The sequence below is a fragment of the Xyrauchen texanus genome, chromosome 22, assembly GCF_025860055.1.
Source record: "Xyrauchen texanus isolate HMW12.3.18 chromosome 22, RBS_HiC_50CHRs, whole genome shotgun sequence".
NCBI classification, from domain to species: domain Eukaryota; kingdom Metazoa; phylum Chordata; class Actinopteri; order Cypriniformes; family Catostomidae; genus Xyrauchen; species Xyrauchen texanus.
The window spans coordinates 39,540,655-39,787,014 of NC_068297.1; the positions used below are offsets into that span (position 1 = coordinate 39,540,655).

Genomic DNA, 246,360 nt, shown 5'->3' on the forward strand with positions numbered 1-246,360 from the left:
CTGTTCACACTCTTCTGGCCTTCAAAATGTTGCTGGTGTAATTTGCTCTGCCGGCCTCGTGAAGGCAGCTGTATTCCTCATTGCAGCATCTCTCCCTCATGAGATGATTGTTGGCCACTGCTGCAAGAGAGAATGTACGCAAACGCTTTGTAGTTTAAAATAATTATTCACTTCTTAGGCTGATTTACCAATTAGCAGTCTTTTGCCATCTTTCTCTCCCTCTCACAGTTTCTCCCTCTCCTCCAAGTTTGTCTAGAGGAAAAACCCTTTCATCCTTTATCATCACAAATCACTTCAAAGAGTGTGCATTATTAATTTATTAGCCTATATTGTAAAATATTGTTCAAGTTTGGCCACAGCACATTCAGGATAAATTTCATTTTAAATTAAGAGTAGGCTATACCTAGCCTATATATTATTCCCAACACTATTATTTCCAACACTTCACTATGTAATTCATAGTTTAATTTTTAAAAGAATGTCATAGCAGCATTTGAAGGGGAATGTTTCCTAAAAGTTGCATGAAACAGAGTTCTCAACCCATTTTACGTCTGTAATCTGACATATTTCTGAATGAGACACGATCTTGAATGAGACAAAAAGTAGGGACATTTAACAAAAGTAATGTCATTTGTAATTACATTATCGCTAAAGCTCAACAGGTATGAAATATCATTATGCCGTTAATAAGAACACCAGGAGTGGACTGCTGCAGGATAAATATATATATTTTTGTACATATATATATATACCAGTGGTTATGCCAAAGGAGAGGGGAAAAAGAGGCCTCAGAACAAAACCAGCAAACTGGCAAATAAATGAGCACAAGCAGGCACCAAAGTAAAACAAATACCTATAAACTTGAAGCTCAGTTCCATGTCCAGTATTTCAGTGTAAACTATTCTGTGTCCAGACTCCAAAAGAACTTACTGGCTTCAGTAGTAGACAGCAAACATTTTTCTCACCATTTGAAAGTGTAATGCACAGTCTGGCTGGGAAGAGAAGAGCAGGCTTGAATCCTCATTTTTAAAGTTCTGCCATAGCGTCTTTGAACTCGGCATGCAGCTTCAGAATTTTGGGGCAGTAATCCTCGAAGATCTGGATCTTGTGTCCATGATAAGACAAATCACCTTTTTTGCGAGACTTGCGAAGGACCATATACTTCACTTGGAAGCGATGAAATCGCAAAAGGACAGATCATGGTCTTTGCCCCGAGGCGGGTTTGGGTGCGAGGCTTCGGTGAGCTCTGTCCAACTCGGCAGGCGAAGATAAAACCTGAGGGCCGAAAACCTCAACAAGGAGCTGGGAGAAGAAGGTCACTGGATGTGGACCATCGAAAATATGAACATTCTGCCGTCGGCTATGATCCTCAAGCAGCATTTAAATTAAATTATCTCTAAAGCTCAACAGGTATAAAATATCATTATGCCGTTAATAAGAACACCAGGAGTGGACTGCTGCCGGATAAATATATATTTTTTGAATTATTCAGGTATTAAAACCACCTGCCTAATAATGTGTAAGTCCCCCATATGCCACCAAAACAGCGCCAACCCGCATCTCAGAATAGCATTCAGAGATGATATTCTTCTCACCACAATTGTACAGAGTGGTTATCTGAGTTACTGTAGACTTTGTCAGTTTGAACCAGTCTGGATATTCTCTGTTGACCTCTCTTATTACAAAGGCATTTCCATCTACAGTACTGTCGGTCACTGGATATTTTTTGTTTTTGGCACCATTCTGAGTAAATACTAGAGACTGTTGTGCATGAAAATCCCAGGAGATCAGCAGTTACAGAAATACTCAAACCAGCCCATCTGGCACCAACAATCATGCCACGGTCCAAATCACTGATATCACATTTTTACCCATTCTGATGGTTGATGTGAACACATGATTGGCTGATTTGATAATCACATGAATGATTGTTGGTGCCAGTTGGGTTGGTTTGAGTAAATTCTAGAATTTACTCCAAATGGTGTCAAAAACAAAAATTTCCAGTGAGGGGCAGTTTTGCACGACGAGGCATGAGAGGGACCTACACAATATTAGGCAGGTGGATTTAATGTTGTGGATGATTGGTATATATATATATATATATATATATATATATATATATAGAGAGAGAGAGAGAGAGAGAGAGAGAGAGAGAGAGAGAGAGAGGAAAATTTCAGCAAATATTTTTTTTTATATCAGTCATGTTAATGTCAAAAAACTATAAATAATCTGCTTACCCATGATTAAATATCTGCATGTACAGTAGGTGGGCTGAATATGGCAGGGTCTAATGCCCATTGATCTAATGATAAAGGACAGCCTGTTGCCCATACTAAAGATGGGCAACAGGCCCCCCCATGCAGCTCTGATCAACTTGAATAGAAAAAGACCAAAATCGTCAAAATAGCTGGGCAAGATTACAATCAAAGACCAAATTTCAATGGTAGGGATGTTTGGGGGTGGTGTTTCGCCCCTGAATGTTTCGGGATTTGGAAGACCCCCACTAATGCTGATGCCCTATACAATTAGCCTACTGCACACTTACATATTATGCAATGCGTAAAAGATTAACCCATTTGTAACGCAGTTCAATGGAAAGGAGGAGGCGATAGTATAAATAATAGTTTAATATAAAACTGAAACAAAATACAAACACGACCCGGCCCCGCCCTCCGACTGTCATGATCCCTTGTTGTCTGTCCCGTGTTCGTAACAGAAAGACCGACCCCAATATGGATCTAGCAGCGGTTTTCACCGAACTGGCCCAGGCTGATCTGACCGTCCGCGAGTACTCACGTCTCTTCTCCACGGTCGCCATCTACACCGTCCAAGAGCCAGCGCCAGCAGCCATGACAGTCCAAGGGCCAGCGCCAGTAGCCAAGACCGTCAAAGAGCCAGCGCACCTCGAGCCTTCTAGGGCTCCACCTCCCGAGCCTCCCAGGGCTCTGCCTCCCAAGTCTCTCGAGTCTTCCAGGGCTCCTCCTCCCGAGCCTCCCAGGGCTCCACCTCCCAAGTCTCTCGAGTCTTCCGGGGCTCCTCCTCCCGAGCCTCCCAGGGCTCCGCCTCCCAAGTCTCTCGAGTCTTCCAGGGCTCCTCCTCCCGAGCCTCCCAGGGCTCCGCCTCCCAAGTCTCTCGAGTCTTCCAGGGCTCCTCCTCCCGAGCCTCCCAGGGCTCCGCCTCTCAAGCCTCCCAGGGCTCCGCCTCCCAAGTCTCTCGAGTCTTCCAGGGCTCCGCCTCTCGAGCCTTCCAGGGCCCCACCTCTCGAGCCTCCTACGGCTCTGCCTCCCGAGCCTCCTATGGCTCCACCTCCAGAGCATCCTACAGCTCCACCTCCCGAGCCTCCTACGGCCCTGCTCCCAGAGACTCCAGAGCTTTCTACGGCTCAGCCTCTCGAGCATCCTACGGCTCCACCCCTCGAGCCTCCTATGGCTCCGCCTCCCGAGCCTCCTACGGCTCTGCTCCCAGAGACTCCCGAGCCTCCTACGGCTCCGCTTTCCGAGCCTCCTACGGCTCCGCCCCCAGAGACTCCTGAGCCTCCCTCGGCTACGCCTCCAGAGCCTTCCATGTCTCCGCCCCTAAATCCTCCTACGGCGCCCCTTTCCTCGGCTCCACCTCCTGAGCCTTCCTCGGTTCCGCCTCCTGAGCCTTCCTCAGCTCCGTCTCCTGAGCCTCCCTCGGCTCCACCTCCAGAGCCTTCCAGGTCTCCGCCCCTAAAGCCTCCTACGGCGCCCCCTTCCTCAGCTCCGCCTCCTAGGCCTTCCTCGGCTCCGCCTCCTGAGCATCCAGAGCCTCCCTCAGCTCCACCTCCTGAGCCTCCAGAGCCTCCCTCAGTTTCGTCTCCAGAGCCCCTCTCAGCTCTGCCCCCGGGACCTGTCCCTGTCCTGGGGCGGCCTCCTGGACCTGTCCCTGTCCGGTGGCCGCCTCCCAGGCCTCCTAGACCCGTCCCTGTCTTGTGGCCGCCTCCCAGGCCTTACAGGTCCTGTAATAAGTGCACTGTAAGTCGCTTTGGATAAAAGCGTCTGCCAAATGCATAAATGTGAAAAATGTGAATAAATGTCCCTGTCCGGTGGCCGTCTCCCAGGCCTCCTAGACCTGTCCCTGTCTTGTGGCCGCCTCCCAGGCCTCCTGAACCTGTCCCTGTCCTGTGGCCACCTCCCAGGCCTCCTGGACCTGTCCCTGCCCCTTGGACTGCCCTCTTGCCCTCTGTACCCCCCGGACTTCCTGTCTGCCCTGTGTGCTCCCCTTGGACTGCCTCCTTGCCCTTGTACCTCCTTGGTTTGTCTCTGTGTCCCTTGTGCCTCCTTAGTCTGTCTTTGTGTCCCTTGTGCCCCCTTTGGTCTGTCTGTTTGCCCCTTGTGCTCCCTTGGTCTGTCTGTTTGCCCCTTATGTACCTTCTTTGTCTGCTAGGACCCCCTTCACTTCTTGAATGATTTTGTTTGTTTTCTTTTGGCTCATCTAGAATCCGATCCTTTTGAAGGGGGGTTATGTCATGATCCCTTGTTGTCTGTCCCGTGTTCGTAACACTGACCTGCCACACCATTTAATCCTAAAACCTGTGTGGGCACACATATGCCTTCTAAGCTGTATGCCTTTTCAAAATTCCTTTAAACAAATATATATATATAGATAGATAGATTTCTTCTGTATCACAGTTGTAACCTGAGGAAAACTTACAAAAGTGACATCATTTTTAGTTTTTTTGTTTTAACTAACAAGCAATTGTGGTGAAAAAGAATCTGATAAACCAATAATAATTGTATATTTCTTTTTTGTTTTACTTTATTTAATTTATTGTAACAATACTTAGAAATCAATTAGTCAATTAGTTGCCTATTCAAAATTGAGGCTCACACTTGTCACAATTGTGATATGTTTACATGTTCAAACTGAGGAATGCTGAGCTTAAGTCAATGAACAGCATAATTATAAATGCCCTAGTTGTCTAGAAGAAGTGAAAAACCAAATGGACAGCAGTACACAAAATATCCATAGTGGAGCAGCTCTACTGGTAGGCAAACTGCAGGGAGTCCAGTATGGGTGGAAGGTCTTGACGTGATTTATGAATTATGACCAACCGCTCAAAGCATTTCATGTTGACATGCGCATCCAGTGGGTTTGGTACTCATTAAAGTTTATTACTGGTGACATCTTTGGCACAGGGCACCCTTTTCTAATAATCTTGAAGTTTGAGAAACCAACATGATCACAAGGAAAATCAATGTGTTGCTTCATAATGTTCATGTACCCTGAAATCGACCCCATTCTCCTGAATTAACATCCCTTTTCAGACATTTGCATCATTATAAGCAAGTTCACTGTGGTGCTTCTGATATCGCACTATGCAAGCAATCACTGAGACTTGGGTTCTGGATTGCAACTGACTAGTCAATTGTGAGGAAACACTGGTCAATTTCAATAACAGGACAAAAGGCTGACAGTAGGGAGAAAATCTGCACAAAAGACAGACTTAATGATAGACTTTAAAGATAGACTTTGTATTTCCTCAGTTAACTTTTGGCAACAATGAACAGTTCTTTGGCAGAACTGTGGCATCATTGAAGAGCATGCAGCAAAGGTCATTTGCATGTGAAAATAACGAATGGCAAGACATAGCAGTGACCGCTGAGGTAGTTGATGGAACGTTAACCACCTCTATATGAGCTGTAGCAGACTCTGACCCCTCCAGGTGAGCTGCAATGAACTTGAACCCCTCCTGGTTGTCAGCTGTGGGCTCGGCCGCCTCTTGGCTGTCTACGACTGGCTCGGCTGCCTCCTACTGGCCAACTGAGGACTTGGCTGCCTCCAAGGGAGATGGAGCAGACAAAATGGGACCCCCTGAGACCACTTTGCCTCCAACAGGATGACTGAAGACAGCCCTGATGCCTTCAGTGAGCAGCAATGATTCTGCAATGCTTTAAATCAACGTCTTGCCCGCCCGGTCAAAAAAAGGGAGATGTAAGTGAGCCTTTAAAGTTCGGGCAGGGGCAGGAAAGACAGCTCTTTAAAATGTCAGTCAAACTGGGCCAAATACACATCATAGGTGTCTGGATCCACATAAAACAGTTCTGGGGATGATGGACCCTGAGCCCGCTCTATACAACCAGGCTGTATAGATGTTGGGGAATGGCATGGTTTCAGGTTGGGGAAGGTGGTCAAAAAGATGACCATATTCTGCTGAGTCCAGAATGGCCAGTTCCTACTGTCAGGGTTCAGGGAGGAATATGACTCAATTGCAGATGGGAACAGGTCAAAATAAGGCTTATTACAAAAATAAAGTCCAAACAGGTCAATAATCAGAAAATATAAAAATCCAAACCGAAATGCTGGCCGCTGGAATCACTGGCAGTCCAGGGGAAAATTCAAAACAGGCAAAGGCAAGGGCAGGTACAAGAACAGACTGCAGGGATAATCAACAAAAAGACAAACAAGGGGGCGTGGTCCAGAATCGAGACAGAGCATATAGTGTTAAGAAAAAAACAAAAGCCATGTGCTAGACAGGGAAACCAAAGCACAAAAACAAGTGTCAGGAACCTGACAGTCAGAGCTCCTTGGTCAAAACACACAGAAACACTTCAAAATAAAAGCTCCATCAAAATTATAAAAAGTATGACAGAAATATACCACTACAGTAATGTTATGTAATACAGTATTTACTGCAATACTACTACAACAACTACTACTACAAATAATAATCAGTAGTAATTGTATTATTCTTAAACAGTATCTAACATCTGTGATGCTCTGTTATGCAGCACTTTATATGTCAAAATATAACTCCAATGCTGTATTTTGGATTGTGGCGTATAACACCACTTCATTTGATAACATTTTATGAAAATTTTAATTAAACACCATTTTGATTATATAATTGAAATTAACTGTTGATATGGAGTTTAGAAAAAAAAGCAGTTACCAAAAATGAAGTATTGTTACTGGTTACTGGTACTTGAAGTCCAAAGCTCTGAGAATGGCAAGAGCTTCATCCAAATCATCTGTTCTCATTCTGCCAGATCTGTCTGCTGCATTTGAAACTGAAAACCACCAGCTTCTCCTGTCAACCCTCATGGCAAATGGCATTAAAGGAAATGTGCTCTACTGGTTTGAGTCTTATCTCACAGGTAGGTCCTTCGCCTGTGCCTTGGAGGGGATTGGGGTCCATGTCTCACCAACTAGCTACTGGGGTACCCCAGGGTTCAGTACTTGATCCCCTCCTCTTCTCCATATTCATGTCATCTCTGGGATTGTCATTCAGGCACATGGCTTTTCCTACAATTGCTACGCTGATGACACACAACTCTACCTCTCATTCCAGCATTACGATCCTATGGTAGCTGCCAAGATCTCAGCCTGCTTGGTAGACATCACCTCCAACTCAACCTCGCTAAAACCAAGCTTCTTGTTATTCCAGTGAGCCCATCAGTTTAGCACAATTTAATTATTTAGTTAGACTCTTTAACAATCACACCATCCAAGACAGCCAGAATTCTTGGAGTTGTGTTTGGCGATCAGTTAAATTTAATGGATCACATCGCAAGGACTGCCCAATCGTTCATATTTTTTCTGTTCAACATCAAGAAGATCAGGCCCTTCCTATCTGAACATGCCACACAACTCCTTGTCCAGGCGCTTTTGCTAACCAGGCTGCACTACTACAATGGTCTTCTGGCAGGCCTTCCTGGATGTACAGTAAAACCTCTGCAATTGATCCAGAATGCAGCAGCACGATTGGTCTTCAACAAGCCCAAAAGAGCTAAACTACATTGGCTGCCAATTGTTGCTTGCATTAAGTTCAAGGCATTGATGTTTGCTTACAGAACAACCACCGACTCTGCACCCCTTTATCTACACTCACTACTTCAGGTCTACCTGTCCTGCAGAAGTGTGCGTTCTGTGGGTGAATGGCGCGTTGTAGTTATAGTTCTTCGCTGGTGGAATGACCTGTATGCCACCTGAGCAGCTGGTTCTCTAACATCATTCGTAAAGCATCTAAAGACACAGCTCTTCCATGAGCACTTGACCCAATCTCGTTAGTTCACTGTATTCTTATTTTTTTTTTTATTACAAAAAATAAATAACTCTCGTCCTCCTTGCTAGGAATACTTCTGTAAACAATTTTGAAACTTGTATTACAGCACTTGTATTACTACTGCCTCCTTAGGGTGATTAGCTTCTATTGTTCTCCTCATTTGTAATTCGCTTTGGATATAAGCATCTGCTAAATGAATAAATGTAAATGTAAAATCAATAGCTTGTAAAACAATATTCAATAGTGATTTGTGTCATTGATTTTCAAATCATAATCTTGAAGCATTACCTGCAGATCTGTTCAAAAAGTCAAGAAAAAGTAAAAATATTATAGCTATGTTTTAAGTGAAGTGTTTTAAGATTTGAATGCATATAAACAGCCATTACATGCTTACTACAATGTAATAACATAATAAGAATGAAAGTTAATTTTAAACAACTGCCATATCAACATCATTTATATGAAAAACTGTAGCATTATACATGATATATAAGGTCTGTACATAGATGACACTGACTCACGGCTGTGGAGTTTGTGAGCCACTTGGAATTGGATTCATCTCTTCAGTTTGATTATCAATAGGCTGATCACTGCTGTTGTATGTGTATTTTTTTTTTTACTTGTTAATCACTGAGATTAACATAAGCAATAGAGTCTTGAGTCAATTATCACTTCATAAAAAAAAATATTTTGTCATCATTAATTTTATTTTCATCTTAATTATGCTAATGATGATTACAGTATGTTGTAGAGGATTATCACCATCATCATCATCATCATTCACAGTCATAGTAATTATAGTAAAAAAGAAGCCAAAAATATGAAGACATTTCAACATTTTAAAACAAATTTCAGTTTTTCTCAGTTTTATATTTCAAGAAAGTTGATATATCTAGCAAACTTCGACAACAGACTGAATTTTGGTAGTTGACAGGTCAATTAGTGACATGTAGGGTAACATGTTATCCCATCTAAAACCATTATAAACAACATTCATCTGTTTTTTGTATAATTATTACACACACACACACACACACTCATGTTGGTCTACCTATCATTATGAGGACTTTCCATAGACATAATGACTTTTATACTGTATAAACTATAGATTCTATCCTCTAAACCTAACACAACCCCTAAACCTAACCCTCACAGAAAACCTTCTGCATTTTTACATTTTCAATAAAACATTGTTTAGTATGATTTTTAAGCGATTTGAATTATGGGGACACTAGAAATGTCCTCATAAATCACATTTATACCATAATACCCTTGTAATTACTAATTTGTAACTTACAAAATTGTCCTCGTAAACCACAAAAACACACACAGACACACACACACACACACACACACACACACACACACACACACACACACACACACACACACACACACACACACACACACACACACACACACACACAGGCAGCCAAAAGTTTGGAATAATGTACAGATTTTGCTGTTTCAGAAGGAAATTGGTACTTTAATTCACCAAAGTGGCATTCAATAGATCACAAACTATAGTCAGGACATTACTGATGTAAAACAAGGCATCATCACTATTTGAAAAAAGTTATTTTTGATCAAATCTAGACAGCAGCATCAATCCAACACCTTATCCTTTAGTTATCATGCTAAACTGATAATTTGGTACAAAAAAAATCACTTGACATTATATCAAACACAGTTGAAAGCTATTTGGTTCATTAAATGAAGCTTAACATTGTCTTTGTGTTTGTTTTTAAGTTGCCACAGTATGCGATAGACTGGCATGGCCAATATTAGGTAAAAATTGCAAAAAAGAAACAGTTTTCTCTAGAAACTCATCAGTCAATCATTGTTTTGAGGAATGAAGGCTATCTAAATGTTTGAAATTGCAAAAAAACTGAAGATTTCATATAAAGGTGTACACTACAGTCTTCAAAGACAAAGGACAACTGTCTCTAACAAGGACAGGAAGAGATGTGGAAGACCAGATGTACAACTAAACAAGAGGATAAGTACATCAGAGTCTCTAGTTTGAGAAATAGACAACTCACATGTCCTCAGCTGACAGCTTCATTGAATTCTACCCGCTCAACACCAGTTTCATTTACAACAGTAAAGAGAAGACTCAGGGGTGCAGGACTTATGGGAAGAATTGCAAAGAATAAGCCACTTTTGAAACAGAAAAACAAAAATAAAAGGTTAGAGTGGGCAAAGAAACACAGACACTGAAAAACAGATAATTGGAAAAGAGTGTTATGGATGTTATCCCCATTGAGTTTTGTGGGATCAGCTAGACTGTAAAATGTGCCCAACAAGACATTTATGGCAAGTGCTACAGGAAGTGTAGGGTGAAATGTCAACAGGGTATCTGGACAAACTGACAGCTAGAATGCCAAGGATCTGCAAAGCTTTCATTGCTGCACGTGGAGGAAATTTGATGAGACCCCTTTGAAGTGGTTTTTGAAGGGGGGGGTAAGTGCAGCACGAGTGCAGAGGGTAAGGTCAAAATAGTGGGGTTGGTAAGCACCTTATAATCTTGCCACTCCACATAACAACTTTTAGTTGTTGGTCTGGTAGCTTTGTCCTTGTATGTAATGCTGGCTAGCTTTCTTGGTGTAAGCACTGATTATCATTCCCTTTTTGTTTTGTCCTCACTCCTCCAATGGTGTTCCTATACTCACAGCTCATTTATACATTGGCAAAGCCCTGAGAAGACAACCCATGGTTGGCAAATTAATACTGAAGAGGTCTCACCTCAGGTCTTTGGGCATCTTCTCAGGAGTTTTTTCCTTTCCTCCACTTTCTCCTTTTGGATTTCATCCTTTTGTTGTGTTCTTGAAAATATGTGAATGTGATCGTGTGCAGTTTATCAGTTTGACGTATCACACACCTCTTAACGAAGTTCCTCAAGTCCGTCCACATTCTTGGCTAGAACAGTACCTCCTTTTGTCGGTTGTAGGTCTGGTAGACTCCTACATGTCCACACATGGTGTTGGCATGATAGCTTTTAAGGACTCTTGGAATGAGGTCGCTGGAAATGTGGATGTGTTGTTCTCAAAAGCACAGGAGTCTGTCACAAATTCACAATCTAATAGTTTCAGCTATTCAACCATTTTCACTAAAACACATCAATAGTTCAGGTGTCAAACACAAAATTCAAAGGTTTAAATTGTTATGGTTCAAATTATCATGGTCCCTGTTTGAGTGCCACTTCTGTAATGGTGGTGGCCCCCAAAATAAATGTAAACAACTTATTTTGTCACAGACAGGATTTGCCTTTCAAAATACACATTTGACCTAGTATAGCTCTTTAAAAGCCACCAGTCACAGCAATAATAGACCTTTTTTTTTTTAGAAAGAAAGAAATATGGTATATTGTTCATAAACCAGAAAAGTGTTGTGATTCAACACTTTAGTGCATTTATTTTAAACAAAAAGTGAGAGAATGGCCAGACTGGTCCAAGCTGACAGGAAGATGACAGTAACCCAAATAAACCCGCGTTACAACAGTGCTCTACAGAAAAGTATTTCTGAACGTACAACCTGTCGAACATTGAGGCGGATGGGCTACAGCAGCAGTAGACCCTCCGGGTACCACTACTGTCAGCTTAGAACAGGAAACTGAGGCTGCAGTGGGCACAGGTTCACCAGAACAGTATATGATTGAAAAAACATTGCCTTGTCTGACAAATCTGGATTTCTGCTGAGGTACACAAATCGTAGGCCCACTGCAGCCTTGGTTTTCTGTTCTTGGCTGACAGAAGTGGAACCTAACATCTTCTACTGTTGTAGGCCATCCGCCTCAAGGTTCGACGTGTTGTGCATTCTGAGGTGCTATTCTACTCACTACAATTGTACAGAGCGGTTATTTGAGTTACCATAGCCTTTCTGTCAGCTTGAACCAATCTGGCAATTCTCTGTTGACCTCTCTCATCAACAAGGTGTTTCCTTCTGCAGAACTACTGCTCATTGGATGTTTTTTGTTTTGGCACGATTCTAAGTAAACTCTAGAGAGTGTTGTGCATGAAAATCCCATGATCACATTTATTCTCCATTCTGATGTGAACATTAACTGAACCTCCTGACCCATATCTGCATGATTTTATACATTACACTTGTCACGATTCCCTGTTGTCTGCCCTGTGTTTCTCTCTTGTCATCTGTCCTGTACTACACTTCCAGCTCGTTGGCGTGGCAGGCATGGAATGTTCAGATGATGAACCCGGGATTGAGAGAGGTGGTTCCTCTGCAGTGAATTTCTCCAACACAAGCTCGAAATACTCCTTCCAGGTGTAAGCACCGGTCTCCGGTAAATCTCCCCATCGGCGTGTTGGTACACCGATCCGATACAAAGCCCTGAAGGACATATATCGGATCAGTGTACCAACACGCCGATGGGGAGATTTACCAGAGACCGGTGCTGCGGCCAACGAGCCAACGCCACACCTGCCATGACCAACGGGCTGGAAGTGTAGTCCGGGACAGATGACAAAGGAGAAACACAGGGCAGACAACAGGGCATAAATACACAAAGGATAATGATAAAATGACACACAGGTGATAACAATGAAGTGCTGTTGGCAGTGATGAGGGCAGGGAATTATGGGAAGTGTAGTCCGGGACAGATGACAAGGGAGAAACACAGGGCAGACAACAGCGAATCGTGACAACGCTGCTGCCACACAATTGGCTGATTAGATAATCGTATGAATAAATAGGTGTAGAGGTGTACCTAATAAAGTAGAAAGAATATATATATATATCCATACAACCCCAGTTCCGAAAAGGTTGGGACAGAATGAAAAATGCAAATAAAAAGGAATTGTAAAGATAGGAGTGATTTGTAAATTATATGTGACCCGTCACGGAAACCAGTGACACAAGTCGGCAGCACAACTTGTGAGCAAAATGAGAAACAAGTGTTTTTTTCCAAAATTGGTGATTTCCGCTTTTTTGCAGAATCTGTTAGTTGAGATCATGAAGAAGCCTCTCCATGTTTGAGATAACAGTATTGGTATATTTAAAAGCGTACATTTTGAGGTTGAAATCGGCTTGTTTTTCGGAGATTCTAGCATGCAGTAGGGGCGTATCATTGTCTGTGTGTATTTCCGTACTGAATAGCCGCGCGCTTTTGCCCCCGCCCCAACAGCGTGGCTACTTATTATGCAGCGCTCTAGCCGGCTCTATCTGATATCAAAATTCAATGAAGATGGACGCCGCAAAGAATGTCGCGAGACGAGCTGAACCGTGGCGTTACAACGAAAATGTTTTGAAGTACTTCTTCGACAAGCCGGATGCTTATGAACAAGCGTTCACTGATTCTGAAGACGATCTGAGCGACGATGAAAGTGGAATGTCACTTTATCAACCAACCACCTGAATTTAGTTTTACATTCTTGTATGAAAAGCACTCAGTGTACATAAGAGTTGCCTATACAGTTTTATCGGTAGATGCTAAGAGACATTTATTTATTACCTGTTTGCAAACTTTTTTTTTCTTTGATGGCACATTTTCCTGACCTTTTTGCTCCCCCTGTGCTTTACAGGGGAGCTTCACAGGGGTATGGCTTATCTAAATGAGATGTAAATGAGCCCTATTGTCACTCCCAGCAGCAGAGAGAGGTGAGAACTGCACAATCTTTTGAGGCCGTTTTCTACCCTTTTAGCTTTTTTGAGTGCCCACCTTCAAATGGCCACAACTTCTCCAAATATTGTCAGATTTCCATGTGTTACAAATCGTTGGAAAGCTTGGAGACTACACTTTCAGAATATGTGAATAACTCAAAATGCCCCAAAACCGACTTGTGTCCCTACTTTCCGTGATCGGTCACATATTCACCCTTTGCTATATTTAAAACACCAAAACTAAACATTATATGATGTGTTACCTTGTGAATTTCATAGTTTTTTAATGTACAGTCATTTGAAATCAGATGATTGCAACATGCTCCAAAAAAGTTGAGACGGGGGCAATTAACAAATAACAAATTTGACGAGTTGAAATAACAAAGCGATGTGAAATGGGAGATGTTTAACAGGTGAGACAATTGTGTTATAGGATATAACAAGCCTCCAAAAACAGCCTAGTCCTTCAAGAGCAAGGATCGTTCAAGACTTGTCAATTTTCCAACAGATGCTTCAGCAAATAATCCAGCACTTTTGAGAACAATGTTCCCCAAAGACAAATTGGAAGGATTTGGGGCATTTCACCCTCAACAGTGCACAATATAGTTAAATGATTCCAGGAATCTGGTAAAATCTCAAGATTCTGGTAAAGGGCAAGATGAAAACCACTTCTGAATGCGCACAATCTCCGATCCCTCAGACAGCACTGTCAGCATTCATCTGTAATGGATCTCATGAACATGGGCTTGGGTATCTTTAGTAAACCTTTGTTGTCAACACCACTTGCCGCTGCATCCACAGATGCAAGTTAAGACTTTACTATGCAAGCGCTGCCGACTTTTCTGGTCTCTGTCTCATCTTTGATAGAAAGTAGAACAGTGGAACTGTGTTTTGTTGTCCGACGAGTCCATATTTTAATAGTTTTTGAAAAACACAGCAGTTGTGTTCCAGGTCAAAGAGGAACAGGACAATCCAAGCTGTTATCAGCATCAGGTCCAAAAGCCAGTGTCTGTATGGGCCAGGGGTGTGTCAGTGCCCATGGCATGGGTAACTCGCACATCTGTGAGGGCACCATGAATGCAGACAGACATGTACAAATTTTGGAGCAGCACATATGGCCATCTAGCACCATCTTTTCAAGGGACATCACAGAATTTTCAGCAGGACCACATACTGCCCGAATAAGCAGAGAGTGTGGGTGCTAGATTGGCCTGCTTGCAGTCCTGACCATCTCCAACTGAGAATGTGTGGTGCATTATGAAGCGCACAATATGACAACAAAGACTTCGTTCAATTGTGCAGCTGAAGACCTGCATAATGGATGAATGGGGGAAAAATCCACTTTTTAAACTTAACAATCTTCAGTGCCTAAATGCTTAATAAGTGTTACACTCAACTGTCCCAACTTTTTTGGAGCGTGTTGCAATCATCTGATTTCAAATGACTGTACATTAAAAAAAGACAATGAAATTCACAAGGCAAAACATCATATAATGTTTAGTTGTAGTTCCTTCAATATAGTAAAGGGTGAATACAAATCTGTCCTTTTTCCATATATATATATATCCAGTTGAAGTCAGAAGTTTACATACACTTAGGTTGTACATTCCATTGTTTACAGACTAATTGTTTCACTTTTAATAGACTATATCACAATTCCAGAGTGTCAGAAGTTAACTGCACATTTAAGCAGCTTGGAAAATTCCAGAACATAATGTTAAGCCTTTAGACAATTGGCCAATTAGCTTCTAATAAGAGGTTTACTGAATTGGAGGTGTACCTGTGGATGTATTTTCAGGACTACCTTCAAACTCAGTTACACCAGTTCAGTCTGGAGGAATGGGCCAAAAATCAAAGTTTTTGTGTGAAGCTATTGGAAGGCTATATATATATACACACACACGCACACTACCGGTCAAAAGTTTTGAAACACAGTCTTAACGATCTTTTGATCTGAAGGCATATGCTTAAATATTTGAAATTAGTTTTGTACACAAAAAAATTATTGTGCCAACATATTAATTTATTTTATTATAACATAAAAAGTGTTGATTTGGACCGAATAATAAAGAAAAGCAGACAATAAGTGTCCAACATAGATGGGAACTCCTTCAATATGTTTAAAAAGCATCTCAGGGTGATTCATCAAGAAGTTGCTTGAGAAAATGTTCAAGAGTTCATGTCTGCAAATTCTAGATGCTAAAATATAACACCGTTTTGATTTATTTTGGATTTTAGTCACAACATAATTCCCATATTTCCATTTCTATTATTCCATAGTTTTGATGACTTTACTATTATTCTAAAGTGGTGGTGGCGTAGTGGCTAAAGCACAGGGCTGTTAATCAGAAGGTCATTGGTTCGAACCCCACGGCCACCACCATTGTGTCCTTGAGTAAGGCACTTAACTCCAGGTTGCTCCGGGGGGATTGTCACTTTAATAATTGCACTGCAAGTCGCTTTGGATAAAAGCATCTGCCAAATGCATAAATGTAAATATATATATATATATATAGATTTCAGAACAGAATTGTTTCAAAGTTTTTTTCCCTTTGAAATAATAATAAAAGAATAAATTGTACTTACAACTTTTAATGAAATATTTATTTATTTATACAGTATACTTACTGTCTCCGGATGGTGGCACCACCCAGAAAAAAAATCAAAAAATGACTTTGACATGAAATTGAAAACTTGTTCACAGGAATGGTGTTTTCAGTTAATTGTTTATGTGAACTGCATTTTTAAGTATTGTTGAATAATCTAATGCATCCAGACAAAAACATTTATGTCGTATTATTGACCCACATACAGTTTAATGGCCTCTTAATAAAGGGATAGTTCAGAGGCCTTGGTAGATCAGCGAATATTGATGCTAACTACCCCTGGAGTCTTGAGTTCGAATCCAGGGTGTGCTGAGTGACTCCAGCCAGGTCTCCTAAGCAACCAAATTGGCCCGGTTGCTAGGGAGGGTAGAGTCACGTGGGGTAACCTCCTCGTGGTCAGGATTAGTGGTTCTCGATCTCAATGGGGCATGTGGTAATTTGTGTGTGGATCGCGGAGAGCAGAATGAGCCTCCACATGCGGAGTCATACGATTATTCTGACTGTCTGTTCTTTTCGGAGCTTCAAAGGTTGGCTCTCTATCCACTTGCATTTTATGGACCTACTGAGCTAAGATATTTTCTATTTTTCTTCAAATATGTTCCATTAAAGAAAGAAATTCATACACATCTGGGATGGCATGAGGCTGAGTAAATTATGAATTGTGAACTATCCCTTTAAATATGTAACAAAATGAATGGCAAAAGTATTTTCACAAATTATATTTGGTAAGTAAAATCAGTTTATTTCAAACGAACAGGATAATAAAGTGGCTGGAATAGCTCTGCAGCATGTCAGCAACAGAACAGGGAATGCACCAATGTTTCCAGTGTAGACAGCATCATTGGTAATAATGGGAGTGATTTGATTTTGATGCGATGCCCAACTTGCCTCTGCTGTAGACAGGGTGTTATGGACAAACAAGAGTAAAGAACCAATAAATTAATAATACGTCTAAAAAGATCTAACACTAATCAACAAGACAGGATACATGATCAAGAGAGAAAACTACAAACTAAAAGACACATGAAGAGAACCCATAAAACTTTTTACAAATACTGTACAAACCTTCTCTTAAAATTCATATTAATTTGAACCTTAAGTCTTCTTTTAAAAAAGTGGATGTCCTTTTGTTTGCAGCCAAACCTTTGACTTATTTTTCCTGTCAAGTTTGTCCGCACGACTTGAACCCTCTCGGCAGTGAGGAGGTGTTTGTTTAGAGGGCCAGTCCCCCTAACTGCCAGCAAATGAGGAGCCATGAACGGGAACTGACCTACATTTGACTGCCCTTGTGAGTGCTGTTGTGGAGCTGTGGGTTCATTAGAAGCCTGCCTTCAGCAGATGCTGCAACCTACTGTGAGGCAGGGGTCACTGAGGCGTGCCACACATCCCAGAGCTGCGGCCATACTAAGGACAAGCTGGGGGGTTCTGGAGAGTCTGTTTTTGAGTGAGAACATCAGCCCAGAGAGCATTTGAGAGATGGTAGTATAGAAGGGCTAATTATTTTTCCCCCAACTGAATGTGGGCACAGGGCACAGTACAGCCCATCATGACATGAAAGAATCTCACAGCACTGTGTACATGGACAAGCCAGGCTGTTACACCCCTCAACTGTAACCATCCATTTTCCTGTTCTGGCTGATGAAACGCTTTAATTGGACGATGCTGAGAGTCTGCGAAATGCTGTTTGTTTACTCGGCTGCATCAGAGCAAACAAACAAACACAGGGCAACCATAGAAACTAAAATGAACTGATTTATTTTGCGATGGGGCTGCAGAATCTTCTTATACACACTATATTATACAATTTCTGTAATATAGCAAGTACAGAATGAATTCACAGATTTATTAATGCTTTTGATAATGATTATCATTGATTATGATTGTCAACATTTGTTTTACAAATGCATCCGTGTCATTTTGCAAAATCAGTTCCTTTTCCATTTCAAATAGGTGTCTTTTAATGTATATTTCTGTAAGATTTTTAAAATTCTATCAGACAAAGAATGTTTTTAGGAGTTAATAAATTGCACCTTAACATCACAAGTTAAATGTCATGTTCTTGTGTCGATTTAACGTGTTAATTCAGTACGATTTATTATAGTAAAAAATAATGAGTTAAAAAAATTACAACAATTATTCATTCCCCCTGACCTTTACTAGACACCAAATTGTGGGGAACAGAACTATTTTAGGGCCACCTAAATAATTTGGGTTTGTGGTAGGGGTTATATGTAAATGGTTTTAGATGGACATTTAACTGTGCTAACTCACATTTTTTTCAAACATTATTTGACAAAAAAAAAAAAAAAAAATGCATACAAAATATTTTTATTATATTTACATTTATTATTTACAAGTTCTTGCATTGGCAAAATCACCATAAGATCAATGAAATGAGAGGGGTGCCAGGTTGTTCAGGCTTTTCTGCGCTAGCAAATCATTACTTGCTAACTGATATTTACATAGGGTCCAAAATAAACTTGAAATATTATTAAACTAATTATAATATTTAGAATTGATTTATAATCAAATTAATTATAAAAACAAATTCTTACAAGTCATGCAACTGAATTATGCATAATTTTTAATTTAAATGTATTATTTTTGTCACTTTGACAGAATATGGAATTATTTGGCTGAATTTTTCCTTGCAAATCAGTGACAAACAACATGGGTTATTAATTCAGTCCGGAAAGTGAAACTGACCCTCACCGAAAAATATTTGTAACATCTGTAAAACTGCAGCAAAATATAGAGAGCGGCACATAAAAGTCAATTTGCAAAAATGTAGTTATAGTAACGTTCATTCTATGAAACTAGGTTGGACAAGCACAATTCGGAGGTCCTGTTTTTCCTCTAACATGACATTTTTAATGTTTTTTTTCTCCCTTTTTCTCCCAATTTGGAATGCCCAATTCTTAATGTGCTTTTTAAGTCCTTGTGGTTGCGTAGTGATTTGCCTCAATCCGGGTGGCGGAGGACGAATCCCAGTTGCCTCCGTGCCTGAGGCCGTCAACCCGCGCATCTTATCACGTGGCTTGTTGAGCGCGTTGCCACGGAGACATAGCTAGACATAGACAAGGCTTCACGCCATCCACCGCAGCATCCGCGCTCAACTCACCACGCGCTCCACCAAGAACTAACCACATTATAGCAACCATGAAGAGGTTATCCAATGTGACTCTACCCTCCCTAGCAACTGGGCCAATTTGGTTGCTTAAGAGACCTGGCTGGAGTCACTCAGCACACACTGGATTCAAACTAGCGAGCCCCAGGAGTAGCCAGTGTCTTTTACCAATGAGCTACCCAGGCCCCATATTTTTTTATTTTTTTAACAACTTTCTTTTGACGCCCCTTTGTGGACATTTTACCAAGAAACTGGAGCTCACATGTGCCTACCCTCTTAAAAACACTTCTCGCTTCGGCCAAGTTAAGCTCATGAAATGTCAACCTACTGTTTCCGAATTTACAGCGAGAACAGTCTGTGAACACGGCACGAGTTTCAGATCACTGCTCAGAGGAGGCTAGCTCCCCTTTTACACCAGAGTTCTTCGCTCTGCCTGGTCAGACAGTCAATAACGATGCCTCCTATTATCAAGACCAACCATATTTCTTTCCTCCAGGGTAAATGTCCTTCACACCGCACTACTCATGTCTAGACATTATTCTTTCCATTAAAAACGCATTAACTAATTTCTTTATTGTCAGTTTTTAATAGCATTAAGATGTAGATGTCATAAGTGCTGTGCTATGTCTTTGGCTTAGGTGGATGGAATGGTTAAGTAGATTATGTTTGTGCAGTTATTCAGTGCATTTTAAAGATTGCAGGCAGGTGTGAGGCCCAGCTGTAGGAGAGTGTTCAAAATTCCTCACCTTTAGCTGCTTAGCCTTGGGGCAGACAAGATGGATTCACATGCTTTTTTGGGAAGGTCACATCAGGAGATGTGGGCAGACCAATACTGGTTTCAGGAGCTGTGAAAATAAGCAGAGCCCAATTGGAAAGAGACAACTGGACTGTGAAAAAGTGTCATCAGCGTTCAATATGACAGTGGAGGAAATTATATTCACAACCTGACTTTCTCATAACTATTTTCATTGCAATTAAAATGTAAAAGTTTTTGTAATGTTGAAAACATTTTATGGATATGCCTTTTATAGTGTCAACTTACCAAATCTTGAAATAGGCTATAGAAATTAGAATGAATAAAACTTTATCTTTTCCCCCATGAAATGAGTCATGCCTGTTATAAAACCAGAATAATAACAATAAAAAAAAATTAAAAGTCGTTTGAACAAAAAATTAAAGGGACTAGATAAAACAATCAAACACTACAGGAGTCACATCAAACACCTATGTTGGACTGAGACAAAAGACATTTATTGTTCATAGTATGTCATAGTAGACATTTATTGTTCATCAAAACTGAAGATATTTCTACAAAAAATAGACAGAAGCTCAAATATAAATACAAAGATTCATTAAAAAAAATCTGTGACATTTGTGTCCCTCATTAACATTTGAGTAAACAATGACTTTACTTATTACACGGCTCCCTAGAATACTTGATTCTGATTGGTCAATGGTGCCATCCAGTGGTCAGATATTGCTCTGTAACAACCGTACCTCTGGGAAATAAGACGTATCAGACCACTCATCCAAGTTCCGTGAGCCGTCTTTTCTGATTAACAGATCGTTGTGCGAATATTTCAAATCAATATTTTACGTGCATTTATTTATATATTTGGTAAGTAGTCTTGTAAAAGGCTGAATAATGAGGAGTAAGATGTCATTTTTACAAAATAAACATCAATAGAACGCAAACTGGAGGTGGATTCCAGCTGTTCAGTAGGGGATGATTGTGAATTGTCATCCCTATTAGCATGATTTTACACAGAAAACAACAGATAATTTAACACCTTTTGACCTTGAGCATAAATCCATAAATGGCTGATGAGCTTTAAAACTGTCAAATTTTAAATTTAATTAATAACATCATATGCCAATTCATTAATTGGATTAATCACACATATCAATATTTGCAGATAAAAGCCCCCAACTGACTGAGACTCGTAAAAAGGCAAAGGTGGTCCCTCAAGCTTGAATTGTTCGGAGCCTCTTATGCCACCCATTCACTATTTGACTTTAAACGTCGTCGGATTGCTGTTCATTTCACACTACACAACTGTCTGTCTATAATGGGGTATTTTGAAGTTGCTGTGGTTTGCACATAACTCGGGGGGGTCAGCAACAGGGGGTCACATATTACAAAACATTTCACTTGGAAGAATCACTGACAACTCTGGTCTCCAAACTGTGTTTCACAACAAAAAAGAAGTGAAACAGGAAATGAAGTTACATCACGTCTGAGACAGGAGTTCTCGCACAAGACCGGAGTTCTTCCCTCTAAAAATGGTTGTCCGCAAGAAGCTTATGATCCAAGTTATTTGTGCGCTGATTTGCTGCAAATAAAAAAAAAGAAAAAGAAAAGAATATGGCGGAGAGAATGGTTGGGGATTGTCTGTTCTGGAGAGAGAGTTGGAGGTAAACAAATTATTATACAATGAACGCAGGTAGCTTTCTGCTGGTGTTGTGGCTCGACAAGAACATGTTTGTGCTTTGTTTTTGTTTCAAATTATTGAAAGCTTATGAGTATGCAAATTTATTCTGATAGAAACTCTATTAAAGCCAATTTATCCTGATAGAATCTATAATATTGTGATCACCATACAAATAGATGCATAATAAGACTGGAGCTGCTGCGGATGACATCAAAACACATTTCACACCACAGACAGGTCTGGATATTTAACCTGCTAAATATCCCTCAGGCATCTGTGACGCATCAGCGCATCTCTCAGATCACGTTTTTGAAAATTCACACATGAGGGAGCACCAATTTGCCTCTGATTTTGGGCTTTTGTCTGCAATCTCTACACCACCACCACTCCATTAGAGGACATTATCGCCCTCGCAATAGTTTGCGTTCCCCCTGCACTAAGTTCAGCATGGTTTAACTGCATTAACCATATTTCAACCATTATATTCATAGTGAAACCATATGAATAATACAGGAATACGAAAACAATTAAAAATAATACATTTGCACACAGTGTGGGAAAGTCTGTTGTTCTTACACTTCTGTTACAACATGGAGAAGACCTGTGGCCTATCTACAGTGTTGGAACTATACTCTGCAGGGAGGTGGCTCTCAAGATGCAGAAATGAATGACACTGATGTTGACAATGCATCCAATGACCCAGGTATTTTCTCTGGCCACTGCTGGTTTGTGGCTTTTGGCTCATCTTGGGTACTGTACCCTGGTGCTTTCCTGCTTCTGCAAAAGCAAGCAAGTAAAAGACACAGTCCCCAGTGCAAAATTCAGATGTTTTGACTCAATGATTCACCAGTTTTGGAAATGATTCATCCTCCAGAAATTCCATGCACTTAAATCACAGATCCTATAATTTCCCTGTTTGTTCAAAAGAACATCATCCACCCCCAGTCAGGTATGCATTTTAAAAATAGATGGAGAGATCTTTTAGTTTATTATGAATAATGCTGTGGGTGAATGTTTTCACATCAGATTGACAAGTGGGGCATTGCTGTATGTGGTTTGCTCTAAATTTGCACAGATTATGAGGTCAGTTTTTACACATTGCTAAGCTACTAAGGTTATGTTCGAACAAGCAGAGAACATCTATTTGTTTGTTTGTTTGGCCTATCTAACTCATCCATTTATGCTATTGTTGGCTGAACAGGACAAAAACACAAAAACGATTTTTGCAAGCCTGATCAAAACTATATTTGTAGGTGGTTTGGAATCCAATTAAAATTAGATTTTTCTTAATGCATCTCATTTTGAACAGTCAGAGTGGATTTCAAGTGTTTTTTCCGTCATTCGTAGTGCACAACGGGTTGTTTCGTCAGGTGTCGTGACGAGAAGACAGATATTGTGTTCTAAACAGCATAAATGATGCCTTCACAGGGCACTTAGAAGGGAAAACCATAATGATGGCCACACTATATGATCGTCACAAGAGAATTTTCAATAAAAAATTACTTGAGTTAAGAACTACCATTTTATTACATCTTTCAGCTTTCTGACAATGGGTGATAAAGTCTGTGAGGGGAATAGGTGTAACCCGCACAAGAAGAGACAGTCACAATGTAAGTCAAAAACTGCTTTTATTAAAACAATAAAAGCAGGCAACAGTACAAACGGGCAAATCCAGTGAAGAGTCGTCGAGGGAAGCGTAGGGTCAAAAGCCGGGGAATCAAAGAGAGTAAAGGGGGGCCAAATCCGGGAGAGTAGTCGAGGGGAGCGAGGGTCAAAGCCGGGGTAAACAGGATGTATATAAGAGGGGACTAGAGGGAGCAAAAGGCAGGGGAACAAGAGGAATAGGGGGCTGGCAAGCTAAGAGAAGGGTCAAAACTAGACGAGACTAGCGGGGGGGGGCAAAACTAGACGAGACTAGCGGGGCAACGATACGGGGAACTAAATACATACAATAACCAACACCCGTGAAACGGAAGTGCTGGGTATTTATAGGGGAAGGTGCAGGTGTGAACAATGAAGGTGACGAGACGAGTGCAGGTGAATCTAATGTGTGGGGATAGGAAGCGCGTGAGTGCAAGTGGTCATAATGTTCAGGCTGGTGCGCGTGAGAAGCGAGCATGAGTCAGAGGGGGGAGAGAGTTTACGAGCGAGAGCTCGTAATAGCAAAAGGAGCGTGAGTGCTCGAGGGAGGAAAAAGAGCGTACGCGCTCAAGGGGGCGGAGCGAGGGAGCGGGAAGCGAGCATGCTCGCGGAGTGTATGGGTGCGTGCTCGAGGAAGCGGAGATGGGGCAGAGGAAAGGGGTTCGTGACAGTACTCCCCCCTCTGAATAGGACGGCTCCTGACGGCCGCGCTCGGCTGCGAGGAGCGCAAGGGGACAGAACGAGCGTGGGATCTCGCGGGGAACAGAACGAGAGTGTGATCTCGCGGGGAACAGAACGAGCGTGTGAGCTCGCGGGGAACAGAACGAGCGTGTGAGCTCGCGGGGAACAGAACGAGCGTGTGAGCTCGCGGGGGGGCAGAAGGCACAAAAGGGAAATGAAACAGTCCATGGGGGTCAATGGGCAGTTCAAGACAAGGTCAGGGGGAACATAGTGGACAGGCGGGTGGTCGGGAGGTCTAGGGGGCAGCCATAGGGCAGAGACTGGGTCAGGAGGTCTGTAAGGCAACTGGAGGACAGGAATAGGGTCCGGAGGCCAGGGAAGAGGCCACAGGACAGGTAGAGGGTCAGGAAGTCCGGGCTGAGCCGTGAAAGGCGGAGCCGTCAGAGGCGGCACCGTAGTTGGCTCCGGAGGTGGGGTCCTGGAAGGCTCCGGAGGTGGAGCCGACGGAGGCTTTAGGGGCGAAGGCCTGGAAGGCTCTGGAGGTGGAGCCGAAGGAGGCTTTAGGGGCGAAGGCCTGGAAGGCTCTGGAGGCAGAGCCGAGGGAGGTGACGCCGTGGGAGGTGGCGCCGTAGAAGGCTCCAGGAGTGAAGCCCTGGTAGGCACTGGAGGCAGAGCCAGGGGAGGTGGCTCAGAGGAGGCTTGGGAGGCGGAGCCGCAGCAGGCTCGGGAGGCTAAGCTCTAGAATGCTCTGGAGTCTTAGGGAGCAGAGCTGTAGGAGGCTCGGGTGGTGGAGCCGTGGAAGGCTCAAGAGGCGGAGCCCTAGGAAGCTCTGGAGTCTTTGGGAGCAGAGCCATGAGAGGCTCGGGAGGTGGAGCCGTGAGGAGGCTCTGGAGGGGAGCCGTAGGAGGCTCGGGAGGCAGAGCCATAGGAGCCTCTAGTGGCCGAGCCCTGGGAGGCTCGGGAGGTGGAGCCGTAGGGAGGCCTCGGGAGGCAGAGCCATAGGAGCCTCTAGTGGCCGAGCCCTGGGAGGCTCGAGAGGCTTGAGGGGGAGCCTTGAAAGACTCGAGAGGGGAGCCCTGAGAGGCTTGAGAGGAGGAGGAGCCCTGAAAGACTCGGAGAGGGGGAGCCCTGAGAGGCTTGAGAGGGGAGGAGCCCTGAGAGACTCGGGAGGGGCGGAGCCCTGAGAGGCTGGAGGAGCCCTGAGAGACTCGGAGAGGCTGAGCCGTGAGAGGCTTGAGGGGTGGAGCCATGAAAGACTCGAGGGACGGAGCCCTGAGAGACTCGAGAGGCTGGCCGTGAGAGGCTTGAGGGGTGGAGCCATGAAAGACTCGAGGGATGGAGCCTTGAGAGACTCGAGAGGCGGCCGTGAGAGGCTTGAGGGGTGGAGCCATGAAAGACTCGAGGGATGGAGCCCTGAGAGACTCGGAGAGGCGAGCCGTGAGAGGCTTGAGGGGTGGAGCCATGAAAGACTCGAGGGATGGAGCCCTGAGAGACTCGGAGAGGCTGAGCCGTGAGAGGCTTGAAGGGTGGAGCCCTGAGGGACTTGAGGGGTAGAGCTCTGGGAGGCTCGTGAGGAGGAGCCCTAGGAGGCTCGTGAGGGGCCCTTGGAGACTCGTGAGGCGGAGCCCGGGAGGGCTCAGAGGGGCGAGCAGAACCCGACAGAGCCGTGGGAGACTCTGAGGGCGGAGCAGAGGTCTGCAGAGCCGTGGGAGACTCAGAGGGCGGAGCAGAGGTCTGCAGAGCCGTGGGAGACTCCGAGGGCGGAGCAGAGGTCTGCAGAGCCGTGGGAGACTCCGAGGGCGGAGCAGAGGTCTGCAGAGCCGTGGGAGACTCCGAGGGCGGAGCAGAGGTCTGCAGAGCCGTGGGAGACTCCGAGGGCGGAGCAGAGGTCTGCAGAGCCGTGGGAGACCCTGAGGGCGGAGCAGAGGTCTGCAGAGCCGTGGGAGACTCTGCGGGACCCTCTGCGGTCTTGAGCACAAGACGAGACTGGGGAGAAGGGGCCCTCTTCCTTCTCTTACGTCTTCGGCCAACAGGGGACGTGGCCATGGGGACGGTCGAGGCTACAGGCCCTGGCTCGCTGACCGTGGCGGGCATGGGCGCTGGCTCGTTGGCCGTGGCGGGCATGGGCGCTGGCTTGTTGGCCGTGGCGGGCATGGGCGCTGGCTCGTTGGCCGTGGCGGGCATGGGCGCTGGCTCGTTGGCCGTGGCGGGCATGGGCGCTGGCTCGTTGGCCGTGGCGGGCATGGGCGCTGGCTCGCTGGCCGTGACAGGCCTCGTGACTGGGGCCGTGCCAGGCTTCGAGGCTGGGGCCGTGACAGGCCTCGTGACTGGGGCCGTGACAGGCTTAGGGACTGGGGCCGTGACAGGCTTAGGGACTGGGGCCGTGACAGGCTTAGGGACTGGGGCCGTGACAGGCTTAGGGACTGGGGCCGTGTAAGGCTTCAAGACGGGGGCCGTGTAAGGCTTCGAGACGGGGGCCTTGGTGTGGAGCGCTGGTTCAGTGTCTGCCTCCCCCACAGTGAACGAGGAACCAGCGTACAGTAGGGCGAGGTCAATATACTGAGCCAGGTTGAGGGAGCAGCGACCACCAGGCATTAATGATGAGGTTGGCTCATTCAGTCCACATTGAAAAATAGTCTTCAGAGCCACCTCATTAAAATTCACCTGGTTGGCCAGGGCACAAAAATCCACAACATAATCCTCCAAGGGTTGACTCCCCTGGCGCAAACACACGAGTCGAGCCGCTGGCTCCACAATGTTAATGGTGGGGCTATGGGTTACATAACCGCTGCCTCGCAAAAAAACCCTTGGTCAGCGTCCGAAGAGCCGTCAAACCTCTCAGGGGTTGAAGGCTCACGGCGCCAGAAATGCGCTGGGAGCATAAACAGGCTCAGGGACAGACACAGGTAGAACAGGGTGACAAAAGTCAAACAAAGTGCTTACCTGCTGTCCCTGGGCCGTGAGTGCGTGGTAATCTCTCCCAGCCGCAAATCACGCTCAGAACACGCCACAAAAATCCGCTCTAGAGAGCTGCGCGAATCCAGTGGCGTACATTGTGACTGTCTACGGTGTGGTTGGTTATTCTGTAACCCGCACAAGAAGAGACAGTCACAATGTAAATCAAAAACTGCTTTTATTAAAACAATAAAAGCAGGCAACAGTACAAACGGGCAAATCCAGTGAAGAGTCGTCGAGGGAAGCGTAGGGTCAAAAGCCGGGGAATCAAAGAGAGTAAAGGGGGCCAAATCCGGGAGAGTAGTCGAGGGAGCGAGGGTCAAAGCCGGGTAAACAGGATGTATATAAGAGGGGACTAGAGGGAGCAAAAGGCAGGGGAACAAGAGGAATAGGGGCTGGCAAGCTAAGAGAAGGGTCAAAACTAGACGAGACTAGCGGGGGCAAAACTAGACGAGACTAGCGGGGCAACGATACGGGAACTAAATACATACAATAACCAACACCGCGTGAAACGGAAGTGCTGGGTATTTATAGGGGAAGGTGCAGGTGTGAACAATGAAGGTGACGAGACGAGTGCAGGTGAATCTAATGTGTGGGGATAGGAAGCGCGTGAGTGCAAGTGGTCATAATGTTCAGGCTGGTGCGCGTGAGAAGCGAGCATGAGTCAGAGGGGGGAGAGAGTTTACGAGCGAGAGCTCGTAATAGCAAAAGGAGCGTGAGTGCTCGAGGGAGGAAAAAGAGCGTACGCGCTCAAGGGGGCGGAGCGAGGGAGCGGGAAGCGAGCATGCTCGCGGAGTGTATGGGTGCGTGCTCGAGGAAGCGGAGATGGGGCAGAGGAAAGGGGTTCGTGACAATAGGGCATAGGGATGATCACTTCTGAACAGAATGCACCCATATGTCATGTATATGATAAAGGACAGCCAAAGCAGTGCAAACCTCTTTTAAAATAATACCTTAGTTTTACCTAGCCAAAGAGAGGTGCTAAGGTGCAGTAACACCGGCTGCGAGCCACCACAACACAATAAGGTATCGAATGTCTCATGTGGGACGCTTGAGCATTTTGAGCACTTCAATACAGGACGGGGGTGCTTTTCAAGAGTCCCATTATCCATGTTGGATTGGAAAGAGAATTCGGCCCGCGATTTTACATAACAACTGGCCCAAAAGTTGTTGAGCGGGGGTTGGGTCTTATCTTATTTTAGCTTAATGCGGCCTGTTTCGCGGCCAACCCACCGGCTTGCATGGTTTCCTGATGGCCAGTCTGCCCCTCATGCGTCAGCCCACCGGGAAAATACTCATTATGCCAGATTACCAGTCCAGCCACAAAGCCTTCAATATGGGACGTTACACTGCCCGCTAAAATACAAGACAATAGGTATTCCAAATGTGACATTTCAACCGCAAACAGGGGCTCAGACAAGACCATACATTCCACAACACTTCCAGCTTTGACCACTGGGGGCAGTGATTTGAATTTCAGTAAGCACAGACTGATTTCAGCTGAATAACTTTAGACCTTTTGTTGCCGAATTCATAGTGAGGTCAGACTGGCCAGAGGCGTTGTGCCACATATGGTTGACATTTGATAATAAAAGAGATCAACAAAAAGAAACTGCTTGAAAAGAAGCCGCAAAAATGAAAGAGGACAGCAGGTTTTGCAGTTTAGACCAATTTCACTGGTCTTACCTGTATATCTCTGTATGATGGTCTCATACATTTGTATTTATACTGAATATAAATGTCATACAGACATATAAACCTGTAAGCACGTTCCAGTATATGGTCTCTCTCTCATCTTTGCTGGCAGAGGCATCGAAATGCAGTGCGTTATGGGAATTTATCCTTCTCTTTATTCTTCCCTCAACTGAAGAGTAAATGCATTATTTACAGGAGCGGTTAGATAAGGACACAAAATCCTTCAGAGAAGCCCATTTGATGTGGTAGAGAGGGGATTGGGGTGGTGTGTTCAGACACACACACACAGATATTGCACGCTCTGTAATTTGCCAGCAGTCGCAGGTCACCCATTATTGTATGTAATATAATTGTTGGCTTTGGGAAGCATAGAAATAAAGAGAGAGGATAGAGACACCACTGTCTCACAGAAGATTTAGGGCACTTTGTAGACTGTGCTATTGCAGAGGAACAGTATACATGTATGCAGTTCTGGGAAAACTATAACTGTAGTATCTCAAGCTACAAGGTACTCATAACTTAAAGGTGCTACACACACACACACACTACAATTGTTATTTAGCTAAGGAATTAGCTTTAATAAGTGAATTATGATAAATTCACTTATTGGAGTGATATTATTCTCATGGCAGAAGTTACTTTTCAGAGACACATGGTCAACTGGGCTGTCTTTTCCGACAGTTGATTTATGGTCCTTTGTTTCAGATTTGTACAAATCTCAGACTCAAAAATAGTGCATATTTAATAATGAACCTTTATATCTTGAGAATGGTACAAGAGACATGATATTCGTTGTCATCAGCTTCCTCCATGTAATACCAAATTTGACATTCTTTCATTAATATTTGTACATGTAGGTAACAAAACATGAAAATCCCTGGTTAAAATCATACTGGTTAATTCCTTGGTTATACAACATGGATAAAACATTACACACATTTTAAAGAGATACATCAGGCTATAATCATTCATTTGTGAGTTATACAAGTTACCACAGTTCAAAGCAATTGTCAGAATTACCTAGCAAGCCTAGGTAACGTGGATTTAAATGCATTCTGTACATTTTAGAAGGTTTGTTACGGCCAACTCGTGGCCGCAACAACATAGGAAAACCCAAAACCAAAAGATCAATATAACCAATGCAGTTTATTGGTAAATCTAGGGGATTCACAAGGTGCAATAATTAATGTTATGGGAGATCTTCCAAAGTGCGGACCGACGTCGGATCCCACTATCAGGCGAACAAGAGGCGAGCCACGGATGACGTCATTTCCCTGCACCTCCCCTCCATGCACGAAACCGAAACCTATATCTCCACCTCCTAATTTGAACCAGGTGTTCCTCATCTCCACTACGACCTACAAAACAAGAGATAAAAGAAAAAACAAAACACACACCCCTAACACCTCCCCTCTTAAAAGAGAGGTTCCTTGCAAAGGACCTCTAAAGCAAAGAACCAAGTTGTTAATTCTCAATCAACAAAAATAAATACTACCACTTAACTCAAAATCATTATAACAAACCCTACATGTGGCTTTCTTAGTCTGGTTCCCCCTTTGCAACTTGAATACAGCAACTCCTAGCACCTAGGAAAAAAACAGTCACAGATGAGAGAAAACAGAAGAAGAAAGAACATCAATTAAATCAGTCGCAAGAACGGTCACACAGGGCACGAGATAAGGCATCAGCCAGCACATTTTCCACACCCCTTATGTGTCTAATCTCCAATGGATAGGGTTGCAAAAAGAGAGACCACCGAATAAGACGCTGGTTTGGGCTCTGCAAAGAGTGCAAAAAGGTGAGTGGATTGTGATCTGAAAATACCACAATTGGAAAAATGCCACTTGTTACATAGACCTCAAAAAACTGCAAAGCCCAAATTAACGCTAATGCCTCCTTTTCAATAGTGGAATAATGCAACTGCTGAGACTTAAACTTTCTAGAAAAATAAGAGACTGGTCTTTCTATACTCTGTTCATCAGTTTGTAAAGTACAGCTCCAGCCCCAACTTGACTGGCGTCAACCTGGATCTGAAAAGGCTGTCCAATGCGTGGGGCAGCCAGCACAGGGGCAGTGCTAAGCAACAGTTTCACATTCTCAAAAGCTTGTTTACACCGCAGGTCCACTCAAACGTTACGTTTTTCTTCAACAAATCAGTTAAAGGAGCTACCACTGAAGAAAAATTTGAGCGAAAATTCCTGTAATAGCCCACCATACCCAGAAACCGCATAAGCTCTCGTTTCGTGTTAGGTGGAGGAAAATTATCAATGGCCAAGACCTTAGCGCGCACGGGGCGCACTTGACCCTGCCCAACTACCTTCCCCAAATAGGTCACAGTCGCCTTGGCAAACTCACACTTTGCCAAGTTGACCGTGAGCCTAGCTTCTGCCAAACGCTCAAAAAGTGCTTGGATACGTAAAAGATGATGCTCCCACGTATCACTGTATACAACCACATCATCTAAGTAAACAGCACAACCATTCAACCCATAGGTTACACGGTTCATCAAATGTTGGAAAGTAGCGGGCGCATTTCTAAGGCCAAAACTCATTACCGAATAAGAGTATAGCCCAGAAGGGGTAATGAATGAGGCAATCTCCTGTGCATGAGTGGTTAAAGGCACTTGCCAATAACCTTTCAATAAATCAAATTTACTGACATACTTTGCAGAACCGACAGAATCTACACAATCTTCCATTCGGGGCAATGGGAAAGAATCGGGTTTTGTTATGTTATTTACCTTCCTGTAATCAGTACAGAAACGGTATGACCCATCTGACTTTCCCACCAGCAGACAAGGTGATGCCCAGCTTGCAAAGGAAGGTTTAGCGATGTTATTCTCCACCATAAATTTAATCTCAGAATCAAGATGACGTTGTTTATCCAAAGAAACACGATAGAAACGCTGGCGTATTGGTTTTGCGTCACCGACATCTATATCGTGCTCTAACAAATGAGTGCGTGAAGGAGAATCTGAAAATAGCATAGGAAATCTGAGATCAAAGCTAACAATTCAGTTCTCTGATGAAGAGGCAAATGTTGTACAAAATCCTCCAAGTTGTTAAGCGTTTCAGAGTTGTTAAGACGGGGTTGGAGCATGCCATCTTCAGGTGCTTTAACATCCTCAGCAATTTCCATCACAGATGAAGCAACAGCAACTGCCACAGGAGCCTCCTTTGTCACCAAAGGACGAGAATAAAAGGGTTTCAACAAGTTAACATGGCACAACTGTGTGCATCTTTTCCGCTCAGGCGTTGAAATCAAGTAATTCTGGTCTGAAACTTGACGTACCACTGTATACGGACCTGAGAACTTTGCACAGAACGGAGAAGCTGGAAGAGGCAACAAAGCCAACACCTGATCACCAGGGCAAAACACACGAAACTCTGTGTTTCGGTCAAACAACCGCTTCATCTTTTTTTGTTTATTTAACAAATTGTCCTTAGCCATTTGACCAGCTAAGAATAAACGACGTCTAAAACCATCAACATATTGTAGCAAACTCTGAGGTGGATCAGGCCCCCCCTTTAATCCGTCATGGAGTACAGCAAAGGGTCCACGCACTCTATGACCAAAGACCAACTCGTTTGGACTAAACCCAAGGCTGTCCTGAACCACTTCACGAGCCGCCAACAATAACCAGGGCAAACCTTCCTCCCAGTCACGCTTTAACTCCACACAATAGGCCCGCAGCAACGACTTCAATGTCTGGTGGAAGCGTTCCAAAGGCCCCTGGCTTTGTGGATGTAAGCACTGGAGAGATTTTGTTTCACACCAAGCTGCTGCAAGACTTCCTGAAACATATGAGAAGTAAAATTTGATCCCTGGTCGCTTTGAACAACCCTAGGAATCCCAAACACAGAAATAAATTGTGTCAAAGCTTTAACAACAGAGCGAGTAGTAATTGAGCGAAGAGGATAGGCAGCCGGATATCTTGTACTCTGACACATTACTGTAAGAATATAGGCATTTCCTGATTTAGAAGGGGGTAACGGACCCACACAGTCTACAATCAGATGCTGAAAAGGTGAATCAATCGCTGGTATTGGATATAGCGGTGCAGGTTTTAAACCCTGGTTCGGCATTCCTGTGAGCTGGCAGGTTGTACAGGTTTTAATATACTCTCTTACATCTTTTTTTATGCAAGGCCAATAAAAATAATGCAACAGATGATTATAAGTCTTATTGACCCCAAAATGACCCACAATGTCTCCATGTGCAGTACATAAAACAGTATCTCGAAGAGACATTGACACAACCACCTGTATACAGGCCTCACCCAAGGGTACATCACTACCAGACAGCCATTTCCTTAGCAGGATCCCATCCTCAATAAAACAGCCAGTTGCTGCACTCTCCACCTCTTCAGTGGACAGTGTGGCAGAAAACATTTCCTTCAGGGTAGAATCCTCCTGTTGCGCCACCACCAACTCCTGGTGAGAAACAGAGGGGAAAGATACGAAAGACCAGGAATCTTTTTCTTTTTTCCACAACCAGAATTAAGCTCTATGCTCTCAATATCAGACACTTTTTTGCTCATTTCACGAGTAACAGCACAAGTCACAAACACATCAGGAAACTGTTTACCAACATCAGTTTGTTCTGTTAAAGAAGGCGAATCTGTTACAATGGGAGGGGGTGACACATCCCTCCAAACACGCCCTCCAGCCAAATTATTACCCAGAATAACAGAGATACCCTCCACTGGCAGAGAAGGTCTCACCCCTACAGTGACCTGACCAGTGACCAAATCTGATTCAAGTACAACATTGTGTAATGGAACAGGCAGAACTTGTAACCCAATTCCTTTTATTAACATCTCCCTTCCTGTACTGGAACTTTCAGAAAAACTTAGAACGGACTCTAAAATAAAGGTCTCTGAAGCTCCAGTATCTCTGAGAATTTTAACTGGGACTTTCACATCACTTCCGACCAGAGACACAAAGCCGTCGGTAATGAAAGGAGCATAGCTCAATTTATCTACCTTACCTAGCACCTCACTTCCCTGAACAGAGTTTACATCAACACCAGGTACAGCAGACACTTCAATAACGGAAGACGCAGCAAGAGCAGATTTTGGTTCAAATTTAGAACGGTTCATTTTTGCTTCAAGAGCTGGACAATCTTTTTTCCAGTGTCCTTTATTCAAACAATAAGCACACTGGTCACTTATATCAACCGGACTTCTTGGCTTTTTCTCTAACTTCATATTACCAGGCAAAGAAAAACGAGTCTCCATAGGAGCACTTTCCACAGAGCTACTAAAACGGCGCCAATTATTTTTTCTTTAAGTTGTTCATCCAAGTATGGAGATGGGTCACCCCGTAGAGTCCTCCCTGATTCCGGTAAGGATCAGGGGGGGTATTTACCAAGCTTTGCTGGATACCGGCTGCAATCAGACCACCATCCACCAATGCTTGGTTCAACCCGGGGCTTTGGGTTTAGCTAAACTGGTGAGGGTGAGGTGTGTGCATGGGGATGTTCACAAGTATCCCATGGTGACTTTGGTGATTAAATTCAGGGGAAAAAAACATAGTTTGGAGGCAGCGTTAGTCCCGCCTCACCCATCCGCTAATCTTGGGTACCGATTGGCGAATTTTAAAGATATTTTAGAGGGTATTTGTGCGGATGGGTCCTGCATAAAGAGGTGTGCGGTGTGCGATGCTTTGGCAGGGAGGCGGAGCCGGGCCGTCCTCGGCTGCTCGGAATGACGAGGGAAGGGGCAGGTGGCGCCTCTCCTCTCAGGGAATTCCCTGAGGGGACTTCCCTCTAGAGCAGTCGCGGGATCGAAACCCTTAAACATGCTCTTGACCAAGTGAGAGTAATTGATGGTCAACAGCTCCGGCCGGGCATCGCCATTTCATACCCATATTTTGCCATGATTAAAGATCGGTTATATAGAGTGACGCAGGACGCTCAAACAAAGGAGGAAGTAACGCAATTATTGATTCCACAGAGCCGCCGGAAATGGTTTTCCAGGCGGCTCACTATAATCCTATGGCCGGTCACCTAGGGGAACGGAAAACACTTCTCCGTCTAATAGCCCGCTTCTATTGGCCGGGCATTGGCGGTGACGCCCACAGGTGGTGTGCGGCGTGCCGTGAATGTCAGCTGGTAAACCCACCGGCCACCCCAAAAGCGCCATTGCGCTCTCTACCATTAATCGAGGTCCCCTTCGAAAGAATTGGGATGGACCTCGTCGGGCCATTAGAACGGTCAGCACGCGGACATCGCCGTGTTAGTCCTAGTGGATTACGCGACGCGATATCCGGAAGCAGTGCCTCTGAGCAACATCTCCGCACGTAGTGTTGCGGGGCACTCTTCAAGATAATCTCCCGGTGGGGATTCCGAAAGAAATCCTCACCGATCAAGGCACGACTTTTATGTCACGTAACACTCGCCAAACTTTACGAGCTCTTGGGCATTAAATCGATTCAAGACTAGCGCTTACCATCCGCAGACTGATGGCCTAGTGGAACGATTTAATAAAACGCCAAGAACATGATTCGTAAATTCGCATACACGATGACGCTAGAAATTGGGATAAGTGGCTAGACCCCTGTTGTTTGCAGTACGAGAGGTCCCACAAGCCTCCACAGGGTTCTCCCCGTTTGAGCTGCTGTACGGGCGACGCCCCGTGGTGTCCTTGACGTCATCCGCGGCGTGGGAGGAGGGACCTTCTAATAGCAAAAATGAAATTCAGTTCGTTCTCGATCTTAGAGCAAAACTCCACACACTGGGGCGATTAACACAGGAGAATTTGCTCCAAGCTCAAGAACGGCAACGCCGGCTGTATGACAGGGGTGCTCGGCTACGGAATTCGCACCGGAGATAAGGTACTCAGTATTACTCCCAACATCGAAGCTCTAAATTACTCGCCAAGTGGCAAGGACCCTTTGAGGTCACCACGATCGAGTAGGGGATCTCGATTATGAAGTTAAACGTACCGATAGAGGGGCGACATCAAATTTATCACCTCAACCTCCTGAAATTATGGAGGGAGGAGGCGGCCTCTGTGACGCTGGCCACGGTAGTTCTGGAGGGGCGGAGCTCGGACCGGAGGTAAACAAAAACTACAATCTTAACACTCGGTTACTTGTGGAGACCAACTCTCACCGCGCAACTCACAGAGGTTTCCGAATTACAAAAGGAATTTGCGGATGTGTTTTCCCTCTACCGGGCCATACAAACATCATACAACACCACATCGAGACCGAGCCGGGCGCGGTGGTGCGTTGTCGCCTCTATCGCTATCCGAACATAAAAAGAAAATAGTACGGGAGGAATTAGATGCGATGCTTGATATGGGCGTAATAGAGGAATCCCACAGTGATTGGTCCAGCCCGGTTGTTCTTGTTCCCAAGAGTGATGGGTCTGTTCGATTCTGTGTGGATTACAGAAAAGTCAACGCGGTGTCTAAATTTGACGCGTACCCAATGCCCCGTGTTGATGAACTGCTCGATCGGGTTAGGTACTGCTCGATTTTATTCGACCTTGGATTTAACAAAGGGTTATTGGCAGATCCCTTGACACCAATGTCCCGTGAGAAAACAGCCTTCACTACGCCGTTTGGATTACACCAATTTGTGACGCTTCCTTTCGGTTTGTTTGGGGCTCCGCCACGCTTCAGCTGACTCATGGATCGGATCCTCAGACCTCACACCGCGTACGCCGCTGCCTATTTAGATGATATTATCATTTATAGCAATGATTGGCAGCGGCACATGCAACATCTGAGGGCCGCCCTGAGATCGCTGCGGCGGCGGGCTCACAGCAAACCCTAAGAAGTGCGTGATTGGGCGGTGGAGGTACGGTATCTGGGGTTCCACTTGGGTCATGGCCAGGTGCGTCCCCAAATTGATAAGACCGCTGGCGATTGCGACTTGCCCTAGACCTAAGACCAAAAAGGGGGTGAGGCAGTTCCTGGGGCTGGCTGGCTATTATAGAAGGTTTGTGCCTAATTATTCGGACGTCACCAGCCCGCTGACTGACCTCACTAAAAAGGGGCTCCAGATCCGGTCCAATGGTCAGAGCAGTGCCAACAGGCGTTTATGCAGATTAAAGCCGCGACTTTGTGGGGGCCGCTTCTTCATGCACCTGATTTCTCTCTCCTTTTATTTTGCAGACGGACGCTTCAGACAGAGGGCTGGGGGCCGTACTCGCAGGTGGTGGAGGGGAGGAGCCCAGTGCTGTACATTAGCTGGAAGCTCTCTTTGAGGGAGACTAAGTACAGCACCGTGGAGAAGGAGTGTTTGGCCATCAAGTGGGCGGTCCTCACCCTCCGGTATTACCTGCTGGGGCGGGCCTTCACCCTCTGCTCGGATCACGCCCCACTCCAGTGGCTCCACCGCATGAAAGATACTAACGCCCGGATCACCCGTTGGTATCTGGCTCTCCAGCCCTTTAAATTCAAGGTGGTCCACAGACCGGGGGTGCAGATGGCTGTCGCCGACTTTCTCTCCAGAAATGGGGGGGGAGTGGTAGGCAGGCCGGATGGTGCCCCGGGCCTGAGTCGGGCAGTGGGGTTATGTGGCAGCGGGGGCGTGGTCAAGCGCCCGTCCGGGAGAGGAAAGCGGTAAGGGCGCTTACACCTAAGCTAAATTATGCCTAACACCTGTCTCTAATTCCAGTGAGCACGAGGAGAGCGGCATAAAAGCAGACACAGAGCCTCCAGTCAAAGAAGACGACAAGCCAACTCAGTGCGCTTGTATTACATTGTGGGTTGTAAAGAAAGAGAATAAAAGCTTACCTTGCGCTGAACACCTGTTCCCTGTCCTCCTTCCTGTGGGAAGCGTTACAGCTCTGTTATGAAAACAGCCACATTTTCAGGTAAGGTGTTTTTAAATTGTTCCAACAGTAACAACTCATAGAGAGAATCAAAATCACCCGCTTGTGAAGCAGAGCACCAACGATCAAACAGAATCCTTAGCTCTCTTGCGAATTCAGTAAACGACTGCTGCATACCTTTTCGTAAAGTCCGAAACCGTTGCCTGTAAGCTTCCGGAACTAACTCATATGCCTTCAGCACCACGTCTTTTACCTTACTGCAAACTTGACTGTCGTGGACACTTAGAGTAGAATAAGCTTTTTGAGCTTTTCCATAAAGCACACACTGCAAAAGTAGAGTCTGCTCACAATCTTCCCACCCCATAAGATCTGCCAACCGCTCAAACAAAGTAAAGAAGGTATCCAAATCATCCTCATCAAATTTTGGAATAAGGTTAAGAGAACAAGCAACATCAAAAACTTTTGGAGCTGGACTATCTACTTGGGCCTGCAACCCCTCAGAGTGGTATCCCAGCTTACCTTCTCTAATTAGAGCAAACCTTTGAGCTTCAATGTCCAACTTTCGCATCTCAACTTCTCGATTTATTCGACTCTTCTCCATTTCCAAGAGCAACAACTCCTTCTGCTCTTCAAACGACAGGGATAAAGGAATACGATTAGGAACATCACTTTCTCCAGTAACACTTAAAGGTCTCTCCGATTCAGATACAAAAATACCCAAATCAATAAGAGCAGCTTTAACAACAAATCCCACCCCCTCCTTTAAACTCTTTTCTTTAGTGGTAAGGCTGATTTCATATTTTTCTGCTACTTCCAATAACTGTTTTTTAGAAAGCTTATTAAAGCTCTCCTCAGTAGGATACTCAAAAAACTCATCTAACAAAGTAGACATCTTATATTTATTTATTTATTTATTTTTTTCCTTTGTCAAAACCTCATATTTAGTGACCTTCCCCACTACCTACACACAACACTACCTCAACCCTAGACTTCATGCTTCCACCAAGGGCTAAGTGACTTTAAGCACTCTAATACCGACAGTACAGAACCCTCTCGGACAAACCAGAGAGGGACTACACAGCGGCAGTGCCCTCAACCCAGCGTCAGCACAAATAAAACAAACTAAAATAATAAAGAGTCAATGTAAACGTTGCTTCAGCCTAACAAGGGAAACGTCACCAATATGAGAAGTCAAACATCAATTTGACCTCGCTATAATCTCACGCAAAATTAACGGAGACTAACAAACAACATAGGCTACATACCACGCCAAAAAAAAAGGTAAACAACCTTTACATATACGTCGTGAATGCCAGATCTCAACTGTTCTTATAAGTCCACTAAACAAATGCCAAACAAGAGTAAAACATACATCTACCTTATTAGCATTTTTATATCACTTTCCAAATGTAGGTCAATTTAAAGTAACTCACCTACCTCACTTTCCTCTCATGGACAAGTGACGACATTTGTGATCAACTACTGACAAAAAAAAAACAAAAAACAGTGACTGTCCAACTTACACGTCGATCTGTCAGCACATTCACTTGCAAACACCTAAGCTGCTGAAAACACCAACAGGCGTTTCTAATTACCGACGCGTCTTACAACGATTACAAAATCAAACAAACGCATAGGACGAGCCCTCATTTTGTTACGGCCAACTCGTGGCCGCAACAACATAGGAAAACCCAAAACCAAAAGATCAATATAACCAATGCAGTTTATTGGTAAATCTAGGGGATTCACAAGGTGCAATAATTAATGTTATGCGAGATCTTCCAAAGTGCGGACCGACGTCGGATCCCACTATCAGGCGAACAAGAGGCGAGCCACGGATGACGTCATTTCCCTGCACCTCCCCTCCATGCACGAAACCGAAACCTATATCTCCACCTCCTAATTTGAACCAGGTGTTCCTCATCTCCACTACGACCTACAAAACAAGAGATAAAAGAAAAAACAAAACACACACCCCTAACAAGGTTAAATTGGTAAAGTACTGCAACTTTGTGTAGAATGTTCCTGGATTAAGATGAAATGTGTTAGTATTCGAGCTGTGCAAATCTGATGTTCTTTTGGAAACCTTTTGGAAGAAGGCTCACAGAAGTCTTTTGGAAGTTTTCTTTAACTCTATGTAGAGGTTTAGGAGGTTGTGCTGAGGGGCCTTTCTGAGCAATGTTGATGCCTGGGTTATGACGATGAAGAATTCCAGGATTGCAAATTTTGGGTTTTTCTTAGATTCAAATCATGTTGTTTCAATTCTTCTGCATGTATAATACAACAGTTACTACAGTATTTATGAGGATCATGAAAATGTACTTTGAATTCACCAATATTATTCTAATTTAAAAGGGTTTTGAACTAGTTGTTTAAAAAACAACATACAGTACAAAACATATATTTGCGCAATTGGACATTTGACTCCAAATAACTCTTATAAATTCTTTGGCTGCCACCTGCAATTTTTCACTCCCAAATTTAAAAGCTCACCTTACAGTACACACAAAGAGTGGAGTAATGATCTAATTTCACAGAAAGTGGGGAAAAACATTAGTGAAGTTTTGCCCATTGTACAAACGTGCCTGGGTTTGTTCCTGACAGGTAGCAGATGCCCTAACCCCACCCCCACCCTAAACCTAACCATATATGCGTCCTTTGGCGGAGAAAACATTTCTCCCATCGCTTTAAACCAAAAATTTTTTAATTTTTTTATGTTGTCCTACATTTTTAAGCATGTAATTCTGTTTCTGTTTGTTGTATCTCCCTGCAAAATGTCTTATTTCATTCCAATAGTTGTATCTTTTTTCTGGAGTGTCTATTTGCACCCCAATAGTCTGGTACAGTGGCTCCCTGCCCTGCTCCTGGTGACCCCCCAACACTGCACATTGTGTATAACACCATTTTCTGACACATCCAATTCAGGTGGATGGTGGTCAAGTCTCCACTAACGAGCTGACGAGTTGAATCAGGTGCATTTGATTAGGGGGATATCCAAAATGTGCCGTGTTGGGGGACCTCCAGGAACAGGGCTTGGAGCTACTGGTCTAGTGGAACCACAGAAATATACAACCCAATAGATGTCGCTGCAGTGGCATGGGGTGTAAAGACGGAATATTTCGTCCCTCTCTTTTTCCCATCCGATTTCCTGTTACACTCTTAAAATCTTCTTTAATACTACTTAAGGCTGGGCGATATGGACCAAAAATCATATCTCTGTTTTTTTGGACTGAATGGCAATACAAGATATACAGTATGTTTTCTACGAAGTGGACTAAATATTCAGTTGTAAGTTAAAGCCATATGTGAGATGGTAAATTAAGTTTGCAACGTGCTTTGTTTCGGGGGAGAAGACTTTTTGGGCTGCAAAGACTTCACGGCCTGGGTTGCAGCAGCAGCACGAAGTTTAACACATACTGCAGTTTATGGCATTCTCTACAGCTGACATGCAGGGCTCGACATTAAGCATTGCGTTGTGCTTGTCTTTCGGACAAGTAAATTGATCGTTCACTTGTCCGAGTTAAAAAGGTACTTGTCCTGAGAGAAAAAGGACATGTATTGGTTACATATTCAAGTAACATGTCAGAGTCTCTGTTGTATGTTTTCTAAAATTACGACATGGCCAACCTAATAGTATTATACCTATGCAATCAACTAGATTCTCTGGGACAGAAATGCAAACTGCTCTGGGTTGGGGAGGTTATTTTATGTCACATGTACGCACAGTCGTCAAATAGAGGAAATCATCCATCACCATCATCTACAGCAGGGGTGCTCACACTTCTATGGAATAAGACCTACTTTTCCAAACACCATAGAAAAAAATACAAATTAAGAAAACAGTGCTTTTTAACAGCTTTAAAAAAATCAATAAATAACAGTAACAAGCATTCAATTAAACATTCAGAATGAATTTGACATAAAACTAAACTGGTCTTCCCTGAATGAATAACACTTTAATGTTTTATACTAGAGTTATACAAGTAAAGTTATCCAGTCAAGAGCAGTGAGTGATTTTGTCATTATTGTAGTTTGATTAATATTAAGGATACACTAGACAGCAGCAGGTCTATTAGAATCCTTTATTTTTTTTTGGTCACACATTATACACACAGTTTTTTGCATATATACAGTGAAATTTATTAGTTTTCACATATCCCAGCTAAGCTGGGGTCAGAGTGCAGGGTCAGCCATGATAAAACCATTGTTTTCAATTTACTAACCAGGGTGTTTCCCAAAAGCACCACAAGCTTAAGTTGATCGTAGAGACCATTGGCGCCATTGGCTTCTACGATGTACTTAGGCTTGCGATCCTTTTGGGAAACGCAGCCCAGGTCTTCTTCGGCAGTGTGAACCGGTGCTGTGTCTCTCTCCATGTTACAGGAGAACTTGTGAGCGAGTGGGGCCAGGTTTGTGGGCAGATGCAGAAGGAGATTGGGGGTGGGCTTGCATGGAGTGTGAGAGACGAGAGATGCAAACACTGGCATGGCTTTAAGGCCGAAACATACTTCAAACAATACGTTCGTTTGAATGGACTGGGGACAATAATTTGTATATATTAAAAAAAAGATTCATCTCAAATTGCTGCCTGAGACCGCCATGACAGATGTTGATTGAAAGAAGAAAATCCGCTCCTTCTGGCACAGCTGAGAATGCAGTGCGTACTTGCATTGTGTTATGAATTGAGCACTGACACGTTTCACAATGCTACGACTAGTGAAATCGAGCAAGGTGCGTCTGCGTTCATGTACTTGCGTAGAGTATGTTTGGGCCCTTACTGAAGAAACAGGTTATGTAACGCAACATCGAACTATAACGATATAAACGGTATTGTCTCATCCTGTATTTCGTTTGAAAATATATCGTTATACCTTAAAAAGTCGATATACCGCCCAGCCCTAATACAAATTAAAATAACAGATAATATGAGTATAAATGTTGATTTCATCACAGTGATTTGACTACGGTGAATGTCGGGGGAGTGCAGAGAAGGGCTTGATCCAGAGGCGGGGTCTGTCGGTCGCACTCGTTCATGTGGCTCGGCATCACTTGTGTGTAGATTGCATCACTGGCAGAAAGCATAGTTTTAATGCAATTTACCATGTACAATAATAGGTGGTAATATAGTAACAATAGTTATTTTTGTAGTTACTGTAAATTTACAAAAAATACCATGGTGAAACTATGATTACTGTTGTAAAACCAAGGTTATTTTTTCTAAGGTATGGTTAAGGTTAGGTTTAGTTTAGGTAGGGGTTAATGTAGGGTGTCTGTGGGACTCTAAATAAAAACCATAAACACACTGCAGTGATGCCCATACTGTATCTTAGTATTTAAATATGTGTGGACTTAGTATCTACCTTTATTTTCACCAGAGTTGGGGTGCAAATAATATCTGCCACTATTTGCTTTGGGGTGTGAATATAATTAGCCTTTTTTTCTCTAACACCTTCCATTAGAAATTACAGATCTGAAATGTAGGTAGGTGGTGCTGTAATGCAGCTGAGCACTCAGATCATAGCTATCCAGTCAATTTTAGATGGCATGCATGTTCACCATGTTCGTCACATATATCGGCATCTGAATGGACTAGAAGCTTAATCTATGGGTTATTGGAAAACAATTATTCTTTGATAACTTATTTTGATTGATTATTGATAAATAAATTTTATTCTGCTCATATGAGATGTACCATTGGATTATTTAACCACACTAGCTCACAGAAGTAAAAAATGGCTCATTTTGAAGAAAACAGCAGAAGGTAAGAGCTGATATGGAGTTTGGTTACTTGGGGCTTACAGAAGCAGTGATTAAAGCAGACATGAGATGTTTGTCTTTATTGTCTTACAGAGATCATATTTCACTTTGTAATTCTTTTGATAATCATTAGAACTGTTCTGTTAGGGCAACAAAATAAACTATTCAGTCACTTTCCTGAGAATGAGAGCTATTATTTGATATATAACTTTTAAGTATTTTGTGAAATACGTTTATATTCATACTTATATTTCTATGACTTTCTACGTTCTTGCGAGGCCAAGTTTGTAAGGCTTTATTTTGTTATTTTAGGTTATATACATGCAACAGTGATGGCATCCTATGGAAAGATCTGATTCTAAGCATTCAAATGGTTCCACATATGAGTGACTTATTTATCCAGGAACATTTACAATTTAAGCGTAAACATATTGCATTCTTTTAGCAGCCTGGGAACTTGCAGGTAGTGTGTATACACACCTGCAACATCAGATTGGAGCTTAGTGTTTTGAGAAACAAATTAATAATATATCAAGATTTGCTTAGTTTGTACCCCCAAATAAAGATAATCTAATATAAATAATACATAATTATATATATATATATATATATATATATATATATATATATATATATATATATCAGTGGGGATTTCTTTAAGACTGCAAGGGAAGCTCAGCTTCCCTATAATGTCAAAAAAATAATGGTCAAATATGTACTATTGTGTAAACAATTTATTGACTAAAAATGCGTTAGAACACGTTCATCTCGAAGACGAGTTCGTTCAGAATCAGCTACATTACATATAGCAGGTCGGCTGACTCGATTTACTTCTCATACATTCCCGTAGCGTCAGTGCATTTCCCTGTTGAAGCCGAGCGTCCATTGACTTCAATGGGGCTGCTCTGAACAGTTTTTTTCAGTGCTCCGAAAATAGACGGTCATTGGATAAATGCTGCGATTATGTCCCGCCCACGGACGCTCAGCGTCTCTGGGGGTGAATGAGGAGTGGGCTGGCCCGGACTCCGGGCTTCCGCGTGATGATTGGAGGATCTGTCGAAAGACTGCATCTCCTTTTGATTGACAGCGAATCTGTAATATAAGAAGTCACTGAAGCTATTTTGCGCTCAGTCCCATCGCGGATTTCTCAAGTGTAGTCGAAACTGCAACCTATTTCTTTATATTTGTTTGGCGAAATTGCTAGTCAATTTGCATAATACATTTCACACAATTATACACCACATTCCTTGTTTCAGTTTTACCAAGTTTAATATATTTTGTTTTAGAGCGTTCGTTCGTTCGTTCGTTCGTTCATTCATAGGGCAGAATTTACTTTTAAATAAGTTTATAATGTAGGCCGAAAATGAGCTTCCCCTCTTTGAAAGACCAGCAGCAGCCACTGATATATATATATATATATATATATATATATATATATATATATATATATATATATATATATATATAGTGTAATAGTGCATACTATATATATACAGTATCAATACAGGTCAATCTTTACTGTTGCAATTGCAATTTTTTTTCTTTTGTCGCTTTATGTACATGTGTGTCAGATGGATGCCTTCAGAGCATCTCACTGTTTTTCAAGGTAAAAGTATTTGAAACTTTTAAAATGGCGTCTTGAGATGCCTGCATTCTGTTGTGTTTTGTCCAGCTGTCAAGAACGCGTTCTGTATCACCAGCTCTCATTCTATGGCTGCACTGCTGTGGGATTTTTATGGCGCGTTGACTGCCTCCTGCTGCCATTGAGTTACATTTGCTTCAAGCTTGAAGTTAAGAAAGTTCATACTTTATTATGGAATTTATGTACGGGTCAAGAGGCATGATTGATTGTGTTTTTGATTGTGTAGAACGATGTTCTAATATAATTAATCACACTAAATGAATGCATTAAATGACATACCCAGTAAAAACTGACATAAACTGAAAATTTTAAATAGCACAGAAGAATCGCAGGAATATGCTGGTGGAGATCAAATGTGTATAAAATGCATCTGACAGTGCACCAGACAGTCTGTGGGTGGTCCATCTGAGACTGAGACTACACTGTCCCTGACTGTCTGTCCTCTTCCTTCTTTTTCACTTCCTTCAATTTGCATATTGCTTTCAACCCCAATCAGAGTTTTCCTGCACCGAATCCTTTTGACCCCTGCAGTTTGTATAAAAAAAAAATTCTCTCTGTCTTTTTAAAGCATTTGTCACTCCTGGCAGCCTCATGCTTTTTCCCTCTCTTGATATAAAAAGAACAATTTCCCTCCTTTTCCATTTAACAGTTTATTATTGTCCTATCCACTAATTTCCATTGAGTCTCACTCTGGCTTTAATGGTTAAGTGGAGGCTTTACAGTGGTTGGCACTTAGTTAACATGATGCTGGATCTCCACCAGCACAGCAGACTGGCAGACTCACGCTTCACTCCATCAGCATTACAGCTGACTCATCTCACAGGAAGTACTCTCAGTAACTGGACACAGCAGGAAACACTTGAGCAGGTAGGGGGCAGTAGGGTCCTGTTTATTAAATCAGTCCTGTTTTCAATTCTGAGAGAAAGAACGAGGCACAGAAGAATGAACGAGGGTGAAAAACTTTTGCTTCTTTTCAACACTTTTCCATAATTGTTCAACATCTGTAATCATCTGTCCACACCAAAATGTATTCAGCACTCACACATTTCACAGATACTGTATATGATTGCTTTTAAGTAAGCATGACATTTATAATTGACCTGGTTTGGTTTTTTAATGTGGCCTGTACCATAAAGCCGGTTTCGGTGGCTAGCCAGGAAAGTTTTAGTTTAGTTTGCCTCAACCCCAGGTTTTAGGTAGCATGAAAGTATGCTGTCTTTTAGCAGTGCTCATCAACATTCTGTAACAACTTATGCTTCATGGCTATTATTCATTTCAGAATCTAAATTTAGAGTGTTGTATTTCATTTCAAATGTAATTGCTTTTCATTTACCCTATTTAGCCTTGGCAAAAAATATATTTGAAAATAGAAGCATAATCTATAAGGCTATCTATAAAACAGCCAGTAAAATGGATTAATATGATACCTGCAAAAAATGATAGTTTTTAAAATAATAAAAGCTCACGATTGCTCGAGATGAACATACAGTATTTTACTTGAAGTTATAGTACTATAAGCAATATAAGCAGTACACAAAGTACATCTTTTATAACAATACCAAATATGTCTTGTTATTGCGTACCAATTTTTTACATACAGTATTCCAAGTGCTCACTTTTAATTCATCAATAGAAGCCTTTTTTATGCTTTTTATTTTTGCATTTTTGTTTCTAAAGACAATGTACAAATGGTAAATCATAATAAAAACATGAAAAAAACACAATGTTATTTAGAATGACCATATTAAATAACCATTCACCACTTATTCTATAAATAACATGTGTAATTCATTCATTTACATATTTTAATATAAGTTAGTTAAGGCATCATCTTAAAATATTAAATTAAATTGTACATCGTACCTCATATTTTAACAAAATTTAATTCAAGAATCTGAATGAAACAATCTATCTAAACTAATTTATAATACTTTTAAGCAAATCCCATTTATGTTCACATGCCAAACTTTTATTATTAATTTGAAATGTTACTTTCTCCATTTGGTGTATTACTTTATATATGTGTTACTTTCGCTCCATCTTTGAGATTTTGGGGGTATAGTTAAAGACAATTTTTGTCATCTGTTTTAAAGCTGTTATTCTGATTACCCTAAATATATTTTGTTCAGTTTTATTTCTTAAGGACAATGGCATTTTATCTAAAATAAGGTTTTCTGGATGTGTTTCTATTGTGCAAGTAAATATTAAGTTAAACTGTCTAATCACTTCATTCCAGTTTACAGTTGTCAGTTTAGAGTTCCCTTATAGAATTTGACTGCAATGAGTCTTACAATCCCCTTTTACCATGCAATTGTATTTACTTTGTATAACAGATGTTATAAAGATCTCACTGGTATCTTCCAAGCATATCCCCTCCAAACTCTGGATTGAGTAGTGTGGAATGAATTATATGATATTTCTTGCTGATACATTTTTATTTTTAATTCATCCTCCCACCCACATATAATTTATTCTGTATATCTCTTTCAAGTGCACTCTTTAAAATTCCTAATATTTTTATTGGATTAGTTGTATTATAATTAAAAATTGTGAATTTGGAAGCTCATACTTTTTGCTGTTTGAAAAGTTATCCATTCCTTTATCAGTGAACAGTTGGTGATATCTTTTCAGACCTCTATCTGCCCAAATGTATTATCTAATCTATTTGGCATGAAATCAGGATCTTTAGCAATGTTTTTATAAATTTACTATATCTTTCTTAATTTTACTATTTTTATTTTTTCTAACCAAATTGTAAAAGTTCTATTAATACAAATATGATGTATTGATTTAAATGTGTTGCTTCGTTTGGGTATGAACAGGGATATACTAATAGATTCCTCCATTTGATACATTTCCATCTTCCTCCATTTCACTTTAGATTATTCATTCATCCAAATCAATATCTGTTGAATTTGTGCAGCTTTATAATAATTTATTGCATTTGGGAATTCTAGTCCTCCAAGCCTTTTTGACAACTTAAGAATTTTAAGACTAATTCTAGGTTTCCTGTTATCCCACATATATTTACAAAGTACTTTATTACAGTGTCTAAAAACACGTTTTGACATACTAACTGGTAGATTTTGAAAATGAACTAGGGAGAATATTATTCTTTATAGTCTCTATTCATTTTGTAATCAAGAGTAGCCTATATTTATTTGTAATAGTTTGGAATTATATATAAAGCTTTCAATTCAAATAAATAAAAAAGCTTTTACACTGTACATAATTTAAGCTTTTAAAATGAATATCCTTGTTGTGGGCCTTTATGAATTCACGTACACATTGATATACCAGCTGGTTTATATATTTTTTTCACATTGAGAATTTGTTTACAGCAGGGCCGTAACTGTAATATACAGTGAGGGGGAAAAGTCCCCCCCAATTATCAGAAATGGCCCGATTTCCCCCAATATTTGATATCCTTGTTGCTGTTCTGCTGCAGTTCATTATGTGCTGCTGTTTAATTGTCATGAAGTTGTTGCAGAAATAACATAATGGTTTAAAAAAAGTTTCACAGTTGCACAGTAGTCCAACACAGCTAGTCAGTGTCATTTGACATAGCCAATCAAATCGATGAAGGCGGGATTCGTCGGAATCAAGTTTCAGAAGTTGAGCGGGAACCTCGTGGTTTGTTCTAGCATCACGCATCACTGTCAGCAGTTCAGGTTAAGAGTGTTAGTGTCATGTGAGATGAAAGTATTTAACTAAACGTGTCCTATTTGACCACTGTTTTATGACTAAAATGTTGTACCAACCAAAATTAATTTCCAAGGGTGCAAACTATTCACCATTTTGTGAAATTCACCGTTTTGAATTTAAAATAGTAATTACAGTACATGATTCATATGTCATTCATAATTGTGAATGTGAAAACATTAACGGAGCCGTTTTCAGCATGTCAGGCTCAAGACAAAGTGTGAATATTGTAAAGGAATTGAATGAATGTGGTAATCTGGCAGGTTTTTAAAGGAGCTGTTTGGAAAATTCACTTGATATTGTCTTATCACCCAGATCAGAACTAGAAAATGGCAAGAACTCTGACTTGTGACTTCTATTGAGTTTTTAGGTTGAGACAAGGACAGACATTAACAATCAATTGAAGATTTTGTAAAAAATGTATTTGTGTCTAATTAATTCTGAATTTTGTACAGCATCTCTTAAGAATCTACTTTTATAAGAGACCAAAAATTCTAACATTTTGGTTGCATTTAAAAAATGTAAATGTATTTTAAGCCTTTTATTCAGAAAATTATAATTTTATCGCCTTTACTATTATAAAGCACAAAAGAGAACCATTATATTTGTCACCTGAACACCCGCAACCCCCCCACCCGAAAACTGTTCGGCCCCCCCAATGTTCAAGACATGGTTATGGCCTTGGCTTGCAGCAGTCCTCTTGAGCTCTCGTAGCAGCCGCTGTTTCTTCTTGTTGTGTAAATGTCTTTAATTGCTTCATAATTTTACAGTTATCCCATGTATTGTATAAATCATGTGTTTTAAGTCTTCATGATTTCATGCTGAACTCTTGAGTAGTGTAAATGCATTTGTTTTATAAATATATTTTTAAAACAATGTCTTGTGCACCGTTTAAATGAATTTCATAATCATCAGCTTTCAGCAGAGAGGTAAATTCTGCTGAGTTTCTCACGAGAAGTGAATCGCATTCTCTCACATGATCGCTTGTGCACTGCAAACGTCACTCATTCATGTGCATGAGCACGCAATCTAATCTTAAAGTCAGGATCGAAGCCTGAGTTGACAGAGAAAGTTCATGAGTTGCATCATGGTACCAATTAAGCATGATTGGATTGGTTTGAATTTGTCAACCTGAAACCAATCCAGAGTTCATTCAGCGACCTTCATGGTACAGGCCACTGGTCTTATTGTGCACAATTTATTGGTACAAGTTATTTCAACGAAGAAAAATGTCTTTGTAGCTTGTAGTCAAAATGTTTCATTTGCTCTTCTTCTGGAACAACTTTCCTTCTCGGCTAATATCACCCAGGCCACGCAGCCTATTGGATAATGTAAATCAATAGCCAAAAATCTATTGTTTTAGCAAACTTGTATTCAGGTCTGGCTCCATTCTGGTATATTAAGGGGACATTCATGCTAGAAAACTGAGAAACTGAGCACGGTTCGCATGGAAATAGATAATGTGAAAGTTGTTTTGCAGACCGTAGAGCATACTATAATTACTATTAAATATACTCTCAATGACCACTTTATTAGGTACACCTGTTCATATTCTTATTCATGTAATCTAATCAGCCAATCATGTGACAGCAGTGTAATGTATCTGAGTGTATACTATATACTACAGTTGAAGCCAGAAGTTACGTACACTGGTTGAAGTCATTTATACTCATTTTTTAAACACTACACATATTTAAAATTGACAAACTATAGTTTTGGCAAGTCATTTAAGACATCTACTTTGTGCATGACATGAGTAATTTTTCCAACAATTGTTACAGACAGATTGTTTCACGTTTAATTGACTATATCACAATTCCAGTGGGTCAGAAATGTACATACACTAAGTTTACTGTGCCTTTAAGCAGCTTGGAAAATTCCAGAAAATGATGTCAAGCCATTAGACAATTAGCCAATTAGCTTCTGACAGGAGGTTTACTGAACTGGAGGTGTACCTGTGGGTGTATTTTATGGCCTACCTTCAAACTCAGTACCTCTTTGCTTGACATCATGTGAAAAACTAAAGAAATCAGCCAAGACCTCAGAAAAAAAATTGTGACCTCCACAAGTCTAGTTCATCATTGGGAGCAATTTCCATACACCTGAAAGTACCACATTCACATATACAAACAATAGTACACAAGTATAAACACCATGGGACCACACAGCCATCATCCCGCTCAGAAAGGAGATTAATTCTGTTTCCTTGAGATGAACATAGTTTGGTTTGAAAAGTGAAAATCAATCCCAGAACAACATCAAAGGACCTTGTGAAGAAAGTATCTATATCCATAGTAAAACGAGTCCTATATCAACATAACCTGAAAGGCTGCTCAGCAAGGAAGAAGCCACTGCTCCAAAACACCATAAAAGCCAGACTACAGTTTGCAAGTGCACATGTGGACAAAGATCTTAATGGCCATCATTATGTTTGGAGGGAAAAGGGTAAGGCTTGCAAGCCGAAGAACACTATCTCAAACGTGAAGCATGGGGGTGGCAGCATCATGTTGTGGGGGTGCTTTGCTGCATGAGGGACTGGTGCACTTCACAAAATAGATGGCATCATGAGGAAGGAAAATTATGTGGATATATTTGAATCAACACCTCAAGACATCAGCAGGAAGTTAAAGCTCGTCGCAAATGGGTCTTCCAAATGGACAATGACCCCAAGCATACCTCCAAAATTGGGGCAAAATGTCATAAGGACAAAGTCAAGGTATTGGAGTGGAATGGCCAATGGGCCAAAATTCCAGTAGCTTATTGTGAGAAGCTTGTGGAAAGCTACCCAAAACGTCTGACCCAAGTTAAACAATTGAAATGCAATGCTACCAAATACTAACAATGCATAAGTAAACTTCTGACCCAATAGGTATGTGATGAAAGAAGTATAAGCTGAAATAAATAATTCTCGCTACTATTATTCTGACATTCCTAAAATAAAGTAGTAATCCTAACTGACCTAAGACAGAGAATGTTTTCTATGATTAAAATGTCAGGAATTGTGAAAAACTGAGTTTAAATGTATTTGGCTAAGGTGTGTGTAAACTTCTGACTTCAACTGTACATAGTAGGGTAAAAATTCAGCACATACACAATTAACTTTATTTACAAGAGAAGAATCAAAAGTGGCTGTGGTAAACTTCTTCTGAGGTCTTCCCAGGTTAATTTTGGAGACAGACTTTGATTTGTGGTACTGACAACCTTATACTGCACCATGCTTGTTATTGATATTACTCTGGGCTCCGTTGCCATGACCACCGCACAAGAGACATTTAATTTTCTCTCCTCCATCATCATTATCTATGAGACCATCTGTTGTGTAAAATGAATTCAGCCTCATTTGCATGACTGATAAGCACATTCTTTATCTATTTAACAGAAGGTCATATGCCGTGGGTTTAGAGGCAGCAAAGGAGACAGACAGAGGTGTGTGTGAGAGAGTTTTTTTAGGGGGCTGGACAATCAGGAGTGTGAAACACTACCAGCACAGATGTTTAGTCGAGGGATTTCATGTCGCATACCTAACACCATTTACATGTCTCTGTGCATGCTGCATTGTACCGTTAGGTATCTCACTGCATTTAGCAAGAATTACCACCATTGCATTTCACTGCACTGACGTGCACAGAATGGGGGCAGAAGGTGTGCAAGCCCCTGCCCCTTTCGTTCACAAATCTGAAGGTGCCCTTTCGGTCGTCCAGAAAAAGGGGAGAAATTTAAATAATTAAATTCAAATCTCACAATAACAGTAATAATGTGTTATAAGATTTCTTTGTAAATTGCGGGTGTATTAAACAAAATTAAGGGGAGGTGTCTTTAAGAGTGCGTGATCGGGGCAGATTCCAATCGCAAGTGACCCTCCCTATGCCCTATACTAACTCCAAACTGCAGAGTTCTTGAAGTGGGTACTCTGAAGGAAACATAGCATTACTGTATGAATGTATCCTTCACTAACAGTCTTGTGGAAGGGCCCTTTGAGAAAAGATTAATGTTCTCTCTTTCGATTAGAATGAGCTTTCGAGTGGCATCCCCTCTCGCAGCAGTGCCCTTTTGAATTTTCCCCGGAACATTGAAGTGCTGTTACCTCAGACGAGTATCAGGTCAGATAAAAAGTCCACTCCATGTATTGTGTTGTAAGTTCATCAAAAGAATAATACTCGATTGCTACCGCATTTCTGACATCGCATTCTACGAGTGTAGACAGATATATTAATTGTAATGGGACTGATCTCATCGCTTTCAGTGATGTAAATTAAATTAGTCTTTTATAGAATATTGACATAAACTGAAGGAGCTGCCAGGTTCAGCCCAAGCCAGTTTGGTTTTGTTGAAACTAATAGGCCATTAGACTTATCACTTTCAAAAAAAAATCATTAGGTGTCCACAGTACCGCCGCTCCTTATACGTGGATTATGCAGTCTGCATATGGCACCAACTCCATGGCGGGGCACTGTTATACCCTAGGGGGGCACCAGAAACTCCACCGACAGCCCTTACTCGCATGTTATCCGTTATTCGAAGACCCTGTAGCATTCGCGGAACACAGTCAATTCTTCGAGTCTTCGCGCTAGCGCTTTCTCATCACACCACGTTACCAGGGTAATGCCATGGTATTCAATGACTGAGCATGTTCATATTTCATAATATTCATACGAGCAGACAGAGAAGTACGTTTGAAGTAAGTTTGGAGCAGAAGAAATAGAAATAAACCTTGTGTAAATTGTCAGCTTTACGCTAAGCTAAAATGCTATTTCTAGCCATTTTACACGTACATGTTACAAGACACGATCATATTTTTTAACAAGAAAATGTATGTTAGATCACAATTTCTTTTTTTCTAGTAAGACCTTTGATATTAGGGCAAAAATCTTATTCTTGATAATAATTTTTGTATTGTTTTCCTGTAAAAAAATATAAAAAATCCTTAAAACAAAATCAGTTTGATTGATCTTGTTTTAGAAACAACACTGCATAAGATATTTCAGTTTTCAGAAAATGTATTTTTAACATGTGTATTTTGTCTTACTGTACTGGAAGAGTTTTTATAGTTAAAACAAGTGAAAAAAATCTACCAGTGCTGAAAAAGTAATCCAAAATTACTGAGGTTGAGTAATCTAATGGAATAAGTTACAAATTACATTTTACAGCATGTATTCTGTAATCTGTAGTGGAATATATTTCAAAAGTAACCCTCCCAACTCTGTACATATCAAATCAGCCATGCTTGCTCAAAAAGCGTATATTAATTTTAACACATTTGCATAATTCATTCAAACCCAAAATAGAATGGAGAAGCAAACGCACGTTCGCCCTCTTGCTGTGCAAAAACATTGAAAAAGGAGAATAATTCAGGTTTCCTGATTGTATTTCAGTATGTTGAATTCAGACGCTCCCCAGATACTGTGAGCATGAAATCACATAATCGTCTTTGCTATGGTACATTTCCGTTCCGAATCTAGTTCAATTCACTATTCTTTGGCGGTGGCGTTGGATTTCAGCTGTAAGCACTGCACATTTCATATCAACTAAATATCTATTTTTGATCACTGTCTGTTGTGTGGTAGGCTATAAAACCTGACCTAGTTCCTAAAATATTCATGTCCTGTAGCCGTACAACACCCATCAGATCAAAGCGAGTATGCCCCATGCCTTCATAACAGACCTTTTTACAGTTATCACCCATATTTCTCTAACACCCTCCAACTTTCAGCTGTATTTCAGCTAATTGTCAATTTAATATCGGTCATCAGGGCTGCTTCTGTCACTGTCTTGCTAAACACTCCTCTATTTGTATTACTGCTATGGGGTTTTACTTTCAGCACCTGGAGCTGTCCACACCATAAATATCTGCCAAGCCAAGGAATTGCTTTCAATGAGAAACATTTGGCATCGATCTACCATTGCTAAATGATACTAGGAGATTAGGGAAAGAGGGGTGGTGTAATGGGGTCACTGAATAGCACATAACATGCAAGGAGGGGCAGCCAGTAGACTTTTTGGTGCCTACCCTAAGGTAAGATGGTGCCTCCCTAGGGGTTCTGTTCCAAAACTTTGTGAGCTGCCTAGGGGTCTCATGCCTATGTTGGTAGCTGTCTTCTATGGCAGCATCCTAACTGAAATGGTACCTCATAAGAGACTGATTTGGAACCTTCTACATACAGAAGGCGGCAACTCCACGTGTCATTTAAATAGCACTCCTCATGTGCAGCACACGGGAGACTCGACTGGCAACTGATTTCAATAGAGGTGACATGAGACAAATTCATGGTAAACAACTACATTACCCATGGTAAAGCAGAGAATCCTTTATCAATCAGCAAAATTTGCCTCTGAGCCACCACCCACTCGAGTCTCCCTTCACCCTTTAACAGCTTATCTATTTGTGCATATCAGAATATTTTGCAAAAAAAAATAAAAAGTTTAATATATTGTTTCTATACTTATGATCAACAACCTAAAATCAATAGTTTTATATCTTCACTTAATTTTTTATTCAATTACATAATTTGTAATGCTTCATGGGATTGTAGTTTGTGCCCTCATGAAAGGTACACAGCCTTGTACCTTTGTCTTATTTTCAAACACTTTTTTGCCTCAAAACAAAGTTTGTAATGTTATGATTCTCTGCCGAGCTGGTTGTGTGGTTCATTGCTAACAACTCCTTTATTGAGGATTTTATGAAAAGTCTATAGAAATTATTTATGGGAAAAATACTTATACCAGGAAGACTCGCAGACTTGAGTAAAATTTAAGATGACATGTTTGATGAATATAAAAAACAGTAATGTATTGTCTCTCTTTGGCGTAAGCCCCATTTGGTGGTCCAAAGAAGCTGTAATCAGAATCGTCATCTAAGGAGACTACCCCGGTGCAGGATGGTACTCAACTGGTGGAGGTGGGGTGGTGGAGGTTGCCATGTTGGCACACTGAAACAGCAATGTGAAAGACTGTGAGCAGGCTAATATAGTGATGGCTGATGCATGATTGGCTAGGAGTAACCTAGCTAATGGTGCAATAATATACAGCTGTGAGTCTTCCCACTAGAACTACGCTGCGCTTACATTTACGGAACGCTGAATAAATGGGCAGGGCACTGTTGTGCTCTATTTAGTTTGATGTTAGCATGTTGCTAAGCTAATTATGTGATACTCTAGTAACCCTTAAATATACAAAGTACAAACAAATATTGGGTATAACAGTGCAGTAGTTAAATGTTAAACTAAAAATGTGTCCTGTGGTACAGTCAAAATTAACTGGTTGGATAAATCTCAGTAATATTATTTAACATCACTGATCACCCGGATGAGCTTAATACATTTTATGCTCATTTCAAGGACAATAACACCGCCCTTGCGGAGACAGCACTCGCGGCTGACGCTACAGATAATGGTTCAGTCTCCATCTCTGTTGCGGATGTAACCCGATCCTTCCAACGGGTGAACATCCGTAAAGCCGCGGGTCCAGACATCATTCAGGCCCGCGTCATGAGAGCGTGCGTGAACCAACTGGCTGGTGTTTTTCGGACATTTTCAACCTGTCCCTCTCCCTGTCTCTAGTCCCCACATGCTTCAAAACATCAACCATTGTGCCTGTACTGAAGCAAGCTATAATCACTTGCCTAAATGACTGGCGTCCTGTTGCTCTGACCCCCTTCATCAGCAAATGCTTTGAGAGGCTAATCAGAGATCACATCTGCTCTGTGCTGCCCACCTCTCTGGACCCATTGCAGTTTGCCTACCACAACAACCGATCCACTGATGATGCCATTGAATCTTCAATACACACTGCTCTCTCCCACCTGGAAAAAAGGAACACATATGTGAGAATGCTGTTTGTAGACTACAGCTCAGCATTCAACACCATAGTGCCCTCCAAGCTTGATGAGAAACTCCGGGCTCTGGGCTTAAACAGCTCGCTGTGCAGCTGGATCCTGGACTTCCTGTCAGGCAGACGTCAGGTGGTTAGAATGGGCAGCATCATCACTGACCCTCAACACTGGAGCCCCACAGGGCTGTGTTCTCAGCCTACTCCTATATTCCCTGTACACACATGACTGTGTGACAACACATAACTCCAATGCCATCATTAAGTTTGCTGACGATACAACGGTGGTAGGTCTGATCACTGACAATGATGAAACGGCCTACAGAGAGGAGGTGCACACTCTGACACGCTGGTGTCAGGAGCACAAACTCTCCCTCAACATCAGTAAAACCAAGGAGATTGTTGTGGACTTCAGGAAGAAATACAGAGAACACAGCCCCATCACCATCAATGGAGCACCGGTAGAGAGAGTCAGCAGTTTCAAGTTCCTCGGTGTCCACATCACTGAGGAACTCGCATGGTCCGTCCACACTGAGGCCGTTGTGAAGAAGGCTCACCAGCGCCTCTTCTTCCTGAGACGGCTGAGGAAGTTTGGAGTGAACCACCACATCCTCACACGGTTCTACACCAGCACTGTAAAGAGCATCCTGACTGGCTGCATCACCGCCTGGTACGGCAATAGCACCACCCACAACCGCAAAGACCTGCAAAGGGTGGTGCGAAATGCCAGACTCATCATCGGAGGTGAGCTTTCCTCCCTCCAGGACATATATACCAGGCGGTGTGTGAAAAAAGCTTGGAGGATCATCAGAGACTCCAGCCACCCGAGTCATGGTCTGTTCTCACTGCTACCATCAGGCAGGCGGTATCGCAGCATCAGGACCCGCACCAGCCGACTACATGACAGCTTCTTCCCCCAAACAGTCAGACTGTTGAACACTTGATCTATCAGGATCAATAATCAGCACTGCACTTTATTAATCTTATGTCTCACACTGGACTGTCATAATTATATTCTCCTCAATACATCTACTGTATATATATTTTTTATTTTTATTGTATGTGTATTCTATATTGTGTGTATTGTTTACTGTACATTGTATATTATTATTTTGTTGTGTAAGTATGTGTACATTTGATATGTAAATTGTGTTGTGTAAATATGTTGTTTATAGTCATTGGTATATGTCTCGTCACTGTCATGACTGCTATGTTGCTCGGAACTGCACACAAGACTTTCACCTACTGTTGCACTTGTGTACATGGTTGAGTGACAATACAGTGATTTGATTGATTTGATTTGATTGAATCAACCTGAATACATTAGGCTACACCAGAAAAACTCAATTTAATGGTTGGACCAGGTTGAAATAGATCCTAAAAGTAACATTTGCAGGTAACCACTTTTTACAGTATATCTTGTAATAAAGCAGCATAACAAGGATACATTAATAAAAAAATCTGAATTTTGTGTTGAAATACATTTTAACAGCCAAAGCTTGACATTGAAGCTGTTCTAAATGTTTTCTTATCCAGTAGGGTAGAACAGCATCTTTTTCTTTGCCCTCCCTATATGCTACTTTCAAACATTTGAATCACACACAATTGCCCTAAAAATAAAATAGCAACATACTGTATCCCTGACTGGCCCAACACATGGACTCTAATCTGCTGTGTGTTACGCAGTGAATGTGTGTGTGGGGGAATAGTGTTGGCTTTGTCTGGGAGGAGACACATATATCTGCTCTAGCAGGGGATGTTGGCTGGTGTGAATTGGCTGCTTTTTAAGCCAGTTATCTTGCCACTCCACTCCACGGTGCTGGTGCTTTGCCAGAACTCACAGCCCTAAGAGAGAGAGAGGACATTAATGAGTCGTGTAGGTTTGAGACCGGCTGCTCTACTCCGGCTTCGGCATTAAGGGCTGCGTGCAGGTTTTTGAGCTGCAACTGTGCGTCTGAGCAGCAAATCTGAGTCTTTGCTCTATGCTGCATGCAAATGATGTGTGTATGTTTTAGTTTCCTAATACTACTTCAAATACAGCAAATAATATGCACACATGTACACACACTGAGCAAAATGTCCACCGTGTGGCGCTAGAAGCGAGTTAAATGTTCTCCCAAACAGACACTGTTTTTATGGTTAATTCTCTATCGAGTTATAAAATAACATAACCGATGTCCCTACCCTAACCTTAAACCTAAACATAACCGATAGTGTCATAAAAAGCAAAAGTGAGATGCACTGTTTTTGTGATGGAAACGTATCTACTCTTTAGTGTGTAGCAAAAAGGGTGCAAGTCTATCATGTCACTAAATCGCATATTTAAACAAAAGACCCTTCAGTATCATTGTTACGTGTGTCCTGTCACCGTACATCAACCTGTCAATCATCCTGTTCCTCATTTCATTTTTGCTATCATTAATTCATTATTCTTAATGACATATGCTTTCTACCATATTGGAGAATAAACAGCACGTCGTTGAATATCTGTCGGGGGTGTTTCCTGTGGAGAGCCGCTAATGTTTTGAAATATTCATGCATGTATTTAATGCAAACCAAACTCATCTCTTTTCCTATCAATATCTTTAGTCAATGTGTGATGTTCACAATGTGTTGCAGATGAAATATATCAAGGATAACAGTTATATTTAAATTTAAAGATGTGGTCTTATGGTTCATCATCAACTAAAGGAAAGATCTTGTATTAAATACTTATCTTCAATATTAAACCAAGCCGGAAAGACAACACATGAATGACATTGTGCTGAATCGTTTAATTATTGCTTTTTTCCTTTAACAGCGTCTTATACTGTTTACATCATTACAACAGTCTAACGAAAGGCCTATACCATATTTCAGTGATACAAATGACAAAAATAAAATGAGAACAGTCATCAATAAGCAGTACAAATACAGTAGATGGGCATCAGAGAATGCATGATGAGAAGATGAGGATTTCTGATTATTCATGCCCTTTTCTGGCACTATAAATGTAGGGTGACCATATTGTGGTTGTCCAAAAAGAGGACACTGTGGAGGGTATATTGTATATTTTTATACATTTGAAAAGTGTAAATCTTGTTGATGCTTGTTTCACCCCTCACATTGACCGATCTGTTTTTGTATTTTCTGAATTTTTAAGCATTTAAGTACCAGCTTTACAGGTCAAGTACAGAGGAAAGCGTTGTAAAACGCAACTTATTACGTTATTTATGATTCTGGTTGAGAGCCCAGAGCATGTCTGGTGACATTACACACATACAGCGTGTGGCTCCACGTGCAGAAAGCAATCGGGTGGGCAAGAGAGAGAGAGAGGATTTTTTTTTTAAAGACTGCACACTTAGGGTGCCTCTCAAACGGAAGGCTGCAGTCTAGTAAGGCTGTGTCCTTCATAGACCAGTCCTTCTGAGGCTGTAGACTAGACTCCTCCTCAGCATTCAATGCTAGAATGAGACCGTCTATGTGTGCACGGTGAACCATAAGCTTAGAACCATGTGATATTTTACTTTGTTTATTGTAGAAACATTTTTTATTCACAAAGCTAGAGTCACTCAAAAAAACCTTTATATAATACATTTTGCAACACTGATCTTAGAATTCATATTTAATCCCTTTCAAATATGAAAACAAACAACAACAACGGAACCCTAGACTTGTAAAAACTATAACACTTTTAACGTTTTTCAAATTCATGTAATTGCACTTTTATTAATTTTATTTTCTTTGTATCTTCTAATTTGTTGTATTGTCTAAACTACTTGCATTTTTTTAATTTTCAGTTTTTTGACATGTGCAAAGGATTTTGGGTGATTGACGGCCAAAAAGGATACACCTGATGCATCCTTCAAAATATGGCAAAGAAGGCTGCGAAACGAGGCTGCCTTCCAAGTGTCCACACAATTGAGACTGCCTTAATGGTGCTTGATGTCATGGCAGCCGAGATATCCAGCCTAACAAAGCTGCAGCCAAGCACCCTTAGTCTGCCGCTCTCTGCCAGAATAATCACAAATGAGGAAATGTGAACAAGAAAACTGATGCAGAGTATCAAATACACAGAATGTATGACAGTCCTAACTCTTCGTCAATATGAAGAAAGCCAAATCCCGGACATTATAGCCAATTTTGAAAGGTCCAGGTCCAAAAAAGAGGACATGTCTGGGAAAAAGAGGATGAATGATCACGCTATAGAGCCTCTTGGTCATTCACAATTTAATGAGCCGATTGGCATCTTCGTCCAACAACGAGAACAAAGTAGTTCAAACAAACTTACGTAATGTTTAATAATGTTTTATTTGTAAAAACACATTGAAATGTAGATGCACCTTTGGTCTCATGACCACATTTGTAGTTTTTCATGTGAGACAATTGTAGTTCTGAAGCGAATGGTCAAACTCCTCTACCATCGAGCAGGGGAATTGTGGGAAATATTAGCCGAAAAAGTGTTCATGGATCCACACGTTGGAAATCTACCAGAAATAGTTGACCATCCTGGCAACTTTAGGACACCCTAATTCTTGAGGTCTCATTAGGGCAGAGAAGGTCCAGATTGGGATGCAGGGGTTATTTTATTGTGTATGTAAAGCTGAACCGACAAGAATGAATCTCAATTTGGTGTACAAATGTTGCTTCTTGTTGCTGTTCATTAATTTTATTATATTTTTAATTACTTTTAATTATCATTGGCATTAAATTTGAATGGAAGTGAAGCTTTCGTCAAAACACATCAAAATAAAAGCTTGTTTCAAAATAAAAGCTAGATGCATGGAATTGAAGAAAATGCAAGAGAAATATATTGCAATTGTAAAGTAAAATATAATATTCACTGTAGAAGTAGTAATAATAATATATAATGATGAAATTGTATTATTTTAGCTCTAATCCATTTTTAGGCTGGTCCAGCTAATGCGCATGCACGTTTTTGAGTACTCTGACAGGCGATGTCTTAATTAAAAATCTTCTTTTTCTACACCCGCCATATTGGGGGTTCCAATTTCTCTCATTTCAATAAAATTGGTCCGTCTCAGGCTAAACATTCTCTGACAGACTTTGGGTGGTCTGTGGGCATTCACGTGCTCTCTGAGGCTGAGACTAAATTACTACAGACTAACCCAAACCCTAACACTAATTGAAAAACTTTTGCATTTTTGAATACTAATAAACAACAACAACAACAATGCATTATTTCATTTATGAATCATTTTCCCAAATGAGGATGTCACAAAAGTTAATTTTGATCAGATTTAACTGACATCTGGAACAATTTTGTCTCAAACTACAGACATAGCTTGACTCTACAGACCCAAGGGCCTATGGGAGGCAGTGATGCTGCGAGACAACACATGTGAACACACCACACACAAAGCGAGAGAGAGAAAATGTAGTCAAGGATACACAAAAAGGGAAAAGCATTCATATCCTACCTCACGAAACACTCATTCGCCCAACCTACAAACTCTCTCTCTCTCACACACACACACACACACACACACACACACACACACACACACACACACACACACACACACACATATCCTATGGTACCAGGAGGCTTGATACTCTTCATTGTGTGGTTTCTTTATTGTTTCCAAGCATGCTTGGGTGGAGGACTGCGCGCTAAGCTAAAGATGCGAGCATCAGACTAGGGTAAGCACAGCTACGTGTCTCGAATAGCTCCTTTTTTTCTTTCTCCTTCTATCGCTGCTGCTGCTGTCATCTTCAGTATGGCGCCCACATCCTCGCATCCCTGCATCCCTTTGCTCCGCCTCATTGGTGCTACCCCCCATTTCATTTCTTCTTTTTTCACCCTCCTCTCTCTCTCTCTCTCTCTCTCTCTCTCTCTCTTTCTCTCTCAGCTCCAGGCCCATTGGTTGCCTGCCTCAAACCATTATCTGCTCTTATGCTTCTCCAACTGTCTCTATGTTTTTCTCGGCGTCTCCTTTTCCTCTGTCCTCGCACGTCTTTCTTCCTTCAACTCATGAAGAATGATTAGCATAAATGAGACGATAACTTTCCAGCAGGAGTGATCAAGAGTGAGAGTGTGAAAACGGAACAGCATAAAAAGAGGAAAGAAACATCAAGGGAGATCAAAAAGTTTGAGTAAAGAGAGCTTTTCCAGACTGGTGGGTCACTTATTTTCATTCTTGCTGGGTTGCTTTGCATGGCTGCATGGTTCTGATATAACAGTGTTGAGCTTGTTTATACTGTGTTTTTTATTCAGATTTTACCCATTTTTAAAGATTTAAAATAAGTAATACTTTACATTAATGCTCCCTTTATTAAGGGTTCATAAAGGTTTATTAAGGGTTTATTAATTACTAATAAGTTGTTTACAAATGCATAGGAAATCATTGATATGCAGTTATAACAACATGAATAAAAGGCAACTTTTATGCAATACTTGCCAAATTGTGAGCATTTTTAACTTACATGTTATAAATGCTTAATAAATACATTTATTCATACTTATATTAATCAAAAACATAAAATGTCCTGATTCATGTTTGATGTCATAAAACAGCATAAATAGATTAGTAGAGTGAGAGTAAAAAGAGGAATTATGTCATTTTACTAGTCTGCATTATGTTTCTATTAATTACTGTAATGTCTCGCCTCACTTGTGCTGTCACTTTCCATGTCAAGCTGATGTCAAAAGAATGATGCTACTACCGAATTACCTAGTCCGGTTACCTAAAGTCCTCTGCAAACACTTTTCTGAATCTGATCTTCATGCTTATTCACAGAATATATCATATAATAAAGCCTGATTACCATTGAATCACTGCACTTCATAGGATTGTAATATTGGTAACTTCATTAATAAATGCTCCATGTGTGTCCACTTTACATTAAAGTACATATTAATTGGTTACTAATGTTGAATGAGTGTTAAGTGCTTATAACATGAGGTAAAATGGCACACTATATGGCAGGTTTTGCATGAAAGTTACATTTTTTATGCATGCTGTAATAAATGCATATCAATGATTTATTATGCATTTGTAAATTAATAATTTGTCATTGACAGATCTATTTTTATATCCTTAACAAAGGGAACATTATTGTAAAGTGTTAGCAAAATGTTATACGCTGTAAAATTGACTTCTGCTGGTGTAACTCAACAAAGTGAAGTTGATTTAGCCATTAAATCATATTTTAGACACAAATAAAACCAGTTCATTTTTATGTTCAGCACATTTTTTGTTACTTGATAAAACATTTTTACAGTGTAAGATATCAGGAGGGAATGCTAAATGAGTAAGGTGAAAGAGTAAATTATGTTGTTCAGAAATGGAAGAGTATGTGTACAGAGATTCCTGAATCTATAGTTTGTTGTTTTGGGATCCGACAGCAGAACTTTTACTGAATGCAACTGATGAAAAGTGTTTTGTTCTGTATAATTGCATTATTGTTCAGTAGAAGGTAACCATACTTTGTGTTTGACGTCTTTCGAAGCATACTCTTATAAACTTTTAAACAGTTGTTTGTGTAAATGTTGATGTTGTGAGGGGTGAACATGTCTCTCAGGTCACAAGCTCGTAGGCTTTGTCTCTAGAAGCTTCTGTGGGCTTGGTGTGTTTTGTTCAATGGCACAGATACTTTGGTTCTATGTTTGACTTGCTGTACCAAGGCTGAAATATCTTAAACAGTTTTGTGAGTAAATGAGATGTCTGAACACTACTGGGAAACTTTTGTTTACTCGAGGTGACTTGAACCAGGTTGTTTTCTTGTAGAACAGATCATTTATGCATAAATTCTGATTTAATATATAGTCACCATCAGGGCTGGACTGGCAATCTGGCATACCAGGCATTTTCACCATGTTTGTATAGGTGTTTGCCAAACAATATTCTTTTACTGAATACCAGAGTACTGTATAGTGTTAGTTTGGTTTGACACAATATCCAGTTTGCCACATATATTATATTATATTATATTACATTAAATTACATTACATGATATTATATTATTTTATATTAAATTACATTACATTATATTATAATATATTACATTATATTACATTATATTATAATATATTATATTACATTACATTATATTATAATATATTATATTACATTACATTACATGATATTATATTATATTTTATTATGTTATATTATATTATATTATATTATACAAAATTACATTACATTATATTATATTACATTACATGACATTACATGATATTATATTATATTAAATTACATTACATTACATTACATTATTTTATATTACATTCAATTACATTACATTACATTACATGACATTATATTATATTATATTATATTATATTATATTACATTAAATTACATTACATTACATGACATTACATGACATTATATTATATTATATTACATTCAATTACATTACATTACATGACATTATATTATATTATATTACATTCAATTACATTACATTACATGACATTATATTATATTATATTATATTACATTAAATTACATTACATTACATGATATTATATTATATTATATTAAATTACATTACATTATATTACATTACATTATTTTATATTCAATTACATTACATTACATGACATTATTTTATATTCAATTACATGGAATTACATTATAATATAATATATTATATTAAATTACATTACATTACATTATATTTTATTATGTTATATTATATTATATTACATTATATTACATTACATTATGTGACATTAAATTACATTAAATTACATTACATTATATTACATTATATTATAATATATTATATTAAATAACATTACATTACATGACATTATTTTAAATTACATTACATGACATTACATTATTTTAAATTACGTTACATTACATGACATTATTTTAAATTACATTACATTACATTAAATTACATTACATGACATTACATTAAATTATATTATATTAAATTACATCCCATTATATTATATTATATTATAGTAACACTGTACATTAATGTTTCTTTTATTTATAAAGAGTTTACAAAGGGGTTCATAAATGATCGTATAAAAATGTATTATAAACCATTGCTAAACTTTTATAACATCATGCGTAAACGTGTCTTTTTCATGCAATTCTTGCCAAATAATGAGCTATTTCACCTCACATGTTATAAAATTCATATTGGTAAATATGAAGAATGAATAAGTGTATTTATTTGGCATAATAACATGGAGTTTAAAATGCTTACTGTTTGGCACGTAACCCTTTTTTTATTCATGTTGTTATAACTGCATATCATTACATTGTATTGCATTTGTAAATGATTAATTAGTCATTTATGAACCCCTTTATAACTCCTTAACAAAGGAAACATTGTAATGTAAAGTGCCATTTTCACATATCATATTAAACACCTTTAAAACACAATCAAACACACAGTAGATATTTGGCTTTTTCACTGTGAGTTCTTTATTCTGACGTTTAATAGTTTTAATTCTTAATCGATTGACAATATGATTTGATGGAACACAAGAACACATTCTTTTAATTCGCTTCGTGATGATAACGATGACATTTATTTATCTTTGACTTGCAGTACCAAACAACTGTAATATTGCAACAGTGGCTTCGTTCCTCAAGCTATTAATAAATTATAAAAAAAAGAAGAAAAAAGCAGGCCAAAATGTTGTCGTTAAATAAGTGTCAGAATAAATACTTTTCAAATGTTTTTTGTTTATTTGGGGGCGCGGTTCAGTGGTTCTTCACACCATGCCCTCGTTTGGTAATGTGAAGCAAACACTTTTAAGTTGCATTTAACAAGCTCGAGAGACAGATGGGCTCTCTTGGATAAGAGCTCTTCATACTTTATTTGTTTTAGTGTTGTAATTTAATCCAGAGTATTTGTAACAGACCACTGGAGTCTGGACTTGAGACAAAGTGCACTTTGATGTGTACTAATCATCTATCCTAAGAGCCACATACATTGTATGCTGTGAGATAAAGGACAGACATATGCACATACTGTACTATGTGCTGGGTATGAAGGAGGTGGTCTACAAAGATGAATATGATAAAACATTCATTTATGAATGCTAATATACAATGCATTTGTATAGAATTAATGTGAACCAACATTTTGCTTTTATACAGAACACAAACAGACACATATATACTGTATGTGATGTACATATAAAAAAATGAAAAAATGCAACATTTTTCAATGAGAATTTCAATCTTCCTACATATAATTTCTTGTGTGGAAGAGCAATATGGAATAGCGTGCGTGTTTACGTTTATGTATCCTTTTTTGTGATATGCATGCTGTATATGCCCAATCACTTGTATTATATTGTTTTTCATGGTTATTTTTTAAATGATATGATATTTTGGTTGACAACAAACTTGATAGACCGATACCTTCATGGTTTTAGATGTGGCTGCTCAAAGCAGTGGTTTTATAATTTCTCTATCATTTCAGATAATTGTGATTTTTAGTTTGCGCTCCCAAAACAATTCCGATAACTGAATGATATGTTCCAAATGACCTGTTATGATAAATAATCTCTAATGTGTTTCTCTGATCACTGTAAAATTGTTTAATCAGTATTTACAGCCATGCTAAATGACAACGCTCATCTGATTTACAGAGAATTATTACATAATCTATTGCAGAGATGCTGTGAGTATGTGTTTAAATAAAAGAGTCATATGATCTGCATACAAGGTAATCAAGTCTTTGTATATTATATATTATTTATTTATATACTGTACAATGCATTATATTATATAAAGTAGTTTGTAACATCTTGGGTTTACTGTCACATCACAGGAACTGGTTGTGCATGCCAAAGAGGAAGTCACAGCCGTGTTCTTGGTATTACTCAGAGTGTCAAACTGTGATTGAATTCTGGAAAGACGGCGGTCACTCACTCACTGTGATCTAAGCTACAGGAAACCCCTGCTATAGCAGACAGCACATCAAGAGCTAGCACGCTATATAGATCGACAGACAGACAGAGAGAGAGACAGATCTATCAGACAGATACAGTAGATAACTCAGTCAAAAACTGTAATCATTGACCTTGGTTACATGCACTTAAGAAAATGGTTTATTTCAGGTTTTTTGCAGAAAGTAAAAACTGTAAACATGAATACCGTTTTCTTTACATTGTTTAAGGGAATCAGAGAAAGTGATTTAACACACACATATGTTTCTCGCAGAGAACAAGACTTACGTATGTGGCCAGGCAAATGCACAAGCACCGTTCTTACCGGTTTTTGTTGAGCGCATATTCATGGCAAAGACCGGATAACTAAACTGAAGTCATATAATGTTGCGCCAAGACAACATGGTGTGAATTACAAATTACAAATTTATGGGGAGTACAGTGGGAAAATTGCACACACGTACACACACACACACAATCAAATAGAGTGCACAATTTCAACTATCGATTACTATCCATCACGTCTGTAAAAGCGCTCAAGTGTGCAGAGGGAATCCCAGAGTATTACGTAAGAGGGGAACCCCACTATCGCAGCACTATGCAGCAGCAGGCGTGATGGAAAGTTAAGGAAATAAACACAGCAGCAACTGCTTTTCCAAAGATCTGGAAATAAAGCAACGGCGACCAAAAAAGCAGTAAAGTCTTTTTCGGATGCCATGATCATTATTTACAGTGTGGCTTGTTGTACGCATTGCAGCAGTTTCCTGGTCAAATAAACACTAGAAGCCCTACAACAACAACAACTTTTATTCTCTTTCACACAAACCATGAGTAAAACCGCAGATTATAAATTAGTTATAAAAACGAAACATTTTCACCCTGTTCCTCACACAATGCTATCTTGACGTCTAACACTTTAACTATAGAGCATAACTAGTAACACAATATATTTGAAAGTTTAGACTGATAGAGCGTTGCCCTTGCGCTGCAAAGTATCGAAATTATAAGCCGAAAGTGCCATAGAAACACCACAAAATTATGTGGTTGCTTCAGGAATTGTGTTTTTCATCTCACATTTGTTTTCAGTTATATTAAGGTGTAGGGTAGGGATGTAGGTTTTGTTTATTTAAAGTTTGATAGAACTTTCAACCCATAAAAACCTAATTTCTTTGAGAGACATGCTTTTAGCGCCACACAATGGATATTTCACTTTGGAACTGCCGCCATACGTCATGCATCACACGTAGACAGCCTGCTCTCGTGAACATTACATTAATGTGGTGACATTTTTTGCAAAATAATTTTGCAAAAAATGTCACCACATTAATGCCATTTGGTTGTCACTCACTACCTGAATATATTTTAAGAGTGAATTCAGTTGTAGAATGCGGATATCACTTCCATACTCCCATAGACAGCCTAGCATACCAGCTAAGGTAAGTAAACAACCATATGCTGTTGTTACCCAGCAGGGGTAATAAATGTTTGTATAGTAAGGAACTATTTTGGAGATTCAATTTAATCAAATCGGAGAATTCCACAAGTAACATATTCAAACATTGGTGAATACTCATAGCCTCTGCACAGCTCTGTGTCAGTTTTGGTGTTTATGGGATGCTCATATGTGATGCTCAAACTTCTCCATTTATTCGCACATCCCCATAATTCAGAGTAAAGAAAGCTTGATGTATATCTGAGAAGCACGGCCAATTAAAAATCAATCTTGACTTTGGTGCAGGGCTGTAATTGAGAGTGTGGAGTAGAGAGTAGACAGGTGATTAATACCAGCACTCACCTACTGCCACAACACGCACCCGCTAGCATTCATCTCGCCGCACCCGCTCACCTACACCGCGCGCTGATAGTGTGACAGTCACGGCATGTCAAAAACACAGGGATTTGCATGAGTTATATGCTCTGCAGGCATGTGATAGAACAGCGGTTAGGGGTGAGCCATACTGCATGCCTGCACACAGCAAGAATAAAGCCACGGTGGGTTAGTCATCCGAGTTTGGCATTCAGTGCACTGGGAAGGGAAGGAGGATTACCACAGCATTTCTTTTAGGGCTCAAGCTTCTTTTCACCAGGCTTAATGGTGCACTGTTTGTGTTAGACAAGATGTGGTGCATGTTGATTTTGCCCATGGTTTTAGTTCAGTGGTTCTCACCTGGTTAAGGACCCACATTTACACTGGACATCAAGTGGTGACCCAGCACAGTATTCAAAAATACAGAATTCAATACAAATACAATCATACAGAAGTAAATAAAAATGTCCTTGAAATCAAACATTAAGATGTATTAATATTGCCAGCACTGCAAAGGCCCAACAACACACAAAATTGAATATGACTTTGGCGTAATACGGTTTTGAAATATCTTACAATTTTTTGACAATTTTTTCTGCAGGGTTAAAAGAGTTAAAATCTTAAATATCTATAAAATGGTAAAACTATATGTAACGATTGTTACTGGCATTGGCAATGATGAAGACGATGATGTGAAGAACCCAAGTGCAAATTTATTTATAAACGTGAATCTAAACCATAACAAACATAAACATGACCTTGACTAGACTATGACATAAACATGAACTTGACTTGACTAAACATGGCATTACTAGACTATGAACCAACATTACATCAACAATACCTGACAGTGGATCATGGAAAACATGAGGGTTCAATACAGGACATGGGAGAACATAAACCAGTGAACAAACAGAACTCAAAACAAGATCATTAAAACAATGAACCAATGAAAACAAGACATGTGAACATGGAGGGAAAACAGAACATCACATGACTAGGGAACACATGACATGAAACAGGAACTAGAATTACAAAATAAAAGACATGATTTACATGAACACACACATTAAACATTACACTATACACATATATTTTCATTAAAAGTATTTGTAAATATTGTACATTCCTAAAGCTTTACAGACATAAACATTTTCACATTTTAGATGCTGTTAATACATCCATATTGTACGTTTAAGCGTCTATCTAAACATACAGACATTTTTAGACAGACGCTGAAAAATGATACATTCAAATGTCCACGTATAATAATGAGATCAGGCTGCAGGTCCATGAGTTGGTCGCTGGTGATCTGTTTCACTAAGAGTCTGAACTTCTTATTCAGTGGGATTTTATTGACGTTATTGGCTTTATTGTGTTGCCACCTGCACTATATTTGCAATAGAATTTCACCATACCTTTATATAGTTTTAGCAGTATGAATACTGTGGTCAGCATGTAATATTTCTGAAAACAAGGACAATTCCTGGATGCATTTCTATGCCTAAATGTGCAGTGCATGGTATAATGTACTGTAGCATACTACACTGCATACTGTTTCAAACATTTATCGTTGGATATTTGATACTGTTTAGCCAAAAAATGTATACAAAAATAGCAGTATTGCGTATATAGGATTAGGGTTAGGAATTCAACTTTTCAGTCATTTTTGGCACCCCCTGCTGGAGATTTCACTGGGAAACTGCTGCGAAACATGTAATAAGGCACATCATTTCATTTTGCAATATGTTTCCTCGATCACCTAATATTCAATAACCCATTAATACATCTAACCAACCAACCAGCAGCCAATGCCCTTCTGTGTAAAAGTAGACAGCATTGGAAAATCACAATCATGAAACATCACAGTAATGCTAATTCAAATGTTCCAGCTCAGTGTTTAACCTCTGTGTTTGAATCTTAATGACATTTGTTGTGCATATCGGCCAATGAAGAGACGAAGGGGACAGTCTACTTGGAAATGTTATGGAGGCAAAAATGGCCTTCCCCACACAGGGCTAAGAAAAGAAAAAAGATATTGAAAAATGATTACAAAACATCTATCCATAATTCACTGGGCATATTGGTGAGGGGGCAGGGCTCTTATTCTGTCTGCTCTTTAAATCAGATTTGTCGGTTATGATCACTGTAAATTCTTCAAGTCACACAACTCCAATATTGGCCAAATATTACTCTGTGTAATGGATAATTGATTATGACAAGTGATACCAGTGGGAATGAATGTAATAGCTGAGGGTAAGAGTACAATGGTGATGGTTGGTGCAGAACAGATTTTCACATTAGGCTTTTGTCCAAATGTTTGATTGGATGATAAAATAAAAAGGCAAACTGTAAACTAAAGGACATCTATTTTCCATGATATCTTAAAAAAGGTTTTAGCTCTCAGACAGCAGTAGACACTTTTGTGTTGGTGGACGAAGAGTAATTAGTTATTGCATGAGATCTGTAGACTTATTCAATTATTAATTTTATTTCATGTACATTTAAAATGTTACGCTTATTTTTCTAGAGGTCTATTTATCTAGACATTTTTAAATTTTAAAACAGAACGGCCATTGACAATGCAATGTCTCCGCGATGGTTTACAGTCAGTAAAACGACTTTTTGTTTTTTTCCGATCATGTCGCTGCGTTGCAACTCTTCTCTCGTTAAAGTGTGGGAGAGAGCACGCTTGTAGGAATCAGGTTTGGAGGTAGAGACATTTTTATTCACTTTAAAACAAATAACAACTACAACGGCTGATTATGACTTTAGATATTTTGCTTCAGAAAATTTGCTTTTTATTTTGCATTTTGTTTTTGGTTTAGGTTAGGAAAATAATTTTTACTCATCAAAACCTCCATCTAATTATCACCTTAAAATATTGTCTTATTACAATACCATTTCACTTGCTTTTGGCACCCTCCACTGGACATTTCACAGGGAGACTGCAGCCAAACATGTAATAATGCACGTTATTTAAAACGTTTTTCCCACGTTCACTTAACGTTAATGAGATCAGGCTGAGCACCGATAAGTAAACTTTAAGAGATCCACATGTGATGAATGTAGTAATCATGGTGAAAGTGTGATGGACGGTTATAGTGATCAATGGGCAAATGCAATAATAGTGTACTACAAAGGGTGCATACAAATTTAGAAAAATTAGTTTGCATTTCATGTCATGATGAGGAGTTTTAAAAAAATATTGAGCTTTTTGAAAATGTGAAGGTGTCAAAAAACTCAATGACAGAACAATAAAATGAATATTACTGTTGGAAGTAAATCTGTTGACAGCAGAGAAAAACTGTGATGCAATTCTGACTATTTAGGAGAATGAAAAAGCTAAAATAGTGAGATCTGTCAGCCTGTCAGCCAGGACTGAAGCTCATTTATTGTTGATTGCACCTCTTTTCTTTGTGTCAAAACTTTGTTTTGTTGTGCTGAAATTACTCGTCTTGCTACAAGTGCAATTACTTTTAGCTATTGATTTCTTTTGCCTGTGCACTTTCGGGTTTCAGAACATCTTGATATCTGATTTTGACACTTGGAAAATGGAGTCATTGACTGTCTGCAAGGCTTACCATAATCATACAGTCTGAGGTTGAATAGACATCAACTTGGAAGACACTGAACATGAAACACATGCATCAGAAATGTGCATTATAATAGCAGGAAATATGACTTCATGTCACACAGAACATATGGTATGAAGAACACTTTATGATCTGAGACGCAAGCTAGTGCTATTCCCGACTACGACTGGCAGTATTTGACTCGTAAGAGAAAACTAACAATAGAAAAAGACCTTTAATACCCACTATAGTGCCCCTTGTGGCAACAATGAAAATGCAATGAAAACATTGTGTCATGGATGCAACGACACATGAAATCAAAGTTGTGCAGCATTAAGTGTGTTAATGCAAGCACTAAATTTGAACAGTAACATAAGCTATGTCATAATATGGAAAAAACACTCAAAACCAAGAACCTTTTGGTTTTCCATTGCATGCATGAAACAAGATCCTACATATCACAAATACCTAGGCAAAACGACAACCTGGTCTCATAGAGTCTTGTTACTATACCTAACCAAAATGATTTTATACTGTGGCAGTTTCCTGGTGAAATGAACACTGGAGGTGCTATAACAGCAATTACTTTTATTTCACGTATAAACCATCAGATATAAGTTCATAAACACTTACTTTTTTAACCCAATGCTATCTTATGACACTTTTAATAAAGTGCATGACTTGTATGCAAACTAGATTTACAAGATTGTTCGATTGTGATAAAATTACATAGGTAGCTCAACTGATAGCTGATAGCACTAGTGATGCAAAGGACCGGGGTAAGAGTCCTGAATTGAACTCGATTTAACACAAGTAGCACCACAATATGATGGGGTTGCTTTAGCAATCTTACAAATGTGTTTTTAATCTCACATTTGCTTTTTTGACACTGTTGGTTAGGTTTAGGTTTAAGGTTTAGGGTAGGGAGGTCGGTTTTGTTGATTTAAAACTCTATAGAGCATTAACATCTGTTTGGGAGAAGATTTCAATTAAAAGTAGCACTACTTAATGGACATTTCACCCCAGAACTGTCGTGATATGTGTAAATGTCCATAGCGTAAGAACACACTTCATGTTTTTGCATGTCATGTTTTAATGTTTTATCGTCATTTTGAAAAAATTTCACCACAATCACGTCATTTTCATGAGATCAGGCCGCAAGATTGTAGTTGACAGACTAAGAGAGAGAGTTGGGGGAAATTATAGGCAAAAGTAGGATCCAGGGTTCCTTTGTCAGCAGTTTTGGGAAGAAGCGGATGAGACCCCAGGTGCATGCTGGAAATGCCCTAATTCCAAGAGCTGCCTCAGCCCTGCATTTCTGTCCTTTTGCAGACAACACTATCTTTCCCTCTCCTACAAATCTGCCTTTTATTTATCCTGGATGTACTAAGCATTGAGCAAACAGCATTTACAACCCAGAGAAAAATATATTGCAATTTCAAAGATCAGTAGACTTAACAGTGTCTGTAGAATTGTTTCATTGAAGTATCAACATAGTGTCTGATTCTTTTCCTCATTAAAACAGACACATTTGATGACAATTGATGACATAGAGTAAGAGTATAGAGCTATACAATTAATGTGGATTATACAATTCAGATCATTTTGTTTTAGGAGAATATGATGAGAAAAAAGTGACTTCCCTTACAAAAAAATCGAATTTACCTCAATTTTGACACTTATTTTTTTCACGTACAAATCAGCATGTGATTCGCAGCAAATTGTTTGCCAGAAGTTTGCAGATCTTCGGCGGTGTTGGTGAACCTGCGGCAAACAGCGGACAATTTGCAACAATTTTGCTGCATATTTGCCATGAACTCTCGATTTTTGTAAGGGTTGAGTCTCTTTGCAAATATGACCACAGTTTGAGACATTGTTGAGATTCTAGAGGAGACATGTGAGATTACTGGGGTCATTTTTCTCAGGAGACAAATCACAAATCTCCATTTGTTCTCCATTTGATCTCATTTTTGTCTAGGAGAATATCCTGTGGGATACCAGTTAATATTTCATACTTACTTTTTTTCTGTTTGTCTACAATGGTACTGTTACTGTTGACAATGTAGCTACTGCTTCTATATCAAAATTTTGTGAAGAATTGTTGTCTTTGTTCAAATAAAAACATGGATGAGGCACATTAGATAATACAATCCTCGTCTGGTTTAGTCTGAGTGGTGTGTTTGAAAACATGGCAAGGTGCTGCCCGCGTTTTGCTCTGACCTATTTTACGCAGCCCTGCCCGGCTCTCGCTGTGAGTTGAGTTCCGAAATAGCTCAGTAAGGAAAGTGGTGCAAGTTCATTTTCATCTTGCATAACAGGCAGATCATTCTCCTAGCTAGCCTAGGCACTGAAAAATAATACAGAATACAATGTGCCAGGGTGTTTGCAGATTACTAAAGTGCATTTTAGCAAAGGGCTGTGAGTTTGGAAGGGGTTTAGTTAAACCCCCTTATTGGATGGTTTGACATTCTAAAAGCTGATTTATACTTCTGCGTCAAACCTGCGGCATAGGATTGGCATAGCTATGGTGTTTAAGGCATAGCCTCCACTGTAGCCTGACATGCATCTCTCCAAAAAATGTAACCATGGAGACCATGACTGCTATATTTGGCCCACTTTGTAACCAGAGAGACTCCCACAGAATAAGTAAAAAGAAATCTGAGGTAACTTTGCATTTTCTCCAAGATTACATCAAGATCTATGCATCATGTTACATTGCATTTGGGCTCGATTTAATCGGGAGCATCTGCTGATTTACATTCTGTTTTCAGTGAAAACTTAACAGAAAGCAACAATTTCATATGTAACTCTGTGCTATTCTGGCTTTAACTCTAAATATACTTGGTCTGTAAGTGAAGCAATATGTTTGTCATGGGGATGTCCCGATACTGGTATTGGAATCAGGTCCGATACTGCGCTCAAGTACTTATACTTGTGCTTGTAAAAACTTATGACTTATGACTGTCATTATGGAAACATTCAGTACACAAATTAAAATCATGTTATGTCCTAGAGTGATTATTAAACAGTAAAGGCTTCGATTTAATGAGATAAATACGTAGTTTGCATGTGCTGCACACTTTAAATGTGAGAATGTGTGGAGCCGGTGTTGTGCTGACGCTGGCTGCTCATATCTTTTTTAGGTTTTCTTGTTCCGTGACTGCTATTGTTATTGTAAAATTGTACTTGCTTTTAGTGCCACACAGTGGACATTTCACCAATGAACGGCTGCGATATTGTAAAACTGCCACCACAAGATTTATTTATCTTCTGTGTAGGCTCATTTAAAACTTACAGCCACAATGCTAGGGTGTTGTGGGTGGTTGCTAGGGCGTTGCTATGCAGTTGCAAAGATATTCAGGATGGTTGCTATTAATATATTAGTATCATTGAAATTTGGAAATGTAGTTGTTTTTGGAATCAGAATTTTCAGATGATTTGCTTCATGTACAGGGTATATGCATGCATCATGATTTGTATAGTGTGTAGGCATGTTGTGCATTCTCTCTGGACCAATACATTAGCATGGCTGGCTGCACCGTTGTGACAGGGTGATGGTTGTTGTGGCCCCGCCCCCAGTGCTGCTGGTGTTGGCTGGTTCTAGCCGTCAGTCAGACGGTGGGCTGGTGTGGGGGTGTGGTTGTGTGACTGCTGGGCAACACCTGTCACACAGAGTGTTCCTGTCTGGGAGGGATGCAAACTGACAGCTCATGGTCTCTCTTTCTCTCTCTTGCTCTCTATTTGAAAGATATTTTGTCCACGGCACTCTATTGTTGTGGAATCAGGGATTTCAGATTAATCTGCCCCTAAATGGCACAGAAGAACAAAAACTGCATTTGGTGGCTTTACATATCGATCAGACGGTCGCTTTCAATTTAAATCTGCAGTTCTTGGCCAGAATAATTTGCAGACTGGACCAGACTTTATGCTTATAGTCAAATGTCTGGCTACATGAGCTAGCACATAAAATAATTGCTGAGAAGATCAACCCTTTACAATTAAGTCTGTTATTAGTGCGTATGTTGAGAAACTCAGTTTAGTCACTGAGGACAGGGCACACATATGTTTCAGTCTCCCAAGTCCCTAACAACCTCACACATGTGAATATGCAGCCAGAACCACATCACATGAGAGGTGTTATTAGTGTTATTCTGGGCTCTAATGATCATGCAAAGAAACCATGCTTTAAAAAGCATAGAATTATAAAGATAATATTACATTTGTTCCAAAACCTAGTTAGCTGCTTACCTAGCTAAAAGTTTAAGGCAAGTAGGCAACATAGGCATGCTCTCAATGCAAAGACTGTTCCAAGGATTCGGTAGTAACATTAGCTGCCTTATAATTTTGGTCAGCAGTTGAGATATGTTGTTTATTCAGTACAAAAAAAAAGTACTGACAAAATGGTTCAATCTTATTATAAATGTATTATTTTATAAAAAAAATATGTGTACTCTATACTCTAATAAGCGTATCTTGTCATTATCATAGCAACATGCTAACACCAATCTCCATTGAAATCAATTGTGAGTCGAGTCTCTCGTGTACCTCACTGATGAGCGCTTTTTTACTATTTGATTTGTATAATTTTGAGTGTTCCATTTCAGTTTGGACGCTGACTTATTGTGCATTTACGTAATATCAGAATCACTGTATTTACCAGATTCTGACTTGACGTTCATATGTCTTTGTTGTATACTGTTGTAAACGTAGTCATAAAATATTTTTTCAATGACATACAGAGGTAAAGTTTTCTGTTTTGAATTTTGCCACAGTAACAAATCATTTCTCAATCCGAGGTCATGAACGATTGCAAGTAGAATCTCAGAGCTGTCATCTCGTAATTACGATAAGATGTGAACTTACCAGTAGGCCACACCCACACTAATCAGTTTTTGTTTGAAAATCTCTTTTCAGTTTCCTAACATCATCTATTCACTTACAAACAATCTAAAGTTATGAGAAACAAATTTGCTAAAAAGTTTCCAGTCATATTTTTCAACTGCAAATTAGCATGCGATTCGGCACAAATGTTTGCCAGACGTTTTCAGTTCTTTACCAGTAGTGGTGAACTTTCAGCAAACCTTCAGTGACAATGAAGAGTTTGCTGCAAAGCTCATTTGCATGTGAATATAATGAGAGAACTCTCAAACGTAGTGGAATCTATGTGTTTTCAGTGGACATGGCCTTAGTAGGTTGGTGCCTATGTTGGCCACATTCACAGTAATCCGTTTTCATTTATAATCTTTGGGTTCCAATTGTCATCATCTTCAAAAGCATGCGGTAATGGAGGGCGTTTTGAAGTGCTCTGTTTTCCGGTGGAGGAAAACGAAGCTCTGATGTGGATGAGAGGTGTGATCACAGCGAAGTGTGTTTAAAAGAAAATGTAGAGTTGACATGTCCTTCGAAGATTCCTGCCCATATAGGCCACATCTACACAAATCCGTTGTCGTTTAAAAACTCAATATTTAGTTTCCTAACATCACATCTTCCAAATATTGCGGTCATGGTTTCCAGTGTTAGAAAACGAAGCTCTGGTGTGGATGAGAGGTGTGAACATAACGAAATGTATGTGTTTTAATTGAAAACATATTAGAGTGGACGTGGCCTATGTATGTTGTCATGGAAGGCGTTTTTGAAATGCTCCATTATCGGTGTGGATGAGAGGTGTAAATGTAGCGAATATAATGTGTTTTAAACAAAAAAGGCAGCTATTTTCTAAAATATGTTGCTTGCTTAGTAGTAGTCAGAGCTACAAATGTCTTGTCAGCTCATTCTGTCCAATTCAGGACCCTGGACAGTACCTCACTGAATCTGATAACAAAGGCTACATTTCAGTGCCTTGAATAAGAGCCAAATGGATCATACTGCATTAGTTTTAGCACTAATCATCATCACCTTCAGGGAGCTCTTAAAGGCATATCAGTGTTATTACTCAAACATTACCAGTCAGGTTGTTTTGTTCCCTCTAAATGGGGGTGTCTATACCCAGACTGATGATGTGTAAGACTCCCATGTGTATTCTTTGTCTCCGATGATGGGGCTGATGGCAATCTCCTTTCAATGTCACCCTGTTTACTCTCGGCTGGCACCAGCTCAAAAAGTATCCACTGATTTCCCTTCTCTGCTATTCCTTTCTGTAAGAGCTCCATAATTAGTAGTTGCCAGCACAAAGTGGACCGAAAATAAAGCGCAAGACAGATGTGTATATGTGATATTTAACTCCTTCTCAACTAATGAGTGATTAGGCTGTAAGGCATGATAGATTACCCCACCACCCTCCTAACACCCCCTCCATCCCCACGGATCTGCCAGAGCTGGGAATCTAACTGTGGCCAGCAGCAGCAAGCCCATGTTACGTATAGAGTCGTCACACTTTTGATGAGTAGACAGTCTTCCAACTACACCCTTAGACAATACCAAAGGAGGGAACAAAAGGGAGGCAAACAAACAAAGAGCGACCCATATTGCATTTTTGATGGCAAAAGCAGGGGAGGGTTTCCACTGTAAACAAGCAAGACCTCAAGATGAGCTTAATGAATGGGCAGTATTTCTCTGAAGGGATTACAGAGGAAGACACTGAAGCTGGGATGTTTCCCAACTTTTTGTTGGAGGAGAGTATATGCGATTGCACCGTCAGAGTTTTTGTCCTCTTTGTTCATTGGGTGACTGTCCTCAGTATTGTTAGCATGATACATTAGCTGATTACTATGAATGGTATCTCTTAACAAGGGGCAACCTATCTGCATCTGCATTTAAATTTGGCCTTTGAACACAATAGTGATCTGAGTTCTTTTGCAGGCATCATACTTTTCTTTTAATGCTGATCATCAGACATATTCTTCTTTTTTAATCCATTGTGCAGTATTATTGAGTTACACACAAGACAGTAACTTCAGATCCAAGACTGTAGGTTTGGTTTTAAAGGGATGTTTCACCCAAAAATGAAAAGTATTTAATGATTTACTCACCTTAATGCCATCCCAGATTTGTATGACTTTCTTTCTTCTGCTGAACACAAACAAAGATTTTTAGAGGAATATTTCAGCTCTGTAGGTCCTTAAAATGCAAGTGAATGGTGACCAGACCTTTGTAGCTCCAAAAACCACATAAAGGAAACATAGAAGCAGTCCATTAGACTCCAGTGGTTAAATCCATACCATCAGAAGCGATAGTGATAACTTTCAATGATAATTAACATGGAGATTTAGAGTATAATAGGACTTAAATATTTATCTGTTTCTCCCTCACACCTATTATATTCAGGCCTGGATTGGTAATCTGGCATGCTGGGCACTTTGGGGCTGATCAGGGTCAGACTGGCCATTGGGAGAACCATGCCAGCCGCGAAACGGGCCGAATGGGCTGCGATAAGCTGAAATGAGCTGCCGCGTTATGCAGAACGGGCCACAAAACAGAGCCACGATATGCCTAAGGGCAGCGACCCTTTTGGGCCAGTTTCTATGTAAAATCCCAGGCCAACTTCTCTTCCCAGTCCACCCCTGATTATATTGCTTCTGAAGATATGGATTAAACACTGGAGTCCTATAGATTACCTTTGTTTGCTAGATTTTTGGAGCTACAAAGGTTTGATCACCATTCATTTGTATTGTATGGATCTACAGAGCTGAGATATTTTTCTAAAAATCTTTGTTTGTGTTGTGATGAAGAAAGAAAGTCAAACATATCTGGGATGGCATGGAGGAGAGTAAATTATGAGAGAATTTTCATTTTTGTATGATAAATTGAAGAATAGTTCCTTCATCTGAAATTGTTCTGTTCTTACTGAAATCCGAAACACTGCCCCCAGTGGCCAAAGCAGTATGTGTTGTTGGGCGTATAGACATGTGTGAGCTCCATTTTGTGAATGAAATGTCCACTGAGGGGTGCCAAAAGCAAATTGCTTAGCAAGTTGTTTTCAGCTGTACAGGATGTAATACAGTGAAGATGAATGTATATTTTATAAACTGAACCCCAACCCAAACCCCAGTCCTAAACCTAACCATCATTGACTATGTGAACTCAAATACTTCCTGGTTTAATTCTTTTATGTTTTTAACTCACATTAAAGGAATATTTCAGAGTTCAATACAAGTTATGCTCAAACATGCCTCATTTATGAAAAAAATACATAAATCATATTACAGTGCGGCTCTTAAAATGGAAGTGAAAGGATCAATTCCATAAATGTTAAAATACACACAGTTTCAAAAATATAGCCACAAGATGTAAATATTATACATGCTTGCATGCTTTTAGTGTGATCAAATTGCATCGTAGACAGTAACTTTCCATTTAATTTGTAAAAGGAAATAAAATTGTTTCATTTTATAAATTAAATCATGACACAGAAATATACAATATTTCAGTTACATTTAATAATTGTATTGCATTTAGTCACAACTATGAACACTAGAAATATTGGTAGTAAAGAATTATTTAGTAGTCTCATAAAGGAATATTCCAGGTTCAATACAAGTTAATCGACAGTATTTGTGGCATAATGTTGAATATAATGAAAGGTTCCAGTGAGGCATTTACAATGGAAGTGAATGGGCCCAATTTCTGGAGGGTTTAAAGGCAAAAATGTGAAGCTTATAATTTTATAAAAGCACCTATATAAATTTTTCAGTTAAAGTGAATGTATTCTTTGAGCTGTAAAGTTGTTTTAGGGTTTTAGGGTTTGGAGACATTACATCGTGATGTCAACGTCGTTGTATACTTTGCTGTAACTTTACACAGAAAAGATTAGTAAGCAATTTTATTACACTAAAATCATGTTTACACTCATATTGTTTATATCTTGTGGCTATACTTTTGAAACTGTATGTATTTTAACGTTCAAAAATTGGCCCCTGTTCACTTCCATTGTAAGTGCCTCACTGGAACACAGATTTTTTCTTTTTTTAAAGAAAAGGAGGGACGAGTCTACATATATATATATATATATATATATATATATATATATATATATATATATATATATACATAATCAAAATAATGCCACAAATGCAGTCGATTGACCTTAACTTGTATTAAACCCAGAATATTCCTTTAACTTTGGTAGGAACATATCCCTACTGTTCATACCCACATCTGTCCCCTGGGAGAATGCTAGCCAAATGTGAACCGTCGCCATTCTGTCACACATTATTCTGCATTAAGTATGATTTGAGTGACGCGCTTTGTAAATAAAGCATGCTTGACTCTTACTGCCACCAAACAGTTTGGGTGAAGGATGTTACAAGTCTGTTGTCCTGTGGCAATTAAAACGTCTTTGACAAGAGCTGCTTGTAGCAAGCAGTGCAGAAAAGAAAAGGATGAAGGGAAACATACAGTATTTATGCTGCAAGTATACAGAGCAGTAAGAGCTGAGGGAAGAAAAGGGTTGGTGGTGGATATATTTAACTGTAAGATAACAAAAAAAAAAAAATATATATATAAAAAAAAAAAAAAAAGGAATGTAGGCACAAATAACAGCATGTCAACACTCTCTGCCTGCATGAAAGTGTCTGTGCATGTGTGTGTTGGGGTGGGGGATAAAGAGACAGGATGACTGAACATAGGATGACTGAGATGAGATGTAATACAGACTGAAGTTGTTTTGATGGGGCAGGGTGGTTATCCTCAGGGCAATTTACTCCAGAGCCAGAGACTCTAAAAGCCAGAAAGGCACAACCTTCTCCCAAACAAATACATTTTAAACCTTAAATGCACTGTAAGTTGCTTGGAATAATTGGCAAATGCATAAATGCAAATGTTTTATTCCATCTCGGAGCAGTTCACGCAAAGTGCTGCAGGTTCACCAATTCCCACAATTCCAAATATTTGAAGCTTAAAGTTATTAATCAAATCTAAAAATGCCACATAGTTGTAGATTATGTAAGCCATCACAAAAATGTTTTGAAAATCTCACCTATGTAAGTAATAGTGCTTTTTCACTGTATTGTAGAGAGAGAGAGAGAGAGAGAGAGATTGAGCTTGTGCGATTACCTGCATCTGTTGCGACTCCCAAGCAATAGTGTAGTGTTAATCAGCTTGCTGAAGATCATGGGAATTCTGGTCAAATACATCCTATTTTCTCTATGTAACAATACCAGTCTGAGTGGGGTCACCACATGGTACTTTGTGGTAGCCGGTGCACAAGAGTCATTCACTATAGAAACCGTTCTTTCCTCCACCATTTTGATGGTCCTTCAAGAAGGATATCAAGGCAAAGTTGAGTGAGCAAAAGAATGGCATGTACCCTCAAATATTCCTAACAACTTTTCGGTTTGGTTAAAAAGACCAGAGACCACAGTAGATACAGTACAATAGATACAGTTCTCCTCATAATGCAGAAATCAGTTAAATCAGTCTTCGGTATCAGGTAAGCGCCCTTTGTGTGTGTGTGTGATTACTCAATCGGATGTGTCTCTCAGCTGTGATGAGCCTTAATGCTGAAGCTGTTAATTAGTAGTAGTAATCCAAGTGATCATTAAGTGTGAAACAATCATGATGACTTCAAAGAAACTCAATGCATGTCAAACTTAACTGGCTCATAACACATAAAAATGGTCTTTAGTCGCCAAATATTTAATGTTACAGGTAAAAATGAAAAGACACAAGTGGAGTGATACAAACAGTGAAGCGACCGAGTGCTGATGGTGTGTGACATCAGAACTCATGGAATGTGTCTTGTCCAATCAGATTCAAGGACTGGAACTAACTGTTGTATAAATATTGAATATTGTCAACAGGCTAAAAAATATCCAGATATAATTTTTGGAGCCATGGCTTACTGTGCCACTCTAGTCGGACAATGAAACACTCAAGGGTGGAGGGGGAAAGGGGGCCCCCTGTTGGATGGTTGCTTAGGGGCGGCCTTGGAAATCGCAACCCCTTCCCTGTTAACAAGGATTTGATCTTTCTTTTGCTTCTTTAATAGCTTCCACTCTTCTGGTTAAGCTTTCCGCTAGTTATAGAAACATGGCTGTGCGGAATTGGTGAGGTCAGACACTCACAGTCAGTGTTCTGATTCATCCCATATGTCTTCAGTGGGGTTCAGGACTGGACTTTGTTCAGCACAGTCAATATCTTTCACACCAGTAAATCATTTCTTTATGGTCCTCACTTTGTTCTCAAGCATTATGATGTTAGAATAATAAAGGTATGCCCCATTCTACCAAATATGTTTGTCAAAAGATGTATGCTTGGTTTTCTTCACCTGTTACTAATGGACATAGCTGAAACAGTCAAAATAATTAATTAGGAAACAGCATCCCAATACCTACAGTACAGTATGGCCCTGTAGTGCATCTATAGAGTTAAAGACTAAGCTGAAGATATTGTCAGATTCAAGATGGATATCAAGGCAAAGTTGAGTGAGCAAAAGAATGGCATTTACCTTTCTTTTTTGAAAAATATTCCTAACAAATTTCGGTTTGGTTAAAAAAGACCCAGTAGAGTACAGCAGATACAGCACACACCTCCCTTTAGATTATAGAACATGGACATTGACATAGGCTTGTTTTTCACACTGAGCTAGGGCTGTCACAATTATGAAATTTGGTTGATGGTTAACAGATTATGACAATTTAATGTCTGTTTTTAGGGCTTTCATGATTATGATGATTAGGTTAATTGTCATACATTTTGCCATACAGGTATGTGTGCTTTATACAACTGAAGAAGACATTTATTCATATTTAACTTGGAATCATGTAATACAATAGGAATATATGGCTTCCTTTAAGCTTTTAAAAATAATATTGCACTAGGGTGGAATGACAAGAAAAATTATATTTTAAATATAACAAATATTTCAAAATGTTTTGGTCAACTTGGTCATTTTACATTTACACTTTTTTAGATCCCAGCCAACCTGAAAAGGTATTATATTATATTATATTATATTATATTATATTATATTATATTATATTATATTATATTATATTATTGCTACAAGTTCACAGTTAGGGGAAAGGAGGAAGCAGGAGATGGCAAATCCAACTCAAGCAGTATGTTTATTTTAAACTCAAATTCACGCTTTTCAGTTGAAACAGTTCAGCACAGCCTCTGGTTGTGTGTGGTAGCTCTCTCTCTCCTCTCACTGGCGTCTGGCTCACTCCTAAATCCCTCTCCGACTCTCACTGCAATGACAAACAGCTGTTAGAGACAATCATTGCTCTTCGTTCGCAAGCTGGCGCTCAACCACGCCCCTACCACCACGTTATATTATATTATATTTAGACTGTCGATTTAATGCGATGGTCATTTATTTATTTATTTACATGCTTTATTATTAACAAATTAAACATACAACACACTATTGTATTGTGAGTAAAACAGGTTTCAAAAACATTATACTCCAAACGCGTCCATCCGAGGCACGCACATGTACACACAGTGCAATTTAAAATAGCGCAGAAGCTCTACTTTAACTCTTAAATCTGAGAGACACATGTGGTGCCTGTTTAGTTTCATTTTCACATCTGAAAGTGAAAGTTAAAGTGGAGATTTAGAGTAAAAAAGCACTTTTATATTGTTCTGTTTCTCACCCACACCTGTTTTATCACTTCTGAAGATATGGACTTAAACACTGTGGTCATTTGGATTACTTTTATGTTTCCTTTATGTGATTTTTGGAGCTACAAAGGTCTGATCACCATTAACTTGCACTGTGAGGAACACAAGGTTTTATAGTAGCATTTCATCTGGAAAGAGTACCACCTACTGTAAAGGTCAGTGGTGGTTTTATTCTTTTACAGTAGATATACAGTGAACCATTTATTTTGAGAGACTAAAACTTGATAATTGGAATACTTACACATTGTGTCTGTTTGAAACAAATACAGAATCATGGTTTATATTCAAAAATGTTTGTATTTCAGAACATAGATGTCCGTCTGCTAAACAATAAATTAGAAAAAATCTCATAGACTTGGATTGAAAACATACCCAGGGATCAGGATGTCATTGAGATTTAAGGGATGTTCTCTTTTGACTTGGGCCAATAAGCAACCATCTAGCAACTCTAATGTCTTCGTAACCACCCAAAAGACACAGACATTGCAAAAATATAAAGAAGCATCATATAAATTGTATACATTTATTATTATTATTATTTATTCATTTATTCATTGATGTGGAGAATCCAAAGGCATTTGACCAAATACAAGATTTTACAAGATTTTTTTCACTATTACGTAACATAACAGAAGGTTTAATCAGAAGTTATTAATATCAGCAATAATTTGAGGCCTGGGTAGCTCAGCGAGAAATGACACTGACTACCACCCCTGGCGTTGCGAGTTCCAATCCAAATTGGTCTGGTTGCTAGGGAGGGGAGAGTCACCTCTATTAGTTCTATTAGGGGTTCTCACTCTCAATGGGGCACATGATAAGTTGTGCATGGATTGTGGAGAGTAGAATGAGCCTCTACATGTTGTGAGTTTCTGCAGTGTCATGCACAAAGAGCCACGTGATAAGATGTGCTGATTAACTGTCTCAGAAGTGGAGGCAACTGAGACTTGTCCTCCTCCACCCAGATTGAGGTGAGTTGTAACGTTCGCTTAGCAGTGACAGGCAGATGAAGATGATGATGAAGTGAGAACCCAAGTGCAGTTTATTTACAAAGTGCAGTTATTCCAAACATGAGTACAAAACAAACATAAACGACTTGACTTGGCTTGGCTTGACTGACTCTTTTACACAAAACATGAACAAAAACACATTTAAATGTGACATACCCCCCCACCAATGACCAAACACCCAAACAACATCTAGGCGGAGTCGGAGGGTCGAAAGTTCTCCTTGTCTGAGATGTCACAGGGGGGCGATGGTCGAGCCGGTGACTTGGGGGGAACCGGCTGATCAGGAGAACTTAGTGTGGGCACAAGGGCGGGACCCAACACCAGGTCTAACAGCCCAGAGAAAGCTGGCTCTGGGACGGATGAGGCTTGCAATGCTGGTTTGTTGGCCATGGCAGGTGTGGGTGTTGGCTCGTGAACCAGAGGCGAGCCTGTGACATGGAATGGACCCGACTGAGGTGTGGCTGTGACAGGGCATGGAGCAGACTCGGGATCCGGGGCAGAAGGGGTTGCAAGCTCTGTGACCATGACGTGTCACTCTATCTCGGTGAACATTACGTGGGACCCTGGTTCGGCGACAATGACATGGGACCCTGGCTCTGTGACCATGACATGGGACCCTGGCTTGGTGACCATGAGGTGGGACCCTGGCTCGGCGATCATGACTTGGGACTCTGGCTCGTCGACCTTGATGGAGAATTGTGACGTGGCAACCTTGACGATGGACGGTGGTCATAACAGTAAACTCTGGCATGATGGCAACTGTAGGAGTGCTGGCATACTCCATTCCTACAGTGAAGTTTGATCCACTCAGCTGCAGGGCAAATTCAAGGTATTCAGCCAGACTGAGAGTAATCTGACTGCCAGTTATCATGGAGGAGACCAGCTCACTCAAGCCTTTCTGGAAAATGTCTTTGAGGGTGATCTCATTAAAACCAACCTGGTAGCAAAGTCCACAAAAATCAGAAACATAATCCTCAAGGGGACGATTCTCCTGATGTAGGCACAGGAGCTGAACTGCTGGGTTGATAGCTGGTCAAGTATTCTGTAATGTTTGCTTAGCAATGACTGGCAGACGAAGACGATGATGAAGTGAGAACCCAAGTGCACTTTATTTATAAAGTGCAGTTATTAAAGGTAGGTACAAAACAAAACAAATATAAATTACTTGACTTGACTTGACTGACTACATTCCACAAAACATGAACAAAAACATATTTAAACGTGACACGAGTAACTGCGCCATCTTGAGAACCTACCAAAGTATTGGGAATTGGGCATTCCAAATTGGGAGAAAAGGGGATAAAAAAAAAAAAATGTCATTGATTTTGATAACTAAAATCAAGGCAAAAGTACTTGCAAAACTCACGAGAGGTACTCTTGAAGTGTGGGATGCCCTTCTTTGTGCTTTGAAACAGCAGATCTGGCCAAGTTAAACGTGATCAAAGATGGTGACTAAATATTATATACGTAAATTGTTAAAGAGGGGCAAAAAGAGTTTCTCCTGTAGGTTCATACACTATTAACATTTTCCTGAACAGTAAGCTCTTGTTAAATACAAGGAGTCATTTGCTGTAAGAACAATGTTACACTCAAATCACAGTCGTTGTGCTTTACAGATCCAGTTTGAGAAAAACTGGACAAAGGAGCGACTGTGAAAGGGCAGAACCATTTGCTTTATACATAGAAAAGAGGCCATGAGAGGAACGCTGACATTTCCCAAGATCATTTTATTCATTCAATATGCAAGTATAGTCAATAAGATGGATAAATACAGCAAAGCAGTAAAACGAAAATGTTTGTTTACAGTAATAAACTCAGATTGATGAACACATTAAGATTTATTACTGAGAAATTTGAGGAACTGCCCAGGGCTACAATGGCATAATATTTACAGAGCTACTGTATATAAAGTCAGAATCTGACCCTTTTCATGTGTTCAAGGACCTGCATTGGGATCTTTTATTCACATTTCAGTGACTTTAATGCTTATACTATATGTTGTCAGTATAATTCCATCTTTGAAGTAACATCTTTATGGTGTTTGGGAGTGGTTAATAAAAGTAGTGACACTACTAAGTACATTTTCATAAAGTGTAACACTACTTTAGATATTTTCACAATATATAACTTTTCCAGTAACATTATACATTTTCCAACGAGTAGTGTTGTTGCATCAAAAACTTAAACTTTTTCACATTATATTGGGAACGCTGCAATGGAGCCGAGGAATTAAACAAACCCGCTCACCTTATCCTTCCTCTCTCTCTTATAGTGCTGGGAAAACCAAATAATTTAAGGGAATGTAATTGAATTGGTTAAAATAAACGATCCCCTTATATTAAGAGTTGGGAACTCCAATTCATTTTATTGAGTTGGTTCTCCCGGACGGTTCATATAACTAGTTCACATAATTGATTAACTGATTCACAGCCTTAAAGGGACTTTGCCTTGTTTTTGAAGCAAAATTATAAGACTGAACTCACAGTGAAATCCGAAACAGTAGTTTGCCATTTCTTTAGCTGAAATCGATCTATGCTTACTGATATTTTAAACACTGCCCCCAGTGACCAAACGGTTAAGTGTTGTTGGGTGTATGAGCATGTGTGAGATCCATTTTCCGGGTGTAATGTCCACAGATGGGCACCAAAAGCGAGTTACAAAGTTGTTTTCAGCTTTACAGGATTTAATTCAGTGAAGAGGAATGAATAGTTCTTAAACTGTATCCCTAATCCCAAAACCTTAACATAACCATCAATGGTGTAAAAATATAATGTTAGGGGAGGGGAATGCAGACTCCTCATCGCACTCATCACTGATTATGTGAACGAGATTACTTTTTGGTATCAATGTGGAAAGTAATACTGGGTGTCCCAAACTGCCGACGCAATACACTTCTTATCCACTAAACCACAAATTGAGTAGACACAATGAGCTGATACAAAACAAAGTCTGATGTAGATGGTGCTTGTCAGTGAGTCACCATACTGTGGCTGAGCCTAGGATACTGTAACTCTCGGAAACAACATGCTGACTTCCTGTGTGATTATGTTGTCTTCAACATAATTTTCCTAAAAATGTATGTCCACATATGTGGACAGCGGGACTCAGTTGTGAAATTTTAAGAAATACCAAGCTAAAGAAAGACAATTTCTTTTCATCAAATTGTTTATTATTTTTCCAGGAGTGTTGGTTATTTCGGTTTTTGGGACGTTACAGACATTACAGCTGATTTTCTGTAAAGCTGGATAAATATATCTGATTAAAAGTAATGGCCAGCATAATTAAATCACTGCCAACCATATTAAAAATTAAATGTTGCAATATAAAATTCTGAATCTATGTACTGATTATCATTGTCCCATGTCTGCCAAACATGTTGAGTGATCCAAACATCATCTGCAGACTGAAACTGAACCTTTGGTCAGATCTTAGGAGTGAATGCACTTAGATGCATAGAAAGCTATAGAATGCCCCCTTGCTCCCTATTTATTGAATGACTTGAATAACCTCCAGTGTGCTGTCTGTTTGTACTGGTCTCAGAACAGTTTGAAATGCACCTTATTTTCATCCTAACTCAATATAATGCCTCTGAAAGCAACATTTCAGCTTTTGCATGAATACATTTATTCTCAATGTGAAAATGCACAGTAAATATACTATATAGGAATTAATTTACTAAAGTTATACTAACGAATTCTGTACTATTGAATAGAACCGTATTGTACAGTGCTAAAAAAATACAATTTAACAAAATTTGTATTAAAATTAAGCAAAAAGACCCACAGATGTGTTATAGTTGAAAATTATTCAAAATAACTAACATGGTCCCATTTTCCACATGTGGACTTAAATCTTTATAATATAACTAGAGATGCTACTCTTCACAACCAAATAGGTTCCAATCAAAAAACTTAAAGAGGTTTCTCACCAGAGGCACTTTTGTTGGCGCTGCGCCCATAGTAGCGATTCACGGAAATCGACGTCATGCTGTTATGTCACAGCATAACGTGTCCCAGAAGTCTAACCCTTAAATGACAGTGTAGAGACTTGTGAACAGTATTCAGTCAGTTTTCATTCATTTAAATTGTGCTTTGCGTATAGTGAAGCCAAAATACAACGTCCCAAATGTGGACTCGGGATTGCAAAAGGTTAAAGTAGCTTCCACAACACTGTATCTTTAAATGTAAATGGAATACCCAAAATCCCATCCTGTAAAAGTGATTTAAATATTTAAACTACTGAAAAATAATACAAAAAATTGATAAAACATTAAGAATTGATTGACCACTGTCTAAGATATTTAAAAAATAATGATCTCTTCTCATAACTCCCTCTGCCCTCCCTGGTATTGATTCACAGAAAATGTAATTAGATGCATCTCAAGTCTCTTTTTACAGTAAAATCCAAGGCCACAAGATATTCAGTTCTTTTTATTTTGTTTGCATTTTCTTTTTTTATGCAAGATCTAGAAATTAAAGTCTGTATAAAATAGCGGCAAAAAGGACATGAATAGGAAATAACCACTCACAGATTACACTGAAGATCCGCTTTAGACCGCTTTTAAACTTCTTTGCCCTGATATGCATGAGTTGTCATGTGAAAAAAGAAATGGCTGTGCGCAAAACCACGCCGTGGTCAATAAACGAGGTGCAGACGGTCCACTCGTTATCAATGAGCAAAACGATAAAGTCTATCAGGAAGTGTATCAGCTGTTGGCCACACACGGCTACCACCGGACCTACCAACAGTGTAGTGAAAAGATTAAAAAAAACTTAAAAGTGTCTACAGAACCATCAAGGAAAAGTGAAAGGGGTTCGACCAAATGGGCGCTATCTAAACCAGCGAGTAATGGGAGGGAGAGTGCCCTGGACTGGAGGATGGAGGATGGTACTGTTTGTTACGTTAACACTATACTCTGCTTTAAATCTTCACTTTATTTAGTTGACCAGCTACTGGAAGCTTGCTTCTAAAACAACCAGGCCAATTTAACTGTGGTGATGTTTTTCAATGTTACACTTGTGTAAAATCACCTATGCAGCACAATGAGCTAGTAGCTAACAGCTAGCGGTCGTGTTATTGTTTTGGTCAGTAATGTGTGAGTCATGTTTAAGATGATGTCATGGCTGTAGAGGTGGCGCAACTATGACGATCAGTTTATAATCCCAGCCACATTGAGGTGGCACTAAACTGCAATGGAAATGCAAGCTCAGAAAAGTAAAGCGAGTAGAGTTGAAAGTCGAACCGTAATGTGCCGTGGAAAAGTGCCAACAGACTGCACATTTTTTTCTTGGTGGTATAACGTTTTAATGACCCAAAAGGGGATGCTCCTCACGTCACACAGTTCAAGTGAATGACTGAAGATAAAGTACAATGTGCAGTGCCAAAGGATAAATACCTTGAGAATACACAAAGGAAGAAGAGGAGGTCCAACCTTTTTGGTCCTTAAGTGCTCAATTTAAGATCCCTTTACAGTAGGATGATGGAGATGACGGTGCTTCTGAGGAGCCAGTGCATATTTATGTGTTGAATGATAACTTTGTTTAATGGACTTCAGATGATTGTGTGTTGTAATACAGGCTACATCACCATCAGAAATAAACTATACATTATCCGACCCCACGTCAACATGTGTGGATATTGTATTTTGGCTTTGCTATACACAATGCATAATTTAAATGAATTAAAACTGAATGAATACTGTTTTCAAGACTCTACACTGTCATTTAATGCCTCCTACACACTACACGACTTTCAAAGCCGTCAGATTGTGGTACCGTTCATATTACACAACTGTCTGTCTTGTCATGGAAGTTGTAGCATTTTCAAATTACACGAGAAATTGGCAACACGGGTGAACACGTTATAAGATATTTCACTATTGACGAATCCCCGACAACTCTGCCTGGACTCCAAATTACGCGAGAAGTGATACAAGATATGAAAACAAATGCATGATCATATGTTCATGATCATCAGAATATGATGTGCATGTTTTTAATTGCCTCAAGGCATCATATATTTTTTTGGTTCCAATATGAAAAAGTACCTCCTACTGAAAAATCTATCTATTTGCTCACCTGACTGTCCAAGGGAATTGGCAACTCTCCAACTCTTCTCTTTCTCCACCCGGTTGTGGTACAGTTCAGAGGAAACATCAAATAGGCACTGGTGCTCCTGCCAATGTTCCACTAATTTTTCCTCCATTTCTTTGGTCCAATGAGACTTTAATACCGCAGCCATGCGAGCTGAAGTTCTGTTACAGGTACATCAGGACTCCTCCCACTGAAACTTCCTGTGCCCCATTTCTTGCTCTCTCATTGGCTGTAGGTCAACGCTGCAGTTGTATTCAGTCAAAACATATTTCACATTGTGCGATTTGGAATTGCAAACAGGTCCAGATAGTTAATATTCTAGATATCTTTCTGACATTGGGGATGCATCTGCGCTTCTCTAGTTCATACATTGTATTTGTTGCTCACAGGAGCGAGCTCCGATTTGCCTACCTTTTCAGGTTTTTGCACAGCAGCAACAAAAGTGCCTCTGGTTAGAAACCCCTTTACAGTTTTTAATTGAAACCTGTTTGGTTGTAAAGAGAAGCGTCTCTAATTTCGTTTGATGTGTCGCTTTAAAAAATACATTAATTGTTTTGCAAAAGTTCAGTTTCAGGCTGCAGAGGATGTTTGGATTATTCAACATGTTTTAGCAGTCATGGGACAATGGTTATCAGTACATAAATTCAGAATTTTATAATGTGACTGGTTGATGCTGGCCATTACTTTTAATAAGAATTATTTACTCAGCTTTATAGAAAATCAGCTGTAATTTCTGTAACGTCTAAAAAACATGAATAAACAACACTACTGGACACATAATAAACTATTTGATGAAAAAAATCAGACTTTCTCTAGCTTGGCTTTACTTAAAATTTTCACAGCTTATTCCCACTGTCCACATATGTGGGCATACATTTTTAGGAAAACTCTTTACTCTTATGTATTTATTTATTTATTTTTGCTTGCTTATTAGGTGCTACTAGTTACAAATCAAAAAGGGAAATGGAAACACAGCAGACACACAGGGGTCTCAGGAGGTTATACTGAACCAACTATACACTATACTGCACCATATGTCCCATTCTTATCTAATGTGGCCATATTGTGTGACAGCATTCACACTATACATCACAGTTATAGACTCACAGTTACATACACGTGTAAAAAAAGGTCACAAGTCTCAAACATGTCATTTGGAACACGCTCGTATAATATGATAGAATATCTGTGGTGGTTGCTGGCATCATCTCTGGCACTGTGTACAGCAGTATTCATGTATGTGATGCCAGAAGACTCAATAACATGATGACTCAGTCCTGGGGCTCAGCCTGGATCTCTTGGAGGTTATGGTTGAGAAGAGAAAGTTGGCAGTGCCTTCGGCCATCATTTACAACACCTACCATCTGCTCCAGTGGACTGTTATTGCACAGTGAAATGCTTTTAGCATTAGTCTGCTCCTGCCTCTACTTCTGCTGTCAAGTCTGCATGACCTGAGTCATTGACGTGTCAAATTCTACCTGCAATATTTGCTGCAGAAGTATCTGCACATTGTTAGATTTCATACATCTGTATTCAGAAGTTTATTATGTTATAACTGAATAGATATTGAGTGTTTTAAAATTATATTTATGGGCTTTATTAATGCTTTTTTACAGGAAAAGTGAAAGAATCAAGTTTCTCAATCTGTCTTATTCTCACAGGATGCGTTCTTGCATACCATCTGTGCAATTTCAAATTATTTTGTTCATCTATGTACATGTGCATCAGACAGATGCTTCCTGAGCTCTCACTTTATTTCAGAGTCCTAAACGCTGTATTATTGGCATGCCGTTTAAAGCTAAAAGTAGTTAAAACATTGAAAAAAGCATTTTGAGATTCCTGCATTCTGTGCTTCGAGAACACGTACTGTGCTTCGAGAACATGCACAGGACGTGTCAAGAACACGTCCTGTGTGCGGCTCTCATTCTGTAGCTGTGCTGCTTGTGAGGTTTGTTGAGGCGTGCTGACTGCCCCCTGCTGACAAAGCTCATAAAAACACAAAGTTACATTTACTTCAAGCTTCAGTTGGATGGATAACACATGCTTTTAATACAAAATTCATGTACGGGTCAGGAAGCATGATTAATTAAAGCGTTATTATTTATATAATTATTCCGACTAAATTAACCCTTTAAATCAACAGCAAATTTTTTTACTCATTGTGGTGTTTGTCTGACTCTATTGTTAAATCAAGTAATAAAGACTATATTTAGGATGGGTATGCATTTGAAAATCTGAACTGATTGCTTAAACATATAACCTCGTCTTAAATTAACAAAAAAGTGCCAGAATCACAGTGTTTAGACTTTTTGGGGAAATCAACTTTTGAGTGGCTTGCTTAAAGTTGTCTCTGTGTAGTACATAATGTAGGACAGGGGAAACTATTTTAAAGGGATAGTTCACCCAAAAATTGTCATTCTCATAATTTATAGTTTTTGTGAGGATTAGGTTTAGGGGATAGAATCTATAGTTTGCACAGTATAAAAATCATCATGTCTATGGAGAGCGCTCATAAGGATAGCCGTGTGTGTTTGTGTGTGTGTGTGTGTGTAGCGTGTATTTCTCACTTTGTGGGGACCAAATGTCCCCATAAGGATAGTAAAACCCAAATTATTTGATGTTGTGGGGACAATTTGTCATCCCCATGAGGAAAACAGCTTATAAATCATAATAAATTACGTTTTTTGAAAATGTAAAAATGCAGAAAGTTTTCTGTGAGGGTTAGGATTAGGGGATAGAATATATACAGTTTGTACAGTATAAAAACCATTATGTCTATGGAAAGTGCCAATAAAACATGGGAAAAAACAAGGTGTGTGCGTGCGTGTGTGTGTGAGAGAGAGCAGTGTGCTTCCCGGGGTGGCTGAAAACCATGGAGACGCAGTGGAGGCCTGCCAGTGTGTGAATGGTCGAGCCTGGCAGAGACTATTCTTCCAAATTAAAAAATGACATAGAAATGTATTGTTAAACAAGGAAAGTATGCTGCCAGTCTCTCTGCAATATTGGGGATATCAGTAATAATGGCAAAAGTCATGAAATGAGTCATATGAGGACCTGGTCTTATTCTGAACAATTCTTTGGTGCACATTCATCAAAATGAAATAACCTGATCTGCTTCTGAAATGACTTTGCTTCTGCTGTAGGTAGTGCAGCCTTTATAATATCTTGCCAATAGTTCCCATTGTAATTTAACATGTATGTAATATCAGTTAATAGTAAATTATACAGTAGATAATAGTAAATAACAATAGATTTGAAAAAGAACTGTTACCATTAGGATTAGAGGTAGACCGATATATCGGTTTTACTGATTAATAGGTGCCGATAATTGCTTTTTGAATTATCGTTATCAGTAAAAATCTATGGTGATTGTTCACGGTAGTTTTTTCATCATGTATGCATTTCAAAATAAGAGTCCTGTGTTATGCACCAAATCTGAATTTTTTCTAGTTATTTTTGACTCTATTTCTGTGCCCATTATAATAAGGAAAGAATATGACATTTTTTTGACATTCTGTAAATCAATTTTAAAACAATCAGCCATTTAATCGGTTATCAGCCTTTCCCCACAAACTTAGTTATCGGTATCTGCAAAATCCACTATCGGTCGACCTCTAATTAGGGTATGCAAAGATGTTCTTGGGGGTGAACTTTCAGGTTTGGTTCAGTTCATCCAATCAATTCCCAATGGATAAATTCAGACTGATCTCACTGTGAATTCGGCAACAGTAAACTTCTTCAGCTGAAATCAGTCCGTTCTCACTGAAATTCAAATCACTGCCCCCAGTGGCCAAAGCTGGAAGTGTTGTTGAAGCCGTATCACTCAAAAGTTAAATATTTAAATATCCAACTAAAGGTCCAAGTAACTTGTATCTCAGCCTCAAATATGCTCAAAGATACAAAATAAATACAAATGATATGCTTTAAAAAGGATGTATTTTTAAACATTTTAAAAAACAACACTTTTTTGTCCCTTTCTTCTTACCATAGTTCAGTGCACATTGTGTACAATTCACAGTTTTATAGCCTTTTATTGATTCGTCAGGTGATTGACACATTCAGCGGCACCATCAAGAAAGCACGTGGGTACTGAACTGATTAGTATTTGGTGTTATTGATACAGCAGAAAGACCTGTCTCATTAATGTATACTTATATATTACTTAATATTTAAATATATTCATAAAATGATGATAAAAACATTCGTGGCTTAAGCCACAGTAGCCCTGGCCTAGTGCCTCCCATGACAAGGAGCTTTATATTTGGAACCGATCATGGATTGCTTAGTCACTGGGCGTGTGACTAGTCAATGAGATGCCTCTTTAATTCAGTTATAAGTATGGCAAGATGCCAGCTATGAGGAGCTATGTCTGTTCAAATGCCCAAATTGGCACGGTAACACCCCAGCAGCCCTTTGAATGCCTAATCAGGTTTAGCACCTTTACATATTTGAGCTGTGGAAAACCTCTGGACATTTGCTTTCTTTTCTTTTTTTATTAGTTTAGCATAGCTCATATTGATTGTTATTTCTCAATATGCAGTGCACATCTACACTCACCTAAAGGATTATTAGGAACACCATACTAATACTGTGTTTGACCCACTTTCGCCTTCAGAACTGCCTTAATTCTACGTGGCATTGATTCAACAAGGTGCTGAAAGCATTCTTTAGAAATGTTGGCCCATATTGATAGGATAGCATCTTGCAGTTGATGGAGATTTGTGGGATGCACATCCAGGGCACGAAGCTCCCGTTCCACCACATCCCAAAGATGCTCTATTGGGTTGAGATCTGGTGACTGTGGGGGCCATTTTAGTACAGTGAACTCATTGTCATGTTCAAGAAACCAATTTGAAATGATTCGAGCTTTGTGACATGGTGCATTATCCTGCTGGAAGTAGCCATCAGAGGATGGGTACATGGTGGCCATAAAGGGATGGACATGGTCAGAAACAATGCTCAGGTAGGCCGTGGCATTTAAACGATGCCCAATTGGCACTAAGGGGCCTAAAGTGTGCCAAGAAAACATCCCCCACACCATTACACCACCACCAGCAGCCTGCACAGTGGTAACAAGGCATGATGGATCCATGTTCTCATTCAGTTTACGCCAAATTCTGACTCTACCATCTGAATGTCTCAACAGAAATCGAGACTCATCAGACCAGGCAACATTTTTCCAGTCTTCAACTGTCCAATTTTGGTGAGCTCTTGCAAATTGTAGCCTCTTTTTCCTATTTGTAGTGGAGATGAGTGGTACCCGGTGGGGTCTTCTGCTGTTGTAGCCCATCCGCCTCAAGGTTGTGCGTGTTGTGGCTTCACAAATGCTTTGCTGCATACCTCGGTTGTAACGAGTGGTTATTTCAGGCAAAGTTGCTCTTCTATCAGCTTGAATCAGTCGGCCCATTCTCCTCTGACCTCTAGCATCAACAAGGCATTTTCGCCCACAGAACTGCCACATACTGGATGTTTTTCCCTTTTCACACCATGCTTTGTAAACCCTAGAAATGGTTGTGCGTGAAAATCCCAGTAACTGAGCAGATTGTGAAATACTCAGACCGGCCCGTCTGGCACCAACAACCATGCCACGCTCAAAATTGCTTAAATCACCTTTCTGTCCCATTCTGACATTCAGTTTGGAGTTCAGGAGATTGTCTTGACCAGGACCACACCCCTAAATGCACTGAAGCAACTGCCATGTGATTGGTTGATTAGATAATTGCATTAATGAGAAATTGAACAGGTGTTCCTAATAATCATTTAGGTGAGTGTATATAATTGTTATTTTTCATGCATTGTTTTTAAACCTAAAGGTATTAAAGGGATAGTTCACCCAAAAATGAAAATTCTCTCATCATTTACTCAGCCTCATGCCATGCCAGATGTGAATGACATTCTTTCTTTCAAACAAAGATTTTTTTGAAAAATCACAATGCAAGTGAATGGTGATCAGACATTTGTAGCTCCACAAATCACATAAAGGAAACATAGAAGTAATCCATATGACTCCAGTGTTTAAATCCATATCTTCAGAGGTAATACATAATAGGTGTGGGTTAGAAACACATCAAAATGTATGACATAATCTCTATTTAACTCTAAATCTCCACTTTAACTTTCACACTTCACTCGCATTGTATGAGCCAACAGAGCTGAGATTCTTCTAAAAATCTTCATTTGTGTTCTGCTGAAGACAGAAAGTCATACACATCTGGGTATGAGGGTGAGTAGATGATGAGAGAATTTTCAGTTTTTGGGTGAACTATCCCTTTAAATTCAAATAAGTCTAAACTGTATGTCTGATTAATAATCAAACAAGTACATAAAAGCAAAAACATGATTTTTTCATGTTAATAATGGGACAGATCAAATAGAGGACAGTTTTTTAAATAATCAAATGCCACAGTGTTAATGCTCTTCTGGAAATAAACCTAGGAATGGCTGTCTTACAGTTATTTGCCTATTAAGATGGGGTACGAGAATGTATTTTTACAACCCAAAAAAATGTGCACATACACAGCTTCTGCATCTCTGACCTGTGCTGCTTGAACTTGTTTTGTGTTTCACTACATGCAGCGCTTGAGCTCATTGCAGGGGAATATGATGGATCCTTTGTGCTTTTACTACAGTAAATCAGCCTTCCCACAGTCAAATCTTGCCTTCTCTTTCTCTCCCTCCTTCACTCATTCTCTCTCTCTGTTCTTTCTATCCCTCTCTCTCTGTTATGACTCTCTCTTTGTTATGGTTCAAGCTTCCGTTTCCCTCTATTCTCTGAGGATTATCAGTACAGAACTGATTTGAGCGCAGCTCAGTGGAATAATAAGGCTTTCAGCTGGCCGCCTGACACTTGGCGTGTAATTAAGGGCCTGGTGCCGCCGTTTGATGCCAAATGAAAGAAAATGGCCTCGCTCTCTCTCCCACTGATTGCTGCCTGGCATCTTTCACCTGAATTTCCCGGCTGTCCCGGCATTGTGCAGCCGATTGCGAGCGTGTGGGTAATTGCACACAGAGTGAATGACAGCTCAGGGAAAAGTACCGCAGTCCACACACCCGTGATAGTTTGCAACATTTATGTCACTTGTAGAGCTGAAATAAGAAAGGCCAGATAGTTTTAACAGAATTAATACTTACAAGGTGGAATGTTACTGGTATTTAGGAAATTTAGCGAGAATAGTATGTAATACTTATATAATTTTAATGGTTTTCAAGCCATAACTCATAAAAATTCTGTGACTGTGGCAACATTCTTGCAAAAGACATTTTGTGGTTTATTATACATATCATGGCATTGAGGTGAAATGTTCACTGATTGGTGCTAAAAGTGAGTTCAGGGTGTGGTTTGCTTATACTGTAGCATGCATAGTGAACACAAATGCTCCATGTTCATTTTATTTTACATTCATGAGTTAACAAGTTCATGTAATCTTGAGATAACGGCAAATGGTTAAACTGGTTTGGCTTCCTGTCCACAATGGAGTTCTTGAGCGTGAGACTTGACTCTATTGATGACAGGATGAAGATTATATTAAAACAATATTGTCGAATATAAGCAAAAATTTGAAAAGGTTGTCATTTTGTGCTTTGCACTAATATCCTGTGGGTTAGAAAAAATTATGACTAAAATATAGTCCTATTACTACTGGAAAATCCTGATATTAAAATGATATAATATTCTAGTCGTTTTAGGTAAAAAAAAAAAAAATGGATGGAAAGGAACAATATCTGGGTTATTGTTCACTCACTTCACATTTTCATCCATTTAAAACAGGTTTTAGTTTGGTTCTTTAAAAGAAGACTCAAATCCCTGGTATTACCTTGCGTCTCCTGTGACCTCTTGTGTTTCGGAATTTGAGGGCAGTCTGATTTCATGACGACATACATAAATCGCTACGTCAGTGTATTACTGCATGATTTTAATTAGAAAAGACACTATATCCATAATACACTAGAATTTAATCTAAGAACACACAACATTTCGAGAATATTACCGTATTTTTTTTTTTTTGTTGACTACCTGCATTTTCTGAGCATTAGATTTTTTAAACTCTTGTTTTAACGCAGCGGTTGATTGACTGCTGTCCAGGATGCATCAGGACGGCTAAGCGTGTACTCCTCAGATGTGGTGTTGTCACATGTGTGTTTTTTCCACTTCTGTATGTTTTTTGTTATCTCATCACAAAACATTTTGAGCCCAGTTTACATGTATTTAGTGCTGACCACTTGTGATCAGCTCACCCCAAACACATCTTAATACCAGATGTAAACGGGATGGCTCTCGGACATTGATGCACTTACAAAAAATCTAGTGTTGCCGCAAACTTTTTGCAAACTTGCCACACATTCGTAACTCATTAATTTTCACATGCAAGTGAGCTATGCGGCAAACTCTTCATTGTCGCCATAGGTTTGCTGCAGGTTCACCACTGCTGCAAATCGCTGCAAACTTCTGGCAAACATTTGTGGTGAATTGCAAGCTCATTTGCATGTGAAAATAATAAGTGTCGAATTTGCGGCAAGTTTGCAACACATTTGCCAGAACTCTTGATTTTTTTAAGAGTATGAGGTGTTACAGTATATCAGATCAGCATGTGTAGTTTCATTAACAAGGTTCGAGAGGAGCAAGTTTATTTTATCCGACCAATCACACAGCCAGAGTAAGAGTATATAAACAGCTGCTTACTGTTTCCACATAGATGGCACGAGGTCAACGACTACCTATCTCTTCTCAGCCAAATGTGCAGCACGATTCTCGCAGTCGAACCAATGCCAGTACCGTGGAGCGCTTGGTTTAGACATCCACAATAGAGTATTCATCAGATGGCAGAGCATTTCATGCATTGTGTGCAGTTTGATAGTCTAGTTTAAAACTCAGTTTCAACACCTGCGTAGAGAGCCTGAAGACCACAAATCTCAACTGTCACAACTTGCAATAAGCCCTAGTTCAACATCAAGTAGTCAACGATCTCCTTAACAGTCAAATCAGGTTTCATGATAGGTTCCTTCGCTAAACCTCCCTTTGAGAATTTTCACATCAATCCCATCGGAGTAGCCACCAGAAAATTCTTTGAGAAAATACGGCTCATTATAGACCTCTCAGCCCCTCATGGCGGGCCTCACCTGAGCATCAATAGCCTAATTTCAACCAGCGAATATGCTCTTCACTATCATAATGTCGACCAAGTCATATGAATGATTAAAAAAGTAGGCACGGAGGCATGGCACGCTAAAGTCGACATTCAAAATCTTGCCCATGCACCCAGATTTCTGGCACCTCTTCGGTGTCTGTTGGAATGACAAATTCTATTTTGCTATCCACCTCAAATGCAGCCCCAACATATTCAACATGCTATCCAAAGCAATCAGCTGGATTTTGTCAAATAATCACTCCTTGCCTTACCTCATCCACCTGCTTGATGATTTCCTCTTTGTCTCGCCTCACAACTCTCCACCGTCTCTCCACCTATCCAAAGTTACGAAATTATTCTCCGACGTTCCTATCGCCCAAGAAAATACCGCTGGTCCTTCTACTTGCATACATTTTTTAGGTATCCAACTTGAAACAGCCAAATTTCTCGCTTCCCTACCCAAAGAGACCATTTGGACACAGCAGGGGTCTCTCAGGCCAGTCCTGGTGCCCCCCGATCTCAAAGTGCTGAAAGGTGCTGCCACTAACACTCAAGCGTCATACAATTCGAATCGCAGCAGGGGGTTCACTCATTTGAAAGCATGCAAGCTAACTCACGTTTATTTGGACTCCCCCGTTAGAATGCCGTGAGGGCCACTCCAGTGCATCTGGAGTGGGGCTAGGTTGGTTTCAAGTGGCTAGGATTAAAACCTCCACTCAGGCCGATTCTGCCAGATCACAGGGGTGGCCACCATGATAAGGCGTTGCAGATCCCTCCAACAGAATTGTGATAAGTTCAAGTTCGTGGGTAATGGAGGAGTCAGGAGACAGCGAAGAGTCAATGTGAGTATTTTTATTACTCTTTCAACATCATATAAAACTTAAACAAAAGGGGTTCTTGGTGGCAGACAAGTCATTGGGGCTTCACACTCTAAAGGCACATGCTGCCAGCTTCCTCTGTGGTCTCTCTCTTCCACCCTGATGCTCTGGCATGCCTTATCAAGTCTCCTTCCGCCATCACTATAATGAGAGATAGGCGTTACAGTAATTACAACCCAGTTGACGAGCCTTAACACTCTCCAGCTGACAGACACATGAACATGCTCCCCATGCCACAACAATCCATTCAAGGGCTCTCCCATTCGATCAGCAGTGGGATCTCCCACCTGAAAGCAGTGCCAAAGCCAAGCCGGGTAGCTAGGATTCACACCTCTGTCCGGAGAGCTCTTTGCAGAGCTCATTTCCCTGTGTCCGATACTGCCACTGTCCCTTCGGTGTTTCAACATGCATTCTCTCTCCAAGCTCTTCCTATCGTACACCTCCCAGTTTCCTATCTCCAGCCATGGACCCTAGCATGAGGCTGCCTCAACTAGCTGCCCAGGTCAATTCTATCTTCTTTGGCACTCCTGCCTCTCATAAGATAGGCAAGCAACCCCCCCCCACACACACACACACATTTCTCTGTTTCTCTGGTCTCATCTACTCAGTGAGCATTACTTTGGAAAGTCAAGAGAGAGTGTGGGTTTCTGTTGCAGCCAGATCAGTTCCCATCGCCCTGAGTCCCTCTGTGTGTTCATGTGTGTGCTTGTGTGTGTGTGTGTGTGTGTGTGTGTGTGTGTGTGTACGTACGGGCTTACATGTGTGTGACCAAGTCAATGTGATCAAGTCAGCATGTGTGCACATAAAATGATATCATAAAAGGTGAAGTGTGTAATTTCTGTGCCACTAGCAGCATCAAAAAGAAGTGCAATAATAACTAGATGTGCATTTAAAGAGGGAAATAGTGCTTACAGTGGTCAAACTAGGCTTTAAGCATACAAAATTATTTTGGATCTGGCAACAGTGCAACATTCTTGTTCCGTAAGTAAAAATGGTATACGCCTATCCTGAAGCCATTCATTCAATTCAGGCATCTCATCCAATAATAAGCTAGCCTCTGCTTTATAAGCTCTGCACAGCTGTCTTTCATCACTTGTTATGCCTCTGCTTGTTTTCACCCCCCTCCACCCAATCACCATTAGTTTAGGTCCCGTCATGCTACTGGGATAAGTTCCTCCCCCCTGCCCGGCAGGTTATGGCGGTTCGAGTGTCTATCTGAGCGCTGAACTGTAGGACAGGGATTACACCAAAGGAAATTTATTTATCACTTTATTTGTGATTAACTCTCATTTATCCCGAGTCTTTCTTGCAGAATTACACTACCCTTGATCCTGCAGAGAAAGATCTATCAATCTGAGAATTGCAGCCAACAAACTTCAGCAAAAGAGCTCTGCAGTGTCCGCCCACTCCCATGACACACTGTGAATGACACAAATGAGTCGCTCCTACTTGTATTTGTATATATATATATATATGGCTTCATGGGATTGTAGCTAATTCCCTCATTAAAGACGTTTTTCCCTATAGAAAAAATTTATGGGGAAACTACTTCCACAAGCAACATGGTGGAAAAAGTGGGCGAACACTGACAACATGATATGATGTCACACTCTCTTTTTAATGAATAAATCACAAAAAGCATATCCTTATAAATGTAAAATGTACCATTACTATATACGCCACTTTCCCGCAACACTGCAAACCATGCAGCCTTGAAGTTTGCATTGCTTATTTTGAGCCAAGAGGTCAATGTGTGTATAGAAAGCAATGGTTTTGAATACTAGGACGCTGGATGAGCTCTGCTAGCTGCATCCAAAAGGAAACCCCTTTTAGACAGACAATTGCAGAGCCCTCACAGTAAAGTAAAGCTCCTCTGACTCATATGCTTCAAAAAATAAAGTTCAAAGGCTTTTTCATTAAACCATTTGAGCTCCAGGTTAAAACGTTCAGATCCAAGTTTTAGAGATTACGTGTGTGCGTGTTCAAGTGTGTGCGTGCGTGCGCGCGTGTGTGTGTGAGCGTGCTTGTGCTTTCATTGGGTAGTGATCAACACAATGACACACACACTTCTAATAGAAATGGAAAAAAAGATGAAGCAAAACATGAGATGTAATGGTGGATGTAAACAAAAAAGCAGTTGTAATATGCTAGCAGTTTATCATGTTTGCTAAAAGCATATCTTTAGTTGTCCTGAAAAATAAATCCCAAAATCCTGGAATGTTATTACTTTGTGGGGAATATCTGTTTTTGTGGATACAGGCAGCTTTCCGGAAGCTTTGAACTACAAGGAACTGAGTGATTTCAGGACAGAGCGAGAAGAGTGCTAAAGTTTACTGGCCTCTAGTCTCTCTAGGCATATCTCTCAGTTTTCAGTTTGCTGTTCTTTTCTGCATATCACGGCTCACTCCGCATGTTTCGCTTACGAACCACCGGCCCACTCGGTTCTCCCGATGGCCATTCAACCCCTGATCACCCCAAAAGTGTGTCGTCCCAATGGGCAAATGCCAGGTGTGCCAGATTACCAGTCCAGCCCTGCCTCTTCACTGTATTACAGCCTGTACAGCTGAAAACAACCCCTCCATGGACATTGCACCTGGAAAATGGAGCTCACACGTTTACACATACCGCTTTGGCCACTGGGGTAGTGTTTCGCATTTCAATTAAATCAGATAAATGTATATATATATAAAATAAGATGAAAATAAAATAAAAAAATTAAAATAACAAGAAAAACACATAAAATGTCAAAAGTAAGTTTAAATAAGAGAAAGAGACAAGGTAACATGGAAGGTTACCCAGTAAAAACAGCTAGTATACTGCAGTAGTTGTGTTAGTCTTGTTGGTCAGGGTTTTTATTTGCCTTGTTAGCATTTGTTGAAGACCAGTGTTGGGCGCGATCAGATTAGAAAGTAATTAGTAATTGTAATCAAATTACTTCTAGTCAAAAAGTTGTGTGACACATTTTAAACACTTGTAATCAGTTTACAGTTACTGACATTCAATTAATTTAATGAGTGTACCAGGAGGAAATAAAGACATTATTATGAATTAATTGAGCAGAAAAGTGTTTAAAAGAAATTAACTTAAAGGTAAAATAAAAATATGATAATTTTTCCATAAAGTAATCATTAAAGTAATCTGATATGAAAAATGTAGAGTAAATTGTAGTACTTTATAACTAAGTAATTTATACTTTATTAATAAGTTATTTATAAATACTTTTTGAGTAACTTACCCAACACTGTGGATGACTGAACTGCATTTTCCATACAATTCGTTTTCATTTTGCCTACATATTGGGCACAAAAAAAGGTTTTAAGGGTTAACACAAGTCGGGTATATATCCAGATTGATGCATTCAAGATTTGCTAAGATTTCCCCATAAGTGATGTGATAATGATAAAGTGATAATGTGATAATGATAAAGTGAAAATGTTTTATTTTGATGTAATTTTGATAAAATCTAAGTATTGCAATACATTTTAAAATGTATTATAAACATTATTTGACTGTTTAAGTATGTTAATAATTTAATAGATATTACCCCTTTCTGTTTCCCCTGCATTATTTTTGCCGTTCTTATTTACATTTACTGAGTTCTCCTTGCTGTGGGTTTCAGTTTGAATGTTTTCCCATTAATTGATTAGTCTGTGGAGCACACACCTCACTGCAACAAATGATATTTGGCTCATTAACTCATTCTAATATTTTCAGCCAAATTCTAATTGGAAGCCCTACAGGCAATTGTTTTGTTATGGCACAGAACTTTAGTGAGCTTTTTCCCTCGGCTCATTCACTGCAAGGTTGACGCTACCTGGAACTGATTATAAAGCTGAAATGATTGTGGCAAGAATATGTAGTATGATTGGTTCTTAAAATGAATATGTTTTCATTCCCTGTGATATAGTCATTTTTATGTAGCTTTATTTCATTGTAAGCATAATGCCACAGACAATTAGACAGCATGATCTATGACTTCTGTACATAGAGTCACTTACAGTATACGTATATAATTACAAACAAAAGTTCAAGATTTACGCATTTCAATTGCATAACATAATTCCATCAAATTTAATCAAGTAATCTTTAATTTAAACCTAATTTTGTTACAAATTACACAATTAAATTTGTTGGAATTTGTTTATGAAATTCATGGGTCCAATCAGGAAGAGGAAGGCGTGTGCACAGGATTAACAAGGAATCGTTTCTTTATACATATATTTTATTTCTATAAACGCTGTGCTGTCGCAATGGTGTATCACTCGCCGGTGTTACCATGATCTGCTTCACCACGCTGTGGGGTTTGGTGGGGGTTGTCGCTTCGTTTTCTGTCCTGAAAGGACCAAACAGAGGTGTCGTCATAACCAGTTTGGTGCTCACCGCCGCTTGCTGCTATTTATTATTGATGGTAGCGATACTGGCCCAAGCAAACCCTCTGTTTGGACCTCAGCTAAAGAATGAGAGCATTTGGTATCTGCGACACTTCTGGGATTAGATGCAAGTGTCACTTGCCAAGTTTGGACCATTCATCACAAGCGTCATTCAAAACCACAAAATAATTATGTGCATCCTGCATCAGATAATTACAGAAGTAATAATAATAATTGTATCTATTGTTTCAAATATATTTCATAATGTATTAGATGTAGTATATTCTGAAAATACTTTCCAATGTTGTCAGGAATAGGCTATCATATTTAAATATGTACAAAGAAATGTAATAGTGATATTCTTGTGATGTGCAAAGCATTAGCATGAAAATATTTAATTTGTGTCTTTTAGATATCTGAGAGTTGGAATTTGAACTTATAGCTTTTTGTTTTGCATCAGGGCACATAGATATTAACATTATTCCACTGTTATTATGTAGATTTATCCTTACTCGCATGTGCGCTGTCCTTTATCCATGTTTAGAATAGAAGCCTTTATTTTGTTCACACATTATACATATATTTGCTTATATACAGTGACATTTATTTGTTTTCACATATCCCAGCTAAGCTGGGGTCAGAGTGCAGGGTCAGCCATGATACAGCACCCCTGGAGCAGATAGGGTCAAAGGCCTTGTGATGGATATGCTAGTTATGCTTTATGACATTGTATGTACAGTATGAGGCTGTGTTGTACATGAAATATAATATGAAAATAAAACGGAAAAGTGAAGAATTGGGGCGTCTGTGGCTCAGGTTGTACAGCGGGTTGTCCACTAATGGCAGGGTTAGCGAGTTGATTCTTGGCCCATGTGACTCCACATACCGAAGCGTCCTTGGGCAAGACACTGAACCCCAAGTTACTCCCAATGGCAGGCTAGCGCCTTGCATGGCAGCTCTGCTGTCATTGGTGTGTGTGTGTGTGTGTGTGTGTGTGTGTGTGTGTGTGTGTGTGTGTGTGTGTTGTGTGTGTGTGTGTGAAAACTGTTAAGGTTAAAAAAGCGCTATATAAGTGCAAACCATTTACCAAATTGAAATGCATAAATCCTTTAAATAAATTTAAAAAAAGGTTAAAAAATTATTTTAGTGAGTTCACTTCTTGAAAGGATGATAAATTCATTATGACAACTTTATTATTATTATTTATGGAATAGACTATTACTACTTTTAAAGGAGGGAAATGTTTCATACTGACAAACAATACATTAGATAATGTAATGAAAAAGAAGAAACATTTACTTATAGTGTTCCGATCCAGTGACAACTATTTTTTTAACTTATAGAATAGTAATAGCATAAACTGGTGAAACAGCTTCAATTGTTTTTAAAATAATAGTTACCCATTAACTATGTTTTTGAATAATTTACTCATAATTTAATTTTTTAAGCTTTAAAGTGAGTCGCTATGTTGTATTCATTAAAACTTTTCTTTAAAAAAGTTATTTTGTGTTCGGCATAAGAAAGAATATGTCATTTGGGTTTACCATACGGTTGAATGAATTATGACATAAATGTATTCCTTTAATGATGAAAAAGTATTTTGCATAAAGAAAATGCTTGTTTAACCCTCCTATGGTATTCAAAAATGGCACCTTCCTTTAGTATTCACGGGCATTTTTGACCGGAAGGTTTAGATGTGTAACCTTATAAATGTATTAATAAAAATAACAATAAAAAAAAAAATCAGAACCTACACTTCTATAAGTTGAATTATGAAGAAAATGTGCAGATTGGTGAAAATATAAATAACATGACTTGAAACACGTCATGCCAGTGACAGCCAGTAGATGGCTGTAGCAGCCTACTGTTTTGTCTGATGGCTTGTTGTAACCTAATGTTATATTTTATGAAAAGATATGCATTTGGATATACATTTAAACATTATCAAACTATTATTTTTCAATTTTAGTATTTTAAAATTGATTTGAAGTGTCAGTTTTTGCAGTTTATGACATTACGCTTGTCATCAAACCTGACCATGCTGTTGCAAAGAGACAGACACAGAATAAGCATTTTTCTACCAATAATTTATTTCAAAAATAAAAAATTTAATAACTCAAGGTAAATGCATAAGAATATCAAGAAAATTAACATCAAGAAACAGAAACGAACTACAAAATTCTGATAATTCAATTAGGGTGTGTTCACACTTGTCAGGTTTGTTTGATTAAAACGAACTCTGCTGCGATTGCTCTGTTAGTGTGGTTCATTTGAACAAGTGTGAACGCTGCCATCTGAACCTCAGTGCGCACCAAACAAGCAGACCAAGACCCCATGAATAGTGGGTCTCGGTCCGCTTCCAAACGAACTCTGATGTGGCTCGACTGATATATGAATGCAGCATGGACCAAAGATGTCTAAACGGACCAAAAACAGGATGTGATGTCACAAGATGCGACCCTAAATATCACGTGATTTGATAACGTAGAAAAAGCGCTAAGTGAACCAGGACTAAATGTATCATTTTCGAAGAGAACCGAACAACAAGTGTGAACACACCCTTAGAACATAAAACAGAAGAATCAGAGTAATAATTTTGTTTAAAAATTGAATTGCAATTTCAAACTTACTATTGTAAAAAAATAAAAAATATTTTGCATGCGTGTGTGTGTGTACTGTATCAGTACGATCAATCTTAGCGGTTAAGACCGTTTTCTACGGACGTTTGTTATTTTTTACATGCGTTTCCCAAAAACGCACTTAACATGAACGAGCGAGTACGCCCTTTAAATGCTACTTAAAAAAGTCGCTGTCCTTGCGACAGTGCTGAAACATGAATGTATAGTGCTGCTTGTCACTGTAATTTGTGCGTAACTTTACAATCATTTGTAATTTACCTTGCTCATATTTGTTTAAAATTATTTTCTTAAATATTCAACCTAATTAACTACATATTTACATATTGTTTACAATAATTTTGTGCAGAACGTTCTATTTCTTTTACACAATCTGCTTCCATACTCAGGCATGCATGTGTAATATTTCATTTTCACAAATGTATCTCTATATGAAAGCTTCCAGGATTAGTGAAGACAGCAGAGGTCCTGTGTATGATCATGCTAATTGCAATTATTCATTGAATATTATGAGGTTTACCATGTTATCAAGCAGCACTAAATAAGGAGACGTTTAGAAGATGAGCTTTAGGGACTGTCACCTATAAAGCGGAGGTCTGCTCTTTACTCCCAAAAATTGATAACGGTGACAGCAATGCTGCATGTGTGTGCGACACATCTTGTAGTGCTGCTGAGAGCGCCTTAGGGTGTCAGATAGGAAGCAGAGACAAGGATGATGAGCCAGTACTGATGATTTTCATGCAGTTATTGACTTTTTTTCTTCTCTCTCTGATTTTAATTTATACAGTTGTCTACATCAATCATGCCACCACTTTGCTGTTTCCAACTAGTCCATCTAGTCCACACAAATAACTTTATTTGCTTACTAATTTATCTATTGATCCATTTATATATATCCTCTTTTATGCAACTATTTTATGCATTTAGTTATTATTATTATTATTATTATTATTATTTGTTAGGTTAGGGTTAGCTTTAATGATAATATACACAAACAGATTGAAATATGATTTGACAGGGTTTGTATGATTCGCCCCCACGTACCTCCTTGTTACATTGTATGTTGTACTGTAGCTAAGGCAAAACAGAAACTGCAGTTTACTCGATTCAGTGCATGTGTGTATCTAAATTGAAGTCAGATTGAAGGAAGCTGTGCAGTCCTGATATTAAGCATGTTGTGGGGCTCCCAGAGGGGCCCTTCATTGTCCCACCACACTCCACAGCAGCACATCATTTATTAGCGCCCGCTTCACTGGTTTTAATTAGTGCCTCTCAATGCAGCTGCACAATACAGGCTCAAAAAATCAAATGCCACTGCTCCAAATTCATTTCTATCTGCTCCAGTTTCAACACAGAAGATCCTCCTCTTAAACACACAAACAAATGCTGTTTGAATTCCTTTACCTCGCTTTCAAAAACGTTCCCCTCTCGATATCACTAAGATCTGCTTCACTGCCTTGAATATGACATGTTTTGCTGCAAACATTATGAAGCATTATTACCTATCTTTATATTCATTATGCATGGATATTAATCCATCCTGTGGGTACTTGGTATTAGTAGGATGTGTTTGATTTTCATGTTCTCTAATTAGATCTTGAGGTAGACCTCATGTGGTTCATCATCATTTTAATTTATTGAATAAACAAAAACACGGACCATCTGGAAAATCTGGTCGAAGATATACTATAAATACTAAATGATTGTGTTCCCCTACACTTAAACATAAATCATATTTAAACTGTAAATAATCATCACTGAAAAGCTGCATGAGTAGTCAAGTTCGTCCATCTCATTTGTTATGAATTTTATGTTTGAAATAGAGCTATAGAGCTATTCGTTAAATGTATCACATTCTATAGGACGTGGGGATAAATATGTCTAATGAGCCAAAAACACCTCTATAATGTTCTTTTGGTTTTGAATGTACAGTACTGATTATAATTGAGGGATGTTCTGAATGTAGGGAGGAAATGAACGCTGCTGCATGCGCATGAGTGTAAATGTGATTTGCATGCTGATTCGAGTCTATAATTATACATGTTTAAATTTTTTCATGTTGCAGAAAATGAAACTGGAGGAGGTGTAGCGACCTCTTATCAGTCATCTGCCATAGAGGGCCGTGGGGCAAACAGAGGTCAGAACCAAAGAGCAATTAAACCTGCAATCACATCAGGTACTATCTACTTATCCATCTGTCTGTATGTTTGGCAAGGAATGTTCCTATTTAAGTATTACATAGATGTGAGAGTTATATCTGGGAATGGGATTGTTTGGGAAATGGAGCAGTTCATATTTGATCGCTAAAGGTCTTTCATAGAAGCTTATTTTGAATTTTTTGTTTAAAGATACTTGTAGTTTAAATTATTGTGAAAGTATTACTGAGAAACAATATAAAAAATGTTGAATCTCGACTGGATCTAGCTAGCCAGTTTGTCTCCCTGAGGTCCACCAATACGGTGGCCCAGAGGTGCACAGCGCAACAAAATTAAAAAGCAGATACACTAAAAAAAAACAGCACAAAGAAATGAATCCACATCAACATGGAAAAGCCACAAAATATCAAAAGTTTAATTTTCTGATAATTATGTGTTGTGGCTTATTTCATTGTGCTTTCAGCTATTATTTTCTTTGCTAATTTTGTTGTGTTCTACACCCCTGGGCCACCGTACACCTATATTGTTAGTAAAAATCCCCAAACAGTTAGTTTGACCCCTTTCATTTTTATCTAACCCTAAGCAGGCAATTTTTTGTGCTACTCTGACTTTAAGACTTCTATGTAAACAGGGTTGGGAGGGTTACTTTTGAAATGTATTCCATTACAGATTACAGAATACATGCTTTAAAATGTAATTTGTAATGTATTCCATTAGATTACTCAAGGTCAGTAATGTATTCTACATACTTTGGATTACTTCTTCAGCACTTGTAGATTTTTTTACTTGTTTTGACAATAAAAACTCTTCCAGTACAGTAAGACAAAATACACATGTTAAAAATACATTCTCTGAAAAACCCAAATATCTCATACAGTGTTGTTTCTAAAACAAGATCAATCAGATTGATCTTGTTTTAAGGATTTTTAGATATGTTTACAGGAAATAAAAAAATAATATATGATCAAATATATGATTTTGGCCCTAATATCAAAGGACTTACTAGAAAAAAAGAAATTTTGATCCAACGTGAATTTTCTTTATAACTTTTTTTTTTGGGATCGCATCATTTATATGTATAAATGTTTTCCATCTGAAAGGACTAAATATTAAATGAAACAAATGACAATAATATGCAAAGTAATCTCTTCAGTAATCAAAAGACTTTTCTAATTACCAATGATTTAAATTGTAACTGTAGTGGAATACAGTTACTTATATTTAGTATTTTAAATACATAATCCCGTTACATGTGTTACGTTACTCACCAACCCTTTATGTAAACACCCTCTTCACATGGCAAATGAATAATTTACTTGAGTTACTCTAGAATCCAGTAAAGTTTTCAGCTGCCTATCCTTCAATAAAAGCCACATTGCGAAGCTGTAATACATTGTGACAGACTAACAAAACAATCCAGCTTGATCTCATGAAAATTACCGGACTGTGGTGACTGTACAAAATTACATTACGCGGTTGATTATACTTATTGCGGCAGTTCTATCAGGAAGACTTGCAGATTTGAGTAAAGTTTTAGATTACATTTGTTTGATGAATATAAAATAGGAATGTAATGTCTCTCTTTGGCATAAGCTCCATCTGACAGTCCAAAGAAGTTGTGTTCGGAACCATCAGATCCTGCCGGAGAGAGGATGCAGGCGCGAGGAGCCTACCCCAAAAGAGAGAGATAAAATACTGCCCCAAAAGAGAAGACATAGTCAGATTACAAACCAGGTCTTGTGTTTGGTGCTCAATCTAGAGAAGAGAAAAATAAATATGAAATATTTAATAACATGAAATATTCCGTATTCCTTGCATGGTTGTGCAATACCTTTGCAGTAAGAAAAGCTGTGCTTGTGTTTACTGATGGCTTTTATGATGGATTTTCTTTTCTTTTGTCCTCGAGTGTAATTTGTCCTTGAGTGTAATGTTTTGTCCTTTAGTATGGTTTTGGGCCCTCCGTCGAGGAGACCCTGGTTGTGCAGAATCTTCGCCAAAGATTAATAACGTGGCATGAGTCCCTGCGTTAGGCCAGCGTTGTTGTGCAGTATCTTTGTTGAAAGATAAACAACATTTGATTATGTGCAGCATTGTTTGGAATATCTTTGCTGAAAGATGAACAATGTAGCGTAGAGCCATACGATAATGACGACGTTGCATGCAATACCCTTCGTTGACAGAAAACTAAATTTCATTATGAACCCTCTGACGAGGGCAGGTGTTGTGTGGAGTATCTTTGCCGAAAGTTGAACAATGTAGCATAAAGCCATACAATAATGCGCTGCATGCTATACCCTTTGTTGAAAGGTGTCACATGTTGGTTATGAGCCTTCCGTCGAGGGCGAACTAGGCTTGTGCAGTACTTATGCAAAGGAAAACCATGCTGGGACTGTGGAAGCCTTGGTGAGGAGGGTGTATGTGGTTGTGCGGTGTCCTTGCAGGACAATAGATGGCTTGAATTTGATAAGGAAAGATGTGGATGGGCTATGAGGCCTCCGACAGCCACCAGATTTATGACTGAGGCTTGAGCATGTGTAATGATTGAGGGTTGGGTCAAGTATATTTCTATACTTCTATATTAAATAGAGCATAATGCCAAAAAATTGAGGACGCAGAAGTTTTTTTTTTATTAGCCCATGTAGTAGATAATAATTTCACCAAGGACCCTTTCACAAGACTTTAGAGAAGGCTACATTTAAACTGTGATGCCATGCTTCCTTCAGAGTCCCCACATCATGAGCTCTGTCTTTCGTTGTAAAGCATAGGGATGACACCTTGTCTTGGAATTCGCCTGCTACGTGATTTAGAGCGAAGAGCGACCAACAAAACAGGGATATCTTACTGAATAAAGTGATGAGACAATGAGCACTGTACATCATGACTTGCCTGAATAATGATCTTAATTCCTCGATGGGCAACACTCGGCATGCGAAATGATAGCAAGTGAACCTTAACAGAGTTACCATCATGACAATTCGGGTTTACTGACTGTTTACTCCCCATGGGTTTGATATGGGTAGAACGTGAGATGAAGTGACAGAGTCGTTGGGAAGGGAAGGCAGGCTTCCAGAGATGTTCTGTGCACTTGTGGAGAGGTAGGAACATGTCTATTATCATTCCAAGAGGGCTCGATCCTAGTGAGAATCCGGAAATTTGCAGACGTGTGTTGCGGCGAGGAGCTGGTGATCCTGGATAAAGTTAAGGAGCAGTGAATAAGTCAGTGTCCACAGCTAGTCAAGGAGCGAATTGGACTCAATGTCAGACAGTGCTATAGAATGATGTTGACATGTTAGCACACTGAAACAGCAATGTGATAGATTGTGAGAAGACTTTAAAAGCAATGGCTTACATGTGATTGGCTAGGAGTTACCTAGCTAATGGTGTGATGATGTACAGCTGCTAGTCTTCCCACTAGATCTAAGCAAAGCTTACATTTCCAGGGTGAAATGTCCACTGTATGGAGTGGTGGTGGCGTAGTGGGCTAAAGCACTAAATTGTTAAGCAGAAGGTTGTCGGTTCGATTCCCACAGCCACCACCATTGTGTCCTTGAGCAAGCCACTTAACTCCAGGTTGTTCTGGGGGGATTGTCCCTGTAACAAGAGCTCTGTAAATCGCTTTGGATAAAAGCGTCTGCCAAATGCATAAATGTAAATGTAAACCTAACCGATAATCTCATAAAAAACAAATTTGTGAGATGAAAAACATTTGATGAAGCAACCACTTAATTTTGTTTTGATTCTATGACACTTCCGGCTTACTTGTCGACTCGTGTGCTCTTCAGGACACGTACCCTGGTCTTTTGCAATGCAAGAGCAATACTCTATCAATCAGTTGAGATACGGCACATAATGAAGTGTAATGAAAATTAAAATGAAGTTGCTTATTTAATGCAAATGTTTAAATGTATCGCCTTACAATGTGTGCACTATAGTAAAAGTGTCATTAGAGTCATCTAAGTCATTAGATATTATTGTTTTGCATCTAAATTTCAATTAATGTTCCTTTTGGACTGGGGAGGATGTTTTGAGATCTAATTTCATAGTACTTACCCTACCATTTATCTCAAAATATCAAGTAAATCTTTATTCATCTCTCAATTAAAAATAACTTTGACATCAGTGTGCATAACAGTATGCAAAATACATAGTTTTGTGATGTTCACGAGTATTTCTCTCCTCAGATGGAGGTGGATGTAGCAGATGAGAATCACCATTGCACACGCTCAAAAGGTATTCTGCTTTCTGTTACTTACACATAACACTGAGATGCACCGCAGTGTAGAGATATGGCCAAACTGGCCTTTAGTGTGAGTGATATTCTAATGTTTTTTCCCCCTTTTCAAATGACCTCTCACCTCCCTTGTCTTCTGTCTCTCCCTGTGTCACAGTACCTCTGGAGCCAGCGATTCAAGAGTTATTCAGGTCAGTTTTTTTAAAGAGTGTCTCTCTATGTCTCACACACAGTCACAAACCCATAGCCTTGCAAATAGGTTTTTACAAGGAAAAATGGTTGCCAAAAATGCTCTGATTACCTCTACCTTGTCTCCTCTTAATCATATATATATATATTTATTTTTTTTGGCATTTCCTTGTGGATGATGATACTGTTAAAGTGTGTTTAAACATTTTATCCTTACAACGACATATGGTATACAGCCAATTTCATTTGGATACTTAAAATAATATCTAAAAATAATTATTTTTGGTTTTGGAACCTGAAGGTTTTCTGAATTGATGTGAGACTCTGAACTCTACTGCGTAGGTGAATTAACATGAATACATATACTGGTCGGTCATATGTAAAATGTGATTTTGCTCTACCAAAAGAGAACAATTTTCTGATCCTCTAAATTTGTCTCAGTCTGCAAAGCGTAGGCAAAAATCATACAGTGTGCACCAGGCTTAAGGTTGTAATTCATTGGTATATTCTTATCGATTACAATTCCCAGATACTTCCAACCCAATCATGGCAAATATTTAGGTACAGTCATTGCTCCAAGACATCTTAGTAGAGACTCACTTCATAGAGTTTGCTTGTAAGGTTACAGAGGAATGAGCTATCCACAGGTTGGTCAGAGACCCTCCACCGAGGGAGATCTAAAACGTTTATTATACAGGATCCCAACAGGTAGACCAGAACATTTTTGTGACGAGGAGGAGGGCGGGGCCGGGCTGTGACTGTGCATGCCTGGCCCCCAATCAGGCTAGTCAGCCGAGGAGAGGGATAAGTGCAGTGGGATGCAGCAGTTCGAGAGAGAGAGAGCGAGAGAGAGAGAGAGAGAGAGAGAGAGAGAGAGCCACATGCAACTCCTCCCTCCTTTGCCTCAGGACGTACAGCATGACGTACATCCCCGCCTTCCCAAAAATGATAATTCTCTCATCATTTACTCACCCTCATGCCATCCCATGAATGACTTTCTTTCATCTGCTGAACTCAAATGAAGATTTTTTGCAGAATTCTTCAGCTCTTTTGGTCCATTCAATGCAAGTCAATGGGTGCCAAAATTTTGAAGCTCCAAAAATCATATAAATCAGCATAAAAGTAATCCATAAGACTCCAGAGGTTAATTAAATCAAGAACTTCAGAAGTAATATGATAGGTATAGGTGAGAAACAGATCACTTAAACATTCTTCTTCTTGCGTTTTTGGTGATTCACATTCTTCATGCATATCGCCCCTAACTGGGCAGGGAGGAGCATTTAAAGCAAAAAATGACTTCAATATTTATCTGTATCTCACCCACACCTATCATATCACTTCAGAAAATATGGATTAAAACACTGGAGTCATATGGATTACCTTTATGCTGCCTTTATGTGCTTTTTAGTGTCAAAGATTTGGTCACCATTCACTTGCATTGTATGGACCTACAGAGCTGGAATATTCTTTGAAAAATCATAATATGTGTTTTGCAAAAGAAGGAAATTCATACACATCTGGGATGGCATGAGGGTAAGTAAATGCTGAGAGAATTGTCATTGTTTGGTGAACTATCCCTTTTAAAGTGAGAATATTTAAATGCATGTTGTCCTCGCATACAAGCTTGGCTTGTAAACTCTTATCAAGACTTCATTCGGTGACTGTAGTGTACCCATATTTTAGAGTACAACCTCTCCTGTTGTATGGAAATAATCTTTTCTCCAGCTTCCCTCCTCAGTGTGGGATGATCAAAATTTTCATAGGGCTGAGATACAGAGTAAAATATGAAAAGAAGAAACATGTTATGCTGGAATCCTATTTCCGCACTACTGTGGTTGCCAATCTCAGTGTTTTAACAAAGTCTTTTAAAATGCAATTCTGGAATGGTCATTTGGGAAGACTGAAGGCAACTGAGCAGAACATGCATGCACTGAAACAGAAATCCCTAACCAATCTATGCTTCCATTATACCAATCTAAACAAGCCGCATGAGCTCAGTATGACTGTCTGGAACACTTATAATAGTAGGGAGTTGCTGCTGGAATATGCTAGAGTATTTGAACAGCTAGAGCTATTGAAGGCAGAGGCAGGCCTACGGGATAGGGAAGGCAGGCAATTGACTGGGACTCCAATCTGGGAAAAGGCCCCCTGCTGGCAGCAGTTACCGTAGTTCATAACAACGACACTTGAAACCAATGATTGATTGTCTGATTGATGTTTAGTAGACTAGAATGACATTTTCGCAAACCCCTTAGGGGGCCCCCATCCCTTTAGTTATGATCAAATTCAAGCATCATGAAGAAGACGTCCGACGTACTAATCTGGGAGTCAGAAGAGGAAAAAGAAAGAGGAGGAAAAGAAGAAACATGACAGTGTTGACTGGTACAGAATCTGAAATATTTACTGAATTATCCCTTCTCATGAAAAGATTGTCAATGGCCTTACGAGTCGTGATAAGTATTGTTTCCATTCACTGCATGTTATTCTCAATACAATCGCGACATCATTAGAAAGGCGTAATCTACATCTGTGATATGTCACCATTGTTTTACGATAGAAATATTACAGTGAGAGTACACACGCCTGGCCCTGAATCAGGCTAATCAACCGGGAGGGGGATAGAGATGAACCGGAGGCGCCAGTTCGAGAGAGAGAGACACATGCGGAAACTGTGTGTGTGTGTGTCCATTTATTTGTGTTTAGGTTGATTTAAGTTAATTTATGACATTAAAAGTTATGTTGACTGTTTAGCCATTCAGCAAACGCAGCAACAAAATCACTGCTAAACGCAATTTGCATGTGCAATTCTAGTCTTGTGGCACGATTCGGAGCGCTATATAGCAGAAGATGTCGTAGACCACCATTTTAGACACCCTGCCGGTTCAAAAACATCTCTTTTAAATAAAATACATTTTACTGCATACTTTTATTTGGTGGTAATAGATCTAAATTGCTCCAGGCAATATTTGGGAATGAAGCGCAATCTCCAGTGAGCCTAATTTACATAGATAGGAGACATGTTAGTGTGGAAAGCAATAAAAATGACTTCATTTAAATGCTCACGACATAGCGCACCTGCTAAAATAGATTAAAGTTGGTTAGTGAATAAGACACAGGTTTTTTGCGCTGCAATTCTATGCATAAATGTGGTGCAACTGTTTAATGCATTTATCTGCGTTCTGCACACTGTAGGCGCATTTGCGCTGTTGGCTGATCTGCATAATTCCTTTAGTGAAATGGAGCGCTAAACCAGCGCAGAGAGCGCATGCTAATAAATAGCGCATTTACCAGATGCAAGTCATTCTTAGTGAATTCCTCCATTAGTGTTATAATAGGTTATGTGTTGTTGTTTTTGCTTTATACTTTTTATTGCCTAGGGCCTCCAGAGTACCTAGAATCACCTCTGAGTGTAGCTTAATTTACTGTCGCCTGCTGTAATTCTATAACATGATAACACAGGAAATCAACATGTTGTTTCCGAAAGTTCATGTACCTCTGAAATCAACCCCATTCAGATGATTTATTGACACGTGCATCACCTATCAGATATTTGTGCATTATTTTAAGTGTGAACACATTTCTCTCTGGCATTACTGATAACGCATTGCACAAGCATCCTTCAATACACGGGTTCTGGTCCCATGGAAACAAGAAAGTAATAATGTCCACATAAACAATGGTGAGTGTGGTGATGGTTTGGTTTAGGGTGCGGTGTAGAGAGAATAAAATATGCATTTCTATTGACTCTATTACATCATTTAACACCCAAAATATACCCTTAACTGGCTTCTGGTGCCACTCTGTGGACATTTCACCTGGAAACTTGAGCTGACAATCCCATGCGTTTAACAACACTTTCAGCTTCAGCCACTAGGGGCAGTGATTTGGAACGCAATCAAAATGTTCAAAAGTTTCAAAATTGTGGCATTTATGTTTGCATGAATGTGGGTTTCTCCATATAAAATAGCAAGTTTCTAGCAACCATTTGTTAAGAGTATTTCGGTGCTACCAAATGGAAGGATGATAGGCTTGTCTGACATTTGCAGTGAATGACCAGCAAACAACCTCCATCTCCAGGGACATTAAGCAAATCAATTTATGATTAAGTTTTGTTTATCCTAAACATTTTAAGCCAAAAAACTTACATTTAAATGTAAGCAATCAAAATTTCAGATGAATCATATTTTTGTGCATGGTAATATTCTTTGTTACTGTATGTCCTAGTTGAATGAATAATATTCATGAACATATTTATCCTAGCAGAAAGCTGTTTTATGAGTAATATTTTATGTATGGCTTAACCAATACTGGTGAATTGAAGAAACAATTCTTTAACTAGAAGAAATAGTCTATCAGTATTAAACACGAGCGCATAACTTCATGGGATATGTGCGACGGATATTAATGATATCTCAAAATATGTGTCTTGCTGAAAAGATGTGTGCTGTTCCCTTTCAAAATGGGACAGATGATAAATGAGTGAAAAATTCCATAGATATTGAAAGAGTCCAGAATTGAGTCACCCAATTCCTATCTAGAGACCAGAATGTTGTAGAGATCCACCAAGAAATGTCCTAGCAACCAACAAAAACAACCTTGTAACTGCATAGCAGCCAAAGAAAGGCATGGGATGAAATCTTTTGTACTGTATTTTCACTGGTCTTGCCTGAATCACAACTCCATCATCAGACAACCAGCCTGATTGTCACTGGAGTTTTGATGGACAGCTGGTTTCTCAACCTTATTGATCACCATCACTGAGAAGAAATGATTTCATTACAGGGCACCTGTTCTCTCTCTCTCTCTCTCTCTCTCTCTCTCTCTCTCTCTCTCTCTCTCTTTCTTTGGTGTAGCCTCCACCAGAAACTTTAAGGAGATAATTAAAGATAAATAAATCAACGGTTCAATACATTACTATCAGTCTCTCTCGCTCTGTCCCTCAATCTTTCTCTTTCAAGCTTCAGATAATTTCCTCTTCAGCTCATTTGCATGCTTATCAAAGTGTTTGGAGTATCTAACGGGAGCTGCAGTGTTAAGGTGGGATCATTAATATGTTAATTAGTCCTTTTGACACTTTGCTTGAGCCTGTGTACAATATCCTGCTCAACCATGACTTCAGTCACATACTCGCTGAATGTATGCACACCCAAATGCCATTAGATTCTATTTTATGGACAATATGTTTTAAAGGCAACTGTTTTTATTCTATAGAGATGTCTATTGCAGACTAATTTCTCCAAAAATCTATTTAGTGGTATATGAACAGTTTATTGTATTTCTATAAATACAACGACTAATTTGGTATGGGGAGCCAGCTTGTTGACACAGTGGTTATACAGTATGTTCGGAATGGAATACTAACAAACTACCACACACTGTTTTTACAGTATGTACCTGTATTATTTATGTGCACAGTACATATATTTTCTATATTCATGGAATACCCAGATGGCCTACTTTTGCCAAAATATGATTTATAAAATGGATAGTTCCAGTCAATGCACCATTCCAGCTGTGCTAAAATTCACAATATAGTAGCATATAGAGTTGTGGCAGGGCAGGGCCGGGTCGTGATTCTACACACCCGTTCCCTTATCAGGCTAATCAAGCCTCCGAGAGGGATAAAGGCCGACTGCGGAGGATTGTTCAGGAGAGAGAGATAGTTAACGGACATGTCCGTCATGTGTGTGTTTTGTCTTTTTTTTCAGTTTACCAATTAAACTATTATTTATATTACCAAGCCGGTTCTCGCCTCCTCCTTTCCATGGAAATCCCTTTGCAGTGGTGCCGAAACCCGGGAAGGAGGAGGGATATGCCATAGTAGAGTTCTCGCCACTACCGTCCACCCCAACGGAGCAGCCGCGGCCATCTGCCTGGGGACAAGGAGCCCGGCTGCCTGGAAGTGGAGGATGGCCGCCGACCACGAGGGGAGAAGGGTCTCCTAACTGACCACCTGGAGTGGTCAGGGCCGCTGCCAGGGGAGGAGGAGTCCCCTACCAGCCGCTGAAGCATGGTGGGGTCTGAGTCCGCCGACCGCGAGCGGGGAGGGGCTCGCTGCTGACCGCCTGGAGCGGGAGAACCGCTGCCAGAGGTGTGGGAGACCCCTTCTGTTCCCCAAGAACGTGGCGGGGCGTTCCGTCCGCCAGGGGCTGGAGGACTCCCTCCGATCCTCCTCTCTCTCTCTCACTGCCGCTCCACGTTGGCCTTTTCCCTCTCGTTTAAATTTAAATTTTTTTGGGGGGTACTACACTGTTACAGGAAGTACCCCCCATATTTATTATTTCTGTTTCCCTCCCCTTGTCCCCTCCCTCATCCTCATTGGGCACGGGAAGCATGGGAAAGGGGGGTGTATGTCATCTGCCTTACGTGAACGTGGAAACATTTTTGCAAAACTATGTTTATACTACAAACTTTTGCACACTCATGAAAATAGAGCCCCTAGTGTTTGCAAAAAATTATTTATAGTAACATTCATTCTATGAGGCTAGGTTGGTTAATACTAGCTACTGTGTATGTTACAGTGCAGCACCCATAGAGGCCAACTATTAACCTTATTAGTTTAGTCAGGGTCTGCATCTTCTAGCGGAAAGATGCCACTTACTACATTTTCTTAGTAAAATAATACTTTAATAAAATTTTAGGCCTTAATATTTGTATTATGCAATAATTGTAAAAGCAATAAGGCCATTTTTTACAATAAATATATTCACGATAAAGATGACCTTTAGCCTTTCAGGCTCTCATCCCTATTTACAGCCAGCTTATAACTAGTGTTTTTTAAACATCTCTTTCTTGACTTATTATTTGCTTGAACTGCCAAGATTTTTCTTTAAACCATTTTAACATATAATTGGATTAACATTTTTAAATAACCATTTTATTACCTGGAAACATATTTGATGATAATGTAGCATACTGTATCACAGTGTTTGCATGTCACAAGGTAGCATTGCTTGAGGAATACAGTGAAAAGCAATTTTATGTAAACTGATAATCATCATGGTTACTGTTGTAACCTCCGTTCCCCGAGGGAAGGAACGAGACGTTGTGTTGAATGAAGTGTCACAAGGGGTCTTCCTGGGATGCCAAACGTACCTCTGAACCTGAGAAAAGGCCAATGTCAAGTTGGCAGACAGAATTTGCATGCCCCGCCCTGGGCATACCGGTATAAAGGGAAGCGGGGCAGCGAGTGCCAGTCAGGATTTTGCACTGAGGAGCCGAAACGTAAACGGCTGTATGGCCGTTTACCATTTTCTAGTGCTGTGGCAGGAGGGACACAACGTCTCGTTCCTTCCCTCGGGGAACGGAGGTTACAACAGTAACCATGACATTCCCCTTCTGTCACTCACTCGACGTTGTGTGAAATGAAGTGACACAAGGGGTCCCATATAAAAACGCCACACACTGACCGTGTTACATGAACTGCTGAGACAGGTGCAAGCAGGATGCATGTAGCCCTCCCCTACGCACCCAAAGAGGTGTCACATACAGACCTTATGTTCCCCGCACCCCTGAGGGGGGGAACAGGCGCTACATGACTAGCATGGAGCAAGCCCGGCAGTCACTCCTTTTCTCTCAATATGTCTCTCTCATAGGACGTGAAGTGGCTGGGGCTATCTTAACGCTATGAAATGCATCAGGGAAAGCGGTCTTTACCAGTCCTATTCTTTCAGGGGGAAAAGACCCTGCAGAGGCCACATCCTGCCCAGTCTAGGGGGAGGTAACATGTGGCAAATACACCATGAGGGTTCTGAAGCCGTACGTGGGAAATGGCGTGGTGGTAGGTCCAGCCTAATGAGGGGGGACTCTACAAGCATGGCGACCGGGGCAGCAGGGCTGCCCAAGGGAAACGCGGGTCCACTGACAGGGGGACCATACCACGGGAAATACATCACAGGGAGTTTGCCTGAAAAGGGAACAAAGCACATGGAGCCTGACCCCAGTACAGAGCACCTGTGACTCGTAGTGTGTCTGGCTGTGAATTGCTCCGCTGAATTCGCTGGCCAGAAGGCTAAGGAGGAGAACATCCAGGGAGCAACGCTTAATGGCTAACCTGGGATAGAAGGTGCACTGTATCAACTTGGTGAAGCGCGCTGTGTGCAAGCGGAACACCCGGTCGGTTGTGCCGCGTTACCGAGTTCTACCGGCTCGGACCTGACAAAAAACGGGACGAGACTGACTCAACCCTGAGATTGTAAAATCTGGCAAAGGTATTGGGTGTTGCCCAGCCCGCTGCTCTGCAGATGCCTACAAAGGAGGTGCCATGGGCCAGTGCCCACGAGGATGCCACACTTCTCGTAGAGTGTGCTCGAACCCGCAAGGGGGCGGGCATGGCCTGGGTGTGATAAGCTAAGGAAATAGCATCAACGACTCAGTGAGCTAACCTGAAGCAGACAAAGAACATCTAGAGCTCTGAGTGATTTTTTTGTCTTCTTTTTTGGATAAACTATTACTTATAAAGCTTTACCGTGTATTTTCAGAGACAAGAGATTCCCCAGTTTAGTTGAAAAAATTCTGTGTATAATTGCAGTGTACATTTCGAAGTCTGAGCAAATTGTCAAATGGTAATAACCACACTTTAACATCTTGTACCATACCTCTGGCAATCAGTTATAAAATGAGCTTTTAGCAGCACATGATATTTAATGGGAACCAAAAACTTTGAATCATCTACACTTGGAGGTCTTTCACAGCCCGCCTACTCTGAATCTAAATGACTAGTTTCTGTTCCCCGTGTTCAGTTTACTCCCTGCTGAATGACTGACATGTCTTTGCTCTCGTAGCAGGTAATCAGTGCAGCCATTTCAAGCGCTTGTGGAATTACAGTAGCTCTGCAGATAAATGAGTCCTCTGGCAGACCTCTTGCTCTGAGACAAAAGAACAGTGAGATGATGAATGAGAAAACGATCTAAACTGAGAGGAGGAGGAGGTGACAGAAGCAGGTAGTGATCAGCAGGTAGATTAGTTACGCCCCCAAAACTCACCTCATGTACCCAATGAGATCATACATGTAATTATAGACATGGTGTGTAACCATGACAACACAACATCTCAAGTTAATGTGTGCAAAGTCATTGGGTTTCTTGATTCAAACATGTATGCGAGTGTAGATACTGTAGATGCTGAATATTACACTACACATACTGTACACTGTATGAAGCTTGTGTATGTTCTAGCAATGGGGATAGGTTTTAGTACAAAAAAGGCTTCTATTTTTACCATTATTACAACAAACTGTGCTATAAATGTATATCTTTAAACATTTATCATTAACTATTTAAATTCTTGACAGTGAATTAAACTGGTTTGAGTACTGTACATATAACACTGCAAAGTTATATAGGGCAAGTATATAAAGGGACCTCTGATAATTCTTTCATTGCTATTTTTCAACACAGGTTGGCCCACATAATACATTTCCATGTTTCTTTCTGAAATATTGTTTTTATTTTAAATGTTATAGCTTGTAGAAATCATAAAAGTAACATTGAAAAGATAAGAGCCTTTGCCTCGAGATCAGATTCCTTTTTACTTTTAAATAAAGATTATGAGCTGATGCCAGACCTTATATATAAATTTGCATGTCCTCAATATTTACAAGGACCCCCTTTTTTGCTCCTCTCCTCAGCCTCTTAAATGTTTGTATACCCCAGGATACAAAAACCTATTTAGCTTTAAGCCTTATTTTCAGAGAAATCTAACAAAATTTAATGGGGTTTATGCTTGAATGATATACTGTATATCATTTTCTTACTCCATATATTTACCAATGTGACTTGTTTTCTTTGAATTAAGTTTTTTCTTACACCATTGCAAAAACAAATTTCTTCATAAATGTTTTAAAATTGTGTTCTCTGAAAACTAGACATAATATCTTATGTCATTTTACTTCTTTAGTAAAATTCTCTTTTTAAAGATATTTTTACTGGAAAAAAAAGACAAAAATACTCAAATAATAATACTTATTATTAAAATATGTTTAAGTTTTTTGCAGTGTAGGATCTAATTTAGGGCAAAACCTATTACAGAATAACATTTCCTAAATGTATTATCTTTTCTTTAAGTATATTCTAGAAACATCCTAACTTGGCAAATAAATAATAAGCGTCCTAACTTTAGGACAACTTCAGTCATGTCTTAACTAATATTTTTTCTAATTCTACCATTATCACTGCAAAAACAAATTATATTCTATTTTCATTTTTAAATGAGTATTTTTGTCTTGTTTTCCTGTAAAATATCTTAAATAATGTTTAATTTTTATATATACATATATATATATATATATATATATATATATATATATATATATATATATATATGTATATACTTGATGAGCAAAATGACATGATATTTTGCCTTGTTTTCAGTGAAAACTGCATTTTTGTAAAGTTTATGCATAAAACAAGAAAAAAAATCAGACTTTGAATTAAGTTTAATTTTCTTATCCTATTGGCAAATAGTTTTTGTTGTTTTAAGCTTTTCAAAATGTTGTCAGTTTTCTCTGAAATCAAGATAAAATATGAATTTTTTGGGTCAAGTAAATGTATCTTGTTTTAAGAGTTTATATATATATATATATATATATATATATATATATATATATATATATATATATATATATATATATATATATTCTGGAAAACAAGACCAAAATACGAATTAATATTTTTGATTGATTGATTTATTTTGCTGTGTAGCCGTTTCATAATTTATAGTAAGTTTAGACAGGTGACTCTTTTACACTTTCTGTGTTTGTGAGAGTAAAACTTGTCGATTAGAATATGTTTAGACTTTTCCCCAGAATTTAGCAAAACCTCTGTTTCATCAGCTTTGATATTAAAACAGCATCGATTTTATTTTTCAAGTAGCAGTAGCAGTAGGGGGCAGTCAGCGCAACTCCAACTGTACAATTGCTAACTACATTCAATTGACACAGCGTCCTACAAACAGCTCTCATAACTAGAGATGCTGAAAACATGAGACACGAGACAACCAAAGTGAAACACTTTAAAAGTGTCCATTTGATTCACAAGTACATAGACCAACGATTAAAAATAGTCCAGACAGAGGTTGGCCAATAATACAATTCTGTTAAATGATATGGAAATAAAACAACATTTTTACTTTTACGCATTTGGCAGACGCTTTTATCCAAAGTGACTTACAGTGCACTTATTACATGGACAATCCCCCCCAGAGCAACCTGGAGTTAAGTGCCTTGCTCAAGGACACAATGGTGGTGGCTGTGGGGTTCAAACCAATGTCCTTCTGATTACCAGATTACCAGTTATGTGCTTAGACCACTACACCACCACCACTCCACTTTTAACAACAGCTGTGTCTGTGTGCATCGTTGGTTGCTTGGAAACAGACATGACAGTTGATTATCAAACTCGATGGAGCAGTTTAGCATTTACTATCTAGAGTACCAAAGCATGCAAGAGTAACATTCAGAATTCACATGCAAGCACACTCTATGCACACGCACACATGCACAAAGAAACCACAGCGATATTTTAAATCAATGTTTTTGAGTGACATTTTGTATCTGGGTTGCACAATATACTCCATAAAATAGTAAAGAGTGAATCTCTGAAAGCTCAATTATTCATGCGGTGCGAGGTAAAAACAATGCACTGCTGTTATTATTTGTTAATAAGATTCAATGCTCATTATTTTCACTTGCAAATGAGCTTACTATTCGCCACAACTGTTTGTCAGAGGTTTGCAGCTCTTCACCGGTAGTGATAAACCTGCAGCATACCTTTGGCGACAATGAAGAGTTTGCCACAAAGCTCATTTGCATGTGAAAATAATGAGCAAATGTAATGGCGAATTTGCATTAAGTTTGCAGCAACTGTAGATTTTTTGTAAAGGTCGTCAATATTTACGACTCAAATATCATGAGTCTCCCATACGCATTATGTATGCACTGCATGGAGTTTTTGTAAATGAAGAATGTTTCAAATCAATCCATTTTGATTAGGTAGACAGCAAGGCAGCATTATAGGTTTTGGAACAGAGCTTTAGTCTGTTGGTATACCATATTGCAACCCATCTTATATCATATTTAGCAGTGTCTGTTTGAAAAACTGAATTTCACCCCTTATTACTAATATTTCACTATACTATCATTTACAGTTTGGCTGTTGTTGTATGAACTAGTATGTAAACTAGCCACTGATGGATTGATACAGTAGCTCATAGCCTGAATGCAAAGTGATTATGGGAACGGTAAATACATTATTCATATTTCTTATATAGTGTGTGCTAGCACAGTACGGGTGGAAAGGATTAGTAGAAGAAAACCAGATTACAGACGATTAATGTGCATAGCTGAAAAAATGCATAAATATGCTGTTGTATTATTGATCAGATATTTGTGTGAGAAAGCAGGTTCCACATGCACTTGAAATAGGAACGTTAAATTATTTTATTGGTCAGCGTATTGACTGCTGTTGGAAAGGTCATACAGGTTTGCGTGCTAGACCCTCACCCTGAATAACACGTTAGTCCAAGGGTCTTCAACAGGGGGTCCGCAATCCCTAGGGGTCTGTGGTGGTACCACAGGGGGTTATTGTTTGATCCATCCCCGGCACTCGTAATAATCACTAGCACAAGAGTGAGAGACAGTACCACCGTTCCCTATACACATATTACGCAGTCTGCATAGGGCACCAACTCCCTAGGTGGGCACCATCTTACAACATTTATGCATTTGGCAGGCGCTTTTATCCAAAGCTACTTACAGTGCACTTATTACAGGGACAATCACCCCGGAGCAATCTGGAGTTAAGTGCCTTGCTCAAGGACACAATGGTGGTGGCTGTGGGGATCGAACCAGCAACCTTCTGATTACCAGTTATGTGCTTTAGCCTACTACGCTACCACCACTCCCTACCCTAGGGGGGGAACCAGCAACTTCACCGGCTACTCTTACTCACACAATATACATTATTCAACGACCCAGTAGCAGTGGTACACTTTCTTGGTACGCTCGCACATCCCTGGCGAGAGAGGAGAATATATTGTAGTCCATCCACAGTCTGAAGTCCCTCGAACATGCATGCCAAATCTTCCTCTTGCAGTAATCCTTCCTCATATTATGAACTAAATGGAACGCAGAACATTTTCTTTATGAAATTAGCCTATCGCCGTTCTCATAATGCTAGCTGCTCGTAATGCAATGCATATCAGGTTAAGCAGCGCTGCAGTGGAGGGTTGCGTAAGTAAATGCGCCTGCTTTGCGTTTTCCGCTGTGTGTGGATGTCAGAGTACATTTTCTTGTAATATTAGTTGCTTTATGCTTTCAGAACAATAGTCTATACTTAATATGTAAATGTACTGTATATGTGATATTTCTCTAAAAATATAGTTACCATTGAGATTTTCAAGTTGCATTAGGCTACACTGACGGTGACTTCAATGAGGAAAAAATGACAGGATGCACCTTTAATTACGTTGATTTGACAAAGTAATTATTAAATTAAATTATTCAACTGGATAGTTTTTGTCTTTTACAATCATCTAAAAAATAAATAAAAAATTATGGGATTGGATAATGAATTAATATAATAATTAATTGTTTGTTTACCATGATATTTCCATGTTTTTTGAACATTTACCATGATATTACTATGTAAAGTTGTGAAGTACCTTGTTGTAAGATGTACATATCATGGTACATTAATATGGTAAACATTCAGTACCATGGCATGTATCAAAGTACCACGGTGTTACTATCTTATCTCATCTCTGTACCATGGTACTACCACAGTAATATTTTCTTTACTTCACTGCCCTATGAACATTCACTAATCTGATCTGATAGACACTGCACACAAAAATGGCGAGAACTTGCAGCAATCACATGCTCGAATCTTATCTGCTTTTAATGCACTTTTCGGGAGTCAAGATGCGCGGGTTTTGGCATTAAAAGGATAGTTCACCCAAAAAGAAAAAAAAAGTATTCTTTTAATTTACTTACCCTCATGATATTCCAGGCGTGTATAGCTTTCTCTCTTCTGCAGAACACATTTGAAGAAAAATAGAAAAATATCTTAGCTCAGTAGGTGCTTAAAATTGGATGTTGATCTGACCTTTGAAGCTCCAAAAAGAACAGACAGTCATCATAAACGTCATTCATACGACTCCGGCAGTTAAATTATTGTCTTCTAAAGCGACACAATCGCCTTTGTTTAAAAAAAGATTTAATTTTTAAGGACTTTTTAACTATAAACCCTCACTTCCAGTCAGCAGCAGTATGCGCTTGTGAAGTAATCACGTTGGCATGTGAGAACTGAGGCACGTGCGACACACCCGAAAGATCAGCGCTGTTTACAGGTGAGTAGGAGGAACGCTGGACAGAAGCTTCATTGGTTTTGGTTTAAATCTGTATTTGTATCTGTTTCTTTACTCACAATTGTGCGTTTTTGTGCTTATCCTGGATGACTCAACCGAGAGAAGAATGTGAGATTACGTTTGTAACAAAGTGAAAATTACTTAAATATATCTATTTTTTTTTTGCAACAAAAGCAATCATATCATTTCAGAAGACATTCATTTAACCGCTGGAGTCGTATGGATGAAGTTTATGCTAATTGTGATTTTTGGAGCTTCAAAAGAGAAATCCCTATTCACTTCAATTTTAAGCACCTACTAAGCTAAGATATTTATATAGATATATACGTATGTGTTCTGAAGACAGAAAGTGAACTATCCCTTTAAGACCACAGTTTTAAGATACTGTACTAGACTGCTACAATGTGTGCTTTTGAGGAAGAGCTCAAATTTGGATTTGCCAAAGTTTCTGAGGTTCATTTATTTTAATCTTTGAAAGATATTCAGAGCTTTTTACAGGCACTCAGCAGCAAGAAACAAGATTTCCACAAGCTTAGTTTTCTAAACGCAACATCTTGCTATGAGTAATGTCTAAAATTGGTACATTCTGGATGGATGGAAATTGGAAATGGACAGTATATACACAATTTCCAAAATGTTTTGTTGTTGCTTTTTTTCTGTTCAACTGCTCCCAGACTTCCTTTGTCAGTATTGAAATGTGTTTTGTTCCAGACTGATCTCGTGACGTAATGTCATTTGGCAATAATCTCACCAAATATGAATGTAGAGACTTTTTTGCAAAAACTCATTACGTGGTTCATCACAGAAATATTCACTGCGTGACACTAAAAGTGAGTCAGATTTTCTCCAATACAGATGAGGCATGTAAGGTCAATTGCTCTATGTTTTAAATCAAGAAAACTTACCTCCCTACCATAAAACTTAAACCTAAACCTAACAGATAGTTTTGTAAAAAGCAAATGTATGATGAAAAACATAACCACTGAAGCCATTTTGTGCTGCGTCTACGACACTATGACATGTCTCACATGTCAATTCATGTGCTCTTCAGGACTCGTATCCCATGCCTTTGAACAGCAAGTGCAGCGCTCTATCTGTTGAACTACTGTGCAACATGATTTTGCTCGAATTAGCTTGTAAATGTATTTGGTTATATAATGCAAACATTAAAATGTATCCTCTTACAAGTCATGAGCTATAATAAAATGCTATCTTATAGTTTAAATGCTATAAGATTGCATTGTGTAAGGAACAGAGCAAAAAGTGTTTATTAACTGATAATCTGCCGTTTAACTCGTAATTTTTGTGAAAATGAATAAACGTTTTTGATGTTGTAGCGCCTCTAGTGTTCATTTCACCAGGAAAATGCCACAATATATACTACAAGCCATGCAAAAATCATTTTGAAGAAATATAGGTATTGTAACGTTATTATATGAAACCAGGTTTTTTTTTCTCATGCCGATCTGTTACCATGGTATCAACTATTTCAGATACAGTTACAGCTTTGGCCACTAGGAGCAGCAGATTGGACATACACACATTTTTGCAGACAAAATATTCAACCTCCTGTCACCGATTTTTCATGAGATCAGACTGAGCGTGCACATGTGAGTGATGTAAGCTCGAGTCTAGCTTGTGTCTTTCAGGATCTTGTTTACCCATTTTCGTATAATTTCTTGTTTTCCCGCACACACAGATTTAGTGAAGAAATGATCGGCATTATCTGCTGTTTATTGAGGGTCAGTCTTTTTGAATTGCTATTTTTGTTTAAGTGCCATGTTTTGTTTTACATTTATTTACCCAGTTGTTTCTCTTCCTTTTAGTTCTTGTTTTCCTAGAGAGCAGGATACTGGATCTAGCCTCTTCATTTCCATAGGTGCAGCTGGGCTTGAATAATTGCCTTTTCTTGGCACAAGCATGTTTGGGAGCTAAAGTCTAGTGCTCTGCTCTTGATGTACACCTCATTTGGATTCCGCAGACAGCTTCAGGGTTGTATTATTCATACCTTGACAGATAGCGCTTGCTAAAAGCTTTGGCATGCATCCAGACTGGCAGGGCAGAATTTCAGGTGAGTAGGCGGACTTTTCGAGCTGTGGAGAAAAACAGAATTAGACAGTGGACCAAAATAAACCCTGAGAGCATGGCTAGACAGACAGGTTGGCACATCGATACCCAACCCCTCTGTCTTACCATTCTATCAATGAAGCAGCCAAGCAGCACCGTGTGCACTGCCTGTTAAGGCACATTAATCACACCGCAGCCCCTTGTCCTATCAAAGGAGCCCGTCTCCCCTACCCCCACCCACGCTATCACAGCCTGCCAGTGCAGACCACATTTCCATATTTAATGGAGGCTTAATTTGATTGAATGACTGCATGGAGAAAACAAAATTGCAGGGAGGTTGACTAACAATAGGCACTGGCAGTGTGTAGAGTCTAATCAAGTGCTATTGTTAGATACCTGTAATATGGTGCACATCATATGATGTTACAATTTCACAATGGAATATTCCATTCTTTCAAAGAAAGAACATGTTGTACTTTTCTAATGTAGAATAAGGCATTGTTTTAATGTTTTATTGATGCTCCTAAAATAGGCTTCATTTTCTTAATGTAAATTACAATTTCTTAATTTTTACTTTTGATTGTGGGTTTAAAAGTGACCTGGATATGTTTTCATTAGATGCACCCAAATATTCTGTGTGTGTGCGTGCGTCTGGCATTGGTCTGGCTCTAGGTTTTAGTGGGTCTGGTATTGGTCTTAGGGTCTCTATTAATCGTCTTGCTCTGGGTCTTAGGAGTTCTGGTAATGGTCTGGGTCATTGAGGTCTGGTCTTGACTCTGGGTCTGTGTGTGTGTGTGTGTGTGTGTGTGTGTGTGTGTGTGTGTGTGTGTGTGTGTGCGCGCGCGCGCGCGTGCGTATTTATGCATTAAAATGAAAACATTCTGCATGATTTGCAAATTATTTATCAGACTTTTTCAATTATCAATAAGTAATACACTCAAGCAACATGTGTTACTAGTTCTGGTTTAATAATGTATACCTTGTTATATGTGTGGTTTTAGTTCCTTAAAATGGACAATCAGATTCTTGGACCCCATCTTCTGGGATTGTCTGGCATTGGTCTAGCTCTAGGTTTAGTGGGTCTGGTATTGTCTTAGGTCTAATGGTCTTGCTCTGGGTCTTAGGAGTTCTGGTAATGGTCTGGGTCATTGAGGTCTGGTCTTGACTCTGTAAGGCTATTCTTGGACACAGATGGTAAAGAGAAGAAGATTTGAACTTGAAGTTAAGCTCTTATAAAAATGTCTAGCCTATGCTACAGCTTATTCTGGAAGTCTTTGAGAATTGCAGGTTGTAAAAACAACAAAGAAGAAATTAGTAGAAAATATGAGTAAACACAAGGTTCACAATTTACATCAGACAAAAATAAGTACAGACTATTTCACATAAATAACTCTGTAAACAAATTAGTATCCATAAAATGTATATTGCTGCTTATCCTGTGCAGGGTCACAGGAAGTGCTGGAGCATAACTGGAGCAGTTGTCTCGGACCGAAGGTGGGGAAAACCCTGGATAGGTGGCCATAGCATCACAGGGCTACAAAGCAGAATAAATAAATAGTACTGAGGCTATCTTGTTTACTTGCTACTTTCTGCCTCAAACAAGTCTTGGATGTCTTTGAAAGATGTAATGCCAGTGGGCAATCTGTAGGCTGGTGATGACATTGAACAACTTCCACATCATGCATCAGTGGAAGCCATGAGATATTGAGAAGTTCTGTACCTGGATACCAATGATTCTTATATCAGCCATGATGGGCTGATGTCCTATGGCTAATTGTCCTATAAGTAAATGAAAGGTATCTGAATGTAATGCTGATATGCAGTCTACAAATGTGTCTTTGTGATCAAGTCTTGAGAGTTGTCTTTGAGGCATGGTGTCCTGCCAACACTGATGAAAACCGTTTGGTTGTGTCCACATATTGTAGATTACTTAGATACCAAGCATACACCATCCAATGGGCAGACAATATACAGCATATGTAGTTCTGTTCATGTCAACTTAATCACACTGGACATTGACATACTACTTCAGAATGTTTGTGAACCTGAAATCGATATTTTTGCATCAATTAAAACCTGAATTCCTACTATTGGTTGCGTACTATGCGAGGAATCTCCAAGACACAAGTTCTTGTCTCATGGATACCAGTAAGTTATTATGTTCACTCTAAAACATGGGTACTTGCCCCTTGAAAACCAGAAAGTAATTGTGTTCACATAAATAATGGTGAGCATGATTCAGAGGTTGCATTTTTGCTCTGAAATGACATTTTATTCCAGTTGGGTCTAGGATTGGGGTCTGGGGTAGGGTTCAAAAACATCCATTCCTGCTGACTGTATTACATCATTTACAACTAAAAAAATAACTCACTTTTGGTGCCACCCTGTGGACATTTTACCCGGAACCTGGTCATCAAAAGTTTCAGCTCTGGCCACTGGAGGCAGTGGTTTGAATTTCGATGAGAACATAACGATTTCATCAGAAGAAATTTTGACCTCCTGTTGCCGAATTCAAAGTGTTATCAGTCTGTTCATGTAGCTTTTGCCCTTACTGTACACGTATATCTTGAAATACACCTTTTGCAACAGGTGCAGTGCATTGCAACAGTCTTCCAGACTTGACAGATCAATCAAGATCAATTTAATCAATTTCAATGTCTACTCTTTCCCAAAATAATCTCTATGCAATGTCTAGTTAATAATGCATGTGCTGTTGTTCAACGAAGGCATGTATATTCAAATGTTTCCAAAGGACCTGTCAGATGTATTGCGCCAGGTTGGTAATTGAAAGCAAGTCTTTGACATTCGTTGACCTTAAAGATTCTCTTTTGGCTTTTCTATTGAGTAAAGAAGTACAGATATGCAATATCAATACATAGAATATAGAAAATGTGCACGCTTTTTTGAGGGCTTTTTGTTGGACCTTTTTATAGTAGAATTCTGCTAAATAGAATGACACGCTTCTCTGTTGCCTCTCTCTCTCTCTCTCTCTCTCTCTCTCTCTCTCTCTCTCTCTCTCTCTCTCTCTCTCTTCCTCTATTCCAATCACTCCTGCTGGCTTCCTTGTTGTCTGCCTGCCAAGATGGCAAATCCCACTTGGATTAGAGCAGAAGATCACCATGGTGATGGCTCTCCTCCATCACGCATATAGATTGCAGTACAGTGGCACAGCAAGAGATGCCTTTATACCACGAGTCAGAACACACACACACACACACACACACACACACACACACACACACACACACACACACACACACACACAACACACACACACACATACACAGATACATACACACAGACACATACACACAGACACACACACACACACACACACACACACACACACACACACACATACATACATACACACACACACACACAAACACACACACACACATACACAGATACATACACACAGACACATACAAATTTCATTGATTTTTCATTCTTACATCCTGTATCCATTCACTGCCACCAAACTCACAGAGATATGCATGTAATGCTAATGACCAGCTAGAGCTGCAAACCTCTGCAGTTAGTTCCGAAACATATGGATTTAAGAAGCTCTTCATAAGACCATCACATTCCAGACTTCTCAATGGCTTTACAATACTATCTGTTATGTGGTCCACATTTGGAATCCCTCTTTCAGATTCTAATGAATTTGAGAACTCCTAAGCAGGAAATAAAATCTTCCTCTGGGAAGTGCAGCGATTGATAGGAAAGTAGATCACTGGTAACAAATTAAAGGAATGTTCCGGGTTCAATACAGAAAATATTTTTGAAGTGTCCCTTGTTAATTAAAACGAAAATAATCTCAAATCTAGGTTGCAGAAAGTCATTTACAAAAGAGGTGAATGGGGCTGGTCCATGATCATTAAAATACACACCGTTTCCAAAGTGTAGACACACTATCTAAACATTATATGTTACTGTGATTTTAGTCTGATCAATTCTCTGTTCTACACGGTTTTAGTAGTTTACGAGGCTTACAGGCATTGCGTTATCGAGGCAACATGTCCTTACTATATTTTAATTAAAGGGGTCCTGACATGAGGACTCAAATATTCCATGATCTTTTAACATACAGTAAGAGAGGTCATATAAAAACATACTGTAGGTTTCAGAACTCAAACTTCGTCCTCACTGCAAAAAGAGCATTTGTTGAAACCAAGCTGCCAAAACGACTTCTTCGGATCCACTTTATATTAGGTGGCCTTAACCACTATGCACTTAACCATTTGATACAATGTACTTATTATGTACATACATGTATCTGCATTGTAATTACATTTAAAGTACTTGCATTTAATTACATTTGTAGTTCCACTGTTAACATTCCCCCTAACCTAACCCTTACTCCTAAACTTACCCATACCTCAACCTCAGTAGAAGCAAATGTGGGAATTTTGCAGAAAAACATGTAGTTACACAGTAAATGCGTAGTCTTGTATGTACTTAATGTTAGTACATAGTAATTAAGGCCACCTAATATAAAGTGTGACCACTCGTTTGACCACTACTTCCTCCACATTGTCACACTGTGGTAGACATTTGCATCTGACCGCCTCCACAAAAACACATCAATGCCTGCTTTACCTTATCACCTCCATAGCCCCGCCCAGAAGCAGTGAGCGGTGAGAGAGCAGGTCAGTCAAGAGCAGAGAACCAATCAGAAAAGTGGAAGAAGCAGCACCAAACCAGAGCATTTAGAGGGTCAAAATGGGGGGGGGGGTATTATGTTTTCCAAAAATGTGACTGCTTTGTTTGTGTGTGTGTGTGTGTGTGTGTGTGTGTGTGTGTGTGTGTGTGTGTGTGTGTGTGTGTGTGTGTGTGTGCAAAAAACTTTTCTTGTATTATAAGGAACCTCAAGGAACATATTAAAATAATTAAAAAGTCATGTCACTACGAACATTCTTTTAAATGTGGTACATATATTCTAAAAGACAAAAATACAACTTATCAAATTGCATTCAACAAGAGTTTCGAGATTCAGTTTATTGTCATTCAGTCCTTATACAGGTATAAAAGGGAGAATGAATTATACCGTAGTTTCACCAAGGAAAAGTGTGTTAGTTCTGTGATCTAAGGCAGTCAGTGATATGAAGCTGCTTCTGTTTCATGTAAGACGGAGAAGAGTACAGGGGTCTCGAGATGCTTTTTTGTTTGTTTTTCAAACTACATTTAACTTGACATAGCGTCCTATATAACAGAAATCTGCCATTCACACATTCCATCACAAAATAACTGCATTTGCTAGAAATCATGAATATCATGCTGTAGCGTTCATTACAATGCATCTCTGCCCGATTACCATTAAATATATTCAAAGAATTTTTCAATTCCTTGCGTCCAAAAAGGACTAAATTCCCCTCGTCTTTGACAGACAAACAGAGACAGACAGACAGGGTAAACCCATTGCACCATGAGCACTCTACGTCTCCACCTTCTCTTCTGTCTGTCTACATGACTGCTCGCGTCAGACCTGCGGGGACCGGCACCTGATTTATATGGAAGTCAGTCAGACAGGGTGATTGACATTTTAATGTGCTTTTGCGATGTTTGGTCAAGCACTATCGATCATGGTGTGGAGGAGTGTTCCCCGGAGAGTCGAGGGTGCTGCGCATGATGTCAGGCTGAGAATATGCTGCTGTGCATGGGCCACTAAATGAAATAGTGCCCTGTGGAATGGGTCAACCCAATAAACTCACATTCTAGAAAGATGGAGCCTGCCAATCTTCTAGATGGTTGACAGATGGACACTGGCTAATTTAGACCTGAGCTGTGCTGTGTGTTCATGTGGAGGACACTGGCTTAAAGTATGTGTGTGGTGACATGTTTCGGAGAGTTGTTTTAGAGAGGCTTTTCAGATGGACAGAAGGATGGACAGAGTTGCAAATATGGTAAAATGGTCTACACCTTAGCGGTTACAAAAGTGCTTTACACTGTGTCCCATTCACACACACACTCACACACCAATGACGGCAGAGCTGCCATGCAAGGTGCTAGCCTGCCATTGGGAGCAACTTGGGGTTCAGTGTCTTGCCCAAGGACATTTCGGCATGTGGATTCATGTGGGTCAGGAATCGAACCGACAACCCTGAGTTTAGTGGCTGACCCGCTCTACCACCTGAGTCACAAATTATATGAATGACAGTTGAGCTCCTTGTGGTAAAAGACAAATACTTTTGACAAGGCTGAACAAACATCACTGTGGTTCATTAATGAAAACACAAGAAGTTCCTTGCTCGAATACATCTGAGTATTTGTTTGGTAAATTTGTTATGGGAGGTGTCCTTGACTCAATTTAAATGGATTAATGTCCAATGGTGTGCAGACTAGCTCAATACACTTATTAATTGGATGATTAGTTCACCTGCTCATGCTGCCATGAGGATCTATAAAATATTTGTGCTAAAGCTACAAAATGCAATTAATCACTTCCTAATCTCCCAGTAGCAAGGTCTTTCCATGTGTGTGTGTGTGTGTGTGTGTGTGTGTGTGTGCATGTGCGTGTGTGTGCTGTGTACATGATCAGGGATTGCGGTAACCCAAAATTCTCCATCATTTACCAATTTTTTGAAAGACTGACAGAAAATTTCCGATGCTGTCATTTTCAAAGTTTCACCTAGTGCATCAGTTTTGACTTCACTGTCTCTCTCACATATACTCCCACTGCATGTGTGTGCCCTGTTTATTGCCTGGTAGTAAGATGCGTATTAACAGGTGTCACCACCATTAACATGTGGTAGTATGCGTCTCTTTGGCAGAGGTGGTTCTGGAGGTTCTGTGCATTTTCCGATCGGAAAAATCTTGTTTTAGCGCAGTGGTTGATTGACAGGTAGCTACTTCACCCAAGAATTACTTGGTTTCATTAGACTTGCACTTGGAGAGTCCAAAAAACCATTAAGCCTATCCACTGTCATGTAAATGCCATTAAAATGGATGCTACACCTCTGAATGTAGTACTTATAAAATTAAAACAAGTATGATAAAAATAGACCATGAAAGAAATTATACAACTCAGTCTGTTTAGTGCAACCTCTGCACATGACTGTTAAAGTTACCTTTGCATTCAGACTGATCTCACAGTTAAATCAGAAACAGTTGGTTGAACTTTCTTTTCCTTAAATCGGTCTGTGCTGACCGAAGTGCGAAACACTGCCCCCAGTGGCCCAAGCGGAAAGTCAACGATAATGAAGATGAGTCAAAAAAGATGATTTGTTGCAGTAATTAAACAATTTATTTAAACAATAGCCTAATGCTGAATAAAATATGATGAAAAACTATAATATTGCAAGATATTGTCAGTGCACAAACAGAAGGAGACACATCAAGAGAAACATCTATTTCCAGAAGAAGGAAGAATAGATTAATCTAATCCAGTTATCCAATATGTTGCGTATTTCCTCACTTGAGCTGCATGAACAGAAAGAGCTTAACTAACGGGTTAATTACCTCAATCAAACGCTTCCAATTTTACATGAGTTTAATCAATATATCCACAACATATATGTAATATTACAACTTAAATCTCCACAGACAATGAAGCTAATGAACTGGTGAACTTGAGTTACGTGCTGGTCAGAATCTTAACTTGTGAGTTGTGTTATATGAAATTCAATATCCTAAACTGGCTAAAACACAAAAAATTAATAAACCTCTAAACCATGAAGAATTCAGAAGTAGGCATATTCAGATGTGGGTATTTGAGAGTCTGTTTGTTGGCGCTAGAATAGTAGAAATGATAAACTTGGCTAATCGTTATCTTGTCATTTGAGTTAAAAATAGAAAAGTCGAGAAAAAGTTTTTTTTTTTGCATGTAAAAATGAATTGTAATCCCAAATGAATTTTGAGCTTTTGAATCAGAATCTAATCTAATCATGATATTGTGATGTATCGCAATATACAGAACACTGGCATATGTATCGCAATATGTATCGTACCATGACACATATATCAGAATGTAAAAATGCTATAGTAAAAAAATGCTAATTGCTTAAATGACCAAAGTTCAGCCAATAAACTCAGGGTGGTGCAATCTGATAGGTTCTTAAAGCTTGTTATCTGTTAGCCAATTGGCTCGCATGGTATAATGATTGGCTGATTGGCCCTTTGACATGTAATTGGGTAGCCAATCAACTTGCATCTCTGTCTTTGTGTAACATTTAAATTGCTCAATTTTGCAGATTAGCCAGTTACACTGCAGCCATTGTGAGAGTATTTTTCTCTGACCCCACCTCCACAGCCCAGATATGCTACTTGGGGGTTGTATTAATGTCTAATTGTGCTGCAGCATACGCACATGCTTAACTGAGTATCTGTATATGTTCTAGCAGTAGCATGTCTCTGTACTACATCTAATTATTGATTGCTATTTTGTGTGTTGGCTTGGACCCTGCTGTATTTTTTCTTAATTCTAAAAATACCCCTGTGCATGGGGCGTAAATGACATGCTCTCGACTTGCACTAGCTGGACTGTACTAACGGCCAACAAATCATAAACCGGGTTGTTAATTGCATTTTCTTATCTCCCCTTGTCCAGTGTGTATGGCTGTCCTATCGCCAAGAAGATGAAACCCCTGGAGAGTCATGCCCTGGAGCCATCACCCAAAAAGAGGCTTTTTTTAACTGTCACAGACCAACAGCCAATGGAGAAATACTACAGCAATGAGAAAATGGAGGCAATGGACGAAAAGGAGGATGAGGATAAGGACCAGGAAGAAGATGAGGATGAGGAAGGGGAGGAGGAATATACAGACAATGAGGACCAATATGAACAGGAAGAGGTAGAAGTGATTAATGGAGAAGAGGAAGAGGTACAACATGAAGAGGAGGAAGTGGTAGAGGAAGAGGAAGAAGAAGTAGAAAGAGAGGGGGAGGAAGAAGAGGAGGAGGAGGTAGAAGAAGATGAGCAATACTATGAGGATCAAATTCAAGAAGGTAAGGGAGCAAACTAATCCACATGGTTTGACTTATACCGTAATTTGGTTTACAGTATTAATTTTGCACAAGCTTATTATATTTGGGTTCAGGTAAATCAAGTAATATTGTGAGTCTGCAGAGGGGTAGAGGGAGATAATTTGGCAATTGGACTTCTTTGAAAGAAGATAACCGTAATTTGAGGTGCAGTTGGATGGTTTTGCTGTGACCTTCAGTGCGGTCTCAGTATCAGACTAAAAACAGCCCTCTCAAAACAGAGAGGCTCAATTCCCCAACACAATGTCCTCTCAGCACAGCTTACTGAAGGTAAGTTTTAAAAAGCAGTCTTCAATTAGCATTTTGCACAAGAAAAGGAAACTACGTCACTGCAGGGAAAAGCTACTTCCGCTAAGGGTTTGAGCAGCCGAAAGAGCCATTACAGTTAAACCAAGTACGAATATTAGGTAAATTTATAATAAAAAATGAAACACTCACAAAATTGATGTTTTCTCAGAACATTTAAGTCATGGTTCCATTCTTTTATTTATAAGGATGATAAAATGACAATAAAAACAAAAAAAATTTCACTTGTGATAATGCAAAGCCAACCGAAAATTACAGCAAATTCACAAATGATTTATAACCGGTATAGTCTAGGGAAAGTAGCAGCTCGAAATTCTCACTGAATATGCTGATTCAGTCACGTAATGCCTTCCTCAAAGTTTTCAGAATGTTCTTTTACTATAATCAAGATCCTAATTAGAGCTCTGTAGATTCGGCAACAAAGCAAAAAATCAGATCAAACACATTTTAATGGCCATTGTTGATACCGGAAGTAGGTTTAACAGTGTGAAAAGGGCCTATTGCCCTCATAAATGAACAACACTCATATAAACTTTGATGACTTTACACAAACTCATGAGATCTACATCACAAGGCATGTACAGTAGCTGAGTATATCTGGCCATATCGCAGGAAACTATGCCATGTTTTTACTTTTGAAAGGTACGTTTGAAAAGGTCACTGCTGAACTTTAAAAAAAAACAATTTTCCCACCTCAGCCCTAAAGCAGCAGGGCTGTGTTTTCCAAAAGCACTGTAAGCCTAAGTAGATCGTATAAACCAATGGTCTCTACGATCAACTTAAGGTTGCAATGCTTTTGGGAAACGCTTGGCCATAACAACCAAAGACTTTGGGGAACTGCTTTAAACACACAGGCCTTTTATTTGCAACAATGACCCCACCAGTAGTCAGATAAGTGGTCAACCAATATGTGTTTTTTTTTTTTTTTAAATGGCAGAATCAAAAATTATTATTCCCAATCCCAGAATACTAATAGTTTATTATCACTCTTAACGGTAATCCTAAAGCAATACATTATGAAAAGTAACTAGAGTAAATTTTGTTAATAATGATATACCGCCCATTTATGGTTCTTACAAAATGCCATTTTATTTATTTAATTATTTTGATTTTTTTTTTGTAGCATAGGGCATTTATTATAAATGACATTTAGAATGGGCTTATATTTAGGCATATTTATAATATCATCATAAAAGTTATACTATTTAGTATAAGAATAGTTACCACGATTCATCCATGGGAGTAATGCACACGACAAGGAAGAAAGTGCAATTAAAGCTATGTTTAAAACATTGAAATAGTACATAATTTGCACCTAAAAAAATGAAGAAGAAAAAATAACTTTGCACCTGCAATTTAATACATTTGCATTGACACTGCCCATTATTTTGCACATATTTGAGGTACACCACGATAATAACCGCAAAAACTGTCAAGATGCACTATTTTCCACATCTGAAAAATGCAACCCTCAGTAGTTAACGTTAGAAGATCAGCTCTGAGATTTATTGTGTGTGATATCAAGTTTGCTTAGACAAACCTTACATAAATCAGGAAATAAGCCAACACAATACAGAGGCACCATTCTAGTCCACCAAGACTTGTTATTATAAAATGTCCATGTCAGTGTGTCAGGGTTTGCTTGAGTAGGTTAAGTTCTGGTGCTATGTAAGTGTCTGGTAAATAAGGGAGGAGGTGTGTAATGTGGCTCTGATGTGTCTTATCCTCTATAGATATCTCTGCTGTCTCCACCCATTCTCCAATCACACCTGACAGAGACTTCCCGTCTAATTAAGATTCATTCCCATGTATTGGCATTAACACTGAGTAGTTTTCTTAACCAAGATATTGACTGTGTCAAAATCTTACGATGTTGACTTGCTGCTTACATGGCTAGATGTATACACAGACAGCATCTAAACTGAATTATAACCTTTAAGTTACTTATTAATGATTTGCATTGAAATTATGTGGGAAGAGAGACTTGAGTTATGTTGGTGTGTATTTGACAGAAATCACCATCTGACTGCTCATTATCCCACTTGTTACAAAAATACTTGCCAAATAAGTACAGTAAATAACTGGACATGAAATACTGATTTAAGATGGAATTATTTTATTAACTTACTTATAAATATCACATAGTGATAGGAGAAGTAGGAAAGATTACTCAGAGATGATTTTTCATCGATATCAGACTGCTGGATGGTGCAATTTACCCCCCATTATTGAGTATTCTAGAGAGATGTAATAAATGTTTTACAACCCTAATTCCAAAAAAGTTGGGACATTATGAAAAATGTGAATAAAAACAAAAAGGAGTGATTTGTAAATTATATTCACTCTTTGCTATATTGAAAGCACTACAACTACACATTATATGATGTTTTGCCTCGTGAATTTCGTAGTTTTTGTAATGTAGTCATTTCAAATCAGATGATTGCAACACGCTCCAAAAAAGTTGAGACGGGGGCAATTTAAGACTAATAACAATTTGACGAGTTGAATAACAAAGCGATGTGAAACGGGAGATGTTTAACAGGTGAGGCAATCGTGTAATAGTATATAAACAGCCTAGTCCTTCAAGAGCAAGGATCATTCGAGACTTGTCAATTTGCCAACAGATGCTTCAGCAAATAATCCACCACTTTTGAGAACAATGTTCCCCAAAGACAAATTGGAAGGATTTGGGGCATTTCACCCTCAACAGTGCACAATGTAGTTAAAATATTTCAGGAATCTGGTAACATCTCGGTGCGTAAAGGGCAAGACGAAAACCACTTCTGAATGCGCACAATCTCCGATCCCTCAGACATCACTGTCTTAAAAACATCATTCATCTTAAGAACATTGGTTTGGGATTACTTTACTAAACCTTTGTTAGTCAACACCACTCGCCGCTGCATCCACAGATGCAAGTTAAGACTTTACTATGCAAAGCAGAAGCCCTACATCAACACTGTCCAGAAATGCTGCCGACTTCTCTGGGCTCGGTCTCATCTTCGATGGAACGTAAAACAGTGAAACTGGTCTGATGAGTCCACATTTCAAATAGTTTTTGAAAAACACAGCCATCATGTTCTCAAGATAGTCCAAAAGGACCATCCAAGCTTTTATCAACATCAGGTTCAAAAGCCAGTGTATGTATTGGCCAAGGGTATGTCAGTGTCCATGGCATGGGTAACTCGCACATCTGTGAGGGCACCATAAATACAGATATGTACAAATTTTGGAGCATCATATACTGCCATCCAGCACTGTCTTTTCCAGGGATGTACCTGCATTTCCAGCATTTTACTGCCCAGTTTACAAGTGCATGGCTGTGTAAGCAGAGAGTGTGGGTGCTAGATTGTCCTGTCTGCAGTCCTGACCTGAGAATATGTGGGGCATTATGAAGCACACAATATGGCAACGAAGACCCCGTACAACTGTGCAGCTAAAGAACTACATAATGGATAAATGGGGAAAATGTCACTTTCTAAACTTAACAAACTTGTGTCTTCAGTGCCAAAATGCTTAATAAGTATTATTAGAAGAAAGGATGATGTTTCACAGTGGAAACCACTTGACTGTCCCAACTCTTTGGAGCATGTTACAATCATCTGATTTGAAATGACTGTACATTTAAAAAAAAAAATAATGAAATTCACAAGGTAAAATATCATATAATGTGTAGTTGTAGTGCTTTCAATATATCAAAGGGGGAATATCATTTACAAATCACTTTTTTGGAATTTGGATTGTGATAGACATATTAAAAAATAATGTGTTTGTCTCTCACAGAGAGTGACCAAATGAATCGCAGTCTCAGCAAACCAAACCCCATCATGGAGAAGCACGACAACAACAATGACGAATATGAAAACTACGATGAGCTGGTGGCCAAATCTCTGCTAAACCTCGGCAAAATCGCTGAGGATGCCGCTTACCGTGCCATGACTGAGTCCGAGATGAACAGCAACTCCTCAAACAGTGCAGAAGATGAAGATGATGAAGATGATGATGAGGAAGATGAGGAAGATGACGAGGAAGGTGAGTACAGCTTAAGAAAGGGTGAGCTGACTGTAGACGTCAACAGTGATGTAGTGAGGGAGACCGTGGACTCGCTGAAGCTCCTGGCACAGGGTCACGGAGTTACGCTCTCAGACAACCTCCAAGAGAGGCCGTATCAGGACGATGGATTCGAAAACAGGGACTGCGGCAACATCAATGTTAATGGACTCACTGGCAACTGTGGGCAGGGTAAACTCACCGTTAATGGTCAGATGGTGGAGAAAAGCGATGAGGAAGTTTGTTTGAGCAGTTTGGAGTGTCTTCGCAACCAGTGCTTTGACTTGGCACGCAAGCTAAGTGAGACCAAGCCAGCCGAGCGCCTCAACAATAACCAGCAGGTGTATCAACTCTATCAGGAGGCCCAACAACAGTATCAGAATCCTGAGGAACATCACGTCCTCGAGCGCAACTACTCAGACATGGTGAACCTGATGAAGCTGGAGGAGCAGCTCAGCCCACGCTCCAAGGCGTTCTCCAGTTGCGGAGCAGAGCACAAGGGCTTCCAGGACTGCGATGAAGACACCACCTCTGTCACATCAGACCGCTCGGAGGAAGTCTTCGACATGACCAAGGGCAACCTGTCACTGCTGGAGAAGGCCATAGCACTGGAGACAGAGCGGGCCAAGGCCATGCGGGAGAAAATGGCTTCTGAAGCAGCCAGAAGAGATAGACTGCATTTGCGTGAGGACGCTTTGAGGCATAGCTGTGCAGAGGAGCGGAAGAACCGTCTTCACCATGATGGGCTGAAGAAGCCCTACTTCCTTAAAGGTAATCTCAAGTTTTCATTATTGTATAACACAAATCACTGCACTGTTTATCCTGTGAGCACTTGATTTAGGGAATATAAACTGGAAAATGTTATTCATCTTTGCATTGACAACAGCTTCTAGTGGAAACTGCAACATTTGTGTCTCCATGACTTATGACTCCTCTAATCATATACATTAACAGCATATTGAACCTAGTCACATTAGTTCATATATTTAACTCTATTTAGTGTCCTCTCCAGACAGTAGATGTAACTATATTTATAAACATTATATGCATTTTAAAAGGTTTGTTTTACCTCAATTTTTCTTCCATTCAAATTACTTTAAATTTACACTCACCGAGTACTTTATTAGGAACACTATGGCCTAATAAAGTGCCCGACATGATCTTCTGCTGTTGTAGCCCATCCGCCTCAAGGTTTGACATGTTGTGCATTCTGATATAATATTCTGCTCACTACAATTGTACAGAGGGGTTATCTGAGTTACCGTAGCCTTTTTGTCACCTCGCACCAGTCTGGCCATTCTCTGTTGACCTCTCTCATCAACAAGGCGTTTCCTTCTGTAGAACTCACTGGATGTTATTTGGCACCATTCTGAATAAACTCTTGAGACTGTTGTGCATGAAAATCCCAGAGGATAGGCAGATACAGAAAAACTCAAACCAGCCCATCTGGCACCAACAATGATGCCTCGGTCCAAATCACTGAGATCACATTTGTTCCCCATTCTGATGGTTGATGTGAACATTAAATGACGCTCCTGACCTGTATCTGAATGATTTTATGCATTGCACTGCTGCCACACAATTGGCTGATTAGATAATCGCGTGAATAAGTAGATGTACCTAATAAAATGCTAAGTTAATGTACTTTTTTCTTTCTTTCTTTGATTTTATTTACCTCTTTTATTTACCTTTGATCTTTTTTTAGTTACCGCTATTTTATCTTTTTTTCTTTCTTTCTTTCTTAGTTACCTCTATTTAATCTTGTCTTTGTTTGTTTCTTTCTTACTTACTTTTTCTATTTTTCTCTCTTTCTTTCTTTCTTACCTTTTCTATTTCTTCTTTCTTTCTTTTTTACCTTTTTATTTTTTTCTTTCTTTCTTTGTTAACGCTATTTTATCTTGTCTTTGTTTCTTTCTTTCTTACTTTTTCTATGTTTTCTCTCTTTCTTTCTTACCTTTTTATTTTTTTATTTTTTCACGTCAGAATTGGCCTGATGCGTGCAAATAACAACGGAAAATCATTTTGCAAAAATGTCGCCACAGTCACGTTTTGCTCTATTTTTATTTGTAGCTTTTTCATACGGGAAAGACATAATTACATACAATTATTACATTATTTATTTTATTGGCTCAAGAATAATATTTGTAATGATATTTAATATTGAAGGCCACTGATCTTTAACTCCTTTTGAACTGATCTTCAACCCTGTAACCTTCAGCCCAAAAACATTATCAAGGAACAGTTCACCCAAAAATTATAATTCCTCACAATGCAAGTGAATGGTGACCAGAACTATGAAGGTCCAAAAAGGATGTAAATGCATAGATAGAGAATGTGGATGTTAAAGTTGACCTTCTTTTTGTACCTTTTTCACTTGTAATGTGAGGAGAAATATTCTTCTAAAAATCTTAATTTGTGTACTGCATAAGAAAGTAAATGATGAGGGAATTTATTTTGGAGTGAACTATTCCTGTGAACTATTCCTATGGTTATTGCGGCTGGGTAAGAACTGACTTTGGACTGACTAACTCAGTCATTTGGTAAAAATGTGCAAAACGGGTTTGGGGTAGTGTTTTACGTTAAATATCAAAGAGTGCTGGATTTACATTCTCTAGTTGTGTCTTACCATTGTGTAGAGTTGTAGATCTCAGATGGTGGTACAGTAGATCTTCTATTGTTATGTGTGTGTGTATGGGGGTCAGTAATCTTCCAGTTATCCCATTTTAAGAGATTTATTGAAACCTGAAGTCTGTGTGACGTTGCAATATATATATATATATATATATATATATATATATATATATATATATATATATATATATATATATATAGATATATATATTCAGTTATAATGTGTGATTTATTACAAAGCAACTAGTAACTAGTAATACTTCTCTGCAATAATAATATGATATCACCCTACACCTTTTACATCCTCAGTGCAAAAAGGTCAGCTAAAGTGGATATGTTCAGTGCTACAGTGCTTGTAGGTTCCTTTGCTCTGAGAGAGGATCCCACACTGACCGCAGCACAAGCTTTCTCAAACATCTCCATCCCTGCGGTGCAAACAGCACTGTCTTATTGTTGTTCAAATAGTCCAGCAGGGCCACATCACAGGCTAAGCTTGTCAGGCATAAGTAATGGCAATCTGCACTGTCGTGAGGACAGCAAATCTCATCCCAGGGATGCAGCCTGTGCTCGTGCTGTCTATTTATAAATCCAGAGAGCAGCTCTGCTTGGAAAAACCGCTCTGGCTTTGGAGATCAAGCGTGGAGCACCGCACAGAAAAATATGCTTATTACGAGACGTTCCCAAGGAGTCTCTTGGTATATTTGTGATACTCTGGGAATTGAGAGAGCAGATTAAAGGATTATTGCATGCCTGAAACCATGAGAATATTATTCAGACAATTATAAATGGAAAGCTATTTTTTTTTGCAAAAAAATATTTGCAAAGATAGTAATTTTTAGATAATTCCCAATTTTAAGCCTGCCTGGTCTCATTAACATTACATGACTGCAGTAACATTTTTGCAAAACAAAATGACATGCCTTATTACACGTTTAACGGCAGTTTCCCAGTGAAATATCCAGCAGGGGGTGCCAAAAGCAAGTTAAATTATATTTAGTGTTATAATCAGCCAAGGTTTTTAAGGTGAATAATAGATGGAGGTTTGGAGTAATCCGTACATTAAGCTCAAGCATCAAGCTCCAAAAAGGACAAAAAAACACCATAAAAGTACCACAAAGTACGCTATATTCCAAGTCTTCAGAAGTCATACAAAAGTTGTGCGAGGAACAGACCAAATTTAATTTTTTCACTGAAAATATTCACCTTTTCTGTAGTTTTCAATCCAAATATGCCGCCTATGCCGCAGTTTGTTTGCCATAAACGTAAAAAATATTAGTTCTCATATACTGTATATTGTGGCCAAACATCATTGATGTCAAACCTGATGCAACTTGTTTACTGCCATATTTGGATTGCCAAAATCTATTATTTGGATTAGGAGAGATTTGTTTGTATGAATAATGCATTACATTTCTGTCTGCTCATCACACAAAGGGGCACCAGAGGACTTGAAATACATCAAATAAGTCATGTTGACTGCTTTTAAGGTGCTTTACTGGTTCTTTTACATCTTTCTTTATTTGTTTCTTTATTTTTTTGACAGCCCATGGTCACTATTTGCTTACATTTTATGGAAAACAGCAGCTTGGACATTATTCAAAATATCTCTGTTTGTGTTCAACAAAAGAAAGAAAGTCATATGAGTTTGGAATGATATGAAGGTGAATAAATGACAATTATTTATTTTATTTCATTATTGGGCCAACTATTCCTTTAAACACATGAAAACTTTCATATGCTGCTCTCCAGATGAAGAAAGGGTGACAGCACGCTCAAGAGGACGTTTGGCCTGCATGCACAGAAGACACTATCTCTCTAATGGCAAAATAATGAGGGCCGCTTGGCCATTACACCACGATAACATCTCGCCACAGCAAAGATAGTGCCAGACACTGCCTAACCAGGGGCATTATGATTCATAAAAAGAGTGGAGTCCTGACAGTTATGGAAGGAGCTCTTCCTTAAAGAAGGCACGGGTCGGAGATGGAAATTGAACAGTATAAGTATGACCGATAACGAACGACAGGACCACTGACTGCACATTAATTATCCTCAGACGCTATGGTAATGGGTGCCATTTACTATGCAAAGCATGCTTTGTCCGGAGCCACAATCAATATCCAGTACTATGCATTCCGCTCGGCTGTGATCTCTCCCTCTATCATTTGTATGCTCTCTCTAAGGTTGCTTTGAAACAGCTGCAGAATAATCACTGGAACCAGGACAATAACATGAGGACATTCGTGCCTGTGTGTGTTTATGTTTGTTACACTGTAAGAACTTTGAGGTAGTGTCCTGGGTTCATTTCAACTTAAGTTATTAATCGCTGTCATTTTATGCATATAGCGGCGCCGTTTTGCGGTCCGTTCTGCATAATGCAATCTGGTCTCCGTGAATACAATCAGAGACAATGCTAACTTTAGCTCCACTAGCCTTGGAATCAGTTAACAAGCACATTCGGTAAAATATAAAGTGCGATACTTACATCTTCAGGATATAAAGCTGGAACAGGAACAGTTGGTACTGATCCATACTTGAGAATAAAAAAAAATTGAAAATCCTGCTTTATATTGACACTCATTCACAAAGCAGTCTGGTGTAAAATTATTTGCAAAAACATACACAATTTTTTTTATGTTTTGGGGCAAATTTCCTTCAAAAACAAAACATATCCACTGCGTCTTCAGGGTCTCTGATGCCGAGAGTACATGAAGACTCTTATGTTCACTTTTACAGCCAACAACAGAACACTTATGACACTTATGAAGCTGAGACATTATTCTTCTCAATGTATCTGCTCCAGCGTGGAAAAAATGGTGGACTGTGTATAGATCACTCAGGGGAGGATCTATGATAATAGGGTGGAGTCCGTCAGCAGTCGAGGGTGTGGCCTGCTCTGTGACATCACTTTAGAGCAGTAACAGAACCCGTTCATTTTGACACACTGTTTTTGATGAATAGAAATTAGGGCTGTCGATTTAACGCGTCAATTCAGTGCGATTAATTTGACAAAAAAGAATTACGCAATTAATCGCAATGCCCCCGGACCATAATAAGGAAGATTCCTGAGAAATGCAAGCTTGTATTACCACCTGTTTACTCCAGAGGGCAGTAAGTGAAATTTCAGCTCTATGAGCAATGCACAGTTTATACAGTGAAGAAAAAAATTCAGTAGTCAGAACAACACAAACATGCGTTACATGCTTGCATTCAAAACACTCGAAGGAGAGTTTTGAGTATTAAACTATATTTAACTTGACACAGTGACCTAAACATTTTATGTTTATGACGCAAAGCACCCGAGATGCTACACAAGCATGTCTGACGCAGCTGTTCATTGACGAGTCCTTAAACAAGCCCTCATAATAAATCTCCAACTAAATGACAAATTCACTTGTGAAATGGATTGCTGTGAACTGTGTGCCAATGATTGATTTATGATCAATAATATGGTAGTAAACATTACATTGTGTTCTAAAGCCGCTTTTTATATGGTCTTATCAATGATGAACTCTTCTGCTACAAGAATGTAATGCATTTGAATTATCTGAATATTTTTTATTATATATACATATATAATTTTTAAATACTAAAAATATATTAAAGATAATTATATATTGATATAAATATGTATAATCTTTATATATTGAATTATTGTTATGAGGGGCATTCTCAGCCAATATTTGTTTATGCGATTACATGCGATTAAATGCGATTAATCGCGATTAATCGGGACACCATGTAATTAATTTGATTAAAAATTTTAAACGATTGACAGCCCTAATAGAAATATAAGAAAGAGGAGTGGGGGGACTTTTATCATTGTAAGGTGGTTGTGTACACACACACACTGCCGACTCACATTTATTTACAAACACCATGTAAAAGTGAATGTTGCATAAAAGGTCCCCTTTAAAGCAAAAATCATGTTTACAGTGAAGCAATTACAATGGAACTAAACTGAGACAAAAAGCAGAAATGTAAACCATTTTTGTTAATGCACTTTCCTGAAAATATATATATATCTTGTGGCATACCTCTGCCTTCCCTACTAAGGAGGAAGCGGGAACCGGATTGAACAATCAAAAAGACTTAAATAACGCAAACATAAAAACAGCTCTGTGTGTTTCTCTCTCGAACTGACATCACTGACTCCTCCTTATCTCTCTCCCGCTGATTGGGGCAACTCAGTGCCAGGCATCCATCGTCACGGCCTGGCCACGCCCTCCTCCTTGTCACATTTACAGTATATATATAGACTGTTGCACTGATAATGATGAGTTGGCCGATGTAGTTAGTTCCTGTATTTGTCAGTTGTATGGGATGATAGTTAAACAGTGATTTATATAATGGTTGTTATATGGTTCTGTATTACTTGTTTTTATTTTAAGGTTGTGGTTTGTCTCTGTCTTATTTGTTTTTTTTTTTTCATATTGTTTGTATGGAGGTGTTTGTCATCAGATGCTGCAACAGAAATTGCTTTTGGAAGGGACAATAAAGATTTATGACATATAAAAATGCCTTATCTTTCACCCCAAAATTAAAATTCTCTCATCATTCACTCACCTTCATGTTATTCCAGATGTGTATGGCTTTCTTTCTTCAGCAGAACACATTTGAAGAAAGATAGAGAGATATCTTAGCTCAGTAGGTCCTTAAAATGCAAGTGGATGGTGATCCAACTTTTGAAGTTCCAAAAATCACAGACAGTCATCATAAACTTCATCCACACACCAACTAAACTCCAGCGGTTAATTTAATGTCCTTTAAAACGTTACGATTGCTTTTGGTGTGAACAGATCAATATTTAAGTACTTTTTTACTATAAACCATGGCTTCCGCATGTCAGCAGCAGTATGCGCATTTACAAGAGTTCACGCGGTCTCTCATGTGACATATTCGCGTTGACATGCTAAGTTATCTCACGTTTTTTCTCTCAGTTGAGTCATCCAGGATAATCAAACAAACACACCATTGTTAAAAAACATACAGATACAAATACAGATCTAAACCAAAACCAATAAAGCTTCTGTAAAGCGTTCCTCCTACTCACTTGTAAACAGCGCTGATCTTCCGGGTGTGTCGCATGTACAGAAGTTCTCGCGTGAAAATGCAAACGCTGCTAGCCGGAAGTGATGCTTCATAGTTAAAAAGGTCCTTAAATATTGATCTTTTTCACACCAAAAGTGATTGTAGCGCTTTAGAAGACATTAGTTTAACCGCTGGAGTCGTATGAATGACGTTTATGCTGACTGTCTGTTCTTTTTGGAGATTCAAAAGTCTGATCAACATCCACTTGCATTTTAAGGACCTACTGAGCTAAGATTTATTTTTTTTTCTTCAAATGTGTTCTGCGGAAGAAAGAAAGTCATTAAAATCTGGGATATCATGAGGGTGAGTAAATGATGAGAGAATTTTCATTTTTAGGTGAACTATCCCTTTAAGAAATAAAGACATATCTAAAGTACTTTCTATGGTAATTTACATTATTGGTTAAATCGAGTCATGAGTTGAGCACACATCACAAAGACTTTTCTTTGAGCCCCAACTTTCAGAGTTAGGGCATGTCAATTAAAGACTTGTCTACTTGCATGTTGCCTTATAAATAGATAATTAATCATACTTTTGTGTGTGCATACTTAGATTCTTCACGTTCAGGGAAGAAAGACAGTCGTTGCCCAACGCCTGGTTGTGATGGCACAGGTCATGTGACGGGGTTGTACCCTCATCATCGCAGTCTGTCAGGATGCCCCCATAAAGACAGAGTCCCACCAGAAAGTAAGTACACTTCACACTGTTTATAAGCATTGGTCCTACACGAGCTTGCATTCTTCGTTTCCGTCTTTGCCCTTTTATTTGCTGTCTGTGTTTGTGTATGTGGTAGTTTTCAGTGACACATTCTTCAGTTCATTATGCATGCTGTCGTCCTCCTCACTAAAAAAAATCAAGCAAACATCTAAGTAATTAGTTATGTAGGACATTTTAAACACTGTACCCTAAAAAAATTTATATCGGTGTGTTATATTTTAAAGGGGATATGTCATGAGGAATCTAATTTTCCTTGATCTTTTGACATCTTTTGACATTTTGACAGTTTATTGTACTATAAAAACTTACAGTAAGTTTCAGAACTCAAAACATCCTCCCTAGTCCAAAAAGAGCATTTATGGTCCCCAAGCTGCAAAAACGGCTCGTTTTCTTCTTCCGCGACTTCCCTACGTCACTAGGGTCCTTCCTTAATGCATGACTGCCTTCACAGCAAGAGATCATCGCCTCTTTGGTCCACCCACTGGTGCGCAGTCAGATTGAATGATAAGAAGAGATTCCTACACACACACAGAGGGACCATTGTTGTAGTTGTTATTGAACAAAAGCCCGATTCGGATGGCAATTATTTTACATGGGGACGTGAGGTAATTGCAGCATTTACAGGGGGAAGTCAGTGATTTTATTGCCGTCCGAATCTGAAATGTCTGTGTTTTTCTCCCATCTCCCGCGAGAAAATTCCCGTCCAACTTACATACCTACTGTTTTATAACAAACACCAAGGTCGTGTGGTAATTTAATTACCGTTCTAATCAGCATCTCTGAGTTTATAATCCAAAAGCTGTTTTGGAAATCATTTTTAACCTCTGCTAAGTGCCATACGTTTGTGCTGCGTGTTTGGTTACAGCTCTGGCGGTAATGGACAATTGTGAAAGTTGGAGGATTGTGTAACAGACATTTTTTAAATTATTCACAATAATAAAATTACGTGGTCGCTCCACCACAGTGAGTGGGAACTCTTAAGTAGAACGGAAAGAAAAACGAGAGCCAGATCACGTAAAGATTTGAAATAGTCCATTATTATGGTGGCAATGTAATAAAATTTGATTATATCACATTTTAGTGTATAAACCTTTACTAAATACATTTATACATAGGACTTGCATGACTACTCGTTTATACGGGTTGAGAAGTCTCAGAAAAGTTGCCGGGTTAATGTCTATATTATTTTAAATGTTTAATTTCCACTTTTTAAAAACACTGACAGATCATTCCAAATGATGACATATTTTTACCATAGCTCCTCAAATTTCATTTGAACTATCTTTACTGTCCTTGATATGTGCAGTTTCTATATCTCCTTGCGTGCGCTTATGAGAGAGAGCAGGCAAGCGGCGCAACTGAGGTGATGCAGGTGACGAAACGCGTACAGAGGACACAGTTTGTGGATTTTCCATACAACAGGCACAACTGCAATGATCGACAAAAAGTTTCACTCATCCCTCGTGATTTAATTGCCATCCGAACGCATTCATTTTATCATGAAAATGTACTTTTATTGACATCGCCCTGAGAAACAATTGCTGTCTGAAAAGGGCTTAACATAGAGATTGCGATGTTGGGGAAGATTTGTAAACGTTGTGAAAATTCACCATGTCTGCACTGCCTTCCGAAGTATGACAACATTAGGAAAGAGGGCCTAGAGTTTATTTTGAACAAAATTCCTGATCGCTTTTGTTCGGCACATTTCTCTAAGGATTCTTTTGAGAATTACTATGATTCTGATTTTGCAAAGAACCCTACATTGAAAGATGTGCCCATGAAAGACAATGGCGTAGTATACGCTAGTGGCTGCCATCTCATCTATCTCCTATTAGCCAGAACGTTCCATATTTTGCCCGAAATTAACGCATCGGGACCCCAATTGTCCAGCAGCAAAACAGTCAAGAATTATCCCCTCCCTCGGTCGAATGGGAAATTGATCAGTAGTGCGACTCCCCACCCGGCAATCATCCCATATTTCCCATTATACGGGATGCGTATTGAAGCGGCCAGACAACAGAGGTGAACACATGGGTCGACCGTCCATTACAGCTGGATACAGATTTATTAACCCTTTTACATTCGCAGGTTGTGTTAGTCTGGTGTCTCTGGACAATTTTGACTATTCTTAGCTTTGTATAGCATTATTGTATCACCAGTATAAATGGTTTCGATTGAAATTATTGTAGTAGTTTAACTCCATGCTTAACATAAATTGGGACATATAGCTTATGATTGACTGGACTTAGTGCTTTCAGGACATTTTGTAAATCTCTTCCACGTCTTCATTCTTTTATCCTTAGAAGAAATAGTTCCATTAGTGTTAGCGGAGGGTGTTTGTGCTGCAAAATGTTAGCCACTTATAACACGGTAGGCATAAAATTTTAAGCCTTAAAGGGGACAGCACAGAAAACCAAGCTTTTCAGACATAGGGTCAGAGACCCTGTTTTTGTGCAAAAACCTTTACTAACATTACACTCAAAAATGCTGGGTTAAAAAAAAATAATCTAAATTTGCTGGGCAAATCAAAATAAATTTTTACCCAGCAAAATTGGTTATTTATTCAACCCATATGCTGTTTCATTTTTACAGGAATGCTGGGTTAATTTGATCTCATAAATGGGTTAATATTTTCAGGTTGTGTTATCCTGTAAAATGATTCTAACGTAAACCACACCATAAACAAATCTGTTAACATGGCACCTCCTTTATTTTGGATTACTATTTTTTGTATGAAACATTTTGATAAGACAAAGGAAGAAATTAAGAAACACCTGGAACATTTCTTTACAAACTGCGCAATTTGTTGTTGTTGTTGTTTTTTATTTGCACCCTTTGCAAAAATGGCAACATCTGCTCAAACCGTGTCAAAGAGTGAAATCATTTCAAATGCAACCTTATTGTGATAAAGAAGATTAATTGAAATCTTTGACATCTTTAAAATGTTGTAAGTTTAACAGTTTATCCAGTGTATTAACTGTAATATGATAGCAGGAATGATCCTTCACTTTAAAAGTAATTCACTCCCAGCATGAAGACCCACAGCAGAGGTGCAGACCGCGGTATAAACAGTAATCGTAATATCACAGACATGCATGAATGCATTTATTGTTTCTGTTGATAATTACGAGGGTATATTAATAGAGGCCAGTTTAATAAGCTGGTTTGATTTCTCATTTTGTTTTAGATGCTCAATTAAACCCAGTTGAATAAACTGTAATTATTATAATCTGATGAAAGAGTTAGAGACAGGAAGGACTGTCTCCTGTATGTTTTCCTTATTCACCTTGTGCAAATCTCACATTACGTGATTCATTAAAATCCAGAAAGAATTTTGTGTGTTTTACTCACAAATGAACCAGATGGCAATCAGACTAACTGACGGCTTTCATGACAGACCCAAATTAGTTTACAAAAAGATTTATTTTTAAAGTGTCCAGATGGCAAGAGGGTTTGTGCGTTGGCACATGATGAGTTTCAAGGGCTTTTTTAGATGACCATCACTGTAATTTGCACACGACATACAATATTACACACACTTACTAAAAGATCACTTTTGTTATGCTGAGTCATTTTGTGGCAATTTTGTCATATTCCATAATGCTGTATTCATGTTCAGCCACCTTTGGAAGTTGCATTGAAAAACACATTTTGTTTTCTTACATGAAATCTAGGCACTTTATTATGATGAATTCAAGTAGAATGAGCCATATGAGGGGCGATTTCTAAATGGCATTTCTGCACACTTGAAAGGCATTTCAGGAAGAGAATGCTAATCGTAGGTTTGTTCTGAAAGTGAGCAAATGAATTCCCAAACTGAAATAATCCCGGAATGATCTAGAGACTAGAATATCATATAGACTTGGGGGGTTCTCTAAGCAATCCCCTAGAGCACCCTAGCAAATAGACACAACAACTTAGCAACCACATAGGAATACCACTTAGAACATCTTGGCAATTGAATAGAAATGCCCAGCCGCAATACCTTAGCATCTTGGCTTTGAATTTTGAACAGGGAAGTACCAATCATCTAGTTCACACACAGACATGTCTCAAAGTGCCTGGCGAGGTGTTTCGTGCACTAAGTCGGTTGAGGAAGCAGACCCCGCCTGCCGCTCTGTAATGAATATGTCAGAGAATGTTGAAGATGGTGAGGGGTTTAAAGAGGTGATAATGATGAAGATGAGCTCAGGTGGAGCACTGGTCTGCCCGTCCCCTCCACACACCCTACTGCTGGGCACTATTGATCATTAATGTAATTGCTGTTGGCAGGGAGTTTAGACGCTCATGGACTGTTCTGGAGAACACAAAGAAAAGGCTATTTAAAGACTAATAACAGAGTAAGGAATAATAGTGCTTCACTTGTGAGAGATGTAGTGTTGGTGCTGTCTGCTGTGATTTCATTGATTGCTGACATGTTTCTACTGCAAACGACAGACAAATACAGCACTGAAATAATCAACAGCCACACCAGCTAACAGCACATGACTGGATGCATGAGGCAACTTCAGCTGACAGCTTCAGCAGATGATCAGAATGAAATCAGCATCAGAGTCTATCTGCATTATTCACAACTGACCGCACTGACATGTTCAACGAAGCATCAGATTTGACTTTAAACATCTTCAAGATAGTAACAGGGAATCCAATGAGAGAACAGAATAGAGTAGAATAGATTAGAAGTAGTAACGGAATCTATTGAGATAGTGGAATTACAAAAGAATAGAATAAACAACATAAAAAATAAAATAAATAAAAGAAGTAGTAATAGGGAATCTAATAAGAAAGAGGAATCATAATAGAATAGACATAAAAAAGACAGAGAATAAAATAGAAAAGTCCATAATAAAACAATATCAAACAGATAGAACAATAGAATTTATCTAAATAAATTACACACAAAAATGACAAAATATAAAAACAATAAAATAGAATAGAATTAGTAATAGGGAATCTAATAATAAAGAGGAATTACAGTAGAACAAAATAGAATAACAAAGCAGAATAGAATAGAATGTAAAAACACAGAAGAGTAGAATAGATGTAGAAACGGAATCTAATGTGGAATTAGAACAGAACAGAATAGACATCATAGAAAAGAACAGAATTCCCAGAATTACAATAGAACAAAATAGAATGTACATCTTAGTATAAAACAGACAGAGAATGTAATGGAATAGAAGTAGTAACAAGAAATCTAATACATAGTGGAATTATATTAGAATAGAATAGAGTAGCATAGACTAGAATATAATAGAATTACATTGACATTATATACTAAAATACACAGATAATAGAATAGAATACACATCATAGAATACAACAGACAGATTACATTACAATAGAATAGAAGTAGTAACAGGAAAACTCACAAAATAATAAAAATAGAATAGAATAGAATGGACATCATATGACAGAACAGACAGAATTAAATAGAAGCAGTAACAGGTAATCTAATAAAATAATGGAATTAGAATAGAATAGAAAATAGGAAATACATAATTTTCTAGGACAGACTGAATAGGATATAAGTATTAACAGGGAATTTAATAAGGTAATGAAAATAGAATAGAATAGAAGTTGTGAAAGGGAATCTAATAAAATAATGGCATTAGAATAGAATAGAAAACAATAGAATATGCATCATATAATAGAACAGACAGAATTTAATAGAATATAAATAGTAACAGTTAATCTGATAAGAAAATGAAATTATAATAGAATAGAATAGAAGTAGTAAAAGGGAATCTAATAAGATTGTGGAATATGGATAGAAAATACATCATTTTCTAGGACAGACTGAATAGAAAATAAGTATTAACAGGGAATTTAATAAGGTAATGAAAATAGAATAGAATAGAAGTTGTGACAGGGAATCCAATAAAATAATGGATTTAGAATAGATTAGAAAACAATAGAATAGAATAGAATAGGCATCATATAATAGAACAGACAGAATTTAATATAATATAAATAGTAACAGTTAATCTGAAAAGAAAATGAAATTATAATGGAATAGAATAGAATAGAATAGAAGTAGTAAAAGGGAATCTAATAAGATTGTGGAATATGGATTGAAAATACTTCATTTTCTAGAACTCACTGAATAGAATTAACAGGGAATTTAATAAGGTAATAAAAATAGAATAGAATAGAAGTTGTGACAGGGAATCTAATAAGATAGTCGAATTAGAATAGAAATACAGACTAGAATAGACTCAATATTATACTGTAGAAGCACTAACAGGGAATTTAATAAGGTAATGAAAATAGAATAGAATAGAATGCTCATATCTTATTTGTGCACAGTCTCACACTGCATGGCGCACGTGCATGCGACTGTTCTTCCATTAGCAGTTCTTTGCATGCTGCTGTTTGATGTGTATAATTCTGAGTGTGTTGGTGATAATGAAGAGTGTTTCACACTAATGCAGATGACTAACTGTGGGCCTCTAACTCCAAATCTTCAACCCTGTTTCTCTCGCCTGCTGTCAAGTTCTTGCAATGTATGAGAATGTTCTTAAGTGCCCTACGCCTGGCTGCACGGGCCGGGGTCATGTCAACAGCAACAGAAACTCGCACAGGAGGTGAGTTCCCATCTGTCTGAGAGAAACAACTGAGATTTATTGTAAACATAGCTTACATTTCTTTCCTTTCACATTATCCATATTTATAAGTGTTGCTTGCTTAATATTACTATTGCTCATACTTGAGGTTAGGGATTTGACTCATTTGACCAGTCCAACCATTGGCAAGACAGGATGGAAGGGACAGTAGGAGTGTTTGGCAAACCTGTTTAAAAAGTCATTCTTTTTTGGTGCCATTACTGGCGCAGTAATTACTCACTTCACCTTTAAGCTGCTGATGTCAGCACAGGACGACATTCATTCATTTAACAGTTGCGCAGTGATCGGATATTAATAGTGTGTGTTTCTCTTTTCCAAAAAATCTGCTCACTGCCGATATGAAGTATAGGCTACTACAAATGCTTATTCTCTCGTAAGCACCTTTATAAGCATCACATTCTCAGCATGTTGATTTTATCGGGCTGTTGAAATGAGTTATGCGTCGTCCTCTTCACCCTGATATTTTGGGATTGAGTTGCAGTAATGTGCCACAGTAATGCTCTCAGCAGATGCTGTGGGCCGCGTCAGCCATTAACACCTCACTGACACTCTGCCAGGGGAGACTCATGCTCCAGACGCCCGCAGTAGACCCCTGAACCACACGCCACACATTCACACACGCACGCACAAACACACACACACTCACCTCACTTGTAATTGCAAGAGTGAAAATACATTTCCTGCGGCCCAGTGGCAACCTGGCAGCTTGCTTCATGTCATGGACACTAAACTGACACTCACAACCACTCGTTATCATACCACACCTTCAACAGCCTTTCATGTCTCTTTTCCCAGAGCTCACGGTACTATACACATGATTTGATAACGCTTTACATTAATGTTCCCTTTATGAAAGGTTATGAAAGGCTCACTTGTGTTGTCAGTTTCCCTGTCACATTGATGTCAAAAGAATGGTTTTAACTAGTCCTAGTTACCTAAAGATCTCTGTAAAAACACTTTTCAGGTCTTCACGCTCATTCGCAGCATATATCAAATAATTAAGCCCGATGACCATTACTAACACCAACCATTACAACCATACTAAACTTATACATGTTGGTAACTCCTTAATAAATTCTTCATGTGTCTACTTTTCATTGAGGTATATTTTCATAGGTTACTGATGTTAAGTAAGTGTTATTAAGCATTTATAACATGTGAATTTATAACGATGCGCACAGACGATGACGCCGTCTGCAAATCGAGAAAATCTGACCTGGATTATGACAAAATTTACATCACACACCCTTTGCACGGAGCGATCCGCAACGTAGTCACTCAAAATATACTTTGGCCTTAAGGGTCAAAGAGAGGGTAAAAACATTTAAATTTAAAGAGAACTTTGCACTTTTTGGTGCATCATAAGCAGGGGTGGAAAGAGTACTGAAAAATAATACTCAAGTAGAAGTACTGTTACTTCCCAAAAAATGTAGTGTGAGTAGAGTAAAGGTAGCTGTTCTAAAAACTACTCAAGTAAGAGTAAAAGAGTAGCTTACTCATGAGTAAAAAGGAATAATTCACCCAAAAATGTACTCACCCTCATGCCATACTGGATGTGCATGACTTTCTTCTGCAGAACACAAATTATGATTTTTAGAAGAATATCTCAGCTCTTTTGGTCCATATGTGTGAATCGAAAGTGAATCATGCTAAAATATTGAAGCTCCACAAATCACATAAATTAGCATAAAAGTAGTCTAATCCATGTGCCTCCAGTGGTTTAATCCATGTCTTCAGAAGCAATATGAAAGATGTGGTGAGAAATGGATCACTATTTAATTCCTTTTTTACTATTAATTCTCCTCCCTGCTCAGTCAATCTCCACTTTAACTTTTACTTTCTTGTGGTTTTGGTGATTCACTTTCTTCATGCAAATCGCCACCTGCTGGCAGAGAGAAGAATTTATAGCAAAAGAATGACTTAAATATTGATCTGTTTCTCACCCACACCTGTCAACTGGAGTTTTATGTATGACTTTTATGCTGCTTTTATGTGCTTTTTGGAGCGTCCAAATTTTGGTACCCCTTCATTTACATTTAATGGACCTAAAAAGCTGAAATATTCTTCATCAATCTTCATTTGTGTTCTGAAGAAAGTCAGATGGCATGAGGATGAGTAAATGATAAGAGAATTTTAATTTTTGTGTGAAATATTTAGGGGGCCACATTGTCCTCCTTTTGAGATACTATGTTCAACAATGATTTAGTTCTTGTATCTTTTAAGCCCAGAAATACTTGTGTTCTCATTCTCATGCATGATGCACAATTTACTGAAGTTTGTGACTGGTGGAATGTTCTGCTGAAGTATTGCTCTGCAAATGTTGATACTTTTCTCTCTTTATAAAGACTAAGCATAATTATAAATGATTTTATCATCTCTATTTTTCTGGTAATTTATTATACCAAATAACACATTCGCTACATCAGGGATCGTATTATTTAAAAAACTTGTCACTGTTATATTCTATTACATTAATACTTTTAAAGATACTCAAGTTATTCGGCCAACAGCAGAGAGTGGTTTTCTCATTTCCTTGTTATTGTTGTTTGATTAATAACCTTTATATAACAGAGCCTACAAGACAGTGATCAATTCTGTTACATGTACATTTCAATCCGACATTTTGATGCAAATATGCTTTTTGTCCCACTGTTTAAATTCACTTTAGACATAAACGACTGCGTTTACATTACATCCTCATCAAGATGAGCATTGGTGGAATTATAAAGTGTATTTGATCATTTAGCTGCGAACCGGCAATAGCGCTCAAACATTAGCCGCCTGTCAACCAACCAGTGGTGCTCTTGCTATCACGATTGATGTAATGAATGTTCTAGATTGAAAACATAGTCTAAATATAGAAAACTACTAAACATTTTGATCGAGGACATCTCTCTTTTTCCGATAAACATCTAGATCATATTATTCCCCAGCCCTATTGATAACATTGCATTAATCTCTCACAGCTGCCCAATAATCCCAATAATAAGAAAGTTAAATTACAGGCTACATTATAGACACACAGAATCTAGTAAGGAGAAATATAAAATTTACCTCGATATGTTTCTTCAAATTATAGGCAGGATTAATGCTGATATCTGTCTTGAGCAAGTTAAACTCACATGACACGATCATGCAATTGGCCTTTTTCACTGTGAAAAGTCCTTCCATGTTCAGGTGTTGAACTGTGATTGAGGCATTCTCCACAATTTGCGCCAGATCTGCAGCTGGTGTTAAAGTTTTTTTAAGTGTGATTTGACGGGAGTCACGAGACTCTCCCTAGCCAATCATGTTGATAGATAAAAATAAAATAAGGACAGGGATGTAGCGAACACAGGTGGTGGGAAAATTAAAAGTAGAAGTCCAGTTACAGCACTTAAAATACACTCAAGTAAAAGTAAAAGTATAAAAGTTTTTAAATACTTAAAAAAGTTAAATTCTTGTGAAAAAGTAGTTAATTACAGTATCGTGAGTATTTGTAGTTTGTTACTTTACACCCCTGATCATAAGTGAAGCTAAGGTAGAAACAATAATAATAATAAAAATAAATGTATGATTTCATATAATAAACTTTCTTTTGTTGCTTTCAGCCTGTCAGGGTGCCCGATAGCAGCTGCTGAAAAACTGGCCAAATTCCACGAGAAACACCCGTCCTGTGACGGAATCAAATCCAGCCAGGCTTCAGACCGGGTGCTCAGGTAACAAACACAGAGAGGTCAGAATTTAAATTTAAAACCCAATATTTAAGGGTTCCAGGTTTGATCACAATATAATCATGTCCAACAGTAATTTTATCACACTGAAGTCATGTTAACACATGTTTTGTCTTGTGACAATACTTTTGAAAAAGTGTGTATTTTAACGTTTACAGACTGGCCCCATTCACTTTCATTCTAAGCCCCTTATTCTAACCTCGATTTTTGACTTTTGTTAAATATTATTTTCTGTGAATATCAACATGCTACAAATGCTATCGATTGAGCTTAACTTGTACTGAACCTGGAACATTCCTTCCATTCCCAGCGGTCCCAGTGCAATAATGGAATACTGTAGAAGCTGCAGTTTCATTTAAAATGTACAGTTTTAATTAACATTTTTCACATTCATCATTAGTTATTTATTTCCCATCACAGAGTTTTATCTTGGACTGAAAATACTTTATTAATTCATGACCACCTTATGGGTTAACGTCTAGGTTACGTATGTAACCTCCGTTCCCCGATGGAGTGAATGAGACGTTGTGTCAGAGAAGCGACACTAGGGGTCTCTCTTGAGCGCCGATATCCACCTCTGATCTATGAAAAAAGGCCAATGAGAGTTGGCAGCCGGTATTTGCATGTCCCGCCCCCGGACATACGGGTATTTAAGCGGCGCAAATACGGGAGTTCATTCAGGATTTTTCTGAGGAGCCGGAAATGGTCAGGCCACAACAGTGGCTCGGCTCAGCGACGTGGCGGGGAAGACACATGAAATCGGGGAACGGAGGTTACATACGTAAACTAGACGTTCCCCTTCTGTCGCTCTCTCCACGTTGTGTCAGAGAACTGTATCAGACTGCACGTACCCTTCCCCAATGCCCCATTCAAGCCATCAGAATCCTTTTTGTTACCCTGGAGGGGGGAACAAGGTGATGGCCGACAACCTGGGAACGGGCCAGCCTGGCTGGGCCTCTTTTCTCTCTACGTATGCAACTACGGCCGGGGCCCTTACACGCATTTAGGGAAGGGGGTCTTAGCCCTTCTTTCAGGGGGAGAAGACCCTGTGGAGGCCACACCTACCCGGCAGGGGAGGCAAAGAGTGGCAAATGCATCACATGGCCTGCTAGGACCTATGTGGAAAAGTTGGTACGGTGGTAGATCCAGCCTCGTAGAGGGGGGAAGCATACAGCACGGCGACCGAGGCAGCTGTAACTGCCTAAGGGAGACACGGGGGTCCGCTCGTGAGGGGACAGTACCGCGGAATTACACACAGGGGGAGTCCGAGCAGGAGGCCTTACCTGTGGAGCACCTATTCCAGTACAGGGTAGCCTTGGGGTACCCGTAGTGGCTTGGGTCAGCGAGTTCCTCCGCTGAACTGCGGACCCAAAAGGGCTAGGGAGGAGTCAACCAGCGACCCGAAGATGGGGTCTCCTGGGAACAGAGGCGCACTATTTTACCTCGGCTGAGGGAAAGGGCGCTAGGCGCAAGTGATTCACCTGGTCAGAACGTCAGCGTGTTACCGAGTTCTACGGGCTCGGGCCTGAGAAAACACGGGACGATACTGACTCAACACGGAGGTTGTAAAACCTCGAGAAAGTGTTAGGTGTTGCCCACCCTGCTGCTCTGCAGATGTCTGCTAGGGAGGTGCCCCTGGTCAGTGCCCATGAGGACGCAACACCCCTAGTGGAGTGAGCTCGGACCCGCAAGTGGGGGACGGCCTGGGTGTGATAAGCCAATGAAATGGCGTCGACAACCCAGTGGGCAAGCCTCTGTTTGGAGACAGCGTTCCCTTTCCGCTGTCCCCCGAAGGGAGACTGGACACAGCAACGAAAGGGTTGGGTCTGCCTCCTCCCGGGGCAGCGTTTGCAGGTTCACTACCTGATCTCTGAAGGGTATGGTAGAAACCTTGGGCACATAGCCCGGTCGCGGTCTTAGGATCACGTATGTGTCGCTAACAGAGAACGCTTGCAGGTCCCCGACCCTCTTGATGGAGGCGAGCGCAATCAGCAGGGCAGTCTTAAGAGCCTGCACTCTCCGCCGGGTTAAGCTTTGTCTTGACAGCGCGTCCGCTATCACATTGAGGTTGACTGGGATGTGTGTGGCGTGCAGTGACTTGAGTCACTGCTGACTCCAAAGGAGGAGACGACGGGCGAGCTGTGACATGTGGAGGGAGCGTACTCCGCCTTGGCGATTTATGTAGGCTACGACCGTGGTGCTGTCTGTCCTGACTAGGACGTGTTTGTCTCGAATTAACGGGAGAAACTTCCTCAGGGCAAAGAAAACAGCCAGCAGCTCTAGGCAGTTGATGTGCCAACGCAGCGGGGCCCGGTTCCAACGGCCTGCGGCTGCGTGCCCGTTGCACACGGCGCCCCAACCCAATTTGGAGGTGTCGGTTGTGACCAGAACGCGTCGGGACACCTGCTGCAAGGGTACCCCTGCCCGTAGAAAGCAGAGGTCTGTCCAGGGTTTGAGGGTTTGGCGGCAGGCGGTGGTAACTTTCACATTGTGCGTGCCGCGGCGCCATGCTCGTCTCGGGACTCAAGTCTGGAGCCAGTGCTGAAGTGGTCTCATATGCATCAACCCCAGCGGCGCGGCCGCCGCGGAGGATGCCATATGCCCCAGGAGCTGTTGGAATCGTTTTAGAGGGACCACGGTACCTGGCTTGAGGGAAGCGAGGCATTTCAGCACCGACTGAGCATGCTCGTTGGAGAGACGTGCTGTCATTGAGACTGAGTCTAACTCCAAACCGAGAAGAGAGATGCTCTGGACTGGGGTGAGCTTGCTCTTTTCCCAGTTGACCTGAAGCCCCAAACAGCTGAGGTGCCGGAGCACCTGGTCTCTGTGCGCGCATAGTAACTCTCGCGAGGGGGCCAGGATGAGCCAGTCGTCGAGGTAATTGAGTATGCGTATGCCGGCTTCTCGGAGCGGGGCAAGAGCTGCCTCTGCGACTTTCGTGAAGACGCGAGGAGACAGAGACAGGCCGAAGGGGAGAAATTTGTACTGATATGCCTGGCCGTCGAACGCGAACCATAGAAAGGGTCGATGTTGAGGGCGAATCGAGACGTGGAAGTACGCGTCCTTCAGGTCTACTGCTGCGAACCAATCTAGATGCCGGACGCCAGATAGAATTTGTTTCTGGGTGAGCATTTTGAACGGGAGTTTGGACAGGGTCCGATTGAAAACTCGCAGGTCCAAGATCAGTCGTAAGCCGCCGCCTTTCTTGGGTACAACGAAGTAAGGGCTGTAGAAACCCTTCTTCGTTTCAGTTGGAGGGGCAGGCTCTATCGCGTCCTTGATTAGAAGGGAGGCGATTTCTTTGTGCAGGGACTGGGCATGTTCGCCGTGTACTGCGGAAAAATGAATGCACACGCAGGGGGGCGGAGGCCTGGCAAACTGAATTGCGTAACCGAGTTGAATGGTCCGGTGCAGCCAGCGTGACGGGCTGTGCAGTGAAAGCCACGCCTCTAAGCTCCGTACTAGGTGCACCAAGGGGACGAGTATTTTGGACGTACCCGGCAGGGCTTCGCAGCGGTGCGGAACAGCTAATGCGGTGTTGGGAGGCAGTTAAGCCGCCCGAGGCTGCGGTGCTGAGAATAGACTCAAAGCACTTACCTTGCTCCACGCATTCGGCAGGGGGCGGGTTCGTGACTGAGGAGGAGGTCTGATTTTTGCGTCCTCTGGACTCCTCTGAACCGGCCGGCCGGGGAACAGTCGTGGGGCTGAAGGCGGGGATGCCGTGTCCAGGAAGCCGGGACTGTTGAGGCCTGAAAGCAGAGTGCCGTGAGAACGGCATTTGCGGGCCATGTGACCCAGAGACAAAGGAAATAGCTCTTTTATTGAGAATTTGTGTACCGCAGCCCCTGTTGGGGGGTGCGACAAATGAAAAAACACAAGATTCTCCTCCCGGCCCTCCACCGGGGGACGGAGCGGTCTTACCACCTCCTGAGCTAACGTCTTGGACTCTGGGTGGGCTGTCTCAGGAGCGCCTGGGAGACTTCCGGTTCCTCGAGGGGGTCCGTGAGACTGGGGGCGTGCGCTTCCCGTGGTTGGCTCGATGCTGGGGCTGAGAGCTGGGCCCGGGTTATGGCGGAGCAGAAGTTTTCCTGGCCGTGGAAAGACGACCTCGGCGAGCAGACGGGGCATGAGCCGTAGCGGCAGGTTTGCGGCGAGGCATGATGTGAGAGATGGCCTCCATCTGTTTCTTCACCAGGGAGAACGGGCAAAGTCCTCGACGGTGTCGCCGAAGAGGCCAAACTGGGAGACAGGAGCGTTGAGGAAGCGAGTCTTGTCTGCTTCACGCATCTTGACCATGTTCAGCCATTGTTGACGCTCCTGGACCACGAGCGTGGCCATCGCCTGCAACGAGCGCATGCGCTGTGACCTTCGTCGCTCTCAGGGCGAGGTCGGTCGCTGAGCGCAGTTCCTGCAGCGTGTCGGGATCAGGACCACCCCTGTGCATGTTTCGTAGTGCCTTGGCTTGATGGACCTGCAGGAGAGCCATGGCATGCATGGCGGAAGCAGCGCATCCGGTGGCGCTGTAGGCCTTTGCGGTCAGCAAGGATGTTGCTGTACAGGTCCGGGAAGGGAGTACAGGGCGGCCCCGCCAGGTGGTAGGGCTTCCGGGGCATAAGTGGAGCACAACTGCCCTGTCCACCTGGGGAATCCCCATGTACCCGTGGCGCGCTCCGCCGCCGAGGGTGGCGAGGGCGGATGAGCAGGTGGCGGTGTGATGAGTGGAGAGGGGTGCTCTCCACAAAGACGTCAGCTCATCATGCACTTCCGGGAAGAACGGGACTGGGGTGGGACGAGGCTGTGAGCGGCGTCCAGACCCCAGGAACCAGTCGTCCAGCAGTGATGGCTGTGGGGAGGATGGAGGGTTCCAATCCAAGCCCATGCTAGTGGCTGCCCGGGAAAGCATGTCGGTCATCTGCGCGTCGGCCTCAGCCTGGGCGGGCAGGCCCGAAAGCGGCAGCCCAGGGGAGTCCTCAGCATCAGATACCGCGCCCTCCGATGCCGGGGAACTCATCGGCTTCGGTGTCAGGAGGGTAGGCGGACTGGCTGTAAGGCGAGTCGCCATCACCTCGGAGACAGACGGGAGTCAACGAGCGTGCCGGGGTGCTGGTGGTCCGTGGGGGCATACCCGGCGGAGCTGCACCCGCTGCCATCCCCAAATCGCCTCCATCGCCAACCGCATCGTCCTCAATCCCGTGGGAATAAGGAGCAACATGGGGGGCGGCTGGAGTGGCTTGCTTACGGTTGTAAGCAAGCCGCGACCGCAACGTTGTCATGGTCATGTTCTCGCAGTGAGAACATGAACCATCCACAAACGCAGCCTCGGTGTGATCGCTACCCAGTCCGTCTGAAGCGGAGTGCACTCTACCGCATCCAGGAACAACACAGGGGTGGAAAGGCATCTTTATAAAGACGCGTCCTTAAAAGGACGTTCAACGCCGCTGTGTTTTGCTCTTTTAGAGGAAATTACTCTTTTAAATAAAATCCCTCTTTTATGAAAAAAACTCGTGAGAGTTTTTTAATCTGCAACTGTCGATGCACCCAGGGGCAGGAATGCACAGCCGTGCAAACAGGAGAAAGCCGCTGTTGTGCGCCGTAGACTCCAACAGCATGCAGCAGAGGAATGTCAGGAACTCGGTGTGTAACACGCAGCAACTGCAGACACGACCATCGGCTCCGAAGAAATTTTCTGAATGAACTCCCATATTTGCGCCGCTTAAATACCCGTATGTCCGGGGGCGGGACATGCAAATACCGGCTGCCAACTCTCATTGGCCTTTTTTCATAGATCAGAGGTGGATATCGGCGCTCAAGAGAGACCCCTAGTGTCGCTTCTCTGGCACAACGTGGAGAGAGCGACAGAAGGGGAACTACATTGGTTTAGTTTTACATTAGGCTTATAAAGGAGTTGTGAATGTGGTTAATTACTAGTATCTGAATATCTTTTAAAAAGAAATTCCAATAGATACTTATCACACGTGGTCCAATATGAGCCTCAAAATTGCGTCAAATTTCCTGTACATTGTTCCTAAAATCTATGTTTGAACACTCCAATGTTTGAAGTGCGTAATTATATTTCCATTGGAAATTCATTAATCATGGCATTTATTCGAAGGCTCAGGACAGACATATGACGCATCATAAACTTCTGCTTGTCTCCATTCTAGGCCGATGTGCTTTGTGAAGCAGTTGGAGATACCACAGTATGGCTATAAAAACAACGTCCCCACGACAACCCCACGCTCCAACCTAGCCAAAGAGTTGGAGAAATACTCCAAAACCAGCTTTGAATACAACAACTACGGCAACCACAACGTCTACAGCAAACGGCACACTGCTGCACCCAAACTCCACAGTCGAGATGCACTCCCCAAAAGTGATGATGGTAACACCTGAACACTCACATATCTGCTTGCTGACATCACTGAATATGTATCATTATTAAGGCTGTCGATTTATCACATTAATGTTTGACGATTGATTAATTAGATAAAAATAATATGAAAAAGAAAAAGAAATTAATCATGCCACCTTACTGTAATAAGGAATTGTCCTACCATCGGAGCAATTCAAGCCTAAAACATTTTTATGTTTTTGCGAGTTGCAGTCAGCAGAGGGCAGTCACACATGTTTAACTTTAAAACACTGTGTTCATGGTGTGAGATGCTGAAAACCATTGAGATGCTACTGTACACAACCAAAGTAAGACACTCCAAAAGTGTTCTTATGACGCATGTGTACATGGATTTACAAAGTTAGAATAGTCCTTTAGTAAGTCGTAGCCTTTAATAAATAGACGCAAAATAGTTTATCGTGGACTATAGGCCTATCATTATTTTATGTATTACTGTATATTGAATAGTCTTATTCAGGGGCATTTTTCAGTGAATATTGATGAATGTGACTAATTGCAATTAGTTTGATTAATTAATCGGCATACCATGTAATTAATTAGAATAAAATATTTTTTATTAAATTCAATTGACAGCCCTTATAATTATCATCACTACTGGAACTCTTGAACAAGTATTAGTTCACGCGAAAAAAAAAAAAAAAGAATATTCTGATATTATTATTACTCACTGAGGGAATGAGGTTTTGCCCCAAGTGAAGGAGTTCAAGTACCTGGGGGTCTTGTTCACGAGTGAGGGGACAATGGAGCGGGAGGTTGGCCGGAGAATCGGGGCAGCGGGGGCGGTATTGCACTCGCTCTATCGCACCGTTGTCACGAAAAGAGAGCTGAGCCGAAAGGCAAAGCTCTCGATCTACCGGTCAATTTTTGTTCCTACCCTCACCTATGGTCATGACCGAAAGAACTAGGTCGCGAGTACAAGCGGCCGAAATGGGCTGCCTCCGAAGGGTGGCGGGCTTCTCCCTTAGAGATAGGGTGAGGAGCTTAGTCATCCGTGAGGAGCTCGGAGTAGAGCCGTTGCTCCATTGCGTTGAAAGGAGTCAGTTGAGGTGGTTTGGGCATCTGGTAAGGATGCCCCCTGGCCGCCTCTCTAGGGAGGTGTTTCAGGCACGTCCAGCTGGGAGGAGGCCTCGGGGAAGACCCAGGACTAGGTGGAGAGATTACATCTCCACACTGGCCTGGGAACGCCTCGGGGTCCCCCAGTCAGAGTTGGTTAATGTGGCTCGGGATAGGGAAGTTTGGGGCCCCCTGCTGGAGCAGCTGCCCCCGCGACCCGACTTCGGATAAGCGGTTGAAGATGGATGGATGGATGGATGGATGGATATTATTACTCACTGTCATGCTGTACCAAACTCGTGTGACTTACAAGCTGATCTTTTCCAAACAATGCAAGCTGACAGTGACAACGGGCTGTCAAGCTCCAAAAAGGACGAAAAGTGCCATAAAAGTATCATAAAATTAATCCATACAACTTGTGAGCCATGTTCCAGCCATACAATTGTTTTGTGTGAGGAAAATTTTTTGTGTGAACTATTCCTTTAACTACAATAATGTCTGAGAAAGCTAATACAAGCTAAGCCGTTTTCTTCACAGTTATATATTAAACCATTGACAATCTACACAATAACGTTATACGCCAAGATGTATGGTGGGCCCAGAACTAGAATGCCTTCGAGATCATCCTTCCCTATATTCCAGAGGTATGGAAATATATGGAAATGATCTGGAGGCAGATGCATGATGAATGATGCGGCTGAGTCAAATTAAGTCTGGATTTTGGGCTGCTTCTAATTGCAATTCTGTGCAGATAAGTGTGAGATCCCCGACCATGCTTTAATGACCAGACTGAGGGGGGGGGGTAGTGAAAAGGGAAATAGAGAGAGTGAGAATGAGAGAGAGATGGCAGCAGGATGCCCGCAGGGAGATGCCACTTTGATGCCCAGCTGGTGGTTGTGTCTCATTGTGTCTTTTGTGAAACTGCAGAGAGCTCTCTCGTTCTCTCTCACCTAAAGCTCCTTTACCACACACCATCATTTACAATTTCCTCATAATAATAGATTTACAAGACATTCATTCTAAAGGGATGTGACAATAGAGCCCCTTCAACAAGGTAAAAGAACAGATTTCTTCTTGACCATGTGAAATACTTCAGCTAGTCGTATCCAGACCCAGTCGAATGTTATTTATTTATTTATTTTTGCACTGATTTTGGGGGGAATTCTGTGGAATTCCAGTGAATGTACAGTATGTAATTGTTCAACACAGGAAATCGACATGTATCTTCCGAATGTTCATGTACCCTGGAATCGACCCTATTCTGCCGAATTAATGACAATCAATTCAAATGTGATTACCTCTCCATCTAGTGCAACCTTCGAGTTATGGGTTCTGGTGAATAAACAATGGTGAGGGTCATTTCGAGGTTGCATCTTTGCTCATAAATTGCTTGTTTAATTAAAAAAAACAATTATTAGAACAAAATATGAGAATTCAACAGCATAAATACAGGACAAACAAAACAATAAACCAAAAACAAACAAAACAGTTCATGTGTTTTGCATGCGATTATGTGAAGTGTAGGTGTGAGGTTGTGTTGTGCGTGTGTACATCTCTATTCAGTATGTATGTAAATAGATATGTAAGGCAAGCTGTGGAATAAAGAGTAGAGAGGGGAGGGAAAAAAAAGAAAAAATATATTTATATATAATAAAATTGTCATGTCTAGATGTGTTTTCTTAATGTTTTGTTTTCATGTCTTTTATTTAGAAATTTCTAGTTCCTGTTTCATGTCATGTGGTTCCCTTATCATGTGATTTAATGTTTCCCTCCATGTTCATGTGTCTTGTTTTCATTGGTTTATTGTTTCATTAGGTTGTTATCAGTTGTAGTTTGTCATAGGTTTATTGGCTTGTTATCTTGTTTAGAGTTCTGTTTGTTCATTGGCTTATGTTTCCCCATGTCCATGTATTTAAACACTCATGTTTGCCATTGTCTCGATTATTGAATGGAATGTAACTTTATTATTTTGTTCAAGTCAAGTTTATGCCAGGTTTATGTCATCTAGTTTTTGTCAAGTTCATGTTTATGTACACATTTATAGTTAGGGTTTTTTGATTGCACATCTGTAAATAAAACTGCACATGGGTTCTTCACTCCATCGTCTTTGTCTGCTCCTGTGTCATTGCCTACCAGCAATGTTACAGAATACTTGACCTAACCATGAACCCAGCAGTTCAGCTCATACGGCTGGGGAATCATCCCCTGGAGGACTATGTGGAGGACTTGCCAGGTGGATTTTAATGTGGTTGCCCTCAAATAAATTTTTCGGGTGGGTTTGAGTGAGCCAATCTCCACTTTGATGCCTAGCGGTCGCAATTCCCTCACCCTGGCTCAGTATTTCGACCTCGCCCAAGAGATCACTGGTTCCACGTTCACTGTGGGGCAGGTGGATGTCGAGCCAGCATCCCAAGTCATGGTCGATGAGCCAGCGCCCATGCCTGCCGCGGCCAACCAGCGAGCATCCACGCCTGCCACGGCCAACGAGCCAGTGCCCACGCCTGCCAAGGCCAACGAGCCAGTGCCCACACCTGCCACTGAAAACGAGCCAGCACCCACGCCTGCCACGGCCAACGAGCCAGCACCCACGCCTGGCGTGGCCAACGAGCCAGAAGCCTCGTCCGTCCCAGAGCTAGCGTTGCTAGCCTCGTCCGTCCCAGAGCCAGCATTGTCAAATTCGGCCTCCTGGAGGAGGAGGAGGAGAAGGGCTTTCGTCTCCAAGTATCTGCCCATGTTCACGACCACAGATATTGCTCCCAAGACTCAGTCCATGCCCACAACCACAGAGGTCATACCCGAGACTATGTCCATGCCTACGAACACAGAGGCTGCTACCAAGACTCTGCCCATGCCACGACCACAGAGGTTGCTCCTGAGACTCTGCCCATGCCTATGACCACAGAGGTCGCTCCTGAGACTCAGTCCATGCCCATGACCACAGAGGTCATACCCAAGACTATGTCCATGCCTACGACCACAGAGGTTGCTCCCAAGACTCGGTCCATGCTCATGAATGTAGAGGTTGCTCACGAGACTCCTTTCATGCATATGACCACAGAGGTCATTCCCGAGACACCGTTCATGCCCACGACCACAGACGTCGTTCCTGAGACTATGTCCATGCCTATGACCACAGAGGTCGTTTCCGAGGCTATGTCCATGCCAATGACAACAGAGGTCGTTTCCGAGGCTCTGCCCATGTACACGACCACGGACGTCATCTCCAATCTCTGCCCATGTTCACGACCACAGAGGTTGTTTCCCAGTTATCCACGGGCCCTTCCATGACTTTGCCCCACATCATGGCAGCTAAGCCAGAGTCAGCTCGATGCCTTTTCACAGCCAAGCCAGAGTCAGCTCGGTGCCTTTTCACAGCCAAGCCAGAGTCAGCTCGGTGCCTTGTCACAGCCAAGCCAGAGTCAGCTCGGTGCCTTGTCACAGCCAAGCCAGAGTCAGCTCGGTGCCTTGTCACAGCCAAGCCAGTGTCAGCTCCGTGCCTTGTCTGCTCCATGCCATGTCACAGCTGAACCTCAGTCTGCTCCATGTCATGTCACAGCTGAGCCCCAGACTGCTCCATGCCATGTCATAAGCAAGCCTTTGCTCCACGGTCCACGCCCACCTCTGCTCTACGGTCCAGGCCCGCCTCTACTCCTTGGTCCTCAGTCCCCTCCAAGACCCCTTCAAAACCCTGTGGGGGGAGCCAGCCCACCAGGGAGTTAGTGCAGTGACTATCTTGCCATGTGCGTCAAAGAGTCAGTGTAGTCACTGTCTCTCATTGTGCATCAGGGACCTCTGGCTCAGTCTGCCCAAACTGACCACTCGCGAAAATCCCATGGTGCAGTCTGGATTATTTAAATAACATAATCTGGATAAAAGAAAAAAAGGAAAGAAAGAAAGAAAGAAAGAAAGAGGGAATAAATGAATAAAAAATACAAATAAAAAGGGACTGGATGGGATGTAGGTCTGTAGTTTTATAGATATGTGTTTCTAAAATCTAATACCCGGGACCCGGTCATACGCCTTCTCCAGATCCACAAAACACATGTAGACCGGATGGGCATACTCCCAGGCCCCCTCCAGGATCCTTGCGAGAGTAAAGATCTGGTCCGTCGTTCCACGACCAGGACGAAAACCGCATTGTTCCTCTTCAATCTGAGGTTCGACAATCGGCCGAACCCTCCTCTCCAGCACCTTGGAGTAAACTTTACCAGGGAGGCTGAGAAGTGTGATACCCCTGTAGTTGGCACACACTCTCTGATCCCCCTTTTGAAGAGGGGAACCACCACCCCGTTCTGCCACTCCTTAGGTACTGTCCCAGATTTCCACGCAATGTTGAAGAGGCGTGTCATCCATGACACCCCCTCCACATCCAGAGCTTTCAGCATTTCTGGTCGGATCTCATCAATTCCCGGGGCTTTGCCACTGCGGAGTTGTTTGACTACCTCAGTGACCTCCCCAGGGAAATAGAATCTGATCCCCCATCATCCTCCGGCTCTGCCTCTACCATAGAGGGTGTGTTGGGATTTAGGAGTTCTTCAAAGTGTTCCTTCCACCGCCCAATAACCTCCTCGGTTGAGGTCAACAGCGTCCCATCTTTGCTGTATACAGCTTGAATGGTTCCCCGTTTCCCCTCCTAAGGTGGCGGACGGTTTTCCAGAAGCACTTTGGTGCGGACCGAAAGTCCTTCTCCATGGCTTCTCCGAACTTTTCCCACACCCACTGCTTTGCCTCCCTCACGGCCGAGGCCGCAGCACTTCGGGCCCTTCGGTACCTTGCAACTGCCTCCGGAGACCTCCGGGACAACAAATCCCGGAAGGCCTCTTTCTTCAGTCGGACGGCTTCCCTGACCACCAGTGTCCACCACGGTGTTCGAGGGTTACCACCCCTTGCGGCACCTAAAACCTTGAGGCCGCAGCTCTCCACCGCGGCTCGGCAATGGAAGCTTTGAACATTGCCCACTCCGGTTCAATGTCCCCAACCTCCGCAGGGATGCCTGAAAAGCTCCGCCGGAGGTGTGAGTTGAAGATCTCACGGACAGGGACCTCCTCCAAACGTTCCCAGTTCACCCGCACTACTCGCTTGGGCTTCCCAGGTCTGTCCAGAGTCTTTCCCCACCCCTGACCCAACTCACCACCAGATGGTGATCGGTTGACAGCTCTGCCCCTCTCTTTACCCGAGTGTCCAAAACATATGGCCTCAGATCCGACGACACGATTACAAAATCGATCATCGACCTTCGGCCTAGGGTGCTCTGGTACCACGTACACTTATGAGCATCCTTATGTTCGAACATGGTGTTTGTTATAGATAATCCATGACTAGCACAGAAATCTAATAACAAACATCCACTTGAGTTCAGATCAGGGAGGCCGTTCCTCCCAATCACGCCTTTCCAGGTGTCCCTGTCATTTCCCACGTGTGCGTTGAAGTCACCCAGCATCACTATGGAGTCCCCTACTGGGGCCCTATTCAGGACTCCATTCAGGGTCTCCAAGAAGGCCGAATACTCTGAACTGCTGTTCGGTGCATATGCACAGACAACAGTCAGAGTTTTCCCCACAACCCGTGAGGCGTAGGGAGGCGACCCTCTCATCCACCGGGGTAAACTCCAACGTAGTGGTGCTCAGCCGGGGACTCGTGAGTATCCCCACACCCGCCCGTCGCCTCACACCCTGGGAAACTCCAGAGAAGAATAGAGTCCATCCCCTATCCAGGAGTACGGATCCAGAGCCAAAACTGTGCGTCGATGTAAGCCCCACCAGATCCAACTGGTAACGCTCCACCTCCCTCACTAGTTCCGGCTCCTTCCCCCAGTGAGGTGACATTCCACGTCCCCAGAGCAAGCCTTTGCTGCCCGGGTCTGGTCCGTCGAGGCCCACGGCCTTCACTGCCGCCCATATGGCAGCGCACCCGACTCCTGCGGTTCCTCCAATGGGTGGTGGGCCCAAGGGATGTAGAGGGGGGTTCCACGTTGCTTCTTCGGGCTGTGCCCGGCCGGGCTCTGTGACAAACCCGGCCACCAGGCGCTCGCCGACGAGCCCTCCATCTGGGCCTGGCTCCAGACAGGGGCCCCAGGCTTCCTCCGGGCAGGGTAACTCCTCCTCTTGCCGTTTTTTCCATGAGTCATTTTTGAACCATTCTTAGTCTGGCCCCTCACCTGAGACCACTTTGCCTTGGGAGACCCTACCAGGAGCACATGGCTCCAGACAACACAACCCTCAGGATCATAAGGGCACACAAACCTCTCCACCACGATAAGGTGCTGGTTCCCGGAGAGGACAAGTAAAAATACAATACAAAAATACTATTGTCTAAATGTGGTGACAATCTCATTAATCCCCTGGGAGGAGTATTTAAAAGTTCAGAGACTGCAATATTAAAAAAATCCAAAATGGCTGACATCCTGTTGGGAAGCTAATAACTATAATTATGAAAGTTGTCTGGCTTGTTGAGAACTGTATATAAACCAATTTTGGTGACTGTAGGTGAAAATGGGGGTGCTATACAGGCCATCTTACACACCAATTTTAAAGGGGGCACTACAAAGCCCATGCGTGAACTTTTGCCCAGACCTAATGGCCAAGTGCCTCACAAACAAAAACCCAAAGATAGGAAGAAAGGATATCAACTATCCCTTTACAAATTAACATCAGCAGTGGCTTGACATTATTCTAAACAATTTTTAAGCAATTAATTTAAACATATTTCAAAGTCTGTTAAAAGTACCATACTTCCTGCTGCCAGCTGGTGGTGGCATTTTAAAGAGGGCACTACAGAGCCCCCCCTTTCACACCCCCCAATTTCAGTGCTTGGGCCCTATAATAATAATAATTTTACATTTATATACCACCTTAAAAGAGGTAGCAGTTTAAAGATGAAAAAAAAAAGATGATGTGGAATTATATGTGGTCAACTTTAAAAGACGGATAGATGAGCTACTGTGTGAAATCATCACTTCAGGTCAGGAATTTAACATTGGGCTCAGGTTTAGACTATATAAATGAATAGATGGGAATCGTGTTAACATTAATATAGACATTTCAAGAAATGGAAAGTGTACATGATGTCATATCTTAATGTTACACTTGACAAGCTCCAGATGCACACATATAACAGAGAAGCAAACAAAGTCGAGACCGCACCCATCCGAACCGAAATCACAACATGCAAATTTTCATTCAGCAGGAGTACACTTTAGAGATATTGGCTGCACAGAATTATAATTCTTTGTAATTTTGTATATGTTTATTTAAAATGTCGCTTTATCCTTGTGCCTCTTGGATAATCAGTCTAATCAGTCAGATAATACTAATATTTGTTATATTATACTGATGAATCCTTTATTCATTTTGAAGTCATTATTCGGCTTTGGGCACATCCCTAGTAATTAGTTACTGTAATCTTAGTACTTTTTAGTAGTATTTTTTCTTTCAAAAAGTAGTGTAGCTCATTACATATTAAATTCTTGGTCATATTTCAGATTACAGCTACTAACTTTCGATTTAAGGAATAATCTGGGTTCAACAGATACAGTCAGCAAGGAGGCCCCGCCCAGCCATGGGGGAAAGCAAAGCTCTGTTACCATAGTTACCCATACATTCCTATGAGGAAAACGGGGAGAAATATCCAATAGATTTGGCTATTTTAAGAAATATAAGACTAAAGAAGAGCACTGCTGCTGCAAGCTGTTGAGACATAAAGTAGTTTCTTAGCAGTGTCAGACCACACAAGAGAGAAGTTAAGTCACGTTAATATTTTGTCATTCAATTGGTATCTTAAAATGTTTTATTTATACATTTTAATATGATTGATGATTAATGAAATGATTGTACACATAAAATAGCTCTAATCAAACCAAACTTACAGAGAAATATATCCTCTTAGAAATGTTTGATTGATTAAAGTATGAAAAACAATAAGCAGTGCTCCACTCCGAGCACATCAAGTTTTCTCATATATCTTGTCTTGTTTTCTGTTGTTAACTCATCATTATGTCTCTGCTGGAACTGCTGTGGTGATAATATGATTTAGTCTTGAATCTGCTGGGATGTTTCCCAGATACATTAAAGCACGTGTCCAGCATATGGTGGACTACAGCCACAGTGCTCTTCTTTTGGGTTTCCATTTCTGTCAGTTGGCGGGCAATAAAAAAATTAGTTTGGTTTTTTTGGCATTGTTTGGAGTGCAAAAAATAGCTTTTCGTCATATTTTTCTTTGTTTAAATATCCAAATTTGTTGGATATTTCTCCCCGATTTCCTCATATGAAAGTATGAGTAACTATGGTAATAAGGCTTTGCTTTCCCCCACGCTAAACCACGCTGCGTTGCCGACCGTAATTATACAAGTTAAGCTCACTAGACAGCATTTGTGGCAAAATATTGACTTGTCCCTCAAATTCTTTAAAGGTGCACTCAGTAACTGTTTCCTTATTAAAAAAAAGTCCCTCCTAAAGAAATTTATTGTAATTTTGAAACATATGTATCAAATCATGAGAATCAAAATTGTCCCCATTCACTTCCTATGAAAGTGCTTCACTGTAACCTCCATTTTTGGAGGGACGAATCAATTTTTTTTTTGTGGTATTCAACATTATGCTACAAATGATGTCGATTGATCTTAACGTGAATTGAACCTGGAATATTCCTTTAAATGTATTACTTTAATAGATTTCTTCAATTATTTAGGTAGAATAGTTTTAAAACATGATTAATATGTATTTTGTGATATTAATTGTAATTTGGTGATATGCCCCTTATATGTTAACGTCATGGCTCTGTTTGTCTCGTCAGTGAAGCGCTACTGTAAGAGCTCGAGTTCAGCGAGCAGCACTAGCAGCAGTTACGGGCCCAGCAGCAGCAGCCTGAGCTGTGGAGGAGGTGGAGCCAGAGGAGTGGAGAGCAGTGCCAGCAGCACCTGCAGCAAGAGCAGTTTCGACTACACACATGACATAGAGGCGGCACATATGGCTGCTACCGCCATCCTCAATCTCTCCACCCGCTGCAGGGAGATGCCACAGAGCCTGAGCGGCAAAACCCTTGACATCTGCACACAGGTAATGCCTGAGTGTCTGTGAGTCTATTGCCACTTCTTGAGACGTGTTCACTCTTCATAATCCTGTGGGGGTTCAGCGCAAGCACAAGTCATTACGCTTTCTGTCGTTCTGTCTGTCTGTTGTGGTATCACTGCTCTCAAGAACCAAGCAGATTATGAGATGTTAACAAATGCAATCAATAATGTGAATGACAGAGATGCATGAGGATGGATGGGGCAACCCTTCTGGCTTTTCACCCCTCAATTGATATGTGCACAAACCAGTGGCGATTGCTTTAACACTACGTGGGAAGCACAGAAATGTGGCAATGACTTTAATATTGACAAATAATCTATGTAAATGACATATTACTCTTTGTGCGTTTTAATATTTTAGCGAATACAAGTGTAAAATACCACACATCACTATAAAACTATTGGTTCAAGTAACACTTTAAACATTCACATGAATATATCCATTGAAGTCTGTGGACGCAGAGCCCCATTGAAGCCATGCTTTTAATAAGAGTCTATGGCACATACCTGTACTATTCGAATCAAGATGCAAAAGATCCTTTTTGATTGGGTGAGAGGCTCTAAACACACCATTTTGGGTCCTGCCCAGACACCGTCCTACTCTGGGAGTCTATTGGGGCTTTTCCACTGCACGGTTCAACTCGACTCAACTCAACTCTGCTCGCTTTTTGGGGGTTATCCACTGTGGACAGTACCAGATACCTGATACTTTTTTAGTACCACCTCGGTCGAGCTTCCAAGCGAGCCGAGCCGATACTAAATGTGACGTCAAAATCCTGCAGATCACTGATTGGTCAGGGAGAATCATCACTAACAGCGTCACTGGCACACGGTCCACTCGTTAGCAATGAGCGAAACAATAAAGTCTCTCAGGAAGTGTATCAGCTATTGGCCGCACACGGCTACCACCGGACCTACCAACAGTGTAGGGAAAAGATACAAAAAACTTAAAAGTGACTACAGAACCATCAAAGAAAAGTGGAAGTGGTTCGACCAATTGGACGCTATCTAAACCGGCGGGTAATGGGAGGGAGAGTGCCCTGGACTCGATGGACACGATGGAGGATGGTACGTTTTGTTACGTTAACTCTATACTCTGCTTGAAATCTTCACTTTATTTAGTTGACCAGATACTGGAAGCTTGCTTCTAAAACAGCCAGGCCAATTTAACTGTTACACTTGTGTAAAATCACCATGCAACAACTGCTTTATGCAGCACAATGAGCTAGTAGCTAACAGCTAACGGTGATCAGTTTGTGTCGTGTTTAAGATGATGTCATGGCAGTAGAGGCGCCGCAACTATGACAATCAGCCTATAATCCCACTCACGTTTAGATGGCACTAAACTGCAGTGGAAATGCAAGCTTAGAAAAGTAAAGCGAGTAGAGTTGAGGCGAGTCGAACCGTAACGTGCAGTGGAAAAGTACTTCTTGTGCACTATTTGTATTGGATCTGTATTTGATTGCCTATTGGACATTCGGCTTTCAATGGATATGTTTAAGAAGCCCATCTTTTCTATATGATGATTGGTCGAACTCTCAAATGGGTGGGACTTTGCAACAAACGGCCAACAATTGAAACCGTGATGTATGTGATTTAGTATGAATGTGTTGGTGGTTTGGAGATACACACACAGTAATGTGCAATCTGACGTTAGACATTTATTTCAGCTTTTATAATCAGATATTTTGCCTATTTTGTTTTGAGCTTAGTTAGAGAAAAGAACCAGCCACCAATGGCACACACACACTTTGTTGAAGCAGTGTCTGAGTCTACTCACTTGGGAAGGGAAAAAAGGAGAATGAGCAATTCCGGGTCAGGTTTCCTTAAAAAATGTGGCAGTCAAGGGCAGGTTGAGTTACAGGGTTTTGTTTATGGGCCAGTTTTGGACTTCACCTTAAAGGGGTCATGAAATGCCTTGAAATGAAATGCCTTTTTTTTTATTATTTTTCCTCGAGGTTCTCTTATCATGTTTGTAAAGATTTTGCCCCCCAAAAAACTGAAATATATATTTGTAAAACATATGATTCTGATCCTCAGAAAAGCTCGGATTTGGTGTTGCTTCTCCTTTAAAACTTGACTGTAAATGCCCACTGTTGTGATTTGCTCTTGTAGTGGTTTCTCATGCCAATTTTGTGAAAAATCACTCAGCATCTTTGGGGTTTTGATTTCAGAAGAATAGATATTATTATCACACAATAAAGCCGAGTTGCCTACTGTGAAACCACAGTACCAACAACAACTGAACTATCTCTGGTTTGGTTTTACTTAAATACACCTCCTCAAACAAGGTGGGGCTTACATGCATTATCTATCATGCTCTTCATTGACTCTGGTCTTGACCATATTAAGAAGTAACAGAATGTCCTTTGGAAGAGATCAATTCTCCCCCCTAAGTAATGCTATTTATGTTTCTGCACACACAGTCAAATAGTCAAACATATGTGAGCACATATTCATCACGTCACAGGCCTTTACATACAGTAAACTGCATGTTTGCCCCTCAGACATAACTGTGGTATAAATCAACAATGTTTTCATTGATTATTCCTGATTAACTTGATAAAAATATACTACACTCTCTGCTCTTGACTGACCAGCCATCTGACTGCTCACCATTACTGGGTGGGGATACGGAAGTGATTTGGTAATGGAGGCGATCAGATGCAAATATCTACCGCAGTGTGACATCACAGTGTGCAGGAATTAGAGAATGAGTCGTGTTGGCAGCTTCGTTTCAACAAACAAACTCTTTTTTTTTGCTCTTTTTGCAATGAGGAGGAAGTTTTGAGTTCTGAAACGTACAGTATGTTTATATAGTACAATGACCTCTTATATTTAAAGGTGAAGTGTGGAATTTCTGTGCCATAAGCATCACCAAACGGAATTGTGAAAATACCGAACAGGCTTTCAAACAGGTTTTCAGAACACAAAAGATTACAGCACTGATATTAAGACAACATATTAAGCATGGTAACAAATACAGATCCGAGTGCAGGTTCAAAACCAACAAATCTTGCTCTCTTACTATTGACATTTTCAGCATAACATTTTTTTTTTCTTGATAACTGCTAAATCCGTCTAGTTTGTGTTGTGCACAGAGGCCTCTACCCTCTATTCCAAATCACAAATCAAGTGTAGCATTTATTTAAGCTATTCACCATTGTGTGAAACTAATGCTAGCAATTATACAACCAGACAAAAGGCAGTTTTTGCTGCACACCAGCTAAAGGCATGACCTGCTGCCAACGTCTTCCCGCATGATGGATTTGAGAAAACAGAGCTGTACGAGCCATGAATGTTATTTCTGAAGGATATAGGGACCCGATTAACCACACACACACACACACACACACACACACACACACACACACACACACACACACGTACTCATCCACTGGTGCTCAGGATGAAATTCAGCAGGAAGCAGGAAAGTAGAGCTGATAATATGTGATGTGGAAACATGGAAACGCCACAAGCATCTCTCTCTCTCTCATGTGCTGTCATTCTGCAGTGGAGGACAGGCTCAGGCTGAGGTTGATCTGGCCTGCAGCACTGTCACAAAGTCAGAGGTGCATGATGCTCCATCTCTACTCCAGCAGCATATTGATTTCAGTAGTTAAGTGTTTGTCTTGCAGTGGAGCTGAGCTGCTTGTTAAGCATGAGTGTGATGGAGAGGACAGAGAGCCCATGAGATCTTATGAGATTTCATTTTTGCTGGAGCTCCATCTGAACATTGTTTTTCTGATACTGTATTTCCAAATTTCTCTTAGAAGGAAGAATGGATATATGACTATATGGCTGGTGTTTAAATAGGAATAATCAAAAATGTTGGTGCACAAGATTAAAATAATGTAACACACAAAAGGAAATGTCACTCTACCACTGTTTATCAGTGCCCCGTCAAATCGTTGCTCTTGTAACATTTAATCTCATTTCAGAGAAATCCATGAAAAGTCTTGGTTATCTTTAGACTGATCTCACAGTGAAATCGGAAACAGGAGGTTGAATTTTCTTTAGCTAAAATCGGTCTGTTCTTACCAAAATGCGGAAAAACTGCCCCCAGTGGCCAAAGCGGGAAGTGTTGTTGGTGGATGGAGCTCCATTTTCTGGGTGAAATGTCCCCAGAGGGATGCCAAAAGCTTTTTTAAAGTGATTTGTTTGCAGCTGTACAGGATGTAATTCAGTGAAGAGAAATTCATATTTTATTAACTATTTAACCCCAAACCTAAATCTAACTGTCAGTGGATGCTGCTGACCCAACATGCTTCCAGTTGAGCTACACCATTGCCAGCTGTGGCTTTTAGTATGATTATGTTGTACTTTATAGGATAAATTATTGGTAGTAAAGTTACTGTAAGAGTCTCTCTGAAGGGAGCATCAATTGTGTAAACACACAAAAAAAAGTGCTTGCGGGGCCTGGGTAGCTCAGTAGTAAGATGCTGGCTACCACCCCTGTAGTTCGCTAGTTCTAATCCCAGGGTGTGCTGAGTGACTCCAGCCAGGTCTCCTAAGCAACCAAATTGGCCCGGTTGCTAGGGAGGGTAGAGTCACATGGGGTAACCTCCTCATGGTCGCTATAATGTGGTTCACTCTCGGTGGGGCGCATGGTGAGTTGGGCGTGGATGCCGTGGTGGGTGGGTAAAGCCTCCACATGCGCTATGTCTCCTTGGCAACGTGCTCAACAAGCCACGTTATAAGATGCATGGACTGACGGTCTCCAACACGGAGGCAACTGGGATTCGTCCTCTGCCACCCGTATTGAGGCGAGTCACTACGTGACCACGAGGACTTAAAATGGGCATTCCAAATTGGTTGAAAAAGGGGATAACAACATTAGTTAACAGGAACTAACAACAAACAATACTTTCACAGCGTTTATTCATCTTGGTTAATGTTTCAACATATTTTTTAAAACATTTTTTAAATAAAAGTTGTATTTGTTAACATTAGCTAATACACTATGAACTAGCATGAATTTACAACAAAAATTTTATTTTTATTAACTAATATTTAAGAAGATGAATAAATAAATATATATATATTGTGCTTTGTTATATAAAATAATATAACAATGCATAGAATTCCCAGGTGACCTAATACATTTGCTGGTTTTTACACAATATAAAATCAAAAAATACAAAATAACTGTTTTATTTCCAAGTTGATAACTGTGCACCCCTAACATGAAATCATGTAAAAAATAATGAGGTCATGTCACAACAATGTAGCATACTATTGTTAAATATTTATTGTGGAATAATGCATACTCTTTCACACACTAGATTTAAGCTAATCTTCTATTCTGAATACAGCCATTGTTTCTGTCTTTGTCCAGTAGAGATCTAGTATACTGTAAGTACCCCAAAAATCCAATGAATGCCATCATTGTTTTACATTCCCAGTCAAATCTATACACATTCATTCACATACACATTACTGGACACGAATTAAGGTGTCGTTTCATTCTTAATGTAACGGGACTGTAAGTCTCGCCTCGTAGGGGAAAATTAAAACATTACCCTGGAAGACTTAAAAGCGGAAGGATCTTAGTCCCCACTCCAGTGCTTTGAGCCTCGATATACACGTTATGTGTATATGTTTTACCTTACACTATTTCAGGATAGACTAGAGGAATAGGTAGTGTAGGCTTCAGGTGAGTATGTCGATACGGTGGCTTCCTGAAGTGCATGTGATGAAAAAAACTCGAATTCCCATCCCCACCTACCTAATCTCAATAGTGCAAGTGAGACGCCCCTACCCCAAGGTAAGTTCAAAAATAACTGTCAAATGTCTTAATTTTAACAATTAATAATTTATTTTTCTTCCCTTAGGAAATTTTATTTATATTTCTCCTGAAAGGACTTATTTCAATAGAATAAAATAACAAAAAGTAACAAAAATAAAACAGTTATTCGGAAGCCCTAGAAAACCTTCAAATGGTTAACACATTCACTCAGAAATGTTTCCAAAAAATAATTTCAGTATTGGGGCACAAACCGATTTACAAACAACACTGGGTGCTGATGACTGTTATAGATAAATCCAAATGATTCACCTTAAATAACTCATCCCACCCCAAATGATCCACTTAAACGATTCTTATGAATCAATTTTATGATTCAGTTTCCAATAGACTCAGTTATCACAAACACAGTTCAAATTGACAGTTGAAACCCTCAGTCATTCAAACACTCAGTTCAGTTCACTCTATATCGGTGGAATGTTCGTGTGTGTATGTGTGTATCGAACTGTTGTACCAGTCTGTGGCAACGACAACTTTGATGCGATGACTTGCGATGACTTGCGATGACTTGAATAACAGCAGAGACAGGACAGTGAGATGTCGTAAGGATGGCAGGGTAATAAAAATACAAGAAAGTTTCAGCGCGGCCCAGGAAAAACTCAGGAACTTTCTGGAACAAAATCGCACGGCGCGGCGCAGCGCAGCTCAAAGATCAATTGATCTTAATCAAAAAAAATGTCTCTGAAAAACAAATCTTGATCATGGACGATCGTCAGTCTCTTAAAAAAACAAAGAAAAACGAATCACTCCTTCAAAACCAATCGTTTAGCTCACGGACGCATTCTCGCGCACTAACAAGTGCACTTAAATGATTCGCAGAAACAAATCAATGTCTCTCACTCCGACACAGTTTATGGATGACTCAGAAAAACAGCAGGACTCTCAAAAATTCTTACAGTCAGAATAACGGCAAAAAACAGTGTTCTTTGAATGAAACTCACGGCTTCAACGACTCTCTCTCGCGCTCTCAGCCAGTCTCCAATGCCGTTCTCTGCCCGATGACGTAATCAACCGAACTTCTGCTTTAACCTCGTCTCCAGTCTCACACAACAATGTTTAGTCTGTACACTAAACCCTCCAAACTTAATCTTAAGACCGTACACCGCTGTCTTGCATTACAGCGTCCGCGAAAACGTGTCGACCTCTCGTTCCGCGATCATGACGAGTTGCCTCGTAACACTGCTCACTCTTCTTCTTCCCAGACGTCTTTTCATCCCCCGCGAATACGCCGGAGAAAGAAAAAAAAACGTCAAACTAAAAGTCCCCATAGAGAAAAATACCTCCGTTACATTCCCCGCTGCCGATCAGGGCATACCACCGACATCTCCAGACTGCCTGCCCCTGGAACATAAACAGAACACAATTTAAAAGTACAACATTGAACAAAATACATTCTTTTCAATCTCAAACAAGTTCATACATATTTCTCATCACAACCTCAGTTAATTTTTTTAACCTTATTTCATCAGATAATCATCTCTATACCTCACCGGTAATTTACCACGGTTTTGTCTTTCAGAGCGTCTGAGCTCTGGAACATTTTCACATTCAAAATCTGAAACATCAGCATCATCAGAAAGTTCTTGTACTCCCCACTCTACTTCAGGGACCACATCTTCTACTACATTCTCTTGTTCTTGCATTACACTCCCTCTTTGTTCTACATCATTGGTTTCCATCTGTACCACCCTTTTATCTCTGTTCTGCACAGTGGCTGGAAAACACACAAGATCTGGGAATTCTGTTTCAGAGTCTGACTGGTTTACGGGTCTACGTGTGGTTGTACATGGCGTACTAGATGATGACAAAGGAAATGTGCAGTGACGGAGCTGATCTCTATGTACTACTCTGGACGGACCCCCCTTTTCAGGTTTGACAGTAAATACAGGTATGTCTGAATGATTCTGCTTTACTACAATGTAGGGTGTATGTTCCCACTTGTCTTGAATCTTATTTCTGCCCCTATGTTTGTGATTACGTAGCAACACACGGTCACCGGGCCTTACAAGCGCTCCCGATGACTTGCGGTCATACACTCTTTTCCGTCTCTTAGAGGCTTCCTGTGCGACTGTATTTGCAACTTCTACTGCAGTCTTTAGTCGGCTATGATGACTCTTCACCCAATCATCCAAGTTTTCTGCATCACTTTCCTCCAAATCCTTTCCACCCAAGACATCTAATGGAAGGCGTGCATCCCTCCCAAACATCAAGTAAAAGGGAGAATAGCCAGTAGATGAGTGGACGTGATTGTTGTATGCCATCACTAGCTCGGGTAGGTGAGTTTTCCAGTCTTTCTTCTTCTCAGGTGTCAACGTTCTCAGCATATTATGCATGGTGCGGTTGAACCGCTCGCACTGAGAGTTTCCTTGAGGATGATAGGGACTTGTACGACTTTTTCCAATAGCATAGACTTTACAGAGTTCCTTGATCACTTGCGCCTCGAAACATCTTCCCTGATCTGAATGCAGACGAGCTGGGCACCCGTAGTAGATGAACCAATGTTTGATGAGGGCCTTTGCAGTGGTACTCGATGTTTGGTTCTTGGTTGGGACGGCAACTGTAAACCGGGTAAACATATCAGTAAGAACCAGTACATTTTCATACCCTCCTGAGGACATTTCCAGCTGGGTGTAGTCCATTGCCAGCACTTCTAAAGGAGCAGTGACATTACTGCAAGTCATCGGAGCACGGATTCTTGGAAAGATATCCTTTGCAAGGGTGCATCTTTTACACTGTTCTATCCACTCTTGGATGTCTTTAGACATGTTAGGCCAATAGTAGCTCCGTCTCATCAATGTCAGAGTACTCCTTTCTCCAAAATGACCTCCATGCTCATGTTGACTATTGTAAACTGAACGCTGTAAGGGAGTCGGTACAACTAGCTGCTTAATTTTCTCCCCATCCCTTGGGTCGAGAATACATCTAAACATCACTCCATGATGCAACTGGAAACGGTCAAACTCTCTGAAAATCTTTTTTCAACACTGGTGACATACTCTGTTGTTCCGCTCGGCTTGGTCTTTTATTTTTAAACACAGCATTGTATAGGGGAACTATCAAAGGATCACTTCTTTGCAACTCTTTAATTTCATCCCAGCTGTACCCACTCACTACTTTCTTAATAGATGCTTGTACAGCCACTTGAACATCAGTTTCTTCCCGTTTGGACCCTTGCGCAGGCCACAGGCATGCACGCACTTCCTCAGTGTCCAGTCGGATGAAATCCTTCTCTGTGTCCTCTTGTTCAGGATCTTCATTGGAGGGAATCCTCGACAATGCATCAGCATTAGTGTTCAATCGTCCAGGCTTATACAGAACCTCGAAATTAAGCTCCGCTAACTGCGCCACCCAGCGTTGCTCAACTGCTCCAAGATTAGCGGTCTCTAAATAACGCAGTGGATTATGGTCGGTGAGTACAGTGAATTTGGAAAACATCAGGTACTCTTTAAATTTTTCTGTTGCAGCCCACTTAAGTGCCAACAGTTCCAATTTGAACGCACTGTAATATTTGTCATTTCTCTCTGACCCTCTCAGGCCTCTGCTCGCAAACGCAATGACTCGCTCAGCTCCCCCTTGCTTTTGACTTAATACAGCTCCAAGACCCTGATGGCTCCCATCTGTAGTGAGGATAAAGGGAAGGCTAAAATCAGGGTAAGCGAGAATAGGTGGCGACATCAAGCATTGCTTCAATTTGTCAAATGCAGTCTGGCATTCGCTACTCCACCTGAACTGTTCAGAGACTTTCCTTTTGTCTTTGCTGCCCATTAGCGCATGCAACGGTTTTGCTGTTTGAGCAAACTTTGGCACGAACCGCGGTAATAGCTCATAAATCCGATCAATTGTCTAACTTCTTTCACACTTTTAGGCACTGGCCAAGCATCCAAGGCACTAACCTTTTCACTGTCGACTTTGATTCCTTCAGGGGAAATCACGTGGCCCAAGAATTTTACCTCAGATCTGAAGAGAAAGCATTTGCTTGGTTTCAACTTTAGGCCATGGCGCTTCAGTCGATCAAAGACCAGCTCTAGTCTCTCACAGTGGCTCTGAAAGTCTTAAGAAAACACGATAATATCATCCAGATATATCAAGAGGACATCAAAGGTCAAATCCCCGAGCACTACTCCCATAAGGCGCTGGAAGGTGGCTGGCGCGTTGCACAGCCCGAATGGCATCCGCGTCCACTCAAACAGTCCAAACGGGGTAGTGACTGCAGTCTTTTCACGATCACGCTCACTTACAGCTACCTGGAAATAGCCAGCCGTAAGATCTAGGGTGGAGAACAGCTGAGCATTCAACAGTGCATACAGAGATTCGTCCACTTTGGGAAGTGGATATGCGTCTTTGTAGGTGACTTGATTTAGCCTTCTGTAATCACAACAGAAGCGCACACTGCCGTCTTTCTTCACAACTATCACTGCTGGGGATGCCCAGGGACTCGCACTCTCCTTAAGGATGCCTTGTGACACTAGGTCCTGCACGTGTTTTTTGAATTCTTGGAAAACATGTGGCGGTACTCTACGGTGCCTCTGTTTCACTGGCGGCGCATCGCCGGTGTGAATGTCGTGCGTTACTGACTGTGTGTACCCGTAGTCACTGTCACTTTTGGAGAATATGTCTCTGTACTTTGCCAACAACAGGTTAAGTTCCTCTCTTTGTGCAGGGGTGAGCTTTTCATAATTCACTTGAACTGGTACTGGAGGGTTGTCAGAGATTTTGACTGCTTGAACATGCGTCACCCGTCTAACGTGAAGCGTACCTTCCTCCTCCTCAAACTCCAGCGTATTCTCAGTTAACACCTCCCGTGGTTTAGACACTACTGCCACTCTGCATCTTGGATTAAGTCTGATTATCCGCTCACTCGAATTCATCACACGTACAGAAACTTTACCACCCTCAGTTTTTGTTAGCACATTGGCCACTAGGAGCCCCTTGGGTAGACTCACACCAGTGGTGGGCTCAATTAATACTTGGCACTTCACTTTAGGTGGCACTCTGCAACGACCTTCAAACACCCTTTCACTTAATGGAGGTATGGTGATGGTCTGTTTTCCACCAACTTTGACAAACCCAATCTTGCCGTCAGGACTCAGAGTTTCGGTTTTCTCAACACTGGCGAACACCCTACGTATCTTTGCTTCGGCAGGTTGTCCATATTTGTTGGCTGACTTCACATTCTCTCCTGTGACGAACACTGACTTAAACTCACTGATGATATTCATTCCAATGATTCCTGAGAGTCCCTTTATCTCCTCTGCTCGTGGGCTCGTGTCTGTCAGCACAAAGATGCACTTCCCGGGAGGACCTTCCCCATGCACTCCACGCCAGCTTGCAAACATCCTAGAACAGGAATGTCTAGTCCATTAGCTGCGGTGAGTCTAACCCAGTGAGCAGATGACAGTCTCAGCTCTTGTTCTCCAAAGTGCTTCCTAAAGTGTGACTCTGTAATAGTGGACACTTCTGAGCCTGTATCCAGTAAGCAGTTTGTCTTGACACCAGCTATTCTAACTTCAACAGTCAGACAATCTCCAAATGCACCACTTTTCAACGTCTCTGTCACTTCGTCAGTCCATTCAGCTGTATGACTTCTTATCATAGATGGCCCAGGGCTGTTTTGCGCTGTACTTGATGGAACATTTCCTATGTTAGTTCCAGCCATCCCTGTGGAACGTCGAGACTGATCAGTCACTTTAGCTGCTTCAAAACCTAGTGAACAGCACCTGCTAGTGTGCCCAGATTCACCACATGAATAGCAGATGTATCGGCCGTCACTGTCCTTCAGGGGTTGTCTTTTTGGACGGCTCTGCTGAAGTTGTACCCTGCTATTACTGTGTACTGCTTGGTAAAGCTCATCTTGACGGGCGGCGATCTTCTGTATAGCTTCAGAAGATCTTTAAGTCTTCTGTATAGTTTTTCCAGTGTTAATGTAGAGGAAGTTTGCTCTGCATCAGCATTAACTACTCTAACACGGGTACTGGGTTTTGGATTTGTGTCTTCTTCTTCAGACCAGGTGATTGCAGCTTGCATTACCTGAACAAAAGTCAAACTTGCATCCTCTTTAACTCGCCTTTTCATTTCACGCCTCAGAAAATCATCTCGAAAGCCCAGGACAAGTTGTTCTTTTAACACACTTTCGGCCTCTGGAACCCTGTTTGGCTCTCTGCGCTGAACTTCGGCTGAGTCTCTCTTGAAGGTCATATGCGTATGAGCGGATCGTCTCTCCTTGCATTTGCTTGCGTTCATAGAAATCTTTCACTCTGGTTCCAATTGGCACTTTGTCTCCATAGGTGTCTAGCAGGACTTGAAAGATATCATCGGTAGATTTTTCGCCATCACCCAAAATGAACCTCACAGTCGCTTTGGCTTCATCTTTGAGGTGCTGTTTCGCCAACTCTACACGGTCTTCTGCAGGTACTCTCATCACTTGGAAGGCAGATTTCATTGACGCAACCCATTCTTCGACGCTTAACTCTCCAGTATTGGTCGAACGGCCACTGAACTCTGGAAGCTTCCTGTCCCTGGGAATATAAATGGTAGCTGGGAGTGCTTGAGCAGTGGCTTGATGCTGGACAACAGCTCTGGCTAGTGACAGGGCTTCTCTTTGTTCGGTTCTTGCTTGGTCGAGTGCTCCCGCCTGCTTGGCAAACCGCCTCTGCATCTCCGCCATCTCCCTCTTCAGTTCCTCAAACTCTGCCATTCTTAAGCTTGTAGGCCTGGGACTTGTGACACACAAAAAAAAAAGTAAATACAGTCTTATTCTATCCTGTTCGTGACGCCAAATGTAACGGGACTGTAAGTCTCGCCTCGTAGGGGAAAATTAAAACATTACCCTGGAAGACTTAAAAGCGGAAGGATCTTAGTCCCCACTCCAGTGCTTTGAGCCTCGATATACACGTTATGTGTATATGTTTTACCTTACACTATTTCAGGATATACTAGAGGAATAGGTAGTGTAGGCTTCAGGTGAGTATGTCGATATGGTGGCTTCCTGAAGTGCATGTGATGAAAAAAACTCGAATTCACATCCCCACCTACCTAATCTCAATAGTGCAAGTGAGACGCCCCTACCCCAAGGTAAGTTCAAAAATAACTGTCAAATGTCTTAATTTTAACAATTAATAATTTATTTTTCTTCCCTTAGGAAATTTTATTTATATTTCTCCTGAAAGGACTTATTTCAATAGAATAAAATAACAAAAAGTAACAAAAATAAAACCCTAGAAAACCTTCAAATGGTTAACACATTCACTCAGAAATGTTTCCAAAAAATAATTTCAGTATTGGGGCACAAACCGATTTACAAACAACACTGGGTGCCGATGACTCTTATAGATAAATCCAAATGATTCACCTTAAATAACTCATCCCACCCCAAATGATCCACTTAAACGATTCTTATGAATCAATTTTATGATTCAGTTTCCAATAGACTCAGTTATCACAAACACAGTTCAAATTGACAGTTGAAACCCTCAGTCATTCAAACACTCAGTTCAGTTCACTCTATATCGGTGGAATGTTCGTGTGTGTATGTGTGTATCGAACTGTTGTACCAGTCTGTGGCAACGACAACTTTGATGCGATGACTTGCGATGACTTGCGATGACTTGAATAACAGCAGAGACAGGACAGTGAGATGTCGTAAGGATGGCAGGGTAATAAAAACACAAGAAAGTTTCAGCGCGGCCCAGGAAAAACTCAGGAACTTTCTGGAACAAAATCGCACGGCGCGGCGCAGCGCAGCTCAAAGATCAATTGATCTTAATCAAAAAAAATGTCTCTGAAAAACAAATCTTGATCATGGACGATCGTCAGTCTCTTAAAAAAAACAAAGAAAAACGAATCACTCCTTCAAAACCAATCGTTTAGCTCACGGACGCATTCTCGCGCACTAACAAGTGCACTTAAATGATTCGCAGAAACAAATCAATGTCTCTCACTCCGACACAGTTTATGGATGACTCAGAAAAACAGCAGGACTCTCAAAAATTCTTACAGTCAGAATAACGGCAAAAAACAGTGTTCTTTGAATGAAACTCACGGCTTCAACGACTCTCTCGCGCTCTCAGCCAGTCTCCAACGCCGTTCTCTGCCCGATGACGTAATCAACCGAACTTCTGCTTTAACCTCGTCTCCAGTCTCACACAACAATGTTTAGTCTGTACACTAAACCCGCCAAACTTAATCTTAAGACCGTACACCGCTGTCTTGCATTACAGCGTCCGCGAAAACGTGTCGACCTCTCGTTCCGCGATCATGACGAGTTGCCTCGTAACACTGCTCACTCTTCTTCTTCCCAGACGTCTTTTCATCCCCCGCGAATACGCCGGAGAAAGAAAAAAAACCCGTCAAACTAAAAGTCCCCATAGAGAAAAATACCTCCGTTACATTAACACTATCTTTGCATAATGCAATAATTCACATTTCATCGGGATGGCATATAAATAGACAAATATGATCATGTTCACCTTGACTTCGTTTAAAAATAAAGTGAGATTCTGCTTTAATTCAGTGTTTGCGGTGCTGTGAGGTTTGAGCATATAAACAACATGAATGTAAAGTACATCTGCTTCTGCATCTCTCTTTATACAGTGACAAATTTAGCATCTTTGATTATTTAGCTCACGCACACACTCTTTGTGCTACTTGTCTATTGAGGGTTGAGGGAGAGCAGAAATATGTGCGCTGCAAAATGTAAAAGACAGGCTTGCTTTATAACCTGAAATGTGAACGAAATCTCTTCTGTCACATCACCACAGTGCCATCTAGTGTATCGGTGCACTCTGAGTTCAGTCCCTGTCCTGTTTTTCATCATAGTAGCACAATCTTGTTGTTGTTATAAAGGCACTGACTTAAACTTTGAAGTCTCTTCATAAATTTGATAGATTAATTAACTTATCCTCAGCCGTGCCTATGTGTTTTTTTAAATGAAGGGTTTCATATGTGTGTGTGAAAATGGATGAATGCCTTTATTGTTTATATTGGAAGTCGCTTCTTTGAAGGTGATTGATAGATGGTTTAAAAAACAGCTGAACAACCCCATATAACAAGTATACAGTTGTTACAAGTGTGAATGAGTCACTCCATGGAAATGGTGCCAATTTGTGTCCCAATATATAGGACATTGAACTTTATTTGATGGATTTTATAGTTTAGTGTGTCATGAGTATGACAATTTTTTTTTTACATTTTAGATGTTTGTTTTTTTGGGGGAATATTTATGTCCTTATTATTTAAATAAATTTAAACTAATCAAATGAATTACATCTGTAGTTACAAAATTAACCAAACCCTTACCCTTAACCCTAACTCTACCCCAACCCTTACCCTTAACCCTAACTCTACCTGTTAGATAATTTTGTCATCCAATGTATTTAATTTATTTTGTTGATCTGCAATCCCCGTCTCGATGTGGCTCAGCTGAGGGAAGAAGTTAATGACACAGACACACAATGCTATCAGATCCTTCTTCAAAGTTTATTGTTCAGCATTCTGTTATATGGTCCAGAAAAACCACATTCCACTGGACCCCCACAAATGATATAGTTCTTCACCTTATATGGGGGTGACATACATGTCTGAGCTATGTGTGAAACGTGAGAGTAGAGACAGAAAACACATTCCTATAGAAACATCCTATTCTTGCAAGGGGAAGCTTTGCTTTGTGATGACACAGCAAGCTACATCACCCAGAGAAGTTGTTGAGAAGCCTTTATTATTTCACATTGCCCACTTGGATCCTGAAAGGATCACGTAGCCTTCTCAACCAACTTCAGTATCAGGTATACGTACATAATGGAAAATGGCGATATTATGCCTGTTTATCATCACATTCAACTTTTGCATTAGTAATTTTAGCAAACATGGGCCAAAAAGTAACATATGTAGAATGCATACAGCAATCAATATAATGGAGGACATCCGGGGCATGAACCTCCCAAACATATTGAAACATTTCCCCATATTCCCTGATGACCAGCGTTATCAGCTAATTCTTTATTCAACTTATCCATTTCCTTTCATACCTTCATGAATTCACCATCATCATCAGTGTGACCCGGGATGTATGTAAAGCATTTGTCACCAAACATTTTACATATACCTCCTCCATCTTTAGCCAAGAGGTAATCCAAACATTTAATACCTCTTGGCTGTCTAGATATACTTCAGGGTCACTTGAGGCATCACCTTCTATGCACCTTCGTTTCCGGGTGTTTACCCGTACCTTCCCAAATGAAACATCTTCCTGTAACATTAACATAAAACATAAACCATCATACATTATTTCTAGGAATTGGAATTACACTTGTGACTCCTTGCTGTTTTGTTGATACTGAACGGTCATAGGCAAGCACGACCACCTGCCATACAGGTGAAACTCGAAAAATTAGGATTTTAAATACAGAAATGTCGGCCCTCTGAAAAGTATAATCATGCATATGTACTCAGTACTTGGTTTGGGCCCCTTTTGTATTAATTACTGCCTCAATGCGGCGTGGCATGGATGCTATCAGCCTGTGGCACTGCTGAGGTGTTATGGAAGACCAAGATGCTTCAATAGCGGCCTTCAGCTCTTCTGCATTGTTTGGTCTCATGTCTCTCATCTTTCTCTTGGCAACGCCCCATAGATTCTCTATGGGATTCGGGTCAGGTGAGTTTGCTGGCCAATCAAGCACAGTAATACCATGGTCATTGAACCAGGTTTTGGTACTTTTGGCAGTGTGGGCAGGTGCCAAGACCTGCTGGAAAATGAAGTCAGCATCTCCATAAAGCTTGTCTGCTGAAGGAAGCATGAAGTGCTCTAAAATGTCCCGGTAGACGGCTGCGTTGACTCTGGACTTAATAAAGCACAGTGGACCAACACCAGCCGATGACATGGCTCCCCAAACCAACACAGACTGTGGAAACTTCACACTGGACTTCAAGCATCTTGGATTGTGTGCCTCTCCATTCTTCCTCCAGACTCTGGGACCTTGGTTTCCAAATGAGATGCAAAATTTGCTCTCATCAGAAAAGAGGACTTTGGACCACTGAGCAACAGACCAGTTCTTTTTTCTTTAGCCCAGGTAAGACGTTTGACATTTGAAGCCCATGTCCAGGACCCGTCTGTGTGTGGTGGCTCTTGATGCAGTAACTCCAGCCTCAGTCCACTCCTTGTGAAGCTCCCCCACACATTTGAATGGCCTTTTCCTGACAATCCTCTCCAGGCTACGGTCATCCCTGCTGCTTGTGCATGTTTTTCTTTCACACTTTTCCCTTCCACTTAACTTTCTATTAATGTGCTTTGATACAGCACTTTGAGAACATCCAACTTCTTTGCAATTACCTTTTGAGGCTTTCCCTCCTTGTGGAGGGTGTCAATGATGGTTTTCTGCACAACTGTCAGGTCAGCAGTCTTCCCCATGATTGTGAATTCAACTGAACCAGACTGAGAGACCATTTAAAGGCTCAGGAACCCTTTGCAGGTGTTTAGCTGATTAGAGTGACACTTTGAGCCTACAATACTGAACCTTTTCACAGTATTCTAATTTTCTGAGATTCTGAATTTGGGGTTTTCATAAGCTGTAAGCCATAATCATCAAAATTATATCAAATAAAGGCTTGAAATATCTTACTTTGCTTGTAATGAGTCTATATAATATATTAGTTTCACCTTTTAAGTTGAATTACTGAAATTAATGAACTTTTGCACGATATTCTAATTTTTCGAGTTTCACCTGTATGCGGAGTGTCAGTAGGAATGTCTTCATGTTGACTGTTCCAGGTCCCTCCTCAGGTCCTCCTAATTCGCAGATTCCCGGTTGGGCACTGGCGCTGCATGTTCAGCTCCTCCAGTGCTTTCACTGTTCACCTTGAATCAGTAAGGCCCTCCTCTGGAGCAAGCATCACGCGGCTTGCGTGGATCCACTGTGGTTAAAGGTCAGTTAGCACCCCCAGTCTGGTCACTGGCAGTACAGTAGTTGGACCCACTTTGGTTTGCCTAACTTTGTTGGTTTCAGACACTTCACCAGAACCTGCTGATTTGGAACAAATGGATGAGTAGGGCTTTCTGCAGACAGAGGGAGAGAGAGATATCATCATTTATGCCATTTAATATTTTAATGAGGGAATCCACATATTCTGCAATCACCACCTCCTTGTCATCTGTGGAGAGAAAGCCTGCGCGGCCTTTGACCCAAGGGGTCGGCCTAACCATTAGTATTTAAAATATAGAGATTAACAACAGAGGATGGTGACATTCTGAGCTCAGTTAGCCGAATCTCTGTATTATTTGTTTTGCCAAATTTTCAACATTTTATAATTTTACCTCACACATGGGAAAGCTTCTGGCCATTTAAAAAAATGGCCCATGATCACGAGTAATAATTTGTTATTCCTGCATGGCAGCATATGTGTAAAATCTATTTTCAGATGCTGGAACGGCAGTTCCGGGTGTGGTAATGAGTCGTGCTTTGTAGGCTTGTGTCTGTTGTTCTGTGCGCACGTTAGACACGAGTCCAGGATTCATTTTACTGCATTTTGTACCCCATTTATGCAATAAGTTTGATTTCACTTAATTTGAGGCCCAATGTTGTCAGATTCAGATGGATTTGCCTGTAACAATTTAATATCATTGTCTTTACCAGTGTTGATCGTATCATGGAAAAAGTCTCTTCAGCTTGATTTAGGTCTGGGCTTACCATAACTTCCCTTGCAGTCCACTTTGCTACTTCATCAGCATAATTCGAGTCTGTGTATATATCAATTGATTTAACTTTAGCCAAATGGCATGATCTGATCAACGAAAACAACTCAGCAGCTTGTGCAGATTTATATGGGAGCGAATAAGCTTCGATAATTATTTTCGGAAGTTCCGTTCCAAACCAAAGTATATGGAATCATGTGGCTTGGAACAGGACCCATCAACGTACCAATGGTCCCCCATCCTCCAGGGCAGTTGATGAAACAACATGTTTTCAGGCGATCGATGCAATCATGTGAATCGTTATAAATTTCACCTTTAGTTAGTAATTTGTAATGATAAAGTTGGGGTGTGTACATCGGAGGTTGGCTTATTTGTCTGATTAGCAGTAGCCAATAAAATAACTTCATACCCCGATCAACGTTGTGCTGTCATGTGTTGTGCATGATTGTTCCTTCCTGGTGAGAGATGTGCACAACTAATGGATGTGAGAGAACAATACGTTCTGCATGTTGTACCATCAACGCCGCAGCAGTCACTGCTCACAAACATGCAGGGAGGCCTTTGGCGACTGCCTCTAACATTTTTCACAAGTACGCCACTGGTCTATATGTTCCACAATGGGACTGAGAGAGGATCGCTGCTGCTGTGCCTGTCGCCTTGTGCACGTACAGATGAAAGTGTTCATCATGATTTGTTAGCAATGTCCATTTCAGCAGTCCTTGAGAGTGTTGCTTCTCTTAGGATTTTGTCATATAACAAGCAGTTTGGCACCCATGCTCGACAATAGTTCACTAAACCCAAGAAGCTTTGCATTTGAGTCTTTGTTTTAGGGTGTTGGAAGGTAGTAATCGTCTTCACTCTGTCTGTGGAGAGACGTACTGTTCATTTCTGTAGTTCATGACCCAGATTGATAGTTCAGTTTCACCCATTGCAGCTTTTCTTTTGATGCCTTAAAGCCAGCCTTCACTATACATTGCACACAATAGTTGAAGCGGCTGTGCAAGAATTGATGTTCGGGCCGGAAAGCAGGATGTCATCAGCATATTGCAATAGACAGGTGGCAGCTTGGTGTTCTTCAATGTAGTGTGCACTACAGCAGAGCACACAGCAGGCGAGTCTCTAAATTCCTGGGGCATTCAGTTACTGTTGGCCTCCATATGTGAATGCAAACAGCGGCTGTGTAACAGGCATGACTGACACTGAAGAATGCAGAACACAAATTAATAATAGTAAAATGAGTGTGGTCTGCTGGAATTTAGTTAATAGAAGTGCACACATCCGGCACCACTGGTGACAATGGCTAAATCTTTTCAACTATTGCGTTAATCGCCATGTATTATTAGCTTTCTTCATATGATTAATTGGGGATTTATATGATGAGTGAATGCGTTTCAAATTACCTTGTTTCAGACACTGTATTAATACCTTTTAATATCTATGTTTTTCTGACAGAGGATACTGTTTGCAGTATACTGGCAAGTTAGAGCAGGGTTTGGCAACATATGGTCTTACATCAATAAGGCCTGCCTCATCTTTGTGGGCGGCCCATAGTGCTGGGTCGACGTTGAGCATTTCCTGTTTCACAGCAGAAGGGTTGACCGACGTTGAGCTGCAAGCTTCTCCACAATGTCCTGTATACACAGACTGACAATATACTGAGGGAAACAGCAATTATAATAAGTTAGAATCCAAAGTTATTTTTGTCCCAATTTTCTGCATCGGATCACAGACCAATAGGCAGAAAGGAGAGTCAGGCAAAATTACAAAATCATGCATTTTAAACAAGTTTGTGTTATCTGGAGATGTTACGGGTAATTTTGGTGTCATATGACACTTCACAGGAATGCCATTCATTCCCACAGTATTTAGAGTGCGTCCCGTAATAGAGCCCTCATAGCAATGCGCTGTTAATTTACTTTTAAATGCGGCAGTTTCGATGATAAAGTTATGCGGTTTATATATGGTAATTCTTTGCATATAGCCAGCGTCTCTGACAATGTTAGTGAAATGATTTTATATCCGTCTGGGCACTTGATACAAGGAAATGAGGATGTTGTACCTCTTTAAGCATTTATAATCCCACTGAGGGTCCTTTCACCCTTTTAACCATAGATTTGGATTTACTCATGAATCGATCAATAAATGAGCCATCTCTAGGATATGGATCTAATTGTGTTTTTCCTTCTGACCATCCAGGCAGATTACAAATATAAGGTTCAGTATTGAAACCCTGATTATTGTGAAACATCCACTGTTTTGGAGTTTCGTTCGATAACGAGTGACTTATTTCATGTCCCATAATGTCACCCTTTTAATAATAATAATTATACAAACAATTTCCTGATCGACACGGTTCATGAAGAACAATAATGCAAATCAAATTCTCTCCGTCTTTTCCTTAGGACAATTTCCGTCCTCTTTTTATTCATACCAGAATAAGGATATCCTTTAAACTACTGCTGCGGTCGTGGGGTTTTTCCTATTTATAATAGAGCAAAAACCTTCCTTCCTATTTATAATAGGGCAAAATTATCCCTGAGAAGGGGCCCCCGAGCAGAGTTATTAACGGAGTTAATATCGAGCCAAATTAAATTACGTTTTATTCAATCTCTCATCAGACATGTTAATACTTGATAATTAAATCGGTCTTACCTGTCTGGAGAGATCCCGGACGAGCCCCCAAACTGTTAGATAATTTTGTCATCCAATGTATTTAATTTATTTTGTTGATCTGCAATCCCCGTATGGATGCGGCTCAGCTGAGGGAAGAAAGAAATTACACAGACGCTATCAGATCCTTCTTCAAAGTTTATTGTTCAGCACTTCATTATATGGTCCAGAAAAAACACATTCCACTGGACCCCCACCAATGAAATAGTTCTTTACCTTATATGGGGTTGACATACATGTCTGAGCTATGTGTGAAACGTGAGAGTAGAGACAGGAAATACATTCCTATAGAAACATCCTATTCTTGCAAGGGGAAGCTTTGCTTTGTGATGACACAGCAAGCTATATCACCCAGAGAAGTTGTTGAGAAGCCTTAATTATTTCACACTACCCCAACCCTTACCCTTAATCCTAACACTACCCCTAAGCCTACACTGAAAAAAATGATGTGTTGGATTTACTTAAAATGTATACTGTGGCGAGCAGGGCAGGGCTGAGTGGTGTCTGAGCAGAGCGAGGCTGGGAAGATAAGTGGTGAATGAGGTCCACCTGTGAGCTACACCGGACTTGTGTTCCAGTGAGGGGCGGCGGGAGTATTTAAGGAGACGAGACAGTGGCAGATGAAAGCGAGAGAGATGCACAAAGCTGTCTGTGTGTCAGTTTGGTGGATGCTGAAAAGAAAACATTTTGTGTACTGCTGAAAATCAGTGTCTTATTGTGTGCCACTGAAAAGTGCAACAATAAATGTCTATGTGTTTTGTCAAGCTGGCCCCAGCTTCCCCCTTTCCTTAATTGTTACATATACATAACATTTCTGCATCACGCTTTTTAAGTAAATTCAATGTATGGACATTTTATATCAGCACAACTAGAAAATCTTTGTTAGATATACACAAATGTAACTGTTCATTTAATTTCATTACGTATGTCACACAAATAAGATTTAAAGCACTGTTTCTTCTTAACCTACTTGGCTTTAAAGAAAATAATACATTAAACTTGATCCCCCAAAGTGTGCATTAAGCTGCACTTCAGCTATGCATATTCACATGAGCAAGGAAAAATACATGGCTTGAACAGGGTCCAAGTTGACCAATTATGGAACACTAATCACCCTAATGATCACCCTAATGGTGACTACACAAAATAGCTATGTTACAGTAAAACAACATCAAAAATATTTAATAAATCTGCCATTGAAAAAAAGAATTAATGTGATCAAGTGATAGAATAGTTTCCTTTGGCGTACGCTCAGATTCTCGCTTAAACCATCAGATGCTGCCGGAAGACAATGACGGCAGAGAAGAGGAACTTACCCTGAACCTAATTTAAAACCTATACTTCCCAAAAAGAAAATACAAAACCATTAGTTAAATTCAGAACAACCAGGTCATAGAGGAGAGGAAAGATTCAAATATAAAGCTGTATATGACTACACCAACATGCTACCCTTATAAATATGCATGTAATTGAGCCATACCCTGCAGAAGGAAGACTTTTTAGAGTTGTTGAGCCCTTGCGAATGGGTATGCTAAAGAGATGTACTGAGCCAATAGCAGGAGCAATATACAATTGCGATGTTCAAAAATCAAAAATCAAAAATCAAATCACTTTATTGTCACACTACCATGTACACAAGTGCAACAGTAGGTGAAATTCTTGTGTGCAGTTCCGAGCAACATAGCAGTCATGACAGTGACGAGACATATACCAATTACAATAAACAACATACTTACACAAAACAATTTACATATCAAATGTACACATACTTACACAAAACAATTTACAAATCAGATGTACACATACTTACACAACACAATAATTATATACAATGCAGAATATAGAACAGAATATACAATACAATACAATAAGTGGGAGTATATGAAATATATATGTGTATATATATATATAGCAGTTGTATTGAGGAGAATATGTTGACAGTCCAGTGTGAGATTATAGCTGAATAAAGTGCAGTGCTAATTATTGATCCTGATAGATCAAGAGTTCAACAGTCTGATTGCTTGGGGAAAAAGCTATCATGTAGTCGGCTGGTGCGGGTCCTGATGCTGCGATACCGCCTGCCTGATGGTAGCAGTGAGAACAGCCCATGACTTGGGTGACTGGAGTCTCTGATGATCCTCCGAGCTTTTTTCACACACCGCCTGGTGTATATGTCCTGGAGGGAGGGAAGCTCACCTCCGATGATGTTCCTGGCAGTTCGCACCACCCTTTGCAGGGCTTTGCAGTTGTGCGCGGTGCTATTGCCGTACCAGGCGGTGATGCAGCCAGTCAGGATGCTCTCTACAGTGCTGGTGTAGAACCGTGTGAGGATGTGGTGGTTCATTCCAAACTTCCTCAGCCGTCTCAGGAAGAAGAGGCGCTGGTGAGCCTTCTTCACAACGGCCTCAGTGTGGACGGACCATGTGAGTTCCTCAGTAATGTGGACACCGAGGAACTTGAAGCTGCTGACTCTCTCCACCGGTGCTCCATTGATGGTGATGGGGCTGTGTTCTCCGTCTTTCTTCCTGAAGTCCACAACAAGCTCCTTGGTTTTACTGACGTTGAGGGAGAGGTTGTGCTCCTGACACCAGCGTGTCAGAGTGTGCACCTCCTCTCTGTAGGCTCTTTCATCATTGTCAGTGATCAGACCTACCACCGTCGTATCGTCAGCAAACTTAATGATGGCATTGGAGCTATGTGTTGCCACACAGTCATGTGTGTACAGGGAATACAGGAGTGGGCTGAGAACACAGCCCTGCGGGGCTCCAGTGTTGAGGGTCAGTGATGAGGAGGTGTTGCTGCCCATTCTAACCACCTGACGTCTGCCTGACAGGAAATCCAGGATCCAGCTGCACAGCGAGCTGTTTAAGCCCAGAGCCCGGAGTTTCTCATCAAGCTTGGAGGGCACTATGGTGTTGAATGCTGAGCTGTAGTCTACAAACAGCATTCTCACATATGTGTTCCTTTTTCCAGGTGGGAGAGAGCAGTGTGTATTGTAGATGCAATGGCATCATCAGTGGAGCGGTTGTTGCGGTAGGCAAACTGCAATGGGTCCAAAGAGGGGGCAGAACAGAGCAGATGTGATCTCTGATTAACCTCTCGAAGCATTTGCTGATGATGGGGGTCAGAGCAACAGGACGCCAGTCATTTAAGCATGTGATTATAGCTTGCTTCGGTACAGGCACAATGGTTGATGTTTTGAAGCATGTGGGGACTACAGACAGGGAGAGGGACAGATTGAAAATGTCCGTAAAAACACCAGCCAGTTGATTCGCGCACGCTCTGATGACGCGGCCCGGAATGCCGTCTGGACCCGCGGCTTTACGGATGTTCACCCGTCGGAATGATCGGGTTACATCCACAACAGAGACGGAGAGTGAATCAACCTCTGTAGCGTCAGTCGCGAGTGCACTCTCCGCGAGGGCGGTGTTACTGTCCTCAAAACGAGCATAAAATGTATTAAGTTCGTCCGGGAGAGATGCAGTGGTGTTCATGGCGGAGACTTTATTCCGCTTGTAGTCCGTGATTGTGTTAATTCCCTGCCACATACTTCTGGAGTCAGTGGTGTTGAACTGACTTTCAAGTTTGTGCCTGTACTGGCGTTTAGCTGCACTGATAGTGTTACGGAGGGCATAACTGGCTTGTTTACGCTCCTCCGTGTTAGGAGAATTAAAGCGGAGGTCCGCGCAGTGAGTGCCGCGCGAACATCGCCGTTAACCCATGGTTTCTGGTTGGGGTATATCCGTATAGTTTTGGTCGGAACAACGTCCTCTACGCACTTCCTGATGAAACACGTTACGCTGTCAGCGTAAACCTCGATAGTCGTCATCAGAGGCGGACCGGAACATCTCCCAGTCCGCGTGATCAAAACAGTCTTGTAGCGCAGAGTCTGATTGGTCCGACCAGCACTGGATCGTTCTGAGGGTGGGTGCTTCCTGTTTCAGTTTCTGCCTGTAAGCGGGCAGAAGCAGAACGGAAGAATGGTCCGATTTGCCAAATGGGGGGCGGGGGAGGGATTTGTAGCCTTCCCGGAAGGGAGAGTAACAATGATCCAAAACCCGGTCCCCTCGTGTGTTGAACTTTATGTGTTGGTGGTATTTTGGGGCGATTGCTTTGAAGTTTGAAGTTCCCTTGAATTAATATGATATTTCTTGTATTAGAGTAGCAATAAGCATTGAGCTGTTATTAGCAATTAGGAAATGTTGAGTCTAACACAGGTGTGCATAGGCACACAAAATTTGGTACGTCCCTTTTAAGAGAAAACAAAGAACGCATACATATGAATGACATATTGACTCATGAATGTGTGATAAGGAGAAGTTCATGGGCATTGGAGGAGTCAGGAGACACCAAACAGTTTAGTGTTTCACACACACAAAAAGCAAAACGCCTCTTAGTGGCCAACTCAAAATAGCTCTCACTAAATGACAGTCTCTGTTGCGGGTCTTTTCTCTGTCACTGCTCTGGTCCTCTCTCTCTCTTCTCTGCCACTCTGACGAGCCTTATCAGGGCTCCCTCCGCCATCACTATAATGAGAGACAGGTTCTAGATTATTACAGCCCAGGTGACGAGCCTCTACGTGCTGAGATGTTACGTAGAGGCACTGATTCCGGATATCACACTGCGTAATCAACCAGAACTAATACAAAATGATGACCGTGTGCAGTCCGCTCTAATGTATTGAAGAGGTCCATACCAATTCTCTCAAAGGGCAACTCGATCAACAGCAGAGGGCGCAATAGCGCTTTTGGGGTGCCAAAATGCCCGGCCAAAAATAATGGGCCATTATACGGTTCAAAGTCTTTTCATGACTTAAGTGACCAGCCATTGGGTTATAGTGAGCCGCCGGAAAGAGTGTTTCCCAGCGGCTCCTTGGTACTAATAGTCGAGTTGTATTCTCTTTGGTCTGAGTGTCCTACATCACTCGATACAACCACTCTTTAATAATCAAAAAGTATGGGTATGTGAGTGTTACATTAGGCTGGAGCTGTTGACCATCAGTTTCTTTCACTTGGTAAAAGGCATGCTTGAGGTACTCATCGCACAACTGCTCCAGAGGGAAACCCCCTCTGGGAATCCCCTTAGTATGGGAATTCCCTCATCTGCTTCATTACATGATGACAAATATGGTAGGATGCAGGTTTCTCAAGAACACATAATTTAAAAGTTGATAGGTCACTGAAAAAAACAACAATACAAAGTAACAGTCAAAGATGTCCATCTAGCGCATGTGGATGTAGAAAAACAGTTTGACAGATTGACATTTGGTGTGAGTTGCTGACAGAAGTAATGTTTCATATCCATGCGATGTGTTGGTGCTAGCTTTAGCGAGTTTTGTGAGCCATGCTCAGTTTAATACTTACATTTCAAATAAAGTACATAATTTCACACAGTGTTGGGTGATGGGTAAAGCATTCAACCTACATTTGTAAGGTGTTGCTTTCACTGAAGTTTCACTAGTTTCTCACTTGAATGGACATTCTCCCTTATTTAGAATTTTTTGGTCAGGTAACTCCGACCCTTCTGCTATATAAGGCAAGTCACGAGTGCTGACTGCATGAACTGTCCAAAAATTCCACAATCCGTTTTGACATTTGAAGAAGTACATCATCCAGGTACTCTTAGTACATTTCTATTTGTTGTATTTTAAATGTTAACATACTACTTGCACTTCAAAATGATGTAGAATAGTGCAGAAGTATGCAGTTTTGGACACACCTTATGTTTAAAAAAGTTAGCTAGTATTCAGTGTATACTGCACTTACTGTATCCTGTAAGGCCTACTGTAGTATTCCATTCTGAACATAGCATCTGTCTGTTTTTCCACTTCTTATGGACAAATGGTTCACAGGAAAAAAATTACCATTAAAACCTTCTAAAGAACTGTGGGGAATTGTTTCCTTGTGTTGAATCTGGGCTCTGTGTAAGAAAGGTGAGTGTTCATGGGACGGTCCAGAACTTTGAACGGGATCCAACGGCCACACGCGCTCTCCTCCAAAGGTTCCGGGACGTGAGGGGCAGCAGTTTCTGTGGTGGATTGTCTTCCTAAGGGCCGCAGAGAGTGAGGGGAAGGGCAGCCCGGCACTCATGCCCGTGGGCCATGACCCGTGCTCTAATACCCCGGCGTCGCATCTAACTCGGGAGTCCTGGGGAGCGGGTCGGGCATACATTCAAACAAGGCTCCTCTACTCTCTCTAGCCCAATCACGTTTTGAGCCTGGCTGAAAGATGGCCCTTGGAGGTGGGGCCACGATGACAAGAACATAGAAGTTAATAAGCAATTCAATATTTTAACAAATGTGTTGATGAATTTGATAACAAACAATACTATCTGGTCTTATTCTCTCTCTCTCTCTCTCTCTCTCTCTCTCTGGCTTTGTTTTCACAGTCTGATGATCTGGATCCCTTCCAGGATATTTTAGATGACAGTCCATACACTGCCGATCTCAATATTCCTAGTCCCAAGCATAAATTCCCACCTTGCAAAGAAAGCAAAAAGGACCTGATAACGTAAGCTGCACGGGGGGAGCGATGTGACTGCCATCCTCACCTCACTTCACGACCTTCTGCCTCACGCGTTTCTATTCCTCTTTTCTACTTTATCTTCTCCTGTTCTCAAATTAGAGCTCTGCACTACTGCATGCCACATGTTTTGACATCTACTATTTTGCTTTATAGATTTAAAACATCATTTTCATTTAAGCTGTTTATGGTTCAGCTTTGCTCTAGGATGCGATGTGATTCGGGACACACACATGCAGACAGTGAAGCTAAACTGGAAACAATGAAGTAGAATTGAAAAACAAAGGAAATCAGACTCATATTTATTTTGGCAACACAGTTAATCCAGTCAATCAGTGGTTAAGTTAATTTACAAACTAATACTTAGACTAACCTGAACTAACAGGTATAAAATATATAAAATCTTGTAACGTTTAAAACCTTTTTCCCCTGTAATTGATTTAAGGTGCAGTTGAGGCGTAACTAACTAAAAGTTACAACACTACTATCTTAACACATTTTTTCAAGAGCATTAGTAGCTCAACTGTTTTCTAAAAACTGTAGCTTTTCCAGTAACAATCAATTTTTTCCAACAAGTAGTGATGTAACATGACAGAATGTAGCATGGCTGTTTATGTCACTTTGAAATTCAAGGCTCTAAAAATGTTCCTGAGAGTGCTAATTCCAGGGACTAAAAACTAAATGTTCTTCTTTTTTGGTTCTTTCTGAACAAAAACTGTATTTATTACCTCAACAACTTTTGGGCCAGTTGCTATGTAAGAACCCGGGCCGATTTCTCTTACCAGTCCAGCCCTGTTAATAATGCATTATATCTATTTTACCTAAAACAATGTTTTCCATCTATCTGGATTAGCCGTGCATGCATATGTTGTTATTACACATAGTTGTTAAAAAGGTCTTCATTCACAGAATGTAATATCCAAAATTGGCAATTAGGAAAATAAATGTATTGCAGCAGCTAAAAGCACGTTTAATTTTTTCTGGCAACATGAAGTGGTGTAGTTCCAAAAATGGTGTGAAAAACCCTTTGGCCTTCGGTTTCATGAAAAATTATTGGAACGAAATTAACTGATTATAACCGGTTACCAGCATGTTAAAATAACGTTTTCACTCCAGAACAATTGAAAATCCCTTGTTCCCTTTTTCGGTTATGTTCTGCAAAAAACATTAGTTCGTATTCGGTTTCCGTTTTTGTTCCTTGAACAATTATTAGTCTCTGGTTAATTCTGAGTGCAAATTTCTTGATAGCGCAACGTGCAAGTGGCCATTGGTGGGATTGTTAGCGCTAACTGTGGGTGTATGCGTGCAAACTTTGCTATTTTCCCGAGAGATACATCCTTGCGCTATAACGTCTGAAAACCACATCTGTTTTCAGCGCAAAGTCTAAACGCAGTTCCTGCATTTGTGTTTACAATTACACCAGCAGATGATATCAAAGAGCTATCGATCACATTCAATTCTAGTCCTGATTAGTGTGTCAGTAGATCAATATTATTATTATTAAGAAGAAGAAAAATAAGTTTAATTTGTGTAGCACCTTTCCAAAGCTAGTACGTTTATGCTGTGCTTGATCCTTGTTTTTGTGTCAGAAAATTCTTCTTTGATTTCATAATCTGATAATGATCAATGCTAAACGATAGTGTCCCTTTAATTGTAGTTAGCTACGATAGTAGCTTGTGTAGCAGCTACCTCTTTAAAACATTCCCTTGAATGTAGTTGAACTACTTTAAATTCTGAGTAGGATGTAACTTAAGCTACAGTTTCAAAGTAGCTTCGCCAAAATTGTAGAGGTGTTTTGTAAAGGCTTATGTGTTGCCCTTTTTCCAGGCTTTAGGCAGTATACATTTATGTTTCCATTTTTATGTTCTGGATTTTGGCCTTTCACTCTGTCTATTTTTTCTGGAGACAGATGTCCAACACCAGGGTGTGATGGGAGTGGTCACGTGACCGGTAATTACGCCTCACATAGAAGGTGTGACTCCATTTTCTTATGGTGGATTCAGTCCAATCTATTTATTGTTTTCAGGTTACTTCAACTATACTGTCGAAAGGTTATCAGACCGCCAGTCCATGTTAACCCTTTGAATATTTCATCAGATATATAGGGGTCTAAATCCTAATTAAAAAAAATCAAACATATGATTCAGAGTGATAACAACATAAATATCGAGCTGATATCCCCTCCACTTGCACCATTGTTTTTTTTTTTTTGCATGTATAGTCTTTTGTGACTGTATTAAGTTTGTGTGTGTTTCTTGTTTGATATTAGTAGCACAGTGTGACTACAGTCTAACATTCACTTGTGCTATTTTCTAGTCTTTCAGGATGTCCTTTAGCAGATAAAAGCATTCGGAGTATGATGGCCACCAATGCACAAGAACTTAAGTAAGAATCAAACTGAGCTACTTCACAGATTTCAGGAAACTAAACACTCTATGTGGTTACAGCCTAAAGACCCAATAGTTATTTTAACATTACTTTAAAGTTGAAGTCTAATAATGGCCTTAATTAATATAGATCATTGCCTCGTGCCAAGTTATTTACAGTCAATATTTTTGTACTCTGTGCAAAAGAAAACAAAAATCTGTAAAAACATAAATGAAAAATGAGATTCACCACACACCAGCTATTGGTGGAGAGGAGAATGATACAGCCAATTTAGTAGTAGTTAGCTAATTGTGTGTAGAACTTTGCCAGACTGCTTACATGTTTCAGCGACACACTCCTGATCGTCCTTCAAGTAACAAGTCAAGAAGAGCTTTGTAAAACCATCTTTGAGGAAATAAAAGTTAAACTCAAGTGTAAAACATGTATTGCAGTTGAACATAGCTGACATATAGGTCTCAATAGTAATCAGCACTATACAGTCAGATCTCTACTCATGCATACTGGGCAGTAACAGGGTGCATTTCTGTCCCAGGTGCTCGACCCCGGGCTGTGATGGCTCGGGACATATTACTGGCAACTACGCTTCTCACAGAAGGTAATGTACAACCTTTAGACCAATATATTACAAATATGAACAATATCTCACACACAGAGTGAGTGAGGTAACAACGGTGTGTATTTCCTCAGTTTGTCAGGTTGTCCACGTGCTCGGAAAACTGGACTAAAGATAACACACAGCAAAGAGGACAAAGAAGACCAGGAGCCAATCAGGTACTCCATGTCAAAGTCTTTGAACTGCACCAAATGTGTTCCAGAACTTCTGTTTGTCTGCCTCTACTCCTGCTATGAAATGATTGCAATAAAATAAGTACTACAACACTGAGTCCTATTCAAACAGTTAACATGAGAACGTTTGGTAACACTTTATAATAACAGTGGACGAATAATCATGAATTAATAATGGACTAATCAGTAATTAATGAAGAGCTAACATTAACTACAACATGACTCTATAAATGAATGCTTTAATAACAGCCACCTTAATTACATGTTAGTACATGTTTGATAGTTAATGTATTAATTAACATTAGGGATTAAACTTAATTAAACAGCCTTGGGGCAGTGGTTGCTCAGCGGTTAAGGCTTTGGGTTACTGACCAGAAGGTCAGGGGTTCAGTCCCAGCACCGCCAAGATGCCACTGTTGGGCCCTTGAGCAAGGCCCTTGACCCCATCTGCTCCAGGGGCACCATATCATGGCTGACCCTGCGCTATGACCCCTGCTTAGCTGGGATATGCTGGGGGGAAAAAATGATTTCACTGTATATGTGCAAATGTATAATGTGTGAAGAAAAAAAAAAGAATAGATTTATAAGAAAGAATGTAAAGTACTTCAGTTCCTTGAATTAAATATCCATATATAATATTGTCATAATTAAAATATTTTATACTTTTAGCTTTCTTCCGTTTCATCACAAACATAATTGAAAGATGCAGTTTAATTCCACCATTTTTTTAATGGATATTAAAAAATTTCAAATTATTATGATCAACAATAATTTGATCTCAATTACTCAAAGTAATTTTGATCTGGACCATAGAAATAGGAAAGGTTGTCTTTATGTTGCTAGATCAATATTTTTTGTGGTTACTTTGTGAGTTTCATCAGCACTCAAAATCTAAATTAAAATGATGATAATGATTGGATCATCATCATCGTTGTTAATAATAGTAATTTGTTTTGTTCATTTTTCTGTGGACATTTGTGCATGCAAACATTCAAATATTTGTTTTATGAACTTCAACACAATTTCAAGATCCATTTCAAGTGCAGATATTATAGTATGTAGAGTTTGTTTCTGATGGGGCACTTATAAGCGGCGCTCTCTAGGTGTTGGCTGGCTGCGTGCCACTATTTCCTATGGTAATCCTGACATTTTGAACCTAAAATTATTGCTTGTTTTGTAGAAAATATTAGTATATTTATAAATACACATTAAGACTATATATATATATATATATATATATATATATATATATATATATATATATATATATGCACAAATCTGTTATATACATAGGTATATACTATCCATGTAATGGCAGTAGAAGTAGGATATGTAGGATAAATATAAATAGACTAATGCTGCCTTCACGTGCTATCGGATTTAATGTAAATTCGAGTTTCCCACTTGGAAGTTGCTCATGAATGGTCCCTCAAGTCATAATTAAGACTGGGAATCTCAGAAATTATTTTGATACCTGATTTTCCGAGATGGGATCAGTCTCACTGGTGCAAAGCGTAGGGATCACCTTAGTGCATGTGTATCATTACAAACTCATTATTAACTACCATGAATCCATGTCTTGTTAATGCACCATCATGTCATGACTTTACTTGGGGAGGCACATCATTATAAACATACTATCAACTACACATGTACTACACAAGTATTCATCCCAGTCACATATTGTTTAGCATCATTTAATTTGTCATGAGTTAAAAGCTGAGATTGGGATATGGCCTGCATATGGATGACAAGTGAACTGAGTGATAGGACCAACAGTGATAGGGTAAGTATGAAGGGAATGGAATGGAGAATCACACAGAACGGGTTGAGGTCAATTAATGGTGGCAATCATTAAAGGAATAGTTCACCCAAAATTGAAAATTCTTATCATTTACTCACCCTCATACCATTCCAGATGTGTGTGACTCTTTACTTCCGCAGAACACAAAAAAAGATTTTTAGAAGAATATCTCAGCTCTCTAGATCAATACAATGGTGACCAAAATTGTTTAGTTCCAAAAAGCACATAAATGCAGCATAAAAGTAATCTATATTATTTCAGTGGTTTAATCCATGATTTCATCATGAAATCATGATTTCAAACTCAATTACACTTCCTTGCACCATCTAGCACTGTTACATGCGTTGAGCACTATAAAGTGTAATTGAGCTTGAAATCATGATTGTGCCTAGAGACTGCAATGGCAAGATGTACAGTGATAAAAGAGTTACATTTTGGGTTTTTCTCACCCAAAACTGATAGCAAAAGAAGACATGTATTAAACCACTGGAGTCATACAAATTACTTTTATGTGCTTTTTGGGACTTCAAAAATGTGGTCCCCATTCACTTGCATCATGAATTGTATGGGCCTACAAAGCTGAAATATTCGTCTAGAAATCTTAATTTGTGTTCTACAGAAGACAGAAATTCATACACATCTAGAATGGCATGAGGGTAAAATATGTGAGAACTATTCCTTTCATGTTTTCAACATTTAATTAGGATTATCCATGTAAATTATGCAAAATAATCCTGTGTCATCCGATGTTGTTTGTGGCGAACCTGAAGACATCAAACGTTATATATATATATTCAATCATGACCATATTGAATAATGCACCTTTAATTCAAGGTTGAAATACTTCACATTCTTTCTTATAAAGCTTGTTTGATTTAGTTTATTTCCTAATGTTACTAAATGCATTAATTATCAAACATGTAATAACATGAAATTACTGTTATAATGCATTAATTCATATGATTCATTTTGTAGTTAATGTTAGCTCTTCATTAGTTCCTGATTAGTCCATTCCTTAACTCATTATTAATTTATGCAGAAGTAACTATTAATTCAGTACTGTTATTATAAAGTGTTACCGAATATTCGTATATTTGGCACATAAGCATAATTTAGTAACATGTCAGAGCACATGAACAACCCACCAATCCATGTTTCCAAGTCAAAAGAAACAGTTACTAAACCATTTAATGGTACTAAGAAGCATTTACCACTGATTAAAAACCACTGCAATGCTTATTTCTAGATAAATAAATAAATAAATTACAATTTGATAAAAAAAACTTCCTTCAACTGCTTGATCAGATGCCATTTTCATTCTTTTATTCTTTTAAATAATCGATTGAATGGAGCAGCTTAAGTAGACAGGATGCTATGCAAACCCTGAATTCGGATGTGCCCTGATACCGCAGCAGTTTTAACACTAACTTGCAGTGCCATTTTACGGCTTCTGCTACAAAAGCGAGATAATTGGTTCACCCAAAAATGAAAGTTCTGTCATCATTTACTCACCCTCATGCCATCCCAGATGTTTATGCCATTCTTTCTTCTGCAGAACACAAATTACGTTTTTTTAGAAGAATATTTCAGCACTGTAGGTCCTCACATTGCAAGTGAATGGTGACCAAAATTTTAAAACAAAAAAAGGACATAAAGGCAGTATAAAAGTAATCCATACGACTCCAGTGGTTAAATCCTTGTCTTCAGAGTTATATGATAGGTTTGTGTGAGAAACAGGTCAATATTTAGTTTTTTTTTTTTTACTATAAATATCCACTTTCACTTTCTCATTGTTCTTCTTTTGTTATTGGTGATTCGTATTCTTCATGCATATCACCACCTACTGGGCAGGTAGGAGAATTTATAGTAAAAAGGACTTAAATATTGATATGTTTCTCACCCACACCTATCATATCACTTCTGAAAATATGGATTTAACCACTGGAGTTTTATGGATTACTTTTATGCTTTCTTTATGTGTTTTTTTTTTAGCTTCAAAGTTTTGGTCAGAATTCACTTGCATTGTATGGCCCTACAGAGCTGAAATATTCTTCTAAAAATCTTAATTTGTGTTCTGCAGAAGAAAGAAAGTCATAAACATTTAAGAATAGCATGAGGGTGAGTAAATGATTAAATTATTCTCATTTTGGGGTAAACTATCCCTTTAAGAATCTTGTGCAAACATGAATGTTAGTTATTGCAGTATTAAAATGACCACTAAGTACTATAAGGTCAAATGATCTTTGCTCCATTTAGTTGTGAACTGAAAGAGAGCACAGTAAAATGAAATGCTTATTTTTGCAGGTGTCCGGTGCCTGGCTGTGACGGTCAGGGTCATATAACGGGGAAATACGCGTCACACCGCAGCGCGTCAGGCTGCCCTCTAGCGGCCAAACGGCAGAAGGACGGTTATATGAACGGCTCTCAGTTCCCATGGAAACCTGGAAAGACAGATGGCATGTCGTGTCCCACACCAGGCTGCGATGGGTCCGGTCACGTCAGCGGCAGTTTCCTCACACACAGAAGGTGCTTATTTATTCAACTACATCAGCAAATAACCTCAAAACATTCAGGAAACACGCTTTTCTTCAAATGAATCAGGTCACACATACACTTAGGCCATGTTTTGGATAGCATACTACCATACTTAGGGTGACCAGACGTCCCATTTTTCCCGGGACAGTCCCATATTTAAACACTTTTTCTAGTGTCTCGACTTATTCAGAGAAAATTGTTTTTTGTCCCGTATTTCCCTTCTGTTAAAATGTCTCTATAGATAGTATTTTATCAAAGGTAGCCATGGATAAGGCTAAAATCACACTGTGTTATTTGAAGTACATGATTGGATTAAACTATCCAATCACAATACCTTATTAATAGATGTCCAGTTAGTGAACTGATTGAAGAGTCAGTTTGAAAGGGCACAGATGATATTCAGGATGGAAAAAGTCAAGGAAGCGTGAATGTACATTTAATCAGGATCTTCAAAAAGAGTTTACATTTCTAAAAAAGTGAGTGAGTCACAGAGCCTGTGTGAGTTTTGTGGAGCTTGCTTTTCCATTGCCCATGGAGAATGCACCGACATCACGCAGCATGTTCATACAAAAAATGGTAAATGGTCTGCACTTATATAGCGCCTTTTAAACTGTAGCGGTGTTCAAAGTGCTTTAAACTGCGTCTCATTCACACACACGTTCACACACCAATGACGGCAGAGCTGCCATGCAAGGTGCTAGCCTGCCATTCGGAGCAACTTGTGGTTCAGTGTCTTGCCCAAGGACACTTCGGCATGTGGAGTCATGTGGGCCGAGAATCAAACCGACAACCCTGTGATTAGTGGACTACCTCCTCTACCACCTGAGTCACAGCCGCCCCAAAAGCATGTGGATGCTGCTAAAACAATACGTGTGCCACACCACGTGTGAAGCAAAGTTCCGAATCTGACAAGGTGCATGCAAGTGAAGGACTTTTTGCTTATCGTTCTGTTGTGCATGGCCATGGTTTTCGGTCGGCTGACTGCACTGCAAAATTGATCAAGAAATTCTATGATCCAAAAGTTTCTTCTGCCCACACCAAATCTGAAGCTGTCAAATGCAACGTACTACCTTTTGTGCAGCTGGACTAACAGAAATGACTGCAGCATGGCAAAACGTTTCCTCTCTCTTGGTCCAGCACTTTGTTTCTCAAGAAAAATGCACAAAGTTTCTAAGATAGATTTTTTCAGTGATCCTTACACTAAGCTTTGGATTGGCTTCGCACTCGAGCAAACAGCCACTTTTCACCGTGCACTGGAGATAGAAGAGCAAGACCACTTATCAGCCACTGAAGTAGCTTTGCACATTCATGACCTGGGAAAAGTCTTGCAGGCCATGCTGGATCAATCATTCATACCCTCTGACATTAAAAAGGAGTTGGATGCCCTGGTTGAAGCTGGTGACATGTGAGCAGATTATTTATTTTGTGCAGTGAGAAATTGTATTCAGCATTGGTGGATTACCTCCAAAATTGGAGCTGCTCATTTGAGAACACAGAACAACTTGAGTTGGCCTACTGAGAAACATTCAGAGCAGCCTCCAACACTTCTACTCCAGAATCCCCGCTCTCAGTTTGATTGACGAAACCACGATTTTGATAAGTGGGCTTCTGCGAAAAACACTCGTCGCATCACTGAGTGGAACATGAACAAGACAGCCATGTCTGAGAGATAGGCAGATGTTTTTCGTGAGCTGGAGAGCAAGACCATCAACTTCGGAGTCTTAACCAAGGTCGTGGAGTTTGTTTTATGCCTGTCTGGGACATCTGCATCTGTGGAGCGTGTGTTCTCATTAATGAACGCAGCATGGACACCGGATAAATCTTGACTTCAATGCTTTTCGTACATTTTGGACCGGACTGCTCTGCATTTTACGATAAACTCTTGAAAGACAAGAGCACACTGAGAAGAATTGCAGCCAGTGAAAAGTACAAGTTGACAACAGTTACAGATGCAGATGCACCCTACACTCCCATTGATCTGCGCCTTGGTAAGGATACGTCAATTTAATTTTTGCTGAGAGGGGGCTGTCCCGTTTTCCATAAGCAGGAATCTGGTCACCCTAACCATACTACTCTTATGTACTCAGTAGTATATTGCATGTCTTGTTTTGGCAAATTCAGTATTTCACCCTTGCATTCCATGCATACGGTGCACAGTACCTACACATACTGCTGCATAATGAAGAATTAAGAAGAGTGGGATGGCAAAATGCCATTCTACTCATAGTAAAAAAGTCCAGTCACTATTGAGGTGAGAGCGCCCTCTGGCGGTGATGTGGCAGGCACATTCATATGTCTCATTTTGGACAACTAAAAAGTTAACTGTTGTCCATACTCTTTGTCCTTTTTTTGTACAGTCTGTCTGGCTGTCCGCGTGCGACTGCAGCGATGAAGAAAGCCAGACTGTCAGCAGTGGAGATGCTCACCATAAATCAACCAACTAGCAACGGTAAAAATCTGAATCTCACTAGAGCAAAAGCAGTCATACTTACAGACACGTTCATTCAGAAATTCACATGTGAGATGTGCTGTTCATGGGGCTCTATATGTGCCTGCAGTGATGCCTGTCATACATAAGTGGAATGGATCCAAGTATTTTATTGTATGGGAATAGATTTATGCACACACATGTGGGCAAAATGTGATAGTAAGCTAGCGGTAGAATGCAGGGGAGTTTTTAGTATGCAGGTATGTATTTGATTTTTTTAGTGGTAAATGTGTTGTAAAATTTGTCTGAATTTTTTTTTTCCTCCAGCAGGTTTTGACAGTGATACAGATATTAAACAGCTGGATGAAGACATTAAAGAATTAAATGAATCAAATTCACAGGTGGAGGCGGATATGATCAAACTTAGAACACAGGTGAGGCCATTTATGGAATGTACAAATTTTTCATTTTTATATAGAGAATAGTTGAAAAATAACATGGATTTTGGGGTAAAATATGAGCCAGACATGATCTTGACAGGATTTGTCACATTGACCCTTCAACTACGATCTTATCGCAATAGCGTTAACGCATCTGCACATTTTTGTCCTACAGATCACCACAATGGAGACGAATCTTAAGTCACTAGAAGAAGAAAACAAGGTGATTGAAAAACAAAATGAATCTTTGCTACATGAGCTGGCCAGCATCAGCCATTCACTAATAAACACTTTAGCTAATATCTAGCTTCCTCAAATGGTAAGGGCCACATCCCAAACAGATCAATATTTAAGTCCTTTTTACTATAAATCTCCACTTTCACATTCTTCTTCTTTTGCTTTTGGCAATTCGCATTCTTCCAGCATATCGCCACCTACTGGACAGGGAAGATAATTTAAAGTTAAAAAGGACTTAAATATTGATTCAGGAGATACAGAGTCAGGAGAAGATCACAACTTAAAGCATCAGTTAATTGCCAACAAAAAATGTATACTGCAAATAAGCAAGGCTGTCGTAATTAATGGCTACAAAACAGCTTTCCTCCATCATACTTATTTTGTGTTCTCTTTTTTACACTGCACAAAGTGATAAATTAATGAATACAAAAGAATGACATCAGATAACAGTTTGTACCTAACTCTCTTAAATATGTATACAGATAGATCAAACCATTATCTGGGAGGAAATCATTTTAGGTGAAAATGTCACACAGGAGAATAATGTTGACTGTAGCAGGGTTGAATTCAGGTACAAAGACACATTTTGCATTATTCAGAAATTGCATAAAGAATTTTAGGAAAAAAAAAAAAACACTGCTGGCATTTTATAATAATTACATGGTATAAAGTATTTGTAAACATTAGTTTATAGTTCATTCAGCATTTATAAATCACTATTCCTACATTGTTAATGCATTAATATAGTATATACACATAGTACGTAATTCATTTTCTGAAGCAAACTGTTTATTTATTTTGTTAACACTTCACATAAAATTTCCATTAGTTAACATGAACTAACAATGAACAATATTTTTTACAACATTTATAAATCTTAATTTTAATGTCAATTTCAACATATACTAATACCTTTTTTTATTCAAAAGTTGTATTTGTTAACATGAGTTAATGCACTGTGAACTAACATGAACTAACAATGAACAATTGTATTGTAAACATTATCAAAGATTAATAAATTCTGTAAAAATATATATATTGTTAATTGTATGTTCATGATACCTACTGCATTAACTGATGTTAACATATGGAACCTTATTGTGAAGTATTACCTTAATATTTAATACATTCATATATAAACAGTTTAAGGTTTTTTACTTTTTATCCTTAGTAAACAACTTTTTAATCTTACTGAATATCTCAGTTAAAGTTACCAGTGGAAAAGATGTGTTTATGAAAACATTAAAAAGTCATAAGTAAATTATATATAAATTTATTATGCAATGACTTGGACATCTATTAATGCAAGCAAGTAATGCTTAATAAAGGTTATAAAAAAGCACTGATTAACTGCTACATATTTTTGTGGACAAATTCAAGTGAGAACTCTATATGCCTAATTAAACATTAATTAATGATACATTACTCTGAAAAGTTGAGATGGTTATGTCATGGCCATCTTTGTAAGATGTTTAGTACGGATAAAAAAAAAACATTATATTAACTTATTAAACAATTAGAAATAGTTTGCTACAGTAAATAGATAAGAGTAACATCTACTTTGTATGTAGCCTATTAATATATAAATAATTTAGGAACGATTTATAAATGATCAATTAACTATAAACTAATGCTTTATAAATATCTACCGTTATTACGCACCATCTAGCGGATAAGGGCACAATAAGAGGTTTTTGGTGGATTGCCGCCCCAGCCGTTAGACCAATGGAAGATGACAAAGGGTTACTGAGAATAGTTTTGAATGTATTATTTTAAATAGAAATAAGTAGAGCAATGGCTATAGGGTGACCAAAGGCCAAAATAATAAACAAAAATAACTTAATATAAATCATTAAAAGCAAATGAAAATAAAATGACAAAGGCATTCTCTCACTACCTAATGTAAACAAATCACAAACCAAGCTCATCTGCTGGCCACCCCTACGCTCCAACTTCTCTATTGGATCTGTGATAGTGGTTTAAACTTTGCGCTGAGAATAGAGGTGCTCCTGGAACGTCTTAGCATAGTGAACTACCGTAATTTCCGGACTATTGAGCGCACCCGAATATAAGCCGCACCCACTGATTTTTAAATAAAATATTATTTTGAACATAAATAAGCCGCACCTGTCTATAAGCCGCAGGTGCCTACCGGTACATTGAAACAAATGAACTTTACTCAGGCTTTAACGAAACACGGCTTGTAACAAAAATAAATAGGCTTTAACGAAACACGGTGTGGCAGCGGGCGTGGTCAAGCGCCCGTCCGGGAGAGAAAACGGTAAGGGCGCTTACACCTGAGCTAAATTATGTCTAACACCGGTGTCTAATTTCAGTAAGCATGGGGAGAGCGGCATAAAAAGGCAGCAGCAACAGAGCTGAGAGAGTGACACACTTCAGTCTAGTGTTGGCGCATAGAAGAATTGAGAAACTTTATAAAATTGATTGTAAACATTGCTGTGGCCATTAAAAGCCTTACCTGGAACGTCAAGTGCCCTGCTGAAAACTGTCACACTGGTGCCCGTGTGACAGTTTTCCCAAGAAGGACATGTGAAGCAGGGCACATGAAATTAGACACCGGTGTTAGACATAATTTAGCGCAGGTGTAAGCGCCCTTACAGCTTTTCTCTCCCGGACGGGCGCTTGACCACGCCCCCGCTGCCACACACGGCTTGTAATAAAACATTTGCAGTAAACAGTAGCCTACCAAGAAAGTCATTGGTCACTATCTTCCTCGTCCTGTTTACTGAAACCACTGAAGTCATCTCCTTCGGTGTCGGAGTTGAATAGCCTCAGATTTAGTTGTCTTTTTGCACTTTTTGAGTCAATTCCTCACGCTGCTGTTTCCAGTGTCTTATCATCGACTCATTAAGACCAAGCTCCCGTGCAACAGCCAGATCAATCGCCTTCAACTTGAAAGCAGAATCATATGCGTTTCTCCATGTCTTTGCCATGGTGAGGGTGACAAAATTACTACCGTAATCAGAATGATGGGAAGTTTGAGCGCGTTCGATTTAATCTAAACAGTAAACAAAAAAGTTGTTTTGACCTTAACCCGTTCGGCAATTTCATTGGTCTAATGAAAGCTTCACGCGCCAAAAAATTGAGCACGTCACAGAATGTTTTTTTTATATATATATATATATATATATATATATATATATATATATATATATATATATATATATATATATAACATTTGAAAGCAAGAAAAATCCATATATTAGCCGCGTCATTGTATAAGCCGCGAGGTTCAAAGCGTGAGAAAAAAGTTGCGGCTTATAGTCCGGAAATTACGGTATTTCTCAGGAAAATAGCAAATTGCTCTTTGTGCCACTTCATTAACATCCAGTACATCCACACATACACCCACAGAAAGAGCAAACACACCCACACTTGTGCTTTGTGCTGGCACAAAAATTGCACTTAGAATTAGCGCTCTCATGAAAATGGGATAAGATGTAGCGCACAGTTGTTGCATGTAGCACTGCACTTTTTGCACTAAAAAAAAATAGAGCCCCAAATGTTGAACCCGCAATTTATTTATTTTTGTAAGAAATGTAATAACACTATCTTCACTAAAGTTATGCATTACTTTTTGGATTTTATGGTATTTTTTACCTTATTTACCTCTGCATTACTCAATTACTGCATTCAAGTTCATATAAAATTAACACATATAATGTTCTCCTCACTTCAATAAAAACATTTATGTCAGTAAATTGAAAGATTCAAAACATTTAAATATGTCATGCATTGGGGGTCTCTGGTGACATCTGCTGGAATAAATAGTCATTACATGAAATGACAACTATGGCCAGTAGATGGCTTCAGTGCTCTATGCATTGGCTGATCCCTGTAAGACAAAGTTGTAACAATCTTAATTTATAGAAAATATCTCAAGTTATGCATTGGATATATATTTACACATTTATTAGGGTGAGATTTTGTTATGATGTCACAAAATGCTGATGGTCAAACCTGACCATGGTGTGCAGAAACTTGGGGGTCAGACTAAGACTTTGAAAAGTGTGTGTGTGTGTGTGTGTGTGGGGGCAGTTTTAGGTGGTTTATGAGGAAATCTTTTTAGGTTAAAAACTGGTAATTACAAGGGTATTATGCTATAAATGTGGTTTATGAGGACATTTCTAGTGTCCCCACTTAAAAAAAGAATTTCCCCATAAGGATAGTAAAACCCAAAATTTTTGACATTGTGGGGACATTTTGTCGGTCCCCGTGAGGAAAACAGCTTACAAATCATACTAAATTATGTTTTTGAAAATGTCAAAATGCAGAAAGTTTTCTGTGAGGATTAGGTTTAGGGGTAGGGGATAGAATCTATAGTTCGTAAAGTATAAAAATCATCATGTCTGTGGAGAGTCCTCATAAGGATAGCCGCACTAACACGTACGTGTGTGTCCTGTGTTGTGGCTGATTGATTTTTATTTGACAAAATTTAAAGAAATTGCTGTTATAATCTCACCCATGAATTTCTTTGTGTGTGTGTATGCATGTGTTCTGCATTGAGGTTGTGTTATAGTCTCACCCCTTCATGTATATGTGTGTACAGTATGTTTTGCATTGTATCTGATTTATTGATTGGTATTTGAAAAGTACTCTTATCCATTCATTTCCTATCGGTCAGTTTCGACCCAAAGATTATGAACTAGGGTCTATTTGATAAAACCACCTAGACTCATGAATCTAGTCCAATTTTTTTCTCTGTGTTCAGGTGGCAAGTTTAGGAAAAGTCCTCGTACTGCTCAGTTTAGACTGTGCACACCACACAAAAATACATGCAGGACATAACAACCATGTAGTTTTTATCAAGTGAAACTGAAAACCCTGGCCTGTTCATTTCAATAAAAGCAACATTTAAGTGGAAGTATAACCCATTACACATATTCACATGTAACTGTCTAAACCTGCTGGGTATTGCTACCTGCCACACCTCTGCCGGTGCCTTCAGTTGTCCAGCTGCAGGGTCATCAGCCTGGAGCCACCTATCACAGATGTTTTGCCCCATTAATCCCAGAACATCTCTTGGTGGTAGGGCAGCAATCAGGGATGTCTTTCTGCCACCACCAGCAACTGGACACCGGATCCTTTCGATTGCCTCTCATTCTTGCTTTCCCATCAAAACATTCATCCTTTCCCGTCTAGACATACCATACAACCAGGGTTCAGTACACAGACCTACCCTACGTTCAAGGCCTCTTCTCTGTTAGAAAACACACAAGCTATCAATCCCTACCTGCCACCTACCACTCGTCCAGTGCCTATCCTTAAACCAATCCTCCAACAGATTAATTGGAGAGTGACGTGACAGGCGAGCCGCGAGACTGCGTCAGCCGGCCCTCCAATGCCTAGTTTGACCTGGTTTCGCTCCCCCACTCAATCCCTCTTCAGAAACCCGGAGGACCGAGTATGTCGGCAGAAATAATTCCTCCCCACCCCTTTCCTCTTCCACATGCTACCTCACCACATATCACAGTTGTTCCCTATTCCTACTTTCTTACTTCTACACACTCCACTTTTTATCCTTCCTTAATAACCATAGCCAGAAGCTCCCTTTTTGGCTTCCTCTGCCATTTTCTTCAGAGACTTCTTCAACATTGATCCAAAGACACGATATCTTTCAACAGGTGCTGCACTGATGCTCCAATAAACCCCCGATACCCACCCTCCACAGAGTAAGTGGCAGACCTCCATCCATGCCAGCTTTTGCAGAACCTGATCATGCCACTACCTGTACCATCCTTGTGCCAAGTCGGTCTTGCACCCAGCCAACATGTGCTGCAGATTTGTTCTTGGGGGCTCGCAGAGGGGAGAACTCTCCTCTTTACCATACCACAAATTTCCAGGGCTTGGTGGATTTTATTAGAAAATGTAGCCTGGCTTGGTGTATCTTCCACAGGTCAGCCCATCCTAAAATTCTATTAGATGCACCTTCCCATACTGTCCAGCACCCTTGCTGCTGCTGGCCTACTGCTCGAATCACATATCCTTCCTCTTCCCTCTTATTTACCCCTAAAACTACCATAGCATTCTTCAGTTTTTTTAGAGGTTCTGACCAGAACCAGAGCCCTAACTGACTGGTATGATGATTCCCTTAGTTCTACGAATAGCTTGGCCTTCTCCTGCTTGTAACCCAGGGTGATGGACTTTAATGGTGGTTGTAAGGCATTTCTTCCAAACAATACTACGTCTAAATTACAACACAGCAAGCCCAGGCACTTCCTGATGTAACTGTTGGCTTTGGTGTCCATCCTTGCCACTGCCGATGCAGTGATCTCACACATCTTTAGAGGCCACGTGATGATACATTGTAAATTGGTAACATTAGATCTTGTATTTGCCTGGGAATTGACAATTGTCTATCTTATCCAAGCCCTCTTTTAGCTGCTTCAAATGTAAAATGGAGTGATACAAATTGGGGACATGCAAATTCCAATTTAGAAACTGATATTCTAATGAAAAAACAAATGCTTAAAAATAAAGATTAGTATCTTGTTAATTTGATCAGAAAGTTATTGGGACAAAAAAGACACCAATTCCTGAGGATGAGACAGTAGCTTGAGTGATCTTGATATCTAGAGTGTTAAATATAAGTTCTGAAATGCAGTTAATAACATTTAAGTAATGTATATAAAGTATAATTAGCATATTTTAAGCATTAATTGGTACATTACGTGTCTATTGCTTCCTGTATGTTCTATTATACAATATATTAATGTGTTCAAGCCACACTAGATTTCATTTTTAGAGACTGCACATCTGAGACTGTATTTGTACAAAAGGGTGATGAAAATCTAAAGAAACATTAAGTAAAATAAATGAAATATTTAACAAACTAAAAGCAAAATGAAAAATGTAACTGTGGCATTGGTTAAATTAAACCATCACATTGGCAGTGATGAATTGTTCTGATTTAATGGTTGAACTACCAGAATGTGATTGTTTCCGTAGGTTGGGTGATACATTGAAAAATGTATCACCCAAAGTCTTTGCAATGTATTGAGCATGTTGTAGAAGCTAATATATGTTTGATTCTTCTCTAGAAATCATCACTTCACAAAGAACCTCCGATTAGAAACAACAGCTGTTTACAGTTGCACCAGAGAGTAAGACATTTATTTTCAGTTTAACACTTCCTTTCTGTTCTCATACATGTTCCCAAACAACTTTGTACCAACAGTACGCCACACTTTGAATATCCAGTATGAGTAAATTGAAAACAAATTTTGATTGTACCAATATTCTACAATAATTTGTTCAACTTTAGTCCTACATCCATTTTCATCAATATTTCCCTTTGCATGATAAGTACAATTCCCTTCAGAGTAAGTAGCTATAAGTTACATTACCAAGCCCAGCCATTTCATTTTAGCATAAGATTTAATACATTTTGATAGCTTGAGATGTCTCAAAAGCTGTTAAAAAAATTTTGTAGCTCAAGATTCATACAAGAGTTGGGCAAAATTCAGAATTCATGCTAACTTTTAGTTCATGAATCTGATTTTGCAATGAATTGGTCACAGGATTTTTAATTGGAATTCCAAGAAATTCAACAGTTATATATGTTTTGTGCAAAATATAAATCATTACCAGTGTCGGGTAGAAATTGACTACATGTAATATGGATTACATAATCAGATTACAAACATCAAGTACTTGTAATTAGATTACATTTTATTTTTAAATGATTACACATCAGTTACATTCCAACCAGTTTATAGAAATAAAAGATTCAAAGAATCTTTGGTAATGAATACACTTAAAATTAGATTTACATCAAAGCATTAAATAAATAATTTTAAATTAGTACCAAATTAATAAAATCAAATTACCTAAAAAGCTTAATCAAAAATATGACGTTACTGATTACAATTTCAGTTGTGTAATTTGTAATCAGATTACATTTCAGAAGTAATCTAACACTGATCATTACGTCATTCATTTAGTCAAAATATGCTATTAAATTCAGTCCTGTCAATATTATTTATACAACCATCTAAACTATTCGATTTTAATTTTGCTATATATTACCACAAAATGTCCACAGCATTGTTTTCAGATTATTAAAAAAATATATATTGACATTTATGCTAAACTTGAGCATTCTGATATGTTCTTCCACTGTTCCATAAGTTATTTTATTAAATATAATGATATATACAGTATAAACGTACATGAAATAGGTTTCAAATGTTGATAATTAATATAACCTATTGATTCTGGAAATACCCCTAATTGTGTGTATGGTAAAATTTTTATGAGTAATTTATACTGAAAAAAATACAAATTTACAGCAATTATATGACTTCCTTTGAAGTTCACTCCATTTTAATTCTACTTCCTTACATGCAAATTTAAATTAAGGCTCAGATATACTTACAGCAAAGTTCTTCTTCGTTCTTCGCTCAGAGCTAAAAAGAAGTTTGAAACAGTCGAGCAACGGTATACTGTTTATGAACATTCAGACACCGGTCATTTCAATATGAGGACGCACAAGACTGCATGTAAAACCTCAAATAATATGGCATAAAAATGTGTTATCAATGACGTCATGTCTCATTCTAAGAGTAGAATTCACACAAGATTAGTAAAAGAAGCTTGATTAATTGCTTGATTGTCATTTAAAGTCATATATGCAGTAGATCATTTGTAATGTTTACATTCTGCATTCATACTATTGCAAAAATCTGTGTAAAACAGGGTTCCAGGCAGGCCTAAATGAACAGAATACAGAGAAAAGAATGATGATTAGACACATATCTGTAATGTAAATGTGTGAACGGCTTTCGGCAGCAGACAGCACATATACAGTACAGTATGATACGGCATATCAAACAACAGCGTGAATAGGCACTGAAGAGTATTTAAGTAGATTTGATTACTTTTGTAGACTAATTAAAAAAATATATATACAGACCATTTTCCATGGTCTTGGAAAATGCCTCTACGCAAACGATCGTACAGATGTAGGTGCGTCTGAACCAGCTCGGTGTGTTCATGATCTTAACTGAATGAAGAACATAATGGGATCTGTCAGTCTCGATGTATGTGGAGTACCAGGTCACACCTACAGATGAAGTGGAACCATGTCAGTATGAAGGTGTTTAGCAGCCGGTAAGCAGTTTTCCTGAGAGTTTGCAGTGGCAAATGGTTTTGAACCTCCAAAACAAACTCATAAACGTCAGATTTTGTCCTAAATGATATCACACATACGTTCTTCGATTTTGGTGGAAGTATATCGATGCCTTTACAGTTCTGCATCCTGTTTGCTACCTCAATTCAAATTCAAGAATTTCATTTAATTTTGAATGGTGCATGAGTCTGATTCATATGTTTTGTCATCACCTTATTTTCTCTCTGTTTCACAGGACCCAATTAGTGAACAGAACTTTGACGCATATGTGAGCACGCTAACAGACATGTACACAAATCAAGAGCAGTACCCGAGTCCAGAGAACAAGGCCCTGCTGGAGAACATCAAACAAGCAGTGCAAGGCATTCCAGTCTAGGGGCGCTTTTCTTAAACGAAGGAATACAGGGGACAAAAGACACTTCCAGAATAAATCATATGGGATGCCTCATGCTTTGCTGTTGTAGTTTGTCAAACAGTGAACAACATACTGTATATTCTTTTAAAACGTGTTATGCTGACTTAACATGATTTGAATTTGTATTTATTTTTCTGGCCTTGCTTTAACAAAACAAAAAAAGAATGATCTGCCGAATAGTTTTTGAAAACATCCACATTTTGTACGTTTTCATATGTGAAGTCATCGCTCTTGCTGCTCATTCATGCACCTTTTAGTGTACTGTATATTTCTGAACAGTAATGCAACCACTACCGAATATTCTGCATTCTTGCTTTTTTATGCTTGCTGAGTGACAAACAAAGAGTTAAAAATCTCTACTTAGCTACTTTATAAAAAAAGAATAATAAATAAATAAAAGAAAAAGTTTTAAAAAATGACTGAAAGGCCTTCTGTGCACAGTTTATGAAATGTATGGAGGTTTTTTTTTATTGTTAATATCAAATAGGGTGTGGACATTTGTTGTTAAAGTTGATGTTAAAAACTAAAATTGACTCTATATGAATGTTTATTTGAAACATTAATACACAGAAAATAGATGATGGAGATCCTGTTATTTAGCCATGAACATTTCTTTAAAAAAAAAGTCACACAGAAAATGACTATTTTTGTTAGAAATGCATTGTCATTGAATTGCATCAAGGTCTTTGTTTTGTTTTCTTGGAAAAAGTAAAAATATAGGTCTCAGCAATATATGACTTAAACGTGTGTATAAAAAGACATGCAATCTATGTGGTGGACAACAGTTTGGGTATATGCAATTTCATGTTTGTAAACAGTGGACGCTACAGAATCTTTTTACTATATGTAAATTATTGATCTTTATATAAATCTTTTAATACAAAGGTTTTAAAAGAAGGGAAACATGGACATTGAGTTTAGAGACAGACAATGAGTTTCATCTTATTTGGGACACATTGTGTCCATGTTCTGATGTTTGTATGGAACCTGAAGAAGAAGGCTTTTGCAAAGAATATATAGACAATGAAAACGGGACCTACAGGGTTTTTGTCCCCACTTTTGTGCCAGATGACTTTTTGCACTTGTCCAAGAGATTTATCTGACCTTTGGTTGAAGTGCAACCTCCAAGTGTCCCTTTGGCACTCGTTTGGAAGGTGTAATGACAGACATTCCGCAGTTTTGAGGAGAGATCACAGGGAATTCAATTAGAAATGATGACAACATCTTTCCAAAAAATATATTGTGACTTATGAAATAATGACGCTAGTTCATATGTTCTATATCATTGAAGAATAATCCCCAGCAGCACTTTATGTCTAATCACTGTATAAATCATCAAAGAGTCCTCAATCAAAATGATGAGTTTTAAGTGGATAAGAAAAAAAGAAAACAGAAAATGGGATCGGACAGTAGAATTTGGGGGTGTTGTGGATTACAGTATGCACCCTTCATTTCCATTGTACTATTAGCTGTAGCCACCTTGTTAATAGCTTTTTGAGAGCTAATGCAAAGGTGCTTGTTTTCATTGTATTAATTTGTCCTATTTTAGGGCTCCATCATCATTAGTGCACAGCATCAGGGCTGCAATTTTTTCCAATATAGTAATGCTTTCAATAGAGAAATAGCTTGGATCATTTTTGAATAAATTATCATCATCGGTACAATGGAAATTGGATTTTAAGCACAAACATGCTGCTCATATACTGTTGGTGCATCATATAAAAAAAAAAAAAAGAAGATATCTGTGACTAATTACCCGAGATACAAGGAAAAGATGTCACATATTAGAATTCCGAATTTACATTTGAATTATTGTGAATTTATGATTTTATTTCTCTTAAATTCTTCATTTCGAGGTTGATCTGTTTGAATCATCAATGATGACGGGATTTTAAACTATCAGCTCTCTGTAGAACTGGAGTTTGATTTATTTTTGTAAGACACAGCATGAATTTGTTGACATTTTAATTTTACTACAAATGTGTGAGATCACAAGTTGTGGTGATTTTTTCATTTTTACATTGTGAAATTTGTACAATATACGTCATGCTAGATGTTGACACATTGTACTCTGAATAAAGAAAAATTGTGTTGCCACATACTTGAGTAAAGTTCTGTGAAAATTTTAAAGGGAAATTCTGAGTTCAATACAAGTAAAGCTTAATTGACAGAATTTGTGGCATAATGTGGTTACCACCGAAAATCTTTTTTGACTCGTCCCTCGTTTATTTAAAAACCACAGTTACAATAAGGCAATTACAATGGAAGTGAATGGGGCCAGTCAGTTAACGTTAAAATACACTTTGTTTCAAAAGTATAGTCAAAAGATGTAAACATTATGCATGTTAACATCATTTTAGTGTTGCTCACTAAGCTTATCTGTGTAAAGTTATTTTGGGCCTCGTGTGCACAGATAGGAGACCACACAGTCATAAAACCTGTTTGGGGCCTTTAGGAACACTCAAAGCCTGATAACACAAGAAAAGGTGCCCAAATCAAACAAATGGATTCCAAACAGACTACAGATCCCATTGAGCCTTGCTCACTTTACACCTAGGTGTGAAATCTGAAAGATCGGACTCTCAAGTCCTACTGGATGAAACGCACAACAGAACGCGTCCCTCAACCATGATGTCATCGCGAGTATAAAACCCTAAAAACCTAAAGCTTTGCTTCCAGCAACAATATTCGCCACATCTAGTCGCAGCCCTGCTGCTCCCAGGTGTAGCCTTGTTGCCCAAGGAAGTAACGTGCGTACCTGAACTTTGGCCATACAATCTCCATCTTGCTGGACGAGCCGAGATTCTCTGTGTTCCACCGAGCAAGCTGACGGATGCGAAGGAGACCGCAGAGCAATGCACATCTCACACTTTTGCCTACAGAAGTGTAGAAGATTTCTCTTCCTTCTTCAACCGAGTTGACTTCGCTGATATCTCCACCAACCCGCCGAGGATCAGCCGCCATACAACCTGCTGACAGTGCGAGAAAATCACCCGAACTTCAAGGAATGAGTCGGAGTCAAACGACGGATGAACACACTCAAGCAAGGTTATTCCTATTATTTTGTAAATTATAATTTTATTTTTTGTATAAAGTCTTCTTATTTTGTGTATACTCTATATGGTATATTATTAGGTGTATATTGTGTTGTGTAACAGATGTGTAAACTGTGTTATGTGTAAATCAGACGTTAATTGTAATTGTCATACTGCTATGTTGCTTTGAACCGCACCCAAGACCCACTGTTGCACTTGTGTATATGGTTGAGTGACAATAAAGGGATTTGATTTTGATTTATAGTGATGTACAGCTTCCGAATATTGAATATGTTGAGATGAGTTTGAAGTGCACTTTATGTTGATGCATGTTGCGTATTAGTGCAGGTATTAAGTTCAAATGTTGATTTAGTAATTCGAGTAAATGTTTTTTTTTTTTTAGTTAAGGATCCTAACAAAAATTAAGCATGGTTTTACTATAGTAATATTTTAGTAACCATGACTACTGTCACCATGGTTTTCTGAGCAGAAATCTTGATTTTGATACAATTAACCATGGTTTTATAACAGTAATACTGTAGTTTCTATATAGTAAACATGATTTTATTATATATAATAACCGTGACAGTAACCATGTTTATATTGTGTTTACTATGATTTTACTACAAATGCCATGGTTAAACTATGGATACTGCTGTAAAACAATGATTGTTATTTAAGGGCAATCCTGTTGAAGCGTTTACCAAATAGATTATTCTTTGGATCTGGCAGTAATATATATATTTTTTTTACTGATACTGAACCGTACCGAAACCGTGACCCTTAAACCGTAACCCTTAAACCGTGATACATACCGAACCATGAGAAATTCAAACCATTGCACCCCTAATTTTAATTCAAGTTAAGCTCAATCGACATCATTTTTGGCATAATGTTGATTGTGTCCCTCCTTTTCTATTTTTTGTATTTATTTTTTTGCAAAAATCAAGGTTAAAAGTGAATGGGGTTAATTGTTGGGGGGTTTAGAGGAAGTCATAAGAAATGTGAAACGTATAATTGTATAAAAGCTCTTTCTTCTGTTAAAACCTGTGAATTTTTTGAGATGTAAAGTTGTTTAAATCATAGTTTTTACAGTTGTTCTACAGTTCTAGGGTTTACAGTGTTACGTCGTCATCGCAACAATGTTACAAAATCAGATATAACTTTACAAAGTAAAGGTTTTACTATGTGGCATCATGAGAGGGCGTGTTCTAGAGGGCAGATACATGGCCCTCAGATGGCTGGAGCAAGATGGCCGTCTGTTAAGGACTACAAAACCCAGGCTGCCTTGAGAGTACAGCTGCAGCTAATGAGACCAGCACGAGGCTCTAATAGTGGGTGTGAGAAACTGTTTGAGTGTGTGGTTGGAGAAAGGACGCATACCTCTGTGAAACAAAGACGAATAAGTTACTTTTGAGCTGAAGAGATTTAAGTTGTAAACCTTTTGTTAAATTATTAAATACACCGACATACTGAAAAGACTGTTGAAGTGGTGTTTACTGGGAACTTGCACACACTAAAGATTCTGACCCTCTCATGCTGTCACATTTGGTGGAGAATGCAGGCAAGTGGATGACTGCTGATGTTCCAGAGTGACGTGGAGGACCTCACAAGCCTGTTTGCTAAGCTAAGTACACAATCAATTGATTCTAAGATGGAAGAGTTACTGAAAACAATGATAGAAAGTAATAAAGTACAGCAGCAAATCCAAGCTGGTTTGCTGGAGGAACAGAGGCGGGCTAATAACCTTAAAGTTAAAGAATTGGAAATGAAACAAGCCCAAGATGTTAGCAGGATACGGGCTAGTGACTTTATTCCTAAAATGGGAGAGAATGATGATGTTGAAGCTTACTTGCATGCCTTTGAGACAACCGCTCTCAGAGAAAAATGGCCAAGAGCTCAATGGGCCAAATTATTGGCACCTTTTTTGTCTGGAGAATCACAGAAAGCCTTCCTAGATCTAGACCCAACCTTGGCCAATAGTTATGACTCCTTAAAGAAAGAAATATTAAGTCGCAGTGGGCTTACAGAATTCGGAAGGGCCCAGAGGTTCCATGCATGGTGCTTCAAGAAAGAACAGCCACCCCGTACACAGATGCACGAATTAATGCTTCTGGCGAAGAAATGGTTAGAGCCTGATAGGCACTCAGCAACAGAAGTGGTTGATTCCTTGGTGATGGATAGATTTGTGCCTAACTTTTCAAGTCTGGTTGCACCCATTACAGAGCTAACCACTAACAGACACTCCAGACTGGTAAGGTGGAGCAAAGAGGCAGAGGAGGCCTTTTCCCGGTTAAAGAGGATGTTGTGTTCTAGGCCGATTTTGAAATCCCCAGACTTCACAAAAGAATTCCTGGTGCAGACTGATGCCTCTGAGGTGGGTCTAGGAGCAGTCCTTTCTCAAACACATAAAGGCGAGGAACATCCTGTGCTCTATATCAGTAGGAAACTGGCAAAGCATGAGAAAAACTATGCCACAATTGAGAAAGAGTGCCTGGCTATTAAATGGGCACTAGAGCCACTCAAGTACTACCTATTGGGGAGGAAATTTGTATTAATGACAGACCATGCACCTCTGCAATGGATGGCCCAGAACAAGGAGAGCAACAGCAGAATAACTAGATGGTTTTTAAGTCTGCAAGCCTTAAATTTCTCTGTTGTCCACAGGCCTGGTCGATGCCATGGAAACGCTGATGCCCTCTCTCACAAGGATGTCCTCTTCACAGGGGCCTGCCAACCAAGAGCCTCAGAGCAGAGGAGGGGGGTATGTGGCATCATGAGAGGGCGTGTTCTAGAGGGCAGATACATGGCCCTCAGATGGCTGGAGCAAGATGGCCGTCTGTTAAGGACTACAAAACCCAGGCTGCCTTGAGAGTACAGCTGCAGCTAATGAGACCAGCACGAGGCTCTAATAGTGGGTGTGAGAAACTGTTGGAGTGTGTGGTTGGAGAAAGGACGCTGTGGCAGCGGGGGCGTGGTCAAGCGCCCGTCCGAGAGAGAAAAGCGGTAAGGGCGCTCACACCTGGGCTAAATTATGTCTAACACCTGTCTCTAATTGCAGTAGAGTGAGGAGAGCGGTTTAAAAAGCCAGCAGCCACAGAGGAGGAGAGGCGGAACAACAAACTCAGCGTTTGAAGTCCCTGCTGTGTTCTACATGATTGCAAATACTGTCATTAAAAAAAAAGAGAATTAAAATCTTACCGTGCCCCGAAGACCTGTTTCCTGTCCTCCATCATTTGAAGGGTGTTACAGACGCATACCTCTGTGAAACAAAGACGAATAAGTTACTTTTGAGCTGAAGAGATTTAAGTTGTAAACCTTTTGTTAAATTATTAAATACACCGAAATACTGAAGAGACTGTTGAAGTGGTGTTTACTGGGAACTTGCACACACTAAAGATTCTGACCCTCTCATGTTGTCACACTATCAAAATCCTTGTTTAAACTTTTGGGGAACACAGACAGCACACATGCCACATACATCACAGCTAATATTTAATCTTTAAGCTGAGAGCTGCGAATGAGAAACAAAAATCTGCGTTTATATAAAAAATCCCTAATATTCCCTTATAAACCCATGAGTTGTGTAGTAAAGTGTGATTAGAATTTGAAGTTCTTAATACAGTAGGCTACGAATCTGAAAATGGCAATATATGCTGAACACTTGTATGCTGAAAATATATTAAAAAAAAAACGTTTTGGAAAAATGTACAGATTTTGCTGTTTTGGAAGGAAATTGGTACTTTAATTCACCAAAGTGACATTCAATTGATCACAAAGTATAGTCAGGTCATAACTGATGTTAAAAAACAGCACCATCACCAATTAATTATTTTTTATCAAATCTAGACAGGCCCCATTTCCAGCAGCCTTCACTCCAACACCGTATCCTTGAGTAATCATGCTAAATTGCTAATTTGGTACACGAAAATCACTTGCCATTATATCAAATACTGCTGAAAGCTATTTGGTTTGTTAAATGAAGCTTAACATTGTCTTTGAGTTTGTTTTTGAGTTGCCACAGTATGGAATAGACTGGCATTTCTTAAGGTAAATAATAGGTAAAAAATGGCAAAAAGATTTCATACAAAGTTGTACCCTACAGTCTTCAAAGACAAAGGACAATTGACTATAACAAGGACAGGAAGAGATGTGGAATGCCAGATGTATAACAAAACAAGAGGATAATACATCAGAGACTCTAGTTTGAGAAATAGATGCCTCACATGTCCTCAGCTGACAGCTTCATTTAATTCTACCTGCTCAACACCAGTTTAATGTACAACAGTAAAGAGAAGACTCAGAAGTGCAAGCCTTATGGGAAGAATTGTAAAGAAAAGGCCACTTTTGAAACAGAAAAATTAAAATAAAAGGTTAGAGTGGGCAAAGAAACACAGACATTGAACAACAGATAACAGGAAAAGAGTGTTATGGATCTTAACCCCATTGAGCTTTTGTGGGATCAGCTAGACTGTAAAGTGTGTGAGCAGTGCCCGACAAGACAGCCACCCCTATGGCAAGTGCTTCAGGATGCGATGGTTTTACTGAGTGTACTGACTGGCACATGTTCAGGGAGGCTGCAACATATGGCGATTCTACCAACTTGGAGGAATACACAGCATCAGTGACCAGCTACATCAGCAAGTGCATTGATGATGTCACTTTCTCCAAAACCATCACTACATGCTCCAACCAGAAGCCGTGGATGACTGCGGAGGTGCGCACGCTGCTGAGGACCCGAGACTCTGCCTTCAGAGCAGGCGATAAGGCAGCCCTAAGAACAGCTAGGGCCAAACTGTCCCGGGCAATCAGAGAGGCAAAGCGTGCACACACCCAGAGAATCCACAGTCACTTCCAGGACAGCAGTGACATGCAGCGCATGTGGCAGGGCAATCAGGCCATCACCAACTACAGGACAACATCAGTTGCCTGTGACAAAGATGCCTCCCATCCAGATGCGCTGAACGACTTCTACGCTCCGTTTGAAGTGCAGAACGACGTGGTGGCGAGGAAGACCACCCCTCCTCCCAACGACAAGGTGCTCTGTCTTACCACGGCGGATGTGAGGAAAACTCTACGTAGAGTCAAACCATGGAAGGCTGCTGGACCAGACAACATTCCTGGCAGAGTGCTCAGAGGATGTGCAGACCAGCTAGCAGATGTTCTTACCGACATCTTCAACATCTCTCTGAGCAGCGCCGTCATTCCAACGTGCTTCAAGGCCACCACCATCATCCCCATGCCAAAGAAGTCTTCAGTGTCCTGCCTCAACGACTACCGTCCCGTCGCACTCACACCAATCATCATGAAGTGCTTCGAGAGGCTCGTCATGAGGCACATTAAGACCCAGCTGCCCCCCTCACTAGACCCACTGCAGTTTGCGTATCGTCCAAACCGTTCAACGGACGACGCCATCACCACAACCCTCCATCTGGTCCTCACCCACCAAAGGACAAAAAGGACTCATACGTTCGAATGCTGTTCATAGATTTCAGCTCAGCATTCAACACGATAATTCCTCAGCACCTGATTGGAAAGCTGAACTTGCTAGGCCTGGACACCTCCCTCTGCAACTGGATCCAGGACTTCCTGACTGGGAGACCTCAGTCAGTCAGGATCGGGAACAGCATCTCCACCACCACCACAGTGAGCACTGGGGCCCCCCAGGGCTGTGTGCTCAGTCCACTGCTGTTCACTCTGCTGACTCACGACTGTGCAGCAATGCACAGCTCGAACCACATCGTCAAGTTCGCAGATGACATGACCGTAGTGGGTCTCATCAGCAAGAACGACGAGTCAGCATACAGAGAGGTGGTACAGCGGCTAACGGACTGGTGTAGAGCCAACAACCTGTCCCTGAATGTTGACAAAACAAAAGAGATGGTTGTTGACTTTAGGAGAGCACAAGGTGAACACTCTCCGCTGAACATCGACAGCGCCTCTGTGGAGATCGTCAAGAGCACCAAATTCCTTGGTGTTCACCTGGCGGAGAACCTCACATGGTCCCTCAACACCAGCTCTATCACCAAGAAAGCCCAGCAGCGTCTCTACTTTCTTCGAAGGCTGAGGAAATCACATCTCCCACCCACCCATCCTCACTACATTCTATAGAGGGACTATTGAGAGCATCCTGAGCAGCTGCATCACCGCCTGGTTTGAGACTTGCACCGTTTCGGACTGCAAAGCTCTGCAGAGGATAGTGAGGACAGCTGAGAACATCATCGGGGTCTCTCTTCCCTCCATCAAAGACATTTACAAAAAACACTGTATCCGCAAAGCAACCAGCATTGTGGACGACCCCACACACCCCTCACACAAACTCTTTACCCTCCTGCCATCTGGCAAGAGGTACCGAAGCATTTGGGCCCTCACGGCCAGACTGTGTAACAGCTTCTTCCCCCAAGCCATCAGACTCCTCAATACTCAGAGACTGGTTTGACACACACACACACGTGTCCTGAGTTGCACTTTAATTACTGTCACTTTATAACTGTCTGCTACCTCAATAACTGCTATGTGCATAGGACACTATCTCATAGTATGTTATGTTCATGTTTTTAGAAACTGTCATCTTTTTGCACTACTGTGTACTGGTCGGCGCTGCACTGTCTCTCACTGTGCCTAATTGTCCTGTTCATTGTAAGAAATTTCTTGTACTGTCCCGTAATTTTTGCACATGTTTGCATGTGCACTTTATATAAGTATATAGATATATATATATAGGTATTTTATATAGTTGGGTAATCTCATGTGGTTCTGTGTTTGTCCTATGTTGTTTTTATGTAGCACCATGGTCCTGAAGGAACGTTGTCTCGTTTTGGTGTGTACTGTACTAACTGTATATGGTTGAAACGACAATAAAAACCACTTGACATAACTTGACTTGACTAGTATAAGAAGTTATGAAAAAACTAATTTGTCAAATTGTAATAGTAATTTTTCACGCTATTGTCAGGAAATACACCAGGAGAGTAGGATGCAAGTACAGTAAGGGAGGAGTAAGGGAGGTTTAAAAGTAGATCAGCCAACAGTACAGTTCAAACAGCAGGCAAAATCCAATCATCAGTCCAGAAAGAAGGTCAGGCGATTGGCAAACAGAGGTAACAGGGCTAGAGGCAAACTCGTGGTCAAAACAGGCAAAGGAACTTTAACAAGAGATCAGACTGACTATGAAGGCTTGGTAACATCTTAGACACAAGGAATAGAGCGTATACTTTACACTGACAAAACGTGACAAGGTTTCTTATAAAGGGTAACTAAGGTGACGAGATGCAGGTGAGGCTGAAAAGAGTTCAGGTGATTGGGATCGAGGTAGTGCATTGTGTTGTGGGAATTGGAGTCCGGGGCGGCTGTGTTGCTTGCTGGGAAACTGAGTTCATGACAGAACCCTCCCCCAAAGGGCTCACTCCGGGAGCACTATTTCTCTTAGGTCTCCCCCTAGGGTGAGGACCAGGGCATTCAGGATCAGGAGGCCTGGTAGGAGACCACAGGGCAGGGAGAGGTTCAGGAAGCCTGGGGGGCAGCCACAGGGCAGGAACAGGATCAGGAGGCAGAACAACAGGAGAAGGAGATGGCTGAGTCATAGGAGGTGGAGGGCAGAGCCGAGGGATGCTTGACGAAGGCAGGCGGAGAGGTTCGACAGGTGGAGCCATGGGAGGCAGAGCCAGGAGATGCCCGAGGGGTGTCGCCAAGGTAGGTGGAGCCATGGGCAGCACGAGAGGCAGAGCGATGGAGGGCTTGGAGCAGGGAGCTGTGGAGGGCTTGAGGAGCAGAACTATGGAAGGTGAACCCATGGAAGGCTCGAGGTGCGAAGCCGTGGAAAACTCAGAGGGTGGAGTCGTCATGGTCAGGAATGCCAGCAGAAACTGAGGGACAACCTCTGTGGTCATGAGCATTGGCAGTGACAAGAGAATGAACCCCGTGGTCATGAGCACTGGCACTAACTGGGGAATGACCTCTGTGGTCGTGAGCCCAGGCATTGACTGGGGAACATCCTCCGTGGTCGTGGCAGGCATTGGCTCATTGGCCATTGCAGGCAACAGGCATTGATCTGGGATGGTCGAGGCTGGAAAACGTTTGGTTACGTATGTAACCTCTGTTCCCCGAGGGAGGGAACGACACGTTGTGTCGGAGAAGCGACACTAGGGGGTCTCTCTTGAGCGCCGATATCCACCTCTGATCTATGAATAAAGGCCAATGAGAGTTGGCAGCCGGTATTTGCATGTCCCGCCCCCGGACATACGGGTATTTAAGCGGCGCAAATACGGGAGTTCATTCAAGATTTTTCTGAGGAGCCGGAAATGGTCCGGCCACAACAGTGGCTCGGTTCAGCGACATGGCGGAGGAAAGACACAACGTGTCGTTCCCTCCCTCGGGGAACGGAGGTTACATACATAACCAAATATTCCCCTTCTGTCGCTCTCTCCACGTTGTGTCGGAGAAGCGACACTAGGGGACCCAATCCAATCTTGCCATGCGCTGAACCGTGTACGTGAACCGCCGATACAGAGGCGGGCAGGGATTTCATCCAGTGCCGCGCATCGTCTGTACCTGGCTGCATGTAGCCTTCCCCAATGCCCCATAAGAACATCGGAATCCTTCTAGTTACCCTGGAAGGGGAACAAGGCGATGTTTGCCAACATGGGAACGGGCCAGCCTGGCTGGGCCTCTTTTCTCTCTATGTTTCTCGCATAGAGCAATCACGGCCGGGGCCCTTACACGCATATAGGGAAGGGGGTCTTACCCAGACCCTGTGGAGACCACACCTGCCCTTTTTCTTGGGGAGGAAAAGTGGTAGACACGTCACACGGCCGTCTTAGGGCTCGTGTGGAAAGTATGGTGCGGTGGTAGATCCAGCCTCGAAAGGGGGGAGTTGCTACAGCACGGCGACTGGGGCAGCTGTAACCGCCTAAGGGAGACATGGGGTCCGCTCGTAAGGGGACAGAACCGTGGAATTACATACAGGGGGAGTCCGAGCAGGAGGCCTTACATGTGGAGCACCTATACCAGTACAGGGTAGCCATCAGGGTACCCGCAGTGGCTTGGGTCGGCGAGTTCCTCCGCTGAACCACGGACCCGGAGGGCTGGGGAGGAATCGACCAGGGTCCCGACTAGGAGTGGGGCACCCTGGGAAGAAGGCGCACTACTTTACCTTGACGTCAGGAAAAGGGCGCTGGGCGCAAGCGATCCACCCGGCCGGTCGGTCTACGTGTTACCGAGTTCTACGGGCTCGGACCTGAGAAAACACGAGACGCAACCGACTCAACGTGGAGGTTGTACAACCTCGCGAAGGTGTTGGGTGTTGCCCAACCCGCGGCTCTACAGATGTCTGCTAGGGAGGTGCCCTTGGCCAGTGCCCACGAGGACGCTAACACCCCTTGTTGAGTGAGCTCGGACCCGCAAGGGTAGGGGCACGGCCTGGGTGTGATAAGCCAGTGTGATGGCGTCGACAACCCAGTGGGCGAGCCTCTGTTTGGAGACGGCATTCCCTTTCTGCCGTCCCCCAAAGCAGACAAAGAGCTGCTCAGAGCGTCTGGTGCTCTGAGTGCGGTCCAGGTAAATGCGCAGGGCGCGCACTGGACATAGCAACGAAAGGGCTGGGTCTGCCTCCTCCCGGGGCAGCGCTTGCAGGTTCACTACCTGATCTCGGAAGGGTGTGGTAGGAACCTTGGGCACATAGCCCGGTCACGGTCTTAGGATCACAGACGTATCTGCCAGACCGAACTCCAGGCAAGTGTCGCTGACAGAGAACGCTTGCAGGTCCCAGACCCTCTTGATAGAGGCGAGCGCGATCAGCAGGGCCGTCTTAAGAGAGAGGGCCCTGAGTCCAATTGATACAAGTGGCTCGAAGGGAGGTCTCAGGAGTCCTGCCAAGACTACCGAGAGATCCCAGGAGGGAACTAGGCCTGGCCGGGAGGGATTCAACCTCCGGGCGCCTCTCAGGAACCTGAGGATCAGGTCGTGCTTACCCAAAGACTTGCCATCTACAGGATCGTGGTGGGCGGCAATGGCGGCAGCATACACCTTGAGGGTGGACGGGGACAGCCTCCTGTCCAGCCTCTCCTGTAGGAACAGGAGCACTGACTTGATCGCGCATCACTGCAGGTCTTCAGTTCGGGAAGAACACCAATCTGCGAACAAGCGCCACTTTAGGGCGTAAAGGTGCCTGGTAGAGGGGGCTCTGGCTTGGTTGACTGTATTCACAACGGTTGCCGGTAAGCCGGCTAGCTCTTCCGCATCTCGTCCAGGGACCAGACGTGGAGGTTCCAGAAGTCTGGGCGCGGGTGCCAGAGCGTGCCCTGTCCCTGAGAGAGGAGGTCCTTTCTCAGGGGAATTCGCCAGGGAGGAGCTGTCGCGAGAAGTCTTGAGTTCCGAGAACCAAATCCGAGTGGGCCAGTAGGGGGCCACTAACGTGACTTGCTCCTCGTCCTCCCTGACCTTGCACAGCACCGGTACAAGAAGGCTCACTGGGGGAAATGTGTACCTGCGCAGCCCCGAGGGCCAGCTGTGTGCCAGCGCGTCTGTCCCGAGGGGAGCCTCTGTTAGGGCGTACCAGAGCGGACAGTGGGAGGTTTCCTGGGAGGCAAACAGGTCTACCTGGGCCTTGCCATACCGTTCCCAAATCAGCTGGACCGACTGGGGGTGAAGCCTCCACTCCCCGCCGGGCAGGCGTTGTCGTGATAGCGCGTCCGCTATGACGTTGAGCTTGCCGGGGATGTGAGTGGCACGCGGCGACTTGAGTCGCTGCTGGCTCCATAGGAGGAGACGGCGGGCGAGTTGTGACATGTGGCGGGAGCGTACGCCGCCTTGGCGATTTATGTACGCCACCACCGTGGTGCTGTCCGATCTCACGAGGACGTGTTTGTCCCGAACTAACGGGAGGAACTTCCTGAGAGCAAGAAGGACGGTCAGCAACTCCAGGCAATTGATGTGCCAACGCAGCGGGGCCCTTTTCCAACGGCCTGCTGCTGCGTACCCGCAGCACACGGCACCCCACCCGGACCGGGAGGCGTCGGTTGTGATCAGAACGGGTCGGGACACCTGCTGCAGGGGCACTCCTGCCCGTAAAAAGCAGAGGTCTGTCCAGGGTCGGAGTTTTTGAGGCAGGCGGGGGTGATCCTTACCCGATGCGTGCCGTGGTGCCATGCTTGTCTCGAGACTCGAGTCTGGAGCCAGTGCTGGAGTGGTCTCATATGCATCAACCCCAGCGGTGCGACCGCCGCGGAGGACGCCATATGCCCCAGGAGCCTCTGGAAAAGTTTTAGAGGGACCACTGTGCCTGGCTTGAAGGAAGCGAGGCAGTCCAGCACCGACTGAGCACGCTCGCTCGTGAAGCGTGCTGTCACTGAGACTGAGTCTAACTCCAACCCGAGAAAAGAGATGCTCTGAACCGGAGTGAGCTTGCTCTTTTCCCAGTTGACCTGAAGCCCCAAGCGGCTGAGGTGCCAGAGCACCTGGTCTCTGTGTGTGCATAGTAACTCTCGAGAGTGTGCTAGGATGAGCCAGTCGTCGACGTAGTTGAGAATGCGGATGCCGGCTACTCGTAGCGGGGCAAGGGCTGCCTCTGCGACCTTCGTGAAGACGTGAGGGAACAGAGACAGGCCGAAGGGGAGAACTTTGTACTGAAACGCCTGGCCGTCGAACGCGAACCGTAAGAAGGGTCGGTATCGTGGCAGAATTGAGACGTGGAAGTACGCGTCCTTCAGGTCTACCGCTGCGAACCAATCTAGATGCCGAACACCAGCCAGAATATTTCTCTGCGTGAGCAATTTGAACGGGAGTTTTAACAAGGCCCGATTGAAAACTCGCAGGTCCAGGATTGGTCGTAAGCCGCCGCCTTTCTTGGGTACAATGAAGTAAGGGCTGTAGAAACCCTTCCTCATTTCGGTTGGAGGGACGGGCTCTACCGCGCCCTTGGCTAAGAGGGTCGCGATTTCCGTGCGCAGGGAACTGGCATACTCGCCGTGTGCTGCGGAAAAGCGGACGCCCCTGAAAGGGGGCGGGAGCCGGGCAAACTGAATTGTGTAACCGAGTCGAATGGTCCGGTGCAGCCAGCGTGATGCGTTGGGAAGCGAAAGCCACGCTTCTCAGCTCTGCGCTAGGGGCACCAAAGGGACGAGTATTTTGGACGTACCCGGCGGGGCCTCGCAGCGGGGCGGAATAGGTAATGCAGCGTCGGGCGGCTTCGTTGCAGCCTGAGGCTGAGGTGCTGAGAATAGACTCAAAGCACTTACCTTGCTCCGCGCGCCCGGCAGGGGGCGGGTTCGTGACTGAGGAGGAGGTCTGATGTTGGCGTCCTCTGGACTCGTCTGAACCGGGCGGCTGGGGGACAGTCGTGGGCAGGCGGAAGGCGGGATCACCGCGTCCGGTGTACCGGGACTGTCGTAATCTGAAAGCAGATTGCCGTGAGAATGGCATTTGCGGGCCAGGTGACCCAGAGGCAAAGGAAATAGCTCTTATTGAGAATATGGGTACCACAGCCCCCGTCAGGGGGTGTGGCAAATGAAAAAACAAAGGATTCTCCTCCCGGCCCTCCACCGGGGGACGGAGCGGTCTTACCACCACCGGAGCTAACGTCTTCGGCTCTGGGTCGGCTGTCTCAGGAACGCTTGGGAGCCTTCTGGGTCCTAGAGGGGGTTCGTGAGACAGGGGGCGTGCGCCGCCTGCGGGGTGCTCGACGCTGGGGCTGAGAGCTGGTCCCGGGTTGAGGCGGAGCAGGAGCTGGTTTTTTCGCAGGGGGATGCCCTCGGCGGGCAGACGGGGCAGGGCCCGTAGCGGCAGGTCTGCGGTGGGGCATGATGCTTGAGAGATGGCCGCCGTCTGCTTCTTCACCGCGGAGAACTGTTGGGCGAAGTCCTCGACGGTGTTGCCGAAAAGGCCAATCTGAGAGACAGGTGCGTCCAGGAGGCGGTTCTTGTCGGCCTCACGCATCTCGACCAGATTGAGCCAAAGATGGCATTCCTGGACCACTAGGGAGGCCATCGCCTGTCCGAGTGCCTGCGCTGTGGCCTTCGTCGCTCTCAGAATGAGGTTGGTCGCTGAGCGCAGTTCCTGCAGCACATCAGGATCAGGTCCACCCCCGTGCATGTTTCTGAGTGCTTTGGCCTGGTGGACTTGCAGGAGGGCCATCGCATGCAGGGCGGAGGCAGCACGTCCAGCCGCACTGTAGGCCTTCGCGTTGAGCGAGGATGTTGTCCTACAGGGCTTGGATGGGAGTACGGGGCGGCCACGCCAGGAGGTAGGGCTACCGGGGCATAGATGGTACGCAACTGCCCTATCGACCTGGGGAATCGGCCCGTATCCGTGGCGCTCTCCGCCGTCGAGGGTGGTGAGAGTGGAGCGGGTGGCACCTAGATGGGCGGAGAGCGGGGCTCTCTACGTAGACGTCAGCTCGTCATGCACCTCCGGGAAAAACGGGACTGGGGGGATGCGAGGCCGCGAACGGCGCGCTGCCCCCAGGAACCAGTCATCCAACCGTGAAGGCTGTGGGGAAGATGGAGGGTTCCAATCCAACCCCACGCTCACGGCGGCCCGGGAAAGCATCTCAGACATCTGAGCATCAGCCTCAGCCTGGGCCTGCTGGCCCGAAGGAGGCAGTCCAGGGGAGTCCTCGGCATCAGAAATCACACTCTCCGATGCAGCGGCGAGCTCATCTGCTTCGGGCTGGGAGGATAGATAGCCGGGCCATGAGGCGAGACGCTATCGCCACGAGCGTGGACGGGGACCAGCGAGCGTGTCGGGAAACGGGAGGTTCGCGGGGGGCTACCCGGCGAAACTGCACCCGCTGCCGCCCCCAAATCGCCCCCAGCGCCAACCGCATCGTCCTCAATCCCGTGGGAAGAAGGAGCAATGCGGGGTGCAGCTGGGGTGGCTTGCTTTCTGTTGAAAGCAAGCCGCGACCGCAACGTGGTCATGGTCATGTTCTCGCAGTGAGAACATGAACCATCCACAAACGCCGCCTCGGTGTGATCGCGGCCCAAACACACGAGACAGCGCCTGTGGCCGTCTGAAGCGGAGAGCACTCTACCGCATCCAGGAACAACACAGGGGCGGAAGGGCATCTTGAAAAAGACGCGTCCTGAGAAGGACGTTCAACGCCACTGTGTTTTGCTCTTTTAGAGAAATTACTCTTTTAATAGGAATTTACTCTTTTAAATACACAATGTGTGTGTGTGTATGCGCTGTCGAAGCGCTCAGGGGCAACAATGCACGCCGTGCAATGTGAAGGAGAAAGCCGCTGTTGTGCGCCGTCAAGATCCAACAGCATGCAGATCGTCAGAGGAAACAGGAACGTTAGTGGTGTGTAACTCGCAGCAAACTGCAGACAGACCATCGGCTCCGAAGAAATTTTCTGAATGAACTCCCGTATTTGCGCCGCTTAAATACCCGT

At 40.7% G+C, this 246,360-nt stretch overlaps 1 protein-coding gene across 3 annotated transcripts; it reads left to right on the top strand.

Annotated features, from left to right (window-relative positions):
• The first annotated feature begins 61,984 nt into the window (after positions 1-61,984).
• Positions 61,985-231,022, top strand: LOC127662858 (myelin transcription factor 1-like protein). 3 transcript variants are annotated; one of them, XM_052154236.1, is made up of 21 exons: positions 61,985-62,134; positions 111,484-111,594; positions 115,756-115,804; positions 115,963-115,996; positions 140,974-141,371; positions 145,497-146,534; positions 154,038-154,172; positions 160,699-160,789; positions 164,419-164,526; positions 170,706-170,923; positions 180,797-181,059; positions 208,619-208,740; positions 211,069-211,137; positions 211,673-211,735; positions 211,828-211,911; positions 216,035-216,256; positions 218,623-218,714; positions 219,021-219,127; positions 219,309-219,356; positions 226,432-226,494; positions 228,757-231,022. In XM_052154236.1, the coding sequence occupies exons 3-21, from the start codon at positions 115,756-115,758 to the stop codon at positions 228,895-228,897; spliced, it is 3,345 nt and encodes a 1,114-aa protein (XP_052010196.1). In that variant the 5' UTR covers positions 61,985-62,134; positions 111,484-111,594; the 3' UTR covers positions 228,898-231,022. The 3 variants fall into 3 exon arrangements, with proteins under 3 accessions (XP_052010196.1, XP_052010195.1, XP_052010197.1); XM_052154235.1 differs by lacking the exon at positions 61,985-62,134 and adding an exon at positions 62,384-62,610; XM_052154237.1 differs by lacking the exon at positions 61,985-62,134 and adding an exon at positions 62,384-62,610 and having other exon boundaries at positions 219,024-219,127.
• Positions 231,023-246,360: the final 15,338 nt, after the last annotated feature.

Coding starts and splice junctions, on each gene's coding strand:
- LOC127662858 (XM_052154236.1), top strand. CDS start 115,756: ATGGAGGTGGATGTAGCAGATGAGAATCACCATTGCACACGCTCAAAA. Junction 115,805..115,962: donor CCATTGCACACGCTCAAAAG/GTATTCTGCTTT, acceptor CCTGTGTCACAG/TACCTCTGGAGCCAGCGATT. Junction 154,173..160,698: donor AGACAGAGTCCCACCAGAAA/GTAAGTACACTT, acceptor CCTGCTGTCAAG/TTCTTGCAATGTATGAGAAT.